We start from the raw sequence: 283,058 nt of genomic DNA on the forward strand, positions 1-283,058 counted from the left end.
GAAAAGGACTAGCTACTCCTAAACCTTTTTTCTAAAAGAAAAACCTATTTATGGTAAGAAATTCAGGGCAAATAAAACCCAACAGAATTTATCCTTGATGATAGAAAAGAAGGTACCCATCATAAGTGTAAGGTTCCCAGATCCACTCCATCAACTCAAAATCCTAGCTTGCTCGAGTAGTGAACGATGATCCCTCTACGCCAATCTCTTCTGGAAGGAAAATTTTCATCCATTTTTTCCAATTTCATTAATGATGGAATAGTTGAAGACGGTGCCCCTACAGGATCAACATAAGGAGTAATTTTCATTAACGTCTCTTCATCTTCAGGGAAAAAATCAAATAACATAGAATTAAAATTCATACCAGCATTTTCATAATAGTGCTAATATAGAATTATGTATATGTGTTTTTTGTAATATAATTATGATTGTTTGAACATTAATTAGAAAAGTTTATTTTTTACAATGAAACAGGAAAATAAAATCAAGGAAAGTTTATGAAAGTAATTTTATTTAAGGACCTTCAAATCTGTTTTTGCATCTGGACCTTCACATTTGCCAAGTGATTATTCCAGATTATTCTTTCAAAAAGGATAAATAGGTCATTTAGTTTACCAGATCGGAAAATAGCATATAGTATTTAAACATGTAATCCTTAAGAGTAGAAAAGGATAAATAGGGTTTTTTTTTTTTTACATTTTTGGTACACAAAAGTTAACTACGCAACGCTTTTAGATAGCTGTATAAATTTTTTTGACACTATTGGTGTGCACAAAAGTTAAATATGCACCATTTAAAAATAAATATTTAATTTTTTTTTACACTATTAATGCACAAGAGATAATTAAACACAATTTTTTAAATAGCTACATAGTTATTTTTTTACATGATTGTTGCACAAAAGTTAATTAAATATTATTTTTAAATAGCTAATGCAGAGGTTAAAGATTCTGCATGCACAATATAATGTCTTGAATGATGGTTTTAGATATAAAAAGTGTGTTAGTTTTATTTATACTTAACATATTTGAGGATGAAGTTGAAAGTAGTTCAGTTTGATGGTTTTCTATTGACATGACGTCGGTCTTTTTTATTTTGCTTCTCTGAAACAGTACAAGGATAAACTCATAGTGTGGCGATGACAGTGCTAATGTAAAATTATTTATGTGTGTTCTTTATAATATAATTGTGACTGTTTGAATATTAATTAATTCGAAGAATTCTTTTCACCAAAGTTAATTTTGCAGCAGTTTAAAGTAAAAAAAAAATTTGACATTATCAGTACATAAAAGTTAATCAAACACTATTTTCAAATATCTACATATTTTTTGGCGCAATTAATAAGGTGGTTTTTTTCCCACTCTACTAAAAATGTGATTACATGTGTCTAACTGCTCTTATTTTATATTTATAATATTAGTGTATATAAGTTAAATTATAAATATATTGGGTAGTTAAATTGTTACTTAACTTTTACAACAACAACAACAACAACATACCCAGTGAAATCCCACTAGGTGGGGTCTGGGGAGGGTAGAGTGTACGCAGACCTTGCCACTACCTCGTGCGAGGTAGAGAGGCTGTTTCCGGAAGACCCTCAGCTCAGGTACATCAAATCCAAGTAAAAGGCGAGAAAGACAGTGTATATACATACCATCAAATACGAAAGATAATATACAATCAACAAAGGAAGACAATGACATCAATAAACAATGAGAGAAGTGAAACGCAATAAACAACAAAAGGCTATCGATATCACAGACAAGAACTGCAAGTGCAAGACTAGGACTACTACACACGCTAACAACCCCTACCCTTGCAAGGAGAGACAACACGCTAATCCTACTAACCTTCAACCTTAATACGAGACCTCCACTCCTTCCTATCTAGAGTCATGTCTTCGGTAATATGAAGCTGAGCCAAGTCCTGTCTAATCACCTCTCCCCAATACTTCTTAGGCCTACCTCTACCCCTCCGCGTACCCTCTACAACCAGCCCCTCACACCTCCTCACTGGGGCGTCTGCGCCCCGTCTCTTCACATGACCAAACCATCTCAGTCTCGCTTCCCTCAACTTGTCCACCACAGAGGCCACTCCCACCTTCTCCCGGATAACTTCATTCCTAATCCTATCACTCCTAGTATGTCCACACATCCATCTCAACATCCTCATCTCCGCAACCTGCATTTTCTGAACATGAGGTCATTAAATTTGTCTGAAGGGAAACCATCTCATGGTAATTGAAATTGAATCTTGTAACGCTAAGATGAGAAAATGCAAACAAAAAATATCAACCACTTTTTTTCCACCTGAATGAACTTTACAATGTGAAAGTTTGCTTTTTATTTTTTGGTGTTTTGCTAATATAGAGGTTAATGATTCTGCATGCACAATACACCTGAAAGAGTGATTCAATTAACTTCTCTTCATCTTCAGGAAAAAAGTAAAAAAAAAACATAAAATTAAAATTCATACCAACATTTTCATAACTAGTATCCCCTAGTTCGTCCAAATCGTTTATAAATTCAAGTTCTTCGTAATTCTTTATATTCAATTGCAAAATTTCCTCTTTCGAGTTTCCAACTAAAGTACTTTTTTCCAATTTCCTCTTCAATATTTTCAATCTCCACTTTCACCTTTTAAATAACTATATAATTATTAACACGATTGTTGCACAAAACTTAATTAAACACTGCTTTTAAATAGCTACATTATTTTTTTGACATAATTATTGCACAAAAGTTAATTTAATATTGCTTTTAAATAACTAATTTAGAGGTTAAAATCCTACATGCTCAATAAATGTGTCTTGAATGAAGGTTCTAGAGTACTAAAAATGTGTGAAAGTTTTGTTTTAATTATACTTAACATACAAGTTAAGAGATTATTACAGATTGTTTATATTTGAGGATGAAGTTGAAAGTAGTTCAGTTTTGTGGTTCTCTATTAACATTACGTCAGTCTTTTTTATTTTATTTTACAGAGAGTAGAAGAAAAAAATGGAGAAAACAAAGCAAAGGAAGAAAAAGAAAAGATTGTTTTGTGCTTCAATTGAGTGGTGAAGTGAGTCTATAAATAGTGAGGGAAGCGACTTAGGGTGTGTTTGGTATGAAGGAAAACATTTTCCGGAAAATGTTTTCCAATTTTCTCATGTTTGGTTGGGCTAAATGTTTTGGAAAATGTTTTTCAAATCAACTCATTTTCCTCAAATTTAAGGAAAATGACTTCCCTTCTAAACTTAAGGAAAACATTTTCCAAAAGTCTCTTCCAACTTCAAATTACAATTATTTTTTTTTGAAAAAATTAATTTATTTTGTCCCTACCCTCAAACAACCCCCCAACCAATCCCCCTCCCCCCCCCCCCCCCCCGAAAAAAAATAAAATAAAATTTTAAAGCTTGTTTTTAAATTCAATTTTTTTACCCCACCCCTTCCCAAAAAAATATTTAAAATTGTTTTTAAAATATATTTCTAGTTTCATTTTTTTATTTTTTTACCCCCCACCCACTACCCTCGCCTCCCCCCCCACATCAACCCCCCTATCAGCCCCCAACCCCCTTCAAAAAGAAAAAAAATTTAAGTTTGTTCTTAAAAAATATTTTCAACTTCAATTTTTTATATTTTCATCCCGATCCTCGATCACCCACCCCCACCCCCAAAGAAAAATTGAGTTTGTTTTTAAAAAATATTTACAAATTCAAATTTCATTTTTTCACCCTACCCTAGACCCCCCACCCACATCCTACCCAGCCCCCACCCACCCACCCCTAACCCCCCCCCCCAAAAAAAAAATTAAGTTTGTTTTTAAAAAATATTCTCAACTTCAAAATTTCATTTTTCCATCCTACCCTTGACCCCCCCCCACCCACCTCCTAACCAGCCCCCCCACCCCCTACCAGCCCCCCACCCCCCCTTCCCAAAAAAAAATAAAAAATTTTAAGTTTGTTTTTAAAAAATATTTTCAATTTCAAATTTTCATTTTTTCACCCCTACCCTCGACCCCACCCACCCACCCCCCTACCAGCCCCCCCCCCACCCCCAAAAAATAATTTTAAGTTTGTTTTTCAAAAATATTTTCAACTTCAAAATTTCAATTTTTCACCCCTACCCTCTACCCCCCCTTTCACCCACTCCCTACCACCCCACCCCCCAAAAAAAATTTAAGTTTATTTTTAAAAACTATTTTCAATTTCAAAAATTATTTTCTACTCTAGTAAAAATAAAAGATATTACTCAAAAATATTTTTCATTCATAAATCAAACACTAAAAATCTTTTCCGGAAAATATTTTCTACTCACCAACCAAACATGAGAAAATAAGTCAAAAATCAACTTGTTTTCCAGGAAAACATTTTCTAGGAAAACATTTTCCATGGAAAACATTTTCCTTCATACCAAACACACCCTAAGTATTTTTGGATTATATGCCTGCATACATTACTAAGCACATAATCACACACTATTAACAAGGTTGTTCTTTTTCCTAATGTATTAAAAATGGGTATTGAATCTTGTAACGCCAAGATGAGAAAATGAAAACAAAAAATACCAACCACTTTTTTTGGCACCTTGATGAACTTTACTGTGTGAAAAAAATTTATTATTATTTTTTTGGTGTTTTGCTAATTTAAAGGTTAAAGATTCTGTACGTACAATACATGTGTCCTCGGTGAAGGTTCTAGAGTACTAAAAGTGTGTCAATTTTGTTTTATACTTAACTTACAATTTAAGAGATAATTATAGTTTATTTTCCAATTTTCTCTTCATTTCCTCCTCAACATTATCAATCTCTACTTTCACCTTTCAAATAGCTATATAATTTTTTTTACACAAAAGTTATTTAAACATTGATTTCAAATAGTTTCATTATTTTTTTAAACAATTGTTGCACTAAAGTTAATTAAACACTGCCTAAATAGCTAATTTAGAGGTTAAAGATTCTGCATGCACAATTAATGTGTCCTGAATGAAGGTTCTAGAGTACTAAAAATGTGTGTCAGTTTTGTTTTATACTTAGCATATAAGTTAAGAGATAATTACAGTTTCTTTGTATTTGAGGATGAAGGCTAAGAGATAATTATAATTTGTTTGTATTTGAGAATGAAGGTTAAGAGATAATTACAATTTGTTTGTATTTGAGGATGAAGGTTAAGAGATAATTAAGTTTGTTTATATTTGAGAAAAATAAATTCAAGTGAAGTTTATGAAAGCAATTTTATTAAAGGAACCTTCAAATCTGTTTTTGCATCTAGACCTTAACATTTGCCAAGTAATGATTTCAGCGAGCGCCTTATTTTTTCGAAAAGGATAAAAAGATCATTTAGTTTATCGGATCGGAAAATAGCACACAGTATTTAAACATGTAACCCTTAAGAGTAGAAAAGGATAAAAAGGCCTGTTTTCACATTGTTGGTGCACAAAAGTTAACTACGCACCGCTTTTAGGTAAGTTTATAAATTTTTCGACACTATTGGTGTGTACACAAGTTAGTTATGCACCGTTTCAATATAAATATACAAATTTTTTTACACTATTAATGCACAAAAGTTAATTAAAAATAATTTTGAAACAGCTACATAATTTTCTTTGACACGATTGTTGCACAAAAATTAATTAAACACTGTTTTTGAAAAGCTATATTAATTTTTTTGACACGATTATTGCACGAAAGTTAATTAAACATTGCTTTCAAATAGCTAATTCAAAGGTTAAAGATTCTGCATGCACAATATATATATCTTGAATGAAGGTTCTAGAGTACTAAAAATGTGTGTCGATTTTGTTTTATACTTAACATACAAGTTAAGAGGTTATTTTAGTTTGTTTGCATTTGAGGATGAAGTTGAAAGTAGTTCAGTTTGGTGGTTCTCTATTGACATGACGTCAGTCTTTTTTATTTTACTTCTCTAAAACAGTATAAGGAGATAAACTCATAGTGTGGCAATGAAAATGCTAATGTAGAATTATTTGTGCGTTTTTTTGTAATATAATTGTGATTGTTTAAACATTAATTAATTAGAAGACTTTTTTTCGCAAAAGCTAATTATGCACCATTATAAAGTAAATGTAACAATTTTTTTGACATTATCGGTGCATAAAAGTTAATTAAACACTATTTTTAAATATCTATATAATTCTTTTTGGCACAATTGTTGCACAAACGTTAATTAAACACCCTAATTTAATTCATTGATCTTTCCTATTCATGCTTTACTTTTTTTTTGTTGTTTCTCTATCTTCATAACCCATATAGAGTTACAATCTACTCAACGATGTTTGGGACAAAAAACTTGAGACGTAGGACTAATGGACAATTTTCATTGTCACAAATTAAGCTACTTATTTATTTTATTTTAAGTTGTACATCATAACATACACGGAAAAAAGAAATTGATAGACAGTGATAAAAATAAATCTACTTTTGGACCTAACTCATGACATGAGGATTGTCCAAGACCAAGGACTCTAACAGAAAAAAAATAAAAACAAACATACATAAATCTACAAGCTGAAAGATTTTATCCTTGATGATAGAAACGGAAGTACTCATCATAAGTGTAAGGTTCCCATATCCACTCCATGAGCTCGAAGTCCCAGCTAGCTTGAGTAGTGAATGATGATCCCTCCCCTCCAAATTTGAACTCTTCTGGAGGAGGAATTTCCATCCATTTTTCTAATTCCATTAATGATGGAATAGTTGAAGACAGAACCCCTACAGGATCAACATAAGGAGTAGTTTCCATTAACTTCTCTTCATCTTCAGGAAAAAAGTCAGAAAACATAGAATTAAAATCTATACCAGCATTTTCGTAACTAGTATCCCCTAGTTCACCCAAATCGATTATCAATCCGAGCTCCTCGTAATCCTTGATATCCAATGGTGGAATTTCCTCTTTCGAATTTCCAACTGAAGTACTTTTTTCCAATCTTTCCTTCATTTCCTCAGCATTTTCTATTTCTACTCTCACCTCCTCAACACCACCCTCCTTAATAACAGACCCCATAAAAATAGAGAGAAGAAGAAAACGGAGAAAGCAAAGCAAATGAAGAAAAAAAGAAGATTGTTTTGTGCTTAAAATTGAGGGAAGTAAGTGTATATATAGTGAGGAAGCAACGTTGGTGTTTTGGATTATATGCACACACTATTAGCAAGGTAGTTTTCTCTCCCACGGTATTAAAAATGTGATAACATGTAACCGTTACAATAATCAAGTATCATGCATTAAATTTAATGAAGTGTTGTCTATAGTATAGTACTGCTACTACTATTAATTAAACAGTAAGCTAGTTTAGATGATTAAGATTGGAATAAGGCATAGTTCAATAGTGTTTACATCTGAGAAATTTAAGAGATTGTTAATGTATGTTGCTTTATTTTATATTTATAATATCAGTGTATATAAGTTAAATCCTAAAAATATTGGGTAGTTTAATAATTAGACGAAGAAAAAGAGTTCAATTTTTCTTCAAACAGGTCATTAAAATTTGTCTGAAGGGAAACCAGTGCATGGTAATTGGTATAGAAACTTGTAACGTAAATGCAAACAAAAAAAAAAACCACTTTTTTTGGCACCTGATGAACTTTACATGTGAAAGGTTACTTTTTTTGTTTTTTTGTTTTTTTGGTGTTTTGTTAATTTAGAGGTTAAAGATTTTACATGCACTATACATGTGCCTTGAATGAAGGTTCTAGAGTATTTAAAGTGTGTCAGTTTTTTTTATACATAACATAAAAGTTATGAGATAATTATAGTTTGTAATTGAGAATGAAGTAGCAAGTAGTTCAGTTTGGTGGTTCTCTATTGGCATGGGTGCATGGCGTCAGCCTTTTTGATTTTTTTCCTACTGAAATGAAACAGTTCTAGGAGATTATAAACTGCTAGTTTTTATAATATAATTGTGACTGTTTGAACATTAATTAGAAGAGTTTTTTTCACAATGAAACTAAATTTAAGGAAAGTTTATGAAAGCAAAATTTTATTTAAGGAATGTTGATCAACTCTTTTAGAAATAGTCGAATCTGGGAATAAGCACTAAGAACCCTATTTTCTTTTTTCTGGGGTCATTTCTTTTTTGGTCACGGACATCCCTGGAAAAGCACTTAGCTTCCGATTTTTCGACAGAATTAAGTTATGTCTCCTTTCTTCCATTAATTTAGAGAAAAGGAACCTAAATCACGAAGAAGAAAAAATCTGCTAATTGGGCAAATTAATGAAACTTAACTAAGATATTTAGGGCTGTCTTTATTGATTTAGAGAAAAGAAACCTAAATCACGAAGAGAAACCTATCGGGTAATTGGGCAAATTAATGAAATTAACTAAGATATCTAGTACTGCAAAGGCCTTACTAGGTGAAGATCTCCGCGAAGATGGATACAAAAACCCTAAGCAGATGGATGGAGAAGAATCCATTTTGTACCATCTTACATAGTTTCAAATTGTCAAAAATTATGAAAACCCATTCCGGTGCATTTACAGAAGGCAATAAACAAAATTGATCAACTATCAACCCAGCCCGTTACATAAAAAAATTGCTTAAGATGCATAAAAAATACACAAGAAAATTCAAAATCTTCCCTTTATTGCTAATTAATGTCAAAGAAAATTTGTCTTCTTTTTTCTTTTTCTAGTAAACATTTCCCTTATTGGACATGTTTTTATAGTCAAATGATCATTCAACTGATAAAGTTCCTGTTATTTACAGTTCATTAAGGAAAATTCAAGCCATAGCAACCACAATTTGCTTTAATTGTTGATGATGATAAACAGGTTAATTGTTTTTCAAAATATACAGTTCAGCTATAACATCCTGTTAATTAAACCACATACAAACATGAATAATGAAAAAGAAATTTACACCATCAGTGCAATTCATTACAATTTACACAGTCATTGGATATAAGTTAAATCTCTTTAAATTTTCATTATGTCACAGAAGCGTACATTTGAAGCAGTGGTACGAAATAAAAACACCGGCAGGATCGGTGTAGAAAGGACAGAAAAGGTAAGTAGGACAGTTGGTAAGTAAACAGGTGATCTATATATACACTCAAGTTCTCTGGTAGTCCTACATTGATGAAGTTTGATATGAAGAAGACTGTTATAAACATTTAAGGTAATGACAACAAATGGCTGAATACCTATATATTGAAGATACAAGGCGTAGGGTTTTTTTATATCCTGTGATTTACACATCAATAACTACTATTTTTCAATTTTCCTATGATTTACCCAGATTTACTCCAGTACTCCACATATTGATGTTTACCCTAATCTACTATAATAGGTTAACTACATTGATTGTTTAAAAAATCTTTATATTGTTAGTATTTACGACTTATATCCATTAACTTAAGCATCAAAGCTATTTGCAAAAACCACAGTAGGCAATTTGCAGCATTTCACTGATCAACTACCTTGAGGATGCTAACTTTCTTAGACTAGATTCATGACCTTATTAGCTCGTAAATCCACGCACACATATGCCTCTCAAATTTAAATGATCTTTAGCAGTAGTGTTGTTCTCGCTAAATCCATACATCATTGAGATCTCTGATATATATATATACTATTTTTGAGCATGTAAGATTGCATCTAGCTTGAAATTAACAACCTTTAGCAGATGATAATGTAGATTTCCATGGGTGTATCAAACTAACATAACCTCTGTATCTCTATGAAATAGGTGATAAGATCTGATACGCACTCTATTCTCCCTAGATCCATTACGTACACTAGGTAAATGTTGTTGTAATTCTCATCTAACCTAGCAGAGGTTCCAAACCCTACCAAAACCCTCAATTCCTATTGAGGTAAAGAGAAGAAAGCAACAAACAAAGATTTTTAAATCTTAAAATGCAATTTGCTCAGCCCAGAAATATAAAGTAGTAGTAGTAGTACCTGTTTGAGAATGAGATCCAAAATACTTATGCACGGACTTTTGAATTCAGGGTCTCAGCTTGATTACCGTTCCTCCATTAAAACCCCAAATTAAATACAGAAGGTTAATTCACTGTTTAATGCTCTGCAATAAAAATTGACGGAGAGAAAGAGAAATCACCTGAACGGAAGCTTTAAAACTCATTTCGAGTTGCAATTTACTCGATGAGATTTGGGACAAGCAACTTGAATCATAAGATTAGTGCCACAATTGATCGTCAGAATCAGAAATTAATCGGCCGGGAAACCGATTCAATCGGGAAACAACGGGCCACGGCTCTGAGAAACATAAACAATTCTCCATAAACAAAATTTTGGCTAAATCTGCTTAGGAAAAAAAATTATCCTCATCAATTTCTCCATCCCTTTTTACTTGTCTATTTTGGACTTTTTACTTTACTTATCATTTTTCGACAAATTAAAAAAAGACAATTTTTTTTTATCTATTACTATATCTCAATTTATTGACAGAGTTAATATTTTTGAAAAAGTAGAACTTGAGTAAATTAATTTTGAAATTCCATCAATTAATAGGAGCAAACTGATAAACTCACCATGTCAATTACTCCCTCTGTTTCTAATTACTTGTCCCTACAATTTAATTAACTCTTAATTTATTACACTCTTTGTCCTCTGTTCCTAATTATTTGTCCAATTTTTTCTTTTTTACTTGTCCCTAATTACTTGTCAATTTTGACAAATCAAAAAAGAAAAAAAATTATATAATATATCCTCAATTAATTAATTTTGAAAAACGTAGAGCTTTTAAAATTTTAATTCATCCACTTAATAATTAATAGTGGTAAAATACTAAACTCATTATGTCAATCATTATTTTCTTAATAAGTGTGTCAATTCATAATTAAGGGAGTAACTCATATCCCTTTTTTGTTTATTACGATAACATTAATCCATTTCTTCTACTTGTAAGTGATGATGATTAATAAAGTCATCCTAACTTAATTGAAATTGAGTGTAGTTATTATTGATAATGAATTGTTATTATGGATTTCAGATTAATTATGATATTTTAATATTTGCTATTTAAATTTTGACTATGTAAGAAGAAAAAAAACACCATCCATTTCTCATTCTGAATTAAATATTACCATAGTCATTAAATTAATCCATCCTATATTAGGCCAAGTCATATCCATATTCCTCCGCCAACCTGAAGAGCGAGCCATCACTTGTAAAATTTGGTCACTAATCAACATTTCAATTCTGATCTATTAAATTTTCTCGTCAAAGTTGTATAATCCCAAATACTTTTCTTTTTTTCTTCTAAATTTTACACCTTCTAGAGAAGTGTTACATCATACCTTGTGTTTCAATTGACTACTCATCATCAGATCCTATGTGCATTAAATTCCTAGACCTTTTTCAGTTTCTTTCTGCCTAGAGCTTTTTTTGTTTTTATTTCTGGGAAACGAAAGGTCCATTAATATTTCAGTGAGGTTCAAGAGGGTTCTGTAATGGGGAATCGGGTGAAATTTCCAGGTATTAGTGATGAATTACAGAAGATGTTAGATGCAGATATGGACAACGTAGACGCCAGGCGTTGTGCTAGAGAGGCATTTAAACATATTCAGCTTTCAATTGATCATATCTTATTCAAGGTATATTGTCTTGATTGCTCATTGTTAATATAAAAATAGACTTTTTGCTTCAAAATTTGGATTTTTATTGGTATTGGTCTATGGTGCAAACTGCAAAGGGACTCAAGTATTTGTGTGTGATCATACTATATAATAAAATGGTTCTTGCTCAATAGTAGGAAACAAACAACCTCTTTATAGCTCTGGGAATAACGTGCTCTTTTTTATGCTGGAGTCATAGCTAGCAACGTATTGGACTTGAATATGCCGAGCCTTTAGAAATTCTTGAAGCTCTAGCAGATCGATGGTACAAAACTACTTTTGAAAGAGAACCCTATTCCATCTACTGGAGATACTCGTTTATTCAGTATAGGACCATTCATAACAGTAATATCTATCTTTCTAAGTTATTGTAAAGTAAAGATTTATCTGGTTAAAATTATTTTATGTATGTCATCTTTGCAAATGCACCTTCTACTGAAAGCTTGTTATGTTGTCTTTGTTAAGATTGTTATAACTTTGGAAGTTTACACAGTTGAAACTTGTATACATATTTTGCCTTTGTCGTCTATTGTAATGGAGGACTGAGTGTTTCCAAATGGGTGTGATATCGTACGTGGAAGTAACGTATTTCTTACTGATCTTTTATGTTTTTTTAATGATTGCTTCTTCTATCTTTGCACCAGGTGCCACATGCTGGATTGAAGATGGAGGAGGTAAAGCTTATGCTCGTATTTCCTTTTTTCTAATGTGGTTGGAAAAGTGTTGACGCCTTATTGCCTGATTTTCCGTACTGAACTGTCAATGTTGTTAGCTTGTTCTGTATTTGTGGTCTAGTAAGTTATGGCTTCTTTCTACTTTTTCCTTTTCAAAATGAGAGATGATTTTAATAGCTCAAAAGAATAAATAAATAGAAACAAAAACAGATGGAGCAAATACGAGAACTTTGTATTGGATCTGCAGTTTTAGTATATGCTATTTGCGTCACTTCTTATTTGATGAACTGAGATTTAGCATAGGAATGATAGGATTCCATAAGAAGAATTGGGATTTAGTTTCCTTATTTAACTGTCAACCTTCTATTTTGAATTATGAGAGAATTTCGTACTCATATTGGAAGGTGATATATATGCTTGGTTCATAAGATTATAAGCTCCAAAATTTATAACATACTATCAGTAATGTAGACATTCATATAAATCATACTCATTAAACTTCTAAAGCAAGTGACGAAGGGGATAGTTTGGGAAAGATGACTCAAGGCGAGAAAAGTTTATTTTAGTGTACAAGTTAAGTTATTGACATTTGGATGTTATAGCCATAATATTGTTGTGATTTACATTGTATAATTTTTACAACATTCTGTGGCACAGTCTTATGAGGTTAATTCTCGAGGGCTTGAAATCTTCTCCAAAAGTTGGCTTCCAGAGACACGTCCAAAAGCTGTTGTCTATTTTTGTCATGGTTATGGGGATACATGCACTTTTTTTGGTGAAGGTTTGTGGCTTGCAAAAGCATTAAAGTCTCCGACAAGTTAATTTTTTTATAAGGAATTTGTAATGACTATCCTTACCTGTAGGCATTGCAAGGAAATTAGCATCTTTTGGTTATGGAGTAATTGCCATGGATTACCCCGGATTTGGGCTTTCAGAAGGTCTTCATGGTTACATACCAAGTTTTGACAAGCTGGTTGATGACGTCGTTGAGCATTACTCAAAAGCTAAAGGTATGACTTAATTGGATAACCAATAACCTACTTCATCATTAAATGGATTCTTCTGAGAGGTCAGGCACACATAATAACTTTTCCGTGTAAATTTTGGTATTTCGATTAGCATAAAGCAAAGATAGACGGAACATGACGACTTGACTTGGAATGTCATAGCATTTTCTTATTCTTCTTGGCACTCTAGTACAGAAAAATCTGACAGTTAATAGTTGGTTGCAGAAAAGCCAGAGTTCTGTAATCTACCAAGCTTCCTATTTGGGGAATCCATGGGTGGAGCAATAGCTTTGAAGGTGCACCAGAAGCAACCTAATTCTTGGAACGGTGCTGTTCTTGTTGCACCTATGTGCAAAGTATATCTCTGGAAATGCTTCTCTATTCTTACTGATGCCTCTGATTCATATAGAGTGATAACTGGTTTGTCATATAGATCGCAGATAACGTGGTTCCATCATGGTTACTAACACAAATTTTAATTGGCGTCGCAAAGTTTCTTCCAACACAGAAGCTAGTTCCAACACAGGATTTAGGAGAATTGGCAGTCAGAGATGCAAAGAAGAAAGAACACGTACGTATCACTTTGTTTTCTGTATAAAGCAGCTCTAAAAGGTAATAGTTCTTAGGAGATCAGGAAAGTGATAGCTTCAGAATATGAGAGGCTAATAGTGCTTGTGCCAGGAATGTCACTGTTACCTATCTCAATTGCATTAAGTGATGTTGATTAGCTTCTAGTAGGACTATCTTGATTGGTTGAACATCATATTTAATTGCGCAGATACACCCCGCCCATTTCTCATATAAAATGTAACCTGTTTCTTCTGTGTGCAGACTGCCTATAATGTCATCTCTTACAAACATAAACCCCGTTTACAGACCGCCCTGGAGTTACTGAATGCCACAAAAGAGATAGAGAGACTACTAGAAAAGGTGTGTCACGTGTTTCAACTTTTCTTTGAATTAGTGTAAAAATTCATCGCCGTGTTAACTGTTTAAAGGTCTATATGTGAATATCTTCCATTTATGGGAGTTGCTCCACAGTCGGAATATATTGCCTTGTGTTTGTATTGAAGAGGTTCCAGTCGTTTCTAATATTAAAAAACTTTTTATTGTTTTACTGTGTAATTTTTTCTAGCTGGTGTATCATCTTTTGCTCTTGTAGTTTAGGAAATACTTCTCCTCAATTAGCTTGATAAAGAGTGCCGAGAACTGTCCTTAACTGTGCTAATTACAGCTCTTGTTAATTCGTATGCATATAAATGTGAATCCACTTCTGTTTTTGTACGAATCATTCTTCTCATTTATGGTCAACATTTTTTCGACCCCTTCTTGAATGAATATATTTAGTCCTGTAGAAGTCTTTGCTAAGAGAAGGATCATCTCATTCATTGTGCAAGGTATCAAGGAAAATCAATTCTGACTTCAAAAGGGATGTTCCTTTCGATATATAAATGGAAATTTACCTAGATTAGTTTGTACTGGAATGAAACTGACTTGAATTGAAAAGAACAGGATTCATGAGCAACCTTATACTGATAGGGAATCGAGGCATAGTTGAGTTTCTTGGTAACGTATATGATTGTAAAATTCCTTTGCTATGGAGATTATTAGTACCTGTGTCGAGGTGAATTGGACCAGTGAAATTGATGTCCCTGTTACTATTCCCTGCGGGATAAAAATGTATATGATTCTACAGTAGTCGAGTTTCTTTAGTAGTAAAAAAGTCGAAACATCTGTGTTTTATGGCCTCATCTATACTGCCAGGATAAGCATATGACTGAGTTCCAACTTCCATGCAATCTGCATTCATATATCAAATTGTTGTCTACATATTGATAATAGTATTACTTTACAGGTATCTCTGCCATTGTTAATCTTACACGGAAAGAGTGATCTAGTGACTGATCCATCCGTTAGCAAAGCACTGTATGAGAGGGCAATTAGTTCAGACAAGAAACTGTTCCTTTATGAAGATGCTTGTCATGCCTTGCTCGAGGGTGAGTCAGATGAAATGATACTTAGAGTCTTTGGTGATATTATTTCATGGCTGGACGAGCATACCATCTCCTCCTAGCCATTTCTGCAATTTTCGTGTTTTATGTTTGTTTGCTAATTTATCTTGTAAGATTTACATGGTAGAAAGACATCTTTGTTGAGTTGTGACTTGTACATGAAATGAAAAGCAATGTAGTCATTCTGAATTTAACTTTTCAGGACATAATCAGCTTTCTTTAATTTCTCAATGTGTTCGATACGATACCGTAAGAGAAATGAGAGAGCACTATACGTTGTCGTGGAGGTAGGATTTTCACCAAAGGGTTCATCTTAATTCTACTAGAAATATATATTCACCTTTGTCTAGATTTATCAATTTTGCTTTTTCCTAGTTCTTAAAAACCTTTGGAAAAAGGATAATCCGGAGAAAAGGCAAAAAGGATAAACCTGTCAGAAGTTGGACCAATAAAAAGTAAATCCAGGCTATGTAAATCCAGAATGCTTCCTTATAATGGTCCACATTCGTCTTATTTGAGATGATTTATTTATTTGTCTGGTATAAACACATGACATATAAATGGAAATTAATGGAGTATTTGTACGGCTCGCATAAAATATTAAAAATAGAATTATCGAATTATCAAATTGAATCGAAATATTTGGTAATTTGGTAACTCAGTGTTTGATATGATATTCGATAGTAAAATTTTAGAATTATGGTATTTGGATTTAGTATGAGACATCAGTACCATTTGATATTCGGTATTTTCCGAATATCAAATTATTTACTTAATAAAAGTCATATATTAACATATTCATTACTCGTTTGTACAAGTTCAAAGAGAAAGTTAAAGAATAAGCATGAACAATCCAAATACATATATTTTTTAATTAGTTGTATCAATTTGTTTTTGATGTCTTCTTATTTGTTGATATTCTATTATATCGTACTTCCACATAAAAAACAAATAGAAATGATTGGAGAAATATTATTACTGAATGCCGTATCAAATCAAAATTTAATTTACCGTTTACCGAATTATCAAATCGAAATTTAAAATTTTGATATTTGATATCTACTTTTAACTACCAATTACCGAATTACCAAACTCAAAATTTGGAAAACCCGAGTCAAATACCGAACACCCAAGCCTAAGTATTTGATCTAAAAAATGGAATAGAGAAGTAAATGGAAGAAAAATACACACATTGGTTGAAAAGAATCATCTTTCCCGTATTTGGTTTGGATAAAGGAATAGAAATGAAAAATTCATCAATTTTTGAATAAACTCAAGAGTCACATTGCGAAAATGACAATAATGGTCCCTTATGTTTGAGGCTAGTTTACAAAATAGTCTTTCAAATATGCACCGAACTATTTGGTCATTTAAATTTGTGTAACACGTTTAGTTTCCCACAAATATTCATCAAATTCTATTGACAATAACCATGGAAAATAAAAAAGAGGAAATAAGTGAAAACTCACATATAGAGATTAAAAAAGTTTCTTTTGGATTTTTTGTTATTTATTTTAATTTGATATATATATATATATATATATATATATTTATATATTTGAAGTTTTTGTGTTGTATATTTTAGAATTTGATGAGACTTTATTGATATTTATGATTTTTTTTTTAAAAAGATCAATTATATTTCATCAAATTTAACAAACATAAACTGTTAAATATTTGACGGATACTAAAAATTTAATTTTTTTGCTGAACCAAATTTGTTCAATGCATACTGAAGGGACTATTTTGAACCAACCTCAAACATAAGGGACCATTTTTGTCATTTAATTTGGTAAAATTCTATTTCTATTTGAAGTTGGTCTCTTTCACTCTTATATGAGAGTAAAATTCATAAACAGAGCCAGGGGTCATGATCAATTTAGATGTCATTCCAGTGAAACATCTCCTTACTGTACTTGCTAATGTTTAATTTTTATTTTCCACATTGAATGAGGATGCCATTTTTGCTTTAATTCTTATTGTTGTTGCTCTCAATTCCCATACCCATCAACCATGGCCTTATCTTCTACTTGCTTTTGTCACTCTCAATTCTCACTCAAGGTATGCCCTTTCTGCTACTCTCTATTCATAGCTTGTAATATAAGTCTTTCTTCATTAAATTGGTGTTTATTGTTCTCAGTTTTTTAATTGAAAATTCATACCTGGTATGTATGTTAAACTGATACAGATTGTACTGTCTGGTTAGATCTGAAGTTTCTCCATTGCTATATGATTACATTGAAATTGAAAATGAAAATTTGAGAGAAATTAAGATGCTAGTGAAGTCTTCATGTAGATAGTGCTCAGCAACTATCTATCATTTGAAGATATTTTGGCAATAGGGAGTGTTTGGAAGAAAAAACTTTGAAGAATGAGGTGCTAGTGTTTGGAGGTTTAGTGAATTGAATGTCAATCTGGTACCGTTGAATTCTCACATGTCATTTGAATTATGCTATTAGAAATTAGGCTTGGTGAATTGCATGCCATGCACATCTTCAATAAAATTATTCTATACTTGGTAATGGAAAAAAGAAAATGAGGTTTTCCAACTCACTAAGCACTACCAAGTTTGAAGCTACAATGAAATGCCAACCCTGCTAAACGATTATGCTATTAGAAGTAATCAATCTCTACTACTTACTGTAGATGGACTGCTGGACACCTGCTCTGTCGTCAAATATCCTATGTTATATCAGAAGGAACCAGCCTCCATCCTCCACACTTAAAACAATAAACCTGAACCTTTTAAGTCAACAAGTTCAGAAACGAAGAACCAAACATGGCAATGGGTGGGGTTTCCTCGGAGGATCAAGAGTAATGTGTCAGCCTAACCTCCAAAATCATCCACAAAGAAGAACCTACAGGGTGTCTGCTATGTGTAATCTTTTCTTCCACTGCTTATCTTTAGTTCTCAATTCGTGTCTTGCTTCTTCCTTTTTGGTTCTTTTTGGATAATTCTTGGGAATCAGCTATATGCAGTCAGGAATGTGATTATTTACAGTCATCCCATAATGATGCGCTTTAGGTTATTATGACACCTACCTGCCAACACATATGTTAATTAACAAACTAAATTCAAAAAATTTATTACGATGCTTATTAACTTTGTACAAATGCTTTTATGTGCCCTTTTCTTAACGTGCTACTTGGCTTAATATCCAAACCTACTATCCTCCTTTTAGATGAACCAGGAAAAACAAATTCAAAAAGAAAAGTACTTGTAGAAGTATAACAATTTGCTGTCTTCTTTCAATCTGGTTGATAATAGAAATTTATCTCAACTTGTGCCACATGTTCCATTGAAATCTTGTTTCTCTCATTACGTTGCTGGATTTTCTATCTCATGTCAATGAAAGAGTATTCTTACTTGCTAATGTAGATGTGTAAACTGCTAGTGTCCTACATCTTATCCCAAGAGACAGTTTTGATGTACTGTGTATGGAATATCAAACTGAATATCAAATTGATCTATTTGATTATAAATACTTATGTATATGTATATATACATATTTTTTAAGCTTCTTATTGTTTACTCTCTTTGCAAATGTTTCAGTATCATCTATTTGAACTTTTGGGACAACTGATCTCTTATTTTTACAGGGTTGCCTAGTTCTCAAGTAGCTAGTAGTGTCTTTACGCTAGGAACAGCAGGCGTTCTTCCATTTTACACCCTCATGGTTGCAGCACCTAAAGCAGAACTTGTAAGTTATCTCAGTTCTGTGAAGCAACACTCTATATTTTAAATTTTCTAGAGAGTATGCCCTCTGGGTATATTATCAACTTAAGAAGCTCTTGTTTATTTCTTTTCTTGGATGACATAAAAAGTTATACCTGCCAAGTTCTCTCTCCTCATGTCATGCACAAAAACAGAAATCATGGGCATGATTTCAGTTGCATTGATTTGTCATCCAATTGCAAGGTACTAACTTTGTGCCTTCCCAAGATATATTGTAATTGGGCATAATTAAATACTTAATGCAGACCAGGAAATTGATGGAAAGTGCCATACCATATGTTGTGCTCGGACTTCTGTACGCATATCTGTTGTACCTGTCTTGGACACCAGATACAATTGGGCTGATGTTTGCTAGTAAATACTGGCTTCCAGAGGTTTGTTCTTGTGTTTAACAAATGATAGTTGTCATCTTGTGCTGATTCCGTGATTTGGGTTGTTGACATTTCATTCTGTTCAGCTATCTGGTATAGCAAAGATGTTCTCCAGTGAGATGACATTAGCATCTGCTTGGATTCACCTATTGGCTGTAGATCTTTTTGCTGCAAGGTCTCTCTCTTTCTCTCTCACATACACACTTCATTATTGTATGTGTTAGATTGTCCCATGTTAGTTGAGGAAATAGCCAATTGTCTCCTTATAAGGTGTTGCCATGTTGGACAATCCTCAACTTATGAGCTAGCGTTTGGGATTGAGTTGGAGCCAGGGAGTGGGGGATGTTTGGTTGTCCAACACTAGTTGAGGAATGGACTGTCTTGCCTCATATTATCGTTGGCCATTTCTCAATTCATGAGCTTGCTTTTAGGATTGTGTCAGATTCAAGGCCATTTTCTTAACAGTATGTTTGTGCAGCCAGTTGTTGCTTTCTGATCCTATTGGGTTGAGCAAAAAGGAGGAAGACGCCTAATTAAACTATTCTAATGCTGTTTTTTTTATTTGAAACAGGCAAGTTTATCATGATGGCTTGCAAAATGGTATTGAAACACGTCATTCTGTGTCTCTCTGCTTGCTATTTTGCCCCATTGGAATTGTTATTCATCTCCTCACCAAAGCTGTACTAAGTAGTGCAGAAAAAACAGTGCCTAGAACTCACTGACAGAGATTTAACAATAACGACTAATGTAACTGTGAACAAAGTGTAATTTTCATTCAACTACGAGTGTGCAAAGTTGTATATCATTGATCCAACACTGCTTGAAGCATTCAATTGATGAGCTCTCCTTTTACTTTTCAGTAAATCTAAATTCTTTTTAAGATGGCCAAATGTCAGGTTTCTTTCTTGTATCTTTACTCCTGCCAAAAGAAAATGTTTCTTCTTCTCTCATCCAATTATTGATAGGATGCAAATAAGAATTTCTCATCTCATATTTGCTATAAACATTGCCTATAATTGACTTCTAAGTGACATGAAAGTTGAAATTTGTTCTAACATCAGTGAAAAGTAACTCTTACTAAAAAGTTGGGTACTCTTTCTGGTCTCTGAAGAGTCGCTTGGGTCACCTCATGGGTTCATACACATGCTCACTATATTGTTTTCCTCATTTTTCATTCAAATTAATCAAGAACTGGTAGAGAAGAAAAGAGAAGGTCCATAAAATATGGGAAGTAATATATACTGTTTGTACAAATATTTCACTAACCCTGTTGGTCATATAAATCAATCATAACACAAATTCAATGTAGATGCAACATGGCAACCAGCAACGGGAATGGGCACAGAGCGTTTCTGCTTGTTATATAATTTCTTGATGTGCTCTCCATGATTCCAGGCACTCGATATTTGGGCGTAACATGGGAAGTACTGATATTATAAATAGTTTCAGGCCAATTACCACGACACAATAAGGAGTATCCGGAAAACATGTTTCTCCTCATTTGCATCACTGTTAAGAGTCAAAAGTATGATTGCTATTGCACCTGGACAAACAAAAACAATGGAAGTTCAGAAGGAAGCACCAGTATTCTCGTGACAGGGATTTGAATATCATTACTGCTTACTGTAGCCTTATAATGCTCAACGAAGCAAAGCAAATGCCACCAAAACATCATTCTTATTATATATTATGTAGCTTAAGAAACACTATGTTGCTAGTCGAGAAAATTTTCTTTAACTTCACTGGATAAGAATCCAGAGACATTAAGTTATTCAAAAGCAGATCATTGTAACCATCTTCCAGAAAGAGACATGGTACTAGCTGAACAAAGGTGAAAATAAATTAACCAAATTCTTTGAGAAATGGTTGCTCACATCAAGTAGGAAGTGGAGACATTTCAACTTGATCGTCCAAGATGCCATTGGAGCTTGAGCCTTGGAAAGAATCTCTCCTAGAACGATCCAAGGATGTAGCTTCATATATGCCTACAAGATTTAGAAGTGAGACCAACTCACTAACCAATAAATGACTCGGGCAAAGTAAATATCAAGCAATAACATGTGTTAGTTTGTTTTTAGAATTTTGGGTGAGGATGCAATAACATATGATGATTCAACGAAAGAAATTTACAACTGCAATAACATAGAAAAGTATTCCAGGTTTGATGGAACATCTCAACATAAAAAAAATGATCAACTTCAGTTCTTCAGATTATTCTCTAATGACTCTACGTCATACTCATACCTGTGATGCAAAAACTATCACCTAGAGAAGCTTTTGAGTAAATACATTATGTCAAAGAATTTCTTCTTCTTTTTGATAAGGTAAAGTAATTCATTATGAGAAACAAAATAGAAGAGATTACATAATGAACTAGTTATCATAGTTAGGTCGAACTCGTTTTTTTTAATAAGAAGGTCAAACTCAATTTCAATGCCAAGTGAATGCATTTTTTGAGAAGCAATATTGGGATGGATGAAATATCGCACACATTTGAGTTGGAGAGCAACTCTTGGATAGGCATGTTAAATGCAGTAACCAACTCCATCCTGAACTCTCGGGTGTCCACTTACAAGCCTCTTAAAGTCCATCCAACTTGTCAACTCTAATATTACAATACTCTACAAATGTCTTTATTTTGACTGAAGAACTAGTTATGAGATGTCTCTAAGGAATTGAATTTGAAAAAATGCTTGTTCATCTTGAGCATCTCTTCTTTTTCTGCTAAAATGTTAGTAAATCTACTACAATTTGAAACAACAACAACCTTTTTTATTCAGCATGGTCTCAGAACATATTCATGTTCAACAATCATCATTTGACAGATTCGATTAGCAAAGCAATCCGATATGCAGAAATAGCTGTGCAGAAAGAAATTGGAAAAGATGAACCCCCACCCCCCTCACCAACAACAACCCCAGTATAATCCCACAGGCACAAGTGGAATCGAGGAGGGTAGGATGTACGCAGACCTTTACCCCTCCCCACCCCAAAAAAAAAGAAAGATTGCATCATACCGATTCCCAAGATGGCGGCACAAACAAGAAAGCCGAGTAACGAGAAGTCCATTTTATATACTATCTCCATGAAAATGATGCATCCTGCCGCAACCAATAAGTGCCTTGGGGAAGAGAAAACCATATGCAACCTACAAATGGACAATAATGTAGAATTTCCATATGAGACTGTCGACTTGCAGGTCTAGGGAAGAAATCAAATGAACTCAAAGAATATACAAAAGGAGTCAGAACAGAAAACGCTAACGCTTCTGGTGATAGGATCTAACATACCCAAAGCCGTAACAAAGACCACAATATATGCTTCTCTTACTTGAGCTCCATCAAAGACGATAAAAGTAATTACTAAGCAGGAAGGTAAAACATTTACTCAACAAAAGTTGTTCTTACCTTGCAATGGTCCACGACAAAAAAAGTAAAGATGGAAAAGTGAAATGCTAGCAGAAGAGAGGGAAAATGCATTCAATAAGAAGTCATGAATCAATGCTGACAGGTAATTGCCAATAATGGGCCGTACACCACCAAGATAAAAGATATGAAGAAGACACACATAAATTCATATTCCTTGCAGAAACAGAGATCTTTATACAATCAGGTAAAATCGCTTAACATTAATTAATAAGGTCAGATAAGGACCAGACGGTGTTTGCTATAGCAATCAGTTAAGAGTTGGTAAACTAAATAATTTTACAAGGATCAGAAAGAGATCACAAAATATTACCTCTCCTCTGCGATGCTATCAATGTAAAATATCAATATCATCCCAAATAAGATGGTGCTTGAAAAAGCCCAGACAGAAAAGGGCAGCTCTACATTGTTAGATCCCTGAGTATCTCCACACAAAGAGGGAAAGCAATTTAAAAGAAGAAGAAGAAGAAGAGATTCTTAACAACATAGCTACTGAAGGTATCAAACTGTACTCACTATAATCATGTCCCACATGGCAACAGGAAACAAAAAGCATGTCGCAGAAGTAAGGGTTATGGCATGGAGTCGCCTCTTCAGTTGGTTCTGTGTAAATGAGATGGGAAATATTCAAGGGTAGCTTTTACTCCCTCCTTAATGTACCAGATAATAGAAAGTTGAGTGGATCAAATAGCTTGATGGGACTACACAAACCTTAAGTGAGACCCGTCTTGCGATCACCCTCCGAAGTGCTGATAAGATTCCAGCAAGAATGGGAAATAGCATTTCCTTCATTCCCACTAGCTGTTCAGTATGTGCTTCATCATCAGAGGAGGCATTGCTAAATGGTATTTGTTTGTTAAGTTGGTTTCTACATAAGATTCAGCGAGCGAGAAATAGAGAAGGAAATTGAAGAACAAAGTGCTAATGCAGAATGAATTTGCTACAGCAAAGAGCTCAATATAGAAAGGATATGAAATGGAGAATATGTAGCCATCGCCCATCCTTGTGATAAAAAGTAGAAGGATGCAAGCATTGCAAGGAGTCCACCAACCTGATGAAGGGGAAAATAACAATGAATTACCACCCAAGAAAATGCAGAGTGAAGTAGAAATTTTTCCAACTGCTTTTCTTTCTAATAAGTAAGATAATTTCAATTGCTTAATCCCATTTTCTATCATAACATAAACTTATAGCTACTGGATCATAAAGAGAAGAAATTAAGTTTCCTAGTGTGAGTCCAGTACGAAAGATATGCAATAAATTCAAAAGAAACAGATCCACAACAAGTTCATGCTTTCAATAATCAGAGAATTATATCACATGAAAGTATGAGGATTTTTTATAATTTCAAAGCAAATAAATAAATACAGTAGTTAAAAAGAAGTATACCTTTTTCCAAACATGACCCCCCCTGCCATACAGTACCCCGGATAATACTCCTAGAACAGCACCAGAATACTCGCCCAATATGGCCCTGATTGAATAAGAATATTTAATCGCAAGGAGGCACTAGATAATTAACAGAAAAAAGAAACAATTTCAGACAGATGGCCCAAGCAGAACCATCATATGTTTTCATGTATAGACAGCCACAAGGGCAACACATAATGATGATACGATAGAATTTGCTGACAAAAATTACCTACCATGTGGTTATTAGTGCCAGAGTTACTGAATAGGAAAAAGGAACAATGCAAAAACACAAATTCAAGAAAGGAAAAAAGTGACAGTTAAATATCACTCAACCTTGAACTTACCGAACAGGACCACAAGATTTAAGGCCCTTTCCCCACAAGATGAAGTAAAGAGCTGTTATACCACCATTTACAACTGAAGGTACCACCTGTCGAAAGAAAGATTATCAGCAAAAACGCATAAGTGACAGTGAAATGACCTTCTGTTACCTTTTTGACATTTATTAAAGGAAGAAGATGATAGCTCTACTAGACCTGTGTATTAGCAAGTGCCCTGCCCTTCCAAGGCTTTTGCGCTACTAGAAACCAGATGCATGATGGAAGAAGACAGCAGAACATAAACAGAACAACTGAAGCCCCTGTCTGAGACAAATAGCGGTACATGGAGTAAACTGACCATATTCTCATAAAGTTCCCAACAACATGGATTATCTGCAAGGGGGTTTGTCTACATTGAGACAAGTCTGTCAGTAATAACTTCTGAGGTAATATGGAGCAAGACTCACAGACAGGAGGCAAAACTTAACACATGACTCGAAACCACATTAATAAATCCATTTTTCACCATTTCCACTTAAAGATCAACAATTGATAGGCTTCTTTACATAAGAGTGTTGGAAAAACTTGCTTCATTAAAATTTAAGAACTCAAAACTAATAACATAACAGGATTATCCATCTGTGCTTCTGACTATTTATGAACTTAGCCAAGTCCTTGAGAATCCACGATGAAGAGAACCAGAGCTCTTAAGTTCAAATCCCAATGGAGGCCAAAACACTAGGTGAATTCGTGTTGGTGGGAGGTAGCGGGTACCCCGTAGAATAGTTGAAGTATGCACAAGCTGACCCGGACACTTCCATCATTAAAAAAAATCTTGAAAATCCAGGATTTGGATAAAATGGCGGTATTGTTCATTATGAAAACGAAGGTTGCATCTATGAAAACATAATGTTGCTGGAAGGATCCGCTTGGCCAATTTTCAACCAGCTTTTAGCAGGATGAACTCCAGCATTTTTAACTTATTCTCCAGCATGTTTAGACTCAATCAGCTGATGTAAACAATAGCCCTATTTTGGTATGAGATAAAGAAAAGAAAGATTTCTTGGCGAAACCATTTTGCAGTGCTTGATAGCCAAAATTAAATTTTGTACTCAAGGGAAAAAGTTTCACCAAACAGGAGGAAAATATACACCCGTCATAGGCTAAGCCATTTCCACTCCACTCTAGATTTCACTCACAACTATCAACATGTAACCATTTTTCTCCTCTTGCCGGCAAATTATTAGTATTACCAAACAAACATGCATCATCCTAACCCGAACTATCTACATCTACTAAAATTTATCATCTTTATGCCTAAACAAATGCTGGAAAATAACAAGGAGATAATAACTCTCTTAAGATTAAAAAAAACTACACTAATCAAAATGTGCATGCTTCCAAATCTTGTTTGCCTCCGTAAACAAAAAAAAAATTGATACTTGAAAAACAATCGAATGGTTAACCAGTTAATACAATCGTAAATTGGACGTCGAATCAGCACATTTCTATGGTAAACCCTCGAAACTCCAAAAATTGCCATGAGAGGGGGAGGTCAATCACCTCAGTCTTAGGAATAGGAAAAATTCACATAAAATTCTGAACTTTAAATCTTCTCAAATAGATTAATTACAAAACGAAGAAAGCACCAATTAGTATTAGGAAATGCCAAATCAAAGAAAGCAGAAATGCACTGAAATTTTTTAAAAAAAACCAATAATTTCAGAGAAAAATTATAAAATCAAAATACGATTAACATTCGTGTCTTTTGCAAAAGGATATTTGGCATACCTCATGGTAGCAGAATGAGATGAACCGCGATTTTCTGGAAGTGGCTTCGGAGACATCATTTTTGCAACAATTAATCTGTTTTAAGCTTCAATGAATCGATTGAGAATAAACTGAGTTTAGTGGTGAATGCAGAGTGAAGAAGAAAGCGAATGCGAATCGATGAGTTAAACAATGGAAAAAATTCATTAGCTTGGTGAAGGAGTGCAAGTCCATGAAAGCCGATGTTGATCTCGACAGCAAGAACCTCCCTCGATCCGCTCACGTGGAGCTTTGGGCTGAATGTTGTTGGACTTGGATAATTGGGCCAAAGCACATTAATGGCCCAACTGTGTCGTTGGCCGGGCAAGTTGCACAGATAGCCTCTTGAAGGACTACTGTTTAGGGCATAGCCGCATATTGCAAATGTACTAAAAATGTTGTTTAATTTCATTGTCTTAAACATGTCATGTAAAAAATTAAAGAATTGTTAAGAAAGAGAAAAAAATTATTTTTGTAAACGGACTAAAATAATTAGGTCAAACAAATTGAAATAGATTAAGTGTAATATTTAAACCATTTTAGAATCAATTTCAGACTTGCATTGAGAATTATCAAAGCCAAACTTTAGTCTGAAATTATTTGTAGGTTCCAACTTCAAACATTTAGATTTGAAATTAGACTTAATAATCCTCGATTTCAGACCTATATATTTGAATTTGAACTACCTAATTTAACTTCAAAAATCAAAATTGTATGTGTGCTTTTAATGTTCAAATTTGAAGTTGGCAAGTACATTAAGCTTGGTAACAAAAAAAATAAAATCAATACAAGTAAAAAAGAAACAAAAAATTCGCAAGTGATAAAGTGAGACAGAGGAAGAGAAAAAGGGTAACAGAAAGCAGTTGGAGATATTCTACTGAGAAACAATGGCTACGCTCTGTACTTTGATTCTTCCCAAATTTCCTCAATCGAGAGGAATATCAACAACTCGTGCTGTGTTAACTAGGGATTCCAAAATGAAGGTTCCTTATGAACTGAAGCAGGGACAATCTCGTCTTTTTCACAAGCTTCCCTCTGGTCTAAACATGGAGGTTCTCTACCAGAGGGGCAGTGACCCAGATGAGGAACAGAGAAGATCTATCAAAAACCCACCTTTAGTATTTGTTCATGGAAGCTTTCATGCAGCTTGGTGTTGGGCTGAACACTGGCTCCCCTTCTTTTCCCAAAATGGATATGATTGTTATGCTCTAAGCTTGCTGGGACAGGTACTCTTTATGTTTCAACAACTGCAATTACATGGATAAAAAGATGTAAAATAGGATAAAATTCTTAGATCTCATGGTAAACTGCTTAATTTCTTTTTTGTATCCAGATAATGCTTTATTCAGTACTGATGATCGATTAGCCGACTGAACTAGCTTGCAGTTTGATAAATGTTGGAAGAATTGTAATCTCAGATAAATATCCAGTTTTAGTTTACTTACTCAAATAGATTCCACTAGTTACTTCGCGAAGATATTTCATTATCATTTAAATGGTGAAATAGCAATGCAACCCTATCGAAGTAGCAAAGGTATGTTATTAATGTATATGTACCCTTTTGACATTGCCAGGGAGAAAGTGATTCACCTGCTGCTGCAGTTGCAGGTACCCTCGAGGTATTTTACATTTCTTTCTGTTAGATTCTTGTTGGTTGTCAATCAGGAAGTTGCCTGAGTAATGACATTTACGCTGAGCTGACATTTCTCATTCAGGTTTCGCTTAGTGCATTGCTGAAACGGTTTTCAGTTCCTTCTAATTCTGTACTTTGCTGCATTCAGTAGACACATGCTGGTGATATTGCTGACTTCATCCACAAAGAGATCAAGTTGCCACCAGTATTGCTTGGACATTCATTTGGGGGGCTTATTGTTCAGTATTACATTGCAAATATTAGAAGAGAAGCAGTAAAAGGTAATCGTGTTTTTGTTATTGTTTGCAAGCTAAGGAATACTGCATTTTCTACTCCAAATCCAAAAGTTCCTCAAAGTGGTTACTTCTACTCAATCATACAGTTTCCTCTTTTGGTGCTACAGGTTCTGATTCAGAAAAGAAAAGCTTATTCCCCAATCTTTCTGGAGCGGTGCTCGTTTGCTCGGTACCCCCTTCGGGTAATAGGTGACTTCCTGTACTGAAAAAGCATGTCTTCCATACAAACTTTGTTTTCACTCAATAACTTGTTTCCCTTTTATATTATTCAGTGGTTTAGTATGGAGATATCTCTTCTCCAAGCCTCTTGCTGCTTTCAAGGTTTGTCTATTTAGTTTAAAGAAACCATATACACACTTATCTCAGCTACAGACTAGCATTTACAAGGGCATACATATGTACATATTGAAGCCACTTGGACCCATTCTTCCTGTTTCAATTTTTCTGTGAAAACTATCGATGATAAAAAAGTGATTATAACCTCATTAAGTGGGTGAAACGTCATCCGTTTTCTTTTTGCCCTGTTTGCACATCCCTTTTTTTTTTCAAATTGATGAATTTGATATTTCGAGCAGGTAACTCGGAGCCTGGCAGCCAAAGCTTTTCAAACATCTTTACCTCTGTGTAAAGAAACATTTTTCTCAGCAGGAATGGAGGATCAGCTGGTTGCACGGTCAGTCAAATTAGAACTTAGATGGTTATTGTTTTAGATATCAGATGAAAGAGTAAATGACTTATAGACAAAGACCTTTTTCGTAGAACTCATTTCTATGTTCTCCTATCACTGGTATTAGGAGGATTTTGAAGATGCATGTGTACTACTAGACAATTTAAGAGTGGCAAAAGTTGACTTCAAACATGTTCCCACTTGAGTTATTCCTACGACTTCCCAAATATTAGTAGCTTGAACTGAAAGTTTCCTGGTCGAATTGTAAAGATCTGGTAACTGATGCATATACTATTCTAATAATCAGCTTGAGGATTCCTCTTTTCAAATATCCATTAATGTGAATTTTCTGAGTTATCAATCTCCAGTTCAAATAGTAGTCATCTAGTTTATGTTAACATTTTGTTCTGTGAAGTTCGTAGATTAAGTTTGTAAATTTGTTTGAATATCAATCTTGAGAATTTTGTTTTATATTAAACAGAATAGATGATCTCGCTATGCATCTTGTTCCAAGCATTATATGTTGGACTAAATCAGCTATGTATACAACATCGTCTTATGGCAACATTTGCCTTTTCTTTTCTCCTTTTTAGTTACCAACAGCTAATGACTGAAAGCTCAAGGATGCCTTTGTTTGATCTAAGAAAGCTCAACGCATCTCTTCCTGTCCCTCGACTTGAGGATCCTGCATTTAAAGTGCTCGTAGTGGGTGCAAAGGATGATTTCATTGTGGTAAGTTCTTGGACAATTTTGGGAAGCATTTTGTGAACTCTAGAGATAAATAGTCCTAGTGTTCTGAAAGTAACATATGAATGTGATTCTCTCAGGACATGGAAGGACTCAATGAAACAGGAAGATTTTATGGCGTCCCAGCAGTCTGTATTGAAGGGGTTGCTCATGATATAATGATAGATTGCTCATGGAGAACGGGTGCACAACCGATCCTATCATGGTTAAACAGCTTAAATAAAGCTGGGACACAAATATGAAGGAAAATTGCTCCCTGTTAATGTCCGGATTTTGTTGATTAGTTGAAACCTCTGATTTGGCATTTGATTCAATCAAAGATTGAGAAGTTAAGATAGGATAGGATTGAGTTTGTACTCCTTTTATATTGGTTTTGGAGATCTGTTGGATATAGATTGATGTCGAGAAACTAGCAAAACAGAAACAGCTGGTTCAGTAAGATGAAAATTTTTGTTAGAAGAAGTCAAGAAGTTCATAAACAACTTCTTCTTGGTTTGGCTTTGATATTCATCTGCTGTTAAATCTTGTAAATTTTGAACAAAATGTGAGTTTTGGTTCCAAAATGTTATGAAAAGAGACACTTACATGGCTTGAGAATTATATTTAGTGGTTTCTTTTGAGCTTTCACTTTCATGAGAATATTGACATTTTTTACAAACGAGTGTGCTTCAACTGTGGTGCAGCTATTGTTGTGTATCCCAAAGAGATGAATGACAATGCCAAAGGGAAAAGGTGGTAAAATCCATCAGACAATCGCAGTAATATAATCAAAAATATATCAGCAAGGATTTTTGCACAACCAAAAATTAAGGTTAAAATGAATACAATGGAATTTGGATACTAACAAGTCAGCGCACACCACCTAGTCCCAATTTACTCAACAGTATGGTGGGATCTAGAGAGAGTGGAATGTATGCAAATCTTGTCCTACCTAGTCCCAATTTACACACTTGAGTACAATTCTTTTTCCTGCATTTTGTACTTTCCTAATCCTTAGCATCTCTGCTTTCTTAAAGTTGATATTAGACAATAGAAGAGACAAAGTACAGCAAAATTACAACCTTTCCAGTGATGTCTTCTACTTTCAAACTACACTAATTTAAGCGGTTATATACCTGCACATGCTAATAATACAAGGTGGAACAGCCATTGCAACAGAAATTCACTGTTTTATTAGCAAGCATAAGGGGCTACAAGCTTACAACTATCATTCCTCAAAAAATCTGCTGTTTACACCTGCTCTATACAAGTGCAAACCAGAGGAGGTTGCAATGGTAATATTGGTGTTTGCAGGTGCAAATAGGACATCACCTTCAGCAACAATCACTTCTGCTGATGTGGTCATTGTTCCCTCTCCTCCCATGACCACAAACATGGACGGACCAGGAGCAGAAGGGAAGGCAACAGTTGAATATGGGGGAAGAATGCAACGATCCACCTCAAATTCATCAAAAGGAGGGAGGTATCTCATTGTGTATGGATTTATTGCCGTACCGTGCAGAATTTCAGGGTTACCCTGTAACAGAAAAACACTGATTCAGATCATAGATCAAAGATAGGGAATGCCATGTAACCTACATGTTAGGTAGTCTTGCCAGACATCTGGCCTGCCTTCCATAACCAAGAAAACTACCTCCTAAGGTGTACTGGGAGGTATCCTAACTGTTGCTAACTAATTTCCACAAGTGTTGTTAGTTTAGGAACTTCTTTGTCTCAATCGACTAGACAAGTGATTTGAACATGAATTTAGGCCATCTTGGTAGATATTGGACTGTTATAGTACGCTCAATCTGAAGGATATTCACCTTCAAATGAACTCATTCTCCACTATACCATAACGGTTAATAAAACATGGAGAACAAAAGAACGCCTTTAATAACGACTCTAATGGTACCTGTCTGTACGTGAGCATTGAACAGAGAGTTCTAACATCCCGGTGCTTAGGAGTTAGGCCAGCACGTACCACATTATCCGAGGTTGCCATGCATTCGATACACTCCCCATATACATATGCATGGGGTTCATTTGCCCCTAAATATAAAGCTTCACCAGGATTGAGCTTCACGTAATTAAACAAGAATGCAGCTAAAACACCAACATCAGCTGGATACTGCTTCTCAAGTCCTAGGACCAGTTGTTCCTTGTCGGTTAGCTCCCTTACCTAAAACATCAAAGTGTAAGCAACTTTCTTAATAATAAATGACGTAGTAAGCAACATGAATATAAACAGCACAGTTCCAGATAGGCTTTAGAAGACAACGCAATATGCAGTTAAGCTCCAACAAATCATTTGTAAAAGAAAATCTTATGTCTCCCATGTTAAAGCAGAAATACTGGAAAATATAGTTTATACGCGAGCTTCCTGAATGTGGCAAAAGTTATTGTATTTTTGTTGATGAAATCAAGGTTTAAGTAAAGCAGGAAATACAACAAAATTAAACCACCGCCAACCAATGGTATAATTAAACCAGAGGTTAGCTCCATGGAGGAATTTGAATAACAAATGCAACTAATTGTAGGTTATGCCGAAATTGGTATTTAGCACGCCCAGCTAAACCCTGATAAAATAGATCAAAATTAGAAGTTCAATCTTCATATTGCCACACTCATCACCGAAAAAATCCATAGTGCCACCACTAGCCCAACTTTCACTTTCAACCATTAAAAATCAAGATAAAGGAGAATTAACCAACATTGAAATTTAAAGAAACTGCCCAGATCAGTTCATAACCATCACCCTTAGTTGTCTGAAGAGTGAAGACGTACATTTTTGTTTACTTTGTTTTATGTTGTTTCTCATTCACTCTTTTTTATCAGCTGAGATGGATTTATTTTTTTTAAATGGGGGGAGGGGGGAGGAGAGAAGGCCAAGACAGTCAGGGAAGACGGCCTGGTGTTTTATAGGTGACCCAGCTGAAGTGTATTCACATCCATATTCCTTGTTCTTTCCTTCTTTAGATACTAAATAATTTCTTTCCGTCAATAGAACTCGTTGGCCAAAGTTACCCAATGGGTGGCAGCAAGTACCCGTTGGAATAGAGAGGTGCTCAAAAGTTGGTCCAAACACCACCGTTATCCCAAACAAATGTAATCAGGGGGCACATTGGAATAGTGTCTTTAAATTGGGAAATGGGTAGAGAGGTGTGCAATAAGACACAAACAATTGACTAAGACAATGAAGAGGATAAGAATTCACAATCATTGAGAGATACTGCCACATAAATGAGTCACTGCCATACAGAAGCACAGAGAGAGATTAAATTTCCGAGGGAAGTCTTAAAACTTTCATATAATCATGGTGAAAAAAAAAAAGTTTCATATAATCATCGAAGGATTATGCTTTAATGCTTTACCTTGTTTTTAATGTTCAGACGACTAATCAGCTTAGCAAGCACTTCCGTGATCACATCCTTGCTAGCTGACATAATCTCCGTAAATAATTTTCTGAGCACTAATTTACCTTTCTCCTCTTCATCATCCTCGTTCAAGTCCAATACTAGCTCTGCAAGCGCATTACCAACCACTTCAACAATCTCAGGCACAGTCTGAACAATCACTTTTAGCTCCTGGAAAAAAGAAATCATCATCACGTCCAGTGTCCTTTTATTTTTATTTTTAGGTCCAACAGACATGGAACTGTAAGTTCACTCCATCGTCTCAAGCCAAAAAGATAGGTTTTTTGTTTGACGAGAACCAACTACATGATGAAGTGTTTAGTACACTTATGTCCAGCTCCATTTTCTGGATCTTTACAGACTTGATCCCACCAAAATTTGCAATACAGATAATATAATAGATAGAGAATAATGAAACATATACATGTTAGTTATTATACACATGTTCTAACTAGAGCAACCACTAATTAGTCTTTTCCTTATGGAGGACAAAGAAGCTAATTGGGACCTTTTTCCATTACTTTATTCCAGTAGTTGAAAACAAAAGGTCCGGTTAATTATTAATCAAACAATAAAGGCAAACAAAACAAACATTCAATTTTAAAAAAATTCACATCATTGTTTTAAATAAAGTCAGACAGCTCTACAGTCAGCTTAAGAGTCCCCACCATGCTCTTAGAATGAATATTTTCCGAATAAGCTGGAGCCTGATAAATAAACAGATTCAAACATTAGAAGCTAGTCCCAGACAAGTGATCTGGCACTAGAGCCTCTAGATTGCACCGACAATTACTACATAGATCCAGTAAAACAAGTTGCTTAACTCTATTGGAATTTCTTGAAATCTAGCACAACTTATGAAGTACCTCAAGACTTATGAAGCCACACAAGGCCTCAAATTCGGTCAAGGCCAAAGCCATCTCGGGTTTGTGGTTATCATCCTTGTAAACGAGTGGCTGCTCCTTATGCAGAAGAATTGCCAGATCCTTGTCTGGATGAGCTTGTATAGACAAAGCTTTCTCAATAGAGAGTACCTATAAAACAAAGCCTTGAATTGATCAGGGAAACCTGGTTCCTTATCCAGTCCAAATATGAGAAATCATAATCTGCCGACAACCCAGTATCATTTTGCATTGACATCATGATAACTTAGAGCAAATAAAAAGCAATGAAGAGAGGAAACAACCTTGAAGAGAAAGGGAAGCTGAGTACCCCATTTGCTAAGAACAGTTTCACCAAGTACACTAGGGTTCTTCTCAATCCAATCTTTCAAAGTACTCTTGTTTCTAACTCCCCCGCCATTAGCATACCCATTCTGAATTCTTCCTCCTTCTTCCACAATGTAGGATGGCCCAGAGTCATGAGTTCCCATCCAAAACTCCGCATATTGCTGTTTTTCATCGATTTTCCTCCCAGAATTAAGCCTATACAGACGTCCAACACAAGATTCCTTTGCCGAACGGCCCCAATCATAATTCTTGACAGAACCCATTAACCTGAGTAACCCCTTAAACCCTTCCTCCATTGTTGTTGACAGACCATCAGCCTCCATGGAAAGAGAAAGAGAGAAGCAGAAATAAATAAAGAAAAAAGGATGTTGAAGTTGAAGTTGAAGTTGAAGAGAATGTATGGAATTGAATGTTGCTTATACTTTCCATTCGGTTAGTTTTTGAAGGGGCAAATTGTTGTGAGGAGGAGGGGAAGTTGGGGGTTGGAGTGTAGGATTTGGACAAAGCAAGTGACGATGGGAGAGAGTAAATTGATCAGGCGGTTATCGTAGAATTGGGTCACTCCTCTGTAGTGTGCTGTTAAAGGACTAGAATTCAGTAAAAGGGCAAATTTCCATTGCTCAACACTCAACAGTCACGCAACGCCCCTATGATCTCATCGCAAACGGGGGTCGGTGGGGATCGTCCTTTACTTCTTTATGTGGTCACCACTTTTTTTTTAATATAATAATATAATAATACGGTCTTCCCATTACAAGTTGAATTGATTGAAGTTTTAAAAAAAAAAAAAAAAAAAAAAAAATTATATATTTGTATGTTTCATTTATTGAAATTGATATTTTTTATGAGATTAGTTATACTATTTATGATCCGGATAATAATGAAATTATGGTTTTTCTTAAGATGTGTTGTTCCCAATAATTTTTAATGGTGATAGAAAATTAATGCCATCATGATAAAATATGAATAAATAAAAATATTTTATTAATTAATCAAATTTAATGGTGATAGAAAATTAATGCAATCATAATAAAATATGAAGAAATAATACTATTTTATTAATTAATCAATATAAGTATAATTATTTTTCACTCTTGATTTTTCTCTCATAAGACCATTAGTAACATTCGAAATAATATTTCATGAATTTGCAGAATATTCGAGATGTTCACCATTTATACAAGCATAAATTAAGGTTTAGGATAGAATAACCTCCAAGAACCTTAACTGGAATCAAATAGTATATCTTATAAAATCTCAATTAGAATTAAACATATCTAACATAAATTATCAATGTTTATATTGTGTGCATTAACTCAAAAATTCAGTTAATATGGAATAGGGAAATAGTAAGGTCCAAATACTCTGGAAAGCTCACGGGATCCATGATTTGGTTTTGATTTGTGGGGACTTAAATAAAATTAATATACTTACTATTCATGCAACATGTCATTTTATAGTACTAATTTCTGGTTTTGATTTGTGGGAACTTAAATAAAATTAATATACTTACTATTCATGCAACATGTCATTTTATAGTACTAATTTCTGGTTTTGATTTGTGGGAACTTAAATAAAATTAATATACTTACTATTCATGCAACATGTCATTTTATAGTACTAATTTCTGGTTTTGATTTGTGGGAACTTAAATAAAATTAATATACTTATTATTCATGCAACATGTCATATAGTACTAATTTCTCTTAGAATCTATGTGTTGAATATTCGAGATATAAGGTGAAATTGAAATATACGTAGTACGTACTTAGTAAATAGATAAAAGAATAAATTTAAATAGACAACTCATGTATACCAATTCATGCATTATTATTCTGTTATACTTGAAAGAATAATTCTTATATTCTTATTAATTGTTGTAGTACAATTTTGGCGCAATTAGAACGTGAACCAAATGACTCCTAGTCTTTGTTAATTATAATTTGTGCAAATGCAAACTCCGTTCCTTCTTTTTCTGTAACAATGAACGAAAATTTAATACTTTGCGTTATCAACATGTTTTTTTTATAGAAGTAATCTTGAAGGATATTTTATATTTACTGATACATTAAATTAAAAATATCATGTGCGAATAAATTAGTATCTATCCTTTCTAGACTTGGATCGTCTTACATAATTAGTTGATCAATATATTAAAAATAGTTATTTCATATTGATCACATTACAAAATCAAGAAAGTATTAATTAATTTTTTCTTATATTATTCTTGCAATTAATTCTTTTTAAAAGTGTTCACATTTATTTGTAAAATTAAGTTTTTTAAAGGGTGAATTAATAAAAATATCTTCTTATTTATGATTTTTTAAGTATCGTGCAAATGAAAAATAATTAACTATTACATCCGTCCACTTTTAATTGTCATGGTTTCCCTTTTTTAAAGTCAAACTATAAAAACTTTGACTAATATTTTACGATGTATTTTTTAATCATATTGATATGTAAAAAAAAATATTTTATAGTACTTATTGTATAGTTTTTGAATATCTAATTTTTTTGTTTAAAATATCAAATTAATATAATCAAATTTAATTTTAAAAATAGTCAAATTGACTTTTGAAAAATATAGCCTGACAATTAAAAGTGGATGGAGAGATAGTATAAAACAAAATGGTCACATGATGTCAAATGTTACATGGAATAATGTGCCCTCTTGAGATGTGAGAAGCTAAATTTGCTAAAACTAAAGAAAACGATATGGAAATTATGGTTGGCAAATTATTGGCATTTTAAGGCATGGACAAATGACATAGAAATTAGAAAACGTCAGTTAGATTGGGATGAACCTAGTATACTGCCACACTGCACACTCATCCTTGGCGAAATTTTGAGTCTTTATAAAGCTTGGATTTTATTTAGTATTTATTTACTCCACCAATTTATGACGTGTATTAATTTCGACTACCACTTTTATATATGTATCGCAAATTGCACAAATCTGGACAATGAATTGGAATATATTTGCGTGGCTCAGTAGTTTCGACTTGAGACATATATGTTGGAGGTCTCAAATTTGAAATTTCTTGTTAATGAAAGTAAGGGATTTACCTTTTAGATCGAATTTGTCACATCGGAGTGTGAATTACCTTTTTGTGTGATTTGTGAGCTATTGCATAAAAATAAAAAATTTATCTTGTGCAAATTCAAAGGGTAGCGTTTGTGAATTTCTCTTCTCATAAAATAAAAAATAAAAAATACTATTGGGATTAATTAGATTTGCTTTGGTATATCTTAAGTTTTATTTCTATATTCGTACTTAGAAAATTTCTTTCCTTTTCGATCGACGTGAAACGGATTATAATTTTTTATATTTAATTAGATTTGCTTTGGTATATCTTTTAAGTTTTATTTCTACATTCGTACTTAGAAAATTTCTTTCCATTTCGATCGACGTGAAAAGGATTATAATTATATATATATATATATTTTATTTTATTTTTATTTATTTTTATTTTTATTTTTTTTTTATTTTTTTTTTAATATGAGATTTTGTTTGATATTCTATAATTCTGATAATCTAACTAGTATAGGGTACAAATTTTTTATTTTAGCAGCATATTCTTTCAATCCTAAATAATCCTTCTAAACGAGCATCATCAACTTGAATCTTAAAATTAATATTACAGGGTAAAACTTACTCGTATCGAGTGTATACACCAAGTCAATACATGCATGTTATATGTTTAAATTTATAGTTCATTTTACTTAACCATTATTAATTACCATGTGTTTTACTTCATTAAATCACATAATAATGAAAATTACATTGTTTTTTCTTATAACGACTTTTTTGCGTAAAAGTACATACAAGGCATGTCACGTTCACGTATATACTAGTGCTAATTGTGGTACAAAGATAATTAATTAGGTGACAACAACTTAATATTCTCTATTATTTTCATTCTTTTACAATTCCACTCTATCATAAATTCATAATCATGTCATAATTTGATGGACTATGTTAACCAATGCATTAAAGCAACCTCATTATTGAGAAAGAAAACATGGCATGTATTCCTAATAGTAGGGTACACTTTTAAGGGTTTGTTTGGTGGATATTTAATAATACGAAAATTAAATAATGATAAAAAAATTTAGTGAATATATTTTCGTAAGCAGAAATTTGATTTAAAATAAAATAAACGTGGTTGATTGTTTTACATTAAATAAATGGGATGAATTACCCTTTTACATACTTGTATTATTAAAAATCATGATACTTCTTATAAATTACATTATTGAAATAGAGAGCAAGTAATGTTCTGAAAGATTAGAGAGGTAAACATATTATTAAAGTAATTAAAGTCTCGTAAAGTAGTTCATAAATCAACGAAAACCTAACATCCCTCTAGTCATTTTGCTAAAACACATTATTTTTCCTTAAATTATCCGTCTAGCCATCAAGTAAAAAGAAGAATATTAAGAGGGCATCATGCCAACTTAATTGTTGCTTTTAGTTTTAATTAAGTCTTGAGAAAAGTTTAATCATGTACTTACTTGTAACTAATCTAAATTACTAGAGTAACAATTATGGGAGATAAAAGGTGATTGGTACTTCAATTTGCTTTGGAGGCATGCATATTAATATGTTAAATGGTTGGTTAGTCTAAATACTATTCTCACCGTTGCAATAATAAGATGTGAATAATCAATGACAATATTATTTATCTTTTAATTTTAAAATTGTGTTTAAATTTATGAATATTATGATATATTTTGATACAATACATCATTATTATAAGTCGAATTCTTTACTATCTCATAATTTATAAGAAATTTGAGAACTTATAATATCTCTCTTTATTTAACGGTTAAAAGATAAGGTAACTTTAATTAGCAGGGTTGTGTTAATTAACTCGTGTTGGAGGAATAAGAGAAAAGGATTGGGTGTTGAGTGAATAGTATCAAAACCCAGGGGCTAAAATAAACATTACAAGTTTCTTCAAACCCAGGGTTTTTCTCCGCCATTTTTTCCCTCTCCAGAATTCGCAGTTCTCGGTGTTCAACAATGGCCGAAACAATTTGTAGAGCTCTTCGTGATGGAGCATTCGAAGGAGAACACGCTCCTGCTCTAACTATAAAGGATACTATCGACACGCCTCTGGGTTCCTTCGTCTTCAACCATATTCTTACGCAACTTACTGCCAACATTCTCGCCGGTAAATCACAAGCTCGGTCAGTTCACTTCTTCATGAAAATCACTAATAGTTATCAAACTTCTTTTATGTGATAATTTGATAAATTCGTTGATTGATGGTTCATACAGAGGTGTTGTGCTGGTCGCTTTATCACGGCCTCCATCGTTCTATGCTGAACTGTTGAAGGATAAAGGTTTCGACGTTTCTTCATCGAGTAAATGGTTAGAAACTTCCTTCTTTTAGTGAGTAAATTTTAACTATGAGGATAAAATATGTTATTTTTTTATGTACTGAATTTTGCTCACAAATCAGGCTAAGAGTTCTAGATTGCTATTCGGATCCTCTTGGATGGAAAAACAAGTTAATGGAGAGGGGAACTGTAAGAAATCCCTACGAAGAGACCTTACTGAAAACTAGTTTATGTAAGAACTTGAAAGAATTGGACAAGGTTTTGTCATCCATTATTGAACTTGGAAAAGGTAAGGCTTTGAGAAGTCTTGTTAATTTGAGCACTCCCAAAGTTTAGGATAAACTTTTGTTGTGCTTTGGTAAAATTCAAACGGATCTTGTTTGTTGCAATTATTGCAGAAATTGTTGAAGAGGGAAAGGGGAGATTTGCAGTTGCAATAGACTCGGTAATGCTAGTTAATTTTAGTTTTGGTTCAGTAAGTGGAGAATGGATGTTGCTCATGTGTGGTGATTTTTTCATTGATTGGGATTGTTTGGTTTGAATTTCACTTCTAGATACTGTAGCTTGTTGCAAAGATGTGTAGTTATCACTAGATAGCGAGCAACCAAAAAGTAGTTTGTCCTAGTTAGTTTTTGTTGAAGGAAACTTCTCAGAAGGCCTGCTGGATTTTTTGTCCAGCATTCACATAAAAGGTTCTCTTCTCTTATTACCGCAAAATAGGAAGCCTGATCTAGGTAAAAACTTGCACCTTTTAGTCATCAACTTCTACAAAGGATGAAAAATTACTCTATCCATTTCTCTAGAGAATGAAACATCAATCACATAAAAAACAATCAAACATGACAATCCGCAGCCTTAAAGTTCTGTTGCACCTTCTATTTTGTCAGTATGCTATTGGTGTCCATGACAGAAACGTGCGCACATTTATCGAGGAAACTTCCTAGATTTTTCTTAGATTAGTTCTTCTGCCTTGCTTTCTAGTTACAAGCCATGAAAGTTCTCCTGTCCCTTTGTGAATGTACACTCAGTATTGGGCACTTATACGCGAGGAAACTTCTCTAGTTTCTTACTTTACCTACAGTATTGAACCAGAGCTATTGTTTTAATACTACAACCCACAATCCGTAGGTTTGCAAAGTGGCTATACCATCTTGACAGTTTTTATCATCTCCATCAACTGATCCCCATGTTTCGTTGCATTGAGAGTGATGCTCAATGCAACCACTGAAATTTTCAGGTTTAATAATTCCGGGTTCCCGTTACACAATGTGTCAAATTATGGAAAAGATAAATAATTGCCTCGTCTAGTTGACTGGGAAAATCTTCAGCCTATGCAGTCGAACAGCAGTTGCTTAGTCCAATTCTCAAGTAATATAGAATTCTAGTTTTATCATTCTTGATTTAACTGTCAACTTATGGGAGCAAACAAGATATGGTTCCTAAATAGTTACATAACCTTTTAAACAAACTCTGAACACTTCTCTTACTCATAAGAACTGTTTTACCCGACTGGATCGAGATATTAGATGAGTTTGTGCAGAAACGGATACTTTAGAAATAGAAAGTGTGTTGATGAAGGCATTTATTTCTCACTGTAGCATGGCGTTCAATTAGATGTCTCTTTTAACTTATTTACGTGTCTTCACCAAATAGGAGGTGAAACATAATTTGTCTGTATGACTTCTAATTTCTGGATTATCCTGTATTTCATTCAAAATAGTATCACTAGCTCTGTGACATTGAATCAGTTTATAAGTTCCAAAATGATAAGAGTTTCTCTTGAGAAAGGTTGAGCGGAGGCTGTATATCTAAATTGATAATTTTAAAGTACAAGTCCATTTTGAGATGCTAGTTGACAATGTATTTATTGCCTAAATCTTTCTTTATTCATTAACTAGAAATATCCTCCTTTTTGAGGTAAAATGATGTTCCGAGTTCTGATGTATCATTCCAAATTCTAATGCAAAGTTTTCCTGTCACCAAAAGGTAAAATTTTAATAAAACAAAAGAAAAGAAAGCAAAAAGACCACCTAAAGTTGTACTTAAGTATTAACTCTTAAGATTAATCTCTTTAAGAAGCTACTGCTTGGCAGTGAATCAACTATTTAAATGTTTCATCATTACAAATAGATACTAAGGCACGAAAAATTTGAAGGCTATGATGATAAAATAAAGAAGCGAATTACTTTTCGCTTCAGTTGTTGAAAGAGAATTAACTGAATTTCCAGTAAGATCTATACCTTTTTAATACTAAGAAATCCATTGAATTCAGTTTGAACATTTGCATATTACTGCATTTCTAAACAGAAAATGTCTCCGTTTTTGTGATTCCTCCATTTCTCTTAATACCATCATATTAACTTTCTAATTCTTTTTCCAGGTTAGTGAGGTCTTGAGACATTCATCTCTACCTTCCGTTGCAAGAATCTTAAGTCATCTTCGCAGTCATGGTAGGCCCAGTTATTTTTGGCCATCATGTGTTGTAGCTTAGTAATGAAAATTCTGTGGTGCAAATGTTATGCCAGCTAACTATGAAATCAAGATTTGCTGTTGGCTTCCATCTGTTATAAACACCTCGCCACAATTATATGTTAACCTAAACAACTGGATATTCCTGCTGGAGAAATCATGATATCTGCATTTCCCAGATTTGGGCACCAAAATTTTCCTTATGCTAGATGTATGAAGTTTCCTTCTTGTGGTTAGTTTTAGGAGATGTCGTGCTGCCTTTACAACTTTGTACTAATTTCTACCTCGTACCCCTGCTATCTGTAGTAAATTGTAATTTGTTCTTGTCACTGCCTACTTTGCCTGGATGTATATTGTTCTGGATATGTTTACTCTATTATTTCTGTCTACCTGGCATAAACACAATGTATAACCCATTGAGAACATTGACAAAAATAAGTCCACTAGCTTGGTTTATGCTGTCAAACAGAACCAATATACTCTTGGCATGTTCTTGTATGCATCGTGAGGAGTTGCCTAAACTAATTTATCTTGCTCGCAGACCAGGTCTCATGCATATTTTGCTTGTTGCATGTGGACCTTCATGAGGCCAAGGTGGCTGCCACTCTTGAATATTTGTCCACTATGCATGCGGATGTGGAACCAATAGTTCAAAGAACAAATGGACAGAGAAACACCTCAGAGGACCTCCCAATGGTGGAACAGTCCTTTAAAATAGGAAAATTTCATGTACGCTTTAAACGCAGAAATGGACGTGTCAGAGTGATGGTAACCTCCTTATCTGTTCCCCTCATAGGATAACATGAACACTTCATCTTACACTGTTAAAAATCTATTTTTAGAGGGAAGAGCTTTATGTTGAGGGATCAGGCATCAAAATTACAGAAGTTTCATCTGAAGATGGATTCACTGCCCAAAGTCTTGTTCCCAAGGTGAGTTATTTTGCAGTTCAAACCTAATATAGTAAGTACTGTACTAGTTTCTTCCCTTTTCTTTCAATGGTGCAAGCGTACTTACAGTGGGCTCCAATTCTGATACATGCACAGATTTTTTGGGAGAAATTGGAAGGTAGATACATTAATGCCAAAAATATTTTTTTTGATAGGTGCAATTCAATTTAGATTTGTCAGAGAAGGAAAGATTAGACCGAGCAAAAGTTGTACTCCCATTTGAACACCAAGGTATGCATGGACCTTGTGTTTAGTTTGTTATCACAGATTCGTTCCTCTGCTGTGAAGATAAAGTGAAAACTCAGTTTGGAAGTAAAAAAGTTGTTGTTTTGCCTCTCTCAGGAACTGGTAAACCCATTCAAATCTATGATGGTCGTAAATCACTTAACGAGAGCGAAAATGAGGAGAAACAAGCTTCAGTTGAGAAACTGCAAACAACAGAGGATTCTGGGAGGGGTGAGATAATATATTTTCGCGATTCAGATGATGAGATGCCAGATTCAGATGAGGACCCTGATGATGATTTGGACATATGATTGTGTGTATCATCACTTTCAAGCATCATGATACCAAAATTTTCAGATGAAGGCTTTTTGTGACCACCTTACAATCTAAATTATTTCAAAAGGTCAGGCTGCCATCACCAAGCCCATGTCCCAAATGTTTTGCTGGCAGTCTACTTATACAAATCGGTGAAATGGAATATTCTTGACCTCTCTAAGTTTATAGGTTGACTGGCATGGCCAGCCACATAGTAGGTTTGATTGATCCCTGCGAGTATTTAAGTGCAACTTATCTTGAAGTTGTAGTGTGCACTGTGTCATGGCTGTAGCCTTTGACCACACTTATAAGGGTACAAGGGGTTGTAGTAGAATGAATCAAACCAGTTGTAAGGTGGTAAGTTTTTTTGGTGGCTTTCTGGTGGGATTACTACGGGATAATTTTGCTCATATATAAGATTGTCTAACCCCTTTGTAACTTGTATGACTTGACCATACATTAGTTTGTTACATATGTTATCTGAAGCTTGGTTGTGTGCTACTTTATCTGTTCCAATTGCCTGTCTCTTTGCATATACAGTATCTATTTGTCCAGTGCTGGAGCTAGATCTGTTAGAATAAGAGTGCATAGTTTCATTCCTTTGTTTAGCCAACCTGGTGCATAAACCCTCAGTTATGGTTAATTTAGAATGCTAAAACGAGGAATTATCAGAACTTGGGAGAATTTGCTGGTCGTATTTCAAAGGAATCGATTGGAAAAAGACTATCCAGGCGATATTTCAACAACTCCCAGTTTTCCAAAAGCCAGACACTTTGTCAAAGTTGGAAAACCAATCAAGTTCTTCAGACTTGCTTAAATCTAGTTAAACAAAATATAAGGGGTACACATCATGTTCAGGCATCAAACAACCCACTGTACTCATTGAATCTAGACCAATTTACAAACTAATGGATGTAAACAAAGAGCGTCCCTTCAACTAAAAGGGGTTGGAATGCATGTATGCCTAATCTATGCAGAGTGAGTGCTCTATTCAGCAATAGAGGATATTTCTGCCTAACTTCTTGAAGAATTTCTCACACAAGCTCTTTTTCTTGAATTTACTACTCTGAAAAACTCCAATCTTCGAAGCAACATGTTGTCTAATTGAACCACGACTTACAAATGTCTGCAAAGGTTCTGGCACAGGAATCAGCTGAACGGGAAACCATGGTACAGTATTTGATTTTTGCTATACAAATACAAGTCACAACTGTACTAACCCCATCTCATAGGGGATAAAAAGAAGTGCTCACTGGGTTGAGGACAAGACAAAAATGAATGTAGCATCTAATATTTGATGACATACTACACAACAGACGATAGGAACTCTGCACTGCCTTATTGCAAGGACGTTAAACCCATCTGCAAAGACCTAAACAGGTGGAAAGAATTAGATTCAGAGGAAAACCCAAAGCTAAAAGCTTCATAATGCACATAAGTCTAGCCCCTTTGGTCCACAAGAAGAATATAAAACAATAATAAGTCACTGAGAACCTAAGAACAAATCAAGCTCTCTCATAACATCTTCCATGTTTCTGTATTAACAGTTGGCTGGTATAACTTCATTTCCCTCTCTTCAAAACAAACAAAAGTTGATCACTAACGGATTACAAGTTAACAAAACTAGAAGTAATACTCAGACTTAATGAAGGCCATATACAAATCCGATAAAACACCCATCAGAGAGAACTGATAAAACCGTAGAGATAAAAAGAGGAAGTTTGCAGCGAGGAAATACCTCAAGATAAAAGGGCAAGGCCAAGGTACATAGCTCCAAAAAGAAAAGCAAAAGATATCATTCCCCTATAAAATTGTTCACAGTAAGTGAATATCATATATAACCTCAAAATGATGAGAAGAATCAGCTCTTCTTTAAAACTATCACTAACCAAAGGACTCCCCAAAAAGGACCAGCACAACAGCATGGACAAAGTTCAGCAAATTTCTCAGCATCACTTGAGTTCACTCTTCGAGATATTAAGTCATCATAGATATCTGCATTGTCATGTTAAGTTAGGCCATGTCATATCGTCAATGGAGGATTCTTATTTCACAAATAGAAAGGATACTTCATACCATATACAGAAAACAAGCTGTTCATAACACCTGCAGTAAATGAGAAAACCCTTATAAGCAACACAACAAAATAGAAAGGAGAAAGGACGAAGATAAGCCCATACCTATGAAGAGAATTACATAACGGAGCATACGAACTTCCGTTTGTATTTGCAGAGCCCAAATTCCACCAATGAAAATGATGAATCCTGGAAAATCCAGTCTGTTGCAATCAATGACTGAAGACAAAATAACAGTTGTATATCAAGTACTAAAACTTATCAGGATCCTGAATGTACAAACCAATGCAAAGTCCGCGAAGTGTCCACTGTTCAAGAGAGAAAAGCAAGGTTAGACTACACAAGTAAAAAGTAAATTTTAAGATACAAAAAACTTAAAGACCTGTTTATCTGCAGTCATTGTTCAACATATAATGCAAGTTTTTTCTTAGTTTCATACATTTTTTGCAAGGCAGAGTACGATAAGCAAAGCGGCAATAAAACAACCAGCTGCTATCATTGCACTGAGAACGTTTGTCGATGCGAGTATGAGAACCATTCCCCAGAAAGATGAACCCAGATCTTTAGGCAAAAAAACAAAAAACAAAGAGCAAAACAACAGTAAGTGAAGGAAAAGGTTAAGTAGACAAAGCAAACTACAGTGGAGGAGCTAACTTTGAAATGCTTATCAATTTGGAATTTAAGAAGATACTTCATTTTGTCTTTAAGGAAATGAAGCCAGACGCTTAAAAGTATATTTGAAATTGTTTCAAGGAAGGGTAATTACATCCAGCAGGCAAGATCACCCAAGAAAGACCACCGCGAGTTTGTGTCACTCCCCCCTCATTGGCATGAACTTTTATGCCCACCACCTGTACTAGTAAACCACAATATAAGTTGTTACGATAAAAACTAATGTGTAAGTTATTTATTACATTATCAACTTCTATTGATCTGGGAAACCAATTCTGCACATGACAATCTAGCATGAAGCAGCACCCAAACCATCTCTTATCATTCACCACAAGCCACATTATACCAGGGTTTATGGCAAATCACTTTTTTCCATTGCACTTTTGGTGTATATAGTGAATGGAATTGGGTTGGTATAAAAGTACAGATGGTTTTGATGAAATTCCTAAATCATTTACATCTATAGAATTGAAGAGGAGAGATTACCTCTCCACATGTGAGCTTACAAGCAATTGCATGGCTTACTTCATGAAGAAACACAGTAATGAGCTTGAAAGGTGTTATAATAAATGTTCTCCATAACTGTTTCAATTGTTAAAAGAAAAAAGCAAAATTAATATGAAAAATCTTGAAGGAAGAAACAACAAAAAGTATTTCAGAGAAAAACTAAAACAACAATTGGTTAGTTTCTGCCATATGCAAAGAAATCTTGTCAGATTATTTGCAAATTACATGGTATTGCATTTGTGAATATATGCAAATTTGGCATTTTATCTTACTCTTAAGAAGACAAGCAATGAGTCGAAAAGACAAGCTGATACGTATAACCTTATACACACATCAAGTTTTTTTCTCTACTGGAAATTATCAACTCAAAATCATAACATGTATTCTTATTATATCAGATGTCATATCCACACAGATGAAATGGAGCATGTGTCGACCAATTTTTGTGTGTTACTAAAAAGCTTAACCACATGGAGGTAAAGCAGCAGGTTTATGAATTCAGCTTATTTAATCGATTTCCCTGGGAACTATCTTAATTATCCAATTTCACACTGACTTTGAACCAAAAGCAGGTGGATTAATATTTAGAAGTATCCAATTTTGATGGTAACATTTTGAGCTGCCTAATGAACAACATTTGCTCTGGAACCTTAACTATGTCAGCCCATTGAAATTCTTGCTAAAGAAATCCATGAAAACCAAGCTATAGGCATAATACTATGACCTAATTAATAATAATAGATGAGCTAGTCAATTATTGGATCGTCAAGCACCAAGGATGTGACCTAGTTGCTATTGAAGTGAAAAAAAGCCATAGAACAACAGAGTTACCCGGCACAATGGAACAATTGAGGAAAAAAATTATTAGATCTTCTAAGAAAGTTTGACATTTTCCATGATAGTAAAGCATTAGATAAAGACATCAAAGAGGAGAATTAGAGAGAGAGAGAAGGTTACGATAAAAATGAAGACGGTGTAGACACCAATGGTGACAAGGAAGATGACTTGGTCATGGTTACAACAATCCTTCACCTCCCAATTCGCCTTCATTTTTCTTAAATTATATCCAACACAATCAAATTGAATTTCCAATCTCCCGATTCGCAGGCGTGATTCTATGTTTTCCAACGAAGAGGTTTTTGTTGAAATTGGTTAGGTTTTGTGCATTGCACGCAACGCTTTAACAATTAGAGAGATAGTGGAAGCCAGAAGGAGGCGGCTAGAGTTTGTTGGTGGAGCTCCTCCAACTGGCCGGCCGGTGACTCTTCGTCGTTGATTCTACCGGCAGAATTTTGTTGGTTTTTTTGGGATTACATTGTTAACGCAGTAACAAGGGAACTTGAATTCAATATTCCGCTTTTCCCGCCTTTATTTCTTTATCCACTTGGCCCACTTTAGTCCAACAGTTTCTGAATCATTTGTTTTAATTAGTAATACAATTTTGTTTTATCTTTTTGATTATTTTCTCTGAATTATATTTCGTGATTCGAGAGTTAGATTAGCACGTCTCTTAACATATCTATTGTGTTGTACTTCAAATTAATCGCAAGGAATAACTTCTCTTGATATCTCATTTGATGTCAAAAAAATTATAAACTCTTAAAATATTCAATAAGAGATTAATAAATCATCTTAAGTGGCATTATTTTAATTTTGGCTTCATTTCAAAAAATAGATTTGTTTTCGGTATTTAGTAGCAAAATTCTAATGATTCGTCATCAATTTTAAATTGATGGTCAAAACATACTTCACAAAGCATATCAAATTGATGAACAACCTTGACTTGTCATAAATCCTACTCCCTCCATTCCATATTAATTTAATTTTTGAGGTGTTTCACATCCTTTAAGAAAAGTAGATTAAGACATAAATTGAACATAGTTTTCCATTTTTATCCTTATTAATTATTGTCAAATTTATGATTAAAATAACTAAATATTAATTAATCACTAATTTCAATACTATCTAATGAAGGGTAAAATTGGAAGAACACTCTAAAAGTAGTCCTGAAAATTGAACAATTAAGTTAATTCGAAAAATAAAAAATGCCTCAAAAATTAAATTAATATGGAATGGAGGAAGTAACAAATAGCTAGAATTTGATCATAAAATCATTGCGGATTGTCATAATTTATTGAGTAAAATTTTAATACGATTTTATTTCAAAATTGATCCAAATAACTTGGCATTTGAACCTTCTAATACTAATTCCAACAATTTCTATTGGCTTAAAAACGCCTAAAATAAGTTGATCCAAACAGACTCATCGTACCCTCTTCATACTTGAGCGAAGCTAATTTTCGACTAGTGGCTATTCATTGATATGCTAATAAGTACTAATAAGTACTCGTGTGGCTGTGAGTTTTTTTTTTTATTACCCTCCCTAGGAGCTCCCACCCGTTTTGCTCCTTTGGTGACTCAAACTCGCAACCTTCGGGTTGGAAGTGAGCGGTGCTTACCATCCGAGCAACTCCCTCTCGTCGTGTGGTTGTGAGTCGAGATTGGGCGAATTATTTTTTTTGGATAATCATGTCATGTCTGATCTCATAGCTTTGGATAATGTTACTTCATGTGTCATGTTTCATTGTTTTTATATTAGTACTTCATGTGTCATGTTTCATTGTTTTTATTAATAGTACTTCATGTCATGTTTCAACTTTCATATATAGCTTCTCCAAAATAAAAGAGCATAACATGATGCTAATTGGAAAATATATCAATACATGTGCAAATGTAGAAACTTTTGGTTGGGAGGGTTCTTGAAAGTATATACATCCAATATTCCTATGTTACGTTGTGCAAAAAACATACAACTCCAAAAAAAAACATGAAAGTGTTTAGAAGAACCATTTTAGGACCTTCTTATTTAAAGAAGTTGTTTGCTTTTTGAATAGAAGGACATGGGAGAGCAGAGGTTATTTCGATAAATCCATGTATGAGGTAATACTCTTGTGTTCTGTCGATCCTCTGAAACAAGTAAGAGCTCGTAGGAAGTCAGAAACAAGCAAAAGTAAAGGGCGGGTAAACTCACAAAAGCATAGGGGTATTCATGATAAGAACAAAATGAGAGCAAGAATTTGTGTAATGTTCATCAAAAAATGTCTGAAGACTTCAACATTAATTAGTAAATAAGCAGCTAATGACAATAAGAATTGGACCTTTGATCGTAGTTTGAAAACGTATCAAACATAAAAGTATACTAGTAAAGTCATATTTAAGGCTATGGATTGATGGCTAATGAATAATAGACAATAAAAAGTAGTAAATGTCAATGAATAATAAAGAATAGTTAATTAATGGTTCATCATGAATATAAATGATTATGACTTATTAATAGTCTATTTACCATTGCCAGAATTGATAATAAAATTAAAATATGACCAACCCATCTCATTGATATGAATAAATTAGACAAGAATTTAAATATATATTTTTTGATATTATCACATGAATTTTTCCACCAAAAATAAGAAGAGAAAAAAAAAACACGTAAATGATCCTCCTTTTATGATGTTCTGCGAAAATGCTAATCATTATCAAGAGATGCTTCGACCTTTTATTTAACAGAAGGAAAAAAGGATTTTGTTTGACCTTTTTAGCATGTGTTTTTTTATTTTTTTTTGGTTTAACATATGTTTTTCTTTTTACTAATTTCAAATAAAAATATAAATTGTACTGATTGCCCTTACCAAAAATAAATAAAATATACTGATTGCATAAGTCAAATTGATTCAATTATGAAGTCTCCAAGAATCCATCTTCGCCTGCATTTCGGTGCCTCCTCATTTCTTCACCCTTTTTTTCCCAACACATTCCCCAAACGTAGTGACAGAACCACGATATTCATTAAGAGAGTTCAACATCTGAAAAAATAAATATACAAACTAATTAAAGAGGGTAGTTTTTTGTCGCAGGACGGTTAGATGAATCCTTAATCATAGTTGTATTTTTCTTAGTCAGAGGTTCTGATTTTAAATTTCATGTATAGAAAAATCTTTGTTAGAGAGGTTTCTCCCAAAATAGGCCCTATGCACAGAGGCGGGCCAACCTTTGAGGTAGTGGGCACACGTGCACCCGTTAACTTTGAAAAAGTTTATGTGTATATATACGTATATTCCTAAATAAGGATCATATAATTAAATGTACACACTATAACAAATAAACTGAGTTGGTGTAGTGGTTCATCACTATTTGTTCGCTTCTTTGCAACTTGTGTGTCTCAAGATTGATTCTAGGTGTTGTATTTTCTAGTGTACAAGGGTCAAGACCATTCAATCATAGAGTGAACCATGTTATATTTCGTTTAATTTATATTTATATAAGTACTATTTTCTGATAAAGTATCCACTTTTAGTAATGCTTTCGTCTCTTGCATAAACAACATAAATCTAAATAAATCGAACTCTAATAGAAATATGGAAGTGAAATAAGAGAACAAAAAGCTTTCCGTGTAGCAAAATTGAATACTCCACTCCACTTTTCCCTAGTAAATAAATACTAAATTAAATTAATCAAACTTGTTTTTTTCAATGCATGGGGTCAGTTTGACGGTTGCAATTTTCATTAGTGTAGTAGTTAGATTTGGACTTTTTCAAACTTTGCTAACCCTAGGCCCCTCCTTTACGACCCCATTTGTTTAAATTCATCTTTTCCATAACCTATGCTTTCAAATTCTTCATAGTATCATAGATATTTTTCTTTTGTTAGCCAATTACAATGGCGATTGAACTATGTTCAGACGATTCTAGTCCTCGCTTTTCTTTCTCTCAGGACATTTCACAAACAGATTCTGTTCAAATTCCATCAACTAATTCATCCTCCTCTACTATTGATTTTGATTTTTGTGTATTTCATCAAACCTTTGATCTTCAATCTACTTCAGCTGATGAACTTTTCTTAGATGGAAAAATTCTCCCTATTGAAATGAAAAGAAAAAATATCCCTCCATCAATTCCACCCAACAAGAAATCAGATCAAAACACGCCGATAAAAAGTCATAAGTTGGGCATACCCAGTTATAACGCTTACAACGCAAGCGTCAAAAATGAAAGCTTATCAACAGATGAAAAACAGAGCTCAAAGTCATTTTGGAGATTCAAGCGTAGTAATAGTACTAGTAGTACTAGTAGTTACGTAAGAACTTTATGTCCTTTGCCAATTTTATCGCGAAGTAATTCAACTGGTTCAACTCCAAACATGAAACACAAACATCATTTCCATAAATCATCATCCTCTGCTTCTTCTTCGAACGGACATTATCAAAAACCGCCATTGAGGAAAGTTCCAGGTTACATCAATGGGATTAAAATCAGCCCAGTATTAAATGTTCCTACAGCAAATTTGTTTGGTTTGAGCTCTCTCTTTTCCAGTAGCAAGGAAAAGAACAAGAAGAGGTGATTGATTAGTGTAAAAGATATTTTTTATGTACTAATAGTTGTATTATGTTATTTAAATTAGTTTATTTTCTCAATTATATTAACATTTATTTGGGGCCAGTGAATGGACAGAAGTTCATTTTCATGCTTTTGTTGTGTTTGTTTGTTTGGAAGAATTAGGTAAAAATTGCTATCAGTGTGTGTCCCATTCTTTGCTTTGATATTTTGTTTTTGTGCTTTTGGTTGGTTGCACATGCTGGGATTCTAATTTTATCTAATTGGAATTTGGTTCTTCTATCAAAAGAGACTATGACAAAAAGTGTAGTAGTTGTTAGTTGGTTGTTTATGACTTATTATGAATATTTAATTGTTTCTTCTAAGATAAAAAGATGAATTACATAAGTTTGCTTTAATTTTTCTTACCTTTTGACAATAATGGGTTTTACTTTTTAGTTGTTTATTGCTTGGGATGGCAGGACTAATAGCAACTACTATTTGGTAGTAGTTGGTATACTGAGAAAGCAATAGATAGTTTTGGGATAAAATTTTAGTATTGCTTATGTTTTGTCTTGAAAGAAGTTATATTAGAACTAGTACTTAATACCGAAATAAGTTGTAATTCCATAAGGTGTGATAATAGCATTGGAATTTGTTATTTCGGAATAAAATAATAAAGATGATAAAAATTATTCATAAGGGTCCTCAAACCCTTTTTCTGTTAAATAAGGTGGAGGTTATTAACAAACAACTATTTTCTAAAAAAATTGTGCAATATATATCTATCTATGTTACTTTTCGTATAACAAATCAAAACCGTCAATGAAAGATAAAATCAGAGTAACTAAATTTAGCAACGAACGCTTATGATTCATGATGAAATATATATTTCATCTGTCTCATTTTATATGAGTTATTTTAACTTGACACAAAGTTTAAGAAAAAGTTGAAGACTTTTAAAATTTATGGTCTAAAATAAGTGATAAATATTTGTGTGACTATAAATTATTTCATTAAGGCAAAATGAATATTTTAAAGTAAAATTATTACTTAATATAAAATTTTGTCATTTTTTTTTACTGACTAAAAAGAAAAATGAGTCAAATGAACTGAGAAATACTAGGTATCACTAATGAGAGTTAGGACTACAAGTTTAGTGTTTATTTTAGAGTTTTTGGCCAAATTAACTTAAGCTACATCCTCAAATTATTTTTCTTAACAGAAAACATCCCTTAATAGTGTGAACTGTACATGTTTTTTGTGAAGAATTTGTTAATATTTTGACATATTTTAATAGAGGGATGGAAATTGTTAAGTTTTAAACATATTTCAATAGAGGGATGGAATTTGTTAATTTTTTGACATATTTTAATCTTGTTAAGAAACATAATTTAAGGATGTAGTTTAATTTAAAGGTATAATTTTAGGATGTTTTTAGTCAAAAACTCTCTATTTTAAGTAATAGTTTGTTGACTTTTTAGAATTCAAAAGAAGAACCATAAAGAAGGATCAATATAGTCAAATTTGACAGGATTTGAAATTTGATAGATATACTTCCATTCTGATAAGTTAATTATTTGTTAAAGCTTCATTATGCATTTCCCATTCGATTTGCAGTGATCACCTGCTCTTCGAGATTTGCTTATTGGCATAACGAAATATACTACCAATGTGAGATTTGCACAAATAGGTTTATTTCACGTCACTATTTAAGTTTTGAACTAGTTTTAAAAAGTTTAATAAAACTAAACTACTTGTCATAATTTGGAGCTTATGCATAAGAAGCACTTAGTTGCATAATCCTGACGAATTATCAAAAATTTGTACAAATTATTTTACAATTTTATAATAAAGTTCACATCTCCCGATAGATCGATGACAAAAACATTCCTTGCCACACGTCTTGAGTATCACTAAAACTTTGTTACAAGTTATATCAGTAAAAGAACATTAGAACATATGTGAAACGTTAAAAACGAAATAATTAGAGCGAGTACTCCTATCATAATAGACTGTGGACCAAATGAGCTGTGTAGTCTACAATCTAAGGAAAATGTCCCACTCGACCTAATTTACCTTTATTTCTTCTTCTTTTTTGTCTGGCGTTTAATATTTTTATTCTCAAAGAGTTCGAAGTCAAACCTCCTTGTTAAAGGTGGAGAAATCTCTGTTGGATTTTAGCAAGGTGTGAATGAGAAATTGTGAAATGTAGGGTGAACCAATTTGGAGAGAAAATGAAAAGTCATTGAAAATGAACAGTCATTTCTCTCATATTGACAGAAGAAAGGAAAAATATTGTCCTTATATTAGGAAACACTTCATTTAGCTCTTAAAAGGTTAAGAAGAAGGTGCCCCTCGTGCCATCGTTGTCCCTCGCTCGGCTTCAAATTTGATGTGATTGATTGATAATTTTTGGCAAAATTTATTTAATCAATCTCATTAATTAATTTCTCTTTTCTTAAAAATTAATTCGGAATGTTAATTAATTAACAAAATTAATAGACATTATTTTTCTCAAAAGACACAACGTTCCGGAAAGACATACCTGAACAGATGCGTTCACACTATTGTCTGAATAGACGCGCTCCTTACTGCAATTGGCTATAAATAGTGAGGTTTTTCTCATTTTTCAAAAATCAAAAAAATTTCTCTCTTCTGCATACATTTTCTTACAAATCAAATTGTCAATAGACTGAGTCTGTGTGTGCTCTCGTTGCTGTTCTTGAGTTCGCTAAAATTATGGAAGTTTGAGGTACCACTACTTCTCTAATAGTTAATCCGTTTTATCTTGAGAGGAATTAATCTACAACCTCATGTACTTGAGGGGATTAAATTTCTTAAGGAAGCACAGTGGGTTCTAGGGATGGGCATTCGATTCTTCGGTTCGGTTTAATCAAATTTCGATTCGATTCTTCGATGCTTGGTTTTAAAAAAGTGTGCACCGTATTTCAAACCAAACTAGATCGGTTCGATTTGGTTCGGTGTTTTCAACTTCGGTTCGATTTATTTCGGTGCTTTTGAAACGGTTTTTCGGTGTAAATAAAAATAAAGAGGGAATATGATAAAATAACAATTGTTGTTCACTTCACACTTCAAACTTCAAAGTAACAACTAACAATAAAAAGTAATAACATCAATTTGTTGTTCACACTTCAAAGTAACAACATAAAATGATAAATTCATAAAGTGAAAACACCAAGTTGCTGCTCAAACTTGAAACTTCAAAACAACAAACTACAATACTGCCTTAGACTCTTTAGGGTTTACTGTTTTGTCATTTAGTTTTTTGCTATTCAAGTTTAGACTCCAAAATTTAAAAATTGAAATGGGTCGGGTAAAGTTAAAAACTTAAAATATTTTGAGTCAAAATATATAAGTATTAAGTAATATAATTTAAATATTTTTAAAATTTATTTGATAAAACTTCAGTTTTTCGGTGCATCGTAGTTTCGGGACCCTTACATCGAATATCGAACCGAAGTTTCCGAAAAAAAGAATCGACACAGAACAGAAACATCGAAGAACCGAATTAGTTAAATTCGGTTCAGTTTTTCGATTTTCTGGTATTTATGCCCACCCCTAGTGGGTTCCGTGGACTCGAATTATTTATTTTCTATCTATTTCATCTTTTTCTGTTTCTGTTTTTCCTAACCTGAATACCTGAGATAACAATCTCAACCATCTCATTGTAAACCAAAATAATCGACCAAGTTTTCTAATTCCTTTCCTCTCCTTGTGTTTTTGTTTTCTCCATTTTGTTTTTTTCTTCCATTATTTTCTTTTGTCTTACAATTGTGAACTTAACTGAGTGTCCAGCTAAAGACAAAGAAAAATGTTGGCAATGAGTTGGACTTCATAGTTTGAAATATTGTCGTGTTACAATATATTTAATGCTACTTCTGGCTAATATCTCCATAGGTGAAATTTTATTATATTATATTATTTGTGTATGTAAATATTTTGAAATTTATATTTAATAATTAAAGTTAAATTTACTTTAAATTTAAAAAGAGTATCCTTCTTTCCAAAATAATTTTAAAAAATAGTGTCAACCGTAATGATAAATGAAATGATTAAGTTCAAGTTGACTAGTAATACTTTTTCAAGCTTTTACTTCTTCTTTTTTCTCCTTTTTCTTCTTCTTAGTTGGCGATCTTTTTGAGTCGTTATTTAAACTATGATCACGAAGAAAAATGAGAACTTTTATTACTCTCTTTATTTCATTTTGTTTAGTATTGTAGTACTTTTTATTAATCTATTTAAAGAATCTTATATTTTTAAAGTATTACATTAATATTAAGAATATTTAGTAAAGTTTTTATACTAACATAAAATAATATGATGTTTTAAATTATTATTTTTTATATCTCTCAACTTTGTGAATTGTTTGTATAACGGTAAGGGTATACATGAATCACTTTCATAACGAGGGACATATTAGATCCAAATGACAAAATTAAGAGGTATATTAGGCACTTTTCCCTCGAATTAAATTATACTATTTCATTTTCATTTGTTTGTCTTACTTTCCTCTTATGACAATTCTATAATTTAATTTATAACTTTCACTTGGTTAGTGAAGGAGTTGTTATGCAATCTGTATTCTCAACCAATACTACTGATTGCAAACTTTTTCAGAAATAGTAAATTCCAAAGTTTAAATCATGTAGTGAAGAACATAAATCAATTAACAGAAACTAATTACTGTAAAACATACCAGAATCTGTAACAGTCGTATGAAACAGAACGAAAGCAGAATCGAATCCACTGAATGCACCGTGTCCCCTTAAGGAAATTATTCTCCTCTGGTATCCAAGGTTTGAATTGGAATATATCCTCTCAGGATAGAACAATTATATTCACCAGTGTATTGATACCCAAAACGCTGGTGTCAGCGAACCACTCAACGGCAGCAAAGTACACGAATAAAATTTGTGCAGAAGAAGAAGTTCAGAAATTTTCATAAGTAAAAAATTTGAGGATTCACAGGTATTTATAGCCAAGAGGAACTTTCAGAATCCACATGACCATTCATGAAATTTTGCAACCTTTCAAACGGTTATGACTGTTCTCGATTGATCATTTTCCGAAGTCGAAGCCGAAGCCGAGCGACAACGGTGGCGCGAGGGGGTCCCTCTTTCCAACCCTTTTAACAACTAGTAGAAATGTTTCTCTATTTAAACACTTCAATTTTTCTTTCCACCACCAATGAGAGAGAAATGCCTTTTATTAAAGCATAAAAAAATCTTTTCCAATTCCTCTTTTAATCTTCCCTCTTTTTCCCATTAACCCTTGCTATATTCAATAGGAGTCACACATTCTTAAGGGGTGTCAACCGACAACCCTTCATAGAAAAATTATATTGTGTAGCATGATAATTTTTTTTTTATTATTTATATGTATTTTGATACCCCTTGGCTGCTTGGATTTACCTCTTAATATTTTGATTTTCTTAATGAAAAATTTATCTCTATTACTGTTCATAGTATGCTTAAGACCACAAAAGTTAAATTTAATTTTTTTTTTTATATATTTTGAATTTAAGATCATAAAAGTTAAAATTTTATTTTATTTTTAAAACTCTGATGTAAAATAAAAATAAAAATAAGAGAGTATTAAACAAATGCATTATCACCATAAATGGTTACCTAACATACTAATCTATGTCTATAATAATGGAAACAAAACCTATTTTCAAAGAATTAGTGGGGATCTAATACTAATAAATTTAGGGACCCAAAAGGTGATTTATAAGTTTTTAACCTATGTAGTATTGTAATAGCACTTCAATTAATTAATTTTGTCATAATATGGGATATTGGACAAAGCCACATTGTTGAACGAGAAGCAATATCCTTGGTCCGGTAAATCATTGCCGGCACTTTAACATTCACGTGTCGGTCACTTTTATTTACTCAACTCTCTCGACTACCAAATACAACTATACTCGCTATTCTGGACTTACATGTGGAGTATGATCCATACTAAGAGAGTGTGTGATACACAGTTTGCTTAGCGCGTAGGATTTCAGTGTACATAAATTCAAAATTCTACGCTCCAACCTCCATGTCACGACAGCTTAGTATAACAGACAGACGTAGACTCGACGGTACTGTGAAATTACAGCTCAACTTTCACCCAATATTTACGAACGGAACAAATATACTCCGCTTGCGCAACTATAAAATTGTCTTTCGTAATTTATAGTTATGATTTTATAGTCATAATGGTGATTTTTACGACTTAAACTCATAATTTATAGATCATACAACTTATCCTGATATTAATGACTCTTGGAATGTGGTACCTTTTTTAACTTTGCTAATACTCTATCTGTCCCTAATTACTTGTTCATTTTAATAAATCAAGAAAGAACAATTTTTTTTACCTATTATACCCTCAATTAATTACTTTGAAAAATGTAGAACTTTTTGAAATTTTTTAATTGATCCACTTCATAATTAATAGGGGTAAAATGGTAAACTTACTATGTAGAGTAATTGTTTTTTTAATAGGTGTATCAATTCAAAAGTGAACAAATAATTAGGGACCGAGTGAGTATAGAATATTTAGGTCGTTTGGTGCGAGAGATAAAAATAAATAGTATGGATAAAATTTTGATGTCTTGTTTGGTTGTCAAGTTTGAAATAACTTATCCTATCATTTATAACATAGTGATGAGATAAATTATGTCAAAATAGCTAATTCCAGAATAATTAATCTTGAATAACATATTCTCAACTAAACGACTGTTTAGTATTCTGAATGGCCTGTGTTAGACTGATTTTTATGAAAATGTTTTGCTTGAAATATAATTTGTTGATACAATTGGTAGTGTAAGGTATTATTTCAGTGTTAAATGTTAAGCTGACAGAAATACGTTACTAGCTAGTGTTACTACTTATTCAGATTCTTAATCAATTCATCTCTATACTATTTTCAATGATTAGCTAATCGAAATACTTTTTCCGTTCCTAATTACTTGTTCATTTTTGAATTGACACACATATTAAGAAATCAATTATTGACATATTGAGTTTACCAATTTATTCCTATTAATTATGAAGTAGATGAATTAAAAACTTAAGATTTTTAATAAGTTCTACCTTTTTCAAAGTAATTAATTGAGGATATAATAGGTAAAAATATTTTGTCCTTTCTTAATTTGTTAAAATGGACAAATAATTAAGGACAACTAAAAAAAGGAAAAGTGAACGAGTAATTAGGGACACAAGGAGTACTATTTTTTTTAATTCTCTCAATGAATTATGAAAAACGTAATTTTTTGATTATAGCCTACTTTCACGTATCAAATTGTAATTAATTGACTTTCGAAACCTTAGATACGAATATAGTGTGTAAAAATAAGTTTCTCATAATCATGATCCAAAATTAACAAGTGAAGTTATTGTGTATCGGATCACCCCATAAATTTATGCAAGGAGAAGGAGGGTTATTTACCATTTAAATAGAAGAAATAAAAATTGTGTTATTTTTAAAATTAAAATTCGAGATGAAGATCAAAATCAACATAATCGTACAAAATCTTTCTAAGTAATGTTATATATAACTATTCACGGAGTTTATGACCACTAATTTGGATTCACGCGACTTAAAATCCTATTTGGAATATTTTTTTTATATTTAAAAATTGAATTTGAAATTTTTAATTAAAGAAGAAATAACCTTACACGATTGCACCATATCATTTGATTCCAATCATTATAATTAAATTTGCTTCCCACCAAATAAGGCCCTATACAGAACGAACGTATATTGAATACCAAATAAATATTTCCTCTGTCCCAATTTATATAACTTACTTTTTTGTTTAATCCGTCTAAAAAAAATGATACATTTCTGTATTAGTAACAATTTAACTACAAATTTTTATTATTTATTTTGGATCATAAATTTTAAAAGTCTTTATTTCTTTCTTAAATTCAAAGTACCTAACATCAAATGAGACGGAGCGAGTAATAAAAAAAAGCAAAGACCGTATATATAGTAGTAGTATATAAAATGATTTTTGTTATTCAAAACATTGAACGAAGATGTTGGCATGTTGACCATTCTACAGGGAGGCGTGGGGTTGCTCAGTTTGTCCATTTTTTCTTATCCTACGCATCTAACTTGTCTCATTTCCCCTTACACTCTGTCTCTGCTCTCTTCACTCACTGTGCCAAAAAAAAAAAAAGAGAAAGGAGGAGCCGTTTTCATCACAACAGCTTTATTTTCTGCTAATCTTCTTCTGAAACAGAAGGTTTCACTTTCTGGGGCTCCTCAATAGCCTAAAGAAAAGATTTTTATTCTAAGCATGTGCTTCTCTCTAGTGTACAAATGATACTAGTACTTTTTTCACTGTCCCAAAAAAAAAAAAGAATCTTGAAAATTCAAGATTCAGTCAATCCCCTTTTTTTTCTTTCCTTTTTCATCTTCCAATAGTCAGTTCTAGCTGTTTTCTTGAACAGTAGCACATTGCGTGAAAGTTAAAGGTATTGCTGTTCCTATTTTATTTGTTTGAGAGTGGTTTCTTGTGAAAAGTTTGTCATAATTGAACACAGCTCAGGGTGTTACTGTTCATTGCTATTTTCTTGTTTCTGATATTTTTGCATGAAAATGTGAGGTTTTTTTTTTCCTTTCTTTTTGGGGACAAGGAGGTGTGAGTGATGTGGTGGGTAGAAGGGTCAGTGGTTTTTTTTTTCTTTTTCCAATTAATGTGTAGATAATGTTTGATAGAAGCCAAAGTATGTGAATCACATTCAGCAGAGTGTGAGAAAAAGGTGAAGAAATTCAAGAAAGGATTTTTTTTTGAAGGAGGATTGTTAGCTCAAGTAGAGAAATGAATGATAGTTTAGCCATAACAGCATCATCATTGGCCATTACTGAGAAAAAGCCTCAAAGGCCTGGGGGTTGTGTGGGTATTTTCTTTCAACTCTTTGATTGGAACCGTAGATTTGCCAAGAAGAAGCTGTTTCCAAAGAAACTGCTTTCACCAGGTTTGCTACTATATTCTACTCATTTTTTAAGCTAGAATGGTTACTTTTTGCTAGAAGGGTAAATTATTTCTTTGTTTGTGTTGTATTCTTATAGCTCGCTTGAAACAAGCTTCAAAGAAGTTTGGAGGGGATGAGAAGCAGCCAAAGCATCGTTTGGTACTCATTTCTTGAACAATACTGCTACATTTAGCTTTGTTTTTACCTAGTGTCTCAGCTGTGAGCCTGATAAAGTTTCTGTTTTTATTGTTTTCTGTTCTTGTATGAACAATGTAGATTGCTAATGAGAACAGTGGGGGTTTTCCAAATGCAAAGAACAATGGAATGAGCAGTAGTCGTTGTGAAAGCAAGCGTGAAATGAAAGCACCAAGTTTGGTTGCTAGGCTCATGGGTTTGGAATCAATGCCAGCAGGACCAGGTAGTAAGGCCAAGAAGGCTTCAGCATCTGAAATTGGGAGCAATGTCGCGGAGAAACTTGATGCTCGGCCAAGCGGATCTGATAAAGAAGATATGGATTGTGAGAAAGCTGAAATAAAGCGTGAATTGAGGCCTCAAAAGCTTCAGAAGATAGGGGTGAGCGAGAGACGTCCAGTAAGCAGATTTAGTGCTGAAGCATTGCAGTTGAGGACTGTATTGTCAAGGCCAAGGAAACATCAGCCTAAACTGGTTTCTCCAGTAAAAAGTCCTAGAAATGTCTCTGGTAGAAATGCATCTAGGTTGATTGGGGCTGCAACTAGGATTTTGGAACCTGGTTTGCAAAAGAGTAGGGCGAAATGTGCTCTCACTTATCCTAAATATTTTTCTCCTTTGGAAGATAAAGCAGATTTAGCACTGCATCATTTGGAAGGCTCTAATCCTTATGTGGATTCAAAGACTTTGGAAGTGAGAGCATCTGTACCTTCATGTAAAAATTGTGGTTATATGCTTCATAGTAAGAACGGTACACCAAATGTGGAAGAACACCCATCGTCTGTCTCGTCACCTGTCTCTAGTTACTCTGAACCTTCTTGTCAAGGTCCAGGAAGAAATATGCCAAGGTTGCCCATTTTCAGCAGCAGGGATCAATTAGAGAGAGTTTCTGAGGGTTCGTCCTCAGACGCCAATGCTGAAATAGATGATGTATCATACTGTGCAGAACTCATATTGGGCAAGCGACCTATTAGCAGAAGTCGAATAGAGATGCATGGCTCCCGCCAAGGGAGCAATGCGAAAAAGGATGCATCATCTGTCACTCATGTGTTTAACCAGAAGCAAAATCAAACATCTCAGAATAGAGAGAGGGGTTTCATGAAGTCCAAGCCAAGTAGTTTGCAGAGCAACAGAGTTTTAGCAGCTGCAGAATCTATGAATAATACCAAAAATTTTGCTGCACAGAACAGAAGGTTAGGTGCATCTACCCGTTTGAGGATGCCAGCCACAGCCGACGGCTGCAAGTTTGAAACTGAAAGAAAACCTTATTCAAGGAGAAGTGATTCCCTCTCTCCGGTGCGGAAGAAGAGATTGATGAATGTCTCTAGACAAGGTGAAAGTTCTAGTTTTGTGAATGGGAATTTGGGAAGAGAATCAAGTCCTTATTCTGACAAAACAAGTAGAAGAGATGTTGTTTTCCCAATTTGTCCCGTTAATAGTCACTCCACTAAACCCAGATTGCCATGTTTGCGAGAGAGTGGTGCAACCAATGATAGTTCTGAGGGAAGTAATGTTGTTTCGTTTACTTTTAAATCTGCAATGAAGCAGAAAGCTGGCATTCATGCAGAAGTCACAAAAAGGAAGTCTCACAATAGCTCAAGTTTTGATGCTACTCCAGGGAGATCCATCTTTAATGGTAATGATGAAACAGCATGCTTGCAGAAATCCTTTCCTTTGAAAGGAGACATTTTAGGAGCACTTTTGGAGCAAAAGCTAAAGGAATTGACTAGTGAAGAAGAGTTCGCAGAAGGAGGTGCTGCACCTAGAAAAAGCACTGCGACAATCCTTCAGGAGCTAATAACTGCTTTGAATGCTGAGAGACAATGTCATCTGGATAGTTTGCCTGTTAGACCTACCAGAAAAGAAGATTTGTGTGATGATGGTGACGTGTCTTCAAGAAATACGTGCATGAATTTCCAGGTAACCATTGCTTAAATGTTAACTATCTGAAGTTGCAATGAATGAAATGTTTTCCTTTTTAAATCTGGAGCGACATAAATATCTACGATTTCTTAAGAGGGGTAAACAACTTTGGACTTGTGGATAATTCATAACTTACATTTGATGTAACCAGTTCTCTTCCTGCCTCTCTGTGATTACTAAACCAAATCTTGGTGCTAGTGCAGTCAAGATTACTTATACAGCACACTATATTACGGAAGAACACTTCTGTTTGGTTTATAATATGTAGTCAGAGCACAAGGAAAAATCCAATAGTAGCTAGCAATCAGAAAGACTAGATCAAGCAAAACCTAGTAATACTGCAGATAAATGGAGCAGTCTTTCATACTGGTGACATCATGCTAAATTTCATGATTGGTTAATCCAACTAATTTGGCTTTAGCTGAGTGGGTTGAGCTGTTCATTGCCCATGAGAGGACTTGGCAGCATCAACACTAGCTGATTGAAAATACTTAGTACAATCATGGTGTTTAGGCATCAAAGAACCACAATCTTGCTGGATTGATTTAGTTCCATTTTATTTTTTATTTTTTAAAAAAAAAGAATTAGTACCATTTGATTAGATTCCTTGATTAGTTGCATAAAAGGATCTTTCTTCCCATTCATTTTCCATTAGAAATGAGAAGTGCATATTCCACATACACACTATTTAACTGTTTTTGGCTTCTCTTTTGATAAGGGTTTAATTTTATATAAGAAGAACAACAGTTAGATAGTGCATCAAAAGTAACAGATTGTGCAAATTTAATATCATCTCTATCAGGGAATCTACATCATTTACGATGATCAGGTTGCACCAAAAAGCTAGCAAATACATCTGTGCTAAGCTATGCATATTTCTTCTTAAGGCTATGTATGCATCTGTGCTCAAAGCTAGAATATTAACTGCTTTTGGCTTCTTATTAAATGTGAAACACATGCGACCGTTGGAACTGCATTATTAGTGGTCAGGAATTAGCATTTCAGTATACTAATGGTTCTTACTTTCTTAATGCATAAAAGCCAGTTTATCAGTGTTTCCTTTAAGTACATATACCCAGGTTAGGCACCTAATTTATGATAGAAATTTAGCAGCTGGCTCATAAAATTTTAACACCCAAGATCAAATGAAACCTTTTTCGGTTGTCATCATGTAGGCTAGGCTTCTGAGTTTTGAGAAGGCCTTTTCTTCTTTCCTCACTCAGCCAAAGAGGTTTAGTTATTGAACTATTCAGCATTTTTCCCCTCAATAATTTCTTTCCTTGCTTTTTAAGTGCATGAAAAATTTTAAATGCTTTTGCTTCGGTTATAAAAACCAAGTTATCAGTGTGAATCTTATTATTGCTTTTGAATTTGTGCTCAGGCCACGCCAGATTCAGCAACTGATTTAGTTGGGAATTCACTTGATAATGATCACCTTAGTCCAGGATGTGTTCTTGAAGCTACATTTTCAACTGACAGCTACCTCTCCAGCAGTCCCAATAGTAGCTCAAGTATGGTCCTTCATAAGCATTTTACTATTTGCATACTTCCTTTCTTTCTCTCAAAACATCACATAAAAATGAAAAAAAAAAAAAGGACAACTCTGAATTTGGATTTCATGCATACATGCTTCTAATGTATATGCTTGTGTACCTCCAGAGGACAAAGTGCTTGCTGAATCCGTGGACTCTATTTATGATGAACCACTCTTTCCAGAACCTGATAGAGATCTTTCGGATTGTGCGACCTCATTATTCACCAGGAGGAGTTGCAGAGCACTGATCACAGATCATGTTAACAACATTTCTGGAGTGCTAAGCAAGATTGATCAGTTAAAAGGAAGCAAACTCGGTTACGCAAATGAGGTCATTTTGAATACTGAACTCATACTTGGAACCACACCTGAACAACAGGCTTTACATGTAGATGATGGGTTATCCGTGAGCCATTTTCTCCTCAATGAACTTGAAATGCTATCAAGTCTTCTATGGATGACTTTTGGTCAGTTGCTCGGCTGTAATGATCCCAAACAGATGAATCAGCTTAAAGGATTTGCCTTTGATTGTCTATTAGAGTATCTAGACTCTAAATTTGGTCGATACTCTGATTCTGGTTTCAGAATCTGGTCTAAACTACCATCAAGCATGACTAAAGAGATTCTGATTGCTGATATTATTGAAGAGGTCAAAGAGTGGACAGAATTTGTTGGGTTGATCCCCGACGAGCTAATAGAATGGGATATGAGCCATTCTTTGGGTAAATGGACAGATTTCGAGATTGAAGAATTTGAATGTGGCACTGAAGTTGATAGGCATATTCTCCAAGTATTAGTAGATGAAGTTGTTTTGGACCTCTACAGTTCTAGCTAAATTTGGATGGAACTGTTTGTAGCTCCTCTTTTTGAGAGTTTGTAGTAAGCCTATCAGTGTTCTCATGTGATAACTCTGGCCTCAATAATTTCAAGCAAAGTATTTTGTACAAATCATATATTCTGCATCTTATATTCCTATTTATTATACTTGCTTTTTACATTCATGAATGAGCATTTAAGAACAGTACCAATTGACAGGCACACAATGAAAAATGGTTGAAATGTAAGAACAATTAGAAGGGATACAAAATGGATGCAATAAGAAAAAATCTATTATTATGATATTCAATGTTCATCAATCCATAACCAAATTACTTTCTATAGTTCCCATTCGGTTACAATGAATCAGTCTGATTCAAACCCATTGCTCTATACAACTCTTAGCCAAATTTGAAAAATAAATATTCTTTAAGGAAAACAAAAAGGAAATCAAAAACCAATCTTTCATCAAGCAAATAAAAAAAAGAACGGCAGCCGATGCACTAACCTCCCACTATGTGCGGGGTTTTTGGAAAGGACCAGACCACAAGGGTCTATGGTATCAATTTTACCAATTACACCAAAGCACCCTTTCCGACCGAGCAAATCAAAGAATCAAAACCCCTAAGAGAAAACAAGATAAAAGAATTCATAATTGTCTGTATCCAAGAACAGTCCTTGCAGCAACTCTGTTTGTTCTTCCTACTCTGTTTTCTCCATTAATAGCACTCCTTGCCACAGAAGCCAATCCCTTCAGTTCATCAACATTAGCATAACTCTTCCTAGTCATCAAACCCCCAATCCTCTTATCCCCTGAATTCACCGATTTGCTACCTCCAATACTCCCAACACCCCCATAAAACTTCCCACTTTTCGAACCAGCCAGAGGCGGCGTAGCGGACTTCTCCTTCAAAGTCGGCAGCATAGTGGGTGGCGGCTTCCGATTCTCCTTCCTCAATGCTGATGAAAAATCAGGCACTGATTGAGCCAAAATCGATGACCCTTTTGTCCTCTTAGGTGGTGTTACCAAACTCCCCTGAAATTTCACCTGTTTCTTCGGCGGAGTAACAACAAACTCCTCTTGGAATACCAATTCCTCTTCCTCTTCAGGAATTGATTGTTTCATGTGCTTTATTCGCAATTTCTTTTCTCTAAGATCAGCATAAGCTTTGTAACGAGGACCCCTCTCCATGAGTAACCAGTCAGTAGTGAGTTGAAGGAATTGGGGCTGATCGGAATTTGAAAATTGAGAGAGAATTAGGGACTTGGGGTCTAGTGCGGCGTAGAGAGAATTAAGGGTTTGAGTTTGAATCAGAGATTCATTGTTCCCAGACATGGCGTAGACAATAAATTCTTGTGGAGTTTTGTGTTTGGAGTTAAAGATGATGAGTTCTTGGATTTGATGAAATTTTTTGTTGTTTTTCAAAAGATTTTGAGTCTCCAACGGTCTGATAATAAACAAGGCAAAAAGGACTAAGTTATAATTTTCTATTGCTTTTGGTTTTCTAACGTTCGTATTGAAAAAAAGGTGAGTCCAAAAGTCTAAACTAAACCCAAAGATTTAATGATAAAACATATTTAGGGATTCTATGAATCAAAGGAAAATGAAATTAGCATGATGATTAACGTTGGAATCCTATGCCAAAATTCAAAAATGACGAGGAAAATGTCAAGGCAAAGAAAAGGACCTTTTCTTCTCATAAGAAATATTTTTTCAAATCGGACGGCAATTTCTCAGCGTGCATTCGTGGATAAAAACCAATATTACCACATTCCCTATACTATAATTTCTGTGTCTTTATATATATATGTTACACAGGAATTTCGCAACCGCTATCCTTTGGGTGCACATAGGATAAAAATAACCCTTACCGAGCAAGCCCAAATGCGACCAGCTCGAGCAAGAAACAATTTTTTGGGCCTTTTGTTCCAAATTAAGTCTATTCTACAAGTGTTTACAGATGAAACTATAAGCATTAATCGGAGTCCAAAAACTTCTAAGTAGACCCCAGTGAAATGCTCAACTAGCTAACTATTGTGGTCTTTCATACATTCATTCTCTAGATTCATTAAATCAAACTTTGTGATACTTGTATTTCTGCCCTATATTAAATCGCGAGATTCTACTGCCAAATCCTTCCAATACTACCGTCCTCACAGCCGCAACTCCTTGATCAAGTGCTGCATCCACCTGTTCGTGTACAACAAGAGAAACATGAAAACTATTGTATTATTGAACATCAAGAGCTCACATTGTTATTCTTGCTTAGCTTAATTTTTTTTTCTGTGGTAGAAGTAATGAAGGATAAGGAGAAACCAATTGAGAGTTCCTTGCAATACATCATAATTCATATGTGTACGTAAATACAAGGCAGAGAAATCAATAGCTATATCCAACACCACCTTATTCTGATTTCTTTTTTACAAGAGGCAACAAATATTTTGCAGACTAAACAAAGGTATATATATGATAATGAAGTTTAAGAGACAACTTGACCCATCCATTGGAATGCCTTTCATGATGAGATATGGTACTTTGACAAATATCAAGAAGATAAAATAGTACTTTGCCAAGCATCAAGAAGCACAAATACCTGTTTCCGCTCTGTATCACTGAATTTTTGTAACAGATATGCCTTCATGTCCATAGTCCCAGGTGGATTCCCAATGCCTACACATATACATAAAAAACATGGCGTTCAGCTCGGGATTTGGTAGAGCAATTTTGTGGTATATGAATACAGTTTCAATTGGTAATTATGTGATTATGCTTTCACAACAAATGATAAGCAGCCAGGAGGTACCTATGCAAAATCGTGGAAAGTCCCGGCGACCATTCAAATGCTCCATCACACTTTTCATCCTGCCGAATAAAAACAGAAATCAAATGAGAGTTTTCTATATTCTGCACGGTCAATAGAGATCTTAATAATTTGTCCATTGGAAAAAACCAATGAACTAATATTACACACAGTACGATTACAGAGCCAGTGCCATTTAGATTTGACTACTCAAGAACAATACCCATTATGATGGCCATGTCCTCCTTTAGGCTGGAGTCTCAAAATACCATTGGGTAAGCTCATCTCGTCGTAAACCTACAAGGACGAGCGCAAACACTGTAAACTTCAAATCATGGAAAAAGAATATTTGGAGCACCACCTACATAGTATTATCCAGTATAGAACACCAACCTCAACCCTAAAAAAAGGCAAAGATAAACTATTTCCTACAGTTATAAAAAAATGAAAAAAAATAAGCCATACCAGAAGGATGTGACGCAACGGCACCTGATAATATGCTGCAAGAGGTCCAACCTAGTAGGATAAAAAAAAATCATTTGGATGAGGTCCATATTAACCAAAGAGGAATAAAGAACCCCCACCCTAAAATGGAAAAAAGAATGAACAGGGAAAAGGATAGAGAGAAGAAAGAATTGCTTTGTTACTTTTGTTAATAAAAGCTTAAGCAAGAACTATAAAAGATGCAACATCATGAAAACTACACATTCAATGACAGAACCAACAGGGAAAGTAGAACACAAGAGCTAAAGGATATATACAGGAAGCGCCTTTCAGATGACATACTAAGGAACAACCAGATCAAGCTTTTACCAGATTAAAGCATCTATTATATCACATATACATTAACTGTAATGAACCATCAGCAGCATGATTTCTCTCATTCATGTTTTTATCTTAGTTACATAGCCAACCAGAGGAAATAACTATATCCAACTTTGTGCTACCTTCTAAATAAATGACCTTTATCAAAAGATAAAAATCTTCTAAATAAAATGATAAACTCACAAGAAAATAAGGTCTCAAAAGTTCTCGAAAGGCTGAAAAACTTGCTTTGGAAATTCTTTTCAATTTGTTTTTCCAAATATTGTTTTCAACCAATACCATGAAAAAGAAGTTTATTGTTTCTCAAAACTGAAAAACTACTTTTGAGTAGCTTTGAAAAGTTATCAGTTTTAAAAAAAACAAAAAAACAGAAGAACCTCTCTTTCTTGGTGTTTGGTTGAAAAACATTTTTGCAGAAAATTGAATTTTTTTTATGATTGGAAACCTTCTTCAAAAATATTGAAGCAAACTCCACACCATCTCACCCTAGTCAATACATATCTGAAACACGAAACACCAGAAAAAATAAACAGTTCAAGAGAAAGTAAGTAGAACATAATTGCTTTAAAATCCCTGCAGTTTAGCTAGTTGTGGGATAGTAATATTTAGGAAGTAGAAGTATCAGTGAAAAAGCTTTCCTTTTTCATTCTAATTACAATATTTCAAAGAGCCAGTCGGTCAAAATATAGTAAAATGGAAATAAAAAACTTTGTCTGTATAACATTTGCTACCTGATAGGAGGGCTAAAACTGTGAACTTTGGTATCAGTTTCAGAAAAATTAGAAGGCAAGTTTCTATGAAAAGGGTCAATCTGCAGCAGATGGCATCTGGTTAACTTGAAGTGTTGGTCCACATCCACCAAGCCTTTAATATTAGGGCAATCAGAGAGTTGATCAAAGAACCTAACATGTTTCAACTCTTTCTAAGCAGCAGATGCACAAACATAATAGGCAATGTGTGTGTCCATTACAAGTAGAAGCTGATTTAATAAGAGATAACAAGTCAACTGAGTGGAGTTCCACAATGCTGAAAGAACATTTTTATACGAGGCAGAATAAAAGCTTTGATCCAAATCAAAGGCGACAAGGTTGCTACACAGGTTATCACAAGGGACAGTCTAAACAAAAGTAGACACTTTCATTGTGAAGCAAACACAACAGCTGTATCATATCAACTATCCATGTCAATCGAAATGGAAGAAACACGTGTAAACCAATGATAGAAAAGCGTTTAACGTTGTCCATATGGCCATTAAGTACCGAATACTTCACTTTGAATAACTAATTAATGAGTTATAACACTGAAATACTAAACAACAATAGCTGCGGAATACATACTGATTCTCCACTGAAATTCATGTAGGCCTGAGGCTTTGCCAATACAACAGGTACCTCCCCAATGGAACCTGCACCAAGCCCATCACAAAGAACCCGTCAAAGCTCAACACTGGTAAGGAGAACACAAATTACAACAAACAGATTCAAATAACCACCTATCCCTATCAAGGCCTTCGACTGTATTGTGTTTAACACGATGCCCTCCTCTTGAGAAACTCTATCAATCATCTCGAAACCAACCTAATTAACAAAACCCCATAATGACAAATCAAGAAAAACGCTTATTTAAAGAACAAAATCAATGAAAGAGCTCTGCAAATACATATACACACAAAATTGAACTTCGAAAAAGGGGGGAAATTACATTGTGTCGAGTCCCGTGATACTTGTTTCCAGGATTTCCTAATCCAACAATCAACCAAGGAGTGAACTCAACCTTAACCCCATTAGGCTCTGGAAGTGAAACTGATACTCTAAGCCTTGTTGGGGCTAAAGGCTTTTGATAACAAGGGATTCTTGAATACGATATACTGCAACTTTTTGGGGCATATACTGCATGCAACATTGACCTAAAAACAACATGGTTATTAGTACAAGTAGTAGAATTGAAAACAAAATCATAAATTGGGGAAGAAAGGAAAAGAAAAAAAACTAATCTTTAACATACCTCAATTGGATTCTTCTTTCTGTTTTCTATAAAATACTGGAAGATTACGGGTCAAGAAAATGATTCGAGCTAAGAAGAAGCACTGTTGGGCAGAGTGAATTTGCCCGCCACCACCATTTATGTTTCTTGAGAGCTTTGGATAAAGTAATAGAGATGATAATTTACGGATATGGTATAAGTACTCATCCCAATTTTTTATTTTTTTATATTAGAAATTACTTCTTGTTTCAAAATAAGTGTCATTTTAAAATATTTTTTGTAATTGTAATTTAGTAAATTATATATTGTATTTATTAATTTGTTTAATAGACATAATTTTTATCAAGTTGGAGCATATTTAGGACGGATGGACTACCTATTAAATCATACTCCCTCCGTCCCAAGTTGAAGCTTATTTTGGGACGAACGGACTACCTATTAAATCATACTATTTTATTTTTTACATTGGAGTAAGAAATTACAAAGTGAAAAAATTAATTCTTAATAATAAACTGAAAATTGAAGTAATTAACCAATTTAGCTGCTAATTTTTTTCCACATTAGTGTTATACTATGGAATAAGATAGGTAGAAATCCCCATAACTGAGTTTTTTTTATGATCACGATGTCCCTCCCACCAGCAACAAGTATCAGGTAACTATGTTCATCAAGATGTTAGGACATATACGAAGAAGCACCTAATGTTTTTGTCTTAGTTGGAATCCAAACTAGAAATTCTATGACTCTCAATCACTTTATTTTATTAACCATTAAGTCATACTCTTTGATACATTGAAGGTTTTTCAATATGACCTAATTAAGGGTTTAAAGTTATTTTATTGTGACATTTCTTAGACCTCTCTTTTAGTTCAAAATAACTCAATAACTTTTCTTTTTTTAGAAATTTTAAAATTTAGATGAATTTTTTAGTATTTTTTTTTATTTGGAAAAGAAGATTGTGGATGTTGTTCAAACTGTGGTGATGAATTATAGTTTATTTGTTTTTTTTTCCTTCTTTGAAGATTTGTAGATGTATTGTGAATGTCTTGTTAAACTTTTCTCATACCTATCAAAGCATGCTAGCTCTCTCTAATGTTTTTTCCCTTCGGGACTTGTTGCAAATTCAACATTTTTTTATTTAATAAACTTAAAACAAGCAGTTAACATTTATATACTTGCGTTAATTTGTGTTCAAGGTTACTTGTATCTTGAAATTATATTTTACATGTTTTTATCTGCGGGTGTTTATACATTTTAATATTAAAAGTAAAATATTAAATGCGTATGTTAATGGGTATAATTCGACAAAAATGTGGTTATTATTTTGCTGTAACTCTTGTAACCACTATTGATCTACCACTAATTCCACCCATTACTACCTCATTATACATTGTGACTTATTTAACCTTTAGACCATTCATTTACGAGTACAGAGCCTAAAGGGCAAAAAATTCTGCCAAAAATTTCAAAGAGGTACATCAAATTTTTTTTAACCAAAAGGGCAAAAACGCTCCTCACGTAGCGATTTTCTTCTGACGCCGTTACTACGTTAGAATCAAAATCGCTGACCTACCAGCGATTTGTCCAAAAAAAAATCCTTTTATTTAAAGAACATCGCTGCCCGAGAAGTGTTTTTCACAAAATTAGCAGCGATTTTTTATCAGAAATTTTTTTTAAAATCAAAAATCGCTCCGCATGTAGCGATTTTAGTAAAAAAAAAATTAAAAAAATCATTTCCGTAAAAAAATAAATATATTCTATAATCGCTGCCAACTCAAAAAAAAAAATGCCAAGACATCGATTTTTTTTAATGCCAAGGAAGGATCTCAATATTTATTAGGTCAAATCATTACTTTTTAACTCCACGCTATTGCCAAGGCAGTTTTTTTTTAAATCTGGTGAAATCGCTGCCTTATTATTAAAAAAAATAAAAAATTTAACTAAAATCGCTACATGTGGAGCGGATTACCAATTATTATTTTTTAAATTTCTGAAAGAAAACCACTAGTAATTTTAATATTAAAAGTATTTTTTTTTATCACAACGCTGCCATAGCAATGATTCTATTTTTTTAAAAAAAATTGCGAAAACACTGCTCAGGCAGCAATGTTCTTAAAGAAAAGGAATTTTTTTTTGGACAAAATCGTTGGTAGGTCAGTGATTTTGATTCTAACGGAGTAACGGCGTCTGAAGAAATCGCTACGTGAGGAGCGTTTTTGCCCTTTTGGTTAATTTTTTTTTTGATGTACCCCTTTGGAATTTTTGACAATTTTTTTTTGCCCTTTAGGCTCCGGACTCATCATTTACCTACATTATTATTGTCACGATCCAATTTCTCGAATCATAATGGCACCTACTATACCCTGCCAGTAGGTAAGCCAACCCAAAACCTAGAACATCAAGCAATGAGTGCAAGGGTAGAAATTAACGGAAACAATAAACTAAACAAGAACAACAAGACGAAAGCAAACCAAAATAAATATATACAGAAATCCCTCCCAGAACCTGGAAGTCACTAGTACAGAGCTATCTAATAAAGAGTACAAGTCCCAAAAGTGAACCATAACAGAGCGTGTCTCAAAAGCAACAAGACTAGCTAAACCAAAAGAAGGAGGCAGAACAAACCCAAAACGCCAAGTGCTCGCCCTCGTTTCTGAGTCACAACTGCAAAAGAAGGCTGGAACTACTCACTACTGAAAACTGATACTGGGACCTGCATCATGAAATAGATGTAGAGTGTAGCATGAGTACCAACACAACAGGTACTCAGTAGGCATCATAGGCCGACTGCGTAAAAAGGGTAAAAACAATATGAAAGGATATAATTTAGACACATAGAGGTCAAAGCGAATACGAAAAAAAAACACACAAGCATACCAGAAATAAACTAAGTATAACTAAACTAAACCTAACTGGACCCCCATAAGCCCAGAAGGTATACTCGTGCGCAAGTTCAAATAAAACTTGAACGGATCCCCATAAGCCCGACAGGTACACAGAAAAGCTAAGTCTACTGAGAAAGAAGAAAATCGGGTTCCCAACCCAAAGTAACTAAGATAATCCATCAGACTCCACCCAGCCAACAGTGCACTCTCAGCCCAGCTAGAAAGAGTGACCCCAGGGGGAACCCAACCATACAATCCACTCTCAGCTCAGCTAGAAAGAGGGACCCGTGAGTGAGGTAGATATCGCGAGTCGTCCTACCATGCAGTCAGCTCCCAGCCCAGCTAGAAAGAGCGACCCGGGGACACCCAACCAACAGCACACTTCCAGCCCAACTAGAAAGAGAGGCCCGGGGACGATCGTCGATATCACCGAGTCTACCCAGCCAACGATACGCTCCCAGCCCAGCTAGAGAGAACGACCCCGGGGGTGATGGTATCTCTAATAGAATCCAATCCAACAACAACCACCGTGGATAACCGTCCACTCTAAGAATCACATAAAAGGCTCCAAGCCTATACTATCTCAATCCCGCGCCTCTAGTGATGCATCGGACCTTCGAGAATGCGTCAGAACCGCAGAATGAGAGGGAAAATATACATAAGTACAACAAGCAGCGATAACGCCTAATCTAAGGCTCAAACTATCAGACTCAAGTCTGCTACTTCAATCTACAAGAAGTTAAGTCATCCGAACGACGTCGGCATAAAGTCAAGGCTATCCAGCCCACACGGGTCATAAGTCTAAGGCAAGGCTAGCCTAACCTAGACTAAGGACATTATGCTTACGGTTAAGGATGAACAAGACATGCAACACATAACATACAACCATACAATAACATTTAGCACATAAACATACAACTCTACTAAACCGGTTACCATGATACTATACCCGAATATGGCCAATCGATCCTAACATGAGGCATCTATTCAAAGTAAGGTAGGAAATTGGTAGCCACCCCCAATTCACTCTAATCGACATGGTTTTACACAATTAAGCTCAATCTAAAAGAAAGGAAGTTGTAGCCTACCTTAAGGCTAACTGCGCGCGCTCCTAATCACTTTATCAGAGTTTTTCCTTCCCGAACGACCCTTGAAAGTTGTCACTCTATCAAATATAGGATCACAACGTTATTACGGTTGTTTACACACCAAAATCACAACAAACAGAGACGGGTCAATTTTGGAGTCACAACGAAAATTGTAGGACCCACACTGAACTGTCAGAAATTGACTCCGTCAAGAGACCCTAAACAGCACCCCGAACTTGTGTTCCAAAATGGAACACAATTCAAGGCTCAAAACACAGAAAAAACCAACAAACAAGAAAACTACACATTAATCAACTTAAAAGAAAACAACACCAATCTAAACTCGGAATTAATGTGAATAAAAAAATTTCCAACACTTCTTGAACACTCTACGAGGTAGCCATGATAATTTCCAACATGTGGAACTTCGAATCACCAAAAACCGAACTAAAATGAGTGAGATATGACCAAAACAAGAATGCCAAAAATAAAGGCCCGAAAAAGGGTACAACAGTCAGGTTAATCACGAAATTACCTCGAACTACGTGCACATGACAACTTTCGAACACTCTACAGCGAAGCCACCGAGAATACGAAGCTCCCGCACTTTGAATCACCTAAATCAGTTGAGAGATGAGGGTTTTAAGTTTGAAAAAATTGGCTGATATATCTGTATTTATAGCAGATATTTCTGCAAAAAATTTTCCAAAACATAAAAACTCTGACGGGGTGCTCCAAACTCGTTCGGGACCCCGTGCACGCAAACGAGATATGCAACCATACCAAATTTGGTATTCCGAACTCAATAACACAGTCGAAATTTCCATACAAGGTCATCTTGATAAAAAGTGGGTTCCACACCCAAATGTCATTTTAGTCAAAAACCACAAAAGGGCTCGAAAAAATATCAAAAACCTCGGGACACAAAAGAAGGGTCAATCTAGACCAAACTCAACATTCCGGAGCTAACCGCACTAACGAAATTCTCATCCGAGCGCGTTTACTCAGAATATTTACTAAAGTCAAACTTAGGCTTAAACTTAAAGTTAAAATGCCTAATCGCACCGACTCACACTGAAAACCTCGGGAGTCATGCCGATCATGCTACTAGCCTAAAATAACCCTTCCGGAGCTGATGGAATCATCAGAATTGGATTCTGATGTTATCTTCTTGAACTTTTGATCGAAAATGATCGTTCAAGATTCAGAAGCTCCAAAAACACTAAAACTCGCACAAAAGCCAAACGAACGACCAGGTGACCGAACTTTCAGTCCCAGCAAGTCATAAATGACTTAGGGTCGCTACAGGAACGCTCCAAACAACACACAAAAGGCAAAACACAGAAATGACCAGAAGGGTCATTACAATTATCCACATTATTCTCATTCAATACAAAGAATAATTTTTCCCATATAAATAGTGGTGATTCTTCCTTTGTGAAGTGCATGTCAAAAAAAGAATAAGAGAAGTATGGAAAAATATAGTAGTGTGTAGTGAGGTAAGTGTAGTGAAAGAGAGGGTTGAGACTTGAGACAAAGAAAATATTCAAAGTCTTCAACTATATTCACTATATAAAGAGAATATTTATATGTTGAAAGAATGTGTTCTTTTTGTGGAGCTTAATTGGACTATTCGACTAAATCCAGAGTTGCTTGAGTTGTATGACGTTGTTGGGTTGTTGTATCCTGGAGGGGACAAGTCAAGAGTAATACTGCTGGATCTATGTAGATTATCGTGCAGTGGGCTTGAATCTTTTTAAAGAGAGCGAGATATATATGTCTCAGCCTAAATGATTATTCATTAATTTTATTTTCTACTGTAATTTATTGTATTTGTGGTATATTACACCAACATTATCTATTTTATTACGAGTTAAAATGGGTTCGATCAACCTAAGATTTTATTGATCAGTTTGGTTTTGAAGCTTATTGATTTGACTTATTGATTATTGGTTTATAGACATGTCAAACTGTTATAAAATCATTAAGATATCAATTTATTGATTATTAATTGTTATTGTTTTAGCCGTTTCGATTTCACCTAGAATCTAGATGACAATTTGTCACTAACAAATTAAATAAATGATGCACATGAGTTGACAAATCGCTTCTTGCGTAGAAGCAAATATTAACAGACACCTTGTAGAATAATTGAGAGTTAGAGACAATGAGAAATGAAAGTATGCAATTAAATCTCAAGTTGGAATTTTATATACTGAATAGTATAAATGTAATTATTAATTTATTATCAAATTATCGACTAACCTCTTATGGAAAAATTTCAAATCATTAAAATTCAATAAGCTGATACAAAAGGAAATTATCAAATTCTGTTACTAAAACTGCTAAATCAATAGCTCATAATCAATAAAGCGATAATTTTTTTCGGTTGGAACTATTATTTTCAATTCGATTTTGAATGACGTAGTTCAACCTACATTCCATTTGCATCTTAATGTCACTCACCTAACTTGTTTAAATGCAAAGGCATAAGAATAATGAGCGGGTTGGTCAAATATAAATAAGAATTGATAGGTCTACTTGGGTATGAATATGTTATGTTACATGTGAAACATTCAATAAAATTCTCAGTTCTCCATATCCATAGTGGCTGTTAAAATTTCAATTCTTATTACAATATCTTCCTTTTTTTAGGACACATCTGCATTAGAGTTTGATTAATTCAAATTTGTATTATATAAAATTCATTCAGAATTTCCTATCAAGATTTTTTTCATACATAAAACTTGAAACCAAAATCTCTGATTAAAGTATAAATAATTCTCATTCGCTAAACCATATTCTTTGATGACACTATATATGTAATTAGGATGAATCATAACTAGAGTTATTTTTATCAAATATCACACAATAATAATTGATTGTAGTGAAAAGTTCATATAGTTGGCCACTTCAAAGTCTATTATGAACCAAATGCTAAATAATTAGAAAATTTACCACTAAATGCAATAATTTTATTGTTAAAGCAGGTAAACATATTAGACGTGAGATTCTAATAACTCAATTAATTAACCATCTAAAGTTTCAATTTTTCGCTAGAAGATTTGATGCTCAGTCTAACTTTATGTGAAATTGTATAATGATGAAAGAAAAGGGAATAACTTTTTAGGTACGGTATAAAAATAAATTTTGCTAAAAGTAAATACCAAAACTGAAAATTAGATTTATATGGTCCCGTATGTCTTGAATTACTAGTTCTGAAGCCCATAGAATTAGCGGGCCGAGCCCTGGGCCACAATGAGCAGTTAATTTAACGAAGGAATAATGAGATTGTCAGAGAACAGATCACGTGCGGGCCCGTGTAAATTGTAATGTAATCTCCCACGTAACCCAAATCTAATCTGCAATCCAACTGCATTCTATCCATAAATAAACTCTTCCTATTTTCTCTTTTTACTTTCTTCTACAAAAATAAATAAATCTATAATTAAGACAAGTATAGAAAAAAATCTCTAAATTCGGTGTGAATCATTAGATTTATTCTTAAATTATTGACTGTCTTAAAAATACAATTTATTTTGATTAACTGAATTTAGATACAACCCCGACTTTGCAATATGAGTGAAATACATCCTAAATTCTCATTAAGGTTAGAACTGTTTTCAACACTTTTTTTAATTTTTTAGTAATAGGTCTATGCTCTTATAAGAATTTGAGGTCACTTGCTATGTTACGTGTCAAATCAAAATATATGTAAGTTTAGTTAATCCAATACATGAGTGCTTTTAAGGCTCTCAATAATTCGAAACGAAATTAATAATTTGCTTCAAAAAAAATTTCAAAATACTTCTTTCTAATTTGTATAAACCAGTTTCTCTAACCATACTTAAGTACCATTGCTTTACATTAAATACAAATCTATGACATAAATATGCTAGAATTACTCGAAATTATGTTTTTGCATATTCTCTAAATAATAAGTAACCATATACTCTCTCCATTTTAGCTTTTTTTGTCTGATTATTAACATAAAATTTAAGAAAAAGAAAAAAATAAATTTTGTAGTTATAAAATAAAAAATACGAGCAATGTATTAAAGTAGACAAAATAAAAAGTTAAAGACAAATGAAAGAAACAATGATAAATTACTTTTTAAAATTATTTTCATCTAGTACCTGAAAAAGAAAAAAAAAAGAAAAAAGAAGGAGCATAAGAGAAAATAATTGAATTGTCGATCAACTTCGTTGGTAACTAGTAAGCGATCAGTTAAATATAAAAAGTAAGCGAACAGTTCTCTCCATCACAATTCTCTCAGCTCTCTTCGAATTCATCGATCCTCCCAATGCCACTTCGTAACAACTAAATTCTGCTGTAATTTAACCAAAAAGCATCGAAGAAGATACCATTAGCAAACTCAAAAATCTCTCACCTTCAACACTCTACTTTGCATAATTTCACTGTATTGTTTCCAGTTCTCGATTTGATTTTTTTCCATAATTTTCGATCTCATTGCGATTTTGTTTGATTTCTTCATATAATCAGCTCTTTGTATTGCGATTAAAGTCCTATTTTGCTTCAAATCTGGTGTTGATTTCCGATTCATGTCGAACTGTTTAGTGTAGATGATGAAATGAGATGGTGTTTCGCTGATAATAGTGTATACTATGAGCGTTTTGTGTATTGCTTTATTTATTACTTTTTTATTTTGTTGACTTTTCCGTTATATGTACCTTTTTTTCACAGGTAAGCATAAAAGGCTTTCAAAATGCAAACTTCAACTTTCACAGTTAAAGGCAACACAGGATTTGGCCTTCAAAATCGAAGGATTTTGCAAGGCGTTAGTGACTTGCGTAGTAGGAATTTAGCTGGTAAAAGTCTCCGGATGACGGAGAGGAACAGTTGCTTCGGAGTCAGTATGGATTCTGCTTCTATGGGAATCGAACTTGGTCGTGCTAGGAGGACTGTTCAAACTGTCTTCGGTTCGTCGGCAAAGTCCAGATCACACAGAGTTCGAGCTGCTGGTACATGTTTATATACTGATTCAACTTTATAGCTTGATACAGAGGATTTATATAGAGAGGCATATTTTATTGATTGTTTTGGGGGTGTGTAATTCCCATTTTCCTTGTGCTGTGATAAAAATCTGTTTGGTATCGTTTTTAGAGTATGCACCCGTTTAGAGAGATGTAATTTTCTTCCTTAATGAGTTTAGGGTTAAGTTTAATCTTGTCTGATTCACTCTATTGAATTACAATGTGAGGCAATTCATTACTGTCTTCATTACAGATATGTTTGTGGGACTGCTCCACGCTAGTTCGGTTTCTGCTTCTGCATGCGAAGGAGTATTAAATTCTGCTATTGTGCCAACATAAGGTGGCTAAAAACTGTTAACTGGTAGCCTGGAATTCCTGGTTCTCTTTTGTCTACTACGACAGTATATCACCACATTTGTGATTTGGTAAAGGGAAAAGGAAGGGGAGACTAGAAGTGGATAATAGTTGGGTGTGAAGTTGCTATGGTAGCACAACTGGTATGGTGGTATGGTTAGTTGTAATTTGGTGAGAATGGTCACTTAGGAATTGGTGGACTGCATGCAGGTTACGAGTGAGACATGACACATCCGGTGGATGGTTATAGTGCATGGACAATAGTAAAAGATTATTAACTTTTCTCATATGGGTGGGAACCAAGTGAAAAGTCTTTCTTTTTCTCTCTTACCTTTTCTTAGTTTTGGATCTCATTTCCGTAAAAAACATGAACCTAAACTTCACATTTTCACCTGAGCTTTCTGTTCGAGTAGATTGTTCTTAGGTTTTATTTTGAAAAAAAGAAGAAGTTTTACATTGTTTTGTCATGTGGATTAAGCATCAGCCGAGTATGTTGTACAAAGAATACTATTGAAACTTAAATAAGCTGCAACCTGACTGCCTCTCTTTGGATAGGATAACAACAAAGGTCCTGCATGATGCATGAAACTTACTAACAAGCACGTCTATTGTTGCGTGGCAGGAGAGGATATTGAGGATGCAGCACCTCTCAAAGTTCAAGGCCAATCATCTGGATCAGTACTTCCCTATGTGGGTGTAGCTTGTCTGGCAGCAATTTTATTTGGATATCACCTAGGGTATGACATTATATGATTGAAGAACATTCATTTACTGGTATTTTATCTTACATATGTTATCATAGTTGCCTGAGTCTAAGGGGGTGGGTATTCAGTTCTTCTGTTTGGTTTTTCGGTTTTTCAATAGTGTGCACCGAATACTGAACCAAAATACTTTGGTTTGGTTCGGTTCAATTCAATTTTAAAATTTTGTTTTTTGGGTATTTATGAAGAATGTCAACAATAAGAAACAATAAATAAATCTCGTGAATAAATTAGAAGAAGAATGTCAACTATGTCGTCCCAACGCAAAGACAACTAATGTAAGCTTGTTTGATTTATATAGATATAAAGCCACATCATTAATTTTCTTTTAAATTAATTTATGAATGTTTTGATAGTTTCGTCCGTAAAATAATTTGATATCTTCTTTTTGATCCAAAATGAAGCCAGTGATTTCTATCCACACTATGTTCAGTAAATCTTAAAATCAATGAAATAAAATACACAAAAAGTACTTGTCTATTTTGGTTATTGTCAAGCGGAGTAGTAACTTATCAATTACCCTTCAGCTAATTTGCAAAAATATGCTCTTCATCCTTGCTTTGTTCATCAGCTTGGGGCAGAGGAACACTGGAGTGACTTGCAAAATGACTTTGAGAGCGATCATTCAACCAGCTGAACTGGAAAGTGGTTGAATCTGTGAATGTGCACGTAAAATAAACAAAACAAGAGAGAAGTCTTTTGGTTTAGTCATTTTCTTCTCTTTATTTGAGAAACCAAATAAAAGCAAAATATAAAAAAAATAACTTATGTTATTAAACTGTTAATGCTGGTTTGGACCCAGACCTTAACCAAAGAAAGTGCAATCATAGTATTTGCTTAGTTGGTCTTGGTTGCCGGCTCAACTGTTTGATTGTATAAGCTAAATATTTGTTGATTCTACATTTTGTTTTCTCATGAGCGAAACTCAAAGTTTTGTTTGTAGTTTGCATTCCCTATCAACTTTTTGAATTTTCTTCTCACCGTGAATTGAAGTTTCTTGTATATAAATAAGAAATTGGGCCTAAAAAGAGAGGCAAACAACTTTCTGAACTTTAAAATAGGCCTTGGTACCTTCTCAATAACAACTTATTGAAAATATGGCGAAGTTGAATGATAAAAGTTGCTTATTAATAAAGTTGACATAACTCTTGGAGAACCCACTGAAAGCGGAATGTGACTGTTGTTATGGGTTAGGGGAGTGTTTCTACCACCATACTTTAGAAAGTGAAAATAGATGAATTAGTTCAATTCTGGTTACCTGTCTGCTCAATCTTTGGGTCAGACTGGACCAAACATTTCTTTATTTTGAAACTGGTAACGAACTGGACCAAACATTTCTAGTTCAGGCATTTTCTAAATTCTAAGCCATAAGCATTTTTAGTTCAGGTACATAAACATTCCAAAGCCCTGCAGTTTATCCATGTAACCCTCTGGTTTATATTGTGCTATTAAGTTCCATGATAACTGTCATTTTTCTGGTTCAGGGTGGTGAATGGTGCCCTTGAGTACCTAGCTAAGGATCTAGGGATTGCCGAGAACACTGTTATACAAGGCAAGTTTTGATTGAATGGTTTTTTATGTGAAATATAGCTTCAATTGATTACTATCCTATTTTACTGGTTTCTGAGCTGCTGGAGAAAGGGTCAACTTCTTTATGAAGCCTTTGCTCTGTCACAGAGTTAATGTTTTGGCTGTGTTGGGGAAAAAAAATATTTTGGAACCCTTGTTCAGATGTCCTATTTCTTACAGTTCACTTCCTTTGGTTAATTATCTAGATATAGGAATACCAATCTTTTATTTGATTTCTTTTATTAGGATGGATTGTTAGCACAGTTCTTGCTGGCGCTTTTGTTGGTTCATTTACTGGTGGAGCTCTGGCTGATAAATTTGGCCGAACAAAGACATTTATATTGGATGCAATTCCACTTTCAGTTGGTGCGTTTCTATGGTATGTACCTTACAATAGTCAGAGATACACTATCAGGTCAATACCATTGATACAAGCATCTAATATGATGTCAAAACTTTCAGTACCACTGCCCAGAGTGTTCAGGCTATGATCATTGGACGCTTACTTACTGGAGTTGGCATTGGCATCTCATCTGCTATTGTGCCACTTTACATATCTGAGGTGTATATCTCACTCAAAGTTACACCACCTTTTTAGAAAGTATTCAATGGTTATACTTTCGTTTTTCATTGCATCCTAACAAATTTTCGGTTCTTAGATCTCACCCACGGAAATTCGCGGCACACTGGGAACGGTCAATCAGCTATTCATTTGCATTGGAATTCTTGTTGCACTAGTGGTTGGATTGCCTTTGTCTGGAAATCCTTCGTGGTAATTTCTCATTACGTATGTTCATAGCAGAAAACAATTTAGAGTTTTGTAACTTTTAAATGATTGGTACATGAAATCATGCAAAGGCCTTGCAAAAGATTTTGACAAAAGAAGATTCCAACAAGATGTCATGAATGGTTTTATCTAGACCTGATTAGTCCAGAACCAATAGGGTACCCATTTGGTGGTCCTAACATAATTCTGGAGTAGTTTGCGATTAAAGTGGTGGTAGATGGCAGAGTTTAGCACTTTGGTGCCTAATCCCCTAGTCTGCTTATTTTTCGTTCTTTGTAGTTCATGAATCTTCTATTGATAATATTACAACTTACATACAATATTCACTTTAGTTCAGTTACTGGTGTATTTCTCTAATTTCATACAGTGGTGAGGTGAGGTCAGTTAAGCTTAAGTTTATTTATTCGGTTCTTTGATGAAAGTTGTACATGTCTTTGTTTGCCCTTATATAAGCTACCTGGCAGTGTTAAATTGTTTTAAAATTAATGAAGTACTCAGGTTTGCTTATTATCTATTTTCTTCAAACTTTATAAGTTTTGCATTGATTTTATGATTTTTTTTCATCAAGGAATTTCATTGTGACTTGAGTTTGGTTTTCCTTGAGAAATAATTTGAAGTAAAATGATAATTGTTTATCCCCAATGATTTTAATTTCTATTAAGAGTGTCGTACTCCAGCTTTTGGGTTCTAAAGCAAATAGCAATAATCTGTTTCTGTAGTTTTGACATTTAGTGATCCTTTTGAAATGTCCCAGATGCCAAAACTGTTCAATGCTTAGGGAATATTTTCTCTAATCAACCGTTTTTGATGCTCTTGGGAAGAACTATAGGGAATATTTTCTCTAATCAACTTTTTTTATGCTATTGGGAAGAATTAAAATCAAGTTGTGTACCTTGACTGTTAACTTTTCTAATTGACGCCAGAGCAAGTGGGCCCTCACAGGATTACCCGTTAATGTTATTTGATTTACTTATTTGCTTGTTTCTGGGTTTATTGCATATTCTACTTCCATATCTCTCATTTGCCATTTGAATGACTACTATGTCTTATTGGCGTTTCTAAATGATACTTTTCCATCTACCTTGTTCACAAATGATTAAGGTCCTACAACTAGTAGTTGCCAGACTTCAGAAACTCTAACGAGCATGGATTTTTCCAACCTTTGCAGTTTTCGTGTTAATGCTTAAATCTTTGGGTTTAAATCCATCAAGTTACATGTCTCCATTTCATATGTCAGGTGGAGAACAATGTTTGGTCTCGCACTTATTCCATCTGTTTTACTTGCAATAGGAATGGTATTTTCTCCTGAAAGTCCTCGGTGGCTCTATCAGGTTTCTCATGAGATCTTTCTTTTCTAGTTTGAAATCTTCATTATGGATATCCTGTCTACAGCAACAATCAATGTCAGAGACTTTTAGTCTTAAACTATCCAATTCTATCTTGCAGCAAGGGAGAATTTCTGAAGCTGAGACATCTATTAAAAGGCTATATGGTAAAGAAAAAGTTGCTGAGGTTATGGGTGATTTGGAAGCTTCTGCCCAGGGTTCTTCAGAACCAGATGCTGGGTGGCTTGATCTATTTAGTAGCCGTTATAGGAAAGGTATATCTTTGATCATTCAGTATTGTAGATAATATTGATGATGCATGTCTTATAAGCGTCTGAAGCTCAGTTCTTATATCCTTAGGTCCAACACTTCCCTATATATTGTTTAAGAACAAATTTAAATTTCTGTACCTGACGTCAAATTGTTAACATCTGCCTTTGGCTGTTATCCTGCGCCACCATCATTAGGAATTTCGGATAGTGGTGTGTAGTTCTGCTCTGCTGCAATAAAGAAAAACATGTCAATTATTTTGCTTAAGTTCCAAAACCTTGATAATCACCAAAGCATAGGGTTTAGTCTGGTACGTGTATCCATTTTACTTTTTAATCAACTTTGTTTGTTATTATTTTTTTTTTCTTTTATTGGTTCAAATACGTAGAATAATGGGAGATGCTTTGAAGATAAAATTAAGTCCATTCATGTTGTGAAATGGAATTACATAGTTTCTCTATTTTTTGGTTTAAAGAGAATTGTATAGAGGAAGTAGATGATCTTATAGATTTTTATGGTGTTGTAAATCTAGAGTCCATATCTTTCTGTAAAAATTTTTTGGAGGTGGCCAGCATATATCATACCCTTAATGCTGAGGATTATAATAGTACCAATTTCAAATAAATAAATAAATTTGTAACCTTCTTAATTTTCCTGCTTGGAAGAGAACTGTTACTTACAACTTAATTTGTTCAACAAACAATAAAAGCCTGTCTGATTTTTGCTTGTGGGCACACATTTCTCCACTTGAGTTTGTTCTTAATGTGCTATTATCAGTCTATGGTCACTCATTCCAAATATATGTGATAGTTTGAGCTCCTGATATTTCTGTGCCATGTTGTACAATCAAAATGGTCTAATTGTTGTCGTCATTGCAGTTGTTAGCATTGGTGCAGCTATGTTCTTGTTGCAGCAGTTAGCTGGGATAAATGCTGTTGTCTATTATTCCACTGCCGTGTTCCGAAGTGCTGGAATTACATCTGATGTAGCAGCCAGTGCTCTGGTTGGAGCAGCCAACGTTTTTGGTTAGTCTTCTCCTCAAGGTTTTTGGTAACATCTGTGGCTATAGAATATATTTTTCTAATGGGTACATATTCATCCAGGGACAACGGTGGCATCCTCTTTGATGGATAAACAAGGAAGGAAGAGTCTCTTGCTCATAAGCTATACTGGAATGGTAAGTCATTTTTAGTCCTAGATGGAGTTTACTATGTCAAAAAAAAATTACAACTTGCAACTGAACTGAGGTTAATCCTTTGAGAAATATGTGATATTTTCACTTTTAGGTGATTAATTACATGTATGTATTCTATTTGAAGGTTTTGGTAGGCATTTGGATGCACAAACACGTGTATATGCATATGAAAAAACAGCAAAATATTCATGGGAAAACAAACAAGCAAATATATGCTTGTTAAATGACCTTGTACTTCAAGAAATTCTATCTCTAGCACTAGCAAGTAGCAATGCTATACCCTGTTATAATGTGATGCAAATCATTTACGTAGTAGAGATTGAAAACCTAAATCCTTGCCTAGAGCAATACCTAAATCACTTTGCTTGAAGGTTAGTGTAAATGAATATTACAAAGGTTGATCACTTTATATGTGAAAATTTTCCAAATAAAGTGATTTTCTGAGAATTTGTGAAACTTTCTGAAGAGCACTTTTGGAAAAAAATTCCATTCAATAATTAATATTACAGAAGAGCACTTCTGGAAAAATTTAAAAATCTTTTATCATTTAGACAAGTTTCGTTATGAAAAAATCAAATTAGGGAGTGTGTGTAATATCCAAACCAGAAGAGAAGTTAGTGGTATAAAGGTAAATTTGAAGGGAGGTCTTTGAAATATTCCCCAACTATAATCATCAAGCAGAGAGAATTCCAACATGAGCTCTTTGGGATAGCTTGCCTGAGACTTTTACCATCTTATCCTAATTATCCTTGGCAGTTGAACTCATGCTCTTATGCATCCAGTTGTCAATGCTTAGATGGTTCCTTAGCTGCAACCCAGGCATGCGTATGATGAGGCCTGAGGGAACATTTTGTGTTTATTGTCCTGATTTTTGGCTTGTTTCCGACTTAATCTATTTTTAGCTTTATCTTGTTCTATCCATTTTTTTTTCTGATTCTCATCGTATTCTCTTTTCACAGGCTGCATCAATGATGTTGCTTTCCTTGTCATTCACTTGGAAGGTCCTGACTCCATATTCTGGCACACTGGCTGTTCTTGGTACTGTCCTGTAAGTATCATGTGCTTCCCTGCTGTTGGATCGTTACTTCCTTTTTTCCACCAAAGCGATTTCTTCTGTTTAGGCCAGCTTCTTTTTCCCCTTTGTCAATGCAAATGATTTTTTTTTGTAACAAATGGAATGAAATATATATATTTTCTTGCTACGATTTTCTCTGCAGCTATGTGTTGTCCTTTTCACTTGGTGCTGGTCCTGTGCCTGCTCTTCTACTTCCAGAAATATTTGCTTCCAGAATTAGGGCAAAAGCGGTGGCTCTCTCTTTGGGGGTACATTGGGTGAGTTAGTGCTTGGAAACCTTAGTACCCTTTTTGCTGCTGTCTATTTTTCTTTTTTTTTTTTTTGCGGGGGGGGGGGGGGGGGGGGGGCAAATAAAAGGTTATAACTACATCATTTATGGCGCTCCATGATTAACTGGAAGCAAAATTTTATGCGAAAGTCCTAATATCACAATAAGCTGAAATGTGTGCTGACAGTATGCTCAAATGTCTTTTGAGCATGTTTCTCAATGCCACGCCTCTTGGGTAACATGACATTTCAGGGTGCTTAGGGGAATATGCATTTTGTTGAAGCACCAGAGACAATAGTCCCTTGGTTCTCTGATTTTGAGTATTATTGTTTACTTCTTTTATTTGAGAAGTATCTTTTGCTTTTGATTGCTACTATGTTCCCGGCATGAGCTTTAAAAAGATAACTATGAAAAGGTAGGAATTGATTTATTGCCCTTCACTGTGGTGGTATTTGCAGCTCTGTAAGATTAATTGAAGGCTCATTCTCTCCATGTTTACTTTGTTTCTAACTCGTATTTCTCCTTGAACAGATAATGAACTTCTTTATTGGCCTGTACTTCTTGAGCATTGTAACTAAATTTGGTATCAGTACGGTGTACATGGGATTTGCACTCTCTTGTCTTGTTGCTGTCGTGTATATAACTGGTAACGTCGTGGAGACAAAGGGGCGGTCACTGGAGGAGATTGAACGTGAGTTAAGTCCAGCAATTTGAGTGGTACAACATGAACAGCTGAGAGTAATTTCAGCTTCCGCCATCCAGTGGGTCTGGATTTTGAAGAGATTCTCCACATTGGGAGTCCTATTATTGCGAGACTGGAGTTGTATCACTTACCCTTTAGCTATATCTCTTTGATTTTCTTGTACGTCGGCATCATGAATCATGGAACATTGTAAAAACATGTAACTGTTATGGAAGATGATCCGCGTATAATTGAGTATTTAGGAACCCATCTTCAGCAGCATTTTTCAGCTCTTAATCATTGTGGACTACAGGTGAACCGTAGGTGTGCAAGATGATAATATATGTGAATCATGTATTTATCACTTCCATCTACCCGTATGAATTGGTAATCATTTTCGTAGCGTAAATCAGAAAATGCAATGATGGTAAAGATTTTATTTGCATTGGGTGTTAACACCAAATCATCAATAAATATATAAATACGATTGAGCATTCATAAATATTTTCAATTAATTAAAATGATATGCAAGTGAGCCTATTCATAACTGAGAAATCCCCGAAGCCAGTTCCACTGTCTGGAACTTTAGGATAATCCTAAACCCTTCGGAGTGTTATCAAAGTGTGAAAGGTTCGTTGAAGTTTTAAGTGCAAAATGCAAACAAATAAAGCATTGGTTAAACAAAGAAAAATGCAGATGGAGAAATAATATGCTTTTAGCCATGACATTTAACAAACTCGTCTCCTTTGCTGTAATTTCTAAACTACATGTTCTTTTTTCCTTCTTGCAAGAAAAAAAATTAGTATTACTTCACAAATGAAACAAGTGCATTTACAAGTAAAAGGGCCAAGCCTATAAGAATCAAGTTATTTAGCAGCTACCCCTTAGCTGAGGCTTAGTTCCCATCTCCTCATAAACCTGGTAATCAATGTACATCTTCACACTCTTAAGCTTGGGTTTACAAGCTTAGATGATTTAGTCAGACATCATCTTAATTCATAATAGATTAATTATGATGACTTGTAGATCAAAGACGCTGCCTTCCTTGGAGATGTCTAGCAAGATAGCAGCATTCCATATTCAGATGCTGATATCTCTACATATTGGATTTCCTTTCCCATCTCTCCTTGGTGTCGAGCCTACAGTAGGTAGAAAAAAGCACGATTCATAAGAACATACGGTATACAAAATCAAAATATCAGAAAGAAAGAAACATAACCAACCAAATACAACACTAAAGGTAACATACTGTTAAATGTGCTTTGGGCCTACTCTTTAATTTTTTCGGAGGGGGGACACAAAATCTAATGGTTCGTTCTAAATATAATGATTGCAAACACTTTGAAGGGTCATACCCCCAATGCAACTTCTGCTGCTTTCTTGACAGTGTGTTGTCTTCTTGAGAGGATGAAAGGTCTGCTGTACTGCTTATTGACAAAGTAATTCTCGGATCTTTAGCTGTTTCTATTGAGTTTTCATCTGTGATCTCCTTGCATTTAGCATTGACATCTTCACCATTATACTTTTTAGTGGAGACAAGAGTTCCTGGTAACCTCTCCTCATCAAAATGTTAACTAGAAATTCACTTCCAATAGAAAATGTAAACAAAAAAAGGAAAAGAATCATTGAAAATATAAACAAAGTGCTGAAGAATCAAACTACATACCTTTTGATTTATCCTTGACCTTAGATTTTGCTTTTATTTTTAAGCGTCTTCTGTGCAACTCCTAGCAAATCCAAAGAATATGATATTGAAAAATCAATCCAGTCAAACTAAGAAGAAAAAGCTAAAACAACTACGCACACATATCTATATATCCAAATGTCATACGCTCAATTAATGTAGTCCCGAACCCGTAGCTCAGCAAGCAAGTTTTGAATCTCCTTCGTCTAACATTTAATCAATGCTGTTGCTAGCCTATACAGTATTCGAAGTTTTGAAACCAATTTTATCATCTCGTAACTATGTATCCATCTATACAGTCCAAAATCAAAGCAACCTTTACTCCACGACTTAGAGAAAATGTTTAAGGGATCATAGATTGGAACATCAATGCATATGTGGATAAAGATTACAACAACAACAACAACAACAACATACCCAGTGAAATCCCACTAGGTGGGGTCTGGGGAGGGTAGAGTGTATAAAGTGCCCAACTGTTACTCATATCATTCTGAGCATAACAACATGATATGATTTAACATAGTTACATATTCTGAAAAAGCTCGCAAATACTTAATTGGACGTGTTACATAAAGCTCGCAAATACTTAGTTGGACGTGTTACATAAAGCTCGCAAATAATAGTGTGCACGGGTGGACCTAATACTTCTTAGGTGAGGCAGATGCCCTTCAATTAATTCTAGTGTTCTCAGAATAACAACTCAATGTTTTACTCTAATTAATGCTTTAGATATTACTGTTAGAAAAAGTGTATATTGGACATGTGGAACATATGACACTGATAGCTCAGCATCCTTTTGAACATACATGTGGTTTCTAAGGATCCACAGTTTGGGTTACTTGCTGAATCATAGACTAGAAAGTCACATGGTGTGTGGTGTGCTATGCTTTATCATTGTAGGTTGAGATGAACGCCAAAACACATCAACCTACAATGATTTTAGTTAGAAATTACCAATCCACCCAACCAAAGGTTATTTGTTAGAACCAACCAAACATCCTTGCAAAGCACAACAAAGTATGTTGCTTTACAACTCCACTGGAAAACTGTGAAATTCACATACATGTTATAAAGCTTGGACAAACAACCAATGACAATTCTTGGTTTTCCTTGACGTATTCAATAAACTACGCCTCAATCCCAATACTGATGGTTCTTCCATAGATAGCCCCGGTGTACAAGGTAATGGAGGGGAGTTATACATAATAACAGAGGTGATCGGATACTAGGCTTCACGAAGGGTATTCCAAAATAGTACTAAAACTCTCACAAAATTATTAGCTGTTATTCCAAATCGATGCCTCTGGAAATCTCCAGGTACTCAAATTGAGTTAATAAATTTTATCAACAATGGCGATAAATCTTATAGCTCTATAATTCATGAATGCAGGTCACTAATGCAACAACGGGAGATCCAAAACTCTCACATAACTAGAGAGACAAATCCTCTATAACCATTTCGCTCTATTCTGGAAAATTTCATTCCATTTCCTAAACTTACATTTATCATAATTACTGCTTCTTCATCAGATAGAGAAATATGGAGAAATTTTGTTTACCTTTATGAATGAAAACAACAAGAAAACTAGGTTCTATTAAGGTATGAAATAAGGCGAGAAAGAGATTACTTGAAATTTGGAAATTTGAGCATTGTTGACACCATTTTTATTGGTGAAATTGGGTTGTAGAGATGGTGCTGATCCTATCGCAGCTTCTCTCCTCCCGTCGTCCTTTTCCATTGAAACAGCTCGAGACCCGACCCTGACCCGCTTCGCTGTGTGGCAATTTATTCGGGCCTTTGGGGTCCACAGACATGAATGGGCCAGGATACATAACACGGGCCTTGTAATTTCAAGATCCATTCATTTGCCGCACAGTGAAAAATATTTTTATAAGTAAATAATTTTTAATTAAAAATCAATATATGTATAAACGAATAGATTAATTTAAATTTAAATGGATCAAGATAAATTGAGTTAATAAATTACTGCTAAAAAAAATTAACCATAAAGAAAATATTGCATACCCAACGTTGCGTATGACATTCCATGTGAAGACATTATTTATTTATTTATCTCTGTATGAAGACAGTGAGATCCGGAAAAAGAGAATTCAGTCTCTCTTTCTATACCTAATATATTTCTCTATATATATATATATGTCGTTCATATAAAAAATATATAGTCCTTAATATTTATTATTTTATAAAATTAATACATAAATAATATTATTCTTCTTATTTTATATTTGAGAGTTATTAGATTTGAAAATATAAATTTAACCAACATAAGAAAACTTGACTTCAAAAGAATAATAAATAATGATACAATGATAAATTTACATAATTTCTTAAAAAATATAAAATTTAAAATGATAAGATATAAATAGAAAGAGATGGAATAATAATTGATGCATATTTAGAAAAGGCAAAACAACATGAAAGGCTAGCTACGTGTTACTCCCTTACTTTGTCTTCTATTTACATTTAATTAATATTGTAGGACAACATGAGTATTTAATTAAAAGGAAAACCTGCTCCCAACTCCCTTCACATGCACACAAAATCCGAGGGATACATTATATAGGTTTAATACATGTTCCAACTATGACATATTTTAATTAAATTGAGTATCTAAATATATAATAAAATATGTTTATTAAAATGTTTTTAAAGTATTTATTATAATTAAGTTAATTATATAAAATATGTTATTTTTTTAATTATACATATTAGTTTTGATTGGAATAAGCTTAACATTTTAATACTTGCTGAGATTTATACATATAATTAAAAGATGTGATATATTATATATGATTAATTTAACTATTTACTAAACGTGTGAAAACACACACAAATTTCAAAATATTGAAGTTAAAATATTTAATAAACTTTTTTTAATCATATAATTAAAATAGATTGAATTTAAGCGTCTCAATAAATTTAGTAACGAATTCAACCGATGAAGAAACAAAAACCAGAAAGATAGAAAGGAAAAGATTAGTAGCGTCATCTCTGCCGTATACAACTTAAATTTAATCAAGTTTCAATACGAGCTCCGAATATGAGGTGAATTTTTTATTTTATTTTCTTATTAAAAAAAAAACATTAGACCACGTTTACTTTTTCGGCTATATTGATAGAACTACCTAACATTTCAAGTGGCCCATTGTGGCAAAAAATGTCCACAATTTAGGCTAAAAAACAAGGACCACGAGGACAATAATAACGGAGAGAGTGATTTTATAGCCCCTCAGCCAAAAATTTAAAAAAAAAAGAGAGAGAGAGTTGATTCTCTTTGGCCGGCCAGCTAGTTGCAATCTTCGCAAAAATAATAGATATTTATTTGATAAGTAGTTTTCGATCAATAACATAGCTAACATGAGAAATATTAAATTTAATATAATACAATAATAATATATTTAACATAATTTTATAAATTGAGTCTGAAAAAAGAATAATGTATACACTATTTAATTTTTATTTTGTAAAATGTAGAAATGTTATTTCATTAGACTGATACAAAATTCAATATAATAAATTGCCAAATTCAATCTCATATATATATTACGTTAAAGTTTAAACTATAATCTCTTGATACTATTTTCATAGAACGAATGTACATTAATAGAGGGGAAAAGAAGAAAGACCACACAATGATTAATCACAGAGATGATAACGAAACCAAAAAAAGACAAAGTAGAATAGGCCAAACTTATGAAGGCCATATTTTTTTAACCATATAATAAGACAGACAAAATTTAATTTTTGAATTTTTTTTATGTAGTCGAGCGCCCCCCTTCAAAATTAATTACTGTGACATCAATTGCACCAAGTGGCTGGTTAGTTCAACACAAGTTTGAAGGAAAAAAACAAACAAACTTTCATCTAGTTAAAGTTAAAGTTTAATACATTTGTTTATGAAAATCACTTAATAGCATTAACGTTAAATGTAAGTAAAAGAATTGGTTGGTTATTAAACAATCTCAAGCTAAAATCAAAGTTAGTTGAATTGGATGTGTGACCAATAACTCATGGATATCATTTGATCATAGATTTTAGTATTTTAAAAAAAATAATAATCAGATTTTGTTTGTTCATAAAATTTATTTATCTCGATCTCTTTTTGACCCAAGATATAATTGCAGGCTTATTTTAAAATTTCAAAATTTCTGTGACGTTCAGTTTAATTTATTTTTAGTGAATTACTTTGAAGTTTGAACTATTTTTCTCAGAGCCAAAATATATCAAAAATAATTTTCCTGCAACATTTTTCACCTTATTTTATTTTTAAAATAGCAATAAAATCTGAATTATATTTTTGAAATATTAAACAAATAAAAATAAAGGGGGTCGATCTTATTAGAATCTTTTGTCAGTTTAGCTCACCAGACAACACGTGGGAGTAGTCCAAGATGGAATCAATTTTCATTAAATACAGCCACATACAGTTGTGTTACCGCCCTAGCCCCTCTTCTTTTTCCTCTCCATCTTCTCACTCCATACTCTCTCCTCTTCCGGCGGACCATCCCCGCCGGAGTCTGGTAAAACCCGACCCGACCCGACCCGGACATATTTATCTTTTTCCGAGTATACCGTCGGAGATGGAGGATTACTTGAAGCTGTTCGTGGAGGAGACATCGTTTTACAACCGTATGGTTTTGGGTACATTCTTGCCGGAATCATGGTGGGGACCACTTCCTCATATGCTTCAAGGATGGCTCCGTAACTACATTGGCGGTGTTTTACTTTACTTCATCTCCGGTTTCCTCTGGTGCTTCTACATTTATCACTTGAAACGCAATGTCTATATTCCCAAAGGTATGATTTTTCCCCCCCTTTTTCTCCCGTTTAAGTTTTTTTTTTTTTTTAATTTCGTTTGTGTATAGATGATTTCTTTGCATTATTGGAAATTTATAAGTTAATGGAATTACGTTGACTGTTTTAGATTTGAATATTTTGGCATTTTTTGGGTGTTACTGTATTTGAAGCATGTAAAGAGTAAGAAAAGGCCAAACATGCATATTCCCATTTTATTGTGTATTGAATGTAGAACAATTACTGTGGATCTTAACTATCAGGTATCAGTAACTCTGTCCACTAAGGCTAGAACATTCTAGAGGAAATCACCTACTAGTGTTTTGTCTCTGTTGGTATTTGAACTTGAGACCTTATCGTGCTCAACCCACTTGATTGACCAGTAGGCCACATTCTTGTGTATATTTGTATTAATTGATGGGTCCTCTTAGTTCAAACTAGGGATGTCAATATCTCAATGAATTTAGCAATTCCAGTTTTTTAAGCTTCGATAAAGATTTAAGAGTAATTAATGGTTTGTATTTTCTCCTGATGAACATTTTGATGGCAGATGCCATACCATCAAAGGAAGCAATGCTCTTGCAAATATCAGTTGCTATGAAAGCTATGCCGTGGTACTGTGCCCTTCCATCACTTTCTGAATACATGATTGAAAACGGATGGACCAAATGTTTTGCGAGAATAAGTGATGTTGGATGGCCTACCTACATCATCAATGCGGCTATTTATCTTGTAATAGTGGAGTTTGGAATCTACTGGATGCACAAGTTGTTGCATGACATAAAACCTCTGTACAAATATCTGCATGCTACACATCATATTTACAACAAGCAAAATACACTTTCCCCGTTTGCTGGTAAGCTCTTAAGTCTAGTCATACCATATTGGTGCTTATTTCTGAAAACAACTTCTAGCTTGTGGAACAATTAGGTTTCTCTGTCATACTCTATTGATAGTTTGTTGAATTACTACGCGTTTCCTGTGTGATGACTAAAAACGTTGAAAACCTAGTCATGAGGTCATTAAATTAATATGTATATTTTAACATCCATGTCTTGAGTCATGCACCCTTTTGTTTCGTGGTCAGGGGTGTCGAGTGTTGACTTGGTATTTGTTTAGACTAGGGAATAACTAAACATATTGGAATTTTGTCTCTTGCCTTTTAATTGTTTCTGTGTGCCAAATCCAGTTTACTTGAAAAGAGTGGAGTAGCGTTTGATAACTTTTTTGTTCTTATTTTCTCCTTTCATTTTGTTGGAAACTAGAACTTGTGATAGGATTGAGGAAAGAAAAATATTAAGCAAATTTCTCAAAATGTCGAAATTTGGAAAAATTGCTATAAGGTATTTCCTATAATTCCATCACAAAGAGAAAAAGACTGTATGTTACAACTAATGACATTGTCCCTTCGATTCACACCCACAACATGCATTCATGTTTATTAAATCGACTCTCTCTGCATAACAGCCCCTAACCAACGCACAGCAGCATATGCCCTCCCTACCTTTTGTAAATTGTAACCATGCTATTATCTCTGACATTCAGAACTTTCTTTATAACTCTTTGCAATGCATATCCTGTTCCAGGAAATTGGTTGCTAAATCATCACAATATTGCAAGCTAGCTAATTCATGATGTCCAGTTAATTTATGGTTTGGTATGTGTCACCTATGTGTTGTAATTTTCTGATACTCTATCGAGCTAATTTGACCTCTGAGAGTCGTAGCTTCTTTTATGTTTTATCTGGTACATTTTCAAGCTAATTGCTAAACATGTTGTGCTATTCAGGGTTGGCATTCCACCCATTGGATGGAATACTGCAGGCAGTGCCACACGTTGTAGCTCTATTCTTGGTGCCAATGCATTTCACTACACACATAGCGCTCATATTCGTGGAAGCGTTATGGACGGCTAATATTCATGACTGCATACATGGTAAGGTGTGGCCTGTAATGGGTGCCGGCTATCATACCATTCACCATACAACATACCGCCATAATTATGGTCATTACACAATATGGATGGACTGGATGTTTGGAACTCTTCGTGATCCCGTTGAAGAGGATGCCAAGAAAATGTAATGTGCATGATTTGCACTCAAGGATGTTCCTTGTTGTTCATTGTCCTAGTAATTTGTCTCGTGTTTCCATCGTTGGTGGATGTAAATTTTGATGTAGTAGACTGAAAACAATTTGGTTATGTATTCTTATGTCTTTTCTTCCCTTCTATTTAATAATAAGGCAATAAAATCTGTGGGGAAGAAAATTTCAGTTTCTAACTTTATGCCACAGCTCTTGAGGTAATCAGATAACGAAAGCTAAATGTTTCACAGGTATTTAACGTTGTCAAACTCACCATGTTATGTTGGATGGAAAAAATTATTTCTAGCGTAACAATTTATCTGAGTCAAGATTTTGAACTAGATGGTTAACTCAAAACTCATAAACATGAATTTCAAGCTAATTACTAATTTTGAGAGAATATTAGATAATCATCAAGTTAGTCTTATAACTTAAGGGTCCGTTTGGATTGATTTAAAAAAAGTAGTTTTTAAGTCAAAAATAAAATGTCAAATTGAAATGACTTTTAAGTCAAAAAATAAAAATTAGGGGGAGACTTACTTTTGATTTTTGACTTATTTTAAGTCATTCTCGACATTGCCAAACACTTCTCAACTTATTTTAAGTTATTTTTTATATTTGTCAAACACTTTCAAAAGTCAAAAATTGACTTAAAAGTAGATTTGATCAACTTTTAATCCAATCTAGACACCTTTTCAATTTGCCTAAAAGGACAAATTAACTTAAATTTAGAACTTAAAATTGAAAAGGTGAATATATAGAACTTGAGTTAATTAGATAGTGAAATAAAAATCATAATCATTGGAAACCCATAATTCCATTGGGACTCATCTAAGTTAAATTAAAAGACAAAAATATTAGAGTTAGCAACAAATATCATGAAATTTAAAATGCGAGGAAAAAGATGAATATAAATAGAAAAACGGACAATTTCAAGCTGATCTCAGCTTCCGCATCAGCTTGCTCTACCGGCATTATTCTCAAACTTTTTAAGTCCAAAAAAATGTTATTTCTTAGCCCTTTGGGGCTGCTTCTATCACCCTGCTCCATGTATAATCGGGTTTGGACCCAAAACGTTCTCATTTTCAGCTCTCTTGAGCTGCTGCCTGCCACTAGTTTCTCGGGTTTTAACCCAATAATATTATGCTTCTCTTTCACGACTTGATGAGGTTGACTCGAAACAAGGGCGTGTTGATGTTCCAGCTCAGCAGAGAATATGCAGGGAAGAAAGGGAGAGTCGAAACAGACTCATCACAGTTGTATATGCATAGATGGGCAAATTAGTATCAAAACAAGGAAATGTATGAACTACCATTTAACCCATCAACAATCACTGTACTTAACTCTTTGAACCAAAAGCCAAGTGAATACTTGATCATGCATAATGCTTAAAACAAATAAAATTCTTTAAAGTCTATCAGTCTAAGACTTAGGCTTAACTACTGAAAGGAATAAACAATTAATCAAGGCCACTGTTAGCTTTATATAAGCAATGTAAACAAAAAACTCCAAACCATTATACTTAATTGTTCAATTATTCAACAAGGTCCAAAAGTGAAGGTTTATTCACAAATTGACATGGAGAAGGAACTTTCATACACATACTATTCATACTTATATTAAAGACTTTGAACATACAAATGAACAAATGGTCATACCAACTGGAGGGGAAATTATAAAATAAACTCATGAAAAATGTTCAAATCTCCACTCTTAATAGAGTTAAGCCTCTCACGTCTCAACCATCAAACCAACATTTAACACCCATATCTAAGTTGAACTTGTAAACCAACTTCGAGACAGAGAAAAGAAAAAAGAAAAAAAAAAACAGAAAGCAGGGAGATACCATGGTGCAGTATTTGAATGGAAGGTTATAAGTCTTTATACTCAAAATAACTTATCATATTAAATAGGAACCTAAAGATAGTAAACTAACAGATATTAAGATGCACAAAAGCTATGATATGAGCTTTTATTCATTCAAGCCCAGCTCTTTGGAGAATGCTAAAGAGCAATTTATCACCTAAACAGGTCCTCGGTTGGTATTAAGAACCAATGGGTCTTTTGGTTGATAAACCGCACTAACAGCCACTACAAAAAAATCTTAAATTGCCAACATATTTTACCAACAACTTAAGTTGGTTAGTATTCTACTAACAAATTACCAACATATTTCTAACTGAATTATATTTTAAAACTTAACAATGAAATTCTAACAGATTACCAACCAAAATCTTACTAACTAAGTATTTTAGTTGGTAAATACGACGGGAAAAAATGGCGCCAAATTTAGCAACATTTTATCAATGGATTACCAACTGAAATATTACTAACGCACACCTTTTGTTGGTAATATTACCAACAAAGTATATATCGATTGGTAAATATGACAAAAAATTGTTTATATAATTTATTAACATATTACCAATGAATTACTAACCAAACATTTACCAACGGCAAGATTGTGTTGCTAAATTTACCAACCAAATATAAATGTGTTGGTAAATTAGTAACAAAATGTAATTTGTTGATAAACCTGCCAACCAATATCCAATTAGTTGAAAATTTTGCCGACGAATAAAGATTGTAGTTAGTAAATTACTAACATCATTAAAATAGTTGGTAATATACCAACCGATCATTAATCCATTGGTAAAATTTACCAACATATTAATTATTAGTTGGTAATATTACATATGAATGTTTAGTTGAATAGTAACTATTACCAACTGTGATAAAATCTATTGGTAAATTATTAATTACTAACTTATATTTGAATAGTTGGTAAATTTATCAATCAAAGTTAAACTTTTTGGTAAATCAGCGTCTAGTGTTGAGGCTTTCATATTCAGTTTGTGTCGTTAGGCGTTTTAACTTTTAAATTTTAGCCAAAACTTGACTTTGGTCGATATTTTTGGTAAATGTGCTCAGATTAGAACTCTGTCAGTGTCATTAGCTTCGAAAGGTCATTTTTTATCTACAGGAAGGTTGGTTCAAGTTTTGAGGCTTCCGTTTTTTGTTTGTGCCGTTAGGTGTTTTAATCTTATGTTTTGGCCAAAATTTGACTTCGGTCAATATTTTTGTGAACGTGCTCAAATGAGAATTCCGTCAGTGTAATTAACTCCAAATGTCATTTTTTATCTAACAAGATGGTTGGTTTGGGTTTTAAGGCTTTCATTTTTAGTGTGTGCCGTTAGGTGTTTTAACTTATAAATTTTGGCCAAAATTTAACTTCGGTCAATATATTTGATAAACGTGCTCATATGAGAATTTCGTCAGTGCAATTAGATGCGAAAGGTCATTTTTGATGTAATAAGATAAAGGGTTCGGGTTTTGAGGCTTCCATTTTAGTCTGTGCCGTTAGGTATTTTAACTTTTAAGTTTTGGCCAAAATTTCACTTTAGTCAATATTTTTGGTAATCGTGCTCGAATTGAAATTTTGTCACCGCGGTTAGCCATATAAGTTCAGTTTTGGTCTCATAGGATGGTTGGTTCGGGTTTTGAGACTTTTATTTTCAGTTTGTGTCTTTAAGCATTTTAACTTTTAACTTTTGGCTAGAATTTGATCATTTTTTTTGGAAAACATGCTCAAATTTGAATTTCGTCAGCGCGGTTAGCTTTGGAATGTCATTTTTCGTCTTATAGGATGGTTGATTTGGATTTTGAGGTTTTCACATTCAGTTTGTACCATTAGGCGTTTTAACTTTTAACTTTTGGCCAAAATTTGACTTTGCTTAACATTTTTTTTAAACGTGCTCTGATGAGAATTCCGTTAGCACGATTAGCTTTGGAAGGTCATTTTTTATATCTAATAGGATGGTTGGTTCAGGTTTTGAGGCTTCCATTTTCAGATTGTGCTATTAGGCGTTTTAACTTTTATATTTTGGCCAAAATTTAGATTTGGTCAATATTTTTGGTAAACGTGCTCAAATTAAAAAAATTGATATAATGATATGTGTCATATTGAGATTAATTTAACTTGTTATCATAGATTTTGCATTGTTTCATTCAAATATGATTTATAAAATTGATATTAATATTTTTGGATTTATATTCGTGCTCTTAGATTTTTAAATGCAATAAATTAATAAATATTTTACTATTGGATAATCATTCAATTAATAATATTTTGAACATATTGTCAATCAATTACTAACCTAACATTGAACTTGAATGATATATTACCAACAAACTAACAATTAATTAGTAAATTTATTAGAAAAACAAATAATCATACTAATATATTTAAAATTTATTACCAACAAGGGTTGTGGTGGAGTGGTAAGTACTCCTACATCCTTAACCAAGAGGTCTCAGGTTCGATTCCCCTTAGGTATGAAGTTGCCTTGAATGATATATTACCAACAAATTAACAATCAATTAGTAAATTTATTAGTAAAACAAATAATCATACTAACGTATTTAAAATTTATTACCAACAAGGGTTGTGGTGGAGTGGTAAGTACTGGATTATCCTTAACCAAGAGATCTCAGGTTCGATTCCCCTTGGGTACAGAGTCGCCTTTGTTAGGGAGCAGCGCTTTACTCCCCAATGTAGGACTTCCCAGGAAGTATTTAAAATTTATTAGTGAATTACCACAAAAATTTACTATAATTACCAACGGAATTGAATAATGAAGAAAAAAATTTACTAACTCCTTTTCAATTCGTTAGTAAAGATACTAACGATATACTAACCAAAAATTAGTTGGTGAATTTACCAACGGAAATTTCAGGGCCATGTTTCAAAATTTTGTAACAATATCTTTGGGTGTTTACCAACTGATTTTTGGTTGGTAAGTTTACCAACAAATTAAAATCGGTTGTAATATTTACCGACGAGCCTTTTAGCAACAGATTAATATAAGTTGGCGTTTGGTTGGTAACTCAATTTGCCAACCAATTTGATCAATTTACCAACTAATTTTTTTGTTGGTAATTGGGGTTCCTTTTGTAGTGAGCTTTTAATTATATTCACATATAATTCTGATTACAGAACATGGCAAGCATAGATGACATTTCAGCAACGATTACAGACTTCCATAACACAGATAATAGAAACTTTAGAGTCTATAGAACTAAACACAACATTTTTAGATCACATTCTCGATATAGAAGAATTCATGAATTGTATCTCGAGTACTATATGTGTATAAAGAGAGAAATGAGAAAGAAATTAACAGCTTTATAACATGGATTTCAAAGTTGAATAAGGAAAATACATTAAAGTAACAAGGAGCATATATTCCATTTAGATGAACTAGTGCACATTCACATTCTATATATGCTTTATAAATTATAAGAAAACAGTGTAAAATAGGCAAGTTAGATTGTTGATACTTGTTCTATTTGGCTTAGAACAAACCATTCCTCTCAACTAGGAACTTCACATAAATAAGATATTTCAAACAAAAAAATTAAAATCTATCATTAAATGATTGCCGACTCTCAATAGTAGCCAGATTAATGAAGTATGATAATGTGAAGTCAAACTAAGGTTCTAACAAAATTTAACTTTTTTACAAATTAAATAATATATATATATATATTTAACTGTGACAAAAATCTGAAAAATATTTAAAGTATCTCTCCGTAAAATGTTTAATAAAGAAAATTTAAGTATGAAAAATAAATTAGATGAGGTGAGTCATTTAACCATTCAACAAAATTTCAATAGGGAACATAGCTTGTCCCCGTCCTATTTCATTTCGTCAACTCTAATAGTTGTGGTACAATTGTCCAAAAAAAACTACATTTGATTTCAAGTCGAAAAGAATTAACATGCGATCTCAAAATAATTTGATATACATTTAAAATACAATCATGTTTTGTGTTTTCAAAAAAGGAGGAGGAAAATACGTTTTATGACTATGCCGAAACGTGTTTTCAACTTTAATCTCAACCTCACATATCATTAAATGCTTATTGACTCTCAATAGTAATCAGGTTAATGAAGCATGTTAACATGAATTCAAATTAAGGTTAGTTCTAACTAAATTTAAAATTTCATAAATTAAATAAGTAATATATATTTAAAATTGATGAAAATTTAAAAAATATTTTAAAGTATCTCTTCCTTGAAATGTTTAATAAAGAAAACTCAAATTATTTAATAAAAGAAAACTGAAATATGAAAAATAAATAAATTGAGGCGAGATATTGAATCGTTTAACAAAATTTTAATTTGGAAAAATAACCTGTTTCAACATTTTAGATCCAACCTTATTTCTCGTTTTTCCCCCTCATAATACAGTAGTACAATTATCATAAAGATTTCCCAAATCCTACGTACTAGTAAGTAGTGTGTACTTCATATCTAAAGTTGCATGGCGACATTTTATTATTAAAATTTCTCAACTTTCTGTTTCATTTATATTTTATTTTATTGAATTGCTTAGAAGTCTGAACTATTTTTCTCGAGTCAAAATTATTTTCCAGCCTCATTTTTCTCTTGAGCCAGCAATTGTTTCACTTTTATGTGGTTATCTTATCGCATTATTTCCATTAATTCACATTTGTAGGTTCTCAAAAATAATTAATGTTAACAATAAAATATGAAAAAAATGATTATTTTTTCGAAAGTAACAAGTAAAATGAAAAATTATTTTTATCATAGAAAAAGGTCAAATTTGTTTTCAAATAATGTAAAATAAATAAAAATGTTCTTTGTTTATAATTTGATCCAAAAATATATCCTTCCGTCAATACTTTGGTTCATATGATCTTATTTATTTTTTTCTTTTTACAATATTGAACAAGTAAAAATGAACCGAGATAGTCCTCAATAGTAAAAAATAGCTTGTCCTGCCCTATTTGATTTCGTTCCGCTCATTTGCCAACCCTAATACTTGTAGTTCAGCTGCCAAAAATGACTATTTCTAGTTGAAAGAAATTGACCATGAAATCTTTAAGTAATTCAATATGCATGTTTGATCCAAATCATGTTGTGTTTCTAAAAAGAAGAAGAAAAGTACGTTTTAGGACTATGACCAAATGCATTTTCAACTTCACTGCTAACCTCATATAAATAAGATATTTCAAACATAAAAATTAAAAGCTATCATCCAATATGCATGCCGACTCTCAATAGTAGCCAGATTAATGAAGTATGATAACGTGAATTTAAAACTAAGGTACTAACAAATTTTTATTTTATTTTTACAAATTAAATAGTATATATTTCACTGTGACAAAAATTTGAAAAATATTTAAAGTGTATCTCCGTAAAATATTTAATAAAGGAAATTTAAGTATGAAAAATAAATTAAATGAGGTGAGTCATTGAACCGTTCAACAAAATTTCAATAGGAAACGTAGTTTAACCCTCCCTATTTCATTTCGTACCGCTCCATGCATCCCCAACCTAATATATAGTTGTGGTACGACTGCCCAAAAGAAAAAAACTACCTTTAATTTCTAGTCTTTCTTAACCATGTGATCTCAAAGTAATTTAATATACATTTTAAATTCAAATCATGTTTCGTGTTTTCAAAAAAAGAAGAAAGAAAATACGTTTTATAACTATGACCAAACACATTTTCAACTTTAATCTGAACCTCACATAAATTATATATGTCAAACAAAAAAATTAAAACATATCACTAAATGCTAATTGACTCTCAATAATAGCGAGATTAATGAAGCATGTTAACATGAATTCAAATTAAGGTTCAGACAAAATTTAAAATTTAAAAACTAAATAATATATACTTAAAAATTGACGTAAAATTTAAAAATATTTTAGAGTATCTCCCCGTTAAAATATTTAATAAAGAAAACTTAAAATATGAAAAATTAATAAAAATGAGGCGAGATATTGAATCATTCAACAAAACTTTGATAGAAAAAAATAACTTGTCCCGCTCTATTTCATTTAGTACAACTCCATTGTTAAACCTAATAATATCCTAATCGAAATAAATTGACCATGCAATCTGAAATTAATTAAATATATCCTACATTTTAATCCAACCTTATTTCTCTTTTGTTTTTCTCAGAATACAATACTACAATTATCATAAAGATCTGCCAAATCCTACGTACTAGTATCATATATAGTATGTACTTCATATTTAAAGTTCTCTAACTTTCAGTTTCATTTATATTTTATTGAATTGCTTAGAAGTTTGAACTATTTTTCTCGAGTCAAAAGTTTGTATCACTTTTACATGGTTATCTTATCGTATTATTTCCATTTTAGGTTCTAAAAAATAATTAATGTTAAAAATAAACTGTGAAATGTGTCATATAAATTGGAACAGAAGGAGTAATCCGTTTTACTTAAATAGGGTCACACATGCACATATTGTGATATCGCCGTAGACCCACTTCTTCTCACTAGCTCTCACTCCATAGTTCCTCCTCTGCCGGAGTTTGGTAAAACGCAATCCGTCGGAGATGGAGGATTACTTGAAGGTGTTCGTGGAGGAGACATCGTTTTACAATCGTCTGGTTTTAGGTACATTGTTGCCGGAATCATGGTGGGCACCACTTCCTCACTTGCTTCAAGGATGGCTCCGTAACTACATTGGCGCTCTTCTAATTTATTTCATCTCCGCTTCCCTCTGCACCTTCTACGTCTATCACTTGAATCGCAATCTCTATATTCCCAAAATTCATATATGTCATTTCAGTTAACAAATAATGACATGGATAAGTCTTTTCTCAAACAGAAATGACATAGATGAGACAAACTTTTAATCGAATGACATAAATGAGTCTTTTTTTCAAAGTTCGATGACATACTTGAGCCTTATCCCTTAAATAAAACTAATGTATTGATAAATTTGAAAATAAAAATTTGGATAGAAAATATAATAATTTTTACCTCATTTAATATAGAGATCGTTGTAATAATTGAGAAATTGAATAGTGTTTAGTTAGTTACAACATCTTTTCTTATTTGGATATCTATTTTGTTGTTTCATTTATATTCTAATGAATATCATGAACCAACATTGTTATTTTTATATATTTTTTTTAATACATCTTTCACTTATCTAAAGTATCTCAAACGGTTAAATTTCTACATCATGTAAAGTCTATTGTTGTGTGTTTATAAAAAATCAACTTTATTTTTTTGATGTCTTCTTCAAATTTCAAAACTAATCAATACTCCTATTTTAATATCATTATATCAACTTAATTAACAAATTTAGCACAACACTATTTCGATATCAATATATATAATTTTCAAATTTTGAGTCAGGTTTTATTATTCTAACTTGATATTATATATTTTTCATTGAAAATTTACATTGTTTACATTCTCACTTCATAATATAAGTGTATATCCTACCTGTTCCGACCTCATTTATAGGATTATACTAAGTATGTTATAATAATTTAATTCGTGTGTCAACTAAAAAATAAGACCTCTTTATAAAGTTTGACTTTAGGCCCCAAACGGTCCTGTTTTAGGGGTGTTACAATATTTGAAGTATGTAAAGTGTAAGAAAAAGGGTCACATATAGGGGTGTTCACAGGTCGGTTTGGATTAGTTATTGGTCAAAATCAAAACCAAATAAACTTAATAGATTTTGAAATTATCAAAACCAAACCAAATATATTATACTGTTTCGGTTCGGTTTTGGCTGATGAACATTTTGATTGCAGATGAGGCCATACTATCAAAGGAAGCAATGGTGTTGCAGATATCAGTTGCCATGAAAGCTATGCCTTGGTACTGTGTCCTTCCATCACTTTCTGAGTACTTAATTGAAAATGGATGGACTAAATGTTTTGCAAGAATAAGTGATGTTGAATGGCTTACCTACTTCATCAATACAGCTATTTATCTTGTAATAATTGAGTTTGGAATCTATTGGATGCACAAATTAATGCATGACATAAAACCTCTGTACAAATATCTGCATTCTACACATCATATTTACAACAAGCAAAACACACTTTCCCCATTTGCTGGTAAGCTCTCAACTCTAGTCATACATACCATCCATATTTCTTTCTTTTTGTAATTCAGAATGATGAACATGTCAGGAATGGCACTCCACCCACTGGATGGAGTACTGGAGGCGATGCCACACGTCGTAGCTCTATTCGTTGTGCCAATGCATTTCACTACACACATAGGGCTCTTATTCATGGATACCTTATGGACTGCTAATATTCATGACTGCATACATGTGAAGGTGTGGCCTGTAATGGGTGCTGGCTATCATACTATTCATCATACAACATATCGACATAATTATGGTCATTACACAATATGGATGGACTGGATGTTTGGTACTCTTAGTCATCCTGTTGATGATCAACAGGATGACAAGAAAATGTAATGACTGAAAACAGTAGATTATTTTTCTTATACACCATAAAAGAAATTAACTCCAATACTTTTAAAAACTAACATTTGTGAAGTTACTTGAAATTACGAAAGATATTAGTAAACGATACAGTGCATCTATATATCAAACATAAGTAGAGAAAATAAAATGACCAAAATGGTCCTTAATATATGGGTAATGCTTTATTTTGATCCTTAATGTATTTCACTTAACTTAAATGGTTCTTAATGTATAAGATATGTGTTCATTTCGGTCATTAATGTATTTTAATTGATTGAAATGATCCTTAATATATACAATAAAATAGGTTCATTTACCTAAATATAATAGATTTATTTTTCTTTAAAAAGTATTAAATTTAACTATGGACCCAACGTGGCTAACAAAATTCAACATTGCTGTCTTCTTTGTTATTTCTAAAGAAAAAAATCCAAAAAATGTAAGACCATTTTCTCTCTTTTTCCGACAAAATTTACTATTTTCTAAAATATTATTTCACTGAGCTACCATTTTTATTTTTAGCAAGAGAAAATATTAAATTTTTGTTAGAGAAATTAGAGATAATAATGTTAGATTTCATGAAATTTTCTTTGGAGCTAACAAAGAAGACAACAACGATAAATTTTATCAGCCATGTAGGGTCCATAGTTAAATTTAATATTATTTTTTTGACAAATCTGTTAAATTTAAAATAAAAGATCAAAATAAACAACTTTTATAATACATTAAGGACCATTTAAACAAGTGAAATATACTGATGACCAAAATAAAGCAATACCCATACTTTAAGGACCATTTTGCTCATTTTCTCAACATAAGTATGTTATATGTTATAGGTAACAATGTAATTTTCTTTGGGTTTAATATTAGAAGCACAATGATGTTTGATCAGTTTAATTAGGTCATCAAAACTTGTCTACTTATATTATTCAAATTAATGAAAAAATTCGTCCAACTTCATAAGAAGATTAGATGAATTTTAATATTTGTAAGTGATATTTAAATAATAAATTGATATTGGTAGTAATGGTCAAAACTTAATAAAAAAAGAAAAAGAAAAAGAAACAAAAAAGTGCATTACAGACAATAGAAAATACACAAATGAATGTTTCGAGCAGAGATTTTGATACTAAACACATACATTCTCAATCTCATATGCTTGCTATACATGAATATGTCTATTAGTGGATATTTGCTTGTCACTTATTTCTAAAATAATTTTTCATTTTTACTTGTTATTTTTAATAAATTAAAAAAATATAATATTTTTTTCCATGTTTTATTCTCATTATTAAGTACTTATTTTTCAAATCATTTTTCAAGATATCATTTAATAGGGGATAATTTGATAAAATATCTATATCAATAATTATTTTCTTTGTCAAGTCAAAATGTGACAAGTAAAAGTGAACTAAAAGAGTATTTGATATAAAATACATTAATGATATTGATATCAGATACGCAAGATAAAATTAATATCAAATACACAGGATGAAATTAATTTTAAATATACATATAAATTATGAAACTCATATATATATCAAAATGCAAATATGTAAAGAGGGAGGCAAGCTAAAAAAAATCAGTTCAGCATAAGTTATTTAATAGTGTGCTTTGTCGTTGTTTCCTCTTTCTTGTTGATAAAATTTGACTTCACAAACTTGGCAACTGCTAAGAGCTTAACAAATTCCTATCAAGAATTCAAGATATCCATGTCTGCTCCTTTGGTTCTCGCTCCCAATTCGAATACCCTCTGTTATCACCATTCCAATTCTTTTATCAACCAAAAAACTCTTCTTTTTTCCAAATCTTTCAATTCTAAATTTACCACCTTTTCCTCTCAATACAATGATAATAATAATCCCATCAAGAACGAGGAGCAATGCAATCTTGAATTTGAAAATCAAGATTATGGGTCATCAAGTTCAGGAATTAAAGGCCCTACTGCTCCATGGATGAGGGGTCCTCTTCTTCTTGAACCTAATCAAGTTTTGGACTTATCCAAATCAAGAAAGAAGAAAGATGCCAATTTCGCTAAAACCCAAAACCCTAATGATGCACTTTCTGGTAAAGTTAGTGGAGGAAGAGGTAAAAAAGCAATGAAGATGATTTATCAAGGAATTGATAAACTCCAAGAAACGCAAATTGGGGAAGGTACACAGGTGGAAACTGATGCAAAGGTTGAATTTCAGTTCCCACCAGGATCTTTATCTGAATGGGGAGATGTGAGTTATGAAATTGAGGAGAAAAACCCATATGGGGAGGAGGACAATATGGAAAGCCTTGAGGGAGTAGAATTTGGTGTTTTATCAAGAGAAGGGGAAGGAAGAGGGAGTAGAAAAAGTGGGGTGAAAATGCCATGGGAGAGTGAGGTGAGAATTGTGTATAGGAGAATGAAGAATGAGAAAGTTGTCATGACTGCAGAGTCGAATCTTGATGCAATGTTGCTTGAGAGATTGAGGGGTGAGGCTGCAAGGATTCAGAAGTGGGTGAAGGTTAAGAAAGCCGGAGTTACCCGAACTGTTGTTGATCAAATCCACTTTATTTGGAAGAATAATGAACTTGCAATGCTCAAATTTGACCTGCCTTTATGCCGTAATATGGACAGAGCTCGAGAAATTGTTGAGGTTTGTCTATAAACACCGTATTATCAATGATCATGTCCGTAAATAAGCTTTCTATATTTTGTGCTTCGTAGGGTAAAAAGAACTTGCAGAGGTACCTTTTCATTTTCTGATGTTATTATATTTTGTTTTCTGATCCTGCTATAACATATTTGTATGTTTGAGATATATAATCGTATTTAGTTGCGGTGTGGTTTCATCATCAAGCAAATATCGGTTGTCAAGAATTCTCATGTTAACGAATGTCATCTAGTAATGCAGTATTCTTAGAGAGACTATTTCCTCTTATACATCAAATCAAACTACCGTTAGTGTTTTAAAATACTTCTGATCCCTCTTTGATTGAGTTGAGTCTTTTTTTTTTAATCTAGGAAAAGAAGAAAGTGATTTTGGGCTTTGGTTTTGGGACTGCCAGAACTGATTTTTAGTTGTCTTGGATGCTGGTAAAAGTGCTTGCTTCATGCAATCAGTTTCTGTATTAAAATTCTTATGATTTGTTCGCTCAAGGGGTCATAGTTGTGAATCCTCAAACAAGTCTAGTCCATCGATCAAGTTGGTAACTTCGCGTTGGAATTGTTTCCTTTTTCAGGGAACCTCTTGTTTATATTAAGCATGACGGGATTAGTTGTCCTTTCGGATGCTCCTCTTTATGTTGTTTCAGTTCTCTATTGTATCTAATAAACCAGTGCTCATTGTTCCTAAATAATACTAACATGGTTTCTAGTAGTTATTTCTCATAAGTGTAGAGGTTACTTTGTTAAGTTTCTGTCCTTTTTGATAGAATTGTGTGTTATTCCTTTTTGTACTGCAGATGAAGACTGGAGGCTTTGTTGTTTGGATGAAGCAAAATGCTCTGGTTGTTTATAGAGGATGTAGCTATACTTTACAACAGAAGGAGCTACAGCATGACTTTCTATGTAATCACCAGAACTCTTCATTTACTGAAAATATTAAAGAGACAAGTATTTTCTCACCATTGAACTCAAGTGGGAGCAGTGAAGATGAAATGAGAAGTGTTGGAAACTCAGAAGAGGATAGCCTAGTAATGAATGAGTCACTTTATGTGAGGGAAGCTAATAGATTGTTGGATGACTTAGGACCTCGTTATGTTGATTGGTGGTGGCCAAAGCCTTTGCCTGTGGATGCGGATTTACTTCCTGAAGTAGTTCCTGGATTTAAGCCACCATTTAGACTTTGCCCACCACGTTCAAGATCAAACCTGACAGATGATGAACTTACACAATTAAGGAAACTTGCTCGTGCTTTGCCAACTCATTTTGTCCTTGGTAGGTTTCTCATCTTGATGATCATATCTTGTGCAGATGAATTGCTCCAGTAATTCTATTCTGCACATGTTCCCTGCTTGTGTATATCATGGGTTGCTATACTGTGTCTCTACTGATAATTTGGACTTGAGTCATCTTTATCATTGAGAATATTACTGTTATGTAACTGTAGTTTGCTTGTTGTATGATGTTTGACGTGTGATATTATGTCATTTATGTTCATGTCAAGAAAGAAAAATTGCCAGTTGGTGCATTAACAGTGGTATATGCTTCTTCTGAGTTTGACTGTCTAGACATTTAAAAAGTGGACATGTAACATCATAAGCTAATTAGGAAAGTGGGTTCCTTTTTTGAAAGAAAACAGAATGTCTTAATCAGAACTTTGACGGTACTTGTCATTTGCAAGTTTTTTTTTTTGTGGTGCCTTTTGTCGTAAGGATTCCTTTTGTCCACTCTGTGCATATGAGGGTCAAAATTCATCTTTACACAAGACTTGTTTAAATATTGATTCTTACATATTCTTGATGTAAGAGTTTGACTTGGGATTGCTTTTATGTAATTCTCAGAGGTTTATATTTGGTTTATGTTTTACTCCCTGAACATGATCAAATTTGTATGGAGATAGTAGATAAATATATCAAAATGATCTACCTTTTACACCTCTTGAGGTTAAAGAGAAACAAGTCAGATCCCTCCATTCACCCTTGTCTCTAGAACACTATACATGTGCACTCTCGTCCGTTGCTAGGTCTTTGCTGCACATGAATAATAAATTAGCTAATTGTATTTGTTTGACATTTTTTATCGTGGATGATTTGATGAAAGTTTTGAGCACCCATTTTGATGCAATTGGTTATGCACCTTGTGCAACTCTATGACTATGTTTGTCCTGTTTGAGATAGTTTTTTTTCATGACATGACATGAAGGGAGAAACAGAAAACTGCAAGGCTTGGCTGCAGCAGTCGTAAAGTTGTGGGAGAAATGTCACATAGCAAAGATAGCTTTGAAGTGGGGAATTCCAAATACTAACAATGAGCTAATGGCAAATGAGTTAAAGGTAAGTTTGGTCAAAGCAATTTGTATTTAACATCCTTATGTTTTCTCAATCAATCGCAGTCAACTTCTTGAGCAATAGATGAGTCTGTCTTAATAGATAGCTAGCTTGTTCTATGGTTACATGACATCAGTTATATTTCTAGGCCTCTTAGTAGAGTATAAAATGGGAGGAGAAGAGCTGCTAACTGCCCTCTGTTTCATATAACTATCTTGTCTTCATATTGTGGTAGATAGTAGAATGAAATAGGTACTATTCTTCAGTTTGAAACCCTATTTTGATTCTCTATGAAATTAGAAATGGAAGTAGGGCAGAGCAGGTCTGGCGAGGCATTAAGTTTTTCAATTTTAAAGTTGCTCACTTTCAATACCCATTTGTATCCTTCTAATGTTCTCAATTCTTCCTATTCATACATAATAATCAGTTTTAACTAGTGCGCTAGGGGTGCAGCCTAGAAGCCAATGAATTGGGTGAACATCTTTGAGACCAGGGTTCATATCCCAGTGGAGTGAAAAAGTGCTGGGTCATTTCTTCCCATCAGATTATGGCAAGAACTTACCATGATTGCACCTTGTCCTATGCTATTAGTTCTTCTTTTGCAGAACAGAAATAATTTAGGATTGAATTAGTTACCGAAATTGCAAAATTAAAAGAGGACTTAAGCTGCTAATATAGATGGTTTCAAAGCTTTGTTGGTGAATGTGTCAGGGCATTGGTGCCAGAATTGAGCTTAGGAAGCTTGGTGTGAATGTTTCAGCGAAGTCTATTTTCATTAAGATTATGAATGTTGGGAGTGTGTCATAGTAAACAATTGTGTGGTGTTGAAAACACTTCGACAACTGGAAAAAGCATTAAGTGTCTGAATGGTGTTTGGTGGAAATGTTATTCAAGCTACAGAATCTAGCCTCTTTTAGCTATAAAATTTCCATAGTGCTCTAGTGGGCCTTCTAAGCAGTGTTAGAAGCTAAATGAAAGAAAAGGTTGGGCACATTGGCTATAGATCAGCGGCTTTGCCCTTAAGATTCTGATAAAATGCTCAACTCTTTTTTCTTTGTTTTTGCAGCATCTTACAGGAGGAGTCCTTTTATTGCGGAATAAGTTCTTTATAATCCTATACAGAGGCAAGGATTTTCTTCCTTCTCAAGTTGCAAACCTTGTTGCTGAAAGGGAGGTGGAGCTCACAAGATGTCAGCTTGAGGAAGAAGTTGCACGATTCAAAGCAATTGAAACTCTTCCAATCACTATGGAAGTATCAATGTGCAGTAGTAGTGTTGGGACTTTATCAGAATTCCAGACAATTGCAGAACCTGGAAAGGAGAAATCTGAGGTTGAAGTTCAATTAATGTCTGAAAAGGAAAGATTAGAAAAAGAACTGAGGAATCAACAGCACGGCCTTTACATTGTAAGATATCAGCTATTCATTTTTCACTTTCAATGTTTTAAGAAGCAAATGAAACACTACCCTACTCTATCATGCAGCTCAAGAAGAAGATTGAAAAATCATCTATAGCACTGGGAAAGCTAAATGCTGCCTGGAGACCTGCCAAAGAGGATGATGATAAAGAAATCTTAACACAGGAAGAAAGACGATCTCTTAGGCAGATAGGATTGAAGATGAACAGGAGTTTAGTTCTTGGTGAGCAAATTTTTGCGATATTTTCCTCTCTTCTCTTTCTTGGTCAAACTATAAAAACTGTAGCTGAGTTGCAATCGGAAACTTGAGAGTCTTCTACAGATATATTGTCTGTTATCTACCCGGATTCTGAAATTTCTGTTATGATTACACATCTTAAATAGTTCCACAGAGAAGTGAACTATTATTTGTCATGTTCCCTAGTTGGACTTGTATAAACAAACTGCTTTCCTCAATATTATTCACGGCTCGATAACAATGCTTCAACCCGAGCTAGTTGAGCCAACTATATTATTGCTTCATATCAATTCTGTTTTATTCAGCTCCATTTCATTCCAATATTCGACAACAATACCTCTGTCTGATAACTACTAATTGCTCAAAATTTTAGGATCTTAAAATATCGAGAAAGTTTTCAGTTCTGCTCTATGATAAAACTATTTTATGATCACTTGGCCACCTCAAATCTACTTTCTCAATTTATCTTCAGGGAGACGTGGTGTTTTTGATGGTGTCTTAGCTGGTCTCCATCAGCATTGGAAGCACAGAGAAGTTATTAAGGTGATCACAATGCAGAAAATCTTTTCTCAGGTCATTCATACTGCAAAGCTCCTCAAGACAGAAAGTGGTGGGATACTGATTTCTGTTGACAAAATTAAAGAAGGCCATGCAATGATAATTTATCGGGGAAAGAACTACAGACGCCCGGAGTCAGTTCCTCAAAATCTTCTAAACAAAAGACAAGCTTTATGTCGGTCCCTGGAAATGCAGAGACTTGGAGTGAGTCTTCTGCATCTTATGGCTAGTTTATTTAGCCCTTAGTTTTGTGACTGTTATAAATCCTGGATCTCAGAATTATGTTGTTCTTTCAGTCATTGAAGTTTTATGCAAATCAAACGGAGCAGGCAATCTCTGATCTTAAGTTGAAGTTGGTAATTTCTGTCTCTGTTAAAGTTCTTCTTTGTCTACTGATTGCCTTTGCCTTCCATTTTTAAAATTAGTTGTGACTATTTCTTTGGCTTTGAAATGGTATCTCAAGTGAATCTTATCCAGTGTTATTAGCTGAAATTTGATGGATAGTTGTTTTTTGCAGGTAGAATATACAGTAAAGATTGGTCAAATGGGGGAGATCTAAAGCTTGTGGTGCAGTCATAACTACTATTGCTCTTGATCTCTGTCTTGACATGGTCTACATATATCAGCGCGAAGAGAATTCACTCAAAATTTAATGAGCTAGCTAGGTGAGTATTATGGGGAAATAAGGACTATTGCTTTGAGAGCCCTTGATTTATGACCTTATACTCATTAAATTTTGAGATGGAAGTGCATCTTGGGATTTCACTTTTGGGATAACTGTGCAACTTGGAGAAACATTCAACTTTGTGATTCTCCTGATGAGACCAGAACAGTTCAGGTATCCTATTCTCTTACCTATAAAGATATGCTGTCAATATCCTGATAATTTAGTTTTGTTTTACTTCAATTCTAGACGGGTGGTTTGCAGCACTAATAAATTTATTGGCTAAACCTTGCAAAATAGTTGCCTCATAATATCTTTATTATTTTTTTGGGTTGAAGTAAGAGATGTAACTGCCTCATATTGTTTCAGCTTAATTTTGGATTTGGAAAATCTGGTCTGAAATATGGAGGTTTGAATTTCTTGAAGAGGTGTTGATCTACTAAAAGTCATGCCCTTGTCGAGGCTAAGCCATGGTTTTTGCGTTTTGGCTGTTAAGCTTCCAACTTTTTGTACTGAGAGTCTGAGATCGATGATATCAGTGGCTTTAGAATCCCAAAAATGAGCAGAAGACCAAGATTTAAAGCGGATACTACATATCGTGTGACCATGTGTTAAATAATGCAAATAGACGATAAGATGCCAAGGACTGCATCTTCTTAACAAAGTGGAGAGTTGATAAATCCTTCCACATCATGGGACTTAGCACTAGTGTGCCATGCACTGGGGTTTTGTGTGCATGAATGCCTACTTAATTTATCCCTTGGTAGCTGTATTAATCATTTCTCTTGCTGTGTTTTCCTGTCACTCTCATTCAATCAGCAAAAATTATGTGTCAACTAGCTCAGGGTGCTTCAGTTTAGGTTTTAATAGTTCTGATCGGTTTTTCCATAGCTGTAGAACTGGGACCCATGGTGTAGTTCACTTATCTGTATCTTGTGTGGCAGGATGGTGGTGGACTGCAGATGCAATGGATTGATAGAGTAACATTGCTAACATTACATAATAGACAATTTCAAAGGACTGATACTTGTTGCATGATCTGGTAAGGTTTAAGATTATTTTGATTTAGTTCCAGAACTCAGACCTCAAGTCCCATGACCTGTATTACAGGAATTATCTGTCGAAGCATTAAGTAGGCCCACCTTCTACACTTGAAAGCAATAAAACAGACATTTGGAGGAGGGAGAAGATGAACATACTACAGGGATTTGTTCCATACAGCACGGAGTGGGTAAACATTAATTGCACTGCTGAATTTGAGGACACTGTTCCTCCTCTCTTGCAGCAACTTTGTGATATTGTGCCAATTCCAGGTTTGAACTACTGCAGAAATGTTTTATACCACTCAATGGAAGATTGCATTACAAGGACCTGTTCTTACCACACATTGACTTTTAAAATTAAGTTCTTTTTAGCTTAATTGAGAAGTGGCAAATCCACACAGATGGTTGTGATGCAGGATGAGATGGGTGTTACCAGGAGGATTCATTGTTATTTAGTGATCATCAATCCAGAGTGTAGTGCACCTATGGCTTATCCTTCATTTAACACAAGACTACGACATAGGTGTTAGTGTAATTTATCAAAACAAGTGTGGTCAGGTTGCGGCTGCTCATTTACAGCAGGAGACGATACATATATAATTTGGATGACAGCCTTGGGTATTTTACGTTGGCACAAGCATTGTATGACACAGCTAGATTAACCAAATGAGTTAGAATGTTTGGTGAGGCCACCATAAATGAGAAATTTATGTTCTCTCTCTGCTTGTTACCAATTGGCAATAATTTTATCAACACACTAATGGCTCCGAACCTTAATCAGTGGTGATCAAACTCGGGATAGTACTCCCACTAAATTAATCAACACTTTCGTTTGAATATACTTACAAATTTGCATCAATTGTTTTTAACTCGGAAGCGATATTGGCTCCAGAAACGAACCTCCATTCCGAGGTCGTTGTGGATGTTGATGTAAATGACTCTAGGATGGATCTTGTTGGAGAAACCAAAACAGGTTTTGGTGGAACTTGTAGGGAGTGAAGGCTTCCCTCCAGCATTTCAACTGCCTTCTCTATTGCTGGTCGATCTGACGGCTTGGTCTGAATGCACCACAAGCCCACTAAAATCATCTTCCTTGCTAATTCTTCATCTTCTTCGTTCATGATACCTTGTAGACTTAGGTCCTTACCCAGCTCGAGATGTTCATAGATCCAATTTGGAAAGTATACTTCACTAGTTTGCCTCATGTTAACATTGTTTCTCACTCCAACCATCTCAAGAACAAGCATGCCGTAGCTGTAGACATCTGATTTGTGAGAGACGTGTCCAAACGCTCTAGAGAACACTTCTGGAGCAATGTATCCAGCAGTTCCCCTGGCACCTAACATTGATAGAATGCTCTCCTTTCTCTCGCACAATCTAGAGAGGCCAAAGTCAGATATTTTGGGGCAGAAATCCTCGTCCAAGAGAATGTTGTGAGGTTTTATGTCAAAGTGCACTATTCTTGTGTTACAACCTCGGTGCAAATATTCCAAACCTCGAGCAGTCCCAACTGCGATACTGTACAATGTCGTCCATTCCAAGGTACAAGTTGTGCTAGATGGTCCACTGTTAAGAAATTTGTCCAGTGAACCATTGGACACGTACTCATAGATTAAGGCTCTCCTATTTCCTTGGTAACAAAATCCCAAAAGCCCTACTATGTTAACATGGGAAGTTCTACTTATACTGGCTACCTCATTTATATATTCTTCTCCGTCACCATTAGTTTCTGTCAGGACCTTTACAGCTACTGCGCGACTATCAGGTAGTTTTCCTTTGTATACCTGACCAAATCCTCCCTGTCCTATTTTATGGCTGAATGAGCTTGTTATTTTCTTTAGATCTGAATAGCTGTACATCTTTGGAGCATGAGATCCGTAATTTCTCATAAATTCTTCAATTTTGTGATCTTGTGATTCAATCTTCCAGCAAATCAGTGACTTACAGGATGACCCTTGACTTCTGAGGCAATAGATGATTGGAACTGATATTATGGCCAGACCTGCGATACAAACTGCGGCAACTGCATATAGATATTGTTAATAGATCAAGTACAAACGCAGTAAAGCAGATTGAGGGAATGACACAGGGATGCTTTACCTATTGCAGCTGTCGGAATCCTTGATGAACCTGCAATATGTGCCAAGAACTTATCATTCATTTCAGGATTTTATCTGAGCGCAACTACAAAGGACTATCATGAATGAACAACTCAAGCGAACCGTGTCACAGTTTCAAAATATCTCTTTCACAGAGACTACAAAAGGAAAAATGAAGGAAAAGCTATAGATCGAGAGAATTTAGAAAAAAAAAAAGGTGAATTGCTGAATGACTAGTCAATCCAGAAGAGTTCAAGGACTTGAACATCACGACCATTAATGAACTTTATTTTTGCAAGTCCATGAAGAAAGACTAACCAAAACAAGAATTAAGTTGTATATGCTTTTCAAGCAGAGTTTTTCTCAAGAAAGAATGATGAAACAGGTGGCTCTCATCAAAGATGCATTCGACATGAATTAGGTAGAGAAAGTTCCAAGAAAGTCGCAAGATCAAGTTTTGGATACTTCCCTAATGTCTTTTTGAAGTGATAAATATAGTTTAAAGGGGATGTTGGATATAAGCTAGATTCATCATCTACCAATTTTCGTAGTTCATATGTTAGTAATTGATATGAGAATTCATGTATGGTTTATACCTGAACTAAGGAAAAGAGTAATAGTAACTAAATTAAGATACATAAGGTATACGTTTGAATATGTAGAAATTCCTAGGAATTATAGCTGTTTTATTCAAAGTCTAAATTGGGACAAGATACTTTCTCCTACAACTTGTCTTCAAGTGATTCTAGTAGTAGTAAATTATGAGGATTAGTAGAGGAAAGATTACCGGGTAAGTCTCTTTGTCCATCGTTGCAGTCGTTTGAATGAATACCATTTAGACAATGGCAAGCAAAGTCTCCAGAATCTGGATTGGATCCACATCTTCCACCTGAATTGCCGCATTGTTGGCACTTAGAATCAATACCTGCCGTCCAATTTACTGAAAAACCGCCAGCAATGGCTCTTCTCAGAACTTCCATGGAAGCTGTAGGACTGGCTAATGCCACAGCATTCGTTTGATTGACCCTAGCTATTATTTCTTCCTGGCATGTTACCAGAGTAAGGTCGAAGGGAACGTCGATCAGCGTATATATACCAAATATATTGCTATTGCAATTGAACCTATTTGGAGACGAAGGTGGTAATTGCAAACCAGGGCGGACGGTGCAGCCGAAATACAGAGTAATATTCAGGTCACTCGAAACATAGCTGAAAGTGTTTAAATCAAAGGAGGCATTCTCGGGATTATCCAAACAAATACTACTCAGTAAATCATCCCGAGCCAGGGTTACAATTCGATTAGGGGTGTTGATATCTATCACTTCGTATCTTGTTGATTCAATTGCAATTTTGGGGATGTTACTTTCGCACTTGATCTCAAAACTTGGATGACCACAATACTCTAGTTTCCCCCCTCCCCAAAAAGGGTAAACTATATCCATGCCACGGCAGCGAAACGGCTCACCACAATTCCTGTATCGCTCGTCATCTTGACCGAGGGATATGGGCATATGGAGAAAGCATAGAATGATAAACAGAATGACAGTTGAGTGGAGATCTGAGAGCATCTTTTTGGAGCAAATTCAGTCGAATCTTTTTTTTAATTTGCCTTTTAAAACTGCTTATCCAATTCTTACCTCGTCAAAGAATATGCTCTGCTTTCAGACTTGACAGTTGACCGGAGTAATATTGTCTATTTTCCTTATCAAAGTTGTAAAAATAAAAGTCAAGCATCAACTCTTGGGAGTATGACTTGGTTTACTTTTCTAAATTGGGAGTAAAAACATTTGAACATTACTCCCAATTTAGAAAAGTAAACCAAGTCATACTCAAATGAAACAAACAGAAGAAAGTACCTAAAAATGCAACAAAAAATAAAATTATACATAATTAAAATCTATATATATTTATAAAGATAAAACCACATTAAATAAAAACAAAATTTGGCTCAATCTTTTGTTGCCTAAATACATAGATGAAAATGTTAAAGAGAAAAAACAAGTTGTTACAGTACCCTCCTAAGGGATATATTAGTATCCTAGGGACCTTTGGGGGAATTATCTCCAGACAGGTCATGATAGATGTTTTCAGCCATATGCCAGATTTGTAATAATATATTATCCTCGATCAGCAACGCTAACGGCGACCCAAGTCTAAAATTTTGCTTGTATGGCAACCATGAATAAATAGCAACTCTGGTGGTCCATCTCCTGCATTTTCTGGAGTTTGTTCTTCATCGACCCCATACTGTGATTCTCCTACCAAGGCAACAAGCATGTTTGTCCAAGAAGCTAAGATGGTTTCATTCTTTGGATTCCATCTAGCCTGGAAAATCCTCTTTGTGACAATCCAAATGATGAATATGAGTGTATGTGTGTCGTGGTTCTGATGTAACCATTTGAATTCTATACAATGAAGGATATAAGCGTGATGTAACCCTTTAAATTCTGTACATAACTGATTATAGTCTTTTCATTTTTCATGCACCCTTTCAAATTTCCTAATTAAAGTCTTTTCAACTTTCAAATTAATTGACAGAAAATGTTTCAATAATATCATTTAATTAATTACTTTTTAATTTGTTGTAAGGGCTAAATGGTAATTCAACTTTGAAGATGGGAGCTTCCGACTTTTAATTATAATAAAATAAAATAATGATGATGATGATGATTAATAATATATGATGATATCACACACTCTTTGTCACTGGACCAGATCCCTAAGACTGAGTGAAGATTTATTAGATTAAGTTAAAACTGTTAAATTCAAACAACCAAAACCATAAAAAAGATTGCTAAAGAAATATTTTCTTGACAGTAAAATTAAGCTGTACCAAAAACTAAAGAGGTCCTAAATTGTCATTTTCTCTCTAGCTTATTAGTCAATATGACTCATTCAAAAAATGTAGAACACCAAAAGAGAAAAAAACGTATGTTGATTTCTCTATAACTTGTTCCAAAGTTTCCAACGCGCGGTGAACCATCACCATCTCCACCTCTCTCCTTGTATGATTGTCATTGATTAGACTACTGGCAATAATGATATGTGGAACAAAATCAACTACTTTCACACGCTTTATTCTGTTTCAACTATATAAGTAAACTTCAGATAACTTCCACGAAAAGAAATGGAAGCAAAATAGAACTACCAGGAAAGCTGGGAGCTAAAATACTTATAGTTGGTAACTTAATCAATTACCAACTCTTAGAAGGAGGTACAGGAACACAAGTTAAATACCTTGAGCAATGCTCACCAGTATTTTACTTAAGTTGATGACATGGAAGAGTCCTGAGAGATGACGGAAATGTGACACTAATGGGGTAGTTAAATACCTTGAGCAATTTCCGACCTCAATATCATACAGCTAAAGACGAAAAGAAAGAAAAATTAGGCACTGCTAATCTTGGGACTACTCCAACAACAGTAACTAAAAAGACATCTATTACTGAGAGAATTGAAAAAGAGATTTTGTTATGAAAATATGGAACAAATTTCCTTAGCAAACAGTTACACACAGGTGATGATACTCCAAGAGCTTCTGCCACTAAAGTTGCACATCTTGCATAATATACAAGTATGGAAGCTCATATGAGTATAAAACTACAAGCTTTTCATGTCAAAATGTTACATTTGATTATACAGGGGAAAAAGGGATGCACTACTTACTTTATTTCTCCGTCACCACTTTATATCTTGATGGCACAGATAACTCAACCATTTACACCTACAATTACACTCACAGGAACTGCAGTTAGAGCTCATCCCTTGTTTGCATAAACAGGCACATGTTAACTTCTTAGGCGGGTCACTGGTGATTAATTAAAGGTGGTTTCCCTCTGTATTTTAGGAATCACCACACTAAGCCCTTTCTTCTCCTAAACCTGTCAACACGATCTGTGCTCATCCGCGACTTCTCAGGTTTGTTTGACTTCTTAGTCTTTTCAAGTCGACTATCCAAACTGTTCCTTGAAATTTCAGGAAGATCAGGTTTCAGGTCAAATGTGTCGGTGGCACCACTTTCGGCAGGTTTACTCTGATTTTCAGACTCTGTTGATGCATTCTGGGGGCCATTAGCAGCAGGCTTCGGTTTGCCAAGACCAAGAACAAACTTCTTTAGATGTTTGATATACTCTGGGTAAAGTTCAAGATTGCAGTGTCCACCTCCATTTAACCATAAAGGTTCATATTTTTCTTTACATAGCTCCCACAGCTGTTTCCCGTGGGAGTAGTCAACAACTTCATCCGCTGTTCCCTATACATGTGTTAAAATCCTTTGAGTAAAATGTTCAAAAACAGAACCTTTGGGAGCTACAAGGCCAAAAGGGTCTAAAGTAATTTATTAACCGGTAAAGAATTAGAATCGTTGGGAGGTACAAACACGTAAAGGATCTACAGTTATTATATTAACCAGTAACAGAACAGTTGCCCCACCATCTTTCCCGGACCCATCTCCACTGCGAGGTATTTGTAAATAGATTGAATTTGAAAGAGATTGGAAATTATGGAATAGAAGGATTAAACATTGGAAAAGAAGGGAAACTTACATGAATGACCAGAACCGGACAATTCACTGCACTAATCTTGTCAATATTCTGAAATAAATTGGAGAAATGAAATCAGATTTTATAAGTGGAGATGGAAAAAGAATTACGTACTGATAACCACTGAGAGTGTTTTACCTTGTATATGTCAAACCAATATGTCCGCTTGACAGGGTACAAAACTCTTACACCAGACAATATTGGACTATGTAAAACAACACCTCGTAAATTGGGTACTCGTGATGCAAGATCAACAGTTGGGCCACTGCCAACAGATTGACCATAGAGTATTAGCTGTTCATCTTTGACCCCATATTGCTCCTTTAGGCATTTATATACTGCATCAATGTCCGCGTACGTATTACATTCAGATGGCTGCTTCAGAGAAAGGATGATTTCATTATAATTTAAACAGCAAACAGCAACAAGGGAATAGACCCATATGAAACTCAAATGATTTCCTAGAACAAGCACTGAATGAAAAATGCAAGATTACGAACTGAAACTTTCTTATATACCTGTGCCAGGTCTCACACAAATTTGTTAATAACATTAAGCAGAAAACTATATAAAGAAAGAAAAACATGTTTTAATGCCCAAAGCAACATTCTAATTAAAGTTTCACCAAGCGAGGCACAAAACGTGTTGAGGTGCTTTGCCTCGCTTAAATATGCACTTCAGTATCTTCATCAAGGTTCTAAGACATACTCTTCCTGGTCAATAAGCCTCTTGTGAAGAGGCGACACTTAACAATCGATACTTTACTTTACATGAATTGTCTTTAATTTTTTTTGTTCATATATCTGCCTTTCATGCTTATAATTATTAGTCTTGAACTAATCATATATATTTGAATTTTTTTCTCACTTCGCGACCTTTTTCATTATCTCACGCTTTATTTGCACTTTGAGAGTTTTTTTGTGCTTTTTGCTTTAAATAACACTGAGTTCCACATGCCCAAATAACATAGCATGATTGCCAGCATCTAGAAACTAAAGAAATGAGGTAATAAACAAAGAATTATTCAGGTTTCGAAGCCATGAATAAGATTTAAGAATGTACAAAAACCCCGATCCAATTACAGATTTAAACTTTTCCTTTTTTAAAAAAAAATCTAAGAAAGCCAACCCAAATTGGTGAAATGTTAATGCTCTAGCTCTTCCAGCATCATCAGAAATTCGATAAGGCATATGTTTTTCACCTTATCGTATGGTATAGATGGTAAGCAATATTAATATTCCCTTAAAAAGATGCTTGAGGGACAAAAAAATGCATACTGAAAGGTCTCCCCAAATCTGGTAAGAAAATCAAGATATGTGATGCGTGTTGCAACATATCACATACAAAACGTGATAGAGGCAGAAGCAGAAAAAAAAGAACAATATTTCTTTCATATATGGATTTCATGAAGGGAATTAGACTTAAATAAAATTCCAGACACGGTTTGTCGTGGGAGTTCACTAAATGAAGAAGTGGATGATCCATCATTGGTCATTGTACAAACAGGGCAAGCAAGCTCTTCCTTGAGAATTTCAAAATGAACGCTAAAGCTTTTAAGAGTTCATTGACAAACAGCTCCTGTTCTTAGACCGGTAACTGGTCAGGGTTATAGGGAGTTTATGACTAAACACAAGCCCATTGCCAATACTACACCTTGGGCATTCCTTCCTAGGAACAAAAAAACTCACCATTATAAGACAACAAAAATTAGCAGTTAAGTCCAAAAAGTGCATTGCAGGGTTCAGATAATTTCGCAGACCCAACTACGTGAACTAGTTTGGTTAGCTAGTGATTCAAGTTGTGGTTCTAATGAGAAAGGAGAAACTAAGCTAAAGGTTAGGTAACATATGTGGTGGTACTGAAAGAGCTTTGATGTGTTCTATAACATCTGCCGAGTAATCAATGCTACCTTAAAATAATCAATGTTAGTGTGTTCTTGCAAATAATGCTTTCAAATTATAGGACATATTCCTCCCCCAAACGCAAAAACAAAAAGAAGGTACAGAGGATAAAGGCGGACGTGGACACACAGGTTGGGGGGCAACGTAACTAAGAGAGCCATTCCATTTAGGGCGAGACAAAATGGCGGGTTGGGGCAGTCTCGTGTCTGAGCCAATTGGTCAGACGACGACTACTTCACGTATTGGTTCAGTATTAGCTGCCTAGTCCTTGTATATTTGCAAGTGAGCAAAACAGAATACCATTGTCTTTATGTTTATTCGCGCATCACAAAATGGCCCAAGTGATATCCATATTAGATTGACTTTTTGATGTTGTAAAATAGATGAAAAACCATCTGTAATAATAGAGTACAAGTAACCTCCAAACTTATGGTTTGGAAATGATTCTTTTGCATTATTAGCATCGGTTAGAGACTGATTTCCCTTGGCATTATATATCATTGTCCAAATTCAGAGTGACAAATTACTGGAGCGACTACAGAGGAAAAGATATCTGTTCTCTGACATCAAATTTTGCTTCAGAGAATCTTAGGAGTTAAGAGTTTAAGACCATGTAGCAACATGGGTGACAAGTGACGTTAAATGATTAATACGAGGCCTGAAGGAGAGGTGATATAACATTGACATCATCCATGGTCTTTATAACTAAACTTCCGTGTAAGAAATCTAGAGAAAATGTTTTTTTTTTTCTTTCAATAAATAAGAAATTTACTGAAAGTGAGCAAACGAAGATTTTAAGAAAGAAATCCGTCAATCTTTACATGAAGGTTGCATAAGAATTTCGTAAATATGATATGCCCACATATAAATGAAAACAAATATAACAAGTATATAGCTCAGGGATGAGGACATGAGGTTGACACCTGGCTTCTGCCATATCTTAGCAGCATTTACTTTTAATCTTCTGAAATTTTAATGAAGTCCAAAAAGGTAAAAATTAAAGTTCTACCATCACATTCCTCCATTAACAAGTATCGTTGCAAGTTAGAGCTGGTTGATAAAGCCAGTTTTCAAAACAGATGTCAATTTTCTTCCTACTAATAATGTTATTATACAAGTAACAAACTGAAACAGGTGAAGGCAGTAAGGTTTTTCTCTTTGTCCCTGTTTTCTTTATGAACATGGGGAACAAAAAGCTGCCAAGTACATATGACCAAGGAAGCAGGTATCTAACCTTTCCACTTGATTGTCCATATCCAGAGTAATCATACCTAAACAAGAAACCATATGAGCAACGTCAGGAGGGTCTGAGAAATCAAACGGCAATCCTACTGTTTAGTTTGACATTAAAAAAGTTCTAGAATTGAAGCAAATGAATGCTCTATTTACGAAACTAGAGAGAGACAGAGAGACCAGGGGGTTCAACCATAATATTTACTTAATCGGGGGTCTTCCAGATGCAACTCGCAATAGGTCAAATTGCACAGAAGATAGGAAATGATCACGAGTTACTAAAATCTAGTATAGAGTAAAGTTGTAAAGCGAAACAAGCTGCTTGCTTGAATTGGACTCCTGGACCTCAAGCTTGGCTTGCTTCTAACATCTACTTGATTATCAAATTATTATCCACTAGTAATCATGTATCAACCATAGCATCAATGTTAGGGAAATACAGCACAAAAATAACAATTTCATGCCATCCGCACGTTATAGGAGAGTCAATATAAATAACCTAATGTTAGTTGCATTTCAGAAAATTAGTTTGACAGTGTGTCACGCACTACAGTTTAAAACAAACAACCACAAATTTTCTCCAATTTCGTAAAATCTCAAAAAGAATTCTTAAAGCTATGACGGTCACAACATAAAGCTAGGAAAGTCACGACACGAAGTAAAAACATCATGTCATTATCATCTTACAGAGAGAATCAAAATATACAGCATAAAGTAAGTCATGTTTCGGAAACACATTTGACTGTGTCATGCCCGATAAATTAAAACAAACAACTTCTTCAAACTTTCTCGAATTTTGTTAAATCTCAACAAAATTCTCAATTTGGAGTATGTTCTACTAAAGATGTATTATTTCTACTCAACTAAATATCTTGGCCCAAAAAATGTTAAGTATTATACTTCCAAGTTCCAACCATTTCTCTTATTCAAGGAAAAGTGATCCAAATATGGAAGTTACAAATTCTCAATTACTGCATAAGCTGTCTTTGATATTGCTAGATTCAAGAAAATAAGAACAAAATAAAAACTTAAAACAGAAATAAGGTTTCAGAGAAAAAAGAAAAAGATAAGCTTTAGCTCAGAATGAGATAACAGAAACTAAATTGAGAAATTAGGAAATAAAATTGAGCTAATTAGAAGGGAAGCTTAATTAAATTACCCCATGAGATTAACACGAAGACGGAGGCTCAATTCAACAAAGAGCTCAAACATCTGACCCAAATCAGCAGCATTACCATGAGAATACAGCATAGTAGCAGATGCCTTTGGATGCTTCACATGAACGGCCACGATTTCATTTCCACGGCGAGTACGAAGTTTCAAAAAGTCTACTCCATCTCTCCTAGCTACCTCAGGTATGCTAAACTTGCCGTCGTCGGGAACCACCGTGTAAGACGGCGGAGTCGGTGGGAAGAAGGCGAACTTAGCAGCGATGGAAGAAGTCACTCCTCCCATTATCTACCGTAACTTAATGCTACTGCACCAATCATAAAGCAGCCCCCGTTTCCCTTATCTACTTCTTCAGGGCGGCGCGTGGAGGTCAAGGGAGGCGCGTAGCGGTTTGAAAAAAAAAAGGAATATGCTATGACTAAGAAAAGGTTGTTGGAGGAAGAGGGGATATATTGTATAACGTTGGAGTTTTCGGATTTTATGCAACACTTTATGACTCATAAGTATGATTGTAACTTGTAAGAATTTGTTCAATTTTACTTGTCATGAATTTTAATAAAAGAATTAATCAAATTGATTTTTATAAAGCGAAATTCGACAAATAAAAGTGATGAATTCAATTAAGAAAAGCTTAAATGAATTAATTCAAACAAAAATATCAACAATATTTATAATAATTGTTTAATTATTAACTTTAGATTAGAATTTTCTAACCACGATGTTAAGATAACTTTAATTACCAAACCACGGAAGAAGGTAATGGAGCTTTTTGACTATTTAACCATTGTAGAAATGCACCTTAATGGACTTTAATTTAACATACTTAATTTTGGTTACAAATATATCTAGAAGAAAAGAAAATGTTAGTTCAAGAAAGCATAAAATATTATTAAAAAATGGTCTACCAAGTACCAACCAACCAACCATGAAAACAAGAATATCATCGTCTCCCAAATACTATATATTCCTCACGTTTTGTGCATATCATAGACATGTTCGAGGAAGAAATAGAAAAGTTGATAATTCTTAGGAGAAAGGTTTTTCTTTTTATATATATTTAAAATGCTAAAATTCAAGGAGAATATCTATTGAAGTGAAGGTAATTATTCTTGACCGATTAATATTAATTCTTCCGTTTTAATTTATCAGATATTTTTTCTTTAGACAAATTTTTAAAAAAAATGTCACGTAAAACAGATGGATTATGAAATTGGTGCAGCAAGTTGGAAGATGGAACCAAAGAGAAAAGGTTAATGGGACAAAGTCTTTTCCTCTTTCTTGTTTTTAAAAATTGTGTACTTGCCAGCCCAAGGAATGATAAACGCCTATAACGTATCTATGGAAAACATTATTAATTGGAGAGCATCAATTATCAAAGATTGTCCTTTTAGGTCAAACCAATTGAATGAGAGAAGAGAGAGAGAGACAGAGTTAATGGAACACGTCAAACATAATCCCATCTGTACCATTTTCAGATTTCCCTTTTCTTTTTTTTTTTCACAATCGTAATGTCTACATCAACTTATAGAAAAATATAAAATTTAAAATTAATGAGATTTTATAGCTATAAGTTTAATATATTGAAATAATCAAGTTTGTAGTTAAATATATTTATAATAATTTGAAATCTTTTTTTAATATAAATTTATATAAAAAAGTTATTAAGTTCACGTGAATTACACCTAATCCACTCCAATGGAAGAGGTGGTGAAGTATGTTCCTTATGATGCAATAAGACGAAAATCTAAAGGAAAAGAAACCTAAGCTATACTTCCTTTTATTACGTAAAGAAATAGTGTCCCATATGATTGAAACTGCGAAACACGTTTCAATACAAAAAGTTAAAGAGATGTCAATCTTCTACGCAAAGAAATGCTATAAAGCGCAACTTATATTTAGCCATCACCAGCTACAATATTTAACTAAAAGTATTTTTTTAGAGTTGTATTGAATAATGATTAATGAACGTGATGAAGAGAGTGATGCATAATGGAATTATAACCATTTCTTTATTCTGTAAAAGAATATAAATCATCAAGAATATCTGACAAGATACTACTATTATATAAATTTTGTAGGGCTTAAAGTAATACCCACATGAGAATTATGAATGTGTCTTAATTTTGATGTTCAGTTCAAAATAATTTAGGAGGGTTTATAAAAACATGGAAAATACTGGGTGCATCAGACCAATCATAGCAATTACAAATTAACATAAAAGTCAATATCACTTAACCCTGGTGAAAGGGTAAATATATACATGAAAAACACATATCTTATATATATTGAGGAGGGGTCGAGGTAGACAGAGGAAGAATTAGAGAGACGTGAACTCTAGATAGGAGAGTATGGACATCGAGGAGAAGACATGTTTTTGATGTTTGTATAGACTATAGACATTTGGTGTAGATACAAGAGAATATAGAAAGAGATATATGAAGAGAGAAAAGAAATGAAAAGGGGAAGATAATTGAGGAAGTAATGGACCACCACAATCACCCCATTGTATATATTTGCACAGCACAATAATAATGCGCAGAGCAACCAGTCGCCTTCCATACCTAAAGCCATAGCGGTGGCACGTCGACATGTCACGATGAACAATTACTATTTTACATGACTCTTGTTTCCGCATACTGCCAAAATACCTCCGCCATGGACCCTTTCTGCCTTTTTTTTCCTTACCATTTTCTCCGCCTGATGTCACTCTTCATTGATCAATCCGTTTCTTTTGCAATTCACCACTCATTAATCTTTTCAACTTTTAACAACATCCAACCAGGTAGTATTCTCATCAACTTATGCAGATCTCGACTATTACATTCATCTCTCACCGGTACACACTAGTATTGGGACTTGAACCTGTCACCCTTTCAGATTTCTAAAGCAGATTTTCCAAGATCCAAGTTAGGAGAAAATATGTCATATGCAAGAAATAAGCTGGAAACATACTAAAAGGGGTCATCATCAGTGTCTAAGCTTCGGGTTAGCATGACATACCCTCTCGAGAAAAACGGGAGACATATTTGGACTAAACATGAGCGGATTCCTTATCCACTCAGGGGCATCTCAAAGTCCCCAGTGACAAAACAGAACACCAGTTCTGCACGAACCAAAAGGATGACTTCAGAATATAAGTTCCAACAGCAACGCCTGCTTGCAGTGAAGAAATGATATCTGAAATGTGGAGTGACTAGCCATGCTTAACTTAGCAAAGAACAGAAGGAAAACGAAGGTATCACCAAGCTCAATTCTAACCGTAAATGACTCCCTCTATGCATCAAACTAGATATAATGGGCAAATTGTTGTCTCATAATCCACAATATGGATACCTCCTCTTTGTCAATATGAGTGAACTGAAAATAAGCAAAGACCATAAAGTAAGTTACATAAAGACCTCAAAAAATTCCCTTCATATAGGAAGTTCAGCTGGATGACTGACTAAATTTGCACGTAATCCAGGACCAGAGACCCAATTAGCACTCTTCAGAAAAGTGTATCGAACCAAATCATCATTGTAGATCAACCAGCCTCAACCCTACTTCAAATTGGAAATGAAAGATCAACAAACGGAACACTGGAAAATTCAAAATTCCGATTCATCTAAATGAAAATTGACATCAAATAGCTGGCTTATAGAGGAAGACTAAGTGATACCTCTGATTCAGTGATTTCTAGAAATTAACAAGTAATGCTCCATTAAGACTGCTTTAGATCAACTAAGTTCATTGAGTGTCCAAAGTGACCAAGTTCTCCTGAGTGGCCAATCTGATGAACCAAATGCTAAGAAAGAAAAGTCTTTTAAGTTTTTGCAAATGTAGACATGAAACAAAGGAAGGTCCCTTCGGGGACATCCGATAAAAAAAAAACAAAGGATGTTATAGTAACTAACAGTAGGGACAAACCTGAATTGTCAGCATTTCTTCTACAGCAAGCACGCTGAAGAATATTGTCTGATGGCTAGAACTGTAAAATCCACAGATCAACTTTAATGCATAAGCTAGCATATTGTGAAAGACAGTCAGAGGTTAGCACTGACCTCGGTATGCCTATATGAACTCATACTAGATTGTGCAGCTCCAGTTGGAAGTTCTTCCCGGGGAGATAGAGCAACTGTGCCTTGTAAGCTGAGCAAATAAATTTTATGCTTGATCCATCCGCATCTGGAAGAGAACCTCCAAAAGCTATCATTTGTCTGCTCAAAACTAACAGTATGTCATTGTGTTTGCCTTTACAAGAGGAGTGAATACTTCTACCCATTTATAACTGGTTAACATAGGTTGTATTCTCAGTTGCATTATCCCTTAAATTTCAACTTCCACAAAATTGTTATAATGTAGAAATCTTGGCCAATAAATAAGGTTGAAACTTCAGTGGCAAAGTTGAGCACCATTCTTTATTAATAATGCAGAAGCTTAGCCATTTGAATTTTAGACTGGACCTTCCTTGCTTCATGCGTAAGTCCACAACTACGAAGACCATCAATAACAATTCGTTTATCTGATTTAAGAATATTCATGCCACCTCTAATACACGATAGTAGTAACTTAGATGCTGCACGAAACCTCCTAGCTTGGCAAAGACCACGGACCATGGTAGAGTAAGAAACAGAATCTTTCATATCCATTGACTCAAATATATGCGTAGCATAATCCAATTGACCAGTTTTACACAACCCATTGATAAAAGAATTCCACGCAACCAAGTTAGAATCAAAACCTGTCACACTCATACGGTTCAATTGTTGCTGGGCCTCTTGGAAATTACCAGTCCTGCACAAGCCATCAATCAAGATAGCATGGGTGTACTTGTCAGATTCCAAGCCTCCATTTTCTGCCTCATATAACAACGTATAAGCATTATCCAGCTGACCTTCCTTACAATATAGATTAAAAATGGTATTAAAAGACACAATATCAAGGGTAAAGCCACTTGTAATAATATATCCCAGGTACTCATTAGCCTCAGTTATCCTCCCAGTTTTAAGTAACATACTTGCAACTGTACAGTAAGCAAAGGCATCATATGTATATCCTTTGTTTCTCATCTCTGCAAAGATTTTAAGGCCTTCTTCAAATTGTCTATATCTGAAGCAACATTTCATTACTGTAGTATAAGTGATGGCATTCGGGATATGACCTGATTCTACCAATTCGTTGAGGAACTCTCTTGCAACGTTTCCTCGTCCTGACTTGCACAACCCATGAATAAGAATGTTGTAAGTTACTAACTGAGGAATAAATCCATGACACTTCAAACTCCTAAATAACATTAGGGCATTCTCCGTATATCCATTCATACACAGCCCATTAATTAAAATATTGAAAGTTGCTGAATGAACAGATATATCTTTCAAAAGAATATCTTGAAAAACCCTGTAAGCTTCGTCTGGCTTCCCGAATTTAAAGAAACAATTCATTAATGTGTTGTAACTCCAAATATCAGGAAGAATTCTCATCTCAAGCATTTCATCAAACAGGTCGAGACATTTAGATAACAGAGAATATCTAGTAGCTCCGGCAATCAAAGCGTTATAGGTAATAACATCAGGGTTAATTCCAGCGTCCTTCATCCTATGAAGGATGGAATAACCAGCATCTATGCCAACAACGCGGCAATATGCAGCAATCAATGTGTTGTAAGTGACAACATCTGGTTGTAATCCAATTCTTATGCCATCAACTATAACAATTTCAGCTTTCTCTAATTGTTTGGCTTTACAAAGAGATGCCACACAAACATTCATTAACCTTGTTGATAATTTATCCTTGATTCTCCGCATCTACTCAAAACAGTTTACACCTGAAATCTGAACAACTTTTCGAACAAAAGTGACAGAAAAATACTTCTCAGATATCAAATGCTTATGAAATCTCTGTTTGAATGGAAATGATCAATGCACATGAACATATAAAAAATACAGAATCACCGATTTGCACACAAGAACAATGCATAACTGAAAGAGTAAATACCTTAAAATAACGAACGAAATCAATAGCCTTTGACCGGCTATCTAGCAAGAGAATGAGAAAGAAGATTTCAAAAACCTCTCTTTGCCAGTGTCTGGACTTTCGCTAAGCCAACACTTACCGCCGGTAGAAAGACCACCGGGGAATTTCAAAAGACTTTCGATCAAGTTTTACGAAGAAAGCCCATAAAGTCTACTAAATGTCAAATACATCCTTAATGTATTGTAATTAAGAGGAGTTATGATAAAAGTATCAAAAAGTGAACAAGTTTGATCCAAAGTTAGTATGTCCGTCTAAAAGTAACGGTGAACCAAGTATGTGCATTGCACGTGACTCGTTTTGTGGACAACATATTGCTTTTTGATAAAGGCGAGAACTAAGTGCCCGTTTGAATTGACTTATTTTAGGTGTTTTTAAGCCAAAATAACTTTTAAATAGTTTTGAAGTGTTTGAGTAAAGTTAAAAAGTGTTTATAAGCACTTATTTTAAAGTCAAAATAACAAAAATAAGTCAAAAGTCAATCCAAACAAGCCCTAAAACGGTGGCTTAGATAAATACATTATCCTCGATATAGGCGTGAACTAACATTTAAGATACGAAACCTCAAACAAACCTAACCAATCCAAAACGCTATTGTACTTTTTTGAAAGCTAAATTTATTATATTTCAGTGATACAACTATTCACTTCATATTTGTTATTACATCACTATTAGTGATTACAAAGCAGATTTCGGAAACTCTCCCCTACATTTGATAATCATCTAAATTATCACAATGTTTGTTAATTAGACATCAAAATGTCCCTATTTTCTGATATATATTTTTCCCCAATTAAAATCTAGTTAGCAAAAAAAGATAGTAGTACTTCTTAAAAGGACGAAATTACACGAATAAACAAATATATACTAGTTAATTAGTTAATATAGTTATACTCACTTATTTATAAATCACCATTGACATTTAGCATTAACTATGTGGGCTTTGTTTCGAGTGTATATAATTCGCCACTGACAATTCTTTGTTTGATTTGTATTTATATATATGACGATTTGTATTTGTATATGACAGTAATTTTCTTTGGTTTTTCAGTTTTATTATCGAATACATTCAATCTTTTTTGTATAACTTTTTAAAGTTTGTATAAATATGTAGTTTTCAAAAAATTATAATATAATATGTATAATTTTTGTATAATGTGATTTATATAATATAATGTGTATAACTATTTAAATTCCAGTTGTTTGTATTTATATAAATACATTATTTCGAGTTTTATCATATTTGTATCATTCCAAAATTTATATTACTCCAAAAAAAGGATCTAATTTTAGATCTATAGTTGTATCCATATTTGTATAAATCCTTAATTGTATAGTTATTTTAGTTGTATATTTCAATATTCTACTTATACAAAATATATAAGTACAAAAGTCTACCAACATAATTATACTTATACAAATACAAATGAAAATAACTCATTATACAAATATATGGAAATTATACAAACGTATCCGCGAATTATATAAACGAATAAGATATAACTATAGCCAGAAAATATGCAAACTATAGTTAAAGTGTCTAATTAAGTTTAGGGAAAATTATGCGGTTAAGCAAACTTAAACTACTTTTAGTCATCATAGTTATAGATTGCTATAATTACCAATCGTGACTAATATTAACCATTAATTACGTCAGCTGACTTTGAGTTTGTATAATTAGTCACGTTTGTATAATTCGCCACATTTGTATAATTCACAACTAACAATTCTTCATTCGATTTGTAATTGTATGCGATGTTTTGTATTTGTGTATGATAGTGATTTCCTTTGGTTTTTCAGTTTTATCACCATATACATTCAATCTTTTTGTGTATAACTTTTTAAAGTTTGTATAAATGTGTATTTTTTGAATTTTGTATAGTATAATTCATATAATGTAATTTGTATAACTATTTAAAATTCATATGTTTATGTTGTATCAATTCGTTATTTCGAGTTTTTATCATATTTGTCTAATTCAGACTTATATTACTCAATTATACAAAAGCACGTGAATTATCGCGAATTATACAAACGAAATGCGAATTATACAAATTATTGCCCTCTCTCGCCTCTCGAATCTCTCCTCCCTGTCCCAATCTCGCAGTCTCTCTCCTCCCTCTCTCAATCTCGCTCGCCAGATATACAAATACATATATATACAAGTTACATATATACAATTGTCTAATCAATATACATATACAATTCACCTCTCTCCTCCTTTTCCCAATCTCGCTTGCCAATCTCCTCCCTATGACATGTAGATACGAATCGTAATTAGCAAACTATAGCTATGAAGCATAATTAAGCTATTTTGAGTGGCTATATGCGAAAGTTCTCCTTAAATTTATTATATTGGCTATTTGCGAAATTTCACAAAAAAATGCCCACGACCCGACTCAAGCTACGGCCCATATCGTACCATTTATAAAGTTAGCTACGATTAGGGTTTATACGACAATTTCCGCCATCTCAGTACCCCTCCAACTCTGCTGCCGCAGCTGTAACATCTTCCCGCGGAAGCGCCATGGTATTTCTCACCAATTTCCGTTTCATGAGTGTTGATGCTTTATCATATGTATTCGCTTTAACTTGAAATATCATTTTTGATTGTGCAATGAGAACAGGCTTCAGAGAAGAAATTGAGCAACCCCATGAGGGATATCAAGGTCCAGAAGCTTGTCCTCAACATCTCCGTCGGTGAGAGTGGAGATCGACTCACCAGAGCAGCAAAAGTCTTGGAGCAACTTAGCGGCCAATCCCCTGTTTTCTCTAAGGGTATGCTTTTGAATCTTCTAACCCTTTTCCATTTAAGTACATTAATTATCTGTTGTAGGAAATATTAGCTTTGCACCATGAACATTTATCTAATGTGTGAAGTGACGCTTATGTATACCTTCAAGCTGTTCCTTATAATCCAGTGGCGAATCTTGGATATCTGTAACATGGGTGCATCACTAAAAAATCAAGGAAAAAGAGATTGATCCCTAATCTACTTAATTAAATAACTCAACCTTCAACCAAGTGCACCATTTGGTATTCTTGTAGCATGGGTACCTGTATATAGTATTATGCAAGTTTTAGAAAATATATACATAAATTACCTAGTTTATGGAGAGACCACAGATTCACATGCCCCAAATTTTGTCTATGGTGATTGTTTAACTTATTGTTTGTCTGCTAGTATTTTCTAGTTTATCATTGATTTTTAATCAGTTGAAGTTTAAATATCAGCCTGAATAGAATAGAAAGATGCAAAAATTCATGTAGCCTAACCCTTTTTTTTTGGTTGCATTGGAGCCTAGCTGATTGCTTGATAATGGCAGTGTAAATGTTGAGTCATGGAATTAATCCATGGTTAATTTGATCTATATGCATTCAATCTGTTCCTTGCAGTGGCGAATCTAGACTTTCTATAACATGGGTCCATGGAAATTTATCCCTAATCCTCTAGTTAAATAACTCAACCTTCAACTAAGTGCACCTTATAGTCTTCTTTGTAGCATGGGTGCCCTCATATAATATTATACAAATGTAGATAATGTATCCACAAAATGCCTAGTTTTACAGAGACACCACCGGTTCACTTGCTCATTTTTTGCCTATAAATTTACCCCCGGTTCTTTGTAGGGTGATTGTTTAACGTATTGTTTCTCAGCTAGTTTTTTTAGTTTATCATTGATTTTTAATCAGTCGCAGTTTAAATATCACCCTGAATAGAATGGAAGGATGCAAAAATTCATTTAGCCTAACCCTTCTTTTTTGCCTTGGAGCCTAGTTGATTGCTTAATAATGGCAGTGTAAATGTCAAGTAATGGGATTAATCCATGGTTAATTCGATCTGTATGCATGTAGATGAAATTTCTTTTTGCAATTAATGAAGGCACTAGCTTATTTGGTTCATATTTTTGTATTATACTGGGTGTATAATTTTTAGCTATTTAGGCATGCTAGTATTTGTGGTAGATCTTGGTTGAAGTCAGTGTTTATCACAATTTGTTTGTGTTTATGAAAAACACGCCATTCACAATTTATGGATAGTGAACTAGTGTCCTGCTTTTGTTCAAAAGTTATTTGTTTTGAAGTGTTTATTTGTGGACATTTAACTGATGTTGTATGTATCTCCGCTTTCCCTGTTTGGAGATATTGTTAAAAGATTTACCCTCTTTATAAAAAAAATATTTGATCTCTCATGTTATTGTTATGGTTCTCATTATCAGCAAGGTATACTGTGCGGTCCTTTGGAATCAGGCGTAATGAAAAGATAGCTTGCTATGTGACTGTCAGAGGGGAGAAAGCTATGCAGCTTCTTGAGAGTGGATTGAAAGTTAAGGAATACGAGTTGTTGAGAAGGAACTTCAGTGAGACCGGCTGCTTTGGGTTTGGTATTCAGGAGCACATTGATCTTGGAATCAAGTAAGCAGATCATCATTTAGATCTCTTTCTGGTTTATAGCTTTCACGAGTTACATAATTAGCTGTATTGCATAGGAGGTAACCTGGAGCTAGTCTTCCTTTTTTCTTACAAAACAAGAAAATCGCATTAGCGTTGATACCCATATAACTTGGAAGTAGTTTAAGGAAACATGATTTACTTTTTTCATATTGTTTTCTTGGATCTATCTTATGGTTGCCGTGTCTTACTATATTAACTCGAAAGATTTGCATCTGCTATTTTGCATTTAAAATTTCAATCTATTAATGTCTGTCATCCTATTTTTTGTAAAAAAAATTCAGATATGATCCTTCAACTGGTATTTATGGAATGGATTTCTATGTTGTATTGGAGCGCCCTGGCTACCGTGTTGCCCGTCGTCGCAGGTGCAAGTCTCGAGTCGGGATTCAGCACAGGGTCACTAAGGAGGATTCAATGAAGTGGTTCCAGGTCAAATATGAAGGTGTTATCCTTAACAAGTCCTCAAACATTCAGTGATAAGCTGAGTGCCAACTTTTGGATCAGCTCGTCTCCTGGCAAGTTTATTTTTATGTATTTTTGTAGACAGCCATTGATATTACTATTAAAGGAATGTTTGGAGAGATTCTAGTGGGCAAATCAGTATGTTTTATTTCTCATTTTGGCAATCAGATGAATTCAAATCTTTGTTATGGTCATTGTCAGTTGTTGCAATTTAAGTAGGAATTATTCAACCACACAATTGTGTTATTACAATGCCTAGGCGTTTCAAGTAAATCAGGTTTGGAGCTGGATGTTTTGTGGCATAGAATGCATACAAGTACATCATTGGTGTTTTATTTGCTATTGGTGTTTGCGTTTAGTCTCTCCTCTTTCTCTAAACATCTCGTCAATCTTATCATGCGCCATTGCATGTGTTATGCTTGAAATAGTTGGATGTCTATCTCAACCGCACACAGTAAGTTGAAGCCTGTGGCAGCTTACCTTAGAACTCTGTTTGTGGGCAGTGACTGAGCTCTGATTTGAAGGAGAGATGTTAAGGGACAAACCTTTATATATCGGTTACGCATGAAGGCATAATATTCAACGTTCGACTCGGGTCTAATCTCGACTCGTTATGTTGCTCAACCTTATTGTCGCATAATATTAACTACAAAATCTCACAAGATTTTCTTTAAACTGTGGTCTAAAAAGTCTTTAATCCACACCTAAGATCTAAAACCATGATGCTGGAGAATATATATATAGCTAGCCCAACTAATCTACAATTAACAGCAAGTAAGGATATTGTAGCGAATGACCCAGCCAGTTTAATACTTACCTGTAGGATCCTATTAAAATGAGGAAACAATACAAATCCCTCCGTCAGATACATGTATCTCGGATACATGGGTCAAATTGTATTCAAACATGATTTGTATGTATATGTGATACACTAATACTCCTGCCCACCTTTGTCCTCTGTTGCTTGCCTCTCTCCATATGTATATGTGTTTTAGAGTGTATCTACTATCAAAGAAACATGTATCTAGTGTCATATGCATGTATATGACTTGAATTGGTACGAAATTAGTGAGACAATATGTAATCATTTCAAACTATAGTGTGAATTACTCCCTCCGTCCCATTTTATGGGAGGTACTTTGACTCGGCACAAAGTTTAAGAAAGGAAGGAAATCGTTTAAAACTTGTGGTCTAAAATTAATGATAGAAATTTGTGTGGCTGTAAATCAATTTTATTAAGGGTAAAATGAACATTTTATAGTTAAATTGTTACTTAATATAGAAATGTGTTATTCCTTTTTAGGATTGACTAAAATGGAAAATAATTCATATAAATTGGGACAGAGGAAATGATATATATGGTAGGAGTGTTGCTGAAATTAAGTAGTTTTTCCAGATACATGTATCGTCGTGTATGTCTTCTTTAATTTTTTTTAAAAATGTATCATGTATGTCCAGCCATGTGAACTCAACTAATATTTTACAGTTCACACAAGTAGAATAAATACAATTTAGGAAAAAAAATAAATGATCCACACACAAAAGCTCTAATTCAGTGATAGGAACTAAAAATGTTTTTAAACGTTCGATATTTTAAATGTTTTATTAATTAATTTCCAAAGAAGTATTTTTTTTGCCTACTCCTTGTCAATCAAGGAATACCCTTCACCTATATATATAGTGTTTAGTAGAGCAATGACTATTGAAACACTTATTGCTCCTCTTGTCATATTTCATTAAAATTTCTATTCATATATATACAATGGCTTCTTCTTCTCGTCCACGTCTTCCTTCTGATATAATTTTCAAGATATTAACTAGAACATCATTGGAAACACTAGACACTTTGCAAGGCTGTTAAAAAAGAATGGCACGATATGATTTTCGAATCGAGTTTCATGCCACAATTTTGTTCTAATAGTCAAAATATCTCAGGATATTTTGTCCAGGGTCGGTTATTTGGCGACCAGTTATCAGAATTTGTATCAATGGATGGTTGTTCAGGGAATAGTACTACTACAACCCCATTCCATCTTCCTCGTCCTGATGAACTAGTAAAGCTTCCGGCATTCTTCGTCAACACGAGGATTGTGGCCTCCACAATGCAAGGGATTCTATGTTGTGTAATTACATTGGGGAATTGGAGGTCTAGATTTCATATCTGTAAGCCTAGCACCAAGCAATGGGTGAAACTTCCTAGTCCAAAAATGCGTTATATTACCGAAAAAGTTGCTCTCATTGTGCTGAGATCAAAACCTCTGCATTTCAAGATTATAAGGTTGTCGTCCCCTCCGACGTCTCAGCCTTATATCATTATAGCAAACTGGGGCTGATCACTCACTATCGATGTGAGATTTTTGATTCAGAATATTGGAGGTGGAGGCAAGGAAAAGATATATTGTTGTTATCTCTGTCATCCTTCTTTGAGCCATATGCTCCAGCAGTGCATGCAGCTGGTTTGATTTATTTCCAACTATGTCATGGTCAGGTGATGGCTCTAAACTATGATGGGGAAGAAGTTTTTCCAAGATTCTCTCTTCCAAATTGTCCCGGTATTGATGATAAGTACAATGATGGTCACCGGCTTATTAACGAGTATAAGGGGAAGCTTGGGTGCACCTGTTTGTCACCCAATGGGATAATAATGCTTTGGGTTTTCGATAATAGAAGACGAGATTGGGAGTTGATCATTAAGGAAGTAGACATTGAGATTATAAAGGGCGAGGCAAAATATGCAATCCCCCGTGGGTTTTATAATGCAGATATTGCTTTGATGGCACAGGGCAATAGAGTTTTCTTCTACAAGCTTCAAGACAAGAGCTTTAACTTAGTTACACTGAAATGCCACAGTAGACGAATATTCTTCCCTTTCCGATCAGATTTAGAGCCAATGGATATAAGGATGCCAAGAGCAACCATAATTTCCTCCACCAAACACCTTTATCGTCCCTCTTGGATTTCGTTTGTTACTGTTTTCTTGTTTCTTTTCGGTACTTTTTTGTTGTTTTCTCATGCATGAGATAGTTGTTGTAATGACCTTGCTCAAATATATATATGTTGAAAAACCTAAGAGCTGTTTCCTTTTATGGTAATTGGTCCAACATAGTAATTATTGTTCGTCAAGCTTGTTTTAGTTTGCCATTAATAATCAGTTGCAGTTTAAATATCAGTCTTTAATAGAACGAAAGTCCGCAAAAAATTCATATAGCCAACCCTTTGTCTTTGCATTGAAGGCCTAGTTAATTGTTTGATAATTGCACCTGTAATTCTCATCAAAATTGTTTTGAGAGTTGGCATGGTGAATTTAACATATAATAAAACAGAACAAAATCAATTACCTCACAGATGATCGAGTAATAATATCAACTCTATGAAAAAAAAAAGATGAAAAACCCCGTTTACACCCAGACATTTGCTCTACGCAATATATGTTTGCAGTTGTGTAAAAGTAAAATAAACTACACAATCTTTAAAACGCAACGTCTGCTCGAGAATGTACAATAATATAAATTCAACATAGAAAGTTGGAAGGATATATATACAATACTAAACCCAATCAGGTCCCAAGTTGGAAACTTATGAGAAAGGGACTCAGTAACTGAGCTTGATAACACGAGACACCCTCTGGAAGAAAAGTGGACACATATTCGGGCTGAACATGATTGTATCCCTCATCCATTCAGGGGCCACTCTCTCAAAAGTCCCCAGTGACAATACGCGGTACACCAATTCTGGTTCTGCAGATGCATTCTTTGTCAACGTCAGACTAAAAGATAATCCTGCACAAACCAAGACAATGGACCTTCAGATTGTAAACTCCAAAAGTTGCTGTTATCAATAAACAAATTAAACTTGGAGTGATGCATGCTTCACTTAGCAACGAAAAGAAGAAACATGACAGCACCACAGAGTTCAATAGCAACCGTATCACTTCCTCCATGCATCAAACTAGAGTAATGAGGCAAGTTTATATTGTCTCCGCAAAACAAACATGTGGACATCGTTTCCTTGTCAGTATGTGTGAACTAAATACAGCCAAAGACCATAAAGCATACTATATGACCACAAGAAACTGTGGAAACATAGTTAGTCCAGCTAGATGATCAATTAGACTTGTCGGTAATTCACACCATTATTTTATCCTAAGCCTTTCTAGTTCTCTCTCTGTGTGAGGGTATCGCAGCACATAAATATTAAAGAGCAACTATCACAATGCTGTACTTTAAATTGGAAATGAAAGAATAAAGGGAAATTGAAAATTCTGATTATCTGAATGAAGTTCAACATTAAAGAGCTGGCATATAAGGGGCCTAAGTGATTCCTTTCTAATTTAGTAATTTCCATAAATTAACAGCTCTCTGTTCATTCAGTGGCGAAAACAACTACGTTCTCTTGAGTGGCAAATTTCATCAATGTTTGAGGTTGTATTTTTTACTTGAATTCTTCAAAATTTAGAAAATAATAGTAAACACAAACTAGAATACTACTATTGAATGAAAAAATTCTAGCACAAAACAATATGATTTAAAAATAATTTGATGGTCAAATTAGGGGTCATATGGTGAGGAACAAGTTATCCCGGGTTATGTTATCCTGGGAAAAGTTGTTCCACCATGCATATGGGATAATTTATCCCATCACTAAGGTATAAAGTGTGGGATAAATAATCCCAGGATTGCATTAACCTCCAACCAAACAAAGGTAAAATAGTCTTGCACTTTATCTCTAGGATTATTATTCCTTATACTTCAAACCAAACGACTCCTTAATTTAACCAAAGATAGTTAACTTGAAGATGTAGATACAGTTGAGTGCACTGTGGTAGCAAATATATAATAAGACAAGTGAGAATCATTTAGTAGCTCAAATTACACCATTAAAAATATAGAAGTTCACCACTCAAACAACCCCTGCTTGGTTTTTATACAGCTGTTGTCGGTAAAATCACAGAAATGAAACTTAGGTGGCATTTGGTTCAAAATTTGAAAGAGCTTTTGAAGAAAAAAAAAAATGAAAAAAATTCAATTTGACACCAAGAGAAAAACTTTTTCCAGTTTTGCATATAGAAATGAAACTAAAGATGTAACAATCAGATGATTTCTTATAAACCATCTAGGTTTCTGATTATAAGCAAGCACCATTTCAAGTTTCAGCGACTAACTTCTCTTAATTGAGGATGTTTTTCTGATTATCTCTCGACTCCCACAAGACAAATTAAGATTAATATCAACCGCATATTGTAATGACTTAGATCCCAAAATTTAAGTTCATACAAACTTTTAGTTTTCAGTTAAATTGGACATACTGCCAACTAGTTATTGTTAGGTCAAATTATAATTAAAAAAAAAATAAAAAAATAAAAGTTCAACCAAATAAAACTCAAGTCATCAAATAAGGCACATTTCCTAAGACTATTGAAACTTGAACGACGCCTCTGTAAATTACAAAGATTTTAAAACAAGTATTATCACACATTTGCTTAGGCAGTAGAAAATGGAAGTGGAAAGAAAGAAAAAGGGCCAAAAATTGAAGCAAGATCCAGGATAACAAAGTTCCTCCAGAAATTACCGCTCGACTCATGAAGAGCTGATATGCATAATTCTTCATTTTCCATCACAGCCGAAAATTTCATACCGACTAACCACTGAACAAGGTCTTGGAAGATGCACGAGGCTGGAGATATGTCAGCAGCACTATCACCTAAAATATCCCATCAAAGGAATAGTTACATAAGAGGAGACGACACATATTAAAATTAACAACTAAAGTTGGGACAAACCTGAAATGCCAACATTTCTTCTACAGCAAGCAGGCTGCAAAATATTGCCTGATGGTCAGAATAGTAAAATCCCAGCTCAAGTTTACCGGATAAACTAGCATATGTGATAGAAATTGGAGAGTAGCACTGACCTCGGTGTACTTATATGAACTCGTACTTGGTTGTTCAGGTCTATTTGGAAGTTCTTCCATGGGAGACGGTGTATGTGTGTCTTGTACAATGAGCAAAGACTGCCTACGGTGTTTCTTGTTTGTTATGGTTGAGTCATCCAATGCATCTGGAATAGAATCTCCATCAGTAATAATTTGTCTGCTTTTTCCTTTATCATTGCTAGCATTGAAACAGGTTCCCTCCTGATCAAGTTGTTGAAGCCTCTGAATTTCATCACGGAGTTCCTTATCTGCAGCATTGGCAATATCTATATAACTATTTGGATTTCAAAATTGGAAAACTTATTCAACAGAATGCAAATATTAATCTCCAAAAAAGTTCAAAAGTAAACAGCAAAGCCATAATAAGAAGCACTAAAATCCCCAGAGGAACACAATGAATAGTTGCCTTCATAGAGCAATTAGCAAATCTCTATAGCTATAACATATTAGCAAATATTTCAATTCAAAAACTGAAAATGGAAAGTACTTACTAAAAGTCTAGAACTTGAATGAGAAAAAAACAGAACAAAAGTCAAAATAGTGAGGAAAAACAGAGGTAGAAGTAACTCTGAAGTCTGAAGAAGAAGGAAAAAGAAATAGAGGAAGAAGAAATTTGAAGAAGAAAAAAGAAGGAAAAGAAGAACTATGTATTGTTTGGACTTTGGAGTCGCCGGAGAAGTCTAGTCGAGTAGACGGGTTGGAGTCGCAGTCTAAGAGTGCAACTGTGCAAATTTGGAAAGAAAACCCTAAAGTTACCTTTTAACTTTTAGAACTCTAAATTGGTTGCTTATTTTAAGAAAATACAAAAGGGGACACCTTTCTCGCCTTTGTTATCATGGCGTCGCCTTGCCACAAAGCCAATAGGCGATGAAGGGTCACCTCACCTTGCCTCTCGCCATTGGCAACAGGGCAATCGCCTATCACAACACCGTAGAAGACACAGATGGAGCATCTAGTTTTGTAGAAAGTAGACAGATAAAGGCATCAAATATAAAAGAATGTTTGAAGAAATAAACCCCATCTGAGGCCACCAATTGCTAAGACTGTCAAACAAGCATTGAGGCTGAACATCTCTCTTTTTAAATGGACATAAAGAAATCACATCAAGTCCTGAATGGATTGAAATTCAAACATGTTTGAACTATAGAGACCTCTCTTAGAAATTTTATGCTTCAATAAGAGTAACAAGAAATTGAACCTTTGAAGTCACTGGTATTTTCTTCAACTTGCATATACGTAGACTTAACCACAAATCCAATATCTTTAAAGCAATACTAACCTGCCTAGCTGTCTAGCAGAAAATATAGATAGGACTATAGACATTATAAGAGTTCTACCATGACTTAAAATTTATCCTTACTCTTCAGGTTCTCTTCCATCAAAAGCTTTTGGTATTGAATCATTTCTTCATCTTTGGCAGACCTGCAGCCGAGTTAAGTACACATTTATATTCTTTTCATTATTCTTACTGAATAGAGTAAGCCTTTCTCATGAGTGCAGACCTCATTGATGTCATTTCACTCCTCAACTCATTTACTTGTTCCCCTAGTCTGTCCGTTTCACTTCTCAAGTGGTCAATCACTGCATCAGCAGCTGAAAGAAACAAAGCTGCATGTCAAACCTTCAACCAAGTTTGTATCTAATGTAATTAAAAATAGCACCTATGAGTTCTCCAAGTACAGATTTCATCTGGAAATACAATTTCATACTTTCAACAGAGACTCAACGTATAGAATGTGTAAGAAGATGACAAATACAATCTCTAAATTGGCAAAACGTAATAGCTACAAAAGAAAAAGGGGAAATTCCATAATTATTAGATAAAAATCAAGGTAAGCATTCAAATATAAACCTACCAGCCACATAATTCACAAATTTCTCCTCTTGTTCCCGATTCAGGTTCTCCATGCTAGTGTCTTTTTCTTTCTACCAAAAAAAAAAGATGAATGAAAAATCTTACTCTTGCAAAACCACCAATTGTAAACAGGAAAAGACACTAAGTTCCCACCTAGTTCAGCTCAAAAATTAAATTTAAAAAATGAACTTGTACAAATCCGTAAATACCTTGAGCTTAGCGTACTTGTTGTAGAGCTTAGAATAAAGCGCCTCCATCTGAAACAAAAACAACAAACCCGTAGAAATAACAATATTAGTAACGGAAAATGCTCTTGAGAACCCTAACATTCAGATTTGAAGATTTATCAGTGAAATTAACAACATGTAAAGCTGAATTCATGAACTATACCTTGGGTAAAGAAGCCGACATCGGAAAACTGGGGAATGGAAATGCCGGCGGCGTTGTTCAATTCAGTTTCTCAAAACGAAGAATTTGAATGACGAGCTTTGGCGGGAGATATGAGAAATTCCCAATTTGGAGAATTTCTTTCTTTCTACCTAAATTTAATTTAAAGCAACTTTCCGTTTGGGCCTCGGGTCAGGTTGATCCGGCTCATTTTGGGCCTTATAACGCAATTTGACTTTACGTTCTGGGGATTATTTCCGTTAATTTTCGAGGAAATGACATATATAGACAACTGCTAATAACTATTAGCAACACATAGCCCAACATTAATAAGCATTAAATAGACAAATAAAGTATTAGCACAAATTGTCCTAAAATTAATTCGGCATATTAATAGGCATTTTTTCCCTCCATTATGAAACCAGCAGTTAATTATTAGCATAAATTAAGGAGACATTGTTTTTTTTTTCATGGGTATATTTAACTCTTGTATTGATAAAGATGGTCATTCATTTTCCATGAAATTCACCAATTCAAAATCAGTGTATCCAAAAAAATGAACGCACTTCAACAACAAACAGAGAAAAATAGATGACATCTTTGATAGTTTTGATTCATCATAGCGAAGAATGCGATAGTAAAAATTATTTTGTTTATTCAACAGAAGGGGTGGCTATTACAACAAATATTGATTTTGATTGATTTAAATTAATTTCAACCCATCTAAATGCGATACTTTCATCAATTCCTTTGGATTTCATTATTAGATTAATAGGTAAACAATTAACTAAATTATCTTTTATCACATGATTAGTTTTTTATCACGTGAATGAACAATCATGTATACAATGCATTCATGTATACATATTCGTGTATTCATTCACTAAAAATATATACACTGAATCGAGTAATCTTTTATCACATGAATGAGTTTTTATCATTTGAATGAACAATCATGTACACAAAAATTCATGTATACATATCCGTGTATTCATTCACTAAAAAATTGTATACATTCCATAATCTTCCTTCAGTGTGTAAATGGGGATTGCACTTGGAAATTAAAATGCTCAACATTACACAAGTAAAAATTATTCAAAGTTAGACGATTCATCACTTTCTATAATCCTTCTCCTTCTAGCAACATCAACTGAAATAACTCTTTTCTGAATTTTTTTTATCAACATCACCAACCAATTCACATTGTTTACCTTTAAATTATCCTTACTACGAATCGGCTACCGCGAAGAACTTGCATGACTAAAATTTGAAGTTTTGGATGGTGATTCAACAAAATCAAAATTAGAATTTCCTTTTTTAGGAATAATTCTAGGAATATTTTTCTTAACCATGGCAATTGATACCAATTACTATCTCCTTAATTTTCACCCAAATATAAAAACTTTCAACTTGAAAAATTTAAAAACCAAAAAAAAAATTAACAATATAAAAAGTGAAGACATGCAAATCTTCTAGAGAAGATATAGCATCAACTTTTAACACTTTTGTTTAAAAGGATGAAGAAGAATGATATAAATGTTTACATTATCAATAAATATTCACCAATAAAAGAAAACGTGCATATGAGAAAAGAGGAGAAAAAAAAGTGAACAAAATCCCACTTCCCAATAAAACTGCAACATGCTGCTACCAACTTTAAAAAAATAATTAATTTAAATATAAATTACTTCCCATATATTAACGTGGGTAAAAAGGGCCAAAATATGCCAATTTTATTTTTAAAAATACTTTTTTTGTTATAAAAATAAGAAGGGGCTATATGTTGCCAATTAGTTAAAAGAGAGTACATGCTGTGCCATTTTTTCTTAATTTTCTATAGATTGGGCGGGTTAATGATCCGTTAATTATTAACTCTATCTATCATTAAATCTGTATATTATTATTTTGACATGATTTTTTTTGGAATTGATTTTTCATATTATATTTTACTTCTCTATAACAATAATGACATTCATATAATAGTATACTCTTTGTAAAATTTACCCTTCTATAACACTCATACTCAAATACGGTATAATAATATTTTGTAAGAAATATATTATGTATATAAAAAGACTAATATAAAAGTGTTGATTAACAAATATTTTGTAAACAGATTTTGTAAGAAATATATTATATAGAAACTGTATATTTTGTAACAAACTATTGAATGCCCTTTATTGAGAGTTTGGACAAAATCTTCGTCAATTCAAACGGTATATTGTCACTAATAGACTAGAATTTACGAAACAACTTACAATTAGGGGTATACACAGACCAAATTGATTTCAAACCATTTGTATCGAATTTTTAAATTTATAAACCAAATAAATAAAAGTCAGATTTTTCAACCTCGATTTTTTTTCTCCAGATTTTTTGATTTCTGCGAGTTTTAGGGGACTAGAATAACTAGCTCAAATTGCTTTAGCTCCCATCGTGATTTTATCCTCAATCCACCCATGTCGAGATAAATATATAACCTTGAATTCGCGAGTTCAAAATAATATAATCTCATTACTATTGTAGGAGTAAACTTTTTATAAAGTTGAAGCCAAAACAATACCTTCGATCAATTGAATTCTTACGTGGTTGACTTCACAAGTAAGCAAAACCAGGATAGATTTATTGAAGATATTGCCTATAGTACTAAGCATTCGGATTCTTGTTATCTGTCTAGCACTATATATTGTCCATGTGATTGTGGAAAAGGGAGATGACATATCACATATACCTTCTTTGGACATTTGTTTGCATGGCTTTGGTACCTCTACTTTTCCTTAAAGCTTCAATTATAATGCTAAGTGAAAAAGTTTATTATTAGTATAGGTCACATATTCACATGCATCTCAAATGTGATATATGTTACATATATACAGTCATTATACATATTCAATGATTTAACTCAACCCTTACTACTAATACTCCTTCCGTTCACTTTCACTTATTCACTTTGAATATGACACGTTTCTTATGAAACTAGTGAAATACTGATTGATATATATTAGCATTTCATCATAATATTCATATTAATAATCAATGTCTAGTTTTATGTCTTGAGAAATAATTTGAAGAATAAGTTGATGCCAAGGTAAAATATTAAAAATATTATAATTTTCTTTTGATGTGCTAAAAGTGACAAGTTAAAAATAAATAAATATTTTAAGTATAGTATTAGACAATTAAAAGTGAACGTAGGGAGTACACACTACATCTAGAAAAATTATAAAAATAAAATGATACTCCTTTTCCATTTTATATAACATGATTTATAGTAAGGGATATTCAAAACAATTAAAATTTTGTGTCAATCCAAACATAAATCTACAATCTTTTTAGGATACAATTTACATATTTAAAAGCTCAAAATATATTTTTAATAGCTATGAAATGAGCTAAAAACTACATTTATTTTGATGGATGGAGTACAGTTTAACATGAATCAATAAAAAAGAAGTATAGATAGAAAATAAAAGAAACTGCACCAACCAACGTATTAGCAACTATAGTTTATAGCCAACCAACAAAGTTAGTGATGGATTAGTAAGTAATCATTCATTTCTAATCAAAATTTCAAATTTGAGTCTTATTGAATATATAATCAATCGTCTATATTAAAAAACACTTAAATAGGTCTCCAATTATGATTTTTTCGGCAATAAATTAAATTTAGTTAGACTTCAAAATTAATAGAGATACAAACCATAAAAATACAATTGACAAGCCAAACCTCAAAAATTAGATGATATATAGACAAATTGTTGATTCTGTGCACACTATTTCAACAATAAAAATAAGAGGTGTCCAATCTCATTCATTCATATTTTTAAATTTTAAATATAAAATCATAGTCACATACCCCACTTAGCTTTGTCAAAAAGCGTTAAGTATGGGAACAAAGCAAAAATACGAAGTAAAATGAGACAGAACTTTATAGTATTATATTATTTATCAACTTTTTATCTCTCTATTACACTTTCAATACCAACTTGCCCCACCATACCCTTTTCTCATTACCAAACCAACAATATATTAATATTTTTCATTAAATTTCTGCAACTTTACTAAAAATAAAGATTAAAATAGTGATATCTTGCCTTGTAGGTCAAAAAACCTATTTTTATTGACATGGGCTGTGCAGTTTCTGTAATTATTTAACTGTTAAGCCAATTACCAATGCATGCGTTAAAAGATTCTGCTAGACTCTGTAGTACCACTAGTACTTCCTTGCTGAAAACGAGTGTACAAGCTACCCAACAATAGCAACAATAAGAAGAATAAAACTGTAAAACTATTTGTCATTATCACTCTCTTTTCCCTGAATTTATACTAGTCATTTGTGAGATTTTATTGGGTATGTTAGTGTAGTTGTTAAAGGAGCTAAAAGACTTTGGTTTGGGTATGCATGAAGTTTGAATGATTGTGTTGGCTAGATTTGAATTGCTAAATCTCATGCTGCAATAGGCATTATGTTCTCCATAATGTTTGTGACTTCCAAACTGCTTTAGAGGTTCAAATTACAAAGAAAACAAATTCTTATCGAAATTACCAAATTTGATCATTAAAGAAAATTTTTCAAATTCTCGAAATTGATGAATTTTATCTTTTCCTATTGACATGTTTTCTTCTATTACTAGGAGTGTTGGGAAAAAGTAGAAAAAGCAAGTGACAATTCTCGTCCATGGAAATTAGAAGCAAAAGTGGTGAATTCAGTGTTTGAACAATCTAGCAAAAACTAAAGTAAAACTTTAATAAATCACTTTACTGTTTATTCTAAACACAAAAGATGAAATTTGGAACTAATTTTTTGCTTCATCCTTCCACACATAATTAAATTAGAGAAATACAAATTACTCGCAAAGTGAACTTTTTAGATCAAAGTCATTAATGAAATTTCAAATTTACGATCATTGTTCATGGTAATTTGCCGTAAAATTGGAAAAATTACGGAATTAAGCTACGTAAAAGGATATACTCTGCCACACAAAATCAAAGAGGATTAATAAGTTTTTAACTCCTAATATATGATTGCACTACTCGTATTTATTTTATGTCTAATTAATCAGGTACAATATACCTAGTAAATTGGTAATTTACTCGGGTATGCTCACAAGTACAGGTCGCCAAGCCCTCCTCAGTAGCCGTTGCCGGAATGTCGCCGATAACGGCCGAAGCGAACGTAAACCTATTCTCCGAACAGCTGATCCCGAGCTAAACCCGCCGCCGGCACCAGAGGCTGCCGGCGAGAGTCCTTGTCTCGTATTTTCAGCAAACGACGGAGGCGACGAAACAAACAAGTCCTTCAGCTTATGACTGACCACAAGTTCCTTCCCCTTTTCCGTCGAATCGCGTTCTCCAACGAACCGATCCGGCGAACAGACTTCCCGTCGCGGCAGCCTACGGCCACTTCCGCCGCCGATGCTACGGCTGAGGAGCATACGGAGAGTCTTCCGTCGGCGGAGGTGAATAACTGGGCTTGTTGTTGGACTCCGGGTTGGACTTCCTGCTACTGCACATTGAGTTGCGAGAAGCTTGAATTTCTGCAAAGTAGCCATTTTCGTTGCGATCTGAGGTAAGTATTTCTACAAATTTAACAGTATTAGTAAAAAAAATTTGGTTGGCAAAAATGGGAGTGAAGAGAGGGGGAATTGGGAAGGGAATTCAGAGGATTTAGCAAGGCCGAAGAATATGGACCGTCTGTTTTGGGTCTTTTAAGGCTTTTCTTTATCCTCCCCACTTATAAGCCTGCCGCGGTATTATACTGAAACTGAAACGTGGCCTCTTTTCCCAAGTTAGGAATCACTCTTCATTTGTGGGTCCAGTTTTTCTTCCTTTTTACCATATCGTATTAGAACTTTTTTAGTTTTGAATTTAGCCTTTATATATACATATTGTTAACCTAAAAGTAATTTTTACACAAATTTTATAGTGTTAAAAGAGCTAATTACATCTTATTCATATATTTTTTTAAAATTACAAAAATTCTTAAATTTGGTAAAATTCGGATACATCCAAAAATGTTCTGATATATCGCATTCCAATTTCAGATACATCGCGTACGTCCTGATAAATCACCTATAGTGATATATTCGGCCTATACATTGCATTAAGTGATACATTATGTTTCAATACATCACATATAGTGATGTATTACGTCCCGATACATCGTGTGTGCCTGTATGGTGATGTATCCAATCGATATATCGCGTAAAGTGATGTAATCGAGAATATGAGAGAGTAGGGATTCTTATAATCTTTTCAAACGGTAAAGAATTTTAGAGGATATGATAAAATAAGTTATGTATTTAGATAATTTTTTCTATTGTTAATACATATCGTTAATGTAGAATGAGTTATTGTAAGAAGTTTTAAAACTATATTGTATATGAATTTTGTTTATTAAGAATAAATGGCCACTTGTATATTCCCTAAGTTTCAATTCCATGTTCTATGTATACATATTGGTTGAACGTGTTCGTGCATATTTATCCAAGTTTGGGACCATTATAATTCCTATGCGCGGTATGTGTATACATTGACTGGACCCGTTCATTCTTCCTTATCAAAGATAGATGAAAGGACCACTCTCCATTCTTTAATTCCAAAGATACGTTAATTAGTTATCATTGAAAAATGAAAAAGTTTTCAATTAGTAGTTAATGAAATTTGGGATTGAGTTAGGTTTCAAATTCATATTTTACATGGTATCAAATGAGGACTCATCTCACCCAATATATGTTAGACCTGAAAAATTCTCACATACGAATTTAATTATGTAAAAGTGAATTTTGAATTTCAAACGTAATTGTTTTTTACATTTTATTTATTGGGATAGATGATTCAACCATGTTATTGTGCCTTTGAGATCAAGATTTAAGAGGAAGCAAGAAGAGTAAAGTTTGGATTTTGAATATTTAAAAGTTAATGTATATAATTGCATGCGTATGTGGAGTAGTTGTCCATCAACGGAACAAAATAGGATGATGACCATCTCATTATTCGGCGTTAACGCTATTGTCACCAGTATCGTAACTTACATTATCACATTTGTCGTTTCCCCACTAATTTCTTATCATTTCTCATGTTTGTGTTAACATAAGTGATTTGTTTTGCCTTTGAAATGTATCCACGTGTAGCATTCTTACATATTAATAGCACTTCTTGTTTAAGGCAATTTTTGAAAAAGTAAAATAAAAAATTGTCCACTTTACCATACTTTTAATACGTATTGAATTTTCTCAATTTGAATTACAACGTACGTTTAAATATCTTTTTGTTATTAGTTTAGTTTATGGATATAAGTATCTCAAATAACCCCATAGGCGTTAGACCGAGCAACTAAATTAGTGTAGATCGCTTATTTCAAGTGTTTTTATGTTAAAATAAGTTTTAAACCGTTTAAAGTGTTCGAATAAAATTAAAAACATCTTATACTTGTTATAAAGTCAAAATAGCAAAAATAAGTCAAAAGTCAATCCAGACAGGCGATTTCTAGGGAGTAAATTAGAGTAAGGCGATTTATTAGTACTAGAGCAATGTCATATTTGCGTTAATTTTATGTCAGGTAGAAGCTAAAGAAAGTAGGTGGTAATCGGAAAGGAAGTCAAGGCAGACGGCAGTAGACATTCTCTTTGTGAGGGGTTAAAATTGCTTCCATTTTCTTTTGTTAGTTTTCATTGACTTGGAAAAAGTTGAAACATTCAATTCTATGATCAGCAAGTAAAAGCCAACAGGTATTGAGCTCACCTACTTTGCAGGATCACAAGGAAATTTCCACAATTACTACTGATGAATGACATTCTAGGATTAACTGCTTCCAAATCGAAATTTGGAAGTCCATCAACTCTGTAAAAATTCTCCTCTGAAATGACATATAGTAATTAAGCAAACTATTGTGGCCGGCCAGGAAGTCCTAGAATTTAGAAACAATCTCTTTTAGCAATAAATGCAAAATAAAGTTGTATACGATAGATCAATCAATGTGGTCCTGCAGGTGTATTCTCAAATTGAAATTTATGCGTTTTTATAATGATCTCATGTTAATATAAAGTGATTACTGAATTTACAATTAAATATTTATATATATTTAGTGAATTTTTTTGAGGAAAAACTAATGAATTCACGTGAACGACTATAATATATGCTACCTCTGCTCTCTAGAGCAATAGGTAGGGTGTTCCCACGAATTGGAGTTCTGTTCCTTTTTTCTCTTTACAATTTAATATCAGAGCATGTTCCTTAGGCAAAACCTAGCACTCCAAGCTACGAATAGGCTCAGAATATGTTCTGCTGCAGTGCATTTTTTTTGCATTATTGTTGTTGCATATGATTTTCATGTCCTCAGCATAAATGAACTTTAAGGTAACAGAAGGTCGGTAAAGAAACAAAACCTGATGTACAAAGAGCAAAAGATGCATATATATGTATACTAGAATGTTGGCAGCCCTATTCACTATTTATATACATTGCCTTACGCGAAAAGCAGTTTTAGATAATCTCCCACAGAAAATATTGACGATAACAAGATAACTATATGTAAGCAAAAATAAGAAATTAATTATCTATGGAAGACGCGAGATACTAGCCCAAACATGACACTGATCACAAGTGCCAAAATAGTAGTTGCTTCTCCATCTAGCATTGAATTCAACCGACCTGAAAAACATATTTCATCCACTAGAATGTGGTGTGGAGCTGTCAACTCATTTGTCAGTGGCAACTGAATCCGGAGAAGAAAAGGAGTCCTTTAGGAGCCCAACATCATCTACCACAATATCCAGTACCTCAGCATTGTGTGCTTTCGACTCTCCATTCTGGATGCCTCTCAATGTCTCCAGCACTTCTTGCATTGAAGGTCTCAGATCTCTCTCTTGTTGCAGACATCGGAAAGCTAACTCAGCGACTAATGTAGTCATCCTCCTCACGGAACTGTTTGTTGAGTATCCAAGACTTGGATCAACTAATTCATGAATTGAATGGCCTTGGATCTTGTTGACAGCCATATTAGACAAATTAATATCATGGCGGTGCCTGTTGGTATCCACAGCTTCTAATGATGAGATCAGCTCTACCAAGACCACCCCAAAACTATAGACATCACTCTTTTCAGTGAGCTGGTAACATTGGTAGTATTCAGGATCAACGTAGCCTGGTGTACCCTGTGGAGCAGTAGAGACATGTGTGACATTATTTGGGAACAGTCTTGATAGCCCAAAATCAGCAACTTTCACATGGAAATCATTGTCTAACAGAATGTTGTTGGTTTTGACGTCACGGTGTATTATATCTGAGGAGTGGAGATAAGCCAGAGCTTCAGCAGTCTCAATGGCTATGTTCATTCGGACAGGCCAAGAGAGTAAGCCAGATTTGGCCCGTTTACCATGCAGATGATCTGCCACTGTCCCATTTGGTATATACTCATAAACAAGCAGTAAATCTCGGCTTCGTTTAGATGTACACCCATACAACATCACTAGGTTCTTGTGGCGGAGCTGAGTTAAAATCTCTACTTCATTCATGAACTGCTCCACACGCTTGAAATTGTTCTCATACAAGCGCTTGACTGCAACCACGCGACCATCATGGAGCTTGCCTGATAACAAATTACTTGGAATTGTTAGGAAGCCCTCTCACAAAGTAATAATAATGCAAGAAAGAGAATACACATACCATAGTACACGACACCAAAACCACCATCCCCAAGTTCTTTAGATGGATCAAAATTATTTGTGGCTTCTTCAAGTTCAGCAAAACTGAAGACATGTGCCCCAAAGTAGGAGCTTCCCCTCCCGTAATCAGCTTCAGATTTGGAAGAGGGATAAGAGGGAATGCTTCTGGTGAAAGTGGTTGAAGAAGGAGTAGAAGAGGAACTCAGCCCATTGCTTGAACTTAAAATTGGAAGATCCTTCCTTTCGGTTTGGGAAGCTGAAGTCTGTGATGCAATCCGCTTTCTCTTTTGTCTGCAGAAGAAGACTAGCCACCCAACACCAATGCCAGCAAGTACAGCACCTCCTACGCTAATGCCTGCAATCGAAAGAAGAAAGTTTACAATCTTCTCAAGGCATTGACCGTGTCAATTGAGTTGTACTCGTATAACATTAGAACAAAGACAATACCTACTGCAAGTGGCGTCTGATTTTTCTTTCGATTATCTGCAAAACAGTCATAATGTCGTCAATTAAGTGGTAACTACAATTGATGCTCAGGTAAACATAAGGTATATCCGGCTGTAATTAGGAGAAACTAACAAAACTCATGTGGCGAGATGAAATGGGTGTATTCGCTAATAATAGATCTGAAAAGTACAAACTATAAGAAAGAAGCATACTGTAACAAGAATTCCTAGGGATACCTGAAGAGAACATACCATGGAAATCTAAAAACTAACATGAAGATTCTAGTAAATCACATTGGATTACACTTCGTTTCAAGTTCACTTTTGTGTTAGTACGTCGCATAGTGTTTTTTAGGTATCCCTTGAATCAAAGACCTATATAATAGGCGCTATAAGATAACAACTACTCATGCAGTCATAACAAATATAAATGCAAAAGCATGAAATTATAATTGGAAACAACCTCTCTAACTTCACAAGGTAAGGCGAAGACTGTGCACACAACACCCTTCCTAGACCACACTTGTAAGATTACACGGGATACACCACTACACATATACCAATCAACCGCAATGTAATCATGTCGGAGTAGAACAAACAATGTCTTAGACCATGAACTCAGGATTCATCAACTAGAACAATCGACACCTATATGTACCGATTCTCTAACTGGGTTACTGTTAAGCTAAATCCATTCAGTCCCGAATTTCAAACTATAGATTTCTATGTTTAATAATAAGAACTCCTAATTAGTAGTAAAATTAAAGGATAAAGTTCTCAGTTGTCAGTACCTTGTGAGGAACTTTCATGAGAATGTTCTTGAAGAAATGTACAAGGCATTTCTCCACAAATACAAATTAGCTGAGACAACCCCACAATAAATCCGCAATTCCCACCCAGACTCTTGCACTCAGAACAGCGCCTATCATAAGGGGTATCATATTTCACACTAAACCCCTGCATCAATGCCTCCCCAAGAGTAATCTCATTGCTATATAGCATTTTACCAACTGTTCTAAACATCGGAACAGTGACCATTGTTGTACAAGTTATGACATTCAGAAAAGGGTCACTTGGAATTGGACCTAGTAAGTAAAATGCGCCGGTGAAATTCAAACCGTCTACACTACAGTTGAACAAATTCTGAGGCGTGATAACCAATGCAGAAACATCGCAGCCGTAGCTCAACGAAAGTTCATCGTCTTCGTTACGGTCGACGTTGAAACGAGTAGAATTAAAAGTAGTGTTGATGAATTGCGAAGGGCAGGAATTTTTCCAGAGGTCGATTCTCGATACGGTCATGGTCTCTGATGACTGATTAATAGAAAGAACACGGTAAGTAAGTGATTGGTGAGTGAACTCGGTGCGTTTGTCGTCAACACATCGGAGTTTGAAATCCGGGAGGCCACAGTAGTTAGGGCGATCGCCGCCGGTGAATGGGTAGGTGATGTTACGGATGGAACCACAGGAGAAAGTGAGATGACAATTGGGGAATAAGACGTTGTCATCAGAGAAGGAGAAGGAGAAGGATGTTGTGAGAATAAAGGTGGCGAAGAAGAGAGTAGTTGTGGTGGTGGCGCCGCCGCGGCCATTGGTGGTGGTGGAAGGATAGGAGAGAGTCATTTGGAATACGAAGAGAGAATGAGTGAGTGAGAGTCATAGATAGAATTATTTGTAGTCTGTAGATTCATATCTGTATATTATTATTGAAAGGGAATTTGGAAGATGGTGAGAATCTGAGATTACATTTGAAAGAGAGAGACAAAAAGGATTTGACTGAAAGTTGAATATTATTACTACTCACGTTGAATATGAAAAGAAAGAAGTTTGAAAGACGCCTAACTTTTAATGAAACATTTTAACTTGGTCTAATATATTTTAACTTGGTCTAATATGACATTAAGTATACATTTTAACTTGGTCTAATATGACATTTATATCATTCAATTTTGGATATACAAAAATGTATATTTAAATTTTGTATGAAATAAAATAAGTAGACATATGCATCTACATGATATCTCACACGAATTAGCATATAAGATGCGTATATCTACTTGTTTAATTTTATACAAATTTAAATAACTATTTATTATAAATAGAAGGGTAAGTTTACTATACCATCTTTTGAATATAATAAATACAATATTTAAAAAAATATAATAGAGAAATAACTATTTAATGATAAGGGTAAATTATGAACTAACTGTAAAATTATCAATTGATTTCATAAAGTGGATAGATAATGTTAGCTATTCCAAAATAGTATAACGGACAACATCCAAAAATAGAATAGTGGACAACAATTTGTATAAATAAAAAATTGAAGGACATAAATATGAAGTCAAGTTAAAAAGGATATTTATTTATTATGCCAAAAAATTGAATGTTAAGGATCTATATAATTTATAAACCAAGACCAAAAGAGTAATTACTCCCTCTGTTTCATTTTACTTGGTCTTTATATTTTTATTTATCCATTTTAATAAATTAATTTTTCAGATATTTTTATTTGTCCATTTTGATAAATTAAGTTTTTTAATTATATTTTGCCCATATTACTATCTTTAATATTAAATAACTATATAAACTAGCAATAATTAAAGTTAAGGTTTCAGTATATTATTAATAAAAATTAATTCAATAAAAAATATTCTTAACCAAAACTGTCTTAATATTTATGTCAAGTAGATATGAATTAAAGTAAAATGAAATCGGGGGAGTAGCACCTAACTTGGTGTGGTCAAACCTCAATAAAATTGAATCATAAAAGGTTTAGTGTGAATTCCACTAGAAACAAGAAAAAAAAAAAAACCAACTGTAATTTTTTATTTTTTATTATATATGTTTAATGCATTGATCAATGAATAGAATTATCTAAAATCAAATTGTGTTTTTTTAAAGAGGCAGGTAATATATACAATAATTTCACAGTAAAAAAGTCGTTTCAGTTTCCCGCGTTTTATTCAAGCGCCAACCAAGTTTGAATTATAACACAGAACTAACTAAAAGTAAAAGAACTACAAATAAAGAACTGTATCCTTGTTTACTTTGTCAATAAAAAGGTTCAATGAAATATATGTATTTTTTCTGGTTAGTTAGAGAATTATTGTACTTTTCCTATTATTTATAATATTTTTTAATCCGAGGCTTATTCTACTCGGATTAAGAATAGTAGTTTCTTGTGTTTTGACAATGCCAAATGTTGAATTGCCGACGAGAAGTAAACAATACAACAACGGCAGAAACACAGACACAGTACTAAGTCTAAAATTAGGTCCCGAGTTTTTTATTTTGTTGTAGTAATAACATATCTTATTTTTCAAAGATTTCAAATTTCACATAAGGAAGTTCGTGTACGAATATTCTTTGCATATAATATATACAATTATTTACGTTGATATAAAAAAAAAGAAAAAAAGGAGCTATACTAACACGCTCAAGAATTGGGGCTGGACCAAAGTAGATAGAGGGCTAGAGGCTGTAGTATTCAGAGTTTCATATGGAATTTGGACAAAATTAAACCCGTACAAAATTTTATAGAGAGTTTAATTCTAGGTAAGCAATGCAAAAAAGTACTTCCGTTGGTCCATATTATATAATGTTTTTAGTTTTTATATTTAGTTCGAAATAAATATTTTTTCAAAATAATTAAGAAGGTTAGGTTTTTTCCTTCAAAGTTATCCTGATTTTTGATACTATACTGATTGCGAAAGAATCTTTACTAAGTTAGCGTATGTAATTCAAATCTCTTGGGAAAGGACTGGAATGATGGTTTGGATCGGACATGTATTTATCTGGAAACGAATGGACGAATTAAATTATGAGTAATAGTAGAGAGAAGATTACCGCCGGCTTGGTTTTGTCCGTCGTTGCAGTCGTTTGAATGAGTACCATTTAGACAATGGCAAGCAAAGTCTCCAGAATCTGGATTGGATCCACATCTTCCACCTGACGTGCGGCATTGTTGGCACTTAGAATCAATACCTGCCGTCCAATTAACTGAAAAACCGCCAGCAATGGCTCTTCTTAGAACTTCCACGGATGCTGTAGGACTGGCTAATGCCACAGCACTCGTTTGATTGACCCTAGCTATTATTTTTTCCTGGCATGTTACCAGACTAAGGTCGAAGGGAACGTTGATCAGCGTGTATATACCAAACATGTTGCTATCGCAATTGAACCTATTTGGAGGCGAAGGTGGTAATTGCAAACCAGGGCGGACGGTGCAGCCGAAATACAGAGTAATATTCAGGTCACTAGAAACATAGCTGAAAGTGTTTAAATCAAAGGAGGCATTCTTAGGATTATCCAAACAAATACTACTCCGTAAATCATCCCGAGCCAGGGTTACAATTCGATTAGGAGCGTTGATATCTATCACTTCGTATCTTGTAGATTCAATTGCAATTTTGGGTATGTTACTTTCGCACTTGATCTCAAAACTTGGATGACCACAATACTCTGGTTGTCCCCCTCCCCAAAAAGGGTAACCTATATCCATGCTGCCGCAGCGAAACAGCTCACCACAATTCCTGTATTGCTCGTCATCTTGACAGAAAGACCCCGGTATATAGATCAAGATAAATATTGTGGTAGTGAAGAGCAAAGAATAAGGATGCATTTCTGTTTGATTAAGGGAACTAGCACCACCTAGAAAGAGAGGCGCTAACTGGTAGTGGTGGCAAAAGAGCTTTATTCAGGAGCTAAGCTGAAAGGAGATGAGGACTTAAGGGACAGAGAAAGGAGTTTGGAAGAGAACAACAAATTAAATTAGGAAGATGAGACATAAAATTCAATGATAAAGATGGGGTGCTGTATTTGTCATGTTTTGGTCAACATATAGCTACCAGTAGAACGATCTTTTGACGAAACAGATACCAAATTTCGCATATATTTACAAGAAAAGGGTGATATAGAAGCTTCTATTGGAATTTAGTGGTGCTAGACTTGGTCTAATTCAACAAACACCGTGTCTTAAAAAAAATCATATTACTTTAATTATATATAAAACCACTAGCATGACTCACGAAATTTAATTAATAACTATGATAAGAGTCGTCTATTTATATTTGGTGAGTAGGAACTAATTGGTCCCGTGAAAGAAACCATTTAGCTAAGACGAGTGGTCATAAAATCAAGACATGTATTATGCGCTAAAAAAACAGATGAAGTACCCCAAGTCATGTGCTAAATAGTTCATTCTAACGTGTCAAAACTTGCGTTACATGACGGATGATAAGATATCCCATGATTGCTCCACACTGCCATTTTCTTCATATACTGAAATTCACTTTAAAGCTTATAAGTTGGTCAAATTAGTTTATAATCACTTTTTGGCACACCTATTTGTTTGGTAACACCAAAAGTTCTTATAAGTCAAATTCAACCAAATGACATAATTTGGTCACCTTTAAGTTATGATTTTACAACTCATAAACACTTTCGGCCATTTTTACCGAAAAAAGTGTTTATCAACAGGTTTTTACCAAATACAACTACTTGCACTTCCGTCCACATATGTAATTGATTATTTATATAATCAACTTCAACATCTAAAAGTAGTTTTCAGCTCTTGAAACTTATCAACTACTTTTTAATCAGTCAATCCAAACGGGCTCTATGTCTCGAAAATTAGAGATTCGTGTGGTCGTCAATTTGGTGACAAGTATTCAAAATGATAGTGGCTAATCGTAAACTAAAGGTTAAGATGAGAATTTCAGGCGGAAATGTGATCAGAGTAAGGATGGACAAACATCCATCTTCAAAACCAGAAGATAATAGGATTAAGAAATATGTTGCATGGTAAACAAATATATCGTGGGAGAAAGTTGGTATAAGTATTTCCTGAATAAGTATGAATTACACTCTACAAAGGAGATGAACAAAACCAAATGAATGTGTGAAATCGGATGCATATATGTGATCCCACGCCACAAAAGAGTGCAACTTCAGTGTGGATCACTCACCTACTTCCTCCCCAATTATGATAGTAGCTCAAGTTCACGACACATTTAGCGTCCACAAGGTTTCCCTATTTCTATGGCCAATATTGAAGAAGTGAAAAAGCTAATGTATCAAGGTAAGTTTGTGTGAAGAGTCCCACATCGTTCCTTTAAGGGATGAGTGGTTTCCTCAATATGGCTCGGACAATTCTCACCTTTTGAGCTAACATTTGAGGTTGATTTAGGCCCAAAATCCATTTCTTTGAGAGGAGGTGTGAAAAGTCATACATCAGCCCTTCAAGGGATGGGTGATCTCTTTTATACGGCTAAGGAAACCTCTTGAGCTAATCTCTTGGGTTGAGTTAGGTTTAATATTCATTTATCTTCTTTTCACCGGACAATAGGTTTAATATCCATTTATCTTCTTTTCACCGGACACATTATGAGGAGGAAAAAAGTACATTTATCTTCTTTTCACCGGACAGATTAGGAGGAGAAAAAAAGAGTACTAACTTGTAAGATGCTATAACAGATTTATCTCCTGGACATGCTCTGCCATTAAGGAGAATGTTAAGAATTTATATGCCCAAATACTGATATCTACTATAAGAGCTGCCTTAGAACCTAGAGACACATGTTAAAGTTGTGCGGGTCTAGGCTCAAAGCGGACAATATTAATACTGAGTTGAGCCTCCAGCAACTCTCATGCTAAATATTAGAAGAGAAATTGGAGAACATTCAACTGTGATGTATTAATTCGTACTAATTCAACCACGACTCAAACTAGTAGTAGTTGGATGTCTTAATTTGTTTTACTGAGTCTTCATACTGGAGATATATATCAACTACATCATCCATGTGAGGTTAGCTAACCAACTATTACAATTGTTATTTTCAGCCTTGAGTGGAAAAAATGTTCAATGTAGAGAAAATAAAAAAGAATATCTCAATAATAGACTTTATGATTAATGGTTGGTTGGTGGAGGTATACCTAATACCAACTAAAATGACAGCTACGTAAAACTAGACTTAACACAGTAGCGGAAGTGATACATTATTTCAGAGATGAACGTAACAGAAGATTGGATTACTAAACTAATCTAGGAGATTACAATCAAGTTGAGACATTGATAAGCGTTTAACTTTACCCTATCAGTTTGTATAATATAATCTATGGATCTACATGGGATAAACATTGGTCCTTTTCGTTATCCTCGTGTTAGCTCGAGATTATCAAATTAGCTAATTAGTCAATTCGACACAAGAAAAAGTAATGGAATCAAATCCGTTGACTAAGAAGGCAAATTGAGCCGGAAATAGTTTTAGGAAAACAAGAACATTTACCTGGAGATGGAGATGGAGATGGTATAGATATTGGTAATGGTGGTGCGTATCCATAAGTAGGAATCCCAAAAGTAGCAACTGGACAAGAAGCAGATGCATAAGGAAGACCAGGACAAAAGCAAGTTGTTTGATTCGAATATTCATCATATCCACATCTTCCCTTTTCTTCGATACATTTACTGCAGGTTTTACTTTCAAGTTTCCATCTTATATCAAACCCCTCTTGTAGTACTTGTGCCAAACCTGATGTATTCAATGACCCTACATTACCAGCACTCATTTGAGGCACTGGAACTGTGACACTGGCATCGCACTTCCCTGGGCCTACAGCACCAGGCAGTACGAAAACATTGTGATATTTGCTTTTTCTACAAGCGAAAGTACCATCCATTTCCGCAAAGTCGGATGCAACAGGGCAATCGTATAGAAAGGTCAAGTTCGTATAGCCAGAGGCATAATCGAAGAGGGAGTAATCCAGAGTGGTGTTAACCAAATCAACAGGACAAGTTGATTCCATGATATCCTCCCTCAGAATCCTTATCGTTTGGGTTGTTGGAAGTACGTTTAAAACTCGATACTTGATGTTTTCAATTTCCATTGTAGTACTACCATCCTGATTGCAGTTGAGCTCAAAACCAGGATAGCCACAGAAGGAAGGATCATCGACACTCATAAAAGGATAACTTAATCCCTTAATATTGCCACATGTATACGTTTTCCCACAAGTCTCGTAGAATTCATTAGGATTACTCGAACCTTGAGGTACATGAATTAGTATAAGTGATGAAAACAGAGTGAGCAAAGAGTAGAAGTAAAAGCTTTGCGAATTCATTTGGAGAAAATTGAGAAATGGATGTGGCTAAAGGAAGGAGGCAATGGATTATTAAACAAGACTATGGTGAGTAGAAAAGTAGGTGGAAATAAAGCATGAAGAAGATGATATACATAGGAAATTGGGTGATAAAAATGACTTCACTTAATGATACTACACATTTTCTTTATTATGGATGTCATGGAAAAAAAAAATCACATTGACTGAATCTAAACTGTGGAGGAAATCAAAGGTGCTCTCTTAAGGAAAATGAAAACTTACCTAGATAGTTGATTTTTCGGTTGTGGAAAAGAAAAAAAGAAAACAGGATCAACGTTTTGGTGCATCTTTTTTGTCCTTTAGTATTTTTTAATTTCTTATTTATTTGGGATTAGGCAGTGTACTATTACTTGTACATTAGAAAACGATTGGAGGTTTGTTAAGCGTTTCTATCTAAACATAAATATGTCATGGACTATCCAACAACCACATATACTATAATTTGCTTATGAACAACCAGGTTTGGTGGCTTTTACCATTTCTAAGTCCATAGATGACGCATATGTAGGATCATTTGGTGAGTTTTATGAGTCCAAACATAAATATTACGCTAATTCTTGGAAGTAACTTACTTAGAATAAAGATGCACCAAATGGAAGGTGGAGAAGAAGGAGATTTTAGAAGTAGCGGTAGAAGAATCAACAAATTGCAAGGAGAGTCTCATTCTAAAGTAGGAAAGCTTTCTACCTAAAACAAAAGGGGGTATAATGGTAGAGAATGATAATTTCGGAATAAAATATAATAGAGTACTATTTTGTCCCCTATTTGATTGAATTTCATATTCCAATATAAACAATACTTAACTCCGATAAAACAACAAAATTACAGGTTTGACCTCTCCAAAGACTTCTATGAAATCCAAGGTTACAATTGGAAATAAAACACGTTTTAACCTTCCCCAAAGATGATTTTAGTTTTGAATTTGTGTGTCTAAAACTTCATATATACATGTTTGAAGTTCAGCATTGTCTTGCCAAATTTCCGGCGTTATTCACATAAAAAAAAATGGAAGCTAGCTAACACAATCAATATACTGAACTTCAAACGCAAAATTTTACAACTCCAATCCTGTATGCTTGACGTTATTTATAAATTGGCTAAATTTATAAACTTCCATGATGACCAAAACCAATTATTTTTGCACTTCCACTGGATGAGAAGGAACTGGGCTTATAATTTTACTAAGTAGTGCTAGTTCAACAAAGCCAAGCCCATAAAAGCCCAACGTTAGGATGGAATTAGAGAAAAGTTAATTTTTGGCCGGAGTTACATCTTCTAAAGTATGGGTCATTTGCACTTTTTACTTATTTTGTTTGGATCTATAATTTTTGTATTTTAAGATAAATTTTTTTTTTTTCGTGATATATTATTAAATTATATTTTTGCATAGTAATATTTCATAATTTATGCCTTTGCTCCTTGATGTTAAAAAGCTTATGTCTCACTAGATATAAGTTCGGGGAAAAATTGAAACTCATTCGAAAGACAAAACTTTAAGATTGACTCACTTAAAAGGCAAAACGTACCATTAAAAAGATGATGTGTCTAACATAAAAAAGTGTATATATAAATGTTTCTTTCAATTCGAATGGAGAAATCCTTATCGGCACCGCTCTTCCTTCCATGACGATTACCATCCGCTTCTCTCCCAACGCTCAACCATAATTAAAATAATAAATGAAAATATAGATTTTAGAATAGAATACTCTCTTTCTCTCTATGCCATTGGAGATGATTTATGGGAGAAATTCAGTGGCCTTTCTAATGAATTCCTTTTGGCTTCAACTATCAAAATATACAAATTTAATACATTATTACTATTACTATTATTGATTAAACAGTTTTATATTTAACTAGTGCTATCAACTTGTTAAATGAATGCAACTAATTCACTTATAGTTCTCTTAATTAGATTAACTAACAATATAAGAATTCAAAATTAATTGTCGAAAAAATGCAGATATTAAGAAGGAAATCGGAAAAACGTACCAGGCGGTGTAGCCAGGGATGAAAGCGGTTTACTCTTTTCAGTTCCAGAGAAAGGAAGTCCATTGATGCACGCATTATTGGATGATGACGACGACGACGACGAAGAAGAAGATTGATCATCAGGGCACAAACACCTAAATTCATTAGCACCGGCATCAAATCCACAACGTCCCCCAAACTTTTTACATTCCTTACAATGACTAGTATCCACTTTCCATTTCACATCAAACCCCTGTTCCAGCAACTGCTTCAAATCCCCCAAATCTCGAATTATTCCTCCAGACGGTAACTCCTTTCGACCTGGTACAACTATACTAGCATGACATGTCCCAGCTCCCTCTTCACCTCCAATTGTAAAACTATTCTTATAATTCATTCCATTTATCGGACAATTGAACGATCCGATCCAAGGCGAGCACGCGTAATCGAATGTGAAATTCACTAAGCTCGAAGCATACTCGAATGTATTGGAATTATCTATAGTTGAGTTAAATTGACAAATTCCATCTATACCTAGATCTTTTCTAGTAACTGTAATAATTTGAGCATCCAAATTAATATCCAGAACAAGGTAATTTATGTTCGCAATCTGTATTATAGTCTTTTCCTGATCGTCACATTGAAGCTCGAATCCAGGATAACCGCATTCCTTCGGTCGATCATTTCCCCAGAAAGGATAAGTAATTTCAGTTATGTTTGCGCAGTTGAAGGACTTGCCACAGCTGGAAAACAACTTGTTTTCGACGGAAGAGAGAGGAGAAAGATGAATTATGATGAAGAAGAGTACTGTGCAAGCTAGAATTCGAAAAGAGAAAAGGCCTTCCATTTTGAATGCCCAGAGCTAAAAAGGTGTTGTGAGTAGTTAACTAGTAGCACTATGTTTGCCTGTAGAAGGTACAAATAAATAAATGTTGGGTCGAATTTATAAGTCAGAAGCTGAAAAGATAAAATTGTAAGATATTGACGATGACATAAACAAGAATTAGGGGACTGAAGCTGAAAAGATAAAATTGTAAGTAAGATATTGACGATGACATAAACAAGAATTAGGGGACTACATTGACTTCTTAAATAAAAATAATCCAGATTAAGCGCAATTACTGAATGATTAAAATATTTTAGGCGGTTAATGTATAGAAGTTCGAAATATTCTTTGGAGGAAAATATGTATTTTAACATATTGTATCATGTTACTCCTACTATATTATACAACATATGACGTATATCTCTACTTGAAGACTCAACTTAGATATCGTTATTAACATTGTTTTACACAGTTTTGTCTTTCCATCACTTTGTCATTCGCGATGGTATACTTCATTAGAAAATGCAAAATCTTGATATTTTGAAAGAAAGAAATGAAAAGAAGAAAGTTTTTTCTACTCGTCTAAAGTAAAACTGCAAAGTTTTTGGTTCTTTTTCAACTTCTTAGAGAAATTATCATCAATTGACCAGTACAATCACAGAGAATAAAATACAAAAAGAAAAAAGCTTTACTTCTAAATTGACATTTTCATTCACGTAATTCGATCCTCAAAAAAGAAGTCGAGACTTTTACATTCTGCTATATAGTAATAAGACTTTATTTTTATTTATTAATAACATAAGTGGCATAACTATTGTTCGTTCATAAATAGCATAATTTATATACTATATATTGTGTATATACACTCATATATACTATATATTGTTGTTCACCATTTATTCTGTACTATACAAAAAATGAATTATACAATTTAATATAATATACATAATATTAAATTACCTTTATTATGAAATTCAAATTCTTCTATGTTGGATACTAAAAATATTTACACCAGAAATATACCATAATTATGCATTGCTTTTAAAAATACCAGCATCTCTTTCTATAGAAATAGTGAGTTTGTGAGTGTTTATGGTATGAACTTAATTACATTAATATGTATTCGACATATACTATAATTAAAAAAATTAATTTTTCAAACATTAAAGAAGTCATTAACCACAAAGATTATTTTTAGGCATAAATTTGGAACAAATCAGTAGTTAGTATTAGGTTAGTTTTCAGGCAATAAATATGGAATATATCACTAGCTAAGCGTTAGGCGAGATAAACGAGTGTTCAGTTTGTATAGTAATTGCATCAATTTATAGTGGGGTGGGATCGTGAGGGTTGTTTTTTTTTTTCAAGCTGCACACCTGCACCCAGTTCTTTTTGTTTGATGACTCGAACTCACCTATCCAACGGCTAAAGGTTAGCAATATCGTCATGCTCATGTCTGAATATAATTGTTATTATAACTATTTTATGCTAAAAAACTGCAATGAATATTTTAACATTGCTTAGTTCCGCAATCACGTGACTTTACAAAGAAAGCAATTACATAAGCTTGACAAGAAAAAAATTTAAATTAAAGCAAAAAAAACTCGTGCAGAAATATCAAAATTCCTCATCAAGAATCATGAGATCCTGTAATTTTCTCTCCAAAACTTCTGAAGATATCTGTCCCATCATATTGTAAAATGTTTTCAGATCAGATAGCTGTTCCACTGACATTTTCCCCATTACTTTCCTTGCCAACCTTTCTTTCTCTTCATTCATCTTTAATCTCTGCAAATAAGATGATGCATTCCTTACTGTTGCTCCCATTTGCATTAACCTCGTCTCTTGTTGCAAACTCAATGCTGTATTTGACTGCAAACATAACATATATAATTAGCATCGTTAATTCAATCGATAGAGTCAGTAGGTTCAAAATAAGTATGGTCTTATAGCACGTAAGTGAGAATTATTCATGTACCTCGAGGAATTCTGCTCCTACATCTAAGTCTGAAGTTTTAGATGGCTGAAATGTACAGCCTTTTTCGTATAAATCTCTAGCAAGGGAAAAACTTCTAACTATAATTTTCCTCTTCTTCTCCATTTCTTGATTAAGCTTCAATGGCTTTTGGATTGTGGTTGTGCTTAACAGTTTTTTCTGATATGCAACTACAGCCTTCACAAACTCCTGCCAAAATCACATTCAACATAGTGCTGTTAGAACAAAGATAATACGGAAACAGTCAAATATATCTCTGAACTATTCAAAATGGACCAGTTTTATCCTCCGATACATTTTTTGCTCAGAAATACCTAGAATAATTCAAAGGGTAATACCGATAGTCCAATATATGAAAATTGTTTGCAGTAAAGATCTAAATTCAGTAGAGATTGAAGTTTAGAGTGGTACCTGATAAGCAAATGTACATCCGGGATAATCAAATTCATCACTATCTTCTTGCCTCATTCGTTCCGGATGAAATTGAAGTCCCATAATAAACTTACCCTCAGCAGGATTATAAGCATCCGGATCATAAAATCCTTCAACTAAACCATCAGGGGCAAATGCCATAGGAACAAATCTCTGAGCCAATTTTTTAACTCCTTGATGATGATAACTATTGACTGAAATCTCCATTTTTTCGTCTTCCAACGAATCTTTGAACCAATGGTGCAATGGCGTTTCCTCAACAACTTCTATAACATGCCTATGACCATCATAATTATCATAATCCATATGAACAACCCTCTGATTCTCAGGAAGGTTTTTTGATATTTCTTTTCCGATGTCTTGTATAAGAGTTCCCCCACATGCAACATTTAGTACCTGTGAACCTCTGCATATTCCCAAATAGGGAATGTTCCTTTCTAGACAGAGTTTAGCCAATCTGAGTTCGATTGTGTCTTTTTCCTTGTCAATTGCAGTATCGCTAGCGTGCAATCTCCTAATTTCTTCCAATTCTTCGACGGAGAGATTGGATAGTTCATCGTTGTACAGAGAAGGATCGATATCCTCTCCTTCACAGAGAAGAACACCATGAATTGGTTCAAAACTGTCTAATAACATATGTACCCCGGAAACTCTGGGTACAATCACCGGAACAGCTCCATAGCTTACTATAAGATCGAGATGATATTCTCCTGAAAATTAATCGCAATCAATTTCAAAATCTAAAATCCAGAATTTACAATCTTTTTGATAAATATGTGCAAGAAAAGTAACGTACCAACAAAATCAACAAATTTGTTCTTACGAACGGTACGTCTAGAGACGATGAGCACGCGGGGGAGAACAACTGAGAGCTCCTCGACAGCCATGGCAGCACGATAGTTTTGCTTTAATTTTTTCTTTTTTTTTTTCTTTTTGCAACTACTTATGAGTAGTAGCTAAAATGCAAATACTAAAAGAGATGAGAATTTAATTTAGATAAAGAGTGCTATTTAAGGGGGGAAGAATGAGACACACAAAGTTGAATTAGTGAATGGTTTAGAGAAAAATGAGAGAAAATTGCGGGGTTTTATAGGGCGATCGCCGCGTAATTGGTTTACCATAATAATTTGTCTAGTATGACTAGGAAAGAGAGAGAGAAATAGGGTTAATCCAAATTAAAACAAGTTTAAGGATTTAATGATTTTTCCTTGTTTTTGTTAATAATAATATTAGATCCCACGTGGACAAATGCACATCTAATGGAGGCTCTTCCAAGGCGGGTCAAAGCTGAGGAATTGCTGACCTGGATCTGCCTATATTCGGATAAAACCTTTCTCCCCAATAGGAAAAAATGGATCCAACAAATAAAGTGCGATAGTTTCTCCTTTGCTACCTTTCTTGAACGACTTAAAAAATATCACGTCCACTTTTACTCATTCATTTTTAAAAATAGATTTTCCTTTTTAATACTCCTATTTCAAGCTTTTTTGTTCTATTTTATCCTCAATTTTAATTACCTATTTCTCGTAATTGTTCTCAAAATCTAAAATTATACATCAATTAATATAAACATTACAATATAATACTCATATTAATCATTGTTTATCAAGAAATGTACAAAACCCTAAATGAACAAATAAAAATGAATGAAGAGAGTCCTTGTGCGATTTTATATATCTCACAAAATAATTACTGTAATGTTTATATGAATCAAGTAACTTTAGCAAAAGTATGATATTTATATATGTTAAATTTTGATTAAATAATTATAAATAATTAATTTACAAGCTATAAGTCAAATAAATTGTAACACAATTCAAACTTTAAACATGTAAATTTAAATTATGAATCAGCACCTCCGTATGCACGTGTTTCTTATTTTGTTTGGTGTAAACTCCACGAATTAGCATGAATTTCTCCTAGTGAGGTGGGACAGTCTGAATTTAGGACTTTTCAAATTTTGATTAAATAATTATAAATAATTAATTTACAAGCTATAAATCAAATAAATTGTAACACAATTCAAACTTTAAATATGTAAATTTAAATTATGAATCAGCATCTCCGTATGCACGTGTTTCTTATTTTGCTTGGTGTAAACTCCACGAATTAGCATGAATTTCTCCTAGTGAGGTGGGACAGTCTGAATTTAGGACTTTTCCAAATTTAATTGTTCCTCCACTTTAGGCCAATAATAAGGGGTCTTAATTAGTGGGCAAAATTGTAGCCCACTCCACATAATTAAGTGGCTCTTCCATTTCCCTCGAGTCATTTAGATACTGTTAGCATAGGGTAACTGCTCCTAGTCAACAGCCCTTTAACTACTCTGAAAATCAATGCTATTACTGGGAAATTTCTAGTTTAATTAGTTAACTAATGTGTGAGACTCCACGAGTTTCTTGTTTTTTTTGGTAACTATTTATAGACGAATCTATTGACCACAAATTAGTTGTTCCTTCATCCCAATTCCAACCCCCTCCCCTATTTTATATGGGGATTAAGAAATCATTAATAAATCAATCAATTTTTTTTTCTGTTCCATATTAGTTGATCACTTTTCATTTTGTACGGTGCTTAAGAAATCATAATTTTATTAATTCACATCTAAAAAAACTTCTTGAGAATTTTACAAACGGAAAAATCCTTTTGACCAGAATGGTAAAATAACACATTTCGCACTATGTTATTTTACCTTTCTGAACATTTTTACCCTTTTAACTTTAATACATTTTAATTAAAAATGGAAAAAAATCAATTTATTTTAAAGTAAAAAGGATATTATAAACTTTTTAAATTTCTGCCCAAATTTTCTGGCCATTTTGCATTACCCTTTGCAAACAAATATGAACACTTTAAAAAATAATTAATTACCTGGGTAATATAGGAAAAATGTAATTAATGCCTACTTGATTTGATAAGTTTTTTTTTTTTCACCTACTTGATTTGATAAGGTGGTCAACTAATATGGAACGGAGCAAGTATTATTTTGCTCTTTGTTCATATTAATTAGCCTTTTGAAAAAAGAAATTTTGGATCTTCAAAATTTGTTTTAAACTTTCAAAGGTCATATGAATTGTAGGGATAAAATGAGAAAAAAAATAATTAATTCTATCCTAATTTAGTAAGTGATCAAGTAATATGAGACAAATATTTTTAGTAGTAAGATGCCTATCTAACATGGGACGAAGAGAGTAATGTATTGTCAACAACTTTCATTTAATCATTTAGTGGCATTTATTCATTGATCGGACTAATTTTAGATTCCTATGTACTCCCTCTGTCCCTAATTACTTGTCCACTTTTCCTTTTTTAGTTATCCCTAATTACTTGTCTATTTTGACAAATCAAGAAAGGACAAAATATTCTTACCTATTATACCCTTAATTAATTACTTTGAAAAAGATAGAACTTTTTGAAAATCTTAAGTTTTTAATTCATCCACTTCATAATTAATAGGGGTAAAATAGTAAACTCACTATGTGTGTGTCAATTCAAAAGTGGACAAGTAATTAGAAACAGAGGGAGTATTGCACAATGCTCGCCTATGTTAAAGCATCCGCTCATTCCTCAGTGAAAGGAAGTCTTTTCTGTTATCACTGAAATCGAAAGAAAGAAAAAAACAAGTGCCGTCGTATAGATCGACTATGGATGAAAGAATTGACTATATAACTTTTTATTGGTGCATCCTACGTTAGACAGCCTTAACATTTAGATGTGAAGATTCTTTCCCTTAATTTTAAAAAATTAAATATGAGGTTTATTAATTGTCCTAAAATGTATAATCCCCAACCGTTACAAGAAAGCACCAACTCAGAGTGGATAAGATCCTATTCATGAGATGCTGGACTTTACTAATTAAATCCTCGTCCTTAATCCGTAAGATAATGTTTAGTGTAACCTCCGCAATAATTAGAAAATCTTAATAAAAAAATGCGTATTATCATAATTAATATAATGCAACTACCCGCTTAATGGCCTCATAAAAGCAATTATAGCTAGTTTAAAGGTGGTAGCTTTTGGTGAAAGTTGCAGCAGTAGTGATTGTTTTCTATCATTTTCTTTTTAAAATAAAAATACTTTGGTTAAAAAATATTGATCGTAATGTTTTTGACCTTTGAGAAAAGTAAAGGCGTGAGAGGATTAACGTTTTAATGGAATTTTGTATCCAGCAAAAGACATTCTGATTTCAAATGTCAATAAATATAATACACATGTTTCGTACTAAAATAATTTATATAACTTCGATATGTGATTCTCTATAATTATCTACTTTATTTTTCAAGCTTCCATTTTTCATATTTTAATAAAATGGGTTTTTTTTTTAATTTTAATTATATATTTTAATAAAATGGGAAAACGTGTTACGTTTATATGTAATTTTCAATAGACATGACTGATGGATTAAGTAAATTCTATTATAGCATGTGTATTCCATGAATAACATAGATACCTTATTTGATGAATTGGCTAAATTCAAATTGTTTGATAAACAACCTCCTTTTTGGTCTATAAATTCATTAAAAGTTCGATTGATTATATTAATCTTACCAAACAAAAAGTACGGTTAATTCACTACAATGAAGTTATAATACCAAAAAAATAATATTAAAGCTACAATTAATACAAACAAAATTATGAATACAAAATCTTTTATATATAATATATTTAATCGAAGGATATTTTGAGTGAATATGTACTTATATATCACATCTTAGGTGAGAGTTTTGTAAAATTCGGCAAAGAGTTGTTTTTCTGATAGTTGAATCAGAGTAAATAATTTTTGTTACATAATTTTTTAAATTATGAGTTTTATAGATACTTACAAAGAGTGTTAATTGTCTTCAAAGATATATTTAGCAGTAACTAAATTATTATTATTAATTAATTATGTTAAATTTAAGATTATTTTTAATGTAGTAATATCATTATCAAATGTGACTCCTACTAATTAATTAATTAATGAACTATATATTCTCTACATATCTGTTCTAGCTTAGCTGCTGAAACAAGATAATCTAAAAAAACGACCCTCATGTTAGCAACGTCGATTAGGATACTCTTTATGTCATTTTCTTGCAAATACGTTTTTTTAAAAAATAAATAAATCAATAGTTAATATGACATATGATAAATAAAGTATGATATAAATATATCTTTCCCTGCCTGCTGGATTTTTGAAAAAAGGAGTATTCAATCTTTAGTTAGTGAATCCAGAATCATGGAATATATTTTGCGTGTCTCTATACGTTTAGATACAAGTATCTTAGATATATGAGCTTAAAATTAGATGTAATTTATTTTAGATATACGGTATCCAAGTGGATTCACATATATATGTCTCTCTCACTCGCCTCTTTCCTTGTTTCTGGTATCCGCATGTATCTGGAAATCTTGCTTGCCTTCTTCCTATCTCGCTCGCCTCTCTCTCTTCCTCCCTATTTTCGCGTATCTAATAGCAAAAATATATGTATCTAGGATACCTTTGTGCCTTTTTAAAGCGTATCTAATCGCAAAAATACATGTATTTAGAATACCCTTTATGTCTTTTTAAAAAAAAAATGAAGCTAGGGAGAGGGGATTACAATCTGGGAATCGGACCTTCACCACTGAGTTATCGAAATTCCCGAATATCCTTTATGTCATTTTCTTGCAAATAGGGTTTTTTTTAAGCATGTTTGTAGTTACAATAGTTAATATGCCATGTGAGAATTAAAGTATGATATAATCATATAAATATAAATTATATAATTTGGCACGACATATGGATGCCTGCCTGCTGGATTTTTGAAAAAAAGGAGTATTCGATCTTTAGTTAGTGAATCCCAAGAATATAATTGTGACTTGTGAGGTTATCAATTTGACTTTATTTTAATTGCAATTTTCTCCAACATTTTGGTAAGCAGATAAGTGTGTTTATAGTATTATCTTTAAAAAAAAAAAGAATTAAGTATTTAATATATAATGAAACGTGGGGTGTGCAACTCTTGCTTTCCATGTCATCGTCCAGTCATTTCTTTTTAAGTCTTCACAAAGTTGAGATTATTTAAAATCTTACACTTAATTATTTTATGTTCAAATTGCAAATCACTATAGTCTATAGGAGCTATTCTAATTCACACGGTTCCACAGTTCCTATTTAGGTTTTTTTTTTCTTCCCTTTTGTTTTCTCTTTGAGAATTAATACCTCTTTCATTTTACTTTTACTTGCTCATTGATTTGGTTTTAACTTTTAATATTTGAAAAGGTCGACTTAATTAACTTAGTTTTCTTTAAGAGAAAAAATAATAATTCATTATGAGCAACTTATAAAAATATCACTAATTAGGAGTTAATTATTTAGATTCATGCTAATTTCGCTCGCCCTATTTCCGTGTATTTGGAATGCTATGTGACTGTCACAATAAATCAATGTGCTAACTATATGGGGTTCAGACCCAGAACTTCTTCATTCATCAAATCGACATTCATCTCTACTGTGCCAAAAGTGTCCAACTTTAAATATATATCTTTTAAATGCAGCATGCACGCACGCACGCACGGGCGCACACATATATATAATATGTAATTTTCTGGCAAATTTGGACACCCGGGGTGGCTATAGCTCCACCCATGTATCTAGGTGTATATCACTTGAATTTGATATGAAATTATTTCAAACTATAGGGAGAATTAATAAATATAGTAGAAATATTTGTCTAATTACATAGTTTTTCCATTTATTATTATAGTCTATTCAAGGACACTGTTTAAAACTTATTTGTAAATTGCAGTCAAAGAGTAATAATAGGATCTTATTAACTAAAACTCCAGCCATTCCGGATTCTCATACAATATATATTTTCAAGTTTTAGTTACATAAGTATATATCAAATCGTCGTCCAAAAAGAAAGCGAATACTTATGTCGATTGAGAAAGGATTTGAAATAGAAGGAAACAAAATACTAATAAATAAGTAACATATTTAAGACGAATCATAGCAGTACTAAGCCAAGCAGGGGTGGACCCACCTTCGCCAAAGGGTGTCAAGCTCCTTCGCCGGAATATATATATATACTAGATGGACATGGCCCGTGCTAGGCACGGGCCCAACATCAAAGTAACATAATGTTCAGGAAAGTTGGTGCGACACGTTAAAAGACCAGCGTTTTATATGACTAAGAAAGTCCTATCATGCCATTCCAATGAAGAAGTTGATATATATGTGTGTGTGAAAAACCAATATATATATATAGTCTATACATTACACAAGAATAAAAAAAGATAAATTTTTCATGAACAAATAGGTTTAGTATCACTGTTGTAGTAGTAATGTGAAAACCCATGTTATGGATAAAATATACTTGAAACAGGGACGACAACATTCTCAATTCTTGCTAAACAATTTAGTGTAGCCATCTTTAATCTCCACTTCTACATGTCATCTTTGCTCATATCTTAATAATCTTTTGAACTTCTGTAACATCAAACCTGCCAAACAACACTAACAATTCAAATTAGGATACCAAAGATCTCAAGAAACACAAGCACCACAATACTATTATGCTAATTTCACACAAAAATACTTCTTAACTGATTACAAACTTACTTTCAATGAGCCTTTTAACATCATATATAATATGTTCCAAGTTAAGACCTTACCATACTCCCTTGCTTCCCCCTAAATTTACAAAATCACAATTTCATAAACTACCCCAAAAATCTATAGGAAATTTTGCAACTTCAAAAACATTACATGCATATCTTAGTCATCATTCATTGTGAATACCTTATTTGCGTAGGAACCAACCTGTCTTTCTAAGAAACAATAACATAAATACAAATTTGTTCAATAGATTGAAAAAAAAGTAACACCAACCAAGGAAATGTAAAATTGTCATCATATGCATTTATTGGGATCATGTCTTCTAAAAGTCAGTAATCATTCATTCAATGGCTATTTATATTAAAAGTTGAAACACAATTATAAATTTGTTTTTATGATTTATGAGAAATATAAAATAATGATAGGAAGGATAAGTTAACATATACATTCATATTCCAACAATTTCAATTATTAAAGGAATAGTTATAAAGATCCTCAGAAGTATAATGTAAGAGATAGTTAATTCATATACTGCTGCCTTCCTATGAGTGCCTGTTCAGTCCCAAAGTACTTTAAAAAAAGAAGAAGAGAAATCTGAATAAGTGTTTCCTTCCTATGAGTGCCAGTTCAGTACCAAACTTAAAAAAATAGAGGATCCTGAGAATCCTTCCAACAGGGGTCTATTACAATTTGCAAAATTGCAGGCTTCTTAAGTTAAACTCTATTCTATACTTCTTCTCAAGTATAAACTCTATTCTATACTTCCTTCAAGATTCTATAACTGGTATAATATTTTTCCTTTCTTTTTTTTTAACAAAAAAATTAACATCATTCAAGGATATTCAATTATGGCTAAACCTCTACTGTCCATTTTATCTAACAGTAAGATGAAAATGAAAGGATTAAGAATGCTTTGACAGTTTAAAACTCAATTTTGAGATCTACATAAATATAATCTTTAACTTTCATCATTCAGAAAAGAGATCAGATCTTTGATATATTCAAATATATCAAGTGTCAAACCATAACTTTAAGAATTAAGAAACAAAACAAAGTAGCTACCTTGGGAAAAAAATTGCATGTTGCTGTATGTAAAGTTGAGTTCTATCTCCTTCATAAACACCAAAAAAGAGTAAGCAAATTTTAGTTTCACATCTTCATTGTTGATGATGTTTATATTTAAATGTTGCTTCCAAGAAAAAACAGGTAATACATTTGTTGGATCTGTATTCAGCCTGCAAAATCTTGAGGAAAAAAAGTTCAATTTGTTAGATTTAAAAGCCCAATCATTTATTAACAGAGCAAAATCATTTATTAGAGTAGACATGCACAAAGCTCCATATCATATCTTTCCTTGTAAAAGGAAGGTTGATATTTGATAATGACCAACACAGTCCCTAAATGTACATGAGAAAGGGAGGAATAAAAAAAGAAAAGAAGATCAAGGAATTTAACTGAGAAGGTTCAATGAGAGAGAGAGGAGAAATAAGGTTCGACATGAGTAAATGAAACAACACGTGTCTTCACTGCTACAAACATACAATAGATATTTCTGAAAGGGCATTAGTATACAGGGCTTTTCAGATTTCCTCCATACAAAGCTATAGGCTTTTAATAGAAGAATAGTTGAACCAAAGTAATAAATAAAAAAATGTAAATAAACCAAGGATTTTACTCCCTCAATGGTAGATGCTTCAACATTTTAAATAAACAAATTCTTTTACCGTCTCACCCTTGAGTTTATAAACTCTATTATCAATGATAACGCAGACATAATATCTCTCTCAATAGACAACAAAACAGATGAAAAAAAAAGATAAATCTCTGAACAGTGAAAAGGGAAACGATCAAGTTAGAAGATAAACTTACTGATGAAGGAAAGAGAAAGGCATAAGAAAAACAGGATCTAACCTCTATTGCTGAAATCCTATCCATTTCACCTTTAAACACAACTTTAGTAGAATAATCTTTGAGCATTTTAGAAAATCAGTTGATGTCTCAATAATCATATCTAGCTAGCCTCTTCATTTTACTATGATAAAATATGAGAAACAAATTTTAAGCTCAAAGACAAAATCTAATGCTAAGAGCTCCTAAATGTAAGTGCAAATAGTGAACATCTTAGAAAAGATAACTATCAGTGAAGTAAGTAAAAACTTACTGCATTTAAAAGTATGTATTGACAATACAACCAACTCTTGAAATGATTACTATTTTTATTTATCAATCAACAACATATCTGGTACATCGGAAACATTGGAGATCAATGAAATTTCTGTATTTGCCTTTAAGTTTAATATCATAAGTGCAATTGTTCAAAAAATAATAATAAAAGAACCGCCATTCACCCAAAAATAGAAGGACATAAGAACTGTAGTCATAGAGAAAGGAGAACAAAAGAGGAGGCATAAACTGACGACAACTCATCCAAACCATCCCACAATGAGCCAATGCAATGGAGTTGGCGAGAATTACCTTAGAAGAGGAGAAAATGTGTACGTACTCGCAACCCAATGCCATTTGTTAGTCATCAAAAGTCATTAATCCTGCAAAAATCAAGTAAAATCATCGAGATATAGTAATGGGATCCAAGTTTTCAACAATCAATAGAACGGAGCTCAGCGTCACAGTTGTGTTATACTGAGAACATATGAAAAGATTATAGAAATGAAGAAGTGGAGACAGAACACTAATTTTTCAAACAAATTTTGATCTTACTACTGTCAACAGAGAGAAAAGGAGAAAAATTAGAAAGCAAAAATTGATATCCTAATAAATAGAATAACATAATCATGTTAACGGGCAAATGTATATAGAACTGGACAACCAAGAATTAATAAATTCAAATATTAAAATTATACAAAATCAAATGATCCTATAAAGGAATTCTTGGCAATTATCAAAGTGAGAGCCTATAACATCAACCCCAATAAATTAGGGTAGGCTACAGAATCTTACGGATCATGTTACTCCATTGAACATCCAATTCCCTAACTTATATAATCCACATGCACTGAAATTGTTCACTTGTATAATTTTGAACAATTTCACTCTTAAACCCCTAATTTCCATAAACTATTGTGGGGTGGAATTTGTGTGCATATATTAATTTTTTGATTGCTTGGTAGTGATATGGGAGGAGAATTTCGCTCTAAGCCCAATTTTCACAATTTGAATAAAAAATTCAAACTCCTACACAAAAATATAAAGTGAAAGCATAAGGACATAAATAAACAAACAAAAGAAAGAGTGGCAACATAACACACCATCAATTAAAAAAATTATACACTTAAAGAGTGCAGAACATAGAAAAGGCATATAGCACTATATATGGACCCGAGATCCGACACTGAAGTTTAGAAACTATAAAAGCAGTAAAGCACAAAGAGAAGGAACCTACTCATAATATAAAGCTCACCGGGCAAATTAACAATGGAGGAACTTGCATTAACAATGTTGGGTTAATTTTCTGCTCTTGTGTTTTTGTGTTGAAGCATAGTACAGGAAGTACAAGGACCCAAAACAACCCTTGAATATTAGAATCAGGGACTTGATGAATATAATAAGCCTTAAAGAGAAAATAAGCATATTAGCCAGATTGAGAAACATGTAAATTTACCTTAAATCATGAAGAAATATTTCGGCAAGGCATCCCAAACAAACAAAAATCTTGAGGAAACCTTCACAGAGAGATTTAAAGTGTCTACACAAAGAGAAGACACTTAGCAACACATGGATTCGCCATTGAAGAGTTGAGATCTACAAAGAAGAGTTGAGAAAATAGACCAAGCTTAGCAGAGGAGGAGAGAGAAATCTATAGAGAATTGTGAGATGATAGTGCAAAACTTGTACACAAAGTGAAGCCAAATGAGACACGTGTTTATTCATCACTGAAAAAGGGCCAAATTTACTGTACAATTAGTACTACCTTTAGTACAATTAGAAGATGCAGTGTTTGTTTTTTTAACTCTCATTTCTAAATAAGGGTAATAAATAAATATATATTGACACCCCTTTATGAAAATCCTGGAAATTCTGAATCCGCCACTAAATTCAAAACGTTCTTGTTTTACCAGATTATTTTCCTAGCAATTCCAACTCTTTCTATAAAAAATGTAATAAATGAATTTGATTACTTAATTAGTTAGCGTATATGGTACCATATTTTTACTGCCCTTGCATTAATACAACGTTACTAATGTCTATTCTATGGTGCTAAGGGAAAATTTCATAGTGGCTATGAATAAATGAATTTTAATTAACCAGTATTAGATTTAATCACAATTATTATATTTAGTTTATGAGTTCTTTTTAATCAGATTATTATCGTATTACTATTTATCTCTCGCAGAAAATTTAATAAAATATTTCTCACTTAGTCATCGACTATTCCGGGAATGATTATTATTCTCATCATAATAGCAAAATTTAAGGCATCGGATACTGAACAAGAAATAAAATAAAATAATATAATGCACCGCTTGAACTTAACATGCAGAAATCAAATTACGTGTCGTATAAATAAAGTGGAACCGGAGAAATGACATTTGCTTCTCATTTTCAGGAAATATATGCATGTTTCATTTTTTTCCTCTTCTTCACTTGAATTTGTTGTTCAATTTTACTTGTCCCGTTTGAATTTTGTAGGCCTCTTAATTTAAAAAATAATTAGTAGTATCAATATATTACTATACTCTTGTTTCATTAGTCTTTGATCTAAGAAATGACAAAGGGATTGAGTAATTTTTCTCTCTGTTGATATGTTTAAAACGATAAAGCAAAAAGTAAAAATATATGTTTAATATAGTAAATAAATAAATATGAACGGAGAATGACATTATTCAAATGGTTTACCTTCTATTCATCTTGTCGTATTCACTGGGCCAACACACGTTGATCTATAAATATGAGATTACAGGTGCTCTTTAATTTGCCATCTATCATTGATGATTATTTCATCAAAACCTCCTTCATCGATCAGAAGGCCGTCTTTATATTATTGTTCCTCTTACTCAAAGCATAATAGTTAAAAATTAAGTGTGCCAAAATCATTTACTACAAAAAAAAAATCATTATTTTCCCATTGAAATTTACTATTGAAAAATGGTTAGCGGTTATTTTCACAGATATAATCAGTGAGAATTTTTTTTAAAAAAACACTATTCAATGGCTATTTCAAGTAGTTAAATGGAAATATATTTCTGTTTTAATTTTCCTATTAAACTGGTTTAGTGGGAACAGAGTGAAGTATTAATTGGTGATAGAAAAAACCTAATCAATTTCTCAGACTTGGTGCAACCATTAAAAAAAGTACTGTTAGTTTAGCTAGAACAAGATTCATTATACTCTACTAAAGACGAAATGAAATAAATTTAAAGTCACAAGATTCATTCATCGTAACACACTGGAACACAGATTACAACCATTTTTTATTTATAGGCTATAGTTGCCAGCCAGTAAAAGTCTTATATATTTTTTTCCATACATAAGACCCCATATAATTACAACAAATAAAATGTTGTATGCAAGAAACCTAACAACTAGGAATGCTTACACCACATTGTCCAGCAACTTTCCTAGCATTTGGAGAGTTAACATATTGCTTCAAATTAGGATCCTTCATGAATCCACAAATGCAAGGCTGTTGGCTCTTAAGCCTAGCACAACAATCCTGTGATGGTGCGGTCCCACCCTGGATCGCACCCACACACGGGCTCAGCTGCGAGGCGCTGCATGTCACCGCCTCGCTAGCCCCAAATTGATCACAAACAAGGACCATCACCAACATCACTGCCACAAAAGAACAAACCTTAGTCATTTTCATTCTACAATAGTTGATTTTTTATTTTTTTTTGAGAGAGTAGAGAATTAAGTAATGTAGTGAAAGTGATGAAGTAGTGAAAGTGTATGCCTCAATTTATAGTGTGGTAATGGAAGATTCAAGAGAATGCTGATGGAAGAATTTGTAGTAAATTTGAAGATGATTTGTGGTCTGGCATTACAGCTAGCAGGTGGTTGGTGGCAGATATGTAGTGTAAACATATGACTACAAATCTTGCCGATACTTTTGTTTTTCACTTTTTATATATTGATTCATACGTTATGCTGCCACAAAGTTAAAATTACTAACATCGAATTATATTTATATTTTTGTCAAATATGCATTTCATGATGTTCATAAAATTATGTACTTTTAGTTTTTATGATTAACTTAATTAAAATATGCTAATTTGAAATCAATTATTTTTTGTAATATTTGTTAAGAATATATGTTTAGCTAATATATTTTCTATATATCTTAAATAAACTTAATATCATTTATAATGGCCCGTATTTGTCTAATATAAATTTTAATTTTAATTTATTAAATTTTATTTTAAAATTTAACATAACCTTATGATCGCACTTATACAACTAAACATACACTTGTATATTACAGTATACCAAATAAATAAGTCATCATAATTTCAACTTTTACTTTTTCTTTTCTCAAAATTCACAATCACCTTATTTATTTATTTTTACTTTAAAAAAACTCCATCTCAGTATCGCCAATATTGAAAAAACAATAACGGGAAGGCTTGCGTTGCGTTGTGCTAAATAAGAACTTAAAATGACTGTTTAACTTGGAAAATGAAGTACACATCACTGGTGGCATATAAAAATTACAATATTAAAGTGTTGCTATCTTTCACTTAGATGGAAGGGAAAATGGTCCGATACACCTTTTAACTTTGTGATTTAAAATTGATAAAAAAAACTCGTTATAAAAGTGGTTTGCACATAATTCTACTATTATAAAAGTGGCTCACATATACCCTTTTAATTTAATGGAAGTGAAAATATTTTTAAATTTATTTTTAAAAAATCGACGTAGGGGTATATATGTTTCTTCTGGCAAAGTTTCCCTGGCATATATGATTTTTCTCTCACGCAGTTTTTTTTTTGACTTCTTTAATTCAATGGCTAATTTGAATATCTACCTTATAGATTTATTTGTTTAACATTATTTGAGTTTTTTATTTAATTTTTTTCTTTCATTTTTAGTGAAAAATATAAGAAATAAAAAGAAAAAACTGTTAATAAAAGAATGAGGAAAAAATTTAAAATATTTTTTTTGGCTATATTGTAATATTTTTGGTATATATAAAAAATTAATTGAGACATCTATGATAAATTTTACAAAAAAATAAGTGAAAAAATAAATTTAACCAGCAAAATACTTAACTTAAAAAATAATTTTTAAATTTTTTGACTCTCGTTAAATCAAAATGCTATATCTAAATTATTTGTGTAATAATTAATAAAAAGTATATCAGATCTAAATCACAAAATTAAGACATATCGGTCGTACATCAATTGGCTTGCTAGATCTCCATTCTCACTTACATTTTTTGTACTAATTAAATTTTAATTCAGCCGTAGACCGGATGAGATTGAGATGTACTCGTGTGAATTCAGAAATCACAAGTTAACTTTTTCCTTAAGAATATTAATGCTAATCATCTATCCAGTTATTACGTAATAGACATATCAAATAATCATGACACCATTAAAGTTTATCAATACTTCCTCCATTTCAAATTAATTGAATTGTTGAGACATTTTTTATTTTTCAAATTCACTTAATTGTTTAATTTTTAAGACTACTTTTAGAATATTCTTCCAATTTTACCCTTCATTAGTTGGTATTGGAAATAGTTATTAATTACTCCCTCCATTTCAAATTAATTGAATTGTTGAGACATTTTTCATTTTTCAAATTAACTTAATTGTTCAATTTTCAAGACTGTTTTTAAAATTTTCTTTCAAATTTACCCTTCATTAGTTAGTATTGAAATTAGTTACTAATTGATGTTTAGTTATTTTAATCATAAATTTGATAATAATTAATAAGGATAAAAATTAAAAGTTATGCCTAATTTATTGTAATGACCCTCCTGGTCATTTCTGTGTCTTGCCTTCTGTGTGTCGTTTAGAGCGTTCCTGTAGCGACCCCAAGTCATTTATGACTTGTTGGGACTGACAGTTCGGTCACCTGGTCGTTCGTTTGGTTATAGTGTGAGTTTTAGTGTTTTGGAGCTTATGAATCTTGAACGATCATTTTCGTTCAAAAGTTCAAGAAGATGATATCGGAATCCATTTCTGACAATTTCATCAGCTCCGGAAGGATCATTTAAGGCTAGCAGCATGGTCGACATGACTCCCGAGGTTTTCAGTGTGAGTTGGTGCGATTAGGCGTTTTAACTTTAAGTTTAAGCCTAAGTTTGACTTTGGTCAACATTCTGAGTAAACGCACTCAGATGAGAATTCCGTCAGCGCGGTTAGTTCCGGAATGTCAAGTTTGGTCTAGATTGACCTTTCTTTTGTGTCTCGAGATTTTTGATATTTTTTCAGAGTTCTTTTGTGGTTTTTGACTTAAAATGACATTTGGGTGTGGGACCCACTTTTTATCAAGATGACCTCCTATGAAAATTTTGACTCTGCCATTGAGTCCGGAATATCGAATTTGGTATGGTTGCATATCTCGTTTGCGTGCATGGGGTTCCAACACCCCGTCGGAGTTTTTAAGTTTTGAGAAAAATTGCAGAAAATTTGCTATAAATGTAGAATTAACAGTAACATTTTTCCAAACTTCAAACCCTCATAACTCTTTTATCTTTCATCCGAATTAGGTGATTCAAAGTGCGGGAGCTTCGTATTTTTGGTGGCTTCGCTGTAGAATGTTTGGAAGTTGTTGGGTGCACGTAGTTCGAGGTAAATTTCGCAATAACCTGACTGCAGTACCCTTTTTCGAGCTTTTGTTTTTGGCATTCTTGTTTTGGTCATATCTCACTCATTTTAGCTCGGTTTTGGGTGATTCGAAGTCCCACATGTTGAGAATTGTGGTGGCTTCGTCGTAGAGTATTCAAGGAGTGTTGGGCACCATTAGATTCTTGTAAATTTCAAGTTTAGACTGCTGCTGTTTTCTTTTTTAGTTGATTAAAGTGTGATTTTCTTGCTTGTTGGTTTTTGCTGCGTTTTGAGCCCCGAATTGTGTTCCATATTAGAACACAAGTTTGGGGTGCTGTTTAGGATGTCTTGACGGAGTCAAATTAGGACAGTTCGGTGCGGGTTTCACGATTCCTGTTTTGACTCCAAAATTGACCTGTCTCCGTTTGTTGTGATTTTGGTGTCTAAACGACCGTAATAACGTTGTGACTTTATTTTTGATAGCGGGGCAGCGTTTCGAGGATGTTCGAAAAGGGAAATCTCCGGAGAAGTGATTTTGGAGCGCGTGTGATCGGCCTACAGGTAGGCTACGGTTTCCCTCTCTTATATTGAGCTCGAGACTGTGAATGCATGTTGATTAGTTGGGATTTGGGTTGGGTAGTTATTGAATATTGCATAGGTGTTAAGAAATCATGTTTTCGGCTTATTTTGGGAATTATCGAGTAACTGTGAGCATGATTTGTGTTATTAATGGACCCTACTCTCTATGTGGAGTGCTTGCATGTTTAATTATTGTTTATTTGAAGCATGTTGGACCTTAGTTTAGGTTTGACTAGGGCTTGCCTGAGAAATACATGAGTCGGATCCAATAGGCCTTAGTTTTGCCCCGACGTCGCTCGGCCGGCTTAGATCCCTGTAGACTGGTATAGCAGACTTGAGTCTGATAGTTTGGGCCTTAGTTAGGCGATACGCTTTCTCCGACTATAGTTAGCCTTATTTTCCCCTATGTTACGACTTCACGAGTTACATCGGCGACACTAGTTCTGCTTCACCATTTGAATTTGGTTTTCGATTTGGTTTCAAGGACTTACATTGATTGGTTATGTGTGGACGGCGTTTCACGAACATTTATGAGTATGGATCGATTGAGACTCTTTCAGTAGTTACATTGGCACCTTTATAGAGCATCCGGTTTAAAGTCCGGCCTCTATTGCCCAAATACTTATAGAGCATCCGGTTTAAGGTCCGGCCTCTATTGCCCAGATATTTATATAGAGCATCCGGTTAGAGTTTCTGCCTCTATAGCCCAGATACTTATATAGAGCATCCGGTTAGAGTTCCGACCTCTTTTGCCCAGATACCTATACAAAGCATTCGGTTAGAGTTTCGGCCTCAGATACTTGATACTTGTGATTGGTTACTTGGGTACTTCTGGTGAGCATCCGGTTCGTGGTCCGGCCTCCGTACTGTCAGATTCTACCAATTGGGGTTGAAGTTCTGGTTCAATGTTTTTCGTTCTTGGGTTCTTATATGTAATTCCCTTTAGTTATAGTTGTTCTGTGTACTCGTCGGGCTTATGGGGGTCCGTTCAGGTTTTTATTTAACTTGCGCACGAGTGTACCTTCTGGGCTTATGGGGTCCAGTTAGGTGTAGTTAGCTTATAGATTACTTTAGTTAGTTCTTTCTACACTCTTGTGCATTCCATTGTTACTTAGATTTCCGCTCTTGACCTTCGGTTTATGTTATTCATTCTTTTCATATTGCCTTTACTTTTCAAGTTCAATCGGCCTATGATGCCTACTGGGTACCTATTATTTTGGTACTCATGTTATGCTCTGCATCTATTTCGTGATGCAGGTCCGAGCACCAGTGGCCAGCGTTGATCCAATTTGGAGTAGTCTGATCCGAAGACGGGGGTGAGCACACGACGTTTTGTACTATTTCAGTTTCCATCTGTGTATATAGACTTGTCTTTTATCTTTCGAGACAGTCCAATCTCTGTGGTCCACTTTTGGGACTTGTACTGGTTTTGTTAGTAGCTCTGTACTAGTGACTTCTAGGTTCTAGGAGGGATCTTTATTTGTATATATGTTTTGGTTTGCTTTCGCCTGTTTATGTTGTTATCTTAAATTTTGCCTACTCTTGTTTAGTTTCTGCCCACAAACTCATTACTTGTTGTTCCGGGTTACAGGTTGGCTTACCTACTAGTAGGTTATAGTAGGTGCCATCATGATTCGAGGAATCGGGTTGTGACAGTTATGTCTTAAACTTCTTTTCTTAAAGGGTGTGAAACACCTCAACAATTCAATTAATTTGAAATGGAAGGAGTATTTCCATAAAAAAAAAAAATAGTCACAAACATTATTACAAATCTAGGTGGACATGCATGGAAGGAAAAACATAAATACACAACTTAAGATATCATAATCTCTAAAATTTCATATCAATTAAAAAAATTACAAAACACCCTTCTCGTATACATCCCTAACCCTTTCGGATACATTCATCCTCTCTCGGATACATCTCTATCCCCTCTTCGATATATCCCTCCCATTAAGTAATGTATCATTTGCAATATCGGACAATCAAAAAATGTATCAAAGAGCAATGAAAAATTCAAGATTTTTATAATTGAGAAAACTTTCAAAATAGGATGTAACTATCCCCAAATATATGAAATTTCTATACTTGATACTAAATTCAATTTATTTGACAAGAACAGAAAGACTGCATGAAATTGAGATGGATTATAGAAATGGATATATGTATCTATTTAATATATGTCTATTATCAAAGGTCTGTTTGGTTGCTGGCTAGAGTTTCGGGGAAACAAGACTGCTATGAATCTCTCATATCATTTGTACAACTAGTAAATGTACACACTTTCTCCTTTCATAACATTTCTTGTACATAAAGAATCAAATAAATTGCAAAATTTCATCCCTGTGAAGGGAAAACTTGGCGCAGAATCAACAAATGGAAGCATCGTAGTCTACTACACAACATACAGAACTTACTTTCCTTTTTAAATCTCCTGCAGAAGGAAGAGCCATTATCATTGACTTGGGGGAGTATCCTCGGCGCCCTTTGCTTTTCCTCTGAGCATGTCTGTAAAGCCACCTCTCATGATCCGCCTAAATCTTGTGTCTTCTGCTGGTGCTGCATGTGTGAGGACAGGCCTCAGAGGTTCAACTTCCACTGGTGGTGGTGGTGATGTTGGATCTCCAGCTTCCCTTTTCCCTAGTAAACCACCTTCACCGAAGAAGCTGCTTACTGATGATGCAATTCCCAGATGAGCACCCATTACCTTACTAATCGTATCAAATGTTCCACCAGATCTTTCCCTCATTACTATCTCCAGAGCTTCTTTGTGTGCTGGATCAAGAGAATCAGCATCTTTTAACAGATTTTGAATTGCAGGTAGAAGGAAGTCTCTGACACTTGAAGCAGAAAGATCTGCAGCAGAACAATCATAAACTGAGTAAAGGAAGCTTCCAATGAAACTGTCCAGACAAAATGCGAAAAGCAGATGAAGGTCAGTGCGCGACATTTAGACTTCAATAGCACATGTAGTTACATTTTTGTATTATCAGTAGTACACTACACAACCAGAGGAAAAGAGATCAATAGAACTTGTCCTTAGACCTTCTTCTGACTTTTGCATCCCCTCTGACATTTGATAGATCAGTTGCACCTTCATAGCTTAGAGACTACATAATGAATGCTTTAGTATTCAGTAGAGACAGTCCCAGCAGTCATGTTTCTGCCAAACCTTCGGTAACTATGGCCTCTTTCACTAATTTGAGAGTTTCCTGGCTCTCACTTAACTATCTCAGAACAGGTCCGTCACACACTTGTATTAACATGAACAAGAAAAGGATGCACACTAAACCCAACAAATCACAATCAGCCATTTATGCTAACTTCAGCAAGTATTTAAGTAAAAAATCGGCCATTTTTTAGGTAATTAACTCCTCTTGATGGGACAAAACTCCACGAATCACTTTAATCAACCATTATTGCTAAAGGTAGCTTCACAACCAAATTTCAGGATATTAACCACCTGTATCAGTCAACTGCAATACATAGTTTATTGTACTCTGATTTATCTCTCAAGAAGCAGCTAAACCTGGAGACTGATCATTTTGAAGAGCATTTATATCTTCAGAAAGTAAAGAGATGTATGAAGGAGAAAAATAGAAGAATAATTAAAAGGAGCAAACCGGTAGCATCAAGAGCACGAATTGATTCACAAAATGTGTTGGCTCTCTCACGGCGACGCATCATGTCACTTGAAGGAGGAGGTGTTGCTGTGAGTAGGAAAATCTTGGACAACAAATGTATGCTAAAGTTAAAGAAAGTTAATGAGAATTAGAAATCAAAACTAGTTCTGGCACACATTATAAAAATGCATTGCTACTTCAAGCAGTGCATAAAAGCTAACAGGTTGAGGATATAATCTCTAAGTCCCTCCGTGGTATGTGGCACTGCCATCACCAATGCACGAACTACAGCTAATGTAGCTTCATGTGATCCATCCTCAAGAAAAGCATCCATTTGGACACGTATTTTATCAACAATCTAGCGAGAAAGTTAGAACAGAACGTCTCATTAAAGCCTCTAGATGAACACAACAAGAATGACACCAGATATTTAAGCAAAAACCCTATACCGCATCATTTTTATACTGCTGTGCCACAGCTCCGAAAGCATCAATACTGGCATATTTAACATTCAAGTTTTGGTCAGAACCAAGCGTTACAAGAGCAGGCAAAACATGTGTTGAGGCAACCTTGGCATCAATACATGGAACCTGGTGAAAAAACAAGAATGATCAAAGTAAGTCGCAGACCTTGCTTAAATTTAAGCAATTTCACAAAAACCAAAGGTCTTACAATGACTTTAAAAAGATTGGCAGCTGTCGCCTTCATGTTTATTTCAGAGCTCACAACCATTTCCCAGAGGATGTTAAAAATCATATTGTGATGTTCATCAAAAGTGCTGCAGAAAAATATAGTCAGCCATCATCTAAGGAGTTCAGACACAGAACTGTAATGCCTTTATTAAAATGGCACAAACCAAAGAAAGCGAACAGAAAAGAAAATCTCGCGCTTCACTGTCTGACTCTCTTGTCCTGAAGTTTGAATCAAGAGATTTCTCAAGTACTCTGTCAGTAGTTCATGCTTCCTAGGAGATCCTAAAACACCTGCCAGCAGGAGAGGCAGGACACCGATGGTAGCAAGTCTTCCAGCTACTGCAGTTTTTGGTTTCAAACCTGTTGAGGAGCAAATCAAAACCAATTTGGTAAGGTCTAAACATGATCTATCACTTAAAAGGTTTGATGAAAACAAGAAGTTTTTAACTCATTACCTCTTATTCTTGATTGGCATGTTGCAGGGAAATATGATAAATCACCATCATCACCAACTGCCACCAAGAATACAGGTAGCATGATGTGTGTCAGGTAAGGTTCCCCGAGCAGGTCTGAAACTGCCAATAAAAACTGCATTGCAAAATTAAAGACGAATCCGGGAACAAGGAGGCATTTCCAAAACTAAAGCACCAAAAGTTAAGAGAAACAATTCAAGCTACCCGCGTGATTCGATTCCTTAGGTTATCTTCCTTCTGAGGTAATAGAGAGGCTAGTTCAATCAATGCTGAAAAGCAGTCGATATGCAACCACTCAAAAGAAGGCCAGTCCATCTTTCCTCTGCATAGACAATTCAAATATCTAGCAAGTATTAACTATACATTGTGAGAGCACCTTTGAAGAAGGAATAGAAAGGTAGATTAGAAACGCAGGTAAAAGGGGATATTACCCAGCATACTGTTCAAGAACTAAAGTAGAAAAGACTAGTCTTTCATCATCCGAAACCAATGGGAATGGACAGGTATCAATAGCTTTCTTGCGTACAAATGGAAACAACTCCGTCAGTAAGCGCAGCAGAACATCTATGTTCCACCGCTCTCTCTCTCCTAAAGCACGAAGATGTGACTCAATAGAACCTTCCACCCCTGAAAGTGGTTGACAACGCTGGAAGTAGGGATAATGTTTCAGCTCCATGTTTAAGACAAGTTACTGCTTCAGTGAGGAGAACTAAGTAAATGCAGAATCCATACCTGAGCAGAGCCCAAAGTATGAGATAGTAAGACTTGTAGCAAGTGATCCAATTCCTTCCCCCAGTTTACTAAAGCTGGAACAAGTTCCTTGATTGTTGTTTCCACTACCACTCCAGATGGATCACACACCAATTGAAACATCATCTCCTCAACCTTTACGCACACAACAAAAAAAATAGGAATTGGAGAAAATCCATTTATGTATATGCTATCATCTAATCAGTTTGGGCAGCCACATTAAGACCAGGGGCGGGAAAATGCTCCATTCCTAGACTACGGAGCTTACTTTGTGGGAAATTCTCTCAAGTCACATTTCTTCTCCATGATTGCCTCGAAGCTTATGTAGTGAGGCTGACCTTGAAATATTTGTCCCTACTTGGGAAGAGAGGCAGAAGCAACGCCAAGTTATGAGCAGAAGCCTCCCGAACAACTGTAGCAGAATCCTCAATGAGCTGTTGCACAATAGACAAGATAAGAGAATCTCGGATCTCAGGGCGCACGAATTCAGCAAGTTCCCCACAAGATTGAGCAACTAGCAAGCGGCGCTCCTCATACATGTGATTGATCTACACATCACAACAATTACACCCAGTGTGAAGTAGCAAGAGTAAATGGAGTATATGGTAAAATCATGAGAGCTTCGAGCAGAATGGATAGAAATAAATCTCACTTGTTCCCAACACTGAGGAAGTAGTTCAGTTTCCGTCCTCATCTCTCCAACATTTCTGGCAAGAGTGACACAAGCCTAAACATGATACAAAAATTTCGTGGAATGCTCTACTTTTTGACGAAATTCTAGTATGAAACAAAGGTTTTGCAGTCTTACATCCATTATAATCCGTCTCTGTTCTTCATCGGGACGCTTGATTAAGTTGAATAATGTATGGGTCAAGGAATCCCGTGTACTGCTATCTGGGTGGCGCTCAATTGCGCACATTATAAGAGGAAGAAGCTCCTGCAAGATACAACACCAATAAAATGGAATGCCGGCTACTTAGTCTAGAATTTTTTTAAATCCATTATTGTTGCTGAAAATTATTTAGGAGCTGTTGAAACAAAATTTGGAAAGAAAAGTGAGTGGAAGTTGAAGATTTGTTAGGATAGTTGTAGCTTTTTTTTTTAAGATATGTAAAAAAAATTGTGAGTGGGAAGAGACTTTTTCAATGGAAAAACACCCTTCAAGCACAACTTCATTGGAAATTTAACTTTTTCTTGGAAAAACTCAACGAGCACATGTTTTTCAGGGGAAAAATATATAAAACTTGAAAAGATTTTCTCAGAAGGATAAGTTAAGGGGTTAGAGCATCATAATTCAGAAGAATAAGTTTTAGAATAAAAAATGGCAAAACATACCTCTCGGTGGTTGATCAATACATAAGGTACAATTTTTGGCAATGCATCTGAAAGGATCTGAATAGTCCCCAAACCCTGCGAAATCCAAAAAATTTAAAGCATAATTGCCTAGCAAAAATGTTACCAGGTAAGGGTTACCATGTATATATCTGAGAGAGAGAGAGAGAGCTTACAATCTTTTGAGCATTTGATTCAACCAATAGATTGTCTGGTTTCAAGATTAGTCCTTTAGCTTCTGAAGGTAGCTCACCATTTTGTTTGAGTACATTCTCAACTTTATCACCAACACAATTATCATGTGAAACTTCTACTACTCTCTCAGGTTCAGTAATTGTGTCAGCAGAGGTTTGAGTCATCAATAACTGAGAATCAGAGGTTTGAGTCATCGATAACTGAGAACCTGCAGCTCCTAAGTCTCCAGAAGAAACACCAGCTGAATCATCAAAGACATTATGATCACTTGATTTTTCAACTTCATTTTCAGGACATGTATTTCTAGTTTCTTCATTGATATTTTCAAGAGACTCGCTGTTCAAAGAATTTGTTGCCAGTTTCAACCTCTGGATTTCATTCTGTAGAACCTTTATCTCTTCCTTGTAACTGTCTGTTGATGGTAAGTCAACACCTTCAAAATCACTTGCTACGAAATTCCGAGCAGAACGAGCACCCTCTATATGCATTTTTAGCGAAGTTATTTCAGCTCTGCATTCATTCAATTCTTGTCTTTGACTCTCTAGAGACTGTTTCAAACTCTGAACCTGAAGTACGATTCTTCAACTATGAGGTATGTGCATGCTACACATGAAAACTCTTGTAAAAACATAGAACACACAAAAGAAATTACCAGAATCTCCTTGTCCTTCATTTCCTTCTGCAATGCTTCTAAGGATTTTGCCAATACTTTGACTTGGGCATCTGCCATATCTTTACTCTTCAGCAAGGACTGCTTTTCATGTTTCAGCTTGTCATTTTCTTTCACCAACGACTCGTTTTCTCTAAGCATAGCAATTTTTTCCTACAAATAAGCCACGATTCTTTTCAAAAATAGCACACGAGAATAAAGCACCAGCGACATATGTGTAGAGTTTTCAGTAAATAAAGTAAGAACTTTGTCAGTTCTGTTGTCGACTGCTCCCACCAACTTTAAGACATTTGATAGAGAAGTATCAAGCAATTCACGTTCTTGTTCAAAAAAGCAGTATAATTACGCAGACATAGAGGATAAATGTTTTACTTTAATGCTTATCTAGAGAGAGTGAGGCTTCTTTTCTCTAGGACTTCCTTGCAGAGATGGGCTTAGGAATCATGGATGATGCAGGCTAGAGTTTAAGTGGCAGAAATGAATTGGCAGAATTTCTTGATTGAATTTCCGTCTGAAAGGAAGCGGAGAGGATAAGATGGGTGAGTGGTCCTGGATAGTGAAAAATTATTGCTAGAAAGCTGGTCACCATTAACAGGCTGCAACAGGAGTCGGAGCCCAATCACATTCAGGCAAGCTAAGTGGGATTACCTCCTCATTATAGTCTGAAAATATATTTAAAACAGTTGAAGGGCTTACTCTGTATTGTCTAAACTCAAAAAAAAATAATAGGAAAAAAAGATTAATATTGGACTAGTCTTAGATCTGAAGGCCTAAATTTGACACCAAACAGTATCCGAAGGTCTCTAATAGCAGACAGGAGAAAATAGAATTGTAAGCAAAATCAGATGTGATGCAAGTAAGGTATGCAAAGACAAAACCAGGACTTGAAAGAGAAAGCATTCATACCTAATGCACAATAAGATAACTGGATGGATGTATTGTTCCTTCCCAAATTAAATCGTGACAAAATAGAGAATTATAATTCAGTGCTGGAAGAAGGAAGGATAGAGTAAATCACTTAAAATTTGTAGTTACCCTAGCTTGACTGTAAGAGATGTGAAGTGTACACATATGATATTAACGTAGATTTTACTACCCAGATGGATTTTAGTGGCAAGCATACATGTCGTAAAACTGGTTGTATCAACTGTTCAAAAAGTACCTCAGCAGCCTCTGAGGTGGAAGACAGGTACTGGTAATAGTAATGGCGCAAAGCATCTGGAATGCATGCAGAGGAGTTCTGCTGAACATCTAGGTCTTGATCAGTAACCTGTCATACATAATAAATAAGTTACCAACACTTCTAAAATGACATCTCAGCATAGTGCCAACGATCTGATGCACATGTCTCACACATTAGTCCTGTTATGGTCAAGGCCCTCCGCCTAGTAAGTGCATAAATTAGATGAGGGGCTGTACAGTAAAGGCATCTGAAAGACGATGATAGAATAATAGAAAACTCATTACCCAATTCAAACCGTGCCAGCGTACCCTTTTACGTTTGGTGGGATATGGTAAATAGCACCCTTCCCCCTAAACTTCCCCGCCCAGGAGCCAAACAGCAAGTTTTTCCAATTTTGATCCCTGGGTGAATCGAATCCCCAACCTCATGGCTGGAGGTGAGGCCCCTATCCTGAAATACTACTTTTATAAACCAAGTTTTTACTCTTTCCAGTATAAGATTTCCAAGGGCTGATATTTTAGAAGAAGCCATGAAATATTTCTAAGTAGTTTCCAAGATTTTAACTCTGAAAAAACAACTGCCTTACTGAGATGTGTCCCAAACTTGCTTTTAATTACCTCCAATCCATAATATCTAAAAATTGTTCCATTTTCTGAGATAATTGGCAAGCTGAATATCATGGTTCATTGAAATGTTGACGGTTGAATGAAAAAGAGAAATTCTTGGTCTCTAGTACATGAGGAATAAATTTTCCTAATCTGATTATGGAATGAACCTTTGCCTTTACATTTTCTCATATCTTGTACAACCCCAACTGCTAGTCTAATCCTGACTCTTGACCAACCGGAAGCAAAGGTGATTACAAAGTGAAGTTCAAGACGTAACTGCGGCCTGATTGAATAGAATTAAACATAAGGCATTGGTTGCTAGTATAGAATCAATTATTTTACTTTCTCTTCTGGGGAAGCATTGATTACCTTGATATCTGCTCATAGTCTCAGTTTTTACAAAGTGAAGTTCAAGACGTAAATGCGGCCTGGTTGAATAGAATTTAAAAAAAAAGGCATTGGTTGCTAGTATAGAATCAATTATTTTTTTATTTTTTATTATTATTTTTTTTTTTTCTTTATCAAAAAAAAGAATCAATTATTTTACTTTCTCTTCTTGGGAAGGATTCATTACCTTGACATTTGCTCATAGTCTCAGTTTTTCCCTTGTAATTGTGGGATATAATATAATATCTTCTACACCTAAGTGGTAGTCACCTTAGAACATATTCCCTCCATTCCAGTTTGTGTGACAACATTTCCTTTTTAGTCCTCTCCAAAATGATATATAACTTTCTAAACTTTTTTGAAAAAAAAAACTTAATTTAAGCTTCTCAATTTACGCTTAATGACGAACTTTTATAGCCATGCAAATGTCATCACATGTTTCAGACCACAAGTTTTCAAAAGTCTTACGACCATACAAATGCTATGGCATGTCTAAGCTTACAAGTTTTAAGAGTTTTCAGTTCTTTCTTGAACTCCATATTAGTCAAACTATGCCATATAAATTGAAACAAGGGAGTACTGGAGAATATTGAATTATTTTTTATACCTTTTATAGAAACCTAGCAGTCCCATAGGATCATTTTCATATAGTAACTAAAATTTATTGAAAATGTGATAATTTCTATATGCGAGGGGGATTTTTCAAAGTCTACCCATTATCTATACACGTCAGAACATCATGTGTGCTCCAAAATAAATCCAATGGTCTTTTGAATTTTAGGGCAGGCGCTGGGGATATAGGGAACCGTGTTTAAAGGACACACTTCTTACTATATCTTCACATTTAACATAAATCAAGAAAAGAGGCCACGCTACTTAAAGTTCTACCGGGAATTTGGCTAATCATTTCTCAATATAAGTACTTGTAATTTCTGTCATGAAGATGTCGACTGCAGCATTTATGTTTAACATAGCTGAAGCACCAAATTTTTAGGTTATCATAATTAATAGACCAAACAGGTGGAAATACAGAAGAAGAAGATATGGAAAACTGAGCATATAGCTCCATGACACAATGTAGATAAAAATGCAATTCTTCTTCAGTTTAGTGATGAACATCAAGAAATCAGCAAGTCGCCTTTCTATCAATTATTACCTCTTCCAATAATGTCATTGCAGTCAAGCGATATCCTGCTAATAGTAAATACTCCTTTACAGCATAGTTCAAATCCTTCCGCTCATTATCCTTCAAAGGACCCAAATCAGAGAAAGAACCTTCCCTCTTCTGCTGTTGAAAATCCGTTCCATGGTTTTCAGAGGGATCGATCTTTGAATCTGCATGATGAATATACAGATCTATTCACATATACAAAATGACAATATTCAACGCAGACATATGCAACCCATATCTATGACAGAATCACCAATCCTTCCAAAAACTACCTTAAGCTCAGACATGATGAGCCTATCATTTATCCTGACATCAATTCTACATCTACCTCGTGATACAACTTCAATTAAAAATATTATTACAGACTAGACTAGTTAACATTTGCAAGAACTTTATCTGAATGAATGAGCAAAGGAAATGAAGTTAATATTAGAAGAGGCAATTAAAATGCAGAACAGTTTTAGGGATATACCACTTATTGGACAAGGAATAGTCTGACTTTTCTTTTGCAACTCACTCTTTAGCTGCACAATGTCCTCTTGAGATAAACGAAACTCATATTCACAGAGTGCCAACTTTTCTTCCAGAGCTTCTTTCTCTTCAAGCAAACTTTGGGGATCTGCAACTGTTTTCATAAATGAATAGCTATTAGTCATGAAAGATAAATTATACATAGGACCATGAGAACTAAAAAGTATAAGTGAGGTTGTAATTATTACCACTTAACACTGTCAATAATGAAGAACAAAATGCTTGAGATTCTACACAGAATCAGTGAAATTCAGCCAAATCCAAATCAAGATACCCCCAGTCCCACTCCTTTTCTCTGAAGTGGAAAATGGTGGCTAAACCTCTAGCAATGATTTCAAAATCTATTTGAAGCCTCTGTTATTGAATGTGACATTCTAAACTGATGGATAAAGCTTTGTCTAAAAATCGCATACCAAAAGGCTGCATCGTCAAAATCCTTATCACAGAATTTAATTGCAAAATGTTGGACTCTTACTCAATTAAATGGTATACTCCACCAGAAAAACTAGGCGATTTCTTCCAATTTACCTAATCTTTGGTGGCAAAGTTAAGCACTACTTGTGCTGGTGGGAGGTAGCAAGTACCCTGATGGAATAGTTGAGGTATGCACAAACTGGCCGGGACACCACCATCATAAAATGTTAGTATATGCCACCAGTTGCAGGTCGCTCTTCTCATACACGACGGCATCTTATTTTTAAAACCAGCATATAGTTCTTATTTTTTTTGGTTAATCATTTGTTCTTAACATAAAGAACTTCAGCAGAAGACAAGCTCAATTAAACAAGCTTCAAGATTGTGCAGGGCTAACTCACATGTAAATGTATTTGAGGTTTTCTTTACTGAACCAAATATCAATGTTCTAATTTTCTAAGAGATTTCATTCGAAGTGCTAAATTTGGAGATCTAGCCATCATGATGTATCTTTGTTGATTTATATACTACCATAACTTGAATTCTTGACCACCAATGCATAAATTGACCGGTCTTCAATCTTTTTGCCGACATTAATGTAGAAACTTTTCTACCCAAAATTTTCATACATATAATGTACATAATAACATCAAAAAAAAGTGTAATAACAATTTGAACTTCCACTTTGACAGAAAAAAATACATATGAAGCTTCAAAGTTTTTCTCTTTCCTTCTTTTTCTTCCTCTTTTTTTTTTGGGAGGGGGGGGGAAATTACCAAGAGTTATTGAAGAAAATAGCAACTTTTCCATGAAACTTTCATAAATTGCTCATGTTGTTCACGAAATCCAAACATTCTTGGTCAGAACAGAAAAGGACAGACTACTCACATGGAAAGCAATAGGTTCTCTTGGTTTCAATTGAAAGGAAAATATCCTACCGACAATATACACACACGAACCAATATCGCTTGCAGGACATTTCACTACAACAAGCTATTGAGAAAAAAAAAACAAGGACATAAACCCATCTGCTCCAACCTTGGTGGCAGTTTACCCACCAACCGCCACCTATACGTGAGGGCTATAGCAATCTGCTTGATGATTGGCCGAGGTGTGCACAGTTGATCCAAACACCACCATCATAAACAAAACAAAAAAAAAGTAAAAAAAGTAACAACATGACAAGCACCCAAGAAGAAATACAGCTAATGGAAAAGGAAAAAAGAGCTCCGCTAAAGACCACAACAATAACTGACATTGGAAAAACTACTGAGCTAAACTATTTTACCATGATATGTTAGAACACCCTAACTGAGTAAATGATGTTTATGGCATCCTCCGGATTTCAAAAGAAAATGAATGACCACCCTTAAGCTCCTTTTCTTGCTAAAGCCCTTGTTCTATTTAAATATTTTCCATAGCCACCTTATGGTCGATGGTAATTAATTAATTATAAGCATCGTTATCTCTATTACCTCATTTACAAAATTAGTATGCTAAATGTCTAAGTCAAGTCAATAACACCAAGATTCTAGCACAAGCAAACATGTTTCACCATTCATAATAACGAAATACGCATAGAGAATCACTTATTCCTCCAATTTATACAACAAAATACTCTGGCTTAAAATTTTCGGATCATTCAATATTTCATTGAGGGAATGAATCTTACACAGTCAAACATGTAATACTTATTCTGTATACTCAATTTTGTTCTTATATTACATGAGATTCCTCAGTCAGGGTGCTGAAACTCAACAGCTAGTCCTAAAAAATGCTGTTGCAGCATGATGTTCATCAGAAGTCAAAAGCACAATACAACTCAAACACAACCTAATCTTAATCAAAGGGATTGATTCACTCAATTTCAGCTGAAATAGTATGGAAATGATTGTCACAACAATATATAGCAAATGCAGAAAATGTGCATAAACACACCGGATTTAGTTAATGGATAGGGTAAGTAGGAAATCAATAGAAAGGACATGAGAAACGACAAACCTCTGATAGAATTGAAGCGAGAGATCTGATCAGGAGGGAATTGGGAAGGATCGGAGAAGAACTGTTTGAGACGAATTGCCTGATCGTCACGGCCATCATCGAGAAGCTCGTGAAGGAGCTCGAATGCCGATAACAAGTAGTTCTCTTCCAAGAGAAAATTCACCACGCAATTGCATAAGGACGATTTCTCCACGTCCATTTGATCTCCTCTCCTGTCTTCAACTGTACATCAACATATCGTTTCAATTTTTGAGATCAATACAATGGCATCGGTGGAATGGAGGGAATTTGATGGAGCCAAGTTGAAGTTGCGGTGCGAGAAGCTGTACAACGAGCCTTGTTAGTGTCACGCACAATTCTTTCGGTTCGATCCAAACAGTCACGTGATTTGTCTTGAGAGCCGTGGATCGATCGCTGAGATCTATTTTATGCACATGTACTCCCTCCTTCTCTCTTGATGAATAAATATGTTTATTTTGTTTGGAATATGTTTTTTTTAAAATATAGTAACATACTTTCTGCATTTCAAATTAATTAAATTATTGAGGTATTTCACATTCTTTAAGAAAAGAAAATTAAGACATAAATTAAGTTTAACTTTCTATTTTTATCCTTATTAATTATTGTCAAATTTATGATTAAAATAACTAAACATTAATTAATAACTAATTCAAATACTAACTAATGAAGCGTAAAGTTGGAAGAATATTTTAAAAGTAGTATTGAAAATTGAACAATTAAGTTAATTTAAAAAATGAAAAATGTTTCAACAATTCAATTAATTTGAAATGGAGGGAGTATTTATTAATAAAGATATTTTTAGATAAGACTATTAATGATAAGGATATTGTTCAATTTCATATAATATAAGGATATCCAAAGAAAAAAAATGATATTTTCTTTGTATTTGAAAATTATTTAATTTAAATTGTTAATTTTATATTTAATAACATGGTCTTATTTAGTCATAAAAATATCTTGACATATTTTAAATCACATAATTCAAAGTGCCATGTAGGGAAAAAATTAGAAGGTCTATTATGGATTTGCATGAGTCAAGTAGTAGTTTTAGCACTCAAGTGTGTGGCCTAATGGTGAATAAAGTGATTAAGTGGAGGTGACAGATGTTTATGTAAATTAAGTTGGCTTGGTTCTTGGACACCACGGTCAAAAATTTGTTAAATTTATAAATATGTAATTATGAACACCGTCATATTATAATACTATTAAATTGAAATAGTAGTTAAACCTCTACTAACACCGTCCATATGGTTTAGAATCTGACGATGTGGCGACTCATGCACCCTAACATACTGGGGGAGTAGCAACAATACTTGTTCTGTACTGAAACATTGGTCCCCTACTTCTTAAATCTGTTAAAATTGTTGACAGAAATGTTTGATTCCCAAATTTTTGGGCAAATTCTTTCAACCAAACGCCATTTGAAAAGCTGTTTAGTTTTTAAAAAATAAAATGAAAAGGACTTTTGAAATAGTTTTGATAGCTCAAGAATGGCTATAAACAGACTTTTGAATTGTTATGTGTCATTAAGAACTACATACAAGTGTTTTTGTTTCTCATGCTATGTGTGGATGTAGAATAATAGTCAACTACATTTCTGTGGGGGGTTTTACGTGCAGCAAGGCAAGAGTAATCAAGTGACAAGACAAACGCCACGATTTAGAAAAACAATTCTCATTTTTTATTTTTTCAAAAACTACAAAAATACAAAAATAAAATACGCCGACAGGTTATAAAAATTAAAAAGGATACTACTCCTCCTTCCATGATGTATTACTGGACTCATGTTGACCTGACACACACCTTAAGAAAACTTTAATTAGAGGTGTATTTTATTAAATTAACTTATTGACAATGCTTTGAAACTCAAAAAAAAAAAATTAATTATTTAATACTAAGGATAATCTGATTAAAAAAAAAAACTCTTTGTTTTGCTAAATAGGCAGGGTGAAGGGTAAGTAACTCATTTTGTGCCACTAGATTGATAGTTGAGTTGCCCTTGAGGAAAAGACAAGATTTTTGCTTGTAATAGCAGCCAATCATCAATAGCTTTATCCCTCCTCCTCAATTTTCCTTTTATTTCATGGATTTTTTATGGAGCTCATAACACCTACTCCAGCTGGCAATTCCAGAATCATACTGATGAACCATTTTTCTGATGTACTTTCCACCAACCATTACCAGGTAAATATCCTCTCCTTCTAGCTATATTGTACATATAGTTCCATGACATGTGTATATGAAGATTCTAAGATTTTGTTTTCAACAGTCTTAGCAGCAGACAGAGCTCCATCTAAGGAGTGACTTCTCTTTTGATGCCAATTTATAGAGCAATCCAAAAGGGGAGGAGAGTTTCATGAAAGAGAGCTTAGGGTCATCAGTTAAGGCAGCCATTGATTTGTACAGAGGAAATTCTGCAATGAACCAATCCTCAATTATGAAGTCTTTAGAGGTAAAATACTACTAGTATATGTTCTACCCAATTTACATTCACCATATTTGAGTCTTTTTTGGTGAACTAACCTTAGTATTGCATACTCTTATCAGAAGCCATATGCAAGAACCAGCCAACTTCACCTAGCAAGAAGGGACATGGGGCGACTCGGTGAGAACAGAAAAGTTGCAGAGGTAGAAAAAGCCCAAGCAGAAACTGAGCTTTTGGACGCGAGAAAGATGGTGAAGGAGCTAAGTTCAAGGATAGAAGAGTTGAATTCAAGATTAAGTGTCCAGAATCAAGATTTGGAGAAACTAAAGACGGCAAAAAGAGGGGGAAATTGGGGGGATCCTCAGAATAATCAGCACTCCAAAGTAGTAGCAGAGTTGGGATATGCAAAAGAAGAGCTGATTAAGCTTAAACAAGATATGGCTTCTATCATAGAAGAAAAAAGAAGAGCAGAGCAAGAAATAGAAACCTCTAGTTTGAAAATGCAATCTTTTTCAAGCAAAGTAGAAGCGTTAAGGAAGGAGGTTGAGGAACTTAATGAAGAGCTCGTGCTAGTTGAGCTAGCTCGAATCGAGGCAATTAAAGAATTCAGAGCAATTGAAGCTCAAAGAAGGGAAGACGCCGAGAAACATTCTGCAGCAATGGAGGAGAACAGGAAGAAAATAAATGACATGGTCCAAGAAATTCAGATATCAGAGGAGCTACAAGAAAAGCTGGCCTCGACAACTTCAGATGTCCAAGTTTTGCAAAGTGAATTGAAGCAAGTCAAGGATATGGACAGATGGACTCAGAAAAACGAGAGTTTGAGGTTCGGGTCTGATTTCCTGGAGAAAGACTTATCTTTGTTGCAGTCATTGAAAGAAGACTTGGAGACAGCAAAGAATGAATTAGCTTCCATAAAAAGAGACAGCTTTCAGTTCATGGCTTCAATGGACGTTGCGAGGAATGAGCTCAAACGCATCTCTGAGGAATCAGCTCGATTCAAGAAAAAGGGAAACAAAGCAGACTCGACAATTCAGAACCTCAACACGAAGCTTCTGAGGGCAAAAGCCAAACTGGAAGCTGCATCAGACAATGAAGGAAAAGCAACCTCTATTGCTTCAAGTTTATTGCTCAGTCTTGAACAATTGACAAATGAAGCTGAAGAATCTGAGAAAGAAAGAGTGACTGCCATTGAGGAAGCTGCAAAAGTCAAAGAAGAAATTCAGAAAACACAATCTGAAACAGTCTTGGCCGAGGAAAGATGGGAAGCTGCAATACAAGAGCTTGAAACAATCAAATTATCAGAAGCTACTGTCCTAAGCAACCTAAAAAGACTTACTGATGTAACTATGAAAAGTAGAGCCTCTGCTTCCACCTCCACAATAACTATTTCAAGATTTGAGTATGAGTACTTAAAAGGACGTGCAGGACAGGCAGTTGAAATTGCTGATAAGAAAGTTGAAGCAGCTGAGGCGTGGGTAAAAGCTTTGCAAGCAAGTGAAAAGGAGATCTCAATGAAGACAGAGGCCATCAGAAAGGAAATCCAAGAGCTTAAGATGGAAGAAGAGCAAAAAGGCCTGAAAGTGGAACATTCACCTTCTATAAGGATGTTGGTCGATATGCAGTTGCAGAAATGGGAGGAGATACATGGAAAAGACCTGGAACAATCTCAGAACGGTTCACGTACAAAATCCAACTCAATAAGTGGAAAAATGACACCAGCAAGACGAGCTAAGTTCAGAAAGTCAGCATCTCCTGCACCTCGAACACCTAGAGCTTCTTCCTTCGCGGTTAAGAGAAGAAGAAAGGTAATACCAAACATAGCTAAGTTATTTATTAGCAAGAGCAATGATGAGAACCTGTAAGCTATATTATTGCAGCTGCAAATACTTGCCAAAGTTTTCTGATGTAAGAGATACGATCCCACTAAATCCTAGTGCTGTTTGTCTCTGCATGTTTTCTCTGATGGATGGCCTGTTCATCCTGAGATTCTGTATAGTGAGAGCAATAACAAGAAAGAGAAAATTCACACAAGAAACCAACTCTTCACAGACTTCACATCAGAACAACATCACCCAATTTTACTTGTTTTACTTTGTCCCCACCAGTTGGAAAGGTTCAACAGATACAAAATTTGGAGATCTTGATAAATCCTTATTCAACTAATGAAACTTCTGCACAAAAGAAGATTAATAATGCAAGTAATTAATCTTCTTGTCCTGTACACCTTCTAATGTATGTCTTCAGATATACACACCATCTTGTTCTCATGATACACTGCACAGGCACTGTTACTTCAATAGGAGGGATAGGAGTACAACTACATTCTTGAATACCAGTGTCATGTTTAGGACGTGTCACAGGGCCAAATAAAACTACTCTTAAGCAGCCTCAGCCTCCCTAGAGACATTAATAAGGTAACTCCAGTAACAGATGAGTATTCACTTAACAAGCAATAGCAGAGGCGGAAAAGTTTCTAACCCTTAATAGACAGATATTTATGGTAAAACACACACTGTTATTCATCACATATATTCTGATGCAAACAAACAAAAACAACTACTTTCAGTCTTCACCACTGTTTAACTTTCTTCAATTTTTTTCTCTTTTTGGGTGTCGATGTATTCAGAGTATGGAGATTGTCCTAACAAATATTAAATAAAGAGACAAACAAACTACACAAGAAAAACTTATGGTTTATGTGCCTCAAACAACATGAAAGAATAAATCTTAAAATTTGTGAACTATAACAAAAGCTGATCCCACTATCAAAACTTTTGATCTTCTTTTCACAGCCTCACTGAGAATGTGATGGTGCCTGGTTCATTACATTGTTACTGTGCATCTGCATGGAAGACTCTGACAGTAATACCGCTGCCCCCTTTGTAATGGTTTGGCACTGGGAAATGAAAGAAGGTGGAGGAGGCTGAGATTTATATATCTGATTGTATGCAAGATCATCGTCAAACTCATTTGCATCATTTGCAGCAGGAACTGATGCAGTTGAGACAGGTTGGGAAATAAGCTGTGGTTCAGGAAGGACAGTATATTGTTGCTGAGTCTGAGAAGGCGCACTAATGGGTAGTGATGCTGTTGGGACAGTCGTGTACACTTTTGAACCCGACTCAGGCACTGATTGAGCCGCCATGACCTCCTTATAAGCTACTGATGGAGGGTTTATGACACTTTGTGGATGCAAGGGTGGCCGATTGGACGCCATCACTGCTGCATGATTAATGTTGGGCAGCACTGACATACTGTGAGATTGCATTTGCTGCACAGGAACTAAATATATTGGGTATTGTTGATTCAGAGGATAAGGAGTTTGTTGTGGCTGCTGCATGGGAACCTGATAAAATGGATAACAGGATGATACTGGCAAAGGACCGCTAGGGTAATGAGGTACATAACAGGCACCACCATGAACATACTGCATTCCAGGTTGGGGCAGCTTCCCATCCAATGTCTGAGGTAGTGGATACCCAGAAACCTGAACCATTTTTGGCATCTGAATGAGAGAGGGATTGGCATTGGAGCCTTCTGCTTCGAAGAGACTGTGGGAGGCCATACTGGAAATAACTTGAATAAGTGGCTCTTGGTGAATTCCAACTTTAGGTTGAAAACCCGTACTTCCAACGATACTATCGCTGTGGAAATTAACCAAGACAGAGGCCCATAAGTACATATTTTAGAGGAGATAATTACAACCTAAGGTAAGGAACAGATCCAAATAAATGCATGTATCTTATTTTTAGTGTTAAGTGTATTTCTCAACGAGCAATCAATGAAAAGGCCACCACTAACTTGAGCATATAGATTCATAAGCTCAAGAAACCTTAGAAGTCTCCTTCTGAGAATAATAAAGAGGAAAAGAGCGGCTTACAAGTGAATAAACTGAACTAAAGCAATCCAGAGAACAGACCGTCAGTTCATAAAACTACAGTAACCATACAAATAGCATAACAAACTAGAATACAGGCCAAAGCATTCTACCTGGAGGTACTACACTGTAGAAAATTATGGATTTCTCTTCTTCTTTTTGGGGAGGGCTGTCAGTTAATCCCAAACGAAATTCTACTGTGGATTCATTACACTAATTTGTAGCTCTTAACAAGGTCTTTTTTTTTCTTCTTCAAGTGAAAATCAAAGAACCCTGTGAGTCAAAAATATAAATCAATATGTTCCTCAGCACCTTACTACCCTTCTCTTCTATTGTCACAGAGAAGTAGAATTCAATTGAAACAAAAATACTTACTTATACGGCACAATTAACCTACATACTATCAATGACTCCAATAGCATAACTAGAAAACAAACAGTAACATCAAATAGAAAAAGAAAATAGTACCTCTCTACTGAAGCTGATGATGAGGGTACTCTGACTCTTTTGTCCAGCAAATTGACACCACCATCCTCGGCTTGAACTCCAATAGCAGGTATATTAGACATAGAAATGGAAGAACTGGTCGACCCAAATGAAGAGCTAGTCTCCAAAACCATAGACTCAGGCACTGAACCACCACCAAAATCCAATGTTTGCTTGGCATCTCCAGCACTCCCTCCGATTGCACTCAAATTATCACCCTGTCCCTCTGAAGAAACAACCGAATTGGACCCACCCAAATTTTCAAAACCGATTAACTCATGACCAAAGCCTGAATCAGTTGATTGACCCCTTCTAGCGATCCGAGTATTATTCAAAGCATCAGAAAACCAAGAATCAGCTTTAGAATCAAGTAGGGCCGAACCCAACGATTCGGGTTTGACGGGAAAGAGGAATAATCTGATACGGGAAGATGTAACAGACGCAGTGATGGTCCTATCGTGTTCTTCGAGCATGTTCTGTAAGTCCTCATCGGTGGTGACGGTGATGAGAGAATCAAGTTCCTCGTCAGGAAGCTGGTATTTGAGATAAAATGGACGATTGCCGTAAAGGGTACGAGAAAGATGGGAAGAAAGGGCGGAGAGGGAAGAAATGGTGGTGCGACGGTCGACGGCGACGACACGGTTGTCACCGCCGGCATAACAAAGAGTTTTATCGTGAGGACGTTGAACTATATGCCCACCATAACTGCATAAAAGGCGGACCTTGGTGGTCGGAGTGGGAAGAGGTGGTAAGTCCAAGAGGGAATCGGTGGCGGTAGACGGCGGAGCCGGTGATGGTGGGTCCATTTTAGGCGTATACGCTGGCGGGATCTGGTATGTTGAGAACAAAGTGCGAAAGTTAAGGAAGTGTGGGGATTTATTTTGGTGGTTTTAGAAGGAACCTTTTTTGCTTCTCTTTTTTTTGTTCGCTTTCTGGAAAATCTTTAGATTTGTTTTGATAATAACATTCAAACGACTCATCAAAATAAAAGATTTTACACGAAGATGCTCCCTCCAACTTTTTGTCCTAAATTTATTTAAAAACTGAAAAAAAGTTGTACTAATATTTTTTATTCCAATTTATTTATTTTTATTTTTAAGTCTGTGAATTGTATTTAATAGCTTTTCACACCAATACATATTTAAGATCACAAAATTCAAAAAAAAAATTATGTCAACACAAATATAGAAAAAATAAATAGGAGAAATAAAAAATTGTTATAAAACTAAATTAAATTCTTACCAATAAAATGAACATGCAGATAATTAGTCAATTATAAAGAAAAAACTCGAGCACACCCCAATAAAAATTGGAAGCTAAACTTGAGTCAAACATTTTGGGTCAATAGACTGGTCAAGAAAGTAGATAAAATTTCATTTGTTTCCGTTTATATGAGTTAGGTTTTATAGTGAGACAATACAAAATATTAGAAAAGTTAGTTATTGGTAAATTATCTTAAATAATCTTTTATTTATAGGGGAAGTTATTTATAAGACATAATTTAATTAGTTCCTTTTTTGTTTAAGTTAATTATTAATTATTACTTAGTTCACTTTCTATGTCAAAGTAAATTTTATTACTCCATATATTATATATATGACACGAGACCAAGGAATATAATAAGGAAAATAAACAATCATGAAAAATTACTGTGGAACACATAAAACTGAAAAAGAAAAAGTGAATAATGTTACAGTGAAATCTGAGTTGGCATGCCATATGAAATAGCTGGCAAATGCATGTGGTGGGGTAAATAACTAGAGCAAGAGTACGATGAAACTAAAGTTTTTCCCTTTAAATATTACTCCCTCCCCCTCCTCCTTCTCAATTTTTTTTATTTTTCATTCAGCGTTAGATATGTATGTTCGATTAAATTTGAATTGCTCATTGCAAAACTTGTTAGGGGTGGCACACTTGTATTTCTAACATAATTTTCTCTATATTCATATGTTCAAATTCGAAATCTCTGATTAAGAATAAATTAGTCTCATCACTGACATCACAACCTATATTGGTTGTCCCTCTATTTATAGAACAAAGTATATTTTCAAATTATTTATATAGTATTAATAAATATTATATGTTTTGGAATAGATACCAAAATATTATATAATTATTTTTATTTATTTTAATTTTGATGAACGTATTTATTTGATATCTGGAATAAATGAAAGTACAAGTTGACATGGCTGAAGGCCGATGTAATTATGGTGCCGTGGTTTGCCTTTGACAATGCACATTGTTTACTGGGAACATGACCCACTATTCTCCCTCGATTTACTTGGAGATTTGTTTTCCTTTTTTGTACACACTACTTCATTATAAATCTATTTGTCACTCTTTTATTGTACAACCTACTTTACTGCTTGTCTGCTTCCAATTTCATTAGTGTGTCTACCTTCTGTTTTTAGCCTCTTTTTTAGAATAAAAATATGTTTTTATATTTTGTAATTTTTAAATTTTAATATCTCAATTGATATGTTCAGAATTACAATATTTAAGTCACAATTAAACTAATATACATAAATTGTTGGAGTCACATATCAAATGTGCATTTAAAAGTTGTTGGTCTCACCAATATGAGTTGTGATGCAGTGGTGGGACTGTTTTACCCTTAACCAGAGATTTCGAGTTCGAGTCCTGGGTATGAAAAAATCTTGTTGGGAGCGTCACCCCAAATGGGCCCTATAGAGCACGATCCGGATTTAGTCAGAGCTCCAATGTGGGCTCCGGATGCTGGGTGAGAAACCAATGCGAATTTAGTCGGAGCTCCAATGTAGGCTCCAGACACTGGGTGAGAAACCAAATAAAAAGTTGTTGGTCTCGATCTTGGACTCATAAATTAGTTTTTAAAGTTAAGTTAGGTGTAAAAATCTATTATTTGTATAGTATATAAATATACATAAAAGATGACTGTATCAAATAAATCAACTTGAATTAACAAGTGTGCTGATGGTATACAATTAACAAGAATTAATGTCTTTGAATTAGGTAGCTAGGCTAACAATGAATGATGCAAATAGCATAGTATAATAGATGAAGTCCAATTCGTAGTAAAAATATAGATTGCAAACTTATCCTTCCACGTCGATCTAAGTTTGAACTTGTCAATTCATTTAAATACTAACACTTAAAAATAGAGTATATATAATATGTCAAGAGGGATTTATATATAGATATATAGGCTGGTCAATTTTACAAATTGCTCACTGTAAACTTTAGTAAGCAATTGTTAAAAGAAAGTCAACGGGCGAGATAAATATCTTTTCTTTTTAACAAGATGAGATAATATTATGTATATGATATGCGTCGATACAAAAGGGTTAGCCACATTACTTGTAGCATTATAGACCAAGTTAAGTACCAAATTTATACATCTATATCTAACAAAAAATGTTCTAGTCTTGTCTGCTTCTAATACTTCTAAAACAAACACCGGAACCCTCTTATCCTTTGTTTGGTTATCAATTTTTTTACAATAGGGTCAACCACATTACTTGTAATATATAGACCAAGTTAAGTACGAGATTTATACATCATGTAATAGTACAACTATTATTGAAATATCTAACAAAAAAAGTTCCACCCTTATCTGCTTCTAATACTTCTAAAACAAACACCGAAGGAACCCTCTTATCCTTTGTTTGGTTACTAATGCTTTCCATAAAATAAAATAAAAGATATTTTTATAAGCAAATCAAACAATTTAAAAATAATACTAGCTAGATAATCAATCCAACATAACTAATTCTAACATAAATCCAAACGATCCATATTCAATAACTTAAGAATTAAGATTTCCTTTTACAATAAAATATAAAATCTAGTAGGCTAACTCACCTTATTTAAGATACCTTTTTAATTCAATTTCTGATTTGGTCAGTTAGTTAGTTAGGCTACCAGCCCAGCCCTTGCACATGGTCGTTAATTGTCAATATAAATTTTTACATGTTTGAAAATTAAGTCAAAAAATAATATAAATGATAATAATAATTAATAAGTTAAAACATATAAAAAAAAACTATTAAGAAAACTTGTTTGATCAGAAAATTTAAACAATAGCACATAAATTAAGACAGAAAAAATATTCATTCCGTTTAAAAAGGAATGGCCTACTTTATTTTTTAATCTGTTTAAAAAAAAAAGATTTTTTTCTTTTTTTGACAACACTTTAACTTCAATTTTTCAGTGACATGTTTAAAGCCACAAGATTAAAGGACATTTTGGTACATTTGACATAATTTAAATTTAGAACCACAAGATTAAATTTTATTTTTTTTCTTTTCTTAAATTTCGCTTCAAGTTAAAGTATGTCATTCTTTTTTAAATAAAGAAAGTATATAATTATTCACAGAAATAATGCATCTTTGACCACCTCATCGATTGATGTGTCAATTCTAAGTACTACTCAATAAAATAATAGGGATCCAATGTGTCCTGTTGTAATAATAGGGTTTTGACTTTCGCCCAGATTCGGTTCGATCTTTCAGTACCAAAACTTTTTTAAAAAGATAAATAAATATAGTGAAGCACTTTTTTAAAAAAAAAACTTATTATACAATATGAAATCAGCATTTTGATATGTGATTTCATATCATCATGATTTGGAATTTTCAAATATAAAAGTTGATCCATAAATTTAAATTTTATATAAAAAAAAAACCTACATTTATATGTACTAAAATCATTTGTTTCATATATAAATAACATTTATAATTCATATCATTACTTTTAAATCATTTATATCTCATATAATAATTATTCTCACTAACGTAAAATTTATTATTATTTCAAATCAATTCTTGTTTACCATTTAATTCACCAAATTCATTATTCTTGGTCAAATTTATTACTAATATATGCCAAATAAACATTTAATAAAAATCAAATTTATTTTTTTATCAAATTAAGATTTGATCAATAAATGTTGTATTTTTTAAGAATAGCTTTATAATAGTGTATTATGTGATTTTATAAGCTTTTGCCTATTTGGTAAGATCATATAAAGAATTGAGACAATTTTAATAGTTTTACAAATTATGTATTTTTTTTTTTATGTTTATGAGAAAGCGTACAATATAAAAATTCCAAATTGTATATCCAAACAAAACTTCAAATTCATATCATGATTTCAAATTATAATCTCATATCGCTCGGCCAAACTACCCTAAATATTTGATTTTAAATTTAAATATTGTGTTTTTTATAACACAAAAAATTGAGAAAAAGACTTTTTATAATAATTTTTAGCTACACCAGTTAAATAAGACCTATACATTTATATATATTATTTTACTAGTAAAATGACTCGCGCTTCGTGTTGGAATTTAACATCACGAAATTTATAAAATAATAGTTAAAATCTATCGGTCATTAAAACTAAAACACTATATTATCTTACATACAAGATTACGTAGCAACAAAGATTAATAATGTAGAGGAAAATGAAAATTATTACATCTTATCATTTATCCTTAATAACATAAGCATAAATTAATAACTGTAAAAATACATACTAGGATATGTAACATAAGCAATGGTGTCAGTGTGCTACTCAACAGGAGCAAAATACATAAATATTTATATTTAATTGTGAAGAAGAAGAGGAGGTTCAGAATTTTCGTTGTTTTAAAATGAGAGGAATTCCCTCTATTTATAAACAAAGGGCAGTGTGAACAAATATTAATTGTGCCTTATAAAAAATGTTACAACTATTTGGAAAAGTTGCAATCCTTCGGAAGGCCATAACCTTTCATAAAAGTCACATTTTTTCATAAAAGTCGCAACTCTTCATTAAAGTCACAACTTTTCATAAAACTCGCAATTCATCATTAAAGTCGCAACTCTTCATTAAAGTCGCAACTCTTCATTAATGTCGCAACTTTTCATGAAAGGGGAAGACTAGTTTCGTAAATAAATAAATTAAAAGAGAATATTTGTTTGTGATGGCGCCACGTAGACGAGGGGGCCTAAGATTCTCTTTATATATATATATATATATATATTATATGATATGATATGATTATATATAGATGTATAATATAACTAGATTTTGTTGCCCGTGCTATGCACGGGCCCAATAAGATAAATGGTATGTTTTGGGCTAATAACGAAGTTTTTGAAGCGATTGTTTGCGTGGATAAAAGAATAAGTTTTTTTATCACAAACCTGTACTTTCTTTGACGCTATTCAAGGCACAATAAGACTACCCACATACAACATTTTTGAACAATTTTATGTTGTCAATTATCACGATTTAATTTTAAGAATCAGTCAAAAAAAAATTCTGTTTTTTTAATAAATATTTTAAGTTGTCAATTATCACGATTAATTGTATTTTATACATAATTTTTAACGATAGATTAATTTCAAGAATCAATCGAATTTTTTTAAATGTATTTATTTTTGAAATATTTTATGTTGTCAATTATCATGATTTATAGTATTTTTACGATAGATTAACTTCAAGAATCAATGGAATTTTTTGTATCTTTTTCAAAACATATTTTATGTTGTCAATTATCATGATTTATAGTATTTTTACGCAATTTTTAAATATAAATTTTTTAAAAAAATAAGACAAATAAATTAAAATGGACCCAATAAATGTTATTTTTGTTGTCTCAATTTATGTGACACAAATGAAATTTGGAGAATCATTGAATATTATATATTATACTTAGGCATAAACTCTCTTACGCACGGGCCCAATAACTATTATTTTTTGTCCTAATGTATGTGACACAGATAAAATATAGTGAGTTATTTAAATTTAATATGATTTTTAAATATTTTAAGTTGTTAATAATGTAATTTATAATATTTTTACGTAATTTGTAAATACTTAATATATATTACTCCACTTGTCTCAATGTATGTAGCATAGATAAAATTTCAAGAGTTAATCAAATGTTGTTAATTGTTAAGATTTACAATACATTTTACGTAATTTTCAGTAATTTGACATTAAATAATACATATTACTACTTTTGTCTCATTTTATGTGACATTGATAGATTAATCTTAAGAATCAGTCAATTTCTTTTTTTGTGCATTTTTAATAAATATTTTAAGTTGTCAATTATCATGATTTATTGTATTTTATACATAAATTTTAACGATAGATTAATTTCAAGAATCAATCGAAATTTTTTATATGTATATTTTTTTTAAATATTTTATGTTGTCAATTATCATGATTTATAGTATTTTTACGATAGATTAACTTCAAGAATCAGTGCAATTTTTTGTATCTTTTTCAAAACATATTTTATGTTGTCAATTATCATGATTTATAGTATTTTTACGCAATTTGTAAATATATAAAAAAAATTAAGACAAATAAATTAAAATGGACGCAATATATGCTATTTTTGTTTTCTCAATTTATGTGACACAAATGAAATTTGAAGAGTCATCCAAATTTGCACTTTTAAAAAAAATTAAAATTTAAGTTATTAATTATTATGATTTATAATATTTTTATGTAACTTTCAAATAACTTCCTAATTTATGTGATATGGATAAAATTACAAAATTAACCCTTTTAAAATGTCTTCCAGATATTTTAAGTTGTTAATTATTATTATTTTTAATACTTTTTTGGTAATTTTAAAATGATATATGTTATTTTTTCTGTCTCAATATATGTGACCCGGATAGAATTTTGAGAGTCAACCTATTTTATGGTAGAATTTTAAATATTAAATATTTTAAGTCATTTGTAAATGATTTATTATATTATATTATTATATATTATATTCTACTTATATATATAATATATAATATATAATATAATAAATCATTTTTTCTACTATATAATATATATTTATTTTTCTACTATAAGGGAGTTTATATAATATATAATAATATAATATAATAAATAATTTACAAATGACTTAAAATATTTCATATTTAAAGGATATATAATAAAATAGGTTCACTCTCAAAATTCTATCTGGGTCACATATATTGGGACAGAAAAAATAACATATATCATTTTAAAATTACCAAAAAAGTATTATAAATAATAATAATTAACAACTTAAAATATCTTAAAGACATTCAAAAAGACACCTCAACTTTGCGTGCGTCCTATTACCCCACAAAACATTCAAAATCACAATAAATACACATTTTTTACACAATATTTTCACTTTGGACAAAAATATCCTTCGAATGTGCAATTTCTTAAAAACAAAAAGTCGGACCCATTATTGATGTATTCAAGGATGCTTTGGTAATTTCCTATGATGAATTCGTTTTGTTTGTTTCTTTTAAATTTATTTTACTATACTAACTAATTTTATAAAATATTATGAATCACGATAATTAATTACTTAAATATTTAAAAGATATAAAAATATATAAAAGATCTGATTGACTCTTCAAATTTTACCGGTGACACATAAATTGAGACAAATGAAATAATATATATTATTTGAAAATTTCTTAGAAAGTACTATAAATTACAGTAATTAATAGCTAGAAATATTTCAAAGACAAAAAAAATTGATTGAATCTCAAATTTTTTTAAGTACTACATAAATTAAGAAAGAAGAAATGACCTTTATTTTTTGAAAATGGCGTAAAAGTATTACAAATCATACAATAAGAATTAACAATTTTAAATTTTAAATACTTTAATGCTTTATACTTATTCTATTTCCACTTTGGACAAAAAATATCCTCCCAATATGCATATTTTTTTAAACAAAAAAGTGGAACCCATTATTGATGTATTCAAGGATGCTTTGGTAATTTTCCTATGATGAATTCGTTTTGTTTGTTGTTTAATTTTTTTTAAATAATTGTATAAAATATTATAAATCACAATAATTATTTACTTATATATAAGAGTGAGTTTATGATGGGACATTTGAATGTCCCATCATAAACTCCCTATAATATATATTCTACTTATATTATATTAGATATATATATAAGTAGAATATATTATATTATATATTATATAAACTCCCTTAGAAAATAAATATATATTATAGGGAGTTTATGATGGGACATTCAAATGTCCCATCATAAACTCACTCTTATATATAAGTAGAATAACTAAAAAAAATTGCCGAACTAGACTGTAGACAATATCATTGTAGGAAAGTGTGACTATAGTAATACTAACAACCCTAATCGATTTGATAAATGACGTGTTCGTCAATGCTATAATGTTATATTATATGAATTTATTATTTATAAGATATAAGAAATAAATATTACTATTTGTTATATTATATGATTTGAATCAGGATTAAATCAACAAGTCCATTTTACATTTGCATCTGGCATACATGGCAGTTGACAGCAGGGCAAGAATACTGGAGTAACGAACAAACGTGGCGTTCATGATTGTTGACAACGCAAATAAAGGAAGACACTTCACCAAAAAAATGCCCCCAGCCCGCGCACGACGCAATTTTCCCATTTACAGTTTCAATGTCTCATCACAAATTTCAAACACTCTTGCATTGACTCAGCTAGGTAGTTCACATCATTCAATCTTTTACATTTCTTCTTCCTTACTACTTTACACCATCACTCTGACTAGTTGACAAAATTCAAGTGTAGCTGCGGATTGTAAATGGTGAAACTATAGCTAAAAGAGTATTATTTCCTTTGTTTATTAGTTCCAAATTCAGCGTGGATAAGTACTTTATTTAAAAATATTGTGTGGACATACGTGTGTTTTTGTGCTCTCTTTTTTGCTGTCACTGTCGTCAATACTGTTCTTATTTATTAACTACTTTTAATTAATGTCGTGATTCATTATTATTTCCTGATTAAGGGTTTTTTCTCCCTCTTCTAATTTTGATTTTTAATCTTCTCCTTCATTGCTTTGAATCGACAATGCCATGGTGGGATTTGAGATCTGTTTTCGTTTTCAAGAATTTCAGATGCTTTTCGCAGTCTCAGGTTCGTAAGGATTATCTGCCACGTTTTGATAACGGCGACTGTAATTTATGCCCATGTTTGATCTAACGCTTTAGCAGTTCCTAATATTGGTGATTTTAGTAAAATCTGTTATGATGTAGTGTTATTTTTACACCTGTACTGGAAATTGTCAAGTTCTTAGATTTAGTTGCACTGTAGTAGTTGCCTGTTGCACAATGCTGGAAAAGTACTTATGATATTTAGCTTTCTACTCTTGAGACAATGATAAGTTTGATCTTTTTTTGGCTTTCAATCAGAACGGATTAAGTCAAAGGTTGGAAACTTCTGCTGGATTTTCTCAACTGTTTCGGCCACTGATAGCCCACAAGAAACACCAGGTATATATATTTCTCACAAATGGGTTATTATTCCATCCATTACATATTCTATACCAGACTTGAGATGAAAGAAGGGGATGGGATAAGTTTGGAAATGATTTTGAGTGAGATAATTGCGAACTCAATAGATTGGACCGTCCTGTGAGCTATAATGAGTCACGTGCAGCTCAGCTAGTGTGAACTGATAAAATGAACTTTGGCTAATTTATGTAAGATTCACTTGGAACCATGCAAATACCATAGTTTTTATTGGAAGCATGTTATGTTCAAACTGCCATTTGGACCTAGCCACAACTATTTTTAGATTGATCACGGGCCATGTATTCGATTTATGGGAATATGCTTGAGTTCTTTTGTTGGCATGTCATGCTTGCTTCACCATTCTGACCAACATCTACCCCTGAATACTGATACAGTCTTACCTTACAATATTGTTTTGTTTATTTCTATAAACAAAAATTATGGTGGACTGTATAAAGCACGCTTCTGTAGATGTGGCAATCTATTTTTTACCTTGTGGGATGAAATAAACATAATCCACCTGCGCATATAACAGATTTCTGATGCAAATGACCTTGTTATGGCTCTTAAATTCAGAGAAGGAGATTATCTTGTGTTTATATATGCAGCTTATTACAAATTTAGAACAAATAAGTCTCTTTGGAATCATGTTAAAAGAATACCCAATTTCTTACTTTTGCATGTTCTTAGCAGGGTAGAATGAGGGATGCCCAGCCCGGATCACATGCTGTGAACGTGAGGTCTGTGACAGTGGCATCATATACTGTGAGGTCTCATGGTATAACAGTGGCAAGGACTCATTTGAATGACTGGCTGATCCTAATACTACTTTTGGGGATAGTTGTCCTTCTGAATGCTATCCATCCGTTTTATCGGTTTGTCGGGAAAGACATGATGGAAGACCTCAAGTATCCTTTAAAAAGTAATACTGTACCTATTTGGGCTGTGCCAGTGAGTTAGTCCTCACTCTTCATTCAGTAGCTACAAAATTACTTTATAGAGGCGATTAGTACCTCATATTCAGATTTCAAAATTTCCAAAACTTATCAGGTGTATGCTGTTCTGCTGCCTATGGTTGTTTTTCTGCTCCTTTACTTTCGGCGAAGAGATGTCTATGATCTTCATCATGCCATATTGGGTAAACTATTCTTTGGATTTGGCTAGTTTTAGTGGAAGTAGTTTATTATGTTCTCGCCATAAAAGCTTTCTGGTAGTTGTCCTCTAATTATGTTGTGATAGCAGGGATTTTGTTCTCTGTTGTGGTAACAGCCGTTATCACAGATGCTATAAAAGATGCAGTTGGACGGCCTAGGCCGGACTTCTTCTGGCGCTGTTTTCCAGATGGAAAAGAAGTATGTTTCCATGATGGTTATACTTTATGCTTCTAGTTGTAGTCTAAGGCTCCTCAGTTGTAAGGAGTAGTATTTTATCAGCACCCTTAAATATTGATGGGTCAACAGGTTTACAATAAATGGGGAGATGTTGTATGCCATGGTGACAAAAATGTTGTCAGGGAAGGGCATAAGAGTTTTCCAAGTGGTCATACCTCCTGTAAGTAGAATGCATGGTTCATTAATGTTCTCATGCATTGTAGAGCAAAACATTGCATGTGTGGAGACAGACTTGAAATTTACAGCATCTATATATGTTGCTTCTTTCTCGTCTTCTCATCTTTTGAGGATTTCGGATCAACTTGCAGTGTCCTTTGCTGGTCTTGGCTTTCTATCGCTTTATTTATCTGGCAAGATACAAGTCTTTGACTGTAGAGGACATGTTGCTAAACTGTGTCTCGTATTACTTCCTCTTCTTCTTGCATCTCTGGTTGCCATTTCTCGGGTGGATGACTATTGGCATCATTGGCAGGATGTGTTTGCTGGAGGTCTGATTGGTGCGTGTTTTATGGTTTTATTTGTTGTTTGTACCTTTAACAAAGAATCAACTTTACAATTGGGTAAACAAACTTATCTTAAGACTTGTCTGAGACACCAATGAAATCTGAGGATATTTTCCTTTTCAGGTCTTGTAGTTGCAGCATTATGCTATTTGCAGTTTTTTCCACCTCCATATAATGATCAAGGTCTGTCCTCATTCCTCTAATTGTCTCAGTTGTGTGAAAATTCTTGTGATAGAATGTTAGAAGCTTTCTCTTTCATGTTAAACCTATGCTGCTTCCCAGAGTAAATAGTTGAATGAACGTGTTTACTTAATGCATCTCAAATGGATGTTCATATTACTTGTGAGTGCCGTGGAATTTTTATTCCGTAGCTGATCCCGATTGATGAGCAAAGGTGTTCCACTTTTGTGTTTGCGCAACTTTAATTGTGAAATGATGTGTAAATATACATATCTATCATTCGTTCATTATACGTGGATAAAAGGTTCTTTCTATCATTCAATAGCTCTCTGCAACTTGAGGGATCATGCCCTATGGAAAATGTAATGATAATTGCCTCTTGGTGGGTAAACCCATTCTTCGAAATCCAAAAGAACTGATAATCTGTGACTAAAGGAAATGACATCACTTTTGGCCGAGCTGCATTACAAAAGACAGCTGTCCTCCCTACAAATGAATGGATCTAGAAAAAGGTTGTTGTTTATGTTTCTCGGAGATAGAATATGGCCATGGAGAGGATTCTATGTACCATGGAGATGTTTTCGCTTTGTCGTCTTCCCTCCTTTTTCTAGTCATATTTTAATTGTTCGTCAGTTTTGTACTTCTAGGCTGGGCAACCTATGCTTACTTCCGTATGCTGGAGGAGTCCCAGGGAACTGCATTAGCTGCTAATGGTGAAAATGTCAATGCAAATAATACATGCAACGCAGAGGTTCAAATAGAAAGTCGACAGAATGATAGAAACAACGACACGTTTACGGGCATTTCCTTGTCCGGGGATTCTGGTCCAACCGTGGAAGATCTAGAATCTGGGAGGAGCTAGTTTAACTTGAGGCGATTGATATTCGGAATGACTCAAACAAACACTGGCCCAGAGTCCATGAAATGACCTCTTTTGAAGAAAAGATACATGGGATAGACTAGATTTCATTCTTGCCACACTGATCACAGGGCAAATGTTTTACATATGCATGTAAAAATTGTAAAAAAAATTCTTATTGTACAAGTTGCTCAGAATGTTGTAGCATTTTAGTTGATAGATGTATGATAGTGTTGCATGTAACATCAGTTTAGAGAACATTTTTGTGAAGCTTGTAAGCACAAAGTGAGATTATAACAAAATTGCAAAGAAGAAGCTTATGGAAATAGAAAATTGCAAAGACAGAGAGTTCAGATTTGAATTACAAAGGGGTTTCTGGAAGTGCTTTTGGGTTCAAAAAATCTGGACTTAAATTCGTCCCAGGAAAACCCAACACCAATTCCTTGTCCATACCCGAACCCGATACCAAGACCACAACCCATACCCACTCCGAAAACCAGTTTGAGATGGTTCCAATCGGAACCACCTAAACCTAGACCACCAATTGCTCCAAGACCGACACCGACGCCACAGCCAATTCCGAAACCGCCGCCTGGCCCTAATGTTGCTTCTTCTAGTTTCCGGCTGTTCTCTTGGATGAAATCTGTTACAGATTGTCGCTTGTCATCACGTTTTCCCCTTTTTCCGTTGAGATTCAACTTCCAGAGGGAATTGTTGTTGTCAGCTTTCCGATAGGCAAATCCATTCAGGCGAAAGGTTTTCTCCTGCATTCTTCTTTACTTGAGAGGCTGAAACTGGGTTCGTTGACCTCCGCTAAAAGTAATGTGTGCCTTTTCTCCAAAGCGGGGGTCAATGGTAAACTGACCAAAAATGGGTGACGGAAATGGAGATAAGGGAAATAAATCAGAACTTCCTAATTTATTTTTTTTGTTACTTAATATTCTCTCGGTACAAGTAAACATCAATTAGTAGGGATAGTATGGTAAAATAATTATGCCAATCATTTTCCGGTATACTACTTATACTAGTTACATTTCGGGATAAAAAACCATCTCAATTGCTATAAAATATTCTCAAAAGTTTAGTAGGAGTTTCAGTCAATACATAATACATAATAAATTGGTATTAAAATTTTCATTAGTAAAATTGGAATTATTCTCAATACATTAAATCAAATAATTAAAAATTAATTCTAATATAATTAATTTCAAAATATTAATCCCAATATTACTAACAATGTACTAGTACACTAATATTCATATTACACAAGTGGTAGATACTTTGCAAAGAGGGCATGGGCTTGAGGTACCTTTTCAGACTAGTAGAAGTCTCATATCTTTCTAATTTCATATTGACTGCTAAACTTCTAGATGGATTATTTATTAATACTACTACTAATATTCTCTGTTACAATGGAGGGCTTGACTTTCTTCTCTTGCTAGTATTTTTCTTTGAAGGTGTGCCTTTGACCATGATAAATATGTATGCATTTTATTGCCTTACATTTTCTAGGGAATTTCCAAACACATTGTGTTTTTCAACTATTTGACTAGTATTTTCTAATAGGCACACAATGTGTTTTTTCGCTTGCATTACATAGATTTCACAATTTATTTATTTTTATAGAAAAAATTAGATACCAATTAGACATATATAGTAATTTTAGAAAACTATTTAAATTATTTACCTTATGTTATAAAACCAAGAACATTATTATTCCATCTGTCCCAATTTTAAAAATGTATCAAGTCAAACCAACTTATATAAATTGAGACGGAGGGAGTATATCTTTTCATGAAACCTCATTTAAATATTTTCAATGATGGGAATTGGGATGAATAGTCCATCATCGAATTCCCATAATACCTCCCACAGGCTATATTGACCTGCTGACTTAAAACAATTAGAAAATCAATTTCCACTTTCCTCTTTCTTGCTTCATCACACACGTAACATAATTTAAAATTCCATTACAAAAATTCTTCTTTTAAATTGTATATGCATATAAATAGAAGTAACATTTCTTTTCCTTAATCAACTACTATATCACAACTCTCTCATAAACAAAACCACAAATTCATATAGAAAGAATATAATATGGATTTAGTTCAAAATATGTTCAATGGAGGCTTAATAAAGAGATCACAATGGGGAAAAAGAAAATATGGTAATGGCAGGAAGAACATAAAGGTTATTAAGTTAGGTGGAAAGAGCCAAAAAAGAACAATTATATGGAGGATTAAAGCAATTCCAAAATTGAAATTGAAGATTTTTTCACCATTTAAATTATGGAACAAATTCAAGAATGCTTATATGAACATGATGTTTCACTTGGCTGGAAATGTGAACAATGAAAATTACATGTTTGGTAGAAAAAGAATTCCAAAGGCAAGGGAAATTGAATTAGCTTATACAAATAGTGAGTTTGAAAACAGACTTATATATGAAATTTATAAGTCCATGGTGCCTTCCATGGAATTGTATCCAAATCTATAGAGATAATTTTTTTTTTAATATTCTTTCAATGATCAACCTCTAGTTTATAGATTTTTAGGGGTTTTGTTATGTATGCCTTCATTTTCTCTTTTATTATTTAACAAACGGTTGAAGTAATTGATTGCGTGAATGGTCACTCAACTTGTGTTTATTGATCATTAAAGTCATTTTTTTGTCGTTCAAAAAATATGGATTTACTTTACCATAATTATGTCCATAGACAATAGTGTAGTCAATTTTTTTATTAAAATATAAAAAGCAAACATACAAAAAAGTCAAAAATTGTTCAAGATCTACTATATAAAATAATAATAATAAAAAAAAACTATGTATAATAATTGTCCTTGTATTCGATTTTAATAGTAAAACTTTGTTTTAATTTCAATCCGAAATTGCAATAATATTGGGTAATGAGTAGATTAATTTTTCACTCAATAATAATTTAAGGAGAGGAATTCCTGCTATAAGTGTTGTGTTTATCGAAAACAAGAGCAGTGTGATCCAAATCAAATACATCATAATGATTAACATGGTTGAGACTTTTCCATGTTTAATGGATGGAAGAATACCAAGATAATGAGAAGAGCAGTAGTATTACTTGAGCTTATAGAATGACGGGAAATTGATTTTACTTGTGCAGAGCATCAGCAGGACTGTTAAGATGCGCCGGTAGCGTGATTGCAATATAAACTCCCACCTGAACTGAGTCTATATCTTTTTGCAATAAACAACAGTACATTTATCAAAAGAAATGTGATTGCAAATTCAGTGGCGGACCTAGAAATTTTGCCAAGTGGGTTCAACATATTAAAAAAAATAAAATGAAGCAGTATTAAATGTTGTGGGTGGAAATCGTACCCGCGATGCATTAGTCTTGTAACTTCTTTGCCGCTGGGCTACATGTTACTATTGGTTTAAGTGGGGTCAAATTAATTATATATAGTGTTTTGTTTCAAAAAACAGATTGAATATATATGTATATATACAGTGTATTTTTTCGACGAAGTGGGTTCATTTAAGGTCCGCCCCTGATTGCAATATAAACTCTATAAAAGCACTAATGTATGGAATCTCTACACTTGAGCTACTAAAATAGCTACAGATGGGCAGTAAATGAAGAAAGAGTTGAAATAATTGAGAAATTTTGTGTGTCTTTTCATTGAAATCTGTATAGTATTTATACTAATACAAAAGGAATCTATTCGTAACAAACTATACAGCTATAAAATTTCTATTTGCCTAAAAATAAATAAATCTAAATGAATATTTACAAGTTTGTTACAGAAACTTCTAGAGGCTAAAATAATCAGATGACTATAAATCATCCAACACATTCTTGATCAATGTTGAGATTTCATTCCACGTGTCCAAGATATATATACCCAGCTACTACTCTATTTATGTCTTAAACTTGGAGCTTTGTCTGAAATCATCACTCGCCTTCTTCAATTCTTGTAGCTGTTGTGAACCAAGGATAACATGGGAATTATTTTGTTCAACACCCCCTCTCAAGTTGGAGGGGAAAGTAGTGAGACCCAACTTGGCAAGGATTGATCGATGAGATGGTCCGGAAAGGGGTTTAGTAAAGAGATCAGCGACCTGTGAAGGAGACGGAACAAAAGAGAGAGATACCAAGCCAGAAAGAAATTGTTGTCGAACAAAATGGCAATCCAACTCGACGTGTTTGGTTCGTTCGTGAAAAACTGGGTTTTTGGCAATATGAATGGCAGATTGACTATCGGAGTGCACTGGAATAGGTAAAATTGGAATGACGGAAATATCTTCAAGCAGACGAACCAACCATGTTAACTCAGCCACAACACGACGCATGGACCTATACTCTGCTTCAGCGGACGACAAGGAAACAGAAGTCTGTTTTTTTTATTTCCAAGAAATAGGGCAGTCGCCAAGACTGATAAAATAACCAGAAACTGAGCGGCGAGAGTCTGGACAAGATCCCCAGTCAAAATCACAAAAAGCAAGGATCTTGAATGAAGGATTTGAAGAAAAGAAAAGACCTTGGTCTGGGGAAGACCGAAGATAACGAATGACACGGAGTGCAGCAAGAAAATGAGGCAAACGAGGATTTTGCATGTATTTGCTGAGATGTTGTACTGGGAAAGAGAGATCCGGACGAGTATGGGTAAGAAAGTTCAATTTTCCCATGAGACGTCGATATATACTAGGATCAGAAAGAAGCTCCCCTTCATCTGCTCGAAGTTTTTGGGACGGATCAAGAGGAGAAAAAACAGAGGGAGACTCAGGAGTATCAAATTCAGCAAGCAAATCAAAAGTAAACTTCCGTTGGCTCAAAATCAGTCCTTGAGACTCTCGAAGGACTTCCATTCCCAAGAAATAGTGAACCTCCCCGAGATCTTTAATTTTGAATTCATGATCAAGAAATTGTTTAAGTGTATATAGGTCCGTGGGATCATTTCCAGTTAACAATATGTCATCGACGTAGACTGCGACGATAGAAACAGAGGTCCCTACCTTTTTATAAAAGAGAGAATAATCATTGAGTGAAGATGTATATCCTTTGAAATTAAGAGCAACAGTCAATCTGGCATACCACTGTCGGGATGCCTGTCGCAACCCATAAAGTGATTTTTTTAGACGACAGACCAGATTGGGGTGAGGAGGTTCCATACCATGTGGAAACTTCATATATACTTGCTCTTGTAAGGTTCCATGTAAAAAAGCATTATTAACATCTAGTTGGTAAACTCTCCAATCATTCTTGACAGCCACAGTAAATAAGCAACGAATTGTAGTCATTTTTACCACCGGAGAAAATGTTTCATGAAAATCAATCCCCTCATGTTGTGTATCCCCTCTTATAACCAATCGGGCTTTGAGTCTTTCAATTCCACCATCAGATTTATGCTTTACCTTGTAGACCCGTTTACAAGGTAAAACTTTGTGACCAATGGGAAGTTCCACAATATCCCAAGTTTGATTTGAAATGAGAGCGTCAAACTCTGAATTCATTGCCTGCATCCAACCAGGATGTTGAGCAGCTTGAGCATAGCTGAGAGCTTCTGAAATGCTAGATATGGAATTTAGAAGTTTCTGATTAGTGTGAGAAAGGGCTGAAAAAGAAAATGTAGGAGTTTGAACTGGAGATAAAAAACATGTAGATGTGAGATTAGTAAAATGAACAGCATTGCAGACATAATCCTGCAAATAGGAAAGCTGTTTTGAAGTCCTGAGTGATTTTCGTACTGGAATGGATGGAGAATTGAGAGGTGAGGGAGAAGAAGAGGAGGAAATAGAGGTAGGAAGAGGTGAACTAGAATGAGTAGACTGTGTAGAAGGAAAATTAGGTGAATTTGTGGAAGGAACATTGAGGTTATTTGGAGAAGTAAGCGAATCTGTGAGAGAATTAACAAATGCATGTGATTGAGGAAAAATAGGAGATGAAGGTATAGAAGAAGAAAAAGGATAAGTTGTTTCATGAAAAACAACATCCCTAGAGTGATATACCTTCCTAGTTGATAAATCTATGACCTTATATGCCTTCTTTCTCGTGGGATATCCCAAAAAAATGCATCTTGTTGCTCTAGGCTCTAGTTTACTCCTGTGATTTGAAAAAGTAGAAACAAAACACAAACAACCAAAATTTCTAATAATGGAATAAGTAGGAGCCTGTTGATGAAGTATTTCAAAAGGTGATTTAAAATTGAGAATTCTGGAAGGAAATCGATTTATAAGAAATGTAGCAGTGAGTAAACAATCCCCCCAAAAACAAACTGGGACTTTAGACTGATGCAAGAGAGCCCTAGAAGTCTCAAGTAAATGTCGATGCTTTCTTTCGACAACCCCATTTTGTTGTGGAGTCCCTACACAAGTGGTTTGATGGATTATCCCTTGCGAAGTGAAAAAATCAGAAATAATGGCTCCCGAACCTAACTCCAAAGCATTATCTGATCGTATAATCTTAACTACGGTGTTAAACTGCCTTTCAACCATCTTAAGAAAGGCTTTCAAAATTGAGAATGCATTACTTTTAGCACTCAAAAGAAAAGTCCAAGTTACCTGGCTAAAATCATCAACTATTGTGAGAAAATACTTGAATCCATCATAGGTAGTTGATTTGTAAGGACCCCAAGTGTCAATATGAATTAATTCAAAAATACATTTAGAAGAAATGGAACTTGAGGGAAAAGGCAGTTTAGCTTGCCTTGCCAAAGGGCAAACATCACACGGAACTTTAGAATCACAAAGAGAATCGGGAAAAACAGATTTTATATATCGCATGGTAGAATAAGGCAAGTGACCCAATCTAGTGTGCCACAGTGATACATCAATCTTTTCTCCTAATTTTGCTGAAACACTACTAGAAATAGGAAACATACTAGATTTTCATTACAACCAGAAAGAGAAATAGGTAAAATACTGGAATTTAAACTACTGTCTGGAACAGACTTCTTAGACATGGAACTAGATAAAGCACTTGAGGATTGGAGAAGATAAAGATCATCCTTAGAATTACCAAGAACCAGAGGGTTCCTCAGTGAAGGGGCCTGCAACACACAATTTGCAGATGAAAAAATTAGTAAACAATCACATTGTTGACAGAGTCTTTGAACCGAGAGAAGATTGTAGTGAAATTGTGGAACAAAAAGGACATTTCTCAGTATTAGATTAGGAAGAATTTTGACATTACCCTTGTGAGTTACCTTTACCTGTTGTGAGTTTGGCAAATTCACAGTTAAAGGCATACACAAAGGTGTAAGATTAGAAAAAATGGTGATGTCAAAAGCCATATGCTCCGAGGCTCCTGAATCTAAGATCCAGGAGTTGGATTTAATGTGAGTCAAACAAGCAGTCCTATTATGAATGCAGGAAATGCAATGATGAAAAGGGTCAGTTATACCAGCATAAGCAACAGAATTAGCAGTGGCCTCTAATATTGGTGTGTTTGATGATTTGTTCTCCTTGACATGATTCAGGAGTTGGATAAGCTGTGTGAACTGCTCCCGTGAGAGATGTTGAGTCCCAATACCATGTCCATCATCCATAAACTGTCCAGAAATTCCGTCTGCCAATGCTGCATGACTTTGTGCACCACCTTGTTGCCTTTTTGATTTTGTGAATTTGAAGTCAGGGGGAAACCCCACAATCCTGTAACAGTGATCAATAGAGTGTCCAATCTTCTTACAATGAGAGCAAGCAAAATTGTTTCTCCTCAGGTGATTAACATATTTTGCTTTTTCTTTGCAGTCATAGTTTTCAAATTTTGATGTGTTATTCAGATAACTAGCTGTTGGATAAGAAGAAGAGTTTCCTGAATACTTGCTCTGAGATTTAGTAGCTAAAAAATAAGAGGAATCTCCTGGATATTGATTGTTAACATATACCTCCTTTTGTTTCTCATCTTGAATTAATAGAGAATAAGCATGACTAACACTAGGAAGAGGTGCTAGCATCAGAATGTTTCCTCTAACAGCTGCATATGTATCATTCAAACCCATGAGGAAGTGTATAAGCCTCTCATCTTGTAGAGACTTAGTGATTTTTGCCTTACCTCCACAAGAGCAAGTGCATCCACAATTAACATCAGCATTTAGAGTCTCCAATTCATCACACAGTCTTTTGAATTTGGTGAAATATCCTGTGATGTCACTTGATCCTTGAACTAAGTCGCTTAGCTCCTTTTGCAGGTGATAGAGTTCAGCCCCATTTGTTTAGCCAAAACGTGCCTCCAGATCTGCCCAGAGGTCCCGTGCAGTCTTCGAATATATGACACTTCCAGATATCTCCTTAGATAGAGAGTTCAACAACCAAGACAACACCATGTCGTTGCATCTATTCCAAGGTTTGAAGTCTGGTGAATCTGCAGATGGTTCCAAAGCAGAGCCATCTATGAAAGCAATCTTATTTTTTGCTGAGAGAGCTATCAGGACTGATCTACGCCATCCACCATAGCCCTTGCCGTCAAAAATGAAATTAATAAGACTCATTCCTGGGTAATCCGAGGAATGAAGGAAAAGATGGTGATTAGAATCCTTAGAACTGGATCCTGAGTTAGTGATAGTTGGAGTTTCATCAGAAGAAACCATAGCAGCAGATATAGCGTTGAAAGAAGAAGAATTAGGAAGATGAAATCAGGAAATTTAGGATCAGATTTCCTGCTCTGATACCATGAAGAAAAAGTTGAAATAATTGAGAAATTTTGTGAGTCTTTTCATTGAAATCTGTACAGTATTTATGCTAATACAAAAGGAATCTATTCGTAACAAACTATACAGCTGTAAAATTTCTATTTGCCTAAAAATAAATAAATCTAAATGAATATTTACAAGTTTGTTACAGAAACTTCTAGAGGCTAAAATAATCAGATGACTATAAATCATCCAACACATTCTTGATCAATGTTGAGATTTCATTCCACGTGTCCAAGATATATATACCCAGCTACTACTCTATTTATGTCTTAAACTTGGAGCTTTGTCTGAAATCATCACTCGCCTTCTTCAATTCTTGTAGCTGTTGTGAACCAAGGATAACATGGGAATTATTTTGTTCAACAGTAAATCAGAAAGTACTCCTTTCAGTCAATGTTAGAGAATGCTGAGGAGGATTTCTCCAAACATGTACAAAACATCCATATTACATTCAATTCGGAGAGGACATGAATGCTATGTCAACCAACTAATTAAACGATAACACAATAAATAAATTCAGATTCATTTCAACAAAGAAGAATATAGTGATTGAAATACGGGATATACAGAGAAGGAACAATATTATATTTTGAACCTCAACATTCATCACTACAAAACACTAATATTTATCAATAAAACTAAGACAGGTAAGACCATTGATGTTTCTATTTCTAGAAAGAAACTCAATCCTTTTAAGCTCTTAATGAAAAGCATAGTAACTTCAAGATTTTGCTAGTTTTTAATTAAGAAAATAGCATCAAAGCTCGCAAACTTCCAAAAATTATTGAATTTAAATCAAATAGACACACACACACACACATATATATATATATATATATATATATATATATATCAACTTTCAACATCAAATTTAGGTCAACGTAATTGTGTTTCAAATTTGTAATTGAATTGCACATCTATCTCTAATAACCATAATCTAATTGTGCATTTTTCTTCTTGGACCTCTTAATTAGAAATACAATTTTGACTCATATATAGCTTGAATTTTTTGTGCTCAAATTTATGAACAATGGCATATCAAAAGAGATTAGTACACTAGTAAAAGGGATTTATAATTTTCAAATTAGATGGAAAACATAGTTTTATGTAAATTTATAAATTATTTGATATTTGAATCAAAATTTAATAGAAAAAAAAAGAAGAAATTGTGGTTGGCTCTTTTTAGGACACGTTTTATAAATGATTCTCTTTTTATTGCTCTTGTAATTTGTGGATTTTATAGATACTTGTTAGCAAATTGAAAATTTTATCAAACGCTATTAGATTACTATATAAAAGTTTGTAGATGTTAAACTATAATCTAGTGTGTAATCAATTATATTTGCAAAAATAAGAGAAAATAATAATACAGGGACAAAATGTTTTGGGACATTGGTGAAAGATGATGTTTGGATTGACTTAAAAGTTGGTAAATCTAGTTTTAAGTCAGTTTTTTGATTGTTGGAAGTGTTTAAATAAATAAATAAAAGTAAAAAATGACTTAAAATAAGTTAAAAAGTGTTTCACAAGGTAAAAAATAACTTAAAATAAGAATCAAAAGTAAGTCTCCCCTTTTTCTTTTATTTTTTTGACTTAAAAGTTATTTTAATTTGACTTTTTATTTTTTACTTAAAAGCTAGTATTTTTTTAAGTCAATCTAAAAAGGCTCTAAATCAACGGAATTTGGCGGACAACTTTTCAACCCTTCAAACTTAAGAAAGTACCAAACAGTAGTTGGGCTTTCTTGTTAACACGGGGCTCAAATTTAAAAGCTAGTATTTTTTGCAAACTCAAATTTTTGAAGTGAAAATTTCATATAGGCCCATATACGGTTCATAACAAATATTGTACATTTACTAGTTTATTAGATTCAAAATTTATTAATTTTACTCATTTAATGAATAACATACAAACGAAATTAATTGGAGACGAAGCTACTAGCTAGGTTTGAATGTATTGCAGTGCGTGATCATTCGTCCATTACAATTTAAAACTTAAGAATTAAGATATTTTCTCCGTTCCATATTAGATAAACATTTTATTAAAAAAATTTGTTTCATATTACTTGATCACTTACTTAATCATGATTAAAATTTCTCCATTTTACCCCTACGATTAAGATGACCTTTGAAGATCCAAAAAATTCTTTCTTCAAGAGATTAATTAATATGAAAAAAGGGCAGAATAGTAAAATTGACTAACCTATTAATGATTTATTAATCACACTATAATATGGAACGAATGGGGTACTGAAGAGCATACATATATTTTAACCTAATTAATTATGTTATAAATATAAAAAAAAAAAATCTGCATGGGTTTAATTCTTTTGATTATGAGCCAAACATTGAAAATTGAATACTCAAGCTCTGGACTTAATTATCTGCTAATATATATCATATTAAAGTTGTGAAGTTGTGATTATCTCACTTGTTTGACAAATTATGCTTTTATTTTTGACTCATTTAGTTTGCAAAATAAATAATTGAAATAATATATATATATATGAAAGAATGGTGGAGGCTAAAAAGAACCAAGTGAAAGTGAAAACTGAGTGGTAAATATAATAATAGAAATAATATTATTATAATGAGTAAATAATCAATAAAAAAGAACTAAGTGAAGGTGAAAACTGAGTGGTTACTATAATAATAGAAATAATATTTATTATAATGGGTAAATAATTTTAAAATTGAATGAAATAGGATGTGAGAGACAGGAAGGGAGTAAAACTAACAGTAGGACCACAAAGTTAGTTAAAGGTGTGACAAGGAAGCAACTCTAGAGGCCGCAATGATTTCATTATTACTCTTTCTGTTTTATATTAGTTGATCATTATTAATGTAATACATTTTTCTTAAAAATAATTAAAAATCATATTTCATTAATTTTTAAATTTAACTATTACTATGATTATTTAATTTTTTTTAATACTAAAGATAGTATAGAAACAAAAAAATCTCTTACTTTGTCCCAAAAAAGAAATAACCAACGTAGACTTTATTAATTAATCAAAACTGAACATCATTACGTGAGATAATTCTATGTATATTCCTTGAGCTTTAAATCACCTTCTTCCTTCACCTTCCTATACTTTGATGCCACGCCAATATTACACTGGACTACCCACCCTGGCCCCTGCTTCCTCTTTCTATCTCCAACAGCTATTTTCTATTTGTTTTTTGTCATGTGGGTCTATTGACATTTTTTAAAAAGTATATATAATGTGGTGATTATACTTTTACAATTTCCATTGATTTTCATTTAATATTGGTAAAAAAAAGAGAGGTTAAAAGACAGGAAGAGTTTTTGATCCATGCTACTACTGTCAACAAAGAAAGTGGAGTATATAAAATTAGTTGAAATTATGGAGCGGGTTCAGAATTTGAATATTATAAATTTGAATTTGGCATTTTATCACAACTTATTAATAATATTGGATTTGAAATATATAATTTGTACTTACTGATTTTTTTAGTGTTTAAATTATTTTACTCATATTTTGATTAATTCAATAAATACATGTTATCTTCCATCATTAAAATACCACATTACTTTGTCTACAAAGATTTGATCATATAAAAAGGGATTACTTATTGAATTATTTAATTGATTTTTTTAATGCACACGAGGTCGAACAAAATTACGTAATTGATTATGAAAGGGGTTTGGAATCAAAATGGGTTGAATACACATATATATATAAAAAAAAGAGTAATCGACTAACCATGTTCAAAGTCAGTTGGGTTGAGATGTTTGATCAAGATAGACAAAATAATTAGTCATAAAAAAAAAATGAATTAGTTAATTAAAGTACAACAGAAATTATATAAAATTTGCTTCTTGAATTTTACTTTCTCACGAATCAAAATGAGCTGTATATTTAGTACAATGAGCGAATTTTTTAGATAGATTGAATTTAGAGATATCTGATATCTCAATGAACTAATTAATAAATAGATGAATTATCAATCTGTCAAATTTAAACTAGTAGAGTGAATTCTATTTTAATGAGTTAATTTTGTCATTCCTAAATTATATATTACCATTATATTTGCCTCACATCAAGATGAATGTCCACATGATACCTGCTTCGTACAACTAAAAAGTTGCTAACTGAGTTAAAATCATTGAGATGAACACAAAAAAAAACATTTTACAGCTTAAATTTCTATTTTCAAGTTAAAGAGAATGATATATATATATTTATTGTAAAACGAAAAATATATAGAGATTGGGGACAAGATAATAGTGAAGATGCTTCAAGTTTAATTTGGATTATTACCTGCCCTCTCTTTGACTAAATCATAGTCATAATTAGATTCGAATTGATAGTGACAAATCAATCCTGAATTTGGTGAACAAAGATTAATTAGAACTTAGAAGAAATGTATTATGTTCTGAATGCCTTTATCCAAAAAATGTCAATAACAGGTTGGTGACATAACGTTAATAATAAGTAATTTGCAGCAACATAGGAGTTGACTAATAGTGAGAATTAATATATACACAACCATATGATAAAGTCATAAAGAAATAGAATTAGTTAGCTAATTTTAGTTGAGCAGTTATAATCAAATTAGGGGAACATTAGTTTTAAACAATAACTAACTCGTGATACTTGATTTAACCTTCCGCAACAACTTCTAAACTTCACATAGTATATACAACTAAATATGTGGGCTCCTCTTGCATTTTCATTCTTTCATAACGGTTTTGAAAACGATTGAACTACTATTTTTTTTTCTTTATACACATTATAATTTATGTCCTTACATTAGTAAGCATGTAACATAAATAACTCCAATAATATACCCACTTGCCACTCGGTGTAATTCATAAGTGGAGTCGAAAAAGAATTGTGCGTATGCAGTCGGAGTCTCGGTGTAACATAAATAACACCAATAATATACCCACTCAGGGCTCGGTGTAACTCACAAGTAAGGTCCGAAAAAAATGGTGTGTAGACCGTCTTATTCTTGCCTCGGGAAGGTTGAGAGCTTGTTTCCGGTGAAAAGCCAATTTGACCGTCTCAAATTTCCCCGCCAAAAGTTCACATCCATGCCGTATTATATACTTGAAGAACTTGTGACCTAAGCAAGCAAAGTTCTTGCTACCCCATCTATTATATATATAATATTGTATCCCCAAAGCACGAGTTATACTTTGTCTCAACAACTCGACGAAGGCCTTAATTGCTTTCTCTGCTTCTTTCAATCAAATATCGGATCATCTCTTCCGTCTTAGAATTCAGAATTACGCAGCTCCATCTTACTAGCACGACTATCTTCAGGTAGATTTTCTGGTGCTTTTTCTCCTCTTCGTGATTTCATTTGATTTTGCTTCTATTAGTGTTATTGTGATTCCTAGTTTAAATATCTATGTGAATTCTCGTTGTGTTTAAGTATTTGTTCACTTCAATTTTGTGAAATTTACTATTGCTGGATTGTGGTGCCTTTTCTACTCCTCGTGATTTCAGTAAGTATTTCTATCAGATGTGATTTGCATACTTGTTGCGTCTCTGTTTATATGCTTCGATTTGTGTTGTGTGATTGGTAGATTCTATATCTATGTGAATTTCCGTTGATTTTAAGTTTTATTTTGTTCAATTCTGGAATATTCAGTACACGAGATGAACTGTACTTGAAGGCTGGTATTAGTTAGTGTTTTGGAATGATATTCTGAAATTACTGATAATTTTCGAGTTTAGCTTGCAGCGAAATGCTTTTTCTCCTCTTCCTGCTATCATCTTCTAGAATTTTCATCTGATGCGATTTGGTTATTTGCTACGTTCCTCTCTCTGTTTTGGTTCAATAATCTTTTGTGAAGGTTTTTGTATCTATTTGAATCTCCGCTGCTATTGAGTATTGTTCTGTTTAATTCTGGAAAATTGAACTACAGAAGATAGTGCTTGAAATTTCATAGTTGACTGTTTCGAAATGTTTTTCCTAAAATTACTCATCATTTCTGATATCAAATAGCCGTGAGATGTCTTTTCTCCTCTTTGTGATTTCATAGCAGTTGTGAATAAGCCATATGCTTTACTTCTACGTCTCTGTGTTTGTTATGATTCCATTAATTATATGAGATTGTTGGTGAAAAAGGTTTTGTGTGATTTTTAGGTTCATCGTCTCCGCGAATCTCCATTATGTTTTAGTACTTGCTCTCTGCAATTTTAGAAAATTTACTCTACTAGAATCAAATGTGCTCGAGTTTTTCTGGTATTGTTGAGCGTTGGAATGTTTAACTGTAATTACTGATCATTTTCCGCTTATACTCTGTTTTCAGCAAAATGCAGAACGAGAATCCTTCAAGTGATGGCCTCAACACCAGCATCGCCGATGCAGCTACAGTCCCGTCCGCCAACAAAAACTATACGTTCTCTGATGCAACTTCACCAGACTTGGCTGACAATCCATTTCTCTCACCTACCTCAACTCACCAATTCGATTCCTCTGAATTCATCCCCAACTTCTACTCAACTTTCTCTCGCAGCTCAAATTCCCCTTCCCTAACCTCCTTTGACGATACTGATGACCTCGTCACCGATGGCCGCCTCCACCAAGCTAGCTACATTCTCGAGTACCAGCAACTCTACAATCGGTACACTCTCTGCCTCGCACATTTGCAGGAATCTATCAAAGAAGTCGAAGCTCTTCACCAGGAGAATGAATCTCTCCGGCTAGTTAACACCGATTTGGATCGACGCCTGAGCCTCCTCACGCAGGCCACCATACAAAACTGTCTTCTCTCTGATTTCAATCGTTTTGGTATGGGAGTCAACCGTGATACTCAAATCTCTGATCCCAGACCTCCGAACATCAGGCAAGGAAGTGTCGTGGAACCTAACCGGCCTGAGCGAAGGAACGCTGAACGAGTTTCGCTGCCGAAGAGCATTTCTGTGCGCTCGAGCGGTTATCTCAAGTTGAAAGCACAAGGTGGAAACAGTGGAGGAGGTCCCAGCCAGGCAAAAGCTCGGCCAAAATCTACGGCTCCACCCCTAACCGAATCTGTGAGTGAAAATATTCATTCCCCTTTCTTATTCATTTCTGAAAAGATAGTTGGTTTGATTTCAGTTACATCGAATTTGTGAATTGTTAAAATTAACAGCAATCCATAATCTTTGCTTTAGGATTCAGCGCAGTGCAATTTGATTGACAATTTGTTCTCTTTCTTTTTTCCTCTTGTTTTCTGGGTTGTGGCTGTAGCAACAAAGAGTGTACGTTCCTGGAAGTAAGAAGGAAGAGGAGGCATTAGAGTTTGACGTTTACAACCAAGGGATGTTAAAGACAGAGCTGTGCAACAAATGGCAGGAGACTGGGACTTGTCCTTATGGAGAAAACTGTCAGTTCGCTCACGGTATCACAGAGTTGCGCCCAGTGATAAGGCATCCACGCTACAAGACAGAAGTCTGTAGGATGGTCCTAGCAGGTGATATGTGCCCCTATGGTCACCGTTGCCACTTCCGTCACTCTCTCACTGAGGAAGAGCGACGAACAGGTCCTGGCCTTTTCTGATGGTTCCATATATCTTTAATAGCTTTTTAGGTGTAAAACTACAATCCTATGTTCAATTTCGCATATTGGTAAATCCCCCAAAAGCAATAAGATGGACAGATTTTCACAAGTATTACGTGTATAAAATACTTTGGACGGACAGGAAATTATGTAATGAGGATTATCTTGGAGGTGAAACCTGACTACCTGCCCAAGTCACAATGCAGTCGCACTGCAAAAATAGGATAAATGCGAACCAGGTTTCTGGAGTTGGAAGTGGAGACATATATAGGGGAAGTCATAATCTTTTGTTGGTTGTTCTACTATTTGGGGATGCTGTGGAAACTGGAAAGGAATTGTATAAAATCCTTTTGTAACTAATATTTCAGGTATTCGTGTACCAATTGTGGTAACGGCATGGTGCAGGGGAATTAGGTGTTTAAAATCTTGTAAAGGTCATAAACTGTTTTAAGTCAGTATTCTGTCCAATTGCAACTTGGTTTATGAAGGAGAGACGGTGTTCAAATAAAATTGAAAAATCCACTTGACTAAAAGTCTAATTAAATCTACTTGGCAAAGTTGATTTGCTTCTTTTTCCCCTCTTAATTTGGTCCACTGTTGATTCAGATAGAAAAATCAAGAAAATCGAACCAACAAATTGACAATATGTAGATATATCCACTTTTAAAATAAATTCATATGTTAAAATAGTTCCAGATTTTTTGTGTGATTTGCAAACAAACAAAAACTTATAACAATTTAAAATGAAAGAGTTGTGCGAAATAAAAATGTATATTGATTTATAAATCGGAATTTATTTCTTCCATTTTCTATTACCAATATATGCATTCTTCTTTTGACTTTTAAAATATGTACATTTTTTTTACTTTTAAAATATGTACAGAGTAATTTCTCTTCTCTCGGGGTAAATTGGATTGATATAATATTCTCTCTCCGTCTAACAATACTTGTCCACTATACTAAAAATAGATGTCCAACAATGATTGTCCACTTTATGAAATTCATGTAATTTTATACTTAGTTCCTAATTTACCCTTATCATTAATCATTAATTATAATTATTTTTCTATTACATATTTTAAGACATTGTATTTATTATATTCAAATGGTGATATAGTAAAATTACCCTTTTATTTATAATTTCTTAAGGGGTGCGTCAAATCAACAGTGAGTATATAAATAATAAACAAGTTGGTGGGAACTAGAGCTGTCAATATGGGCTAGCCCACCCCATCCGGGCTAACCCATACAGGCTTTGACATTTTACGGGTTAGGCCAGGCTAGCCCATTTTTGGTGTGGGCCAGAAAACGATCGGCCCAACCCACAAGTACGTGGGCTACAGGCTTGCCGGGCCAGTCCACTTTTTTAAAAGTTATATATTTTTTTATAATTATTAAATTAAATTATAAATTATAATTTAAAATATTATCATAAATATCGACAAAACAATATTACATGGTGTTAATGTTACTACTTGTTAATCAAATCCACAAATAAAATTATCTTTATAATATTTATTAAGTTTTTTTCAAGTAAAAATATAAATATCTAAATAGAAATATTAACCTAACTGTTTTGCAATGATCACAATAAAACACAAAAAATATGACAATATTCCAACCATAAAAATGTAAAAAATAAACTCCTTAAAAAATCATGAAACTTATGGCGTATCTAACACTTCATGAAACCTATAACGTATCTAACACTTCATGATCATCTTCATCAAGCATATCTGAATCAACTTGTGGGAAGGTTGTCTTAACATCTTCATTTTCATATGCAATTTATATGCGGTTTCAATTAGTTAAATATTAAAAAATAACTAAATTGAGAATTATAATATTTAAATGTACACAAAAATATATTACCAGTTTGAGAAAAACCATGTAACCAGTTTCGAGTAGCAACAACTGTTTGGACATTTTCATGGTGGATGCAATTTCTATACTTAGTGATTTCCTAAAAAACTTTAAATAAATTGAGTTTGGATCTCTTTAATTTTAAATTTTAATATTATATTATATTTTAAAATTAATTTGTATTAGCCCACGGGCCGGCCCTACCTATATTTCTCAAGTCTCACAAATCAGCAGGCATATTCAGGCCAGGCTAAAAAGCTTTTTTTTTTAAATGGGCTCCAAAAATTTTAACCCAGCCCTATTAAATCTCGAGTTAGACCAGGCCGGCCCAACATGCCTATCCCATATTGACGGCTCTAGTGGGAATATTGGGCTCCTAATAGTTCGTTACAGTGTGTAACCAAATAGCTATTGTATAAATATTCTTTAAAAAGTAATTCATAGAATGTTTTTGCATACTACTACATTATTTGTAAATATAAAAGAACTACGAGCATTCTAATACGATCAAATATTTCTTTCTTAGCTCCTTCCTCAATGAAGAAGTTTGTTACTTTCTCTGCTCATGATGGTTGATGCTTAATGACTGAAGTTTTTGGAAATTACATCAATGACCTCCATTCACGGATGATAAAACTATAATGAATACATGCATGTTTAATCATCTTATTGATTGCCTTTTATAATTAAACATTCTTAGAACTGTAAATTCATTAGTGTTTATTAGCTAATATTTTGACTAACTCAACAAAAAGGAAATGTAAAGAGCATCTTTAAGGATAAAAGTAAATCAAATATCTTTTGAAGTGCTCCTCTGTCCTATTTTGTAATATGAGTTAGTTTGACTTAATACGAAATTTAAGAAAGAGATTTTTGAATTTTATGGTTTAAAATAAGTGATAGAAATTTATGTGAATATAAATAATTTCATTAAGAATAAAATAAGTATTTTAAAATTAAATTATTACTAAAGATAAAAATGTGTCATTCTTCAGTAGATTGAAAAAAGAAAGAAAGTAAGTGGACATAGAAGATAGGAGTATTAGTTTTTAGATAATAATTATTTAATTTTTATTCACGACAATAATTTTTACATTATTATTCACAAACAATCTATTTATCATAGTTGAGGAGACATAATTAGTAGTCGTATGCGGACCAAAAGGACCCTATTAATTAATTAAACCTCATTTGTTTTCAATTAAACAGTATAAATAATAAGGTAGCGGTGGATTATATTTCCATATACCCTCATAGAACCCGCGAATGATAACATTATTATTCACTACACAAACATTCAGACAGTCAATTTCTTGAAATCTTTCGATGATATCAATCACCGGAGAATTCAAATGATTTTCTTGGAGAGATTGCACCTGAATTTTAACATCAAGCGCCAAGAAGGGAACTTCTTTGACATTGTTCTTGGGTAGGTTTTCGCTTCCTCTTCTGGTTAGTAGGGAAAGCAGTAGCACCAAATTGTATAGTAGACATAAGAATCAAGTGATTTTCTTGGAGAGGTTGAATTCACATGATTTTGCTGGAACTATGGTTTTCTTGGAGAGATTGTTCTAGGAGGGTTTTAACATCAAGCCGCAAGAAGAAAACTTCTTTGACATTCAAATGATTTTCTTGGAGAGTTTTAACATCAGCGGCAAGAAGAAACTTCTTTGACATTGTTCTTGGGTAGGTTTTCGCTTCCTTTTCTGGTTAGTAGGGAAAGTAGTAGCACCAAATTGTATAGTACAACATAAGAATCAAAGTTAGGAAAATCTCTGAGATGGTACAATTTTCACCTTAAAATTGTATAGTATGAAGTCAAAATATGAAACGTGCAGAAATTGAACTCCAGTAGTATTGCTATTGTGAGAGTTCATGTTATTTAATTAGTGCTTGTATTTGTTTATCTTATTTTCATGATCTTATTGTTTTCCTCATTAAACATTACGCTTAACACAGGTGTTTGCTGAACCAAAATGGCGTTATCACTTATCACATTGGAGAATAGCACAGTTCTTGGACACTCGTTGTGAAGATGCTCAAGAACAACTTGGACAGGTCCAAATTTAAGTTTGCTTATTTCATTTCTTTGATAATATATTGTAAAAGTTTGTATGATTGTCAATTTGATTTTGAGATTGCTTTATTACATTTGAGAATTGCACAATCCTTCTGAAGATGCTTAAGAATAAAATTGGTACGGCCAAAGAAAGTTTGATGTGGTTTACCTTGCTATCATTGTTTTAAAGTTTTTTGGGTTAAACTGTAAATTACCATAACCAACTTAAGAGCACCTATTCCATAGCCACCTTCTAGGAAGGGTGCAAAGGAGAATTACGCCTCCAACTGAAACAAAGAAAAACAATCTGGTACAAGCTTCTTGTTTATCAGCCTATGCTATGACATTTGCTAGCTTTCCTAGAACCTTTGAGTAAATCTAATCTCTCAATCACTTCTTTCTTAATCTGTACTATAGCTGCATCTGTATAAACAAGTGTTCCTCTAAAAATCTGCCAATTCCTTGCTGTCCAGGCATGATAGATTACTGTTCCCCAGATAGTTGCAATCATTTCCTTTTGGAACTGCTTCCAATGCTCCTCTTCTGAACTTCACCCTTAGGACTAGTTAATCCTAACCAGTGTTGGATACCATCTCACTGGTCCTATTTAGGTACACTCTGCAAATAGGTGTAGAGGAGTCTCCAGTGCGTGCAGTCCAGATGAGTTCTGAAATCTTGAGCCTTCTCTGCTGCCCCAACATAGCATCATAGCTCTCAGTAATGGAATAACGTCCATAATAAGTTAACTTACATCTCCCTTGAGTGTACCATCCCTTTGTCATCTCCTTTAAAGCATTAATCTTCTTCCTGTACCAACTACAATCTTGAGGTGGTTGGTGAATCCATATATTGGTATTTGTCCACATATACACACCATGCACCCACATCACCCATAAAAAAGTCCTCCTCTGACAATTGCCAAAGTAAATTTCCCAACAGAAGTAATATTCCAGCTTCTACGGTTTCTTAATATTGAACCCCCCAAACTTCTTTGGACGGCAGACCTTGTCCCATGCCACAGAGTGACATTTTTCTCCTCTCCTCTGTACCACCCGAGAGGTCCCTGCATTTCATATCTACTACAAGATACTCTGGGGCAAGATGAAAACAGACCCCCAAAAGCTATGAATAGAGAACAGAACTGCTTGAATCACCTGTAGTCTGCTAGCATATGATAATTGTTTTGAATACACAATATTGATCCTACTAGTGATCTTATCAACCAACTGCTAACATTCCCAGTTTGTTCCATTTTTCAGTTGAAAGAGGCAAACCAAGATACCTAATAGGAAAGATGCCTTGAGTGAATCCAGTTAAGGCTAGCCGTTGTTCTTTGGTAAGTTCATCAACACCAGCCAGAAAAAGGCTACACTTCTCCATATTTGCAACCAAACCTGTAACATCACTAAAATATGACAGGACCTCCATAACTCTAGTAATATAATTAGCGTGTTTGGGTTTTAAAGTGGGTGGATTTAATTTTCAAATTATGTAATATATGTGGCCAATCGCACCCAATGGTGTGGCCTAGTGGTCAATGAAGGCTCAAAACTCAGGGAGACAAAAAACACTAGGTGATTCTTCGCATCCGTCTTAGCCTTGGTGGATGGAGTTACTTGGTACCTGTTGCTGGTGGGAGGTGGCAGGTATCTTGTGGAATTAGTCGAGGTGCAAGAAAGCTGGGGGGGACACCGCAGACATTAAAAAAATACATATGTTGCCAATCATAATAAGTCATGTGGCTAGTTTAAATTGCAAAAAATCATCAGATTTAGAGTGTTAGTTTGAGGGGTATTTTTAGACCCCAAGGTGGATGGAGGGTTTTAGTGAGCCATTTGTTTCTTTCTTTTTTGTTTTCCTTTGATGAATGGCGTGTCTCCATTTGCAAGCTACTCCTCAAGTCAAATATCTAGAGCATGTCAAATAAACACTTATTGTTTCACACATCTTCATAAAGAAATTTGATCAATGGTTAAATGAAGGATCATTTCCTTATTAATGATGAACATATCTTAGAACTATTCCTAATAAATAGGTCCTTAACGATGACTTCAAAATTAATGCCTAGTAGTTCTCCTGGGGTGGGGGCAAAGGAAGAAAAGGCAGTTACGGCATGGTGTTCCTGCTATTTAAAGGCCCTTCTTCTCCGGATATGGTCAATCTGGAGAAGACATGGATTTCAATAGTTCATTCATGGAACTCCCAAAATCCTCATCAGCACTATCTTCGGAAATGCAGAGGCCGATTCATATGGATAGCTCCATGCCAAGTGACAAGAAAATTCAGCAGGTAATCAATACAATGAAGTCTTTCATGAGAAACTTTTCACATATAGCTACCATTTTCATATAAGCTGAGATTTGTCCCTTTGGTTTTGTTGCATATCTAGGATGAAGATGAAAGAGACCCAAGTTTTATGCAATTGCTAAAAGAAAACCTCTTCTCTTTCTGGAAGCGACAAAAGGAAGAAATTCTACGTTCAGGTCTTTTTTGGCTCCTCACAAGTCACCAATGTTTACCTACAGAGACCACTGATATGTGTCATTCATCCGTAATCTAAGGATATTCTTGAGCTTTTGGGCCATTTTAAGACCATCCACGTCCGTCACATATGTTAATTTTGTTAGAAGTATCTCCAATCATTGCATAAATGTCATCTATGGAAATTTTTCAATAATACATATGCTGCACATATTTTCTTTAGAGGCATTCTCTCTCTTATTGCAACCTTTCTGGGGCATTTCACTGTTAGAGTAATGCCAATTCCACCGGTCATGACACACTCATAAGTCATGTGCAGGTCATGTCTTTAGAACCAGTACTAGAAATCATAAAAATCAGTGAAACAAATTGCAAGTGAAAGATCTTTTTTACTTTTTTAGAAATAGTGGGGTTTGTGTACTTTGCTGCTGTTTTTCGTGTTGATTTTACCTTCATGCAGCCGCTTCATTTTATCTGTAGATCCAAAGAGAAAACACGACCTGCCCATCTCAAGGATCAGACGGGCTATGAAGTCAAATGATCAAGTAAAGGTATGTCCATGGCTTTGGCTTATTCCATTGACATTAACCATGGTCATATCTTTTAATTTATTTTATTTCTCCATTTGCTATTGGTTGGAACTTGAAACGTTTAAATTGCTTCTAACTTTTCTTCATCTGCTGTTTCTATCTGGGGAGTGGCTACTTAATTTTTTTTTTACTTTTAATGGGAATGAGTAAATTCAGATGGTTAGCGCATATTCTACGGTTCTGTTTTTGAAAGCAATTGAGATGTTTATTATGGACCTCACCCTTCGTGCGTGGATGCAAGCTGATCAAGGCAAATGTCGAACTCTGAAGCGTTATGGCTTTACTAGGGCCATAGGGATGAAGAGCTTTTCGATTTCCTCTCTGACATCGTTCCACTCCAGACCTATCAGGTTGGTTTATATATTAGTATACCTCTTTTGTATCCTGCAATACATATTTTGAACCTTGTATCTGAATCCCGACATGAATTTTGGAGCGTTTGTTAGTTTTTTTAATGTTTAAAGTTCTAAAATAGGACTAGCTACAATGCCAATTTCAGGTGCAAAAGGAGGAAAATGATGGCCAAGGAAATGACTCTAACTAAGCTTATCAGGTGGTTCAATCTAATAACATTTCAGTGAGTGCTGTTTGTCCAGGCAAATTTGTTGGTGTTGTTTATCCTAAAAAAACTATTAGGTGATTTAAGCTTCAGAAAGTTGTACTCGTACTTCCTGCAAAATACTTCCTCTATATCTTATATGACACGTTACTGCTGAGAGAGTCAAAACTGATGTTTTTACTGTCTACCTATTTTGAATCCTAACTAGTGTAATTTAAATTTGGCTAAATGCCCATGCCCTAAATATCCCTTTAAACTTAGCACGTTTTGTAAAATAAACACTCAAACTTAGCAAGTGACCAGATATGCTTGAACTTGGCAGAAGTGTCTTATAGACACAAATGTATAACATGGTAGTGCCACCACTCCCACTCATAGCTTCTTCTAGATTCCTTCAACTCTTCCAACAAAGAGAAAAATACAACACAATAATGATGACAGAACTTTTATCCAATTTTTTTGCAATTGGGTTTGCATTGGAAAAATTACTGCCGGCAAATGACTTGTTTAATTAAAAGTTCAAATTCAGGGGAAAAATAAATCAGGAATACAGCTAAAGATTAAGACGAGGAGAAGACTCCACAATTATGAAGTGAAGGATGTCTCTGGTATGAGATATGAGCAGACAGTCTGGGGATGGGGAAATGGAGGGGATGATCTTGGGGTGCAGGGTTGCATTTCTTTATTCTTATTGTATTTATTTTATTTTTTAGTTATACTTATGTTTTTAGTCTATTTAACACAGTAGAAGCACACACTTTTGCCTAGTTCAACTATCTATTTTGTCACGGACTAAGTTTGAGTAGCTATCTTACAAAACATATTAAGTTATTTAGCCTTAAAATTTTATGGAGTAGTACCTTTTTGTAGTCTCAAAATATGTAAATTTTATTTTGATCTAAATGAAGAGTCGGTATTCAACTTCACAGAGATAATTACATATTTTAATCCATGTAGTTGAATCCTGCTAGAATTTTGGAATGTTTGTTATAGTTATCTTACAGTTTAAGGTACTAAATAACACTAGCTACAGTGCCAATATCAGGTTCAAGAGGCAAATGATGGCCAAGGAAATGAATCTCACCCAGCTTATCAAGTGCTTCAACCGAATAACATTCCATTGAGTGCTGTTTATCCAGGCTATTTTGTTGGTGTTATTTATGCTAAAAAAACTGTTAGGTGATTTAAGCTTCATAAAGTCGTACTTGTGCTTCCCGAAAAAATACTTCCTCGATATATTTTTTATTTATATGACATTGTGACTATTTAGAGTCAAACTGATCTTTTCTTGTCTACCTATTTTGAATCCTAAAGTATTGTTATCTTAATTTTATGGAGTAGTATGTTTTTTCTATTCTTTAAATATACAAAATTGTATTTCGATCTAAATGAGGAGTCAATGTTCAACTTTACATTGGATAATTATATATTTTGATCCATGTATTTGAATCCTGCCATGAATTTTGAAACATTTATTAAATCTTACAGTTTATAGTACTAAAAATAACACTAGCTGAAGTATGAATTTCAGGTAGAAGAGGACGCGAATGTTGGCCAAGGAAATGAATTTCACCCAGCCTATCAAATGTTTCAGCCTAATAACATTCCAGTAAGTCTGTCCACCTATTTTGAATCCTAATATTTTAATTTGAATTCTATTCTGTACATTTTACATAGTCTCAAAATAGGTAAATTTATTTTGATAAAATTGAGAGTCAATGTTAAAATTCATGATAGTTAAATATTCTGATCCTCCTATTCATCGATCCCATCACAAATTATTGAGCATCTATTAATTATCTTTCAGTTTAAAGTACTAAAATAACACTAATTACCGTACCTGTTTCAGGTGGAAGAGGCAAATGATGTCCAAGGAAATAAATTTGACTTGGCTAATCGAATGGTTCAGCCTCATAACATTCCAGTGAGTGATAGTGACTTTCAACCCTACATAGTACCATGTAAACTTTATTCCAAATAAAAGTAGCATATTGTTTATCATAAAAAACAATGATGTACAATATCTGCTCTTATCAATTTAATATCTTATTCGTGGGCCATTGGTCATCATGATATTGACATTTTCTTCAGGGGAACGGCTCACTAAGATAGCTTGCTACCTGGGCCTTTGCTGCGCCTAGTCGTTGCACAACAAGTCAGGCTTGGTGCCCCCCCATATATATATATAAAGGAATTTTAAACTTCATAAAGTTGTACTTGTACTTCCGACCGACCTCTATATATTTTATATGATATTATTACTACTTAGAGAGTCGGAACGATCTTTTGCTGTCTACCTCTTTTGTATCCTGCAATATTGTACTTACTCTATATATTTTATATTTCCTCTATATATATTTTATATGACACGATTACTAATCAGAGAGTCAAACTGGTCTATTCCTATCTACCTATTTTGAATCCTAAACTATTGTAATTTTTTGGAGCAGTATCTTTTTGTAGTCCCAAAATATGTAAATTTTATTTTGATCCAAGTGAAGAGTCAGTGTTCAACTTCACACAAATATTTACATATTTTGGTCCATGTATTTGAATCCTGCCATGAATTTGTGATGTTTGTTAGTTATCTTACAGTTTAAAGTACTAAATTGGAACGAGCTACAGTGCCAATTTCAGGTGCAGGACAAGGCAAATGATGGCCAAGGAAATGAAGTTCACCCAGCTTATCAAATGGTTCAACCAAATAAGCCTCCAGTGAGTGCTACTTATCCTAGCTAATTTGTTGGTGTTGTTAATCCTAAAAACACTATTTGGTGATATAAACTTCATAAAGTCGTACTTGTACTTCTTGCAAAAATACTCCCTCTATATATTTTGTATAACACGATTACTACTCAGAGAGTCAAACCGATCTTTTCCTGTCTACCTATTTTAAATCCTAAAATGTTGTAATCTAAATTTTATGGAGAAGTACCTTTTTTGTAGTCTCAAAATATGTATATTTTATTTCGATCGAAATGAAGAGTTAATGTTCAACTTCACAGAGATAATTACATATTTTGAACCATGTATTTGAATCCCGACATGAATTTTGGAACGTTTGTTAGTTGTCTTGAAGTTAAAGTTAAAGAATTTCTTATCTTCATTCCCCGAAAAATAAGTTGAACACTTGCTGAGAACTAACACAACCTAATTTTTTGATGTTATTTCTGTAGGCTTCTTTCAGTGAACCTGAGTTCAACATTGATGAATTTTTAATGGAAGAGGCAAATGATGTGCAAGGAAATAAATTTCACCTGGCTAATCAAATGGTTTAGCCTCATAACATCTCGGTGAGTGGTTGTGACTTTCAACACTGCATGTTTAAAATACCTTGCAAACTTTATTCTAAATCCAAATAACACTAGCATATTGTTTATCCTGGGTAATTTGTAGTGTTGTTTATTCTAAAAAATAATGAGGTACAACATCTGCTCTTATCAATATAACATCTGATATGTGGGCCATTGGTCCACTGCCTAGGCGTTGCACTACAAGTCAGGCTTGGTGCCCCCCCACCCCCCTCCACACACACACAAATGCGCACACACATATATGTGTATATATATAAAAAGAAATGTAAACTTCAATAAGTCGTACTTGTGATGGCATCTCCAAAAATCTTTTCTTTCTCCATTTCTCCCCATCCTTCTATTTTTTTTTCTGCCCTAGAAACACATTATCATCATTTTGGTACCTGCCATCATTACTACCTAAGAGAATCAAAACTATCTATTGCTGTCTACCTCTTCTGTGTCCTGAAATATTGTAATTTAAGTTTTATGGGGCAGTAACTTTAAATAGTCTCACAATATGTTAATTTTGTTTCAATTTAATTTAGAAGTCAATGTTCAACTTCACACATGTAATTACATATTTTGATCCTTGTAGTTGAATCCTGTCATGAATTTGGAACGTCTGCTAATTATCTTATAGTTTAAAGTACTAAAATAGCACTATCTGCAGCTGCTGTACCAATTTCAGGTGCGAGGGGAGGACAATGATGGCCAAGGCAATGAACTTGACCCAGCTTATAATGTTCAGCCTAATAACATTCCGGTGAGTTATAATGACTATCAGAACTACATGTGCAAAACCTTCATCACGATTGACAGTAGCGTGCTGTTTATCTAGGCTATTTTTTTGGTGTTGTTCATCTTAAAAAAACTATGAGGTGATTTAAACTTCATAATGCCGTACTTGTACTTCCTGCAAAATGCTTCCACTATATATTTTATATTACTTGATTACTACTTTGAGTTCCACCTAGTGGGATTTCACTGGGTATGTTGTTGTTGTTGTTGATTACTACTTAGAGTGTCAAACTGATTTTTTCCTCTGTACCTATTTTAAATCCTAAACTGTTGTAATTTTAATTTCTTGGAGTACTACCTTATTTGTTGTCTCAAAATATGTATATTTGTTTCAATCTAAATGAATAGTCAATGTCCAACTTCAAACAGATAATTGCATATTTTGAATCATGTATTTGAATCCTGACATGAATTATGGAACTTTTGCTAGTTATCTTATGGTTTAAAGTACTAATATAATACTAGCTACAATGCCAATTTCAGGTGCAGGCGGAGGCAAAAGATGGCCAAGGAAATGAATTTCACCCAACTTATCAAATGGGTGAGTGCTGTTTATCCAGGCTAATTTGTTGGTGTTATTTATTTTAAGAAAAAACTATGTGGTGATATAAACTTCATTAAGTCGTATCTGTGCTTCCTGCAAAAAAATTTCCTCTATGTATTTTGTATGACATTTAGAGAGTCAACACAATCTTTTCCAGCCCACCTATTTTTAATCCTAAAATATTGTTATCTTAATTTTATGGAGTAGTGCCTTTTTTCTAGTCTTAAAATGTATAAATTTATTTCAATCCAAATGAGGTGTCAATGCTCAATTTCACATGGATAATTACATATTTTGTCCATGTATTTGAATCCTGCTATGAATATTGGAACATTTCTTAATTATCTTTACAGTTTAAAGTACTAAAATAGCAGTACCAAATTCAGGTAGGAGAGGAGGCAAATGGTGGCCAAGGAAATGAATTTCACCCGGCTGGTCAAATGGTTCAGCCTAATAACATTCCAGTAAGTGAGACTACCTTGTAAACCTTCATTCGAATTAACAGTAACGAACTGTTGAGGCTAATTTGGTGGTTTGTTTATCTTCATCCCCCCCCCCCAAAAAAAAAACTCTTTAGTTATATTCCTTACCTGTGTAATTACCTTTAACTTTACTAAAGCCCAATCTGAAAAACAGTGAATCAGAGTGAAGTTTCTGATTGGAGACTAATCCTTCCACCTACAAAAGATGATGAATTTGCCTGTATTGACCTTTAAATGATCTGGACTTCAATTGTTACCCTTCAAATAGGGACATTCGCACGAATCAGATATATAGGAGATAGTTTTGTTGAATTTGTTTGTCGTCAAGATCTGGTTGAATTGTTCACCCTCTTTTTCGACAACAAAGTTTTCTTTCAATAATGAAAAAATCATAATGCAAGATTCATTTGTAGTCCCACCAAATTCATCGCTAAGATATATGAACTTGAAGTCCGCCTTTTTCTCTTCAACAGGAACACATCTAAAATGGGTTTACTTGATTCAGACTTACCTTGCTATCACTTAAAGCGCATAAATTTAGAAAGAAGCATGATCAAAAGTGACAATAGAAAAACTTAGAAAGGTTGATGAAGACAATACCTATTTGGCTAATGGAGGTATCTCTTCAGACAAGACAGTTGTAGCAAGTATTATAAGATTCTAAATTTATTGTTACCAAAATGGGCTAAGGGTATTTTCGTAATTTTAACTCTGATGCTCAGGTTAGTATATAAATATCTTTTCCAGTAGGGTTAGCATAGCTACCTACTGTTGGCTAGAATATAGCAATTGCACCCAGCCGCACGTAACTGCCGCATTTTACCCCAAATGTAAACTTCTGAACTGATTTGCAGGTTGATTCCATGGCGGATCAAAACAACAATGAAGAAGAAGATTACGCAGTTATAAACTGCAATTTGCCCAAAGATGCAGTGGAGCGGATACTTGCAGGGCTTCCGGTCAGATCGCTGCTCCAGTATAAGTCTGTATGGTACAATTTCATCAAGAGTCGTAATTTTATCAAAATTTACTACAACCATCAAATCCCTCGTCCTCCTTCTCTCATTTTATCTTACAAACAAAAATGTTAGCTATGGCCTAATTTCTTTTCGCTCTATCTTAATCTTGTTATATCCAACATTAAACAGTATTTTGAACTGTTCAATGTTGGATATAACAGGATGAAGATGGAGCGAAAATAAATTAGGCCAGAAGGAGCTAACATTTTTTTTTTTTTGTAAGCTATAATGGCTGAAGGAGGATGAGAGATTTGATGATTGCGGTAAATTTTGATAAATTACGGCTCAGGCTCTTGATGATATTATACCATGATTTGCAGACAGACTTAAACTGGAGCAGCGATCTGACCGGAAGCCCTATGAGTATTCGCTCTACTGCATCTTTGGGCAAATTGCAGTTTATAACTGTGTAATCTTCTCCTTCATTGTTGTTTTGATCCGCCATGGAATCAACCTGCAAATCAGTTCACAAGTTTATATTTTTGTTGAGCTTGGTTGGACTTCACTTCACACTTGAATTATTGACATTTCAGTTTGGGTTATATTTTGTACTTCCAATGTTTCCAAATCAAGAAAAAGACATTTGATTTAGAAGCACATTTATTGTGGGTATATTTTTCAATTACACGATATGTTTACTTAGTGTACTAAAAATATTATTTTTCCTGTTTTAGGTGTAGAAAATAATTACCTTCCTTTATTTGATTGTATGTATTTATTTTAGGGTTGAGTCATTAACAATAAGTTGGTTGTTTTTTCTAAATAAATAGAGGTCTTTGTACATAATATTCATTCAGAAATATAAGAAGATTTTTCTTTAGTTTTCTCTATTTACTTCTATGTGGTATTAGAGCAGTGCTAATCTCTAACTTTGCTGCGTTTTTTTTTCCTTCTGAAAATGACTAATAATCAAAGTACTCAACTCTAAACTACTGAAAAGAGTGATGCAATCCCTACAACTAATGCAGTGGATTCTTCACATGCTTTCGATATTCACCTTTCTGATTATCCGAGCACGAACCTTGTATACACTATCATTGATGGAAGGAGTTATGGCGGCTGAAGAAGGGCTGTTATCATTGCTCTTTCAGCTAAGAACAAACTAGGATTCATTAATGGATCTCTAATTGTTCCTACTGAAAGACTTGAGCAAGATGTACTAATATGGTCTTGTCTTGGCTCTTGAATTCTCTTTCAAAATAGATTGTTGAATTTGTCTTATATCCCAAAAGCGCCAAGGTCTTATGGTCAGACATAGAAGACAGATTTGGTCAGGATAATGGGGCAAAATTATTTCAATTACAAAAGGATTTGAATGCTGTAGTTCAAAGAAATTCAAGTATTTCTGCTTAATTCACAAAAATGAAAAGTTTATGGGAGTTAGATACTTAACACTTTTTCTGCTTGTAGTTATGAGTGCGAATGTGGTGCAAAGGAAAAAGGAGTGAAAGCCCATCAAAATGAGAGGCTACTCCAATTTCTTATTGGGTTGAATGACACTTTTATAGGAGTCCGGAGTAATATTTTGTTCTCTTCTTTTCTCCCTAGTATTGGTCAAGCATACTCTCTCTCGTGATCCAAGATGAAAAACAGAGAGAAATTCATGCTACTCCTGCTTAAGCAGGAGAATCATCCTTTCTTGTTGGTAATAGAGGAGGTAGGAGATTTGATGACTATAAGAATCAGCAAGGCAATCCCATCAAGAAAAACAACTTGACATGTAATTACTGCAAGAAAATTTGACACACTATTGATCAATGCTATAAGATTCATGGATTCCCTGCAGATTTCAAATTCACTAAAACCAAAAGGTACCAGAAAGGAGCTATGGTCAACAATGTTTTTAATACTGTAGAAACAAATCAGCAGATACTAGACAATTCTACTGATCATGTATCACTCAGTCAAGAGAATGTTGCACAACTTATGCAACTTTTGCAAAAGATGAACCAGAAATCTGCAGGAACTGGTAAAGTAAAGTCACTCATTCGAGATCTATACACAATGTTCTTTACATTCCTTCTTTCAAATTCAATCTACTTTCTATTACTCCCTCCGTCCCTTTTTAGTTGTCCACTTTAGAAATGGCACACAGATTAAGGCAACAATGATTAGCACAGTGAAGTTACAATTTTACCCTTATGACAACTTTTCACTTCAAAATTACAACCACTTATTTGAATTCAAGTGAAATAAATTGGAGGGAAACAACATACACTTTTACAATTTTCAAGAAGTGTAAATAAGGGTATAATAGGAAAAAATTTGTTGTCCTTTCTTGATTTGTCAAAATGGACAACTAAATAGGGACAACTAAAAAAGGAAATATGGACAAGTAAATAGGGACGGAGGGAGTAGTAAATTATGCAAACAATTTCAGAAATTCATGCTTTTCACTTCTAACACTTGTTTCATGTCGCAGAGCCCTTCACTGAAAAGTCCTCTGGTGCTTGGTAAATAACAAGGAGGTCTATATGTCTTCAAGTCAAGTCAACCAACAGTTCCTGAAAAGAGTGTCCAATTCCAATCCAGAAAATCAACCAGTAGATTTCACAAAGAGTCTATCAAGTTCTAGCACTAGTAGTTTACATTTTTCAAATTCAGTAGCAAGTATCATTAGTTCCTATTCTAGTTTCTTTGATTCAAATGTAAAAGAAAAATTATGGCATTATATGTTGGGTCACATGCCATCCAGTAATATGAAAAAAATCGTTCCATTTTCATTATCTTGTTCTAAATTTTCTTCTCCTTGTACTATATGTCTAATGACAAGGCAATCAAAATTGCCTTTTTCTAAAAGTATTATTTCTACTAAAATATGTTTTGTTCTAATTCATGTTGATACATGGGGACCTTATAAAATTGCCACATATGATGGTTTTAGGTATTTTTGAACAATTGTTGATGACTTTAATAGAGCTACTTGGACTCATCTTCTTAGCACTAAATCAAATGTTTTTCTATTTTACAATCTTTCCTTTCCATGGTAGAAAGACAATTTCATTCCAAGGTTAAAGAAATAAGAACATACAATTCTTTTGAATTAGGAAATGGTAAAGTACAATCTGATTTTTTCCTCTCCAAAGGGATCATTCACCAAATTACTTGTATTTACACAAAGTGAAATATTGGAGAGTTTATTGGGGTGAATGTTTATTAACAACTACTCTCTCCAATACATCAAGTGAAACAATGCACTTGTTTTTACTTTTTTGGTGGTCTTTTAACTTTTCTTCTTCAACACTTTATGTAACAAAAAGAGTGATCGAAAATATCAATAACATTGGAATTTTTTTTTTAAAATGCAAGGCAAATTTTTTTTGGAAGGCACAAGTGATGTATTACAAGGTAAAATTTGCAACACACAAGTTATGTTCTTACAACTTACGAGATTAAAAAAAAAAAAAAATCACGTGACACAAGTTATGCCGTATGGGTATACCGTAAATCTATCATATGGATTTTGAACTGTGCGTTGAATTATCAAAATTTAAAAAAAAAAAAACAAATTTACTATTTTTAACAAAGGTAGTCAATTTCCCTATACACAAGCAATTGTCTTTACCTTTTGCTATTTCGGGCTTTTCGGTGATGCTATCACCAACTTTTTTGGCTTTGTGTATTTTAGAGGATCGTAGTTAATATTTCATATGATCGTCAATTTTGAAAAATTTTGTTTTTATTATTCAAAATCATTACTTAAAAAAAAAACTTATTTTACCAATCCATCCCATTCCACCAATCAAATTTGTCACCTAGAGACTTAGAGTAATGACTTTTTAAGTGAATTTTTCTAAGTTGAATGACTTTTGAGGAGCTATTCAAAGTTCAGTAGCAATCTAAAATGTTACTCCTCTTCTGTTACTCTATCAATTCTCATGCATTTTGTTTCCAATAATAATACTAATGTATTTCAATATATTGTGGGGATAATTAATGTGGAGAATTTAAGGCTGACAAACGGACAAGACCGGATCAACATGACCGGTTTTACTGGAACCGGTCCTCGTTACCGGATTTCGTTATCGGAATCGGGTCTTACCGGAATCGGTTTTACCGGAAATTTCCAAAGGTTCCGTCTGGTCCCTTAGTTACCGGATTGGAACCGGTTTGGACCGGACCGGAACCGGTTCTTACCGGATCATTTTGTATCGGTAATTTTTATTTTTTTTTATTAACTTTAATTATTATATAATATTATATTATTAATTAATAAAATTATATTATTAAAAAACTTCAATTTAAAACTAAAAACTTTAAAGTTACTTTAAAGTTTCAATTGAATTTAAGTTTAAACTTTAAACTTTAAAGTTTAAAATTGACTTTAAATTTTAAACTTTATAACTTTATATTGAATTTAAAGTTTAAAATTGACTTTAAAGTTTAAAGTTAAAAGTTTATATTGAATTTAAAGTTTAAATCTTAAAATTCAATTTTATATTAAAGTTTAAACTTTAAACTAATATTAAAATAGTTAAATATTAAATTTCTAAAATGACTTGGATTAAATATAAGAGACTATTTTAAAAGAAAATCAAGGCGAATAGCCGTATATTTATTTAAATAAATAAATTGTACAATACAAATATTAGAAAGAGACAAAGAGTACATAATCTAGGTATTGAATATTAATTATTGTACTAACAATTGAAACTCTTTTTAAAATCTTTTCGTAACTTTTGTATCATTTCAAAAGAAACATTTTTTGGAACTTGTATTTGTCGTTCTTCTTCCATTGCTTCCATACCATCATCACTATTATCACCAAATATTTCATCTATTTCGTCTTTTATTTGGCTATTTAATTGTGGTAGTCCGGTATTTCTTCTTTCGGCATTGACCCAATCTCGAAACAACACCGATATTTCCAAACTATCCTTTGCTAATGAATATCGATGATCTCCAATCATAAATCTCGCCGCACTAAAGGCTTGCTCTGAAGCGACCGATGATACTTGAATCGCTAGCACATCTCGAACAATCCTAGCAAGGGTCGGAAATTGATTTTCACGATTCTTCCACCATACTAATATTGGAGCTTGAAGTTGTCCTTCTTCATGCCTAATCTTTTCCCGTGCCTGATTGAAATATAAATCAAAATCATTATTAGTAGATGATTCAAGCTCAAGATAATCATCCATCCAATCATCCGTATCATCGCTTCTAGGTTTACAAGATGGAGGTTCAACTATTGGAATATTTTTTTCCATAGATTTATATGTATTATATAACTCTCTAGCTTTTATATATATGCTACTTTTACAATCTTCAACACTAGGAGTTTCATCATCTCTAATTTCTAAATTTGCATAAATCTTTTCAACCATTCTTCAACACCTTTTAATTTGTAATTTGGGTTGAAAGTAGTAGCAGTCAAATAGATTTGAGGAATAGGGAAAAAATATTTTTTGAATTTTTCAATCATAAAAGCAAGGGAATTTTCAAATCGATCTTTTCCTTTATATTTTGCAAATTCAGATGAAATAGCACAAATATTTACTAAAACAGAAGAAATAGTTGGATAATATTGACCAGAAGCAGCATTTGTTGCTTTATAAAAAACACTTAAAAATTCAATAAGTTCTTTTGTATTTTCCCAATCTTCATAGCCAATTCTCAAATTCGGGTCCGCATTATGAGCATTAAAATCTAATTGTACCGGCTCTTGATAAATATAAGCAACTTGAAGCATTTCAAATAAAGAATTCCATCTAGTGCATACTTCTTTTGGAACTTTTCTATATTCAAGTCCACATTCTTTACAACGATTTTTAAATTTTGTAATTCTAGCTTTTATTTTAGCTTTAAAAATCCAATTACAAGCAAGTCTAATTTTTTCACAAGAAATTCCAAATTGAGAAATACCATCTTTTACTATCAAATTATACACATGTGCGGCACACTTAATATGAAAAGAATCATTATCAATTGGACAAAGTCTACATTTTAAATAATCAATTGCTTTCAAATTATTAGAAGCATTATCTAAAGTGACACTCATTATTTTATCACATATTCCATAAAATTGTAAAACAAGGCCTATTTTTGTTGCTATATAAGCACCGGTTTTAGTTTCTTCAACATATTTATATCCTAATATTCGTTTTTGCATGTTCCATTCATGGTCAATCCAATGGACAGTAATTGTAAAATAATCATTACCATTAGGACTACGTCCCATAACAGAAGTAATAGATAATCTACCATCATAATAAACAAATAAACAACGAAGAAAATGACAATATTCTTTTTGATATTTAAAAAGATCACTTTTAATTGTACTTCTTGGAATACCTTCATAATCTGGGTTATACAATTCCCGAATATACTGAATAAAACCAGGATGTGAAGGAAATGAAAAAGGCAAACCACAAACAACAACCATTTTAGCTAATTCTCTACGATCTTTTTCTTTACTATATGTGCGGTGTGTGCTTCGGCTAGCCGGGTTAGTCATATTTAATACACTTTGAACCATATTAGAACCTCCAGCTCCCATAGATTTTTCAGGTTGAGGTATTCCATTTCTATTAGCCCTTTCTATATCATCTAGGCGAGCAAATTCTTTATTACACTTTCTCAAATGTGTTCTTAGTCGTCCCGTTCCCCCTTGTGTACCCATAGTTACATGTTTCATAAAAAAACCTAGCTTCTTGTTCTTATGTTTCATAAGCAATATCACATTATTTAGAAAGTCAGGTTAAGCCATGATTAATTACTCCTTTAGTTTATTTTTATTTGTTCGTTATACGAAAAATAGATCCTTATTTATTAACTATAGCTATTTCTTAATATATTTTTATAATATTTAAATTATTTTAATTTTAAAAATAATATAATAAATTTATTATTCTTTAGAAATATCAAATTAATGCTAAACAAATAAAAATATAATTTCTTATGAATTTTTTTGTCAGATAAAGTGAAAAGGGAGCTAGTGAGAGCCAGATAACTGAGTCTGAGCCCACTAAATACTTTTGACTAACTTTATTTGCACGTTTTATATGTGTATACTCCCACTCTTTAGGAAATTAAAATTAGTCACCCGTCTCAAATTTACGTGACACATTTCGAATTTCGAGACTTAAATAAGTCTATTTTTTATTGTAAATTTTTCATATATTTTTTAAATATTGTGAAATGTCAATTATTGTGACTTATAATACTTTTTACGTAGTTTAAAAATATATAAATTTTATTTCAATTTTTTTTTTGAAGATTTCTTGCGCAAATTTTCGATCAAATTTAAACCATTTGACTCTAAAAAAAATGAAATGTGTTACATAAATTGAGATAGAGGGAGTATAAAAAATTGTTGTTTATCTTTGAACTTTTTCAAAAAATATCTTATATATGTATCTTATTATTCATTAATTTCAAAATTAAGAATAGAGAAATTTATTTTTTTTGGAATTTTATAATGCTTATATTCTTAAAAAGAATTTAAGGATAAAATGAGATTTTTTAGTTTTATTTTAATTTTATAAATTGAATAATAACTCCTTCGATAGTCTCTACATTGTTCATTGTTGGTCTACGGTTGAAGGGTAATGGTGAAAATAAAATTTAAAAAACATTTGCAACTTTTGTATAAGATGTGTTATCGATATAACATAGATGTCAATAGATAAATATTAGTATCAATTTTGTGAAAAGAATAAAAATGTATTTGTGTGAGAAATGATCCTCCCAAATTTTTGAAAATTCAAGTTTCCTCCCAAAACCACTTCTACTTTTTTTGGCCAAACCGTCTATAATGCAACAAAAATGCTTATCGGAAAACTATTTCCATTTGTAGAATACAACAAAAACTTTACTAGAAAACTAATTTTTTTCTTTAATATTAATTTCCCTGAAAAGTATATATCAAACTAAAATATGTCGACATGATGATATGATGTCTCCTTTTCCTTCAAAAATCTTTCCTGCCATCATTTTGCTTGTTGGAGACCCCAGTCCGTGACTTGTCCTTTTGAAACCTAAATTACTCTCTATAAATATAAATATAAAAATATTCGACTAGTACTAAATATAAGGTGTGTTTGGTACGAAGAAAAATGTTTTCCTGAAAAAATAAGTGGAATTTTAACTTATTTTTTCATGTTTGGTTGGTGAATGAAAAATATTTTCAGATTTTTTTTTTGGATTGAGACTAGAAAATACACTTTAGAAAAATAATTTTTGACCCGGTGGTGAAAAAATGAATTTTAAAAATGTGAATTATTTTTCAAAAATAATAATTTTTTTTTTAAAAAAATTGACAGGGGTGGTGGTTGGGGGATGGCTAGGGTAGGGGTAAGGATGGCGTAAAATGAAATATATATATATATATTTTTTTAAATAATTTTTTTTTATTGGGGAGGGGGTGACGGCGGGGGGGGGGGTGTTGGAATTTTTTTAAAATTTGAATTAAATGTCAAAATTTTGTTTTTTTTTTTGACGGAGGGTGGCGGGGGGTAAAAAGTGACTTTTTGGAAAAAAAAAATTTGAAATATTTAACCAAAATAATTTGTGTGTGTGTGGGCGTAGGTGTTGGGTGAGGTAAAAACAAATCTTAAAGTTTGAAATATTTTTCAAAAATGATTTTTAATTTTTTTATGTGTGGGTAGGGGTAAAAAAATATTTGAAATTTTAAAAATAGGAAAATTACAAAAAATCAGTCGGATACGGGGTAAGGTAAGAAAAAAAATATTTAAGAATGAAGTAGAATTTTGAAAAATATTTTTTTCTTAATTTTTAAAGGTAAGTCATTTTCTCAAATTTGACATTTAAGTCAACCAAATGTGAGAAAATTGGATTCTCTTTATACCAAAATGTATTATAATAATGTTAGAATATGCTAACAGAACCCACAAGATATTATATATCCATAACAAAAACGTGCCAATGAAATAGATTTTACATTTTTAACAACTATAGCTACCTCATGCAACTTCGATTCTCTTGGTTGTGTCTAATAAGTAATAACTATAGGTGTGTCACACAATTTTTGTTAGTTGTATTTCATATCAAATAATATTTTTTTTCACTTAAATTTGCCCATAATAACTTTATACGTTAAAAGTATTCTTTTGACATGTTAAAAGTGATAATTTTACTATTAAAATAATAATCAATAAAATTGAACGTAGAAAGTAGCTCGTTTTGCTATAAATAGGTGGAGAAAGATAGAGCTCCTCACTCAAAATTCAACAACAAAGAAAACAAGATAGAAAAAGCATTCATAATGGCTGTTCACAAAGTTAGCTTCATTGCTTGCCTACTTGTTCTTGGTAACATTTTCTCTTTGTCTTTTTTTCTTTTTATCTTCTTTGATACATACAAATGTAGTGTTGATTTTCCATCATTAATTAACATATATTTGTTGTAGGGATGTTTCTTCTTGTAAACACTGTTGATGCCAAGGTGTGTCCAAGAATATGTGGTAATTTTGGGTATGGACTATGCCCACGTTCCGAAGGAAGTCCGGAAAAGCCCATATGCACCAATTGTTGCTCGGGCTACAAGGGTTGCAAATATTACAATGCTAACGGAGATTTAGTTTGTGAAGGGGAGTCTGACCCCAGAAACCCAAATGATTGTTCCTATGAGTGTGATACACAAATTGCCTATTCAAAATGTCCTCGTTCTGAAGGAAAGATGATAATTAAACCCACGGGATGCACCACCTGTTGCACCGGCTACCAGGGTTGCTACTATTTCGATCAAGAAGGTGATTTTGTGTGTGAAGGAGAGAGTCCTGAACCCAAGGCAGTTGCTTAAGTATTTCTAATTAATCGTTTGCTGCAATTTATTAGTAACAAATGTGTGCATTATATATGCTGATCTCTTGTAATGTGGACGAGTTTAATGAAGCACTAGTTTCATATTACTTCTCAACTCTATAGTTATTAGTAATTTTTATTATTAAAATAATTGATTAAATAGGGGAAGCGTTTCAATTTTTTTTGGAAATAATTAGATTCTAGGGTTTTGGTGATTAAAAATCTGATTTGGTTTAGAATCAACTTGGGCCGCCGAATCATCATCTATGAAAATGATTTAAAGGATGGACATTTGTGAACCGTTGGATCAAAATATTCTGTGGGTGAGGTTGTGCTTCTTTCATTTTTCAATGACGTGGCAGATTCTGATTGGAGAAAAGAAAAGGTAGGGATGTTTGAGTTGGATGGGATTGGGCTGGATTGGGTCCGTATTTGGGCCAGTTCTTATTTCGAAATTTTGATGATTAAATTGGGTCCTAAATACATCACACTTTCAATTTTGAACTAGTTCAGATTTTTATTTTATTTTATTTTATTTTTAAAAAAAAGGGAAACTGGTTTAGATTAAATTCGAATTTGATTTTTTTTCTTAAATGATATATTAATGATTGTTTTTTATCCTAATTAATCTTCCAAAATATATGCACAAACTATATAACTATTATAGTAATTTAGTATACGTATTTGGCATAAATATTGTAGGGTAAACTATTGATTTATTTCAAGTTATAATAATAGAGTTAAAAAAAAAAATGGATGCGCGCATATTTGAACTAAAGTATCAACATGTTTTGTGCAATTTTTTAAATATAAAAGCAATTAATTATAATTAATTAAAATATTTAAAAATAAGGTAGAGGGTAGTTTTTTTGGGGATTTATTGATTGAAATTAGTGTTAAAAATATGTGAATGTAAATTGATAAATTGATCAGGAATAAGAATCTCTGTGATATTTCTTAATTATAAGAAACGAAATGTACCAAAATTTAGTGTCAACAATACTATCTTTAATCAAGGTGTTTTGGGTTATGCTCAAATCTAGAGTAAAGATAAAGCTCTAGGTCGGGGTGAATCTTGGGTCAAGGTCGAAGTTGGATCCCAAATCAGGATCAAAGTTCCAGGTTGAGTCAAGTCTTACATTAGGGCAAAGTCGGGAGTTAGGTCCCAAATTAGGTTCAAATCATGAGTTAAGTCGAATCTCCCATACATAAGTAGAAACCTGATTCAAATCACAAATGTAGGTACGGGTTTGAGCGGAAAGTGGGGTAGGGAGCAGGCAAAGCGTGTGTGCCATCGAGGTGAATTAGTTGGTGGTAACATGTGTGATGAAGTTAAAGAGAGTCTTGAAAATTATTTCTCTTCCTAATCCCTACCAGACACACTTGATACATATCTTAAAACTATTCAATTTGTTCAAAATCATATATATTAACTAATTATATACTGATATTTTTATTTACCGCAAAAAAATAAAGCTTACATTGTCCATTCACCACGGAAACAATGTATTTAAATTGTGGCAAACTCGGTAGTCTCAGTAAGGCGAACAAACGCGTTTGCTCTCAGAATTGTGAAGGATAGCTAAGAAAATGGTGTTCTTGAAATCGTCCGATGATATCTTGTCGCAAAATTCGTCCAGAATTTGCAATAAAAAATTATTTGGTGCTATCTTGAACTCGACAAATGGAGTTGCGTTGAATCGACGGAGAAGAAAACTACTTCTTACACATTAGGTTTTGCTTCTTCTTTCTGGTTAGTAAGAAAAGTAGTAGTACTATAATATTTTTGACCGTAATACTTACAATGTTATGAAGAAAATCTACTCGGCAAGTCACAATATTGAACATTATCTTGATTTCTTGAAATTTGAAATCTCTAATTCATCCACCAAAATGAGCAATTTCTTGCACTAGGTAATCAAATTGAGTTATCCTAGGTGCTGTTTCTTTCTATTTGGATGCATGCCATATATATTCAACTTTATGTTCTCAAATCAAGAAAGCCCCAATTTCTGAAGAAAATCTAGTCGGCAAGTCACATATAATACTTACAATGTTTTGAAGAAAATCTAGTTGGCAAGTCATAATATGGAATATTATCTTGATTTCTTGAAATTTTAAAAATTTGAAATCTCTAATTCACCTTGTAACAATCATGTAGCAATCACCAAAGAAGCACATTTTTTTTCCTAGGTAATCCAATTGAGATATCCCAGGTGCTGTTTCTTTTTGTATGCTATATGAGTGTATATATATTCAACTTTATGTTAAAAAAATCAAGAAAACCCCAATTTCCATTAACTTGATTGATCCTGTAAATCCTCAAGGAAAGGAAAACGTTCCTCGTTTTTTAGATGACCCATGACCCACCTGATAACTGAAACTCTAAGTACTTTGAACTCATGTTATTTGATTAGTGTGATTGCATTGTATTTGTTATCTGTTTCTGATGATCTTGATATTTTTTTCTTATTAACATTATTATGTATTACCATGTGTGGCATAACACATATGTTTGCTGATCCTATTAGCTACTTAACAAAGGAAAATGATGTTATCATATTGGAGGATTGCACATTCCTTCGGCTCTCCTTTTGGAAGATGCTCAAGAACAACTTGGACAGGTCCAAATTTAAGATTGCTATTTCATTTCTTTGATAATATATTTTAAAAGTTTGTATGATTTTCATTCTGATTTTGAGATCACTTTATTACATTATAGAGTTGCACAATCCTTCGATCAGTCCTTTTGAAGATGCTTAAGAATAAATTGGTACGTCCAAATCTAAGCTTGATGTGATTTACCTTGCTATCATTGTTTCTTCAAGTTCGCATGATTGTCATTATGATTTTTGCTGGACATTCTTTAGACATCAAAATATTTCACTAAACATGTTTATGAAGCTTGTTACAGTAGATTAATTAAGTGATTTATTGTACATTTTTTGCACCAACATTAGTTGGCAGTGATGTTGAGGCAAAGCAACAGTATTAACATTTATTTTCTTATACCTTTGTTTAGTTCTTGACTTCTTTCATAATTCTGATTTGAATGATTTTACTGCTTATTGGCCACAAATAATAGATCTACCATCCCGGGCCCCACTTGTGGGATTTAACTGGCTATGTAGTTGTTGTTATTTTTTGGGAGTAGAATTCTGTTTCCATAATTTTGTGGAAGTGCATATAACTTCCATGTGAAATTTGTGGTCTGTGAACTATTATCACCCAGATTTTGGAACCTTTTGTTGTCAGGTAATGATGAAAAAGAACTGAGAGTGTAATACACTGTAGCACTGGTGGGAAATTATACAGGAATTTTATATGGACTATGATCGATCAACTTGGGTGTGCCAGTTCTTTCTGCAAACAACAAAGTAAATAGTATTGTTTTTAATTCTAAATAACAATATTTACCACTAACGTTAGAGATCCTTAGCTTAACCATGTCATAGATTCGTCCCATGATTATAGCAGTCGTAGCATTATTTTGTTGTACAGTTCAATGCTTTATCATACTGTCTGGTATTTTGCCATTGCTTCTTCATTTTCGGTATTTCCTTTTTTTCGATCTGCTTTTGACTGTTTTTTCTTGCTCTGAGGGTCTATTGGTAACAACCTCTCTACTCCTAAAGTAGGGGTAAGGTCAGAACCCACTTTTTTGGATTACATTGGATATGTTGTTGTTGTTGAAATGTGTGATTCTATTTGTAAGGTACTCTCGAGGTCAAACATCTAGAGCACGACAAATAAACATTTATTGTTCACACGTCTTCATAAAGAAATCCAATCAATGGTTAAATGAAGGGTCGTTTCTTTATTAATGATGAACACATCTTAGAACTAATCTTAATAAATATGGAACTAGCGATGACTTCAAAATTAATGCCTAGTAACTCTCTTGGGGGTGGGGGCAAGAAGGAAAAGGGTGTTACGACATGGTGCTCCTGCTATTTAAAGGCCCTTCTTCCCCTGATATGATCCAATATAGAGAAGACATGGATTTTGATAGTTCGTTAATGGAACTCCCAAAATCCTCATCAGCACTACCTTCAGAATTGCAAATACCGATTCGTATGCATAGCTCCATGCCAAGTAACAACAAAATTCAGCAGGTAATCAATACAATAAAGTCTAGTTTTCATGAGGAACTTTTTGCATATAGATACCGTTTGATTTAACCTGAGATTTGTCCCTTTGGTTTCCTTGTATATGTAGGATGAAGATGAAAGGGACCCAAGGTTTATGCAATTGCTAAAAGAAAATCTCTCCTGTTTCTGGAATCGACAAAAGGAAGAAATTCTACGTGCAGGTGTTTTTTGGCTCCTCACACATGTTTACCTACAGAGACTTCTGATATATTCCATTCATGAGTAATCTAACGATATTCTTAAGCTTTGGGCCATTTTAAGACCAGCCACGGCCCTCACATATATTGATTTTGTTAGAAGTATCTCGAATCATTGCATAAAGATATGTCATATATGGAAATTTTGCAATAATACATATGCTGCTGTTTTTTCCTGTTGATTTTAGCTTCATGCAGCCGCTTCATTTTATCTGTAGATCCAAAGAGAAAACCTGAGATGCCCATTTCAAGGATCAGACGGGCTATGAAGTCAAATGATCAAGTAAAGGTATGTTCATGGCTCTGACTTATTCCATTGACATTAGCCGTGGTTGCAACTTTTAATTTATTTTATTTTCTTCACTTGCTAGTAGTTGGAACTTGAAACATTTGATTTACTACTTGTCTTAACTTTTATTGATCTGCTGTCTCTAACTGGGGAGTGGGTACTTCAGTTTTTTTAACCATTATTGGGAATGAGTAAATTCAGATGGTTAGCGCACATTCTACGGTTTTGCTTTCGAAAGCAATTGAGATGTTCAGCATGGAGCTCACCCTTCGTGCGTGGATGCAAGCTGATCAAGGCAAATGCCGAACTCTGAAGCGTTATGACTTTGCTAGGGCCATAATGGATGAAGAGCTTTTCGATTTCCTCTCTGACATCGTTCCACTCCAGACATCTAAGGTTGGTTTATATATTAGTATACCTCTTCTGTATCCTGCAATACATATTTTGAACCATATATCTGAATCCCGACATGAATTTTGGAGCGTTTGTTAGTTTTCTTAAAGTTTAAAGTTCTAAAATAGGACTAGCTACAGTGCCAATTTCAGGTGCAAAAGGAGGCAAATGATGGCCAAGGAAATGACTCTAACCCAGCTTATCAGGTGGTTCAATCTAATAACATTTCAGTCAGTGCTGTTTGTCCAGGCAAATTTGTTGGTGTTGTTTATCCTAAAAAAACTATTAGGTGATTTAAGCTCAGAAAGTTGTACTCGTACTTCCTGCAAAATACTTCCTCTATATCTTATATGACACGTTACTGCTGAGAGAGTCAAAACTGATGTTTTTACTGTCTACCTATTTTGAATCCTAACTAGTGTAATTTAAATTTTGCCAAATGCCCTAAATAGCCCCTTAAACTTGGCACATTTTGTAAAATAAACACTCAAAACTTAGCAAGTGACTGGATACGCTTGAAAAGAACTGTCTTATAGACACAAATGTATAACATGGAGCGCCACCACTTCCACTCATAGCTTCTTCTAGATTCCTTCAACTCTTCCAACAAAGAGAAAAATACAACACAATAATGATTCTCCTTTTCATGTATCAATTTTCTCGCGAAGGTGATGACAGAACTTTTATCCAAAAAATTTTCAATTGGGTTTGCATTGGAAAAATTACTCTGCCAGCAAATGAAGGTGAAAAATAAATCAGGAATACAGATAAAGATCAAGACAAGGAGAAGACTCCATAATTATGAAGTGAAGGATGTCTCTGGTATGAGAAATGAGCGGACAGTATGGGGATGGGGAAATGGAGGGGATGATCTTGGGGTGCAGGGTTGCATTTCTTTATTCTTATTGTATTTATTTTATTTTTTAGTTATACTTATATTTTTAGTCTATTTAACACAGTAGAAGCACACAATTGCTCTTAGATGCACACACTTTTGCTTAGTTCTAGTGTCTATTTTTTCACAGACTAAGTTTGAGTGGCTATCTTACAAAACATATTAAGTTATTTAGCCTTAAAATTTTGTGGAGTAGTACCTTTTTGTAGTCCCAAAATATTTAAATTTTATTTTGATCTAAATGAAGAGTCGGTGTTCAACTTCACAGAGATAATTACATACTCCAAAGCACCAATTGACGATACTAACGATTTCTCAAACGATCATATTTTGATCCATGTAGTTGAATCCTGCTATGAATTTTGGAATGTTTGTTATAGTTATCTTACAGTTTAAAGTACTAAATAACACTAGCTACAGTGCCAATATCAGGTGCAAGAGGCAAATGATGGACAAGGAAATGAATCTCACCCAGCTTATCAAGTGCTTCAACCTAATAACATTCCAGTGAGTGCTGTTTATCCAGGCTATTTTGTTGGTATTGTTTATGCTAAAAAAACTATTAGGTGATTTAAGCTTCACAAAGTCGTACTTGTGCTTCCCGAAAAAATACTTCCTCGATATATTTTTTATTTATATGACATTATGACTATTTAGAGTCGAACCGATTTTTCTTGTCTACCTATTTTGAATCCTAAAATATTGTTATCTTAATTTTATGTAGTAGTATGTTTTTTCTATTCTTTAAATATACAAAATTGTATTTCGATCTAAATGAGGAGTCAATGTTCAACTTTACATGGATAATTACATATTTTGATCCATGTATTTGAATCCCGCCATGAATTTTGGAACATTTATTAACTAGCTACAGTACGACTTTCAGGTAGAAGAGGACGCAAATGTTGGCCAAGGAAATGAATTTCACTCAGCCTGTCAAATGTTTCAGCCTAATAACATCCCAGTAAGTCTGTCTACCTATTTTGAATCCTAATATTTTAATTTGAATTCTACTCTGTGCACTTTACATAGTCTCAGAATAGGTAAATTTATTTTGATAAAATTGAGAGTCAATGTTGACCTTCACACTGATTGTTAAATATTCTGATCCCCTATTCATCGATCCATCACAAATCATTGAGCATCTATTAATTATCTTGCAGTTTAAAGTACTAAAATTACACTAACTACCATACCTGTTTCAGGTGGAAGAGGAAAATGATGTCCAAGGAAATAAATTTGACTTTGCTAATCGAATGGTTCAGCCTCATAACATTCCAGTGAGTGATAGTGACTTTCAACCGTACATAGTACCATGTAAACTTTATTCCAAATAAAAATAGCATATTGATCATCATAAAAAGCAATGAGGTACAATGTATGCTCTTATCAATTTAATATCTTATACGTGGCCCATTGGTCATCATGATATTGACATTTTCTTCAGGGGGAAGGCTCACTAAGATAGCTTGCTTACCTGGGCCTTTGCTGCGCCTAGTCGTTGCACTACAAGTCAGGCTTGGTGTCCCCATATATATATATATAAATGAAATTTAAACTTCATAATGTCGTACTTGTACTTCTGACCGACCTCTATATATTTTATATGATATTATCACTTCTTAGAATGTTGGAACGGTCTTTGGCTGTCTACCTCTTTTGTATCCCGCAATATTGTACTTCCTCTATATATTTTATATTTCCTCTATATATATTTTATATGACACGATTACTAATCAGAGAGTCAAACTGGTCTATTCCTATCTACCTATTTTGAATCCTAAACTATTGTAATTTTTTGGAGCAGTATCTTTTTGTAGTCCCAAAATATGTAAATTTTATTTTGATCCAAGTGAAGAGTCAGTGTTCAACTTCACACAAATATTTACATATTTTGGTCCATGTATTTGAATCCTGCCATGAATTTGTGATGTTTGTTAGTTATCTTACAGTTTAAAGTACTAAATTGGAACGAGCTACAGTGCCAATTTCAGGTGCAGGACAAGGCAAATGATGGCCAAGGAAATGAAGTTCACCCAGCTTATCAAATGGTTCAACCAAATAAGCCTCCAGTGAGTGCTACTTATCCTAGCTAATTTGTTGGTGTTGTTAATCCTAAAAACACTATTTGGTGATATAAACTTCATAAAGTCGTACTTGTACTTCTTGCAAAAATACTCCCTCTATATATTTTGTATAACACGATTACTACTCAGAGAGTCAAACCGATCTTTTCCTGTCTACCTATTTTAAATCCTAAAATGTTGTAATCTAAATTTTATGGAGAAGTACCTTTTTTGTAGTCTCAAAATATGTATATTTTATTTCGATCGAAATGAAGAGTTAATGTTCAACTTCACAGAGATAATTACATATTTTGAACCATGTATTTGAATCCCGACATGAATTTTGGAACGTTTGTTAGTTGTCTTGAAGTTTAAAGTACTAAAATAGCACTAGCTACCGTGCCAATTTCAGGTGCAAAAGGAGGCAAATGATGGCCAAGGAAATGAATCTAACGCAGCTTATCAAGTGGTTCAACCTTGTAACATTCCAGTAAGTGCTGTTTATCCAGTCTATTTTGTCGGTGTTGTTTATGCTAAAAACACTATTTGGTGATTTAAACTTCATAAAGTTGTACTTCTGCTTCCTGCAAAAATACTTCCTCGATATATTTTTATTTATATGACATTACGACTATATAGAGTTGAACCAATTTTTTCTTGTCTACCTATTTTGAATCCTAAAATATTGTTATCTTAATTTTATAGAGTATTACCTTTTTTCTAGTGTTAAAATATATAAAATTGTATTTCGATCTAACTGAGGAGTCATATTCAACTTCACATGGATAATTACATATTTTGATTCATGTAAGTGAATCCTGCCATGAATTTTGGAACATTTATTAATTAACTTACAGTTTAAAGAACTAAAATAACTCTAGCTGAAGTACCAATTTCAGGTAGAAGAGGATGCGAATGGTAGCCAAGGAAATGAATTTCACCCGGCGTGTCAAATGGTTCAGCCTCAGAAAATTCCAGTAAGTGAAACTACCTTGTAAACCTTCATTCGAATTAACAGCAACAAACTATTTAGGCGAATTTGGTGGTTTCTTATCTTCATCCCCCGAAAAATAAGTTGAACACTTGCTGAGAACTAACGAAACCTAATTTTTTGATGTTATTTATGTAGGCTTCTTTCATCAGTAACCAAGCAATTCCAGCGCCTCTGACTAATTTATCTCCTGAAGCGCAGTTCAACATTGATGATTTTTTAATGGAAGAGGCAGATGATGTGCAAGGAAATAAATTTCACCTGGCTAATCAAATGGTTCAGCCTCATAACATTCCAGTGAGTGATTGTGACTTTCAACACTGCATGTTTAAAATACCTTGCAAACTTTATCTAAATCCAAATAACACTAGCATATTGTTTATCCTGGGTAATTTGTAGTGTTATTTTTTCTAAAAAACAATGAGGTACAATATCTGCTCTTATCAATATAAAACATCTGATATGTGGGCCATTGGTCCACATGATATTAACATTTTTTTCAGAGGGGGAGACTCACTTAGGTAGCTTGCTGCTACCTGGGCCTTCACGCACTGCCTAGGCGTTGCACTACAAGTCAGCCCCCCCTCCACACACACACAAATGCCCACACACGTATATATGTGTATATATAAAAAGAAATTTAAACTTCAATAAGTCGTACTTGTGGTGACATCTCCAAAAATCTTTTCTTTCTCCATTTCTCTCCATCCTTCTTTATTTTTTTCTGCCCTAGAAACACATTATTCATCATTTTGGTACCTGCCATCATTACTACCTAAGAGACTCAAAACTATCTTTGCTGTCTACCTCTTTTGAGTTTTATGGGGTAGTAGCTTTTAAATAGTCTCACAATATGTAAATTTTGTTTCAATTTAATTTAGAAGCCAATGTTCAACTTCACACATGTAATTGCATATTTTGATCCTTGTATTTGAATCCTGTCATGAATTTGGAATGTCTACTAATTATCTTATAGTTTAAAGTACTAAAATTGAAGCAGCTGTACCAATTTCAGGTGCGAGGTGAGGAAAATGATGGCCAAGGCAATGAATTTGGCCCAGCTTATAATGTTCAGCCTAATAACATTTCGGTGAGTTATAATGACTTTCAGAACTACATGTGCAAAACCTTCATCACTATTGACAGTAGCGTGCTGTTTATCTCGGCTATTTTTTGGTATTGTTCATCTTAAAAAAACTATGAGGTGATTTAAACTTCATAAACCCGTACATGTACTTCCTGCAAAATGCTTCCTCTATATATTTTATATGACTCGATTACTAAGAGTGTCAAACTGATTTTTTCCTCTGTACATATTTTGAATCCTAAACTGTTGTAATTTTAATTTCTTGGAGTACTACCTTATTTGTTGTCTCAAAATATGTATATTTGTTTCAATCTAAAAGAATAGTCAATGTCCAACTTCACACAGATAATTGCATATTTTGATCCATGTATTTGAATCCTGACATGAATTATGGAACTTTTTGCTAGTTATCTTGTGGTTTAAAGTAGTAATATATCACTAGCTACAATGCCAATTTCAGGTGCAGGCGGAGGCAAATGATGGCCAAGGAAATGAATTTCACCCAACTTATCAAATGGGTCAACCTAATAACATCCCAGTAAGTGAAACTACCTTGTAGACCTTCATCCGAATTAATAGTAACGAACTGTTTAGGCGAATTTGGTGGTTTGCTTATCTTCATCCCCCAAATAATAAGTTGAACCCTTTCTGAGAACTATCACAACCTAATTTTTTTTTATGTTATTTATGTAGGCTTCTTTCATCAGTGCCCAAGGAATTCCAGCACCTTTCATGCTACCACCTCTGATTAATTTATCCCCTGAACCTGAGTTTGACATAGATGAATATTTAGTGGACATTGAGGAGGGACTTTAAAGTGGGAGTTAAACTCAGTTACTAGGTGTTTAGCCTTTTTAAGACAAAAAAAAAAAAGTGTTATGTTTTTGGACTTACTGCTGAAAGAATGCAGTGTCTGTGTTAAGTGGTGTAAGCACTGCTTTTGTTCAATGTTTAAAAAAATAAACACCTTCAATGAGAGGTGAATTAAGTCTTGCTTCTGGATACATTGACCCTTATTTCCTTCTTTTCTTTTTATAAAAAAAAATAAAAATAAGCAAATTTGGGTGATAGTACATTTTTATTGTAGTAAACAAATAATTTTCTAATTTCTAGATGCTTATATATCTAATCTCATTATTTTTGTTCCCTCACTATTGATATATCAATGGATATTCCAATCTAAGAAGAAAAGGTGAGGGAATAAGTCTTAAAACGAATTGTAAATGCATATTGCAGGACAGGTGTCAACAGGTGCTCAAAATTAAGATGCCTCAAAATCTTACTAAATTTTATGCTTCTCAAATTTTCTAAAATTCCTTCATAAAGTTAAAATTCCCACTTATAGCGTTTAAAGTCCATATGCATCTGAGTTTTCTGGTGCGTAAGCGATGACGGTTTAATATTTTTATTTTTGGGAAAATGCAACTTTGAGTAGTGTGTTAATGAGGATATTTTAACTTAATTAAGTCGAGAGTCCATCACAAACATTAGATAGACATATCACCTTCAAATCCAACTTATGAAATTAATCAAAATGACAAATTATGTATACATTTGCTAGAATTTATATGGTGTATGTTTGAATAAACTTATAAAAAGTAACTTATAAACGCTTTTTAACTATTAAAACTTGGCTGATCCAAACTTACTTATAAACAAAAGGCTGCAATTCCATAAAGGGGAAGTCCAAAAATGGTACCAACTGTATAGGGAGGCATAACTCTTTCCACTTTTAGATACTTGCTTTGATTCCATTTATTTATAACATGATATGATATTTGTTCCCTTTGACTCTTCCACCAATAATATAACATGCTTTTATAGCAATGGACGAAGGTTTTTGTATAGAGAATTTTTAAAGTTGCAATCTTGGTTGTATTTATGCATATAACTTTAAAAATGTTATGACATTTTAAAATTACAAATACTAAAAGTACTTTGATACGTGTCGAGACCCTTTTTTTTGTTCTTAAATTTTGTTACTTTTTTCTTCCAAAAGTATTTATCTTAAAAAAGTGAGGTGCTTGATCAACTTTTGAAAGAAAATAGTATTTTTGAAAAATTACAAAAGTTGTTTTTACTCCTAGAAGTTAAAGATGGTATGTTTTTTTTTTTTAAAAAAAAAAAAATACTATGAAAAGAATACACTCAGAAATTTTATTTGTAAAAAAAATTTGCCAAATATTAATTGATGCTCAAAAGTTTTTTTTAAATTTATTACTCTAGTTAAACACATACTATTTCTCCTCAAAAATACTTTTCAAAATAAGCTAAACGTGATATAATTATAGACCGAGGGAATAACTTTTTTTTTCATGGTGGCGTATGCAGTATACATATATGTATGACATCAGATATTCCATAGATATTTTTAGTGCAATTTTTTCTTCTTTTTTATAATACTCCATTTGTAATATGATAAAATGAAGTATATAAGCTTAATAGGGAACTCTAAATTGCCGTTATTATATCTATTTCTATACTTGTGATTTGACTAGAAATAAGAATAATGCTAAAGCTTTTGGGGTGTGTCCAATGCCCATTTACATGACCAAGAAAATAATAGGAATAATATCCAAAAATTGGAATATGATATTAATATAGATGGATCATTGTGATACGAAATTTGTGATGGGGGATTAATCTTCAACTTCACTTTTTTCTCCATGTTCCCCCGCCACTTGCAATGTCTCTCTTATGCAAAGTTAATCCCTCACCCAATATAGTCCGTTCAGAGTGATAAAATTAGCTCATGAAAATATGATTCATTCATTTTATTTAAGATTGAATGGATTATTAATTTGCTCATTTATTGATTCAACATATTTTAATTTGTCCAATTAAGTTCATTGAAAAACTGAATTAATATGTAACTCATGAAAACTTTTGTCAAAGAGGGTTTTTTTATATGTATTTACAAAAATAAATAAAGAAATTAAATCTTAATGAAAATTAATTATTGTATTAGATTATAACCCTCTTGATTCTTCTTTGAACATGCATAAACACAGGATAATATTTGTCACACCCCTTTTTTCCTCAATATTTAATTTAAGTATGTTTTGAAAGAAAAAGAGTTTCTCCAATTAAAGTGACATTTTTGAAAAGGGATTATTTTATTATTCAGAGTCGCCACTTGGAATTGAGTTTTGGTGTTCCAAGTCACCTTATTATTTAAACCCCTAATCAAAAGGAAATTTGACTCTTTATTTTTATTGGTCTGCGAGAACAAAGATCGGGTAAGGAATTCTGTTGACCAAGGGGAAGGTATTAGGCACCCCTCGAGTCCCGTGGTTCTAGCACGGTCGCTTCATTGACTATATATGACTTAAATTAATTTTCAGATATTGTATTATTAACTTAATAATAAAAGTTATTTACCTCATTATTTGGTTTATTTTAAACCTATTTATATTATATTAATATATTTTCGTTAATTAAAAAGAATGTATATCACATAAATTTATTCAAACATAATAAAGTAAAATTAATAGATGGATATTTACAAATCTTGATTTGTCTGGTAATTTCTTTTCTTCTCCTTTTCTTTTTCATGTATTTGTATTTTATTTTATTTTTATTGTGGATAGAAAATATATGGGTATCTAATTGCTAGGAATTAGAATTTGTGTGGGATTGAAATTTTTTTGAGTTTGAGTATTTTAGGATTGTATTTTCTTAGTTAGATTAGAAATAGAAATAAAATTTTTATGTGATTTGGAATTAGTTTTAGCAAGAAATTCTAAATAGATTAGGACTATTTTTTAGAAAGATTTTTTCCTTCTTAATTTTTTAATTTTTTTTTTCTTTACTTTTTATCCCTTTTTTGACGTTTTGGTTTTATTAGTTATTATTTTATTTTTTTTATTTTTGTTTTGTCTCTTTGTATTATTTATTTTTTTTACGTTTTTTTTTTTTTTACTTTATCCTTTATTTATTTATTTTTAATATTTTTTTTATTCTTTTTGGACATTCTGTTTCTCGTCTTCTTTTTTTTTTTTTTTGTTGTTTATTTTATTTTATTGTTTTAATCATCTTACGTTTTCTGTTTCATTTTTTCTTTATTATTATTCTTTTTGTTCTTCTTACTTTTTGGTTTAACTTTTTTTTGTTTCTGTTACGCTCTATTTTTTATTATTATTCTTTTCGGTTTACGTATGTTCTGTTTATATATATATATATATATATATATATATATATTTTTTTTATGCTTTCTCATTTTTAAAAAAAAAATTAGTTTTCTTAATTATTCATTATTTATTTTTTTAACCATAAATCTCTAAACAAATATTCATATATCCTCTTAATTATATATCTTAATAATTCGAATTAAAGCGATAATCATCTTAACACTTATTCTAAAGGCAAACTATTTTTTTATCAAAAATAATATATTAAAAAAAGAAGAAGACTAAAACACATTCCTCATAGGTTTTCTAAAGCACTAATTTATATCCTAATCTAACAAGTCTACAAATAATTTCAACAAAAAAAATTCTTAAGTGAAAACTAAGGTCCAAGAAACATTAGCTATTCAAAATTAAATATCACGAAACCAATTTCAATATTAATTACATCTAAAGAGCATAAAACAATAATTAAAAAAAATGTATGATACATCTTTTATTTTTATTTTTATATTATTCTAAAGCAAGAAACTTAAACGGTTACGTTTTTCTAAGCATTCATAAATTCATCACAAACAATGGTAGATAATAATAACATGCGACTCAGAAAACTTCATATTATTGGAATCAAATTTCGTACGAGCATTCCAACTACATTATGCGAGAATTTAGAGTTACCTCGCTGCGAAAATCGATACCACAAAAACAACTGCTACTATCTACTGATTTCCAAAGTTAATAGCTAATATTAACTTTAAAGAGCCACGAATCCGAAACCTTGAGTGAAACCTTGAACGCTGACTTAATTTTCAAAATAAAACTCACTTTTTGTTATCTTTTTCTCTCTGTGATTTTTTTTCTGTGTGTCTGTGTATATTTTTTCTTTACTGAGCGTATGTTTTATAATAGTTTGGGGTGTGAGTCTGGTGCTAATTAAAAGGAACGTGATGGAGTGGGATTAGGATTTAATTTAAAATTTAGTTGAGAATTTTTAGGATTGAGATAAAGGAAGAAAAAAGAATAAAATAAAATAAAGAAAGAACGAACAGAAAAAGAAAGAAAAGAAAAAAAACGTGTAAAAATAAAAAAATAAAAAGAGAAAAAGAGAAAAGATCGTGCAAGAGGGGAAGAAAAGAAAGAAAAAAAATAAAAAATAAAAAAAACTAAATGGGAGGAGGATTTTTAGTAAATAAGTTAAGGAAGTTGGGGGTAATTAGGATAAAGGTAAGGTAATTTGAAATTTTTAGGACTCTTCTTTTTATTCTTTATTATTATTATTATTATTTTTTCTTCTACTTTTCCATGATATATACGACTATTATTATTTTTTAGACTAGATAAAATTTGAAAGATTAAAACAAAATACGTTAAATTCAAAAGCTTTCTTTATTAAACTTTAAACATAAAGTGAGCTTATAATTTGTTGTAATTTTCAATTTATTTTAAATATAACCCTACTGAAATAATAATATTTAAGTATTAAAATTGGGCGTAAAATTTTTATGTTTTGGTCAAAAATTAGGTGTTCACAATATTTTTCTTATTGCATTTTAAAAGGTACATTTCTTAAAGAAGAGAAGAAAATACGTCATAATTAAATCTTCTATTTATTTTCACACCTCAAGCATTTTTTGTGGCTAATTACTGTTGCAAAGAATTAGTGTTCGATTCGTTTGGCACCAACAAACTCCGTGTGATTATATTCTAATTAATCCACTAAAGATGAAAGCTTTACGTGACGCATCACCAAATTAATGCAAATTATATCCACATTTTTAAGTCTTAACCCCACATATACTCCTTTACAAGCCACTATTTCTGAATTTCTTAAAAGGTCGAGTACACTAATCATTATTCGAAAAATTACCTAAGTACACATCTTACTTTATCATAATTTCTAAAAATCTCTATCATTTAAAAAAATTCAAAAATTCCTTCTCGGATACATCACTCCCCTTTTGCTGATACATTCCTATCCCTTCTCAGATACATCACTCCCCTCTCCCTCTCACTGATACATCCCTATCCCCCTCTCGGATACATCCCTCCCTCCCGGATGCATCCCTCCCCTATGTATCCGAATGTCATATCCCCTCTCTGATCGTCCCTCCCCACTCGGTTACATCTCTCCCCTATGTATCTGAATGTCTGCTAATGTATCCGGAAGTCCAAGTGATGTATTCAGAATTCATTAAATTTAAGCAATTTTTATAATTTGAAAAAGAGTAGGGAAATAATGTAATTTGCTCTTAACACTATGAGATTTATGTAAATTATATCATTATTATATACTCCTTCTGATCCATATGACGTATCATACGGTATTTTTAACTTTTACATTTTGTTCAAAATAAGTAATTTTAATGTAATTAAGAATGTATTAATATTATTTAGTTTTTCAAATTTACGCTTTTTTTTATAAGTGGGTTTTAACGTAACCAAGAAATGATATTAAATATGTACTATATAATTAGTAAAAACATTTTTTTAATATTTTAGGAGCTAAACTTTTTAATTTTTTGTGCAACATGTTACCTATAAGATAGTAACAAAATAATTGCCAATAATAAATGGAACTATTTTACTAGAAAATAAAAATAGGAAACGTATTATATATAACAAATTAAATTATATCAACAGATCAGTAAAATTCTTTTGTATTGTCTATATAATATATAAAAGTTGAATTCTATAAAATTAATTTGAGTTGAAATAGAAAAACTGTTTTGTGTTTAATTTTTTTACTAGTTGTACTATTTCTCTTCGATCTATAAATAGATCGACATGTTGGGAAACACTCAAACCATCCTAAGCTATAAGATAATAGCTACATATTCTTAGATAGCTAGAAACCTCCTTCAGCTTCCTATTCTCATGAGCAAATCTCCAATCATAGTTTAAATTGAGACTCGGTGTATAGTCAGTGGTGGATTTAGAATTTAGATATCATAGTTATATCTTAAGATCATAAGAGTTTAGAAATACATATCTAACTCTATTATCTATCTATCTATCTATCTATCTATCTATAGGTTTGATGCTATGTATTCTATGTTGCACTTTGTCCCGAATCACCTTATAATTGTAAGTATAAACTATTTCAAAGAGAGGAGGCAAGTATTGGGCGAGATGTTGTTGACAGAAGATAGAGAGCACGAATAATGAGGTGCTAATTGGAAGCTGCATGCACCTTAATTCTTTGTGCTCTTTATTCTTCTGTCATCATCCTCAGCCCCTCGCAGATCCTCTCTAGTCTCTACCTTTAATTTATTACTACGTTTATTGTATTTAATTTTTCCCGCATATGTCCTCCTTTATCTTCAAAATCGAAAATGAAGTTATATTAATTTGTTTAGCGTAACTTAACTCTGAGTCTCTGACCATGAAAATCAACCTGCTGCTTCCGAGCAAGAAAGGGTTTTAAATTAACTTAATTAAGTCATATGTATTTGAGCTGATAGAGATCGACATCATTAATTAGGGCCGGTGTGTGTCTAGTTACGTTAGATTATCAATTACAAACTACTAGAAAAGTTTTATACTCCCTATTTATTGATGCAATCCACATCGATGTAATGAAAGGAAAGAGCCCATGAATATCATGAATAATCGATTCGTTTGACAAGTATAGTCTCACAAAATCTTCCATCTTTGCCTTCAATTACAACAAAAAGTGATTTGTAAACTTTATTGTGATCATCTTGCATTGGTTGTCCATGAATTCCATTATCAAGAAGTGTATCCATAGTTTCTTGTACTAATTTCTCCTGACGTAAATTTACTTGATGATAGGGGGTTGTTGAGTCCTACATCGGCTTCACTTAAGAATGATAGGTCTATTCATATGGTTGCAGACAATCTACGATCCTTTCATAAATTAGCATTTTGGGATTGAGTTAAGCCCAAAGTCCATTAACCGTCAACTCTACCCGTTTACTTGGCATACTTGCTCTTTTGTAGAGTTAACAACACATTTGTCCTTGATGATCATAATATTTACGTTACCTCCGTTTTATCATTTTTTTTGTTGATTAGTTACTCGTAACAATTTGATTTTCAAATATTCTACTATCTTAGTTTATAAACTTGTGAATATATACAAATGACCTACTTTGGAAAACGCTTGTTTGAAAGTCATATTACTTTACGTTGATTTGAAACTTAGCTTATACATTTCTTACGTTGACTTGTAAGCTTTATTCTTAGGTTGACTTGTAATATGAACTATATTAAAGTCTCCTTACAGAAATAATAAGCATAAAAAAAGGGTTAAACTTAGAGAAAAAAAAAGGATTCAAACGATTAAAAATGGAAACGAAACGCCAACTTGCTCTTAAGCTTATTAACGAGGAGGACTTATACTAGATCGTAAATATAGTTATGCTTGAAAATTTCTATTATATAGAAATGTGAAGACGACCATGACAACGAATGGCAATTTCGAAAATCTAATATGATTGAAGGGCAGAATAGTAATTATTTCTTATCTATTAGAATGGATTTCTAGAAGGACATGGACCTTTCTTTTCCATTCCTAATCAGCAAGAGTCTCTTTCTTTCTTTGACCAAAAAATAAATTAAAAAGATCTTTTCAATTTTCATTTTTTCCAGAAGTAATACAAGGTATGACTTTTCTTTCATCAATTTTCATTTTCAAATGTAATACAAGATATGTTTTTTCTTTCAAATTTCTCAAATGCTTTCTTCTTCATTCATATTAAGGTTGTTGTTCAAGACCATATGAACATGTCCCTCAATTTGAATATCACACTGTAGTTATAATCAATATCCATAAAAATGTCTACATCAACTCACCCAATTTTCTTAGAATCTCGTGTTCTCTCTTTCAATTACTCTGTAGTTTTGTTCCCAAATATAATGAAGGGTGTGAATTTGATGAAAATATTTTGTAGGAAATAATAAATGGACAAACATTTTCATAATTTTGGAGGAAAAAATATAGTTAGAGATCAAGGGATAGGAATATAAGAGAGAGAAGGAATTGTTTGGAGTTGCAGGGAAAGTGAGTGGGCTTGTGTCATAAAAAAATCTCATCTGCACTAATTCACATAATTTTTCTTACCTTGTTAACCATTTGTTTCAAAAATCTAACCTTACACTGATATTTCATCAAGAAAGTAAAATTAGATGCAAAGAAGAAACAACAACAATAAGAGGGTGCATGTTTGGAAAAAGAAAGATGAAGAAGCAGAATAAATGGATATCTAATGGAACTAGATCTAGAAAGATCTTTAAGGGTATATTTGTTATTTACACAATATTTTTTAATTTAATTTTTGTTATAATTGTACTTGTCCCCAAATTCTTTCCACATGGCAAAAATATCAACTATAAATGCCAAACTATGTTTCTCTAGAAATTTCCATTCATGCTTTAAATAATTTTTTAACGCTTCATATCCTTACCAACAATTTTTTTTTTCTATTATATAGAAATGTGATGAGGAGGACGACCAAGGGCACTTTTGTCATTTTACCAAAATTATCAGCTTAGAACAATTGTACTTTATGCTGTAAAATTATTGAATTTCCCAAATACCCAACCAAATTGCTATTACAATGATGGCCACGTGTACTTCCTATCATGAAAAGCATAAAAAATATCAAAACTAGCCGTATTAGCTAAAAATGGTGGGACCCATTTTTTAAATCAATTTATATTACATTAACACCTTTACCTATTGCACTAAAATAAATATAAAAAGAAACAAACATGATTTAAAATGTATGAAAAAATAAAAATATTTTAATTAGGGAGCATAAAAATAAAAAAATAAAAAAAATGGATAGATAAATTAAATGAAATTAAAGTAAACTAAGAGTCTCACTAAATTTTTAAATAAATAGTTTTAAAATTTTGTAAAAATATTGAAGAGAAATAATAAGTATTCTTAGTGTTCAATTTACGTACATTAATGATAAGAATATTTTGATAATAGAATATTTTAAATTTTAAGATTAATCAAAATAATATTTAATTAATTATAGTAGATTGTTTTACTTAATATTGCTATTCTTTTGTTTGAAATAAGAAGTTAAGAATCGGAACACATGAAAAATCAATACATTAATTAGAGAAGTAAAATAAATTTAAGTAGATTAATATTTAGAAAGAGATGACAAAAATAGCAAATGCGTAATAGTAATTTTAAAAATTACGTATAAATTTTGGAATAAGATAAAATATCTGGACAACGAAATCAATATGATATCTAATGATCTATGTATCAAAATATCATGTTAATTTAACATTTAATTCTAAATATTTTTTTTAAACAGAGAAAATGCATTTATGTTTTGAGATTGTTTGAAATTTTTTCACTAAACTAATAAAAATAACAAAAATACATATTCCTATAAGTTATTGTGCATGAAAAAAGAGAACCAAAAACACATTTGTATCATGCTAAAAAAATTATGTTCATTAAGATAAATTATGCATATATATAACTTCATGTGATAGTGAAACATGCTTCTTAGTTCTAATTTTTATGTATGAGTGATAAATAAAAATCTTAATCTCTCTGTTTCAATGTGTTTGTTCTATATTGAATTGGCATGAAATTTAAGAAATTAAGGAAGATTTTTGAACCTTCTGATTTTGAATTTAAAATATGTTAAATATAGTAAATGCCTTTTGATCTTGTGATCTTAAATATGTTATGTAGAGTTGAAACTAAGAAAAGAAAAGGGACATTATTTTTTAACAGATTAAAAAAAATATATGACAAATTAATTGAAATGAATAGGATAGATTTCAAGATGATAATACATAATGATCATGATTTTTATATAAGATATAATTCAATCTAATAGACAAATTAACTCTGAATCTTAATAAATTTGTGTCTTATAGTAATAAATAAATTAATTAAATATAAGACTTGAGAGTTTTACAACTAAAAAATGAATCTACCATCGTTAATATCAATTATACTTTAAAATATTTTTGGGTTAATTTAATTTTAATATTTTTTATTTAGTATTCGATATCATATTGGAGTTCGATTAATTCTAATGTGCTCTTAAATAGGACCCATTCGGATATAGTGCTCCCTATTAAGAATTTTTTTCATATCAAAAACTCAAAATTAAGATATTTAATTAGGAAAGGAAAAACACCATTCAATGCAGTGATGCGCTATATTCTTTGATGGCTATTTTTTGATTTTTTTTAATACTAATTTTTTTAACCAGGATCAATAATAATTAATGTTGATCAGAATGCTATAGAAATATCTTTTAATATTTGTCAAATAACGATTAATAATCGATTATATTAGGTCCGTATCACGGGCCTTAAGAATCTAGTATCTGTAGAAAGGTGAATCAATATGCAGATTTTCTAACAAATGAAGATCACACTCACAAGTCACAGACATGAAGACTATTTTTTAATTAAGGAAGCCACATTGAACTAAATAGAATTTCTTTTGATGAAAATTTTAGACATGAAGTCTGATATTTTTTTTTAAAAAAATTATTCTAATCTTTTCTAATATCTGCCAAAAAAATTTAATTAATTAGAATAAGTGAAAATTTCTAATATGACATATATTATATTAATATTTTCGAGTTATAGCAGTAGATTTAGACTTTCAAGTCATAACATTAAAAATTTCAGGTTGTAACAGATTATTAAAAAAAAAGTTATTTTTAATAATTAAAAACATTTGATTTGAAAAGAATAAAAAGATAAAAAAAAATTAAAATAAAACGTTTCTGAAGGAAAAAATGAAAAAAACGGAAATAGGGGTGGCAATTAAAGTTGAATTAATTTAAGATAATTATTAATTAGCATGAATTAAGGAATTTCAAACTAATTAAGAATATTCAGTTTCCTTAATTCACTCCAATTTGTTAAAATTAATTTTAAAATATGATTTTATCCATTTTTCTTTCACGTTTCTCTCTCTTCGATTTTCTTCCTGAAATTGTCACTGGCGACAAATTGATTTTTTTTTTTGTGATGGACAACTACGTAAATAAAATTTGAATTGATTGATGATAATTATTAATTAGCATAAATTTAGGAGATTCAAACTAATTAGGAATATTTAGTTTCCTTAATTCACTCTAATCTGTTAAAATTAATTAAAAAGTCTGATTTTATCCATTTTCTTCTACGTTACTCTCTCTTAGTTTTTTTTTTCCAGAATTGTTGTCACTGACGAGTAAATCAAGTTTTTTTTTTGTTTGAAAAATCTTGATTTTGTTGTGATGGACGACTGCTTATCTATATTAATTAAATATGGTGGTAGATGGGATCTTTCAGGTTGAATAAATGTTGGTATGAATAATTGGATGTTAACTATATATAGTTTGGATACCAATTATATGGTGTTCATTTTGATCTCCAATTA

General features: G+C 33.4%; 34 protein-coding genes, 2 long non-coding RNA genes and 1 other non-coding gene across 46 annotated transcripts; 18 read left to right on the plus strand and 19 right to left on the minus strand.

The window, feature by feature from the left end:
* The first annotated feature begins 11,406 nt into the window (after positions 1-11,406).
* Positions 11,407-15,380, plus strand: LOC125822354 (caffeoylshikimate esterase-like). Its single transcript, XM_049501750.1, has 8 exons — positions 11,407-11,557; positions 12,223-12,252; positions 12,910-13,033; positions 13,116-13,262; positions 13,485-13,615; positions 13,693-13,830; positions 14,091-14,189; positions 15,115-15,380. Exons 1-8 carry the CDS (start codon positions 11,414-11,416, stop codon positions 15,331-15,333), a joined length of 1,032 nt encoding a protein of 343 aa, XP_049357707.1. The 5' UTR covers positions 11,407-11,413; the 3' UTR covers positions 15,334-15,380.
* Positions 15,381-17,096: 1,716 nt separating this feature from the next.
* Positions 17,097-20,255, plus strand: LOC125822360 (protein ABA DEFICIENT 4, chloroplastic). Its single transcript, XM_049501757.1, has 6 exons — positions 17,097-17,332; positions 17,918-18,149; positions 18,872-18,972; positions 19,253-19,381; positions 19,465-19,553; positions 19,950-20,255. The coding sequence occupies exons 1-6, from the start codon at positions 17,285-17,287 to the stop codon at positions 20,098-20,100; spliced, it is 750 nt and encodes a 249-aa protein (XP_049357714.1). The 5' UTR covers positions 17,097-17,284; the 3' UTR covers positions 20,101-20,255.
* A 315-nt stretch (positions 20,256-20,570) lies between these two features.
* On the minus strand, positions 20,571-26,579 carry LOC125822352 (uncharacterized). The gene is made up of 11 exons (XM_049501748.1): positions 26,328-26,579; positions 24,753-24,945; positions 24,561-24,646; positions 24,193-24,277; positions 23,776-23,854; positions 23,515-23,648; positions 23,320-23,406; positions 23,117-23,220; positions 22,396-22,526; positions 21,253-21,363; positions 20,571-20,921 (listed from the first exon to the last, which is right to left on the minus strand). Exons 1-10 carry the CDS (start codon positions 26,384-26,386, stop codon positions 21,254-21,256), a joined length of 1,068 nt encoding a protein of 355 aa, XP_049357705.1. The 5' UTR covers positions 26,387-26,579; the 3' UTR covers positions 20,571-20,921; position 21,253.
* A 559-nt stretch (positions 26,580-27,138) lies between these two features.
* On the plus strand, positions 27,139-30,251 carry LOC125822353 (uncharacterized). Its single transcript, XM_049501749.1, has 8 exons — positions 27,139-27,571; positions 27,920-27,964; positions 28,130-28,259; positions 28,382-28,463; positions 28,547-28,595; positions 28,850-28,947; positions 29,535-29,673; positions 29,769-30,251. Exons 1-8 carry the CDS (start codon positions 27,233-27,235, stop codon positions 29,928-29,930), a joined length of 1,044 nt encoding a protein of 347 aa, XP_049357706.1. The 5' UTR covers positions 27,139-27,232; the 3' UTR covers positions 29,931-30,251.
* Positions 30,252-30,846: 595 nt separating this feature from the next.
* Positions 30,847-34,824, minus strand: LOC125822349 (mannose-6-phosphate isomerase 1-like). The gene is made up of 5 exons (XM_049501745.1): positions 34,270-34,824; positions 33,950-34,117; positions 33,042-33,254; positions 31,583-31,849; positions 30,847-31,204 (listed from the first exon to the last, which is right to left on the minus strand). The coding sequence occupies exons 1-5, from the start codon at positions 34,633-34,635 to the stop codon at positions 30,896-30,898; spliced, it is 1,323 nt and encodes a 440-aa protein (XP_049357702.1). The 5' UTR covers positions 34,636-34,824; the 3' UTR covers positions 30,847-30,895.
* A 4,430-nt stretch (positions 34,825-39,254) lies between these two features.
* On the plus strand, positions 39,255-44,130 carry LOC125822351 (elongator complex protein 5). Its single transcript, XM_049501747.1, has 9 exons — positions 39,255-39,505; positions 39,597-39,689; positions 39,781-39,947; positions 40,057-40,103; positions 42,039-42,108; positions 42,669-42,895; positions 42,970-43,059; positions 43,233-43,308; positions 43,420-44,130. Exons 1-9 carry the CDS (start codon positions 39,339-39,341, stop codon positions 43,611-43,613), a joined length of 1,131 nt encoding a protein of 376 aa, XP_049357704.1. The 5' UTR covers positions 39,255-39,338; the 3' UTR covers positions 43,614-44,130.
* On the minus strand, positions 41,492-47,983 carry LOC125822362 (uncharacterized). Of its 2 annotated transcripts, none has more exons than XM_049501759.1 (10): positions 47,829-47,983; positions 46,851-46,946; positions 46,459-46,543; positions 46,132-46,253; positions 45,976-46,000; positions 45,798-45,881; positions 45,694-45,723; positions 45,507-45,612; positions 45,356-45,420; positions 41,492-41,631 (listed from the first exon to the last, which is right to left on the minus strand). In XM_049501759.1, exons 1-9 carry the CDS (start codon positions 47,919-47,921, stop codon positions 45,357-45,359), a joined length of 705 nt encoding a protein of 234 aa, XP_049357716.1. In that variant the 5' UTR covers positions 47,922-47,983; the 3' UTR covers positions 41,492-41,631; position 45,356. The 2 variants fall into 2 exon arrangements, with proteins under 2 accessions (XP_049357716.1, XP_049357717.1); XM_049501760.1 differs by lacking the exon at positions 41,492-41,631 and adding an exon at positions 44,405-44,989.
* A 3,362-nt stretch (positions 47,984-51,345) lies between these two features.
* On the plus strand, positions 51,346-52,585 carry LOC125822364 (uncharacterized). Its single transcript, XM_049501762.1, has 2 exons — positions 51,346-52,264; positions 52,427-52,585. Exons 1-2 carry the CDS (start codon positions 51,588-51,590, stop codon positions 52,428-52,430), a joined length of 681 nt encoding a protein of 226 aa, XP_049357719.1. The 5' UTR covers positions 51,346-51,587; the 3' UTR covers positions 52,431-52,585.
* Positions 52,586-60,412: 7,827 nt separating this feature from the next.
* LOC125822344 (uncharacterized) lies at positions 60,413-65,836 on the plus strand. The gene is made up of 5 exons (XM_049501738.1): positions 60,413-61,242; positions 61,337-61,398; positions 61,516-63,348; positions 64,733-64,862; positions 65,011-65,836. The coding sequence occupies exons 1-5, from the start codon at positions 61,086-61,088 to the stop codon at positions 65,718-65,720; spliced, it is 2,892 nt and encodes a 963-aa protein (XP_049357695.1). The 5' UTR covers positions 60,413-61,085; the 3' UTR covers positions 65,721-65,836.
* Positions 65,837-65,972: 136 nt separating this feature from the next.
* LOC125822363 (uncharacterized) lies at positions 65,973-67,140 on the minus strand. Its single transcript, XM_049501761.1, has one exon. The coding sequence runs from the start codon at positions 67,035-67,037 to the stop codon at positions 66,351-66,353; it is 687 nt and encodes a 228-aa protein (XP_049357718.1). The 5' UTR covers positions 67,038-67,140; the 3' UTR covers positions 65,973-66,350.
* Positions 67,141-67,633: 493 nt separating this feature from the next.
* LOC125822361 (chloroplastic group IIB intron splicing facilitator CRS2-B, chloroplastic) lies at positions 67,634-71,268 on the minus strand. The gene is made up of 8 exons (XM_049501758.1): positions 71,029-71,268; positions 70,820-70,904; positions 70,665-70,732; positions 68,968-69,018; positions 68,726-68,799; positions 68,506-68,564; positions 68,296-68,372; positions 67,634-67,892 (listed from the first exon to the last, which is right to left on the minus strand). Exons 1-8 carry the CDS (start codon positions 71,227-71,229, stop codon positions 67,776-67,778), a joined length of 732 nt encoding a protein of 243 aa, XP_049357715.1. The 5' UTR covers positions 71,230-71,268; the 3' UTR covers positions 67,634-67,775.
* Positions 71,269-79,518: 8,250 nt separating this feature from the next.
* On the plus strand, positions 79,519-88,825 carry LOC125822347 (plastidic glucose transporter 4). Its single transcript, XM_049501743.1, has 14 exons — positions 79,519-79,703; positions 79,988-80,265; positions 81,254-81,368; positions 82,877-82,944; positions 83,208-83,340; positions 83,424-83,523; positions 83,621-83,733; positions 84,986-85,079; positions 85,195-85,348; positions 86,222-86,368; positions 86,447-86,520; positions 87,498-87,586; positions 87,756-87,870; positions 88,413-88,825. The coding sequence occupies exons 2-14, from the start codon at positions 80,010-80,012 to the stop codon at positions 88,593-88,595; spliced, it is 1,641 nt and encodes a 546-aa protein (XP_049357700.1). The 5' UTR covers positions 79,519-79,703; positions 79,988-80,009; the 3' UTR covers positions 88,596-88,825.
* Positions 88,826-89,601: 776 nt separating this feature from the next.
* LOC125822367 (uncharacterized) lies at positions 89,602-92,080 on the minus strand. The gene is given in 5 exon segments (XM_049501765.1): positions 89,602-89,702; positions 89,919-90,108; positions 90,230-90,290; positions 91,876-92,049; positions 92,051-92,080. Coding segments are annotated over 5 exon segments (498 nt in total). The 3' UTR covers positions 89,602-89,659.
* Positions 92,081-94,704: 2,624 nt separating this feature from the next.
* Positions 94,705-97,261, plus strand: LOC125822358 (delta(7)-sterol-C5(6)-desaturase). Its single transcript, XM_049501755.1, has 3 exons — positions 94,705-95,066; positions 95,614-95,919; positions 96,852-97,261. The coding sequence occupies exons 1-3, from the start codon at positions 94,850-94,852 to the stop codon at positions 97,142-97,144; spliced, it is 816 nt and encodes a 271-aa protein (XP_049357712.1). The 5' UTR covers positions 94,705-94,849; the 3' UTR covers positions 97,145-97,261.
* Positions 95,644-107,081, minus strand: LOC125822370 (uncharacterized). The gene is made up of 2 exons (XR_007442646.1): positions 107,000-107,081; positions 95,644-95,850 (listed from the first exon to the last, which is right to left on the minus strand). It is a non-coding gene; the product is annotated as an uncharacterized LOC125822370 (long non-coding RNA).
* LOC125822359 (delta(7)-sterol-C5(6)-desaturase-like) lies at positions 105,542-107,442 on the plus strand. Its single transcript, XM_049501756.1, has 3 exons — positions 105,542-105,767; positions 106,760-107,068; positions 107,144-107,442. Exons 1-3 carry the CDS (start codon positions 105,542-105,544, stop codon positions 107,440-107,442), a joined length of 834 nt encoding a protein of 277 aa, XP_049357713.1.
* Positions 107,443-109,154: 1,712 nt separating this feature from the next.
* LOC125822345 (chloroplastic group IIA intron splicing facilitator CRS1, chloroplastic) lies at positions 109,155-115,270 on the plus strand. Of its 3 annotated transcripts, none has more exons than XM_049501739.1 (8): positions 109,155-110,078; positions 110,887-111,361; positions 112,289-112,419; positions 113,480-113,818; positions 113,896-114,052; positions 114,540-114,829; positions 114,922-114,981; positions 115,143-115,270. In XM_049501739.1, the coding sequence occupies exons 1-8, from the start codon at positions 109,164-109,166 to the stop codon at positions 115,182-115,184; spliced, it is 2,409 nt and encodes an 802-aa protein (XP_049357696.1). In that variant the 5' UTR covers positions 109,155-109,163; the 3' UTR covers positions 115,185-115,270. The 3 variants fall into 3 exon arrangements, with proteins under 3 accessions (XP_049357696.1, XP_049357697.1, XP_049357698.1); XM_049501740.1 differs by having other exon boundaries at positions 115,147-115,264; XM_049501741.1 differs by having other exon boundaries at positions 115,156-115,260.
* A 100-nt stretch (positions 115,271-115,370) lies between these two features.
* Positions 115,371-116,615, plus strand: LOC125822368 (uncharacterized). The gene is made up of 3 exons (XR_007442644.1): positions 115,371-115,463; positions 116,234-116,331; positions 116,400-116,615. It is a non-coding gene; the product is annotated as an uncharacterized LOC125822368 (long non-coding RNA).
* A 559-nt stretch (positions 116,616-117,174) lies between these two features.
* LOC125822054 (LEAF RUST 10 DISEASE-RESISTANCE LOCUS RECEPTOR-LIKE PROTEIN KINASE-like 2.5) lies at positions 117,175-118,562 on the minus strand. The gene is made up of 2 exons (XM_049501428.1): positions 118,433-118,562; positions 117,175-118,355 (listed from the first exon to the last, which is right to left on the minus strand). The coding sequence occupies exons 1-2, from the start codon at positions 118,491-118,493 to the stop codon at positions 117,175-117,177; spliced, it is 1,242 nt and encodes a 413-aa protein (XP_049357385.1). The 5' UTR covers positions 118,494-118,562.
* Positions 118,563-119,117: 555 nt separating this feature from the next.
* Positions 119,118-120,022, minus strand: LOC125822357 (LEAF RUST 10 DISEASE-RESISTANCE LOCUS RECEPTOR-LIKE PROTEIN KINASE-like 2.1). Its single transcript, XM_049501754.1, has one exon. The coding sequence runs from the start codon at positions 119,997-119,999 to the stop codon at positions 119,154-119,156; it is 846 nt and encodes a 281-aa protein (XP_049357711.1). The 5' UTR covers positions 120,000-120,022; the 3' UTR covers positions 119,118-119,153.
* Positions 120,023-121,873: 1,851 nt separating this feature from the next.
* LOC125822355 (uncharacterized) lies at positions 121,874-127,777 on the minus strand. Its single transcript, XM_049501751.1, has 5 exons — positions 127,266-127,777; positions 126,108-126,144; positions 123,111-123,347; positions 122,976-123,023; positions 121,874-122,683 (listed from the first exon to the last, which is right to left on the minus strand). The coding sequence occupies exons 1-5, from the start codon at positions 127,559-127,561 to the stop codon at positions 122,282-122,284; spliced, it is 1,020 nt and encodes a 339-aa protein (XP_049357708.1). The 5' UTR covers positions 127,562-127,777; the 3' UTR covers positions 121,874-122,281.
* A 3,548-nt stretch (positions 127,778-131,325) lies between these two features.
* Positions 131,326-133,433, minus strand: LOC125822348 (putative pentatricopeptide repeat-containing protein At4g17915). Its single transcript, XM_049501744.1, has 2 exons — positions 133,250-133,433; positions 131,326-133,094 (listed from the first exon to the last, which is right to left on the minus strand). The coding sequence occupies exon 2, from the start codon at positions 133,057-133,059 to the stop codon at positions 131,677-131,679; it is 1,383 nt and encodes a 460-aa protein (XP_049357701.1). The 5' UTR covers positions 133,060-133,094; positions 133,250-133,433; the 3' UTR covers positions 131,326-131,676.
* Positions 133,434-135,731: 2,298 nt separating this feature from the next.
* On the plus strand, positions 135,732-138,316 carry LOC125822365 (60S ribosomal protein L11-1). Its single transcript, XM_049501763.1, has 4 exons — positions 135,732-135,815; positions 135,913-136,063; positions 137,506-137,701; positions 138,022-138,316. The coding sequence occupies exons 1-4, from the start codon at positions 135,813-135,815 to the stop codon at positions 138,215-138,217; spliced, it is 546 nt and encodes a 181-aa protein (XP_049357720.1). The 5' UTR covers positions 135,732-135,812; the 3' UTR covers positions 138,218-138,316.
* Positions 138,317-141,599: 3,283 nt separating this feature from the next.
* On the minus strand, positions 141,600-146,494 carry LOC125822356 (uncharacterized). Of its 2 annotated transcripts, none has more exons than XM_049501752.1 (9): positions 146,379-146,494; positions 146,198-146,245; positions 145,990-146,059; positions 145,636-145,726; positions 145,494-145,555; positions 144,113-144,381; positions 143,982-144,015; positions 143,771-143,902; positions 141,600-141,981 (listed from the first exon to the last, which is right to left on the minus strand). In XM_049501752.1, the coding sequence occupies exons 1-9, from the start codon at positions 146,397-146,399 to the stop codon at positions 141,794-141,796; spliced, it is 915 nt and encodes a 304-aa protein (XP_049357709.1). In that variant the 5' UTR covers positions 146,400-146,494; the 3' UTR covers positions 141,600-141,793. The 2 variants fall into 2 exon arrangements, with proteins under 2 accessions (XP_049357709.1, XP_049357710.1); XM_049501753.1 differs by having other exon boundaries at positions 141,691-141,981; positions 143,837-143,902.
* A 4,757-nt stretch (positions 146,495-151,251) lies between these two features.
* Positions 151,252-151,972, minus strand: LOC125822366 (uncharacterized). The gene has a single exon (XM_049501764.1). It carries the CDS (start codon positions 151,925-151,927, stop codon positions 151,466-151,468), a length of 462 nt encoding a protein of 153 aa, XP_049357721.1. The 5' UTR covers positions 151,928-151,972; the 3' UTR covers positions 151,252-151,465.
* Positions 151,973-154,791: 2,819 nt separating this feature from the next.
* LOC125822346 (LEAF RUST 10 DISEASE-RESISTANCE LOCUS RECEPTOR-LIKE PROTEIN KINASE-like 1.4) lies at positions 154,792-161,232 on the minus strand. Its single transcript, XM_049501742.1, has 4 exons — positions 160,336-161,232; positions 156,488-156,523; positions 156,042-156,395; positions 154,792-155,964 (listed from the first exon to the last, which is right to left on the minus strand). The coding sequence occupies exons 1-4, from the start codon at positions 161,108-161,110 to the stop codon at positions 155,075-155,077; spliced, it is 2,055 nt and encodes a 684-aa protein (XP_049357699.1). The 5' UTR covers positions 161,111-161,232; the 3' UTR covers positions 154,792-155,074.
* Positions 161,233-163,710: 2,478 nt separating this feature from the next.
* Positions 163,711-167,461, minus strand: LOC125822055 (LEAF RUST 10 DISEASE-RESISTANCE LOCUS RECEPTOR-LIKE PROTEIN KINASE-like 2.7). Its single transcript, XM_049501429.1, has 2 exons — positions 166,636-167,461; positions 163,711-164,531 (listed from the first exon to the last, which is right to left on the minus strand). Exons 1-2 carry the CDS (start codon positions 167,459-167,461, stop codon positions 163,711-163,713), a joined length of 1,647 nt encoding a protein of 548 aa, XP_049357386.1.
* Positions 167,462-168,891: 1,430 nt separating this feature from the next.
* Positions 168,892-170,916, minus strand: LOC125822350 (putative glutamine amidotransferase GAT1_2.1). The gene is made up of 4 exons (XM_049501746.1): positions 170,665-170,916; positions 169,848-170,578; positions 169,419-169,625; positions 168,892-169,312 (listed from the first exon to the last, which is right to left on the minus strand). The coding sequence occupies exons 1-4, from the start codon at positions 170,753-170,755 to the stop codon at positions 169,058-169,060; spliced, it is 1,284 nt and encodes a 427-aa protein (XP_049357703.1). The 5' UTR covers positions 170,756-170,916; the 3' UTR covers positions 168,892-169,057.
* Positions 170,917-189,053: 18,137 nt separating this feature from the next.
* On the minus strand, positions 189,054-201,132 carry LOC125821947 (uncharacterized). The gene is made up of 19 exons (XM_049501300.1): positions 200,793-201,132; positions 198,319-198,471; positions 197,832-198,010; positions 195,660-195,767; positions 194,480-194,650; positions 193,809-194,393; positions 193,636-193,710; positions 193,109-193,237; positions 192,953-193,027; positions 192,639-192,848; positions 192,283-192,435; positions 191,982-192,196; positions 191,755-191,872; positions 191,533-191,665; positions 191,242-191,437; positions 191,058-191,163; positions 190,835-190,975; positions 190,386-190,743; positions 189,054-189,618 (listed from the first exon to the last, which is right to left on the minus strand). The coding sequence occupies exons 1-18, from the start codon at positions 200,989-200,991 to the stop codon at positions 190,579-190,581; spliced, it is 3,111 nt and encodes a 1,036-aa protein (XP_049357257.1). The 5' UTR covers positions 200,992-201,132; the 3' UTR covers positions 189,054-189,618; positions 190,386-190,578.
* A 1,885-nt stretch (positions 201,133-203,017) lies between these two features.
* LOC125822432 (protein PLASTID MOVEMENT IMPAIRED 2) lies at positions 203,018-205,262 on the plus strand. The gene is made up of 2 exons (XM_049501827.1): positions 203,018-203,265; positions 203,361-205,262. Exons 1-2 carry the CDS (start codon positions 203,170-203,172, stop codon positions 205,101-205,103), a joined length of 1,839 nt encoding a protein of 612 aa, XP_049357784.1. The 5' UTR covers positions 203,018-203,169; the 3' UTR covers positions 205,104-205,262.
* Positions 205,263-205,705: 443 nt separating this feature from the next.
* LOC125822342 (uncharacterized) lies at positions 205,706-208,449 on the minus strand. The gene is made up of 2 exons (XM_049501734.1): positions 207,587-208,449; positions 205,706-206,885 (listed from the first exon to the last, which is right to left on the minus strand). The coding sequence occupies exons 1-2, from the start codon at positions 208,408-208,410 to the stop codon at positions 206,036-206,038; spliced, it is 1,674 nt and encodes a 557-aa protein (XP_049357691.1). The 5' UTR covers positions 208,411-208,449; the 3' UTR covers positions 205,706-206,035.
* Positions 208,450-217,360: 8,911 nt separating this feature from the next.
* On the plus strand, positions 217,361-220,949 carry LOC125822659 (lipid phosphate phosphatase 2-like). 5 transcript variants are annotated; one of them, XM_049502091.1, is made up of 10 exons: positions 217,363-217,531; positions 217,807-217,887; positions 218,599-218,648; positions 218,679-218,859; positions 218,959-219,046; positions 219,151-219,260; positions 219,369-219,459; positions 219,608-219,796; positions 219,926-219,985; positions 220,630-220,910. In XM_049502091.1, exons 1-10 carry the CDS (start codon positions 217,466-217,468, stop codon positions 220,842-220,844), a joined length of 1,131 nt encoding a protein of 376 aa, XP_049358048.1. In that variant the 5' UTR covers positions 217,363-217,465; the 3' UTR covers positions 220,845-220,910. The 5 variants fall into 5 exon arrangements, with proteins under 5 accessions (XP_049358047.1, XP_049358048.1, XP_049358049.1 ...); XM_049502092.1 differs by having other exon boundaries at positions 218,602-218,648; XM_049502090.1 differs by having other exon boundaries at positions 217,361-217,531; positions 218,599-218,859; positions 219,608-219,787; positions 220,630-220,949.
* A 194-nt stretch (positions 220,950-221,143) lies between these two features.
* On the minus strand, positions 221,144-221,651 carry LOC125822660 (uncharacterized). The gene has a single exon (XM_049502093.1). The coding sequence runs from the start codon at positions 221,609-221,611 to the stop codon at positions 221,192-221,194; it is 420 nt and encodes a 139-aa protein (XP_049358050.1). The 5' UTR covers positions 221,612-221,651; the 3' UTR covers positions 221,144-221,191.
* Positions 221,652-234,584: 12,933 nt separating this feature from the next.
* LOC125822231 (zinc finger CCCH domain-containing protein 14) lies at positions 234,585-237,278 on the plus strand. The gene is made up of 3 exons (XM_049501612.1): positions 234,585-234,800; positions 235,796-236,519; positions 236,716-237,278. The coding sequence occupies exons 2-3, from the start codon at positions 235,800-235,802 to the stop codon at positions 237,022-237,024; spliced, it is 1,029 nt and encodes a 342-aa protein (XP_049357569.1). The 5' UTR covers positions 234,585-234,800; positions 235,796-235,799; the 3' UTR covers positions 237,025-237,278.
* Positions 237,279-242,799: 5,521 nt separating this feature from the next.
* On the plus strand, positions 242,800-271,397 carry LOC125822568 (nuclear transcription factor Y subunit C-4-like). 2 transcript variants are annotated; one of them, XM_049501980.1, is made up of 8 exons: positions 242,800-243,235; positions 243,336-243,429; positions 243,908-243,978; positions 265,318-265,512; positions 265,662-265,739; positions 266,825-266,911; positions 271,015-271,086; positions 271,242-271,397. In XM_049501980.1, the coding sequence occupies exons 1-8, from the start codon at positions 243,119-243,121 to the stop codon at positions 271,362-271,364; spliced, it is 837 nt and encodes a 278-aa protein (XP_049357937.1). In that variant the 5' UTR covers positions 242,800-243,118; the 3' UTR covers positions 271,365-271,397. The 2 variants fall into 2 exon arrangements, with proteins under 2 accessions (XP_049357937.1, XP_049357936.1); XM_049501979.1 differs by lacking the exons at positions 242,800-243,235; positions 243,336-243,429; positions 243,908-243,978 and adding exons at positions 264,337-264,594; positions 264,698-264,791; positions 265,046-265,116 and having other exon boundaries at positions 266,837-266,911.
* Positions 259,942-260,586, plus strand: LOC125822569 (proteinase inhibitor type-2 CEVI57-like). The gene is made up of 2 exons (XM_049501981.1): positions 259,942-259,987; positions 260,086-260,586. The coding sequence occupies exons 1-2, from the start codon at positions 259,942-259,944 to the stop codon at positions 260,475-260,477; spliced, it is 438 nt and encodes a 145-aa protein (XP_049357938.1). The 3' UTR covers positions 260,478-260,586.
* Positions 269,857-270,049, plus strand: LOC125823021 (U2 spliceosomal RNA). Its single transcript, XR_007442684.1, has one exon. It is a non-coding gene; the product is annotated as a U2 spliceosomal RNA (small nuclear RNA).
* Positions 271,398-283,058: the final 11,661 nt, after the last annotated feature.

The sequence above is a fragment of the Solanum verrucosum genome, unplaced genomic scaffold, assembly GCF_900185275.1.
Source record: "Solanum verrucosum unplaced genomic scaffold, falcon-dt-bn FXZP01000103.1, whole genome shotgun sequence".
NCBI lineage: Eukaryota > Viridiplantae > Streptophyta > Magnoliopsida > Solanales > Solanaceae > Solanum > Solanum verrucosum.

What these genes read in the sequence shown, in the direction of transcription:
- LOC125822354 (XM_049501750.1), top strand. Translation starts at nt 11,414, where the DNA reads ATGGGGAATCGGGTGAAATTTCCAGGTATTAGTGATGAATTACAGAAG. An exon ending in TTGATCATATCTTATTCAAG is followed by an intron (nt 11,558 to 12,222) that starts GTATATTGTCTT and finishes TCTTTGCACCAG; the next exon opens with GTGCCACATGCTGGATTGAA. An exon ending in TAGAGAGACTACTAGAAAAG is followed by an intron (nt 14,190 to 15,114) that starts GTGTGTCACGTG and finishes ATTACTTTACAG; the next exon opens with GTATCTCTGCCATTGTTAAT.
- LOC125822360 (XM_049501757.1), top strand. Translation starts at nt 17,285, where the DNA reads ATGGCCTTATCTTCTACTTGCTTTTGTCACTCTCAATTCTCACTCAAG. An exon ending in CAGCACCTAAAGCAGAACTT is followed by an intron (nt 18,973 to 19,252) that starts GTAAGTTATCTC and finishes TACTTAATGCAG; the next exon opens with ACCAGGAAATTGATGGAAAG. An exon ending in GTAGATCTTTTTGCTGCAAG is followed by an intron (nt 19,554 to 19,949) that starts GTCTCTCTCTTT and finishes TATTTGAAACAG; the next exon opens with GCAAGTTTATCATGATGGCT.
- LOC125822352 (XM_049501748.1), bottom strand. Translation starts at nt 26,386, where the DNA reads ATGATGTCTCCGAAGCCACTTCCAGAAAATCGCGGTTCATCTCATTCT. An exon ending in GGGGTCATGTTTGGAAAAAG is followed by an intron (nt 23,855 to 24,192) that starts GTATACTTCTTT and finishes CCCCTTCATCAG; the next exon opens with GTTGGTGGACTCCTTGCAAT. An exon ending in GATAGCATCGCAGAGGAGAG is followed by an intron (nt 22,527 to 23,116) that starts GTAATATTTTGT and finishes GTCCATTTGTAG; the next exon opens with GTTGCATATGGTTTTCTCTT.
- LOC125822353 (XM_049501749.1), top strand. Translation starts at nt 27,233, where the DNA reads ATGGCTACGCTCTGTACTTTGATTCTTCCCAAATTTCCTCAATCGAGA. An exon ending in TAGAAGAGAAGCAGTAAAAG is followed by an intron (nt 28,260 to 28,381) that starts GTAATCGTGTTT and finishes TTGGTGCTACAG; the next exon opens with GTTCTGATTCAGAAAAGAAA. An exon ending in GTACCCCCTTCGGGTAATAG is followed by an intron (nt 28,464 to 28,546) that starts GTGACTTCCTGT and finishes TATATTATTCAG; the next exon opens with TGGTTTAGTATGGAGATATC.
- LOC125822349 (XM_049501745.1), bottom strand. Translation starts at nt 34,635, where the DNA reads ATGGAGGCTGATGGTCTGTCAACAACAATGGAGGAAGGGTTTAAGGGG. An exon ending in AGCTTCCCTTTCTCTTCAAG is followed by an intron (nt 34,118 to 34,269) that starts GTTGTTTCCTCT and finishes TTTGTTTTATAG; the next exon opens with GTACTCTCTATTGAGAAAGC. An exon ending in GTGGCTTCATAAGTCTTGAG is followed by an intron (nt 33,255 to 33,949) that starts GTACTTCATAAG and finishes TCTTTTTTCCAG; the next exon opens with GAGCTAAAAGTGATTGTTCA.
- LOC125822351 (XM_049501747.1), top strand. Translation starts at nt 39,339, where the DNA reads ATGGCCGAAACAATTTGTAGAGCTCTTCGTGATGGAGCATTCGAAGGA. An exon ending in CATTATTGAACTTGGAAAAG is followed by an intron (nt 39,948 to 40,056) that starts GTAAGGCTTTGA and finishes CAATTATTGCAG; the next exon opens with AAATTGTTGAAGAGGGAAAG. An exon ending in ACTCCCATTTGAACACCAAG is followed by an intron (nt 43,309 to 43,419) that starts GTATGCATGGAC and finishes TGCCTCTCTCAG; the next exon opens with GAACTGGTAAACCCATTCAA.
- LOC125822362 (XM_049501759.1), bottom strand. Translation starts at nt 47,921, where the DNA reads ATGAAGGCGAATTGGGAGGTGAAGGATTGTTGTAACCATGACCAAGTC. An exon ending in GTAAGCTCACATGTGGAGAG is followed by an intron (nt 46,544 to 46,850) that starts GTAATCTCTCCT and finishes TTACTAGTACAG; the next exon opens with GTGGTGGGCATAAAAGTTCA. An exon ending in ACTTCGCGGACTTTGCATTG is followed by an intron (nt 45,882 to 45,975) that starts GTTTGTACATTC and finishes TGGATTTTCCAG; the next exon opens with GATTCATCATTTTCATTGGT.
- LOC125822364 (XM_049501762.1), top strand. Translation starts at nt 51,588, where the DNA reads ATGGCGATTGAACTATGTTCAGACGATTCTAGTCCTCGCTTTTCTTTC.
- LOC125822344 (XM_049501738.1), top strand. Translation starts at nt 61,086, where the DNA reads ATGAATGATAGTTTAGCCATAACAGCATCATCATTGGCCATTACTGAG. An exon ending in ATACGTGCATGAATTTCCAG is followed by an intron (nt 63,349 to 64,732) that starts GTAACCATTGCT and finishes ATTTGTGCTCAG; the next exon opens with GCCACGCCAGATTCAGCAAC. An exon ending in CAGTCCCAATAGTAGCTCAA is followed by an intron (nt 64,863 to 65,010) that starts GTATGGTCCTTC and finishes GTGTACCTCCAG; the next exon opens with AGGACAAAGTGCTTGCTGAA.
- LOC125822363 (XM_049501761.1), bottom strand. Translation starts at nt 67,037, where the DNA reads ATGTCTGGGAACAATGAATCTCTGATTCAAACTCAAACCCTTAATTCT.
- LOC125822361 (XM_049501758.1), bottom strand. Translation starts at nt 71,229, where the DNA reads ATGTTGCATGCAGTATATGCCCCAAAAAGTTGCAGTATATCGTATTCA. An exon ending in ATCACGGGACTCGACACAAT is followed by an intron (nt 70,905 to 71,028) that starts GTAATTTCCCCC and finishes TTTGTTAATTAG; the next exon opens with GTTGGTTTCGAGATGATTGA. An exon ending in GTGATACAGAGCGGAAACAG is followed by an intron (nt 67,893 to 68,295) that starts GTATTTGTGCTT and finishes GTACACGAACAG; the next exon opens with GTGGATGCAGCACTTGATCA.
- LOC125822347 (XM_049501743.1), top strand. Translation starts at nt 80,010, where the DNA reads ATGCAAACTTCAACTTTCACAGTTAAAGGCAACACAGGATTTGGCCTT. An exon ending in TAGTAGCCGTTATAGGAAAG is followed by an intron (nt 85,349 to 86,221) that starts GTATATCTTTGA and finishes TCGTCATTGCAG; the next exon opens with TTGTTAGCATTGGTGCAGCT. An exon ending in TGGAGCAGCCAACGTTTTTG is followed by an intron (nt 86,369 to 86,446) that starts GTTAGTCTTCTC and finishes ATATTCATCCAG; the next exon opens with GGACAACGGTGGCATCCTCT.
- LOC125822358 (XM_049501755.1), top strand. Translation starts at nt 94,850, where the DNA reads ATGGAGGATTACTTGAAGCTGTTCGTGGAGGAGACATCGTTTTACAAC. An exon ending in CAATGTCTATATTCCCAAAG is followed by an intron (nt 95,067 to 95,613) that starts GTATGATTTTTC and finishes TTTTGATGGCAG; the next exon opens with ATGCCATACCATCAAAGGAA. An exon ending in TACACTTTCCCCGTTTGCTG is followed by an intron (nt 95,920 to 96,851) that starts GTAAGCTCTTAA and finishes TGTGCTATTCAG; the next exon opens with GGTTGGCATTCCACCCATTG.
- LOC125822359 (XM_049501756.1), top strand. Translation starts at nt 105,542, where the DNA reads ATGGAGGATTACTTGAAGGTGTTCGTGGAGGAGACATCGTTTTACAAT. An exon ending in TATTCCCAAAATTCATATAT is followed by an intron (nt 105,768 to 106,759) that starts GTCATTTCAGTT and finishes TTTTGATTGCAG; the next exon opens with ATGAGGCCATACTATCAAAG. An exon ending in CACACTTTCCCCATTTGCTG is followed by an intron (nt 107,069 to 107,143) that starts GTAAGCTCTCAA and finishes TGAACATGTCAG; the next exon opens with GAATGGCACTCCACCCACTG.
- LOC125822345 (XM_049501739.1), top strand. Translation starts at nt 109,164, where the DNA reads ATGTCTGCTCCTTTGGTTCTCGCTCCCAATTCGAATACCCTCTGTTAT. An exon ending in GAGCTCGAGAAATTGTTGAG is followed by an intron (nt 110,079 to 110,886) that starts GTTTGTCTATAA and finishes TTTGTACTGCAG; the next exon opens with ATGAAGACTGGAGGCTTTGT. An exon ending in CTGATCTTAAGTTGAAGTTG is followed by an intron (nt 114,982 to 115,142) that starts GTAATTTCTGTC and finishes TGTTTTTTGCAG; the next exon opens with GTAGAATATACAGTAAAGAT.
- LOC125822054 (XM_049501428.1), bottom strand. Translation starts at nt 118,493, where the DNA reads ATGAATGATAAGTTCTTGGCACATATTGCAGGTTCATCAAGGATTCCG. An exon ending in GATTCCGACAGCTGCAATAG is followed by an intron (nt 118,356 to 118,432) that starts GTAAAGCATCCC and finishes ATCTATATGCAG; the next exon opens with TTGCCGCAGTTTGTATCGCA.
- LOC125822357 (XM_049501754.1), bottom strand. Translation starts at nt 119,999, where the DNA reads ATGCTCTCAGATCTCCACTCAACTGTCATTCTGTTTATCATTCTATGC.
- LOC125822355 (XM_049501751.1), bottom strand. Translation starts at nt 127,561, where the DNA reads ATGGGAGGAGTGACTTCTTCCATCGCTGCTAAGTTCGCCTTCTTCCCA. An exon ending in CTTCGTGTTAATCTCATGGG is followed by an intron (nt 126,145 to 127,265) that starts GTAATTTAATTA and finishes TTTCTTGTTTAG; the next exon opens with GTATGATTACTCTGGATATG. An exon ending in GTCCGGTTCTGGTCATTCAT is followed by an intron (nt 122,684 to 122,975) that starts GTAAGTTTCCCT and finishes ACACATGTATAG; the next exon opens with GGAACAGCGGATGAAGTTGT.
- LOC125822348 (XM_049501744.1), bottom strand. Translation starts at nt 133,059, where the DNA reads ATGCGGAGAATCAAGGATAAATTATCAACAAGGTTAATGAATGTTTGT.
- LOC125822365 (XM_049501763.1), top strand. An exon ending in ATCCCCTGTTTTCTCTAAGG is followed by an intron (nt 136,064 to 137,505) that starts GTATGCTTTTGA and finishes TCTCATTATCAG; the next exon opens with CAAGGTATACTGTGCGGTCC. An exon ending in CACATTGATCTTGGAATCAA is followed by an intron (nt 137,702 to 138,021) that starts GTAAGCAGATCA and finishes AAAAAAATTCAG; the next exon opens with ATATGATCCTTCAACTGGTA.
- LOC125822356 (XM_049501752.1), bottom strand. Translation starts at nt 146,399, where the DNA reads ATGTCGGCTTCTTTACCCAAG. An exon ending in GATGGAAGAGAACCTGAAGA is followed by an intron (nt 144,382 to 145,493) that starts GTAAGGATAAAT and finishes CCAATGCTGCAG; the next exon opens with ATAAGGAACTCCGTGATGAA. An exon ending in AAGAAATGTTGGCATTTCAG is followed by an intron (nt 143,903 to 143,981) that starts GTTTGTCCCAAC and finishes GGGATATTTTAG; the next exon opens with GTGATAGTGCTGCTGACATA.
- LOC125822366 (XM_049501764.1), bottom strand. Translation starts at nt 151,927, where the DNA reads ATGGCTACTTTGCAGAAATTCAAGCTTCTCGCAACTCAATGTGCAGTA.
- LOC125822346 (XM_049501742.1), bottom strand. Translation starts at nt 161,110, where the DNA reads ATGCATCCTTATTCTTTGCTCTTCACTACCACAATATTTATCTTGATC. An exon ending in TCAGACGCCACTTGCAGTAG is followed by an intron (nt 156,396 to 156,487) that starts GTATTGTCTTTG and finishes TTTCGATTGCAG; the next exon opens with GCATTAGCGTAGGAGGTGCT. An exon ending in TTTTGGTGTCGTGTACTATG is followed by an intron (nt 155,965 to 156,041) that starts GTATGTGTATTC and finishes ATTTGTTATCAG; the next exon opens with GCAAGCTCCATGATGGTCGC.
- LOC125822055 (XM_049501429.1), bottom strand. Translation starts at nt 167,461, where the DNA reads ATGGAAGGCCTTTTCTCTTTTCGAATTCTAGCTTGCACAGTACTCTTC. An exon ending in ATCCCTGGCTACACCGCCTG is followed by an intron (nt 164,532 to 166,635) that starts GTACGTTTTTCC and finishes ATGTACCTCAAG; the next exon opens with GTTCGAGTAATCCTAATGAA.
- LOC125822350 (XM_049501746.1), bottom strand. Translation starts at nt 170,755, where the DNA reads ATGGCTGTCGAGGAGCTCTCAGTTGTTCTCCCCCGCGTGCTCATCGTC. An exon ending in CAAATTTGTTGATTTTGTTG is followed by an intron (nt 170,579 to 170,664) that starts GTACGTTACTTT and finishes ATTAATTTTCAG; the next exon opens with GAGAATATCATCTCGATCTT. An exon ending in GATGTACATTTGCTTATCAG is followed by an intron (nt 169,626 to 169,847) that starts GTACCACTCTAA and finishes TGATTTTGGCAG; the next exon opens with GAGTTTGTGAAGGCTGTAGT.
- LOC125821947 (XM_049501300.1), bottom strand. Translation starts at nt 200,991, where the DNA reads ATGGACGTGGAGAAATCGTCCTTATGCAATTGCGTGGTGAATTTTCTC. An exon ending in TCGCTTCAATTCTATCAGAG is followed by an intron (nt 198,472 to 200,792) that starts GTTTGTCGTTTC and finishes TTATGAAAACAG; the next exon opens with TTGCAGATCCCCAAAGTTTG. An exon ending in CCACCTCAGAGGCTGCTGAG is followed by an intron (nt 194,651 to 195,659) that starts GTACTTTTTGAA and finishes GCTTATTTGTAG; the next exon opens with GAAAAAATTGCTATGCTTAG.
- LOC125822432 (XM_049501827.1), top strand. Translation starts at nt 203,170, where the DNA reads ATGAAAGAGAGCTTAGGGTCATCAGTTAAGGCAGCCATTGATTTGTAC. An exon ending in CAATTATGAAGTCTTTAGAG is followed by an intron (nt 203,266 to 203,360) that starts GTAAAATACTAC and finishes TACTCTTATCAG; the next exon opens with AAGCCATATGCAAGAACCAG.
- LOC125822342 (XM_049501734.1), bottom strand. Translation starts at nt 208,410, where the DNA reads ATGGACCCACCATCACCGGCTCCGCCGTCTACCGCCACCGATTCCCTC. An exon ending in TCATCAGCTTCAGTAGAGAG is followed by an intron (nt 206,886 to 207,586) that starts GTACTATTTTCT and finishes TAATTTCCACAG; the next exon opens with CGATAGTATCGTTGGAAGTA.
- LOC125822659 (XM_049502087.1), top strand. Translation starts at nt 217,466, where the DNA reads ATGCCATGGTGGGATTTGAGATCTGTTTTCGTTTTCAAGAATTTCAGA. An exon ending in TCTTCATCATGCCATATTGG is followed by an intron (nt 219,047 to 219,150) that starts GTAAACTATTCT and finishes TTGTGATAGCAG; the next exon opens with GGATTTTGTTCTCTGTTGTG. An exon ending in ACCTCCATATAATGATCAAG is followed by an intron (nt 219,986 to 220,629) that starts GTCTGTCCTCAT and finishes TTGTACTTCTAG; the next exon opens with GCTGGGCAACCTATGCTTAC.
- LOC125822660 (XM_049502093.1), bottom strand. Translation starts at nt 221,611, where the DNA reads ATGCAGGAGAAAACCTTTCGCCTGAATGGATTTGCCTATCGGAAAGCT.
- LOC125822231 (XM_049501612.1), top strand. Translation starts at nt 235,800, where the DNA reads ATGCAGAACGAGAATCCTTCAAGTGATGGCCTCAACACCAGCATCGCC. An exon ending in CTCCACCCCTAACCGAATCT is followed by an intron (nt 236,520 to 236,715) that starts GTGAGTGAAAAT and finishes TTGTGGCTGTAG; the next exon opens with CAACAAAGAGTGTACGTTCC.
- LOC125822569 (XM_049501981.1), top strand. Translation starts at nt 259,942, where the DNA reads ATGGCTGTTCACAAAGTTAGCTTCATTGCTTGCCTACTTGTTCTTG. An exon ending in TGCTTGCCTACTTGTTCTTG is followed by an intron (nt 259,988 to 260,085) that starts GTAACATTTTCT and finishes TATTTGTTGTAG; the next exon opens with GGATGTTTCTTCTTGTAAAC.
- LOC125822568 (XM_049501979.1), top strand. Translation starts at nt 264,418, where the DNA reads ATGGTGCTCCTGCTATTTAAAGGCCCTTCTTCCCCTGATATGATCCAA. An exon ending in GTAACAACAAAATTCAGCAG is followed by an intron (nt 264,595 to 264,697) that starts GTAATCAATACA and finishes TTGTATATGTAG; the next exon opens with GATGAAGATGAAAGGGACCC. An exon ending in TTCAATCTAATAACATTTCA is followed by an intron (nt 265,740 to 266,836) that starts GTCAGTGCTGTT and finishes TGCCAATATCAG; the next exon opens with GTGCAAGAGGCAAATGATGG.